Source organism: Giraffa tippelskirchi, chromosome 8, assembly GCF_054371585.1.
Source record: "Giraffa tippelskirchi isolate mGirTip1 chromosome 8, T2T-mGirTip1v1.2.pri, whole genome shotgun sequence".
Classification (NCBI taxonomy): domain Eukaryota; kingdom Metazoa; phylum Chordata; class Mammalia; order Artiodactyla; family Giraffidae; genus Giraffa; species Giraffa tippelskirchi.
Window position 1 is genome coordinate 117,683,773 of NC_137282.1, and position 267,166 is coordinate 117,950,938.

Below are 267,166 nucleotides of genomic sequence, written 5' to 3' on the forward strand. Positions count from 1 at the left end.
ACAAATTCCTAATGTGTAGCACAAAGAACTACATTCAATATCCTATGGTAAACTATAATGAAGAAGAATATTAAAAAAGAATGTGTATATATGTATAACTAAATCACTTGGCTGTAGAGCAGAAATTAATACACACTTGTGTCAATCAACTACACTTCAATTACAAAACAACTTCCCAACCATAATTTGACATGGACAGTAATACCCCATTGTGAAGATCAGGAGCTCAGAAAGGTCAAAGCTACACCAGGAAGAGGGCGGCAGAAGTCCAGATTCCACTGGTGGCCCTCGCGGCGTGCTCCTCACTTTCTCTGGCTGGAGCACGCTCCTCTAGGGTGGTGGAGCCGCCAGATGGAAGGAGTCTGGGTCTCAGAGGGACCTCAGGGAGCAGAGCTCTTCTACCCTCTAGACCATCTACCAGCTCATAATTTTATACCAGACAGAAGCAATCTTCTTGTGTAAGCCCCTCAACAAGATAAAAGTTTACTTTATTCTCTGCCAACCCACTGTCTCAACATCCTAATCAAACAGTTTCTAAACAGAGGAATAAATTTAGAATAATTGAAAACACTAGGATCCAGATTTAATCTGTAAATGAAAGAGAACTGATGAATTTGGAAAACTCAGCAGTGGCCACGGGCCTGGAAAAGGTCAGTTTTCAATCCAATTCTAAAGAAGGGCAGTGTCAAAGAATGTTTAAACTATTGTACAATTGTGCTCATTTCACATGCTAGGAAGGTTAGGCTCAAAATCCTTCAAGCTAGTCTCTAGCAGTCTGTGAACTGAGAACTTCCAGATGTACAGGCTGGGTCTTGAAGAGGCAGAGGAACCAGAGATCGAATTGCCAACATTCGCTGGATCATGGAGAAACCAAGGGAATTTCAGAAAAACTTCTACTTTTGCTTCTCTGGTAGCTCAGGTGGTAAAGACTCTGCCTGCAATGCAAGAGACCTGGGTTCAATCCCTGGGTCAGGAAGACTCCCTGGAGAAGGGACTGGCAACCCACTCCCGTATTCTTGCCTGGAAAACCCCACAGGCAGAGGAGCCTGGCAAGCTACAGGCCATGGGGTCGCAAAGAGTCGCACATGCCCGAGTGACTAACACTTCTACTACTTCTTTGCTTCATCGACTACGCTAACGCCTTTGATTATGTGGAACATGAGGATCACAACAACCTGTGGAAAATTCCAAAAAGAGAAGGGAATACCGGACCACCTTACCTGTCTCCTGAGAAGCCTGTATGCGAGTCAAGAAGTAACAGAACAGGACATGGAACAACGGACCGGTTCCAAATTGGAAAAGGAGGACGTCAAGGATGTATGCTGTCACCCTGCTTCTTTAACTTATACATAGAGTCCATCATCCAAAATGCTGGGCTGGACGAAGTACAAGCTGGAATCAACACTGCTGGGAGACACATCAACCACCTCAGATATGCAGAGGATACCACTCTACTCTAATGGCAGAAAGTGAAGAGGAACTGAAGAGCCTCCTGATAAGGGTGAGAGAGCAGAGTGAAAACGCTGGCTTGAAACTCAACATTCAAAAGCTATGGTGTCCAGTCTCTTCATGCCACATAGAAGGGGAAAAAGTGGAAGCAGCGACAGATTTTCTTTTCTCAGGCTCCCAAATCACTGCGGAGGATGACTACAGCCATAAAATTGAAAGATGCTTGCTCCTTTGAAGGAAAGCTATGACAAACCTAGACAGCATATTAAGAAGTGGAAACATCATCTTGCCAATAAAAGTCTGTACAGTCAAAGCTATGGTTTTTCCAGTAGTCACATACTGATGTGAGAACTGGACCATAAAGCAGGCTGAGCACCAAAGAACTGATGCTTTCAAATTGCAATGTTTTCAAGAGAAGATTCTTTCGAGTCCCTTGGATAGCAAGGAGATCAAACCAATCAATCCTAAAGGAAATCAAGGTGATGAGATGGTTAATCAAGGTGATGAGATGGTTAGAAAGAATCACCGACTCAATGGACATGAATTTGAGCAAACTTTGAGAGATGCTGAAGGACAAGGTTTCCCTACAGACTGCATGCTGAGTCCACGGGGTTGCAAAGAGTCTTAGTGATGGAACAGCAACAGCATAACCTACACCACTGAGGATGGCACTATAAGAAATCATAATTTAGCAGGAACTGTGCATGATGAGAGGGGGTGTACGGGAGGGATGATGCCATTTCCAGACACCACAGTGCTTATCTGAGGTGGGAGAAGTTGTGTGCTGCCCTAGGGTGGGGCCAGTACCTTTTTGTGTCATCACCGCCAGACTCAGAACTGTTGGGGTGCTGACAAAATATGTGATGCTGCTGCATCCTCACAATGCGACCCAGGCAACGTGCAGGACACTGAAACGAAAGCACAGTGCTGTATAAACAACCTTGTGAGAAACTTCCCTGTTGGTCTACTGGTTAAGACTCTGTGGTCCCAATGCAGGGGGCACGGGTTTGATCCCTGGGTGGGGAACTAACATCCCGCATGTGGTGAAGCATGACAAAAATAAATAAAGACTGATCTTAAAAAATTAAAAGAAAACAATCTTGTGAGCTCATGCATGCTGGGGTACCAAAACCATGTGCTGTGGTGGCATTGCCAGAGACCAGCTACATGGGGTTAGCTGGCCAAAGGATAGCTGTTGTTCAGTTGCTCAATTGTTTCCGATTCTTTGTGACCCCATGAACTGCAGCAGGCCAGACTTCCCTGTACTTCACCATCTCCCGGAGTTTGCTCAAACTCTTGTCCATTGAGTTGGTGATGCCATCCCACCATCTCATCCTCTGTTGCCCTCTTCTCCTGCCCTCAATCTTTTCCAGTATCAGTGTGTTTTCCAATGAGTCGGCTCTTTCCATATTAGTGTCTGATGTATGGGAGCTTCAGCTTCAGCATCGGTCCTTCCAGCGAATATTCAGAGAAGGTCGGGAGGAGGGAAGCCCAGCTGTAAGGATCAGATTGTCCTCCTTCAGAGCCAAACAGCTACCTAAGTTTCCTTTCATCCTCTTTTCCTCCTCAGAAACTGAGACCACCCCTGGGGAGAAGGAGTGAAAAGCACAGGGCCAATCCCTAATTGACCAGGTTAAGGTTCAGAAACCACTATGCTTAAAAGCATAAGCTACAGCCAAGTTTGGGTTTTCCTGCTTAGAGCAAAAATGGAGGCTTGTGTGTAGGGGTAAGCTGAATCACAGGAAAAAAAATTAACATCCGGCTCTTAAATTTTTCTGTACTAATAACCCATATCAAATTTTTCTTGTCATTTGTTTTATGCTTGAAAAGGTCTTTCCCATCCTGGTAGTTCTATTCCAGTTTAATGACTACACTGAAGCACTTTAATCAAGGCAGAATTTATTCTGTTGTATGGGGTGAGTCTGGGCTCACATTTTATTTATTCCTCTTAAATTAGTTGACCACTTTCTCTCTTATACAATTGTGTTTTTTTTTTAATTTTCCAACAACATTATTGAGATACAATTCACATAGCCTAAAAGTCACTGTTCAATGTATACAGTTTACAGTAAGTCCCCTACATATGAACCTTCAAGTTGAGAACTTTCAAAGATGCAAATGTGCCCCTGTATGTCAGCTATTGTAACTGTACTACTGTACTTTTTCAAGGTCTTGTAATGTAAGATAAAGAATGTTTTATTTTGGGTTTGCTTTTTATGTGTTATTTCTGTGAAAAGTATCATAAACCTACTACAGTGCAGTACTCTATAGCCAATTGTGTTTGTTGGGTACCTAGGCTAACTTTGTTGGGCTTACAAACAGGCCTAGAAACAAGTTCCCTTTCATGTATATGATTTTTAAATATTTTCTCCCATTCTGTGGGCTGTTCACTTTCTTGATCATATCCCTTGTAGCAACAAAGCTTTAAATTTTCATGTAGTCCCATTTATCTATTTTTGTTGTTGTTGTAGCTTGTTTTTCGTATCATATCTGAGAAACCATCTCCTAATCCAAAGCATGAAGATGTATGGCTACAGAGTTTCCTCCAAGGGCTTTATTGCTCTAGCTCTTAAATTTAGGTCTCTGGTAAATTTTGAGTTAATGCTTTGTATACCTTATATGTGAGGAGTCCAAGTTCATTCTTTTGCATTTGCATATTCAGCTGTCCTTCACCAGTGAGGAAGAAATTGTTCTTCCCTCATTGAATTGGTATTGTCACTCTTGTAGAAAATCAGCTGACATAGATATATGGGTTTGTCTCTAGACTTTCAGTTCAATTTCATCAGTCTATGTGTCTATTTTATGTTAGCAACCTATTGTTGTTCAGTCATTAAGTCACATCTGACTCTTTGCGATCCCATGGACAGTGTGGACTACACCCTGCTGGACTCCTCTGCCCGTGAGATTTCCCAGGCAAGAATACTGGAGTGAGTAGATCCAGGGATCAAACCCGCGTCTCCTGCATCAGCACGTGGGTTCTTGACTGCTGAGCCACCAAGGAAGCCCATGTTAGTACTGCACTGTCTTGATTATTATTGTCTTGTAGTAAGTTTTGAAACTGACATGTCTGAGCCCTCTAACTTTGTTCCTTCTCTTGATTGCTTTGGCTATCCTGGGTCCTTTATATTTCCATATGAATTTAGGATCAGCTTGCCAATTTCTGCGAAGAAGCTGGGGTTTTGATGGGGACTGTGTTGAATCTGTAGATCAATTTACTGTCACGTGAATAATATTAAGTTTTTTGATCCATAAATATACAATGCCTTTTCATTTATTTAGGTCTTCTTTACCAGTCCTTGGGCTTCCCTGGTGGCTCAGACGGTAAAGAATCTACCTGCAATGCAGAAGACCTGGGTTCGATCCTCAGGTCGGAAGATTCCCTGGAGAAGAGAATGGCTACCCACTGCAGTATTCATGGCTGGAGGATGCCATGGGTACAGGAGCCTAGCGGGCTACAGTCTATGGGGTCACAAACAGACAAGACGGAGCAATGAACACATTCTTTAATATCCTTAAAAAAAAACTTTCTGTAGTTTTATAGTGTTCATTTTTTAAAAACTCTTCTTCCCTCTATGACTAACTGCTTTTGGACTTTAAACTCATTTTAAATGGGTTCTGTTTCTGTCCTTTTATTATACTGCACGACTTAAGTGTGTTCTGCACTGATGCTGCACTGTTTTACTTACAACAGTTTTGCAGGACACTCCGACATCATATTAGGAAAGCCTTTCTATCCTCCTATCGATTTGTTTTTCTAAAAATCTCTTGTCCTCACTCACTCTCCCATATGAATGTCAAAATCATATGAGGTTCCAAGAAAAGAATTCCATGGCAATTTGAATTGGAAGTACGTGTTCTGGTTCATTTAAGGGAATGGGCTCCTTTATAGCACTCAGAGTACCTTTACTTATCCAAATTTTCTGCTATGTGTTTCAGCAATATGTTGTATTTTTCTTCATTGGTTCGGCGAGGATTAATTTTATGTGTCACTTCTCATCTGTACCAGACGAAGTGACATTTTAATGAGGTTTTGGACTTGGAATTGATGTTTGAATGGTTTAAGAATTCTAAGGATGTTGATGTAAAAGAACAAAATTAGAACATTTCCTAACACCATATGCAAAGATAAACTCAAAATGGATTAAAGACCTAAATGTAAGGTCAGAGACTATAAAACTCTTAGAGGAAAGCATAGGCAGAATGCTCGATGACATAAATCAAAGCAACAACCTCTATGGCCCACCTCCTAGAGTAATGGAAATAAAAACAAAAGTAAACAAGTGGGATCTGATTAAACGTAAAAGCTTTTGCACAGCAAAGGAAACTATAAGCAAGGTGAAAAGACAACCCTCAGAATGGGAAAAAATAATAGCAGATGAAACAACTGACAAAGGATTAATTTCCAAAATATACAAGCAGCTCATACAACTCAATACCAGAAAAACAAACAACCCAATCAAAAAGTGGGGGAAAAGACCCACACAAGACATTTCTCTAGAGAAGACATACAGATGGCTAACAAACACATGAAAAGATGCTCAGTATTGATTATTATTAGAGAAATGCAAATCAAAACTACAATGAGATTATCACCTCACACTGGTCAGAATGGCCATTATCAAAAAGTATGCAAACAACAAACGCTGAAGAGGGTGTGGAGAAAAGGGAACCCTCTTGCACTGTTGGTGGGAATGTAAATTGATACAGCCAGTATGGAAGATGGTATGGAAATTCCTTAAAAAACTAGGAAGCAAACCACCATATGACCCAGCAATCTCACTTCTAGGCATATACCCTGAGGAAACCAAAACTGAAAAAGACACATGTACCCCAATGTTAACTGCAGTGCTATTTACAACAGCTAGAACACGGAAGCAACCTAGATGTCCATCAACAGTAGAATGGATAAAGAAGCTGTGGTACATATACACAATGGAATATTACTCAGCCATAAAAGGAACACACTTGCATCCATCCTAATGAGGTGGATGAATCTAGAGCCTATTATACAGAGTGAAGTGAGCCAGAAAGAGAAAGATAAATATCGTGTTCTTAAGCACATATATGGAATCTAGAAAAATGGTATCGAAGAATTTATTTTCAGTGCAGCAATGGAGAAACAAACATAGAGAACAGACTTATGGACATGGGGAAAGGGGAGGAGAGGGTGAGATGTATAGGGAGAGGAACATGGAAACTTACAGTACCATCTGTAAAATAGTCAGTCAATAGGAATTTACTGTATGGCTCGGGGAACTCAGACAGGGGCTCTGTATCAAACTAGAGGGGTGGGATGGAGAGGGAGATGGGACAGAGGTTTAAGATGGAGGGGACATATGTATACCTATGGCTGATTCATGTTGAGGTTTGACAGAAAATAACAAAATTCTGGAAAGCGATCATCCTTCAATTAAAAAAATAAATTAATTAAAAAAAAAGAATTCTGGGGATGTCGAGATGGGGTGAGTGTATTGTGCACAAGAGAAGGACATAAATTTGGGGGAAAATGCAGAATGTTACGGACCAAACTGTATCCCTCAAAACTTACACAGTGGAGTCCTAACCACCAATGTGACCGTATTTAGAGATAGGGTCCTAAGGAGGTTAGAGGTTAAATGAGGCCAAAGGGTGGGGCCTTAGTCTGATAGGAAGCGGCCTTGTGAGAAGCAGAAGCGACACTCAGAACTCGCTCTCTTTTCTGTGTGTACTGAGAGCAGAGGTTATGTGAGGACGGAGACAGAGGAGCCTGCCAGGCTACAGTCCTGTCCATGGGGTTGCAAAAGAGTCGGACGTGACTTAACGACTCAACAAGAACAATAGTGTCAGAAGGTGGTTGTATACAAGCCAGTAACTGAAACCAACCCTAAGAACACCTTGATTTTGGACTTCTAGTCTTCTAGAACTGTGAAAAAATAAATGTCTGCTGTTCGAGGCACCCAGTGTGTGCTTTTCTTTCATGGTACCTTGCAGACTATTGGGGCTTCCCAGGTGGCACCAGTGGTAAAGAACCGGCTTGTCAATGCAGGAGACCTAAGAGACGCAAGAGAAGTGGGTCCCATCCCTGGGTTGGGAGGATCCCCTGGCAGAGGGCATGGCAACCCACTCCAGTATTCCTGCCTGGAGAATCCCATGGACAGAGGACCCTGGCAGGCTACAGTCCATGGGATTGCAGAGAGTCAGGCATGACTGAGTAACTAATACTACAGACTACTAATAATACACGGTTCTACACATTTCTTACAATTTTTTTACTAGGTATTTTTTTTTTTTTTTTTACTATAATGTTATTCAAGGCTGTATTTGGAAAAGGGGTTCTGAAACTTTTGTGGACCTATTAATAATGATCCTCAGTTCCTTTTCTTGAAGTCTGTTCTCATTGCTATCGCCTCACATCAGACTATCTTTCCGCTTCTGTTACTGAGCTGCTGCATTCAAAGGGACCTGACCCTGGTTTACCTTCATATTGGAGGACAAAGACACTGCAATTTCCAAGTGCTATCCTTGAAGTCAGGCACATACACTCATTTTTAGAGACCAATCAGAATTTTTATCCCAAAGTAAAAAAAAAAGTATTAGAAACAGATGATGATTTTTGTGTGTGTATGTTTATTACACAGTAGTCTCAAATCAAATTGAAAACAAAAAGTGGAGCTACAAACCAAAGTTACAATAGTACTAGCTTTTCATTTTTTTAAACTTCTGATTTTATACTGGAGTATAGCTGATTAACAATGTTGTGATAATTTCAGGTGGACAGCAAAGGGACTCAACCATACATATACATGTATCCATTCTTCCCCAAACTCCCCTCCCATCCAGGCTGACACAGAATATTGAGCAGAGTTCCCTGTGCTACATAGTAGGACCTTGCTGGTTATCTGTTTTAATTATAGCAGTGTAGCACTAGCTTTTCTAGTCACCCATCTATCTATTTTTACCAGAGATCTTTATCTCTTCATAAGGCTTTGAGTTACTGTCAAAAATCCTGCACTCCAACCTGAAGAACTCTGTGCTGAGGCAGAACTCTCGCAACTCTTATAAACTGGGCATGTCTTAATTTCTCCTTTGTTTTCGAAGGACAGTTTTGCTACCCATAGGATTCTTGGTTGACAGCTTCTTTCCTTTCAGTGCTTCTAATACACTGACCCATGTCATCTGGCCTCTGAGGCTCCCGATGAGAAATCTATTCATGATCCTCTCAGAAAATCTCTCAGCTTTGCAGACATTAATTATATACCTTATGAGTGTCTTATGCAACAGGACAGTTTCTGATAGTATAGTCAAGTTCATTTAAATGGTCACTTTATTTTGAGACCAGAGTTTAAGGAAAAGGAATTGAATATTTCAAGTGTAGATGTTATGAGGTCCTTAACATCATTACTGATTTTCAAACTAGACATGGAAAGGCTGCTGAAGAATTCTACAGCTTTTAATTTCTGAGAAAGTGAATACCAGTCTCTAATAGCATATATAAAGAAAAATCTCTTTAGGACCCTTTTTCCTAAGTGTAAAGGGGCTTTGAACCTGAAAAGGGAGAAAACCATTAGGATTTATCCTCAGCCATGATTTGTCCGTTTCCTGCTCTGTCCTCACAGGGCACAATTGTGATGAACTCACTAAAAACCTTATATAAGAGCCCAGCTGGTCCCAGGTTTTTGGTCCTTAGAGCCCAGGAAGCTGACACTGGTGACCTGACGGCTGGACCCACAATTAGCGCGTTGTTTTTCTATGTTTTTGCCATTCTGTTGATTTTATTTTTCCTTTTTTTTTTTAGTTAGTGCTGCTAGTATTAGTATCATTAGTATCATTGGTACAGTTAGCATATTTGGTATAGTTAATAGTTTATTAGCAAAGTTAGTATAGGTATTATACTATAGGTATAGGTATTATAACTATTAGCATAGTTAGCCCTGATAGTATATAGCTGGCATAGTTAGCATAGTTAGTACAGTTGGCATAGTTTCGTTGCTAGTATAGTTGTCATAGTTGGCGTTTGTTAGTTTAGTTGGCATAGATAGCGTTAGTTTCTTTAGTTGCCATAGTGTTTGTTAGTATAGTTTGCATAGAGTAGTTAGCTGGTAGAATAGTTAGCTGGTAGAGTAGTTAGCTGGTAGAGTAGTTAGGGTTTACCACCATGCAGGACCTAATGGCCATTTATTCAACTAAAGGAACTCGAATAGGGAATTATGAAATTGTCCACACTATTGCAGTAGGTCGCTTTGCGACAGTTAAGTTGGCCCGGCATGTTGTGGCCGAGACCGAGGTGGTCCTTAAGGTAATAAACAACAGGACAAGGAATATGTCCGGCTTCCAAGCATTGGTGTGAGAGGAGAAGTTTGGAGCCTCTAGACAATGAGCATGTTGTTAGACTCCTCGATGTCATTGGTACCGAAGAGTCTCCCATCATGGTTATGGAATACATGAGTGGGGGAGACACGCAAACCTACCTGGATCAGCAGGGCCGCATGACGGAGAAGGAAGCCCGACGCCTCTTCCGGCAGCTCCTTTCGCGCCTGAACCACTGCCATGATCGGGGCATCCTGCACCGGGACCTGAAACCGAGTAACTTGCTCCTTGATGCTCATCAGAATGTTAAGATTGCAGACTTCGGTCTGAGCACCAAATACTACCAGATTCCACGGAAGTTATTTATAGACTGTGGCACCCCTTCCTTCGCAGCCCCTGAGCTCTTCCTGGGGCTGCAACACATAGGCCTGACCGTGGATGTGTGGAGCCTTGGCGTCGTCCTGTACGTCATGGTGACTGGGTCCGAATCCTTCCGAGGACGAGATTATTGGCAGATGAAGCGGAGTGTGCTCAGAGGGGACTATCACGTGCCCGAGTACCTTTCACATGAAGTGAGAATATTAATAGCAAGCATGCTGACCCTCGACCCGAGGATCATAGCTACTATACCCCATCTTTGGCAGCATCCATGGGTGACGATGGATGAGGAGGAGCCACTCTGTGACGAGGACTGGGAGGTGACCGGGCAGAAGCTTCTGGGCTCTAGGTGCGCTGAAAGCCACAGATCAGAAAGCATGGGCTTGGACAGACCCAGGGTGAGGCCCCGCACCATCCGTGTGAAGCCCGCCCCTGTCATAATGGACTTCACCATGGATAAACCTCAGCCTCCAAGCCCTGAGCCCACCATCATACCACACTGGCTATTCGTGATGGAGCCCACCCACGAGTGGGGTGAGATCCCTGACCCTACCGCTCCCCCACCTCCCCCATCTTCCTGCTGTGACCACGGGGCTATGCCCTCCACCCATGGGCCCCCCCAACACCCGCCCCACGCCTGACACCTGGGGCATTACCGATATCTTGGGCACGGGTGGCGCCCGGGACACCCGCGGCGAGAGCGGCACCCACGGTACCCGTGAGGGAACCCACGACCCGCTGAGTGTGGCCGACACCCCCGGAAGCTCCTCCCAAGCTGGGCAGTCTCACTCCCCAGCCACTCCCTCTGGCCTCAGCAAGAAAAAGAGGGGCGTGGCTGGGAGAATCTGGAGGTTTATAAGAAAATATTGCTGCTGTGGACTGCCCAGCGATACCTGCACAAGCCAAGGAGGCCCAGAACAACCCATGGATGACTGACCACGGACAGTCGACCAAGACAAAAGCAGCCCTGCCGAGCCCCCGGGACCCAGTCAGTCCAGCACCTCCACGGCCTTCAGGAGCCCTGGGCAGCTCGGAGGATGGTCTGGGGCAGCCTGACCCCGCTGCCCCTCCTCCGCCACTGGGTGAAACCACAGCCTGGACTCTACCCCAGGGCGTGTCCCCCTTCCCCCACACTGCCCCCTTCCATGGTGCTGGTGGAGGGGATCAGTTCAGTTCAGTTCAGTCGCTCAGTCGTGTCCGACTCTTTGCGACCCCATGAATTGCAGCACGCCAGGCCTCTCTGTCCATCACCAACTCCCAGAGTCTACCCAAACCCATGTCCATCGAGTTGGTGATGCCATCCAACCATCTCATCCTCTGTCGTCCCCTTCTCCTCCCACCCCCAATCTTACCCAGCATTAGGGTAGTTTTTGCCAACTCCCTGTGTCTTCATAGTTTTAATAAACTTCATTTCCCCAGAAAGATGTATCTCCCTGGGTTTTGCATCCTCTCCAGTTAGAGAAGTGTGTAGTCATGTAGGACTTGAAGTTAATGAGCTAACAATTAGCACAGTGATTCTCCAGAGCAGCAACTGCTGAACTGCAGGGCAGAAATGCAGAAAGAGTCTATCATTCTCCCACAGACAACACTGAACATTTTCAGAAGGGCTGAGGGGAACTTCTGATCTCTGCAGCCTGTGTTAATTATGACCGGGAGGTCTAGGATAGGATAGTAAGGCCCCTGAACCAGCTGGAGTGGGGTGTGGTCCACTCCCTGTGCAGATGAGTTTTCTGAAAGTCCTGCAGAAGGTGGTGCTCTCCTCTCCCCTCTGGGGAGGGGCCCTGACGGGTGGGCTTTTGTTACAATATGGCTTCTTTTATGTTTTGGCCTCATGGCATGTGGGATCTTAGTTCCCTGACCAGGGATGGAACCCACATCCCTTACATTGGAAGGCAAAGTCCTAACACCGGACTGCCAGCAGAAGCCCCTTTTTGGATGTGTGGGTCTGACCACAGGGACTGGATGATTTTAAAACACTAGATTTGTCAGCATTACTTGGTTCCCTTCTTCAACGAGCCCTTGACCACAGGGGTGACTGGAACAGGGTCTTCTCCTCAGAGGTCTGTCTCTGGGGATGCACACGCTCGGTGGCAATGCCTGAGCCGTCCCATTGGCTCTTGTGTGCTTACATGTCACTTGCCGACTGCAGAATCCTTCACCACAAGACACAGAGCACTCTGACCACGTGCCTGTGAGCCACTTAAGAACAAAAACTACAGGAGCTTAGGAGGACAGTCCCTATGGGGACTGTCTTCCAAAGAGAAAGCCCATCCGAGCAGTATGACTGTTTCAGGGCCGACACATGCCTCTGGGAGTGGGCAGCAGCACAATAACTCCCGGCCATACGCTCAGATTTCCGTTCACTCAGAAGCGACAGAATCACCACGTAGAGACAATAGCATCGGGGTGGGATAAAGTCGTCCTCAGGGATGTAAGAGCCATCGGCTGTGTGGCCTCAGAGAGCAAAGCTAGGGCAAAATTAGGTGGAAATTTTGGAAAGGTGAATTTCAACTCATGGAGACCAAAGGGAAGAAAAAAGGAGGCAGCACCTGTGTGCTCCTTGTTGTTGTCGTTGTTTGGTCGTTCAGACTTGTCTGATTCTTGCAACCCCATGGGCTCCAGTGCACCAAGCTCCTCTGTCCATAGGATTTTCCAAGCAAGAACACTGCAGTGGGTTGCTATCTCCTCCCCCAGCCAGAGGATCTCCCCAATCCAGGGATCGAACCTGTCTCCTGCAGCTCCTGCATTGGCAGGCAGATTCTTTACCACTAGCGCCATCTGGGAAGATGGACTGGAAGACTGGGATTGACATATATACACTACTATGTATAAAACAGGTAACTAACGAAAGTCTACTGTATCACACAGGGAACTCTACTCAGCGTTCTGTGGTGACCTAAACGGGAAGGAAATCCAAAAAGAGGGGATGTATGTATACATGTGACTGATTCACTTTGCTGTACAGTAGAAACACATCGTAAAGCAGCTATCCTCCAATAAAAAACAAATAAAGATGTTTCTGCTTATAGAGTGGACAAGGCACTCTAGAAAGGAGACAAAACTCAGGAGGCTCCTGATGTGGCCCTTATGAGGAATGACAAAGACATTGGGAACAGTGGGAAACTGACAGGAATGGATGGAAGTGAGAGGAAAAGGGGGTGGGTAGCTTAGGATGTGGTCATTGTGATCTGGAACACTAACTAGGGGCAGATCAGATTTGGTAGAGATTATGAGTTTGATTTTGGATGCTTTCAAAACTATTGATTTGTGTCATCTATGATATCAAAAGATTATTAATGGCTTCACCCTTGGGGATGCAGATGATGCCACTCTAATGGCAGAAAGTGAAGAGGAACTAAAGAGCCTCTTGATGAGGGTGAAGGAGCAGAGTGAAAGAGCCAGCTTAAGATTACATAGTAAAAAAAAACTAAGATCATGGCATCCGGCTGCATGGCTGCATGGCAAATAGAAGGGGAAAAGGTGGGAGTAGTGACAGATTTCCTCTTCTTGGGCTCCAAAATCACTGTGGATGGTGACTGTAGCCATGAAATCAGAAGACGATTGCTTCTTGCCAGGAAAGCGATGAGAAACCTAGACAGTGTGTTGAAAAGCAGTGACATTATTACTGTGCCAACAAAGGTCCGTACAGTCAAGACTATGGTCTTCCCAGTGGGCATGTACAGTTGTGAAAGCGGGACCACAAAGAAGGCAGAACAGTAAAGAAGTGATGCCTTTGAACTGTGGTGCTTGAGAAGACTCCTGAAAGTCCTTTGGACAGCAAGGATATCAAACCAGTCAATCTTAAGGGAAATCAACCTGAATATTCACTGGAGGGACTAATGCTGAAGCTCCAGCATTTTGGTCACCTGATGAGAACAGATGACTCACTGGAAAAGCCCCTTATGCTGGGAAAGATGTAGGGCAGAAGGAGAAGAGGGCATTAGAGGATGAGGTGGCTAGACGGCATCACCAATGCAATGAACATGAACTTGGGCAAACTCCGAGAGATGGTAAGGGGCAGGGAGGCCTGGCGTGCTGCAGTCTATGGGATCACAAAGAGTCAGACACGACAGGCGACCGAATAACACCACCACCTGTGGGGATAGAGTCTAAGTAATGGTGCTTTTCACGAGTGCCTCTTGTGATGCTGGCCTACTGCCATATCTGAGGTGAACCCATGAAGTCAGCTTCCCTGTGCTCTTAAGGTACATTGTGAGTGCAGGGAGCAGGTGAGAGTGGCAATGAAGACCAGAAGCTCTGAAATCAGGCTAACCCGATTTGAATTCTGGCCCTCGTACCTGTGTGGCCTAGGGGAGTTTTTCCAACTGGATAATAGAGAATGAACAACACTGGAGACATCCCTGGAGGTCCAGTGGTTAAGACTCTGAGCTTCCGGTGCAGGGGACTTGGGTTCAATCCCTGGTTGGTTACGTGGTGTAGCATAACCAAAAAAAAACAAACAAACAATGAAATAAAATAAATTTTTTAAAAAAGAAAATGAACAATATTGACTTGATAGGTGACTGTGAAGTGATCCACAGAAACTACTTAGCTGAGCACCTAGTATAGTCCACATGAAACAAATCTTAGTGGTTGAGTTATTCAGTCCAAATTACTATGCATTTTAAAACAAGTCAAACCCTGGTAGCAAGGAGAGAAGAGTGACTGCACACACCTCGGGGGGGCAGTCCCCGATGTTACAGGGCTGGGACACAGCCTGTGGCTTCCGGAGCTGGTCACAGAAGGCCTCGCTCACTTCCTGCCCATTGGCCATCAGGCACTGGCGCCTCTGAACTTGGGCTCCCAAGTGGCCGCACATGGCAGAACAATGAGTCCAGTTGACAAGCTCCCAGAAAGTCTCTGCAGAAAGAAAAGGAATGTCACAGATGGCCGCCGGAGGAAAAGGGATGATGGGCTGGAGAAGACCCGGCCAGAGACAACCATGAGCTGCTCTCTGGTCAGCTGTCCATTGGGCTCTCTGAGCAGCTCACAGAGAATCTGCCATCAGACGGGGTAAAAGGGTCCTTTAAATCTCATTTTTCCTTGACTAGCTCGTTGTCATAACTGGGCGGGGGAGTTGGGTTGGTGGTGGTGGTTATTACAGCCAGGATGGAGCCCTTGGTCCTGCAGCTGGACTGGAACCCAGTGTGTCCGATGCCAAATCTAACTCTTTCAAAATACTACCTCACATTTCACAAAGGCCCCTTGACAGGTCAAGGCAAGACATACAGCCTGGGAAAGGGGTTGTCTCAGGCCAGCTAGATCTGCCAGAAAAGTCCCAGAGAAGGAGGAGAAACTCTGGGCAGTGGGCCGGCTTCTTAAAACTCTCCAAGCAGAGCCAAGAGGACAAGAGAGGAGGGTCTCTCCAGGGGATGCCCTAATGGATTCTCTTTCTCACAAGTGGATCAGACTGAGAGAGATGAAAGATGATTTAGCGGGGAGCAGGGATTAAGCAGACAGGTTCAAGATACATTTCAATCCCATTCTTACTTCTCCAGTAATTCTTAATCGAAACTTCAGATGAGTCCTGAAGCTGAATAAATAATTTGCCATAGAGCCCTCTGGAAAGGTGAAAATGTGAGTTTCCTTTAAAAAAGCTGAAGCTGACCACCTCCAATAATCATGGCTTGTTTTCCGTTTAGTCCTTGTTCCAAGCAGCCTTTCCTTTCCCTTTTGACACCGGATAAAAAGATGAAGTAGGACATGACAATGACAGATTTGTGTATGATCACAGAAAGGACCAGATTTTCTTGTAATAATCACAAGTAAGTAATAGCTACCAGCTGTGTCCACAGGCTGCTCCACTGAGTACACCTATGCCTTTAACTTAACTGTTTGCCAGTGCTTCCTTTTGATGTTGGAATTTTGTCCTAAGTTGCATATCATTTGCAAAGCAGAACAGTACACATTTTTAGCTGCCCTACAGTTTATTTAAAATATTTTTTAGAAATAGCTAAGTTTATTGAGAAGTTTCCAGGTGATAGGTACTGAGTTAAACACTTTAACATCAATTTTCCATTTAATTCTCATAGCCATCTTGTGATTTAGATTATTTTTACCTGCAGAGGTAGAAATGGAAAGAAGCTATGTGACTTTTCCAAGGTCCTGCAGCTGGACTGGAACCCAGTGTGTCTGATGCCATATCTAACTCTAGGTCATATTTCATAAAGGCAAGACAGTTCAAGGCAAGACATACATGCATTTCTTTAACAAAATACACCTCTTTTTATTGAGGTATAATTCATATATGATAAAATGCTCATATGTCAAACATGTGGTTCTATGAGTTTTCACAATTGTATGTACTTATTTAACCATGATCCAGAGCAAGGTATATACATTTCATCACTCACAAAGCTTCCCCTCGTCTATGAAGCAACTTAAAGGCTAACAGAGTTTTGCAAAGAGAACACACTGGTCATAGCAAACACCCTCTTTCAACAACACAAGAGAAGACTCTACACGTGGACATCATCAGATGCTTAATACTGAAATCAGAGTGGTTACATTCTTTGCAGCCAAAGATGGAGAAGCTCTATACAGTCAGAAAAAACAAGACTGGGAGCTGACTGCGGCTCAGATCATGAACTCATTATTGCCAAATTCAGACCTAAATTGAAGTAGGCGGGGAAAACCACTACATTCTGAATGGAAGACCATACCTGAATGGATCAAATCCCTTACCATTATACAGTGGAAGTGACGAATAGATCAAGGGATTAGATCTGATAGACAGAGTGCCTGAAGAACTATGGACTGAGGTTTGTGACACTGTACAAGAGGCAGTAAGCAAGACCATCCCCAAGCAAAAGAAATGCAAAAACGCAAAATGGTTGTCTGAGGAGGCCTTACAAATAGCTGAGAAAAGAAGAGAAGCTAAAGGCAAAGGAGAAAAGGAGAGATATACCCATCTGAGTGCAGAGTTCCAAAGAATAGCAAGGAGAGATAAGAAAGCCTTCCTCAGTGACCAATGCAAAGAAATAGAGGAAAATAATAGAATGGGAAAGACTAGAGATCTCTTCAAGAAAATGAGAGATACCCAGGGAACATTTCATGCAAAGATGGGCACAATAAAGGACAGAAATGGTATGGACCTAACAGAAGCAGAAGATATTAAGAAGAGGTGGCAAGAATACACTGAAGAACTACACAAAAAAGATCATGATGACCCAGATTACCACGATGATGTGATCACTCACCTAGAGCCAGACATTCTGGAATGTGAAGTCAAGTGGGCCTTAGGAAGCATCACTATGAACAAAGCTAGTGGAAGTGATGGAATTCCAGTTGAGTTATTTCAAATCCTAAAAGATGATGCTGTGAAAGTGCTGCATTCAAAATGCCAACAAATTTGGAAAACTCAACAGTGGCCACAGGACTGGAAAAGTCACTTTTCATTCCGATCCCAAAGAAAGGCAATGCCAAAGATTGTTCCAACTACTGCACAATTGTACTCATCTCACTCGCTAGCAAAGTAAGGCTCAAAATTCTCCAAGCCATGCTTCAACAGTATGTGAACTGTGAACTTCCAGATGCTCAAGCTGGATTTGGAAAAGGCCGAGTAAGCAGAGATCAAATTGCCAACATCCACTGGATCATCGAAAAAGCAAGAGAGTTCCAGAAAACCATCTACTTCTGCTTATTGACTACACCAAAGTCTTTGGCTGTGTGGATCACAATAAACTGTGGAAAATTCAAGAGATGGGAATACCAGACCACCTGACCTGCCTCCTGAGAAATCTGTATGCAGGTAAAGAAGCAACAGTTAGAACCGGACATGGAACAACAGACTGGTTCCAAATCGGGAAAGGAGTACATCAAGGCTGTATATTGTCACCCTGCTTATTTAACTCATATGCAGAGCACATCATGAGAAATGCTGGGCTGGATGAAGCACAAGCTGGAATCAAGATTGTTGGGAGAAATACCAATAAGCTCAGATATGCAGATGACAGCACCCTTATGGCAGAAAACAAAGAACAACTAAAGAGCCTCCTGATGAAAGTGAAAGAGGAGAGTGAAAAAGTTGGCTTAAGACTCAACATTCAGAAAACTAAGATCATGGCATCCGGTCCCATCACTTCATGGAAAATAGATGGTGAAACAATGGAAACAGTGAGAGACTTTATTTTGGGGGGCTTCAAAATCACTGCAGATGGTGACTGTAGCCATGAAATTAAAAGATGCTTTCTCCTTGGAAGAAAAGCTATGACCAACCTAGACAGCATATGAAAAAGCAGAGATATGACTTTGCCAACAAAGGTCCGTCTAGTCAAAGCTATGGTTTTTCCAGTAGTCAAATATGGATGTGAGAGTTGGACCATAAAGAAAGCTGAGCACTGAATTGATGCTTTTGAACTGTGGTGTTGGAGAAGACTCTTGAGAGTCCCTTGGACTGCAAGGAGATCCAACCAGTCCATCCTAAAGGAAATCAGTCCTGAATATTGATGGGAACAATTGATGCTGAAGCTGAAACTTTGGCCACCAGATGTGAAGAGCTGATTCACTGGAAAAGACCCTGATGCTGGGAAAGATTGAAGGCAGCAGGAGAAGCGGAGGACAGAGGATGAGATGGTTGGATGGCATCACTGACTCGATGGACATGAGTTTGACTAAACTCTGGGACTTAGTGATGGACAGGGAAGCCTGGTGTGTTGCGGTCCATGGGGTCACAGAGAGTCGGACACAACTGAGCGACTGAACTGAACTGCACTGCCCCTTCTCCCAGGCAACTACTTCTTTATTTCTGTCTACATAGATCAGTAGTATCTGTTCTTGGACTTCATAGAATATGTGCTCTTTTCTGTCTGGGCTTCTTTTAGTTAACATAATGTTTTTGAGATTCACCCATATTGTTGTGTACATCAGTAACTCATTCTTTTTTATTGGCGAATACTATTTCATTGTATGAATATACCATGGCTTGTTTATCCATTCTCTTATTGATGGTCACTAGGAAGTAAAGACGGCAAAGAACCTGCTTGTATGTTTTTCTCTTTTTGTGAACATGTTTTCATTTTTCTTGGGTGAATACCTGTGAATGGGACTGTTGGCTCAAGGGTAGGTATGTGCTTAACTTTATTAGAAAGTGCCACATAGTTTTCCAATGTGGTTGTCCCATTTTATCCATCTATCTGCAGTGCATCGGGAATTTCTCTTGATGCCCAAAAGTTTACGTCATCAGTTGGTTTTCACTGTTCTAGTAGGTGCGATACTGCATCTCATTGTGCTTTCAATTTTCATTTTCCTGATTCCATCTGTCAGTCTTTTTTTGTGAACTTCAAGTCTTTTGCCATTGTCTTTCCTGGGGAGAGGAAAGTTCATTGTTAAACTGTAATAGTTTCTCATATACTCTGGATATAAGTTCTTTATCAGACACAGGTACTGCCAATCTTTCTCCCAGTCTAAAGCTTATGTGTTCATATTCTTTTTTTTTTAATTAGTTTATTTATCTATTTTTAAACTTTACAATATTGTATTTATTTCGCCATACATTGACATGAGCCCACCATGGGTGTATATGTTTTCCCCTTCCAGAACCCCCCTCCCACTTCCCTCCCCATCCCATCCCTCCGGGTCATCCCGGTGCACCAGCCCTGAGCACCCTGTATCATGCATCGAAACTGGACTGGTGATTCGTTTCACATATGATAATTTACAAGCTTCAGTGCCATTCTCCCATATCGTCCCGTCCTCACCCTCTCCCATAGAGTCCATAATACAGTTCTATATATCTGTGTCTCTTTTGTTGTCTTGCATACAGGGTTATTTTTACCGATTTACTAAATTCCACATATATGTGTTAGTATACTGTATTGGTGTTTTTCTTTCTGGCTTACTTCACTCTGTATAATAGGCTTCAGTTTCATCCACCTCATTAGAACTGACTCAAATGTATTCTTTTTAATGGCTGAGTAATATTTCATTGTGTACATGTACCACTGCTTCCTTATCCATTCGTCTGCTGATGGACATCTAGGTTGCTTCCATGTCCTGGCTATTATAAACAGTCCCTGAGCTGCTCCGACTGGGGAACGGCACAAACCGTGGGCCCCACCGAGTCTGCACCCTTGTAGAGTACCCGGGAACCTGAACCTGAGCAGCACAGAACTGGGAAGTGCATGCATCTCAGGGACCGCTCCCCAGCAGAGTAACCTGAAGCCTGAGCAGGGTAGACTGGGAAAGCACACATGCCTTGAGCAGGGGCAAACCCAGAGCAGCCGAGACACTGCAAGTTCTCCACACACACGCCAGTGATATTGGTTTGTAGTGTTCTCCCTCCCCACAGCACGACTGAACAAGTGAACCTAAAGAGACCACCTCCGCCCCCTTGTGTCAGGGCGGAAATTAGACACTGAAGAGACCTGCAAACAGAAGCCAAATAAACAGAGGGAACCGCTTTGGAAGTGACATGTGCAACAGATTAAAATCCCTGTAGTTAACACCGACCACATTGGAAGGGGCCTATAGATTTTGAAAAGTATAAGCAGGAACAAGGAACTATCTCAAACTGAACTGACCCCACACTGCCCACAACAGCTCTAGAGAAAGTCCTGGATATATTTTTACTATTATCATTTTTTTTTAATGTTTTTCTTTTTTTTTAAGTCCTCTATTACTCCTTTAATTTTCATTTTTATAACCCACTATTACCTTGCAAAAAAAAAAAAGACTCTATTTTTAAAGCAAACTTCATATATATTTCTTATACTTTTTGTGATTTTGTTTTTTTTTAATATTGTATTTTTTAAGAGTCTAACCTGTACTCTAGATTTTGAATCTTTGTTTTATAGTATTTGATATCCATTTTCTACATTTAAGAACCCAATCTTTAGTACCCATTTTTACTCAGGAGTGTGATTACTGGCTTGGTTACTCTCTCCCTGGTTTGACTCTCTTTCTTCTCCCCCAGGGCACCTCTATCTTCCCCCTCCTCCTTCTCTTCTCAACCCAATTCTGTGAATCTCTGTGGGTGTTCTGGGCAGCAGAGAACACTTAGGGAACAGAGTACTGCCCAGATCTCTCTCTCTCCTCTTGATTCCCCCCTTTCTCCTCCTGCTCACCTCTATATCCTTCCTCCCTCTTCTCTATGTAACTCCGTGAACCTCTCTGAGGGTTCCAGACTGTGGAGAGCACATAGGGAATTGTTTACTGGCTAGATTGCTCTCTCCACGTTTGAGTCCCCTTCTTCTCCTCCTGGTCACCTCTATCTCCCTCCTCCCTCTTCTCCTCTCCATGTAACTCGGTGAAGCTCTCTGGGTATCCCTCACTGTGGAGAATATTTGCACCATTAACCTACAAGTTTTATTATCAGTTCTGTATGGATGGAGAAGTCTTGAGGCTACTGCAAGAATAAGTCTGAAAACCAGAGGCAGGAGGCTTAAGCCCAAAACCTGAGAACACCAGAAAACTCCTGACTCAAAGGAACATTAATTAATAAGAGATCATCCAAAGGCCTCCATACCTACACTGAAACCAAGCTCCACCCAAAAGCCAATAAGTTCCAGAGCAAGACATACCACGCAAATTCTCCAGCAACGCAGGAACATAGCCCTGAGTATCAATATACAGGCTGCCCTAAATCACACCAAACCCACAGACATCTCAAAACTCACTACTGGACACTCCATTGCACTCCAGAAAGAAGAAATCCAGCTCCTCCCACCAGAACACCAACGCAAGCTTCCCTAACCAGGAAACCTTGACAAGCCACCTGTCCAACCCCACCCACAGGGAGGAACCTCCACAATGAAGACGAACCTCAAACTACCAGAATTTAGAAAGGCCACCCCAAACACAGCCATCTAAACAAGATGAAAAGGCAGAGAAATACTCAGCAAGTACAGGAAAATGATAAATGCCCACCAAACCAAACAAAAGAGGAAGAGATAGGGAATCTACCTGAAAAAGAATTTAGAATAATGATAATAAAAATGGTCCAAAATCTTGAAAACAAAATGAAGTTACAGATAAATAGCCTGGAGACAAGGATTGGGAAGATGCAAGAAAGGTTCAACAAGGACTTAGAAGAAATAAAAAAGAGTCAATATATAATGAATAATGCAATAAATGAGATCAAAAACACTCTGGAGGGAACCAACAGTAGAATAACGGAGGCAGAAGATAGGATAAGTGAGGTAGAAGATAGAATGGTGGAAATATATGAAGCAGAGAGGAAAAAAGAATCAAAAGAAATGAGGGAAACCTCAGGGACCTCTGGGACAGTATGAAACACCCCAACATTCGAATCATAGGAGTCCCAGAAGAAGAAGACAAAAGGAAAGGCCATGAAAAAATACTTGAGGAGATAATAGTTGAAAATTCCCCTAAAATGGAGAAGGAAATAGTCACAGAAGTCCAAGAAACCCAGAGAGTCGCAAACAGGATAAACCCAAGGTGAAACACTCCAAGACACATATTAATCAAATTAACAAAGATCAAACACAAAGAACAAATATTAAAAGCAGCAAGGGAAAAACAACAAATAACACACAAGGGGATTCCCATAAGGATAACAGCTGATCTTTCAATAGAAACTCTTGCCAGAAGAGTTTGGCCAGAAGGGAATGGCAGGACACCCTTAAAGTAATGAAAGAGGACAACCTACAACCCAGATAACTGTACCCAGAAAGGATCTCATTCAGATATGAAGGAGAATTCAAAAGCTTTACAGACAAGCAAAAACTGAGAGAATTCAGCACCACCAAACCAGCTCTTCAACAAATGCTAAAGGATCTTCTCTAGACAGGAAACACAGAAAGGGTGTATAAACACGAACCCAAAACAACAAATTAAATGGCAACGGGACCATACTTATCAATAATTACCTTAAATGTAAATAGGTTGAATACCCCAACCAAAAGACAAAGACTGGCTGGATACAAAAACAAGACCCCTATATATGCTGTCTACAAGAGACCCACGTCAAAACAAGGGACACATACATACTGAAAGTGAAGGGCTGGAAAAAAATATTTCTAGCAAATGGAGACCAAAAGAAAGCAGGAGTCACAATACTCATTTCAGATAAAATAGACTTTAAAATAAAGGCTGTGAAAAGAGACAAAGAAGGACACTACATAATGATCAAAGGATCAATTCAAGAGGAAGATATAACAATTATAAATATATATGCACCCAACAAGGGGCACCACAATATGTAGGGCAAATGCTAACAAGTATGAAAGGGCAAATAAACAGTAACACAATAACAGTGGGAGACTTTAATACTCCACTCACACCTATGGATAGATCAACTAAACCGAAAATTAACAAGGAAACAAACTTTAAATGATACAATAGACCAGCTAGGCCTAATTGATATCTATAGGACATTTCACCCCAAAACAATCAATTTCACCTTTTTCTCAAGTGCACACGGAACCTTCTCCAGGATAGATCACATCCTGGGCCATAAATCTAGCCTTGGTAAATTCAAAAAAAATGAAATCATTCCAATCATCTTCTCTGACCACAATGCAGTAAGATTAGATCTCAATTACAGGAAAAAAAAAACTATTAAAAATTCCAACATATGGAGGCTAAACAACACGCTTCTAAATAACCAACAAATCACAGAAGAAATCAAAATATGCGTAGAAACGAATGAAAATGAAAACACAACAACCCAAAACCTATGGGACACTGTAAAAGCAGTGCTAAGGGGAAGGTTCATAGCAATACAGGCTTACCTCAAGAAACAAGAAACAAGTCAAATAAACAACCCAACTCTACAGCTAAAGCAACTAGAGAAGGAAGAAATGAAGAACCCCAGGGTTAGTAGAAGGAAAGAAATTTTAAAAATTAGGGCAGAAATAAATGCAAAAGAAACAAAAGAGACCATAGCAAAAATCAACAAGGCTAAAAGCTGGTTTTTTAAGAAGAGAAATAAAATTGACAAACCGTTAGCCAGACTCATCAAGAAACAAAGGGAGAAGAATCAAATCAACAAAATTAGAAATGAAAATGGAGAGATCACAACAGACTACACAGAAATACAAAGGATAATAAGAGACTACTACCAACAGCTATATGCCAATAAAATGGACAACTTGGAAGAAATGGACAAATTCTTAGAAAAGTATAACTTTCCAAAACTGAACCAGGAAGAAATAGAAGATCTTAACAGACCCATCACAAGCACGGAAATAGAAACTGTAATCAGAAATCTTCCAGCAAACAAAAGCCCAGGACCAGATGGCTTCACAGCTGAATTCTACCAAAAATTAAGAGAAGAGCTAACACCTATCTTACTCAAACTCTTCCAGAAAATTGCAGAAGGTAAACTTCCAAACTCATTCTATGAGGCCACCATCACCCTAATTGCAAAACCAGACAAAGATGCCACAAAAAAAGAAAACTGCAGGCCAATATCACTGACGAACATAGATGCAAAAATCCTTAACAAAATTCTAGCAAACAGAATCCAACAACATATTAAAAAGATCATACATCCTGACCAAGTGGGCTGTATCCCAGGAATGCAAGGATTCTTTAATATCCACAAATCAATCAATGTAATCCACCACATTAACAAATTGAAAGATAAAAATCATATGATTATCTGAATAGATGCAGAAAAAGCCTTGGACAAAATTCAACATCCATTTATGATAAAAACCCTCCAAAAAGCAGGAATAGAAGGAACATACCTCAACATAATAAAAGCCATATATGACAAACCCACAGAAAACATTATCCTCAATGGTAAAAAATTGAAAGCATTTCCCCTAATGTCAGGAACAAGGTAAGGGTGCCCACTCTCACCACTACTATTCAACATAGTTTTGGATTTTGGCCACAGCAATCAGAGCAGAAAAAGAAATAAAAGGAATCCAGATAGGAAAAGAAGAAGTAAAACTCTCACTGTTTGCAGATGACATGATCCTCTACATAGAAAACCCTAAAGACTCCACCAGAAAATAACTAGAGCTAATCCATGAATATAGTAAAGTTGCAGGATATAAAATTAACACACAGAAATCCCTTGCATTCCTATACACTAACAACGAGAAAACAGAAAGAGAAATTAAGGAAACAATTCCATTCACCATTGCAAAGAAAAGAATAAAATACTTAGGAATATATCTACCTAAAGCAACAAAAGACCTATCTATAGAAAACTATAAAACACTGATGAACGAAATCAAAGATGACACAAATAGATGAAGAAATATACCATGTTCATGGATTGGAAGAATCAATATAGTGAAAATGAGTATACTACCCAAAGCAATTTATAGATTCAGTTCAATCCCTATCAAGCTACCAACAGTATTTTTCACAGAACTAGAACAAATAATTTCACAATTTGTATGGAAATGTAAATGGAGAAGGCAATGGCACCCCACTCCAGTACTCTTGCCTGGAAAATCCCACGGACAGGGGAGCCTGGTAGGCTACAGTCCATGGGGTCGCGAAGAGTCGGACACGACTCAGAGACTTCACTTTCACTTTTCCCTTTCATGCACTGGAGAAGGAAATGGCAACCCACTCCAGTATTCTTGCCTAGATAATCCCAGGGACAGCGGAGCCTGATGGGCTGCCGTCTATGGGGTCGCACAGAGTTGGACACGACTGAAGCGACTTAGCAGCATGGAAATATAAAAAACCTCGAATAGCCAGAGCAATCTTGAGAAAGAAGAATGGAACTGGAGGAATCAACCTGCCTGACTTCAGGCTCTACTACAAAGCCACAGTCATCAAGACAGTATGGAACTGGCACAAAGACAGAAATATAGATCAATGGAACAAAATAGAAAGCCCAGAGATAAATCCACGCACCTATGGACACCTTATCTTCGACAAAGGAGGCAAGAATATACAATGGAGAAAAGACAATCTCTTTAACAAATGGTGCTGGGAAAACTGGTCAACCACTTGTAAAAGAATGAAACTAGAACACTTTCTCACACCATACACAAAAATAAAGTCAAAATGGATTAAAGATCTAAACATAAGACCAGAAACTATAAAACTTCTAGAGGAAAACCCAGGCAAAACACTCTTCGACATAAATCAAAGCAGGATCCTCTATGACCCACCTCCCAGAGTATTGGAAATAAAAGCAAAAATAAACAAATGGGACTTAATTAAACTTAAAAGCTTTTGCACAACAAAGGAAACTATAAGCAAGGGTAAAAGACAGCCTTCAGAATGGGAGAAAATAATAGCAAACGAAGCAACAGACAAACCATTAATCTCAAAAATAAACAAGCAATTCCTGCAGCTCAATTCCAGAAAAATAAACGACCCAATCAAAAAATGGGCCAAAGAATTAAACAGACATTTCTCCAAAGAAGACATACAGATGGCTAACAAACACATGAAAAGATGCTCAACACCACTCATTATTAGACAAATGCAAATCAAAACCACAATGAGGTACCATTTCAAGTCAGTCAGAATGGCTGCTATCCAAAAGCCTACAAGCAATAAATGCTGGAGAGGGTGTGGAGAAAAGGGAACCCTCTTACACTGTTGGTGGGAATGCAAACTAGTACAGCCACTATGGAGAATGGTGTGGAGATTCCTTAAAAAACTGGAAATAAAACTGCCATATGACCCAGCAATCCCACTGCTGGGCATACACACCAAGGAAACCAGAATTGAAAGAGACACGTGTACCCCAATGTTCATCGCAGCACTGTTTATAATAGCCAGGACATGGAAGCAACCTAGATGTCCATCAGCAGATGAATGGATAAGGAAGCTGTGGTACATATACACAACGGAATATTACTCAGCCATTAAAAAGAATACATTTGAATCAGTTCTATTGAGATGGATGAAACTGGAGCCCATTATACAGAGTGAAGTAAGCCAGAAAGAAAAACCCCAATACAGTATACTAATGCATATATATGGAATTTGAAAAATGGTAATGATAACCCTATATGCGAGACAGAAAAAGAGACACAGATACATAGAACAGTCTTATGGACTCTGTGGGAGAAGGTGAGGGTGGGACGATCTGAGAGAATAGCATTGAAACATGTATATTATCATATGTGAAACAGAACTCCAGTCCAGGTTCGATGCATGAGACAAGTGCTCAGGGCTGGTGCACTGGGATGACCCAGAGGGATGGGATGGGGAAGGAGGTGGGAGGGGGGTTCAGGATGGGGAACACATGTAAATCCATGGCTGATTCATGTCAATGTATGGCAAAAACCACTATGATACTGTAAAGTAATTAGCCTCCAACTAAAATAAATAAATTAATAAAAATAAACAAATAAACTGATACAGTTACTATGGAGAATAGTATGGAGATTTCTTTAAAAACTAGGAATAAAACTACCATGCATGCATGCTAAGTTGCTTCAGTCGTGTCCAACTCTTTGCGACCCTATGGACTGTAGCCTTCCAGGCTCCTCTGTCCATGGGATTCTCCAGGCAGGAATACTGACCCAGGGGTTGAACCCCAGTCTCTTGTGTCTCCTGAATTGGCAGGTAAGTTCTTTACCACTAGCACCACTTGGGATGCCTGAAAACTACCATATGACCCAACAGTTCCACTCCTGAGCACATACCTGAGAAAACCGCAATTCAGAAAGACATATGTACCCCAGTGTTCACTGCAGCACCATTTACAAGAGCCAGGACACGGAAGCAAGCCAGAAGTCCATTGACAGATGAATAGATAAGGAAGCTGTGGTACATATATACAATGGTATATTCCTCAGCCATAAATAGGAAAATCGTTCCTATGAGTTAGTCGAACAGAGTTAGACAAATCTAGAGCCTATTGTACAGAGTGAAGTAAGTCAGAAAGAGAAAAACAAATATTGCATATTAATGTATATATATGGAATCTAGAAAAATGGTACTGATGAAACTGTTTGCCGGGCAGGAATAGAGACAGACATAGAGAACAGACTTGTGGACCCAGCGGGGGAAGAAGAGGGTGGAACAAATTAAGAGAGTAGCACGGACATATATCTGGAGAAGGAAACGGCAACCCAGCCCAGTATTCTTGCCCGGAGAATCCCACGGACAGGGGAGCCTGGCAGGCCATGGTCCATAGGGTCATAGAGAGTCAGACACGACTGAAGTGACTAAGCGTGTACTGACATATATACACTACCATATATAAAACAGATAGCTAGCGGAAGCAGCTGTATAGCACAGGGAACTCCAGTCGGTGCTCTGCAGTGAGCTAGAGGGGAAGGATGGGGGGTGTGTAAAGGGGGTTGGGAGGCAGGTTCAAGAGGGAGGGGACATTATGTATACTTATGGCTGATTCACACTGTTGTATGGCAGAAACCAACACAACATTGTAAAGCAATTAGCCTCCAAATAAAAATAAAGTAAAAAAAAAAACCCAACCACCTGCCAATTTGTTCCCTATTCGACAGTGTAAGCCTAACAGGTCAGAGTTAAATACAGAGGGACCACATAAAACAGATGCCAGAATACAGACTCCCTGAGTGAGTCTGGGAAGATTCTACTTTCTACCATACACAGGACTCCAGAGAATGAAAGACAACAACATCCAGGCCTTTTAGACTGGATTTGAACTTTCCTATTGAACAACTGTGGCTCACACCACTTGCTAACTACAAAATCTATCCCAAATGAGGCTACTGATATTTAGAGAAATTTAAATGTCTTTTTTTTTTAACTTGACAGAAATCATATACTTGATCTTTTTAAAAAATGTCAATTTCAGCATTGAAAGAGTAGAAAGTAAGTAATTCATGATAATGTCAAGTCTCAGCTACAAACACGGCCTCCAGCAAAGTGCATACATTCCCACACAGTCTTATAACCTGCCCTTGAGATGTCTGTCCTCTGAGGGTTTTCCTCTGAAACAGGGAACACCATCCCCCCGACGGCCCATCTGACAGGACCTTTGGAAGGAGCCTCACGTTGACAACAGTCAGTTCTCTCTCCTCAGACACACTCCTTGGCCCCTACATCTTTTATTCTTGTCCTCTTCAAAGTTTTAGCCTTTCCCCAATATCATTTCATCTCTCTCCACTGTCACTCAGGAAACAGCATTTCTCAGTGTCTTGAGATGGCACTCTGCCAATTGTTTCTCCGTATTCTCGCCACCAAACACCACCTGACCTGTGAACAGTCTCTGAGGTCTGTCTCCTGCTTTATTCTCTATAGCTCTTCTCTGTGTTCTAACCTAATGTCCACAGCCTTTGGAAAGGCCCCACGTGTTGACCATGTGGGCAACTCATGGTTCTGAGTCCTGTGTCTTTCACCACCTCCTCCTGGGCATCTCTACTCGGGAGCGTCCCTGCTCCTCCAACTCCACAGGATCAAATTCCCACCCATTCATTCAACAAAACTAAGGACTCTGTGGCAGGTCCCATATTTAAGAACTTATGCTGCAAAGTCCTCTGCAGCTTGGAACAACAGAAGCTCTGTTTCAGCTGGGTCCATGGCTGGCCGCTGACACAGCATTTTTCACAGCCTACTTCACACTGAGGTGTGGCCATCAGACCAAGTTACAGGTGATGGAGTGCAGGGAGTGATAAAGCTCAGTGAAGCACAGCCGAAGAAAGGAATCTTGTCTCCACTTCCTCGTCCCATCTCTGGGGCTCAAAGGCAGAGTTAAGGAACTGAGCCACCCCGGCCATAAACGTTCTGGGACAATAGCATTGAAACATGTATATTATCATATGTGAAACAGAACACCATTCCATGTTCGATGCATGAGACAAGGGCTCAGGGCCGGGGCAATGGGATGACCCAGAGGGATGGGATGGGGAGGGAGCTGGGAGGGGGGTTCAGGATGGGGAACACATGTAAACCCATGGCTGATTCATGTCAATGTATGGCAAAAACTACTACACAATTGTAAAGTAATTAGCTCCCAACTAAAATAAATAAATTTATTATAAAAAAAAAAAAAAACAACCCTGGGGACATTGAGACAACAAGAGCTGGAAAATGAATGACAATCTGGTGGAATGGAGCCACCTACCTCCCAGACACTCACTTGCCTAGACACTTCTCTGAAAGAGTAAAACTAACTTGCCATCCTTTGTAAGTCACGGGAGAGGCAGCCAGACCAATACTGTAACTCCTACACCCACTAAGCAAAGGCGTCCTGCAAGCATGGGGGGATTGGGTATAAAAAACCCTAGGGATATTGAGACAACAAGAGCTGGAAAATGAATGACAATCTGGTGGAATGGAGCCACCTACCTCCCAGACACTCATGTGCCTAGACACTTCTCTGAAAGAGTAAAATTAACTTGCCACCCTTTGTAAGTCACAGGAGAGGCAGCCAGACCAATACTGTAAGTCCTATATCCACTAAGCAAAGGCATCCTGCAGGCATGGGGGGACTGGGTGCCCTCATGACCAAGAAGGTAGAAAGAGTAAGCAACCCCTTGCAGCCGGAGACCACCACCATCCCTGGTGGAGACCTGGACTCAGTTCTGGATCTGATCACACACTGAGGCGCCTGGATTTTCTCAGTTTCCCTTCCTCCAGGGTAGGTTCTTATCTCTTCCAAACAGTACAAGAGGCTTCTGCCCCCAGGACCCCACTCCTACTCCTGGACTCAGGCCCTGTTGCCGGGAGCCAGCCCGTGAGATCCCACCCGCCCACGAGATCCCACCCGTGACAGAGTCATGAGGAAGAGGACTGATTTGAGCACGGCTTCTCAGCCCTCAGGGATTCTCGGAAGGCTGCCTCAGCCCTCACCTTGAAGATAATATCTGTCCTTCTGATGTTTGCTATAATAAACCTCTTCTTATTTTCTGTGACTTAGGCCAAAGGCTTTTCCTGATTCTCTTCTAAAATAGATCATTCTGAAACCTCAATCGACAAGGCCCCTGAACGATAGCACCCTAATAAAATTATCTAGGATATAGAGTATGCTAATCTAAATTCCTCTTGCTAGCATATTGGTTTGTTTAATAAATATACCTGTGCCTTTGGAGCTAATGTGCATGGCTGCTCCTTAACAACAAAACAGCATTGAGAGCTTCCACACAAAAAGCCCCAATGGGCACAGAGCCCTTTGTAGGAAAGAAAGGCTTATTAGGAAATATAAAAGATATTGCTTTATGAAACTGTTACTTAGTCTATATTTACTCACTATGTTTTTGCTCTTAACGTATTTAGCCTATACAATGAAAGCATAATAGTTAGAGATTTATATAAATAGAAGTTTAGCTTTAATACAAATAATAAGACGATTGTTAATTCAGCTGGTGATTTTGCTAAGCACTGACCTTGGCGCTTTCAGCTGCTGTGCCATGACTTTATGGGATCACATTCTTCTCTGTTAGGCTCAAGACATAAGATAGAGTACAGAAAACAGGTTTTACCTTGAAACTCTTGAGTTTATAAATTCTTTCTTTGTCATAATCTGCTGTGCCTGTATTTTCTAAAAAAAATATAACTCTGGTACTTTCTATGCCTGACACAAAAGTGCTCTGGCTGGTCAACTCTTATCAATAAAGGAGTCACTGGATGTTAGCAGGCCTTCAGGCCAGAAGATGATGTAAATGACTTTAAACCTTTTGTAACTAAGAAACACGAACAGTGTCCTGGCTCCAATAAGGGTCAAAAACTGCTGACCCATTAGTCTGGCTTGGCATGACTCTACACTTTACATTTGTTTCTATGTGCTACTAAAAATATAAAAGCTGCCTTGAAAGCAATAAAGTCGGAAGACACTTGGAAACACCGAGACTCGCTGTGTCTTCTCATTCGCATCGCCGACGCCGTCCTTCCTGAGGGAACCCCTGGACCAGCTGGAGCAGCACTCCGGCACCCTGTAAATGCTCCTTTGTTGTTCCTCCTTCACAAACACTGAATGGCTCCTTGCTTTTCTTTTCTGTTTCCCACTGTCAATAGCACTGACTCTGCTCTCTAGACAGGAGTGTCCCAGCATCACCCCCCACCTCCCACACAAGTCTCAAGACTGACTTAAGGCCCTTTTCCTATTGTCATCAGACCATACAGTCTCCTCCCATCATATACAAACTTGGAAGTAATGGTCAGGGTAACTCTCACTGAAACACAAGCACAGCTGGACAGAGACTCTCATGTCATGTACCCCAGCCCCCGGCACAGGATGGGTATGTGCAAGCTTCAGCAAATTTCTACCGAATATGAATCTTGCTATGACCAACCTAGACAGCATAATAAAAAGCAGAGACATTACTTTGCCAACAAAGGTCCGTCTAGTCAAAGCTATGGTTTTTCCAGTAGTCAAATATGGATGTGAGAGTTGGACCATAAAGAAAGCTGAGCACCAAAGAATTGATGCTTTTGAACTGTGGTGTTGGAGAAGCCTCTTGAGAGTCCCTTGGACTGCAAGGAGATCAAACCAGTCCATCCTAAAGGAAATTAGTCCTGAATATTCATTGGAACGATTGATGCTGAAGCTGAAACTTTGGCCACCAGATGTGAAGAACTGACTCACTGGAAAAGACCCTGATGCTGGGAAAGATTGAAGGCAGCAGGAGAAGCGGAGGACAGAGGATGAGATGGTTGGATGGCATCACCGACTCAATGGACAAGAGTTTGAGCAAGCTCCGGAAGTTGGTGATGGACAGGGAAGCCTGGCGTGCTGCAGTCCATGGGGTCACAAAGAGTAGGACACGACTGAGCAACTGAAGTGAACTAAACCACCATGCTCTCTCGGAAGCCCCCCAACCTCAACAAACAACTCCCACCCTTGGTAGACACCAGAGTCACCTTAGTAGCTTCCTAAACAAAGGTTCTTACTTTGCACTCTGAAAATCATTTTTTCTCTAGGATGGAGCCTGGAATGTACATTTAACAAAAAAACGCCACAGCTAATGCCAATGCTCATATAGGAATCACTGAAAAGTAAGTACAGTTGCCTCTGAACAACATAGGTTGGAATATGGGTGTTTTTTCAATAGTAAATCCAACAGCACCGCAGGACCCAGTGGGTTGAATCCAGGGGCACAGATGGCTGACTCTAAGTTACACCTGGATTTTCAACTGCTTAGAAGTTGGCACCTGCAACCTCTGCTTTAAGGGTCAACTGTATTCAAATAACAATTGAGCTATGATCTTACAACTAAACTTGAGTCAAACACTGAAAAGAATTTACACAACTTGCCTCAGAGTCATGTCAAGACACAGTTGAGAGCTGATAGGAACTCCACCTATTATTTAAGTAGCCAAAACAACACATAATTATGTCATCAGTCAATCATGGAGTCTGCCATTAATGCAGTGAAGTATGCATTTTACCTATGTCATGTGAAAAGTGACATAAGAAAGCGGATGCCTCAAAGGCTCCACGTTAAATATCCAATACACAGACAGCCTGTAGTTCCTCACAATCTGGAACACACTAGAGACAGAAACTACCTAACTAGCTCGTGGTCTAAACGCAGAGTCAGGACCACGGCTTTGTTTCCTAATTCCAGGTCATGGAGAGTGAAGGGCTTTCCTCTCAGTTGCTGGCACGGCCCTGCTGAAAACTGAATACTGGCTCAGATGGATGCATGGTCAGAGTCAACGAGGCAGACCCTCCCCTGAGGAGGGGAGAAGATGGAATAGAGGGAAATTCCAGAGCAGAGTCACAGAACACAAACACTGCTGTTCTCACCCCATGTCAGGACACAAGAGGGATGCCAAGAGCTGGAGAAGGCAAGATGCAAAAAGCTACCCTGAACCCACAAATGAGCAAGTGACGAGAGGACACGGGCAGACATGAAACAGTGAAGCTGAACTAAGCCAGAGGTGTAGGCTAGAGGGAGATGTGGGGAGGGGACAACCCTCACATTCAGGGTTTCCAGCGCATTGGCCTGCATATCGGTAGGAGGTCTGTACTTCAGCCCATGTCTCCGACTAAATTAGCAGCCATGTAACCGCACAACTTCTTCAGCCAATGGATCTCAATTGTCCTACCTGTAAAGTATATAGTCTCTATGCACTATTCCCATTCTTTGAGACAATCAAATATGGAATGTGAAATATTTTTAAAGTATAAGACATTTTGCAAATGCACGGCGCTAGTGTTCACTTACTAATTTAAAAACAAGCAATTATATTATCCCCGGGGATAAGTGGGGACGTCGCTGCGCCCGGGTCCCCGCACCTCCGCGGGGCGGCCACTCTGAGGGCTTCGTCCCCCCCGCAGCCCTAGCTCACTTCCGAGTCCGGCCGCCGCCACGCCGGCCATTCCTTACCGCAAGTACAAATCTGACACAGACACCAGGTCCTCATGCCCCCGGCTCCTCGGCTCCTCCAAACTCGCAGCTTCCGCCGGTCCACCGCGCCCTCCGTAGTCAAGGCAACCGCGGGAGCCCAGGAGACGCACGCGGCGCCGGCTTCCGGCGGCGACAGAGACGCGTGCGGGTCAAAGGTCGTGCGTCGCTAGCCCCGCCCCGGCGCGCGGGCGTTCGGGAGACACCTAGCTGTGGGCGCCTGCGACGTGCGTGGTGTGGTCGGCGCCGGGGTCTGAGCGGGACTGGTTGGGCGGCGGGAGCCGGTGAGTGCGGGCCCGCAGGGCGCTGGGCGTCCTCCTCTGGCAGCTCCAGGCGGCGGGGGGACCGGGGGCGCCGCGGCGGCGGGGCGGGGCCGGGGGCGAACCCGGGCTGGGAGCGGCTGGCGCCCGACTGCTTTTCAATGTGGAGCCGGAGTCCTCAGAGAAGAAGGGAGTGATGAAGAGGGGAAGATGGAGATGAGGGTTTATTGTTTATTTTCCCCAATGTGGGAAGGAATGAAAGACGTTCATTGCACCTGCTCAGCAAATAAGCACGTGACCCAAAACTTTATTCGGGCTCCGTAGCAGTCCTAGAGCTGAATGTTCCCCCTCCAGTGAAAGCAAGCGGGAGTGATAGGAGGAGGGACTTGGAAAAAGATCGAGGGGCGGAAGGAGAGATGTCAGCATCTTCTCTCCTGCTTACTACCCTTGCGATACGTCATCACTGACCTGGAGAAATTCACCCCAGTACAGAGAACAGGGCAGAGTTCCTGGTGTCACTGGGCACCCAGCCCTAAGGAGCTCTGTGATTCATCGCAAGTAAAATCCACAGTCGTAGTACAGTAGTTACTGAAGTGCTCAAATTGGACTTAGGTCTGGGTGGGTATCTGCCTTTAATAAGCGGTTCGTTGGGTTTTTACTTGAAGGAACTTGAGAAATCTTGTCCGTTCCCAGTATTAAAAACCTGTTTTTATTGTCCAGATCTTTAGTCATTTGTAATACATCTTTAGTTTTTAGTCACAGGAAATAAGTGACCATGGTGCTCAATAGTTTGGATGAGAGGATTCAACTCCAGAAAAACATTGCTGACATTCAGGATATCTGTGTTTTGGCTCACGTGGACCGTGGTAAGAGCCGTTTCTAAATAGCTTGTTTTCAGTAATTAAGGGGGTGTGTCTCCACACGTGTCATTGGAGTGATGCTAAGTTGCAAGTCTTATTTCTTTGAAAAGTTTGATGTGGTAGAACACGGCCAGCTAGGGATTGGTGTTCTTCTAGATCGTATACTGTGTTGGTTTTTAAATGAGAAGTTGAGTTTTTGTTAAACTATCAAGTGTTTCTGAAATGGCTTTCTAATATAACACGTCTGTAGTCTTAACATAATATTCTGAGAACCTGTGTTCCAGCTTCGGGGTTCTTTGCCCTCTATGTCAGACGGTAGAAGTTCATGAACAGGGCACCCCCTCAGCTATAGAGGTGATTTGGGGGTTGAGGCAACATGAAGTGGGACAGGCACAGAGTAGATGATGAGGGTTGAGAGAGCTGGAGAGTCAGGAATCTGGGAGTGCGTTAAGAGAAGGCTTTATAGCATAACTAATATTAGAGATGAGCCCTGGAGGGTGATTCAGGATGGCAGATGGGGACACTAACTTCAAGTGGGAATAGTGTCAGGAGGGGAGAAAGAAATGTATGTGACCAGAGGCTGGGACACAAGAGGGCAAGGTGGGCTGATCCATGGTGCTTAGCTCCCGACAGACACTGCTTTCATGCTGCAGCATCGCCTCCTGCTAAGCCTGCCCTTGGTTTCAAACTGCTTTTTGTTCACCCAGTCACAGCAAAGTGATAGGAGGTGGGAGTGTGAAATAAAACCTATATACCATCCTGAAAGGGAGGAGGAGATAAAAGCGAAGAGATAGGCTATGCTGTATCTTAAAGACCCCTTCCTGCCAGCGAGGCGCTAGGATAAGGGTTGTTGTTTAGTCGCTCAGTCGTATCTGACTCTGCAACCCCTGGACTGTAGCCCGCCAGGCTCCTCTGTTCTTGGAATTCTCCAGGCAGTAATACTGAAGTGGATTGCCATTTCCTTCTCCAGAGGATCTTCCCCACCCACCAGGGATTGAACTCACGTCTCCTGCATTGGCAGGCAGAGTCTTCACCACTGAACCACCAGGGAAGCCCCGTGTAAAGTATGCCTCAATAAAAAAAAAAGATATTGGACAGCTTTTAAAGTGAGGTTGATCCACAGGGTTGGAGATACAGATTCTAGCACTGTGGAGTGCGAGAATCTTTGCCTTTCCAGACAGTGCACTGTTCAAAAGTCTAGTTAAAACGCTCATTGTGTCTTCTTTCACGTACTGTAGGTAAATAGGAAACACTTGGTAAAGCAGTTCTTATGGTTAAATGTTAATCTACCTACCTCCCCCTTTAAGAAAAGTCTATTTAAATTAATATTGTTACTTTAACAGGAAAAACTACTCTGGCCGACTGTCTTATATCTAGCAATGGAATCATCTCCAGCCATCTGGCAGGCAAGGTATGTTATTATATTTGATATATACTTGCATTTCAGTAAGTATTAGCAAATCTACAATGCGATGAAGCATTTGTTGTGTTCGTAAAGACCCCAAAAGTATAGAGCATAGTTCATGCATCTAAGAGACTGGCAGTCCATTTAGCAAGATAAAATAGATTGTTGAGAAGAAATTATTTCTGTATTGCTTTTATATTAGTTTATATTAATATTTTATAAGTGCAAGAATGAGTTTTTGCAGCAAGTCAGATGATAACCTGGCACGATTGTGGAAGATTTCACAGGTGGACTAGATGCTTCACAGCAGGAAATAATGTGGATAAAATGGACAAAGGCTAATTTGTGGGTTGCACTTGATTTGAGTGGAACATTTGCCTAGCAATTACTGAGAAAGGAAAATGTGCTGGTACAAAAAAATGTATCAGATTATGATGATCTTGAAGGCTGACCTGAGTACCAAAAGAAGGCTTCTGAAGTATGAGGGTCGTGAGGAAAATCGTGGTTTAGGAAATGAAATGAAAGAAACCTTTGTTTCTAGCTGGATATTGAAAGGACTTGGAATGATTTATTTGTAGTAGAAAAATAAAGATATTCCTTCCTTCAGTGAATTTAAGATATAGTCAGCAGGGTTTATCTAGTGATTGGTAATACAGAGAAGAGGAGATGGAGAAGCAAAATTGAATTTGAAAAGTAGACCTGAGATACCAAAGGAAGCATGGGGCCTTTGAGGCAGGTTGGGTCCCCAGGAAATTGGCCCAAGATACTGTCTAGAGGAGGCTTAAAAAACTGGGTGGAATAAAGTAATAAAGTGCTTTTATTTTTCCTACTTGAGAAGTTAAAACAAGTACAATAACTCTGTTGTAAGTAGATGAAATAATAAAGCATAAATTAATGAAGTAGAAAAGATCAAAGAAGCCAAATTTGTTCTTCAAAAGATGCATACAACTAAGAAATATGATACAGTAATGATGGACACGTCATTATACATTTAAAGACTGAATCCTCATGTAAACTATAGACCTTAATTGATAGTAACGTATTGATATTGGTTCATTGATTGTAACATGTACCACACTGCACACAATGTAAGATGTAAATAACAGGGAGGGAACTGTATGTAGAAGCACTTAAGAACCTCTTTACTTTCCATTTATTCTAGAAACTTAAAATTGCTCTGAAAAGAAAGTCTATTAATTTAAAAAGAATTACTAGCAATGTAGAGATTGTATGATTATCTTGCATTACAACTGATAAATGTCCAAAAACCGATCAAGGAAAAAGGAAAGGAGAAAGAAATACATGATACTAGGCAAGAAAAATGCTGTAGTTTATTTTACGGATTCCATGTTCATAATTCTTACACAGTCCTTCATGAAAAGGATGTCTAAGATAAAACATTTCATTAAGAATATTAACTGAATCTGATGTGAATTTGATTTAAAATAATCCCCTTTCCTGGTACATGTCCTAATTTTGTGGATTTCAAATAAGCTTTTTCTCCTAGTTTTATTGAGATATAATTGACATGCAGCACTCTATAAGTTTCAATTGCACAGCATAATAATTTGATTCACATACATCAAGAAATGATTACCACAGTAAGTTTAGCAAGCACCCATCATTTCTTAGAGATAACATTTAAAGAAAAGAAAAAAAGTAAAACCAGACTTGGAATGGCTGAGATGGTGCAGTAAGAAGACCTGACCTCCCATGAGGACCTCAAAATGAAAATTGTTTATAGATCAGCTGTCAATGAGGACAACCTGAGGACCAGCAGAAAAGATCATCTACAACTGAAGACATAAGAAAGGAGCCGCAGGAGGGGCAGGAAGGGCCAATATGAGGCTTAGTCAAGACGAGCACCAGTGGGCAGGTGAACCACAGCAGAAGAAGAGCCACAATGGTGGAGATTCTCTCCCAGGAGACAGGGGTCTGAGCCGCACATCAGGCTTCCCCTCCCACAGGCCTACACTGGGGCAGCTGAGCCCCCAGCATGTTTGGCTCTGCACACCAGTGGGCCTTGCTTCAGAGAGAGCCCAAGGGCTGTGGGAAGCAGAGACTTTGCCCTTAAAGGGCAGAATCAGTAGTTTGAAAGGAACCGGGGGCTGACCCTCTTACTAGTTGTGGAAAGTCTTCCAGAGAGACTGGAGGCAGCTGGGACTTAGCCTAGGGACAAGGACAATGGCACAGCCTTTTGGGAGCTCTTTCTCCACGTGGACACTGGAGCTGGTAGATGCCATTTTGAAATCTTCCCTCTAGCTTATTAGTGCCATGACTTGGCCCCTCAACCAGCAGTCAGCACCGCTCCTGGGATGCCCTAGGCCAAGCAGCTAACTGGGCAGAGACACACAGCCACCCACCAGCACACTGGCTGCCCTGGGCTCCCTAATCCCCTTGTTGCCCCAGGACCAGGCCCTGCCCAGCAGAGGGGCATGAGGCAGCCCACCCACCAGTGGATCCTGCAGCCAGCTATCAGGACCCAGACATTTCCATCAGTGGGCTGACTCCAGATCTGTCTTTGTGCCAGTTCCATACTGTCTTGATGACTGTGGCTTTGTAGTAGAGCCTGAAGTCAGGCAGGTTGATTCCTCCAGTTCCACTCTTCTTTCTCAAGATTGCTTTGGCTATTCGAGGTTTGTTTTTGTTTTGTTTTTAAATAAATTTATTTATTTTAGTTGGGGGCTAATTACTTTACAATATTGTAGTGGTTTTTGCCATACATTGACATGAATCAGCCATGGGTTTACACGTGTTCCCCATCCTGAACCCCCCTCCCACCTCCCTCCCCATCCCATACCAATTGTGAAATTATTTGTTCTAGTTCTGTGAAAAATACTGTTGGTAGCTTGATAGGGATTGAATTGAATCTATAGATTGCTTTGGGTCAGTATACTCATTTTCATTATATTGATTCTTCCAATCCATGAACACGGTATATTTCTCCATCTATTTGTGTCCTCTTTGATTTCTTTCATCAGTGTTTTATAGTTTTCTATATATAGGTCTTTTGTTTCTTTAGGTAGATGTATTCCTAAGTATTTTATTCTTTTCTTTGTAATGGTGAATGGAATTGTTTCCTTAATTTCTCTTTCTGTTTTCTCATTGTTAGTGTATAGGAATGCAAGGGATTTCTGTGTGTTAAGTTTATATCCTGCAACTTTACTATATTCATGGGTTAGCTCTAGTTATTTTCTGGTGGAGTCTTTAGCGTGTGAGATGAGTGCAGTTGTGCAATAGTTTGAGCATTCTTTTTCATTGCTTTTCTTTGGGATTGGAATGAAAACTGACCTTTTCCAGTCCTGTGGCCACTGCTGAGTTTTCCAGATTTGCTGGCATATTGAGTGCAGCACTTTCACCGCATCATCTTTTTGGATTTGAAACAGCTCAGCTAGAATTCCATCACCTCCATCAGCTCTACCCCACAGAGTGCTGTTAATAGTTTCGCTCAGTCCTGGGTGCACTGAAATACAAAGGCACCCTTTGCATACAGTTCCTAGATTAGACCTCATTTCATGGATGTCTCCGCTATCTCCAGGAGATAGTGAAGGACAAGGAAGCCTGTTGCGCTGCTTCCATGGGATTGCAAAGTGTGGGACACACCTTAGCAACTGAACAACAGCAACAACAACATGGACTTTTAATAAATGGAAGGTTGAAAACAACTACATTCTGACGTGATGAGTAAAACATGAAGGCATCCATGGGATGCTGGATTCTTTTGTGGCTATTGTGCTGATTCTGAAATCTGGCAACTCACTGCACCAATGAGATAGAATTTCTTTTTTTCTACTTTTCAGAAGCTGTATTTTCATGATTGGACCTTTCTTGAAAAAGTGCACTTTTCTTCTTCCCGGTGGATTTCTAACTAAGCATCCTTATTTTCCTGAATGATCTATTTCTATGGATGACTCTTGTCACTCTGTTACTGAGTCACAGGATTTTGCATGTGAGCCCCTGGGATATTCTTATTTTGCTTCTGCAATCTGTGTATGTGGCCACCGTGTAGCAGTGGAGAGTCTCGAGCCTGTAGTTGATGCTGTGTGCTTTGTTAGTTGGACCCTAAGGCGCTCTCCTTTCAGTAAGAATTTACTGAGTATCTGTAAGTAGATGTTTGTGAATATCTGCTTTCACTATATGTGTTTGAGAATAATCTAGTAAAATAAACATAAGTGGCTTTGAGAAAGGTATCTGTTTCCGTGGTTAACTATTTTAATAAAGATTGCTGGTGGCTTTTCCCCTCTTTAAAAAGTATGTCCCTCTTCAAGGGAAAAAAAGTTTTCCTTATAGTCTGGAGTGTTCCTTTTTATGTTAGTTGTCTATCTCTTTCTTCTATTTGGATATTTTTTATTTCACCATGTTTCACTGTACAGCTTGGTGGCGCTAAGTACATTCATGTTGGTTTTCAGCTGGGCAGGCCTCTGTCTCTGGTTTCCTCCAACCACAGCTCTGGATACTGGGTATGTTTTCTACCTACAGGGTCTCTCTTTTCTTTCTGGGGAGTTATGGCAGTACATCTAACTTACCCAGGGATGAGAGGATTTGAAACTATCTGTTTTCCTCTCTCTCAAAGAGAAGATTTTAGCCTTGCAGTGTGGTGCAGATGGTGGCTAAATGCCCATGCCCACAGGTGTTTCAAAACACAGCAGAACAGTTTTCAGAGTCAGTGCATGCATTCACTTCCTGAACCTACAGGAACAAAGCACAGTAAACTGGGTGGCTGAAACAGTAGGTGTTTATTGATCTCACAGTTTTGGAGGCTAGAAGTCCAAAATGAAGATGTGGGCAGGACGGGTTCCTTGGAAGGGATATGAAAGAGAATGTGTTCGTGCCTCTCTCCTCGCTTCTTGAATCCGTAGCTTTTCTACCTTTTCTTCACACCACTTTCCCTCTGTACGTGTCCACATCTGTGCCCAAATATCTCACTTTATATAAGTGAGACAGGCTGGGACCTGGAACCTTTTGCTGCAGTGATTGCATCCGGACACACCTCTCGTGACAAAATACAAATAAATTATATGGGGCTAAAAATAAATGTGTGCATGCACAGTTGGGGCCGATTCTGGACAAAAGATCCAAAGAGACCAAAAAGCCCAACTGCCACTTTTGAAGAGCCTGGAGCAAAACTGGGTGTCGGGAACAAGGGCAGAGTACTGAGCATGCCCCCTGCACACGTCACTACCTAAGGGGTGGGCAAACCATCTAAGTCACCCCTCCAGTCTGACCCCCTGGACACACCCCTACCCTCACCCCATTTAAGGACTGCTTCTCACCCCCTCAGGGAGCAGGGGAATCTGTTGTTTGTTCTCTCTCCCAGCGCTGCAGAAGGAGCTGCAATAAACTCTCGCCTGAATTTATTATCTGGCCTCTGATCAATTTCTATTGATCAAGGAGGCCAAGAACCCTGGTCGGTAACATAAGGACACCAGTCACACTGGGTTGGGCCCATCCTAATGACCTCATCTTAGCTTGACTAGACCTGCAAAAACCCTATTTCCAAATAAGATCATTTCTGAGGTTCTGTGAGTTTGAACTTCAACATAACTTTTTGTAGGGGATAGAGTTCAGTGTCTAACAGAAAATAAAATTTACCTATCTCATCATTCCTCTCAGTCAGAATTCCATCTCATTTTAAGCATGTGCTGTGAATCACAAAGGTAGAAACATTCGCAATTTATTTTCTCGAAAAGTGTCCAATTCATCTAATTTTTCAAATTTAACTTTTGAAATGTAATCATAGCATTCCTTTATCACTAAAATAAAACAAAAACAGCAGCAACAAAAAACTCACCTGTACCTATGTCTCTTTCATTCCTAAACGTGTTCTCTGGTTCCTTGTCTAATTTTTGTTTGTTCAAACCATCCAAAGGCTTGTCCCTGAGGTATCTAAGAACTAGATTTTAGTCTTGTTAACTCTCAGAGTTTATAAAGAATTCTATTCATGTAAATTTTAGTTTTTGTTTCTTTTCTCTTTACATGGGTTTTATCTTATATTGTATTTTTAATTTCTAGAGTTAAATTCTTAATTCATTTTCAACTTTTGTTCTCCATTAAGTGTATTTATGGCTACCAGTCCCCATACAGAAGTTCTTAATTTTGTTGTGCTATAGAGTGTTAATTTTAAACTTTATGTGTAAGCTCTTTGTATCCTGGCTAGAAAATCTTTGCTTTATTCTGGATCATAAAATTATTCTTATATATGTTTGTCTAGAAACATTACTATTTTACCTTTCACACTGAGGGCTATAATCCAACTAGAATTGATACTTGTATATGAAGTAGAATCAGTATCTTCCCCCCATGACTATCCAGTTGAGCCAAAACCATTAGGTGGAAAAGACAATCCTTTCCCCATCTATCTTAAATTCCAAATTGTGTATGTGTGGCTCTATTTTTACACTCTCCTCTGACCTATTTGTCTATATGCAGCAATACCATTGTGACTTAATTACTGTAACATTAGAACAAGTCAATATCTTGCAGTGTAATTTCTTCAGCTTTGTTCTTGAAGATTATCTTTAATATTCTTGCCTCCTTCCCTTTCCATGTCAACTTTGAAATATGCTCCTAAATTTTTATTCTGCTGATTTTGATTTGAATTGCTTTGAATCTGTAGGTCAATTTGGAGAAAATTCACCTTCCAATATCGTCTTCCAGTCCATAAATATGGTATATTCATACCTTTATTTAGTTCTTTTGAAATCCTTCTCAATAATGGTTATAATTTTCAGTGTGTATGTTTTGCATATCTTTTATTAATTTCCAAATATTTGGTTATTATTTTGATGCTATTGTAAATGTTTAAAAATTTTTTCTATTTGTTTTCTGCTGGAGAATGAAAATCTAAGTGGTTTCTATATACTGACATTATATTCTCACTGCATTCACATGTTAATACTAACAGTTGGTGAATTCTTTTGGATTATGTACATACACAGTTATGACACCCACAAATAATGAGTTTGGTTTCTTCTTTCCCAGTTGTTGTATCCTTTAAAGAAATTTTCTTGCGTTGCTGTTGTTGCTCACTCACTGAGTCGTGTCCTGCTCTTTGAGACCCCGTGACTGCAGGCAGCACGCCCGGCTCCCCCGTCCTTCCCTGCTTCGTGGAGTTTGCTGAGATTCATGTCCACTGAGTCGGTGATGCTGTCCAACCATCTCATCCTCTGCCACCCTCTTTTCCTCCTGCCCTCAGTCTTTCCCAGCACCAGGGTCTTTTCCAATGAGTTGGCTCTTTGCATCAGGTGGCAAGTATTGGAGCTTTCTTGCATTACTTGGGACATTTAGTACAATGTTCAATAGAAGTAGTGATTATGTTTTTTTCTTTCTTTCCTTTTAATATAGTGGACTACATTGATTTGGGGATGTTAAACTGATCTTACCTCCCTTTAGTAAACTTTATTGGTCATTATTTTTTATTAGAATTTATTGTCAGTATTTACTTACAAGTATTTGTTACTTTATTATTAACAAAAAGGGTTACCCTTTTATATACTACTAGTTATGATTTTAAATTATTTTTATTTATGATTTTTTTTGGTATTTATGGCCAGGACAGGTGACTTTTTTTCCTTGTAATGTCTTTGTCAGATCTTGGTGTTAATTTTATGCTAGCTTTGTAAAATACATTGAGAAATACTTCCTCTATTCTGTAACAGTTTGTGCGAGATTGCTGTTATCTAATTAGTCAGATGTTTGATTTCTTTATGTGTCAGTTTTGTTTCAAGGAACCTGTCTATTTCAACTAGCTTTTTGAAAGTTATTGACATAGTTTTTTTTTATAGTATTGTCTTATTTCTTCCATTATGTAGAGAATCTGTGGTGAGTCTCATTCCTAACATTATTTGTCCCTACTCTTTTTTTTTCCTTTAATCATTCATGTTGGAGGGCTATCAATTTTATTAAACTTTCCAGAGAAACACTGTTTGGCTTTATAAGCCACTAATATGTAATTTCATCCTCATATCATTGATGTCTGCCCTTGTCGTTATTATTACCATCTCTGTACTGTCTCTGATTTAATATGCTTTTCTTTTTCTAACTTTTTGAAATGGATGGTTAGATCAGTGATTTTTCATCCAATTTTTCCATAACGTACAATTTTAACTCTATGAATTTCTCTCAAAGCATGCCTTAAATTTCATTCCACAAAGCTTAATATGAAATCTTTTCCTTCATCATTCAGTTAAATTGTATTATAATTTTCATAGTGATATATTATTTGACTTACAATATATTTACAAGTGTAGTGTCCAAGTATGTCAGAATTTTCAAGAAATCACATCATTTTATACCTTAATTCTACTGTAGTCAGAGAACATTATACCATTTCAATGTTTTGAAATTTGTGAAAGCAATTGGTGGCAAATTTTGGAAGAGTATGGTATGAAGTCTTCTGTTGTTGGACGCAGTGTTCAACATGTATCAAATAGGTCATGTTTATTAATGGTTTTATTCAAAATTATAGCCTGACTGAATTTTATCTCCTTATTCTGTTACCACAGAAGACCTGATAAAACTACCACTATGACTGTGGAGGTGTCTATATTTTTTCTACTCTTGTCAACTCATGAATTACATATTTTGAAGCTTGGTGGTTCGGTTCACTAACGTTTAGAATCATTAGCTCTTGTAGTGACTTCACCTCTTTGTCATTGTGAAACTCTTTCTTGAAGACATCACTCCACTGGCTTCTGGCTTCCATTTATTCTGTTGAGACGTCAGCTGTCAGACTTATTTTTGTCCCTTAGAAGGTAATGTGTCTTATTTGTCTGTTTTCAACCATTTTCTCTTGGTTTTTCATCAATTTGACTATGATGTAATTAGTAACTTTCTTTTGCTTGAGCTTCATGGTGCTTCGTGAATCTAAAAATCTCTTAACTTCTTAGACTCCTTAGAAGTCTTTTCTGCCTCTGTAACCTCATCCCATCCCTGTAACTCTCCCTTCTTCTACACACATCTCCTGTCTGGAATTTTTCATCTGATAATTTTACAACTTTTTTACTGCTTTATAAATAAGTACATGAAACTTTTCTTTTTCAGTCAATTCTTATTTATATTTACTAATAAGCTTTCCTGATCATTTCATCATTACTGCTTCCTGCATCTCATTACTTTCTCGTGCATTTAGATTAGTTCCTTTTCAGTAGACCCTTAAGTAGTTTATTTTTCTAGTCTTTGAGTGGTCAAGTTTCTATCATCTTGTCTCTGAGAAACGCTTTATTTCCATAATTACTGATTGTTAATTTGATGTTAGATTGTTTATAAGCTGACAGCTGATCACTGGTTGGTGGTGAATAATTCGGTTGCAGTTCAGTTCAGTTCAGTTCAGTCGCTTAGTCGTGTCCGACTGTTTGCGACCCCCTGAACTGCAGCACGCCAGGCCTCTCTGTCCATCACCAACTCCCGGAGCCTACCCAAACCCATGTCCATCGAGTCAGTGATGCCATCCAACCATCTCATCCTCTGTCGTCCCCTTCTCCTCCTACCCCCAATCCTACCCAGCATTAGGGTCTTTTCCAATGAGTCAACTCTTCGCATGAGGTGGCCAAAGTATTGGAGTTTCAGCTTCAACATCAGTCCTTCCAATGAACACCCAGGATTGATCTCCTTTAGGATGGATTGATTGGATCTCCTTGCAGTCCAAGGGACCCTCAAGAGTCTTCTCCAACACCACAGTTCAAAAGCATCAATTCTTCGGTGCTCAGCTTTCTTCACCGTCCAACTCTCACATCCATACATGACCACCGGAAAAACCATAGACTTGACTAGACGGACTTTTGCTGGCAAAGTAATGTCTCTGCTTTTAAATATGTTATCTAGGTTGGCCATAACCTTCCTTCCAAGGAGTAAGTGTCTTTTAATTTCATGGCTGCAATCACCATCAGCAGTGATCTTGGAGCCCAAAAAAATAAAGTCTGACACTGTTTCCACTGTTTCCCCATCTATTTCCCAGGAAGTGATGGGACCAGATGCCATGATCTTAGTTTTCTGAACGTTGAGCTTTAAGCCAACTTTTTCACTCTCCTCTTTCACTTTCATCAAGAGGCTCTTTAGTTCTTCTTCACTTTCTTCCATAAGGGAGGTGTCATCTGCATATCTGAGGTTATTGATATTTCTCCCGGCAATCTTGATTCCAGCTTGTGTTTCTTCCAGCCCAGCTTTTCTCATGATGTACTCTGCATATAAGTTTAAATAAGCAGGGTGACAATATACAGCCTTGACGTACTCCTTTTCCTATTTGGAACCAGTCTGTTGTTCCCTGTCCAGTTCTAACTGTTGCTTCCTGACCTGCATACGGGTCTCAAGAGACAGGTCAAATGGTCTGGTATTCCCATCTCTTTCATAATTTTCCACAGTTTATTGTGATCCACACAGTCAAAGGCTTTGGCATAGTCAATAAAGCAGAAATAGATGTTTTTCTGGAACTCTCTTGCTTGTTTGATGATCCAGTGGATATTGGCAATTTGATCTCTGGTTCCTCTGCCTTTTCTAAAACCAGCTTGAACATCTGGAAGTTCACAGTTCATGTATTGCTGAAGCCTGGCTTGGAGAATTTTGAGCATTACTTTACTAGCATGTGAGATAAGTGCAATTGTGCTGTAGTTTGAGCATTCTTTGGCATTGCCTTTCTTTGGGATTGGAATGAAAACTGACCTTTTCCAGTCCTGTGGCCACTGCTGAGTTTTCCAAATTTGCTGGCATATCGAGTGCAGCACTTTCACAGCATCGGTTGCAGAATTCTAGATTAAAAACTGTTGTCCCTCATCATCTTAGGTGTTCGTTTACTTGTATCCATTATTGCCTGTGAGAAATCTGGTGCCATTCTGATTCTCACTCCTTTATAGGGAATCATCTTGTTTCTGATAACTTTTTGAATTTCTCTTTGTCCTTGTTGTTGCCTTCTTTTATGATGTCTGCTCAGAACTTTATGAATATTTTCAGACTGAGTACTTCTGTCTTTCCCACATTGCACCGCTCATGGGATCTTGGTTCCCTGACCTGGGATCAAACCTGCTGCACCCCTCACAGTGGAAGCTGCACCCCTCGCAGTGGAAGCACAGAGTCTTAACCACTAGATCACCACGGAAGTCCCTCTGTTCTTTCTCTTTAACTCCATGTAATACTGGCATTTCTGGTTCTGTTCCCCACAAGCTTAATCTTTGTTTTCCCTCTATTTTTCTCTTTGTGTTGCATTCCAGGACTTTTCCTCAATTCACTCATTTGTTCAGTCAGTAGAGAAGAAAAGAAAGAAGAAGGGAGAGGACTTGCTGAAATAAAATAACCTGAAAGTAAACGTATCTCTGTCTGTAGCTGCCTTCTCATGCCCAGCGGTGCACCTTCTCTCTGTTCACTAGATGCAGCAAGGCTCATATGCAAACACTGGGGGTTTGTGTACATTTTGAGTTTCTGTAATTGTGCTTTCAGAAGGATCTGCTAAAAGGTGCTTAGGGATGTTGTTATTAAAAATGTAAGATTCCCAATTATATGCCATGTTGTATGCAAACCCAGATTACATCTCAGTTCCTGTTCTCATAGAAATTAAAATCTTATGTATCAGGAAGAAAAAATGTTAAACAAACTAAAAACGCTGAAAAAATTGGCACAGATGAACTTATCTGCAAAGAAGGAATACATGGACGTAGAGAACAAACTTATAGATACCAAGCAGGGAAGAGGAGGTGGGATGAATTGGAAGACTGGGATTGACATATGTACACTACTATGTATAAAACAGGTAACTAATAGGAACTTACTGTATAGCACAGGGAACTCTACTCAGTGCTCTGTGATGACCCAAATGGGAAAGAAATCCAAAACAGGGAATATATGGACACAAATGGCTGATTCACTTTACTGTACAGTGGAAACTAACAGCATTGTGAAGCAACTATATGCCAGTTTTTTTTTTTTTTTAAGTCTGCCTACATTTTTGTGAACTCATTCACAAGCATGGAATTACCTGGAAAAATGACTCCAGGAAGAATGGTTGAAGATCTTCTGAAATCCCATTTATGACAAATTTAATTGAAATGCTATCACATCTTAACATTCTGGGAATCTTCATGTACGAGAGTGTGTTGTGATAGACACGTTTATCTACCTAGGTGACTTGTATTCACCTCATGTTGAAAGATGTGGAAGACGCTGTTTCATTGCATGCAGATATGTTATCACAGTTCTCTCTGTCCAGACCAGGTACACTGTGACCAAAGACAGCATGGTCCAGTTCTACCAGCCGATCAGCCATCAGTGGAGATAAACCGACTTCTTTCCCAGCACTGTGACATGTGGAGGAGGTGAGGCACAGGCTTTGTTCCTAAATATTCAGAGCTCAGAGTTAAAAATGACATGTTTGTGTTTTTGAAGCTGACTTTAAAGTTAGTGTGCTAATTAGAGATGTGTAACCACGCAGCATCTTACTCCACGGCCTGGGACACAGTGGGGTTAATGAACATGCATCTGCCTTATTCTTGGAAACAGTGAAAACTGGATTTAGAGAATACCCTTTCCTTTGAGCAAAGAACTGGAAACACGTTTGCATGTCTCTCATGGACCCCAAAATAAGAGCAAAGAGATAGGGAGGCTTTCAAATTCTATGTCTTTTAAAATTCTAATCCTAAAGAATTGTTTATGATTCTAATTATCCATGAGAAAAACAACAAATATCTCTTTAGTTTTAATTTATTTTCTAGCTTTCACACACAGTTAAATATATGTTTTCATTTGGACACCGAAGTTAAAAGAGACGCTTTCCATTCTGGGAGGGACATGTACAGTGGGACTCAGCTTAGCTCAGTTGACTCAGTTCTTGGGAGGAGAATAGGTTTTCTCATATCTGGATGCCCAAGGAAAGCCACAATCAGCCCTGTTGGTTGGGATTCCAACTTTCCTGGGAATCGCCTGGCTGTGAGTCCGTCACCAAAGATGATGTTGTCTGTGAGGACAGAAGGAACATGTTAGGCTCCTTTTGGAGGTTCCCCCCACATCCTGCCATTTTCTGTACACTGGCAGAATTTCAGTACATTTGCTCTTAATGTAGAAAAGCAGTCTGTCTTATTTCTTTCTCTTTTAGTTATCTGTGTACTGTGACAAAATTAAGAAGGAAGATTAATTGTCTCTCTCCCCAAATTATAAACACCTGTATGCTCTTTGTCTCCTTCTAGAAGTATGTTTCCATTTAGAACAAAGAAATTTTTCTTCGAGTTGAGAAGCTATAATTTCATTCTGTTATTATTTTGGGGAAAACACACATATAAAGCCCACAAGGAAAGCGTTACCAAAATCTAATTATATTAGTCATCGAATCTACATGATTTATGTAAATGGCATTTCAGAGTGTGGGATAATGAGGAAGACTGGTGTGCTGGTCTCCAAGTCCTTGGGTGGACTTCCCCGCTCTTGTCTGCAGTCATCTGTGTGGGACACGTGAGGTTAGTTCAGGGAAAGGACCCAGACTGGCATTGCCATCTGATGTTGCAGACTTTCTGGCAAATACTGGCCCAAGTCATATTTTATTGACTCCATTTGGATTTTTGTTCCTGTGGTTTTTCACCTTGATTTTTATAATGCATTGCCAGTCTGTCCTTCTATACTCAGCTTACATTTAAGCCACAACTTGTAGGAAGCTGTCTAGTGTTTTATAAAATCAGAATGCTCTCAGCCATTGGGCGTTTAAATGTATTTTTGGAACTTTATACCAGTTGACTAAGGCTGAGAACTTAATTTTGGACTTTTTTTTTTTCCTTCTGAAGAGCTCATTCTGGTTTTGAAAAATTACCTTTTTTAAATACTTAACATGACACTTATATAGTGACAGGAATCTTGGAATCATATCTTTCAGGAAATAGAGGCATCATCTTGTGTGTTGTTTTTTGAATTTACAGCCCTTATCCATATGGAATGTTCACTTTCCTCAGAGACTTCACAAACTGATTGGATAGAATCAGGAATAAGTCTTCATTCCTTCCTCTTTGAAGGCTTATGAGGCAGGGAGAGATATAGATGGGAGGGTTTTGTTCCTCTGTATAGAAAATGCTATTTCCCCAGTTAGAAAGTTCGTTGTTGTCAGAGGTAACCTAGGTACCCCAGGGCAGGAAATGAGTAAAGTGTACTGCTGCCAAGTCGCTTTAGTCGTGTCCTACTCTGTACGACCCCATAGATGGCAGCCCACCAGACACCCTCATCCCTGGGATTCTCCAGGCAAGAATACTGGAGTGGGTTGCCATTTCCTTCTCCAAAGCATGAAAGTGAAAAGTGAAGGTAAAGCCGCTCAGTTGTGTCTGACTCTTAGTGACCCCAGGGACCACAGCCTACCAGGCTCCTCCATCCATGGGATTTTCCAGGTGAGAGTACTGGAGTGGGGTGCCATTGCCTTCTCCAAAGTGTCCTAGCAATGGAATATTATACAGAAGAGTGAAACAACAGCTCAGTACAAGGGTACTTCTCAGAAATGTAACGTTGAGTGAGGAAAAGTAGAAAACAGAAGACTATTTAAGACGCAGTATCATTTATTTAGTCAAAGCAGACATACATGAAACAACATTACAAAAGACGAATGTATATTTAACACATTAACAATAAATAGATGTCTCTGGGGGATTGTAATGGAAGAAGGGGAAATATAAGGAGACAAGAGCCTTGCCCAGTGCCATGACAACAGTAAAGAGGTATGACACTGAATAACTAACTTTCTGCACATGAGCTCCAAAAATTTTCAAAGGAGTCTATTATAACTTTCTAATCATAAGTACTAAAAACAGGGACTTCCCCGGTGGTCCAGTGGTTAGGACTTCGCCTCCAATGCAGGAGTTGCAGGTTTGATCCCTGGTTGGGGAACTAAGATCCCACATGCCTTGTGGCCAAAAAGAAAAAGAAAAAAACCAAAACATAAAACAGAAACAGTACTGTAGCAAATTCAATAAAGACTTTAAAAATAAAATGGTCCATATCAAAACAAAAATTTTTAAAAAAGTAAATGCTAAGTATAACACAAATCAGTTATAATGCAAGTTATAATGCAAGTAGTCATTCTCAATCTTGGTCACACATTTCAGTCATCTTAGGAGAACCTGAGAGTCTTTTTTAAAAAGTCTTTCTTTTTTTTCTGCTCAGTTCAGTTCAGTTCAATCACTCAGTCGTGTCTGACTGTTTGTTTGCAACTCCGTGGACTGCAGCATGCCAGGCTTTCCTGTCCATCACCAACTCCTGGGGTTTACTCAGACTCATGTCCATTGAGTCAGTGATGCCATCCAACCGTCTCATCCTCTGTCATCCCCTTCTCCTCCCACCTTCAATCTTTCGCAGCATCAGGGTCTTTTCAAATGAGTCAGTTCTTTGCATCAGGTGGCCAAAATATTGGAGTTTCAGCTTCAGCATCAGTCCTTCCAATGAGTATTCAGGGCTTATTTCCTTTAGGATTGACTGGTTGGATCTCCTTTCCGTCTCCTTTCTGACTCTCAAGAGCCTTCTCCAACACCTCAGTTCAAAAGCATCAATTCAAAAATAAAAATAAAAATAAACAAACAAAAAAAAACAAAAGCATCAATTCTTCGGTGCTCAGCTTTCTTTATAGTCCAACTCTCACATCCATACATGACTACTGGAAAAACTGATAGCTTTGACTAGACAGACCTTTGTTGGCAAAGTAATGTCTTTGCTTTTTCATATGCTGTCTAGGTTGGTCATAACTTTTCTGCTGCTGCTGTACCATATCACCCAGCCTTTGTTTAATGATTTACATTTTTAATAAAGCTTTGACACTGATGATCTTGTTCATGACCCACAGTAACTGTAAACCTAAAAGAGTTTGGGAAACTGGAAGCAGCACTCAGTCCAGTTGCCAGCTCTCCATAAGTGCTTTTGCTAAAGTGCCTTACACCCTCTTCCGATTAAGCAGTGGGCATCTGCTGCTTCTACCTTCTAGGTAGCCTGGGAATAAAGGATCGGCTGTATTTCTTAAGTTGCAATTGTGACCATGGGAACAGATAGGACCCACTCCTCCCACTTTGACCTGTGGGAATGCTGATTTCTTGACTGTAATGCTTCTGATTTCATTGGACCAGGAAGGGGACTGGGGAGCTGGTCTGTGTTAAAGGCTCCAACATGGTTCTGTTTGTTATACAACCAGGGTTGAGAACCACTGAGTTGAGTTTCTTAAAGAAGAAAGAAAAAAATGTGTGGCAAGTGATGACATTGCCAAGGAAATCCCAAATGGATGCAATACTCAGACACTCCTGTTCTGCCGCTTTAGGGTATCAGCTCAATTCTGCTGAATGTGTGGATATCCGCTTGAAGAGGGTGGTTCCTGACCATTATTGCCATTACTACCCTGAAAATGTGAAACCAAAACCCAAACTGAAGGAATGCAGCATGGATCCGTGCCCATCAAGGTTTGAATCACTGCCCTTTGGTACATGTATACAATGGAATATTACTCTGCTATTAAAAGTAATGCAGTTGAGTCTGTTCTAATGAGGTATATGAACCTGGAGCCTGTTGTACAGACTGAAGTAAGCCAGAAGGAGAAAGACAGATATCATATATTAACACATATATATGAAATCTAGAAAGATGATACTGATGAACCTATTTGCAGGGCAACAGTGGAGACACAGACATAGAGAAGAGACTTGTAGATGCAGTGAGGAAAGGAGAGGGTGGGATGAGTTGAGAGAGTGGCATGGAAACATACATTACCATACGTAAAACAGACAGCTGGTGGGGATTTGCTGTATGACACAGGGAGCCTGTATGACACAGGCTGATTCATGTTGATGGAGGGCAGAAACCATTCCAATTTTGTAAAGCAGTTATTCTCCAGTTAAAAATTTAAAAAAGAAATCAACAGCAGCTGTGACTGATCCATCCTCATCAAGCAAAACAGTTCTGTCACATGACCTTGAACTCACCCTGGCGGCAGGTACCTGCGAACCCATTTATAACTGTGGTCAGTGGGCATGAGGCTCCCTGCTCACTCATCTGGTTCACGCTTGTGGGCTCTGTGTCCATGTGCTGTGACATTTCACTTTTTGTCACGAACCTCTCTGAGCAAGTCTTGTGTATACAACATGAAACGGCTCTTCATTCAAGTGCGTCTGGTCCACCTACCAGCTGTGAATATCGATAATTCACCGTTTTAGCTTTTTAAACTGGGTTACTGATGACCACATTTCGACTTTTGAAGTGTTCACCTTAAACTCAGTATAAATAATGCCTAGTGCAGGAAGTGCAGAGTTTGACTGCCAGAGCAGAAAAGCTGTGCAGAAAGCATCCTGCTGCATAATTTAGTACCTGGTGACGTGGATTGCCTGGGGAAGTTTCCTGGCTTTGCTTCAGGATCCTAAAATAACAGCACACTATCAAGTCCCAGAACCCCCAGCTCTCTGCCAGCTGGCTGAGGCAGTGTACAAGTGGAAAGGGGAGCGTTCTCAGTGGATTTCATTTCCTGTCACCAAGCTGTGCGTTTCCTGTAATCCCAGGTGTACACAGCCACAAATAGACGCCTTTTCAAAAGACAGATTCTGTTAAACAAAGTGGTTTTCTAAAGATCCTGCTAATAAGACAGTGTGTTAATATCATGAATATGTTTTATCACAATAATTTAAGAGGATAAAAGGGAATAAATAGATTATCCAAATTAAGAGATGATGACCATATACTACTTTAATGAGTACTGCTAGCTTCATTTTCTTCATTTTCATATAGAATTGGGTAAGCTGTGTATCAGAGATGTTCCTAAAAATTAAGGAGTTGGTAGCAGAAGTGTGCAAGTGGGAAGGGAATCTGGGGGGAAATGGTTCAGAATAGTTGGCATATTAAGTGTCAGTATAATTTGAAAGAGCTCTGTCTTTTGTCATATGACATCTGTACTAGTCAAATGAGTCAATGTGTTGAGTAGTAATTATATTCTCACGAATTCATTTCTAGCGATGGATTTAAAGAGATTATGCCCGATGACCACTTCCAGCCTCTCCCTCGGTGAGTTACGTGTTTCCTTTTCCTTTCTGTAATATGCTCTAAGCAGTTTGCAAGGAGCTTTAGTATCCGTGAAAGGTGAAAGTGAAGTCGCTCAGTCGTATCCAACTCTTTGCGATCCCATGGACTGTAGCCTACCAGGCTCCTCAGTCCATGGGATTTTCCAGCCAAGAATACTGCAGTGCGTTGCTATCTCCTTCTCCAGGGGATCTTCCCAACCCAGGGATGGAACCTGGGTCTCCCACACTGCAAGCAGACTCTTTACTGTCTGAGCCACCAGGGAAGCCCATAGTATCTGTAGCAGTAGTCTTAAATGTATAAGACTAGACCCTTTACAGAGAACAATTCACAGGGGGTCAGAGGAAAGCGGATTCAGAGTCTGGGTGGCCAGTCTCTCTCTTCATCACCTTCGTCAAGGGCACAGTTCGCTGCATTGAGAGCTCTTTCTTGGATTGAACAACCTGAGTTATTTGCAGTATTTTTTTCCTTTTGAGCCAAAATGTAACCTCCTTCCAATTTCTGCTTTCTGAAACAGAAAAAAACACATCTATGCTTCATCCCACGTGACAAGTTTTCAAACTTTGCAGAAAACTGAATCCCCAGAGCACTGTCTTTCCCAGGTTCATCATTCTTAGCCTTTTCAGCGGTTTTTGTGTATTGTTTTTAGATCCCTTACCAGCCCCGTTGCTCCCCTCAGAACAGGCTCTTATCCGTCAATATCCCTTTTCACTGTGGTGCAACCCAGCAGTGAGCCCCATGGGCACATGGATCCCTTTGCTCTGAGAAGGCACCTCGCTTCCAGTGACTAAGGGGGCCGAGACAACTGGCACATCACACTTATGACATGTGCAGAACATCTGGATGTGAACCCAGAAGACATTGTGAACACTGTGAGGTGAGTGACCCCAGAGTAACTGACTGAAGAGAGGAGTGTTTGGCTCATGATGGAAGCGTGGAGGTTTAGAGGAAAAAGTGGAGTCAAAGTCGATCTTGGGAACTGCCCCAGGGATCCAGGGACTGAGACTCCAAGCTCCCAATGCAGAGGGCCCAGGTTTGATTCCTGATGGGGGAACTAGATCCCACATACCACAACTGAGAGTTTGCATGCTGACACTAAAAAGATCCTACATGCCACAAGTAAGCTTGAAGACGAAGACTGAAGATGCCCCATGCTGCAACAAAGAGCCAGTGCAGCCAAATCAATAAATAATTTTTTAAAAATGGATCATGAAAGAGTAGGAGTCGTCAACGGGGGAAGAAATGGATCCAAGGAAGGCTCACTGTTAGAAAGAGCAAGGGAGCAAAGCCTTAAAGGAGAGGTGCAGCAGGCAGTATTCAGACTTCACAAAAACAAAGGAACAGCTCCGGGGACTGAGGATAGCTGTTTTGTTTGACAAAGTCTTCCTCAGTTAATTTTAGAGCAGTAGCATTCAAAGTGTAGAGAAGTAAAACGCTGCAGATCTTTAAGGAATGAATTCTGAATTACAAGGAAATGGGACGATGGGTATTTGACTACTCAAGAAGGAAGACTGGTAGTCGAGTTGATGAGAAGGAAGGGTTATAGGTATGTATTTGATTTGTGGTGGTGGTTTTCGTTTGAAGTTAGGGCAACCTTAAACATATTAAAAAGTTGATAAGGATTTTAGACAGTACCATCTCTAGACTTCTCAGTTGTACAAGGAGGGTGTTAGGCTAAATGCTACTGGAAGCTTCTCCCAGCTCTGATCTCCTATGGTTCTGTAAGGGGTGGAATCTAGAGAAGAAAAGGAACTTGAATGCCTGCAGGGAGTCTGTAGCTGTCACACAAGGATGGTCAGGGAGTTCTCAGTCTTGAATGATACATCCTGCCAGGGTCTCTTCTCAGAACACAGTTAGATGTTATCTAGTATTTGTTCTCTACATCTGTGTCTGTACTTCTGCTTTGTAAATAAGATGACCTATACCATTTTCTAGCTTCCACATGTATGTGTTAATAGATGATATTTATTTTTCTCTTTCTGACTCCACTCTTTATGACATTCTCTAGGTCCACATTCCCCATGCCTCTACAGATGATTCTACATTGTTCCTTTTTATGGCTGAGTAATATTCCATGGGGCTTCCCTGGTGGCTCAGATGGTAAAGAATCCACCTACAATGCAGGAGACCTGGGTTCAGTCACTGGGTTGGAAAGATCCCCTGGAAAAAGCAGTGGCAACCCACTCCAATATTCTTGCCTGGAGAATCCTCATGGACAGAGGAGCCTACTGGGCTATAGTCTCTGGGTTCACCAAGAGTCGGACATGACTGAGCGACTAAACACAGCACAGCAATATTGCGTGTGTGGCTCATTCATTTTGCTATACAGTGGACACTGACACAGCGTTGTAGAGCAACTATACTCCAGTAACAGTCAATTAACAAACACAACTAGATCGCCATTACTGACCCTTCTGCGTGTTCTCTCCTGGTTAAAGGCCCTGCTGTCAGTTCCCCGGACTGGAAGCTCGCAGTCATTCTTGGCTCTTGCTCACATTTCCCCTGTCTGTCATTAACTGGAGTTGTGAAGTCACATCTACTAAAATCCCCATTGCAGCTCTCCTTCTCTCCATCCCTACTACCACCTTTGTTCAGGTCTCGAAGTCACTTACCAGGACACCTACAACAGCTTTCTAATTTGCTCCCCACTTGATGATCTCAGCTGGTAAAGAATCTGCCTGCAATGTGGGAGACCTGGGTTCGATCCCTGGATTTGGAAAATCCCCTGGAGAAGGGAACGGCTACCCACTCCAGTATTCTTGCCTGGAAAATTCCTTGCCTGTACAGTCCATGGGGTCGCAAAGAGTCAGACATGACTGAACGACTTTCACTTTCACTTTTGATCTCCTCAGATCCACCCAATCTGGCTGAGGCAGAAGTCTAATCTTTTCTTACAATGTTAATCATATCCCAATGTTTCCCCATTTCCCAAAGACTTATGCTCGTTCACCAGCCAACAAGTCATAATGGGGTAGGTATCACCCTTCCTGACCACCAGCCTCATCTCTGACCACACCCCCCACCCCCACTTAGACTGGAATGGGGCACTCCAGCACCCGCTGCTGTTGGCTGTTCCTTACCTATAACGAACTGCCACTTGCCTCCTTCACTTTAACCACGTTCTCCTTTCTGTTGGGAATGGCACCCTCCTGGATTTTGAAAAAGCTTTTTTTGGTTGTTATAGAAAATATCAAGCCTGTATTAAAGACGAGGAAACAGTATGACAACCCCACCCGTGAGTCTGTCTCTCAACTGCAACAGTTACCAGCTCAGGGCCACTCTTGTTTCATCTGCACCACTGCCTTCACCCGCAGTGGGGTATTTTTGAAGCACACCCAGACAGCGTGTCATTTCATTCATAAATACATAAGTGTGTATCTTTAAAAGAGAAAGATCTGTTTTTGATCATCAGAATACTACTGCAAAAAGTGTGTTTTGGCCACGCCACATGGCACGTGGGATCTTGGTTCTCTGACCGGGGAAGGAACCTGGGCCCTCTGTATTAGAAGCTCGGAATCTTAACCACCGGACCACCAGGGAAGTCCCTGCAATACCACTTTTTAAAGTGTGGTCCTCAGATTGCTTCTTTTAGAAGCACCTGTGATGCTATTTAAAATGCAGATTTCTGAACCTCACCAAGTCAGGCATTCATGGAGCATATTTTTTTCTTTTGGCTCTGCTAGTTCTTTTTAAAATTGTGGTAAAATAGACATAACGTAAAATGGAGCATCTTAACCCTTTTTAAGTGTTCAGTTCACTGGCATTAAGTACACTGACACTATTGTGCAACTCTCACCACCATCCATCTCCAGGAATTTTCATCATCCCCACCACAAATTCTGTACCCAGGAAGCACTGACTCCCCATCCCCTGTCCCTTTCCCCGCAGCCTGTGGTCATCTCTGTTCTACTTCGAGCTCTATGGATTTGTCAGCAGCATGTTGTAGCAAACACCCTGGGTGACTGGCGAGGGGGCCGGGGCATCCAAATTTGGGAACTATCGGATCAGATCGTCTTGAGGATCCCTCTTGGTGGTGGTGGTTTTAGTTGCTCCGTCATATCTGACTATTTGTGGCCCTGTGGGCCGTTACCTGCCAGGCTCCTCTGTCCGTGGGATTTCCCAGGCAAGAATACTGAGTGGGTAGCCATTCCCTTCTCCAGGGGATCTTCCCAACCCAGGGACTGAACTCACGTCTCCTGCATTGGCAGGCAGGTTCTTTACCGACTGAGCCACCAGGAAAGCCAGGGTCTTTCTTAAGTCTTATCTAACTGGAGAAGGGCCATATCGTGTAAGCTGCAGCAGAGTCCGGCCCCGTGTTCACCCTCAAGCCTGCGTGTGCTGTCAGCCCCACTTGACTTTGGTGGGGGCTCTTCTGTTCACATTCACTGAGCAAAGCTGACTGCCCTCTCCTCCTGTAGGACACCTTCTTCCTCCCCAGCACCTGTTCCTGGGCCTGAACGGCTGCCTCTCCCCACCATCTCTCTGCCTCTCTCTGTGGTCTCTCTGCAAATTTCCTTTAAAATTCACTCTGCCTGGCAGTTTCTGCCCTGTTCCCGCTGTCTAGTGTGAAGTTTATGGTTTCCTCCCACTACTCCGACTCTAGTCATTCCCTTGATTTCCAAACAAAACCACAACATATCTCAGCTTCCAGTTCATCCTTTTATTCCCCCTGTCTTTGTGGTTTGGGGTTGTTTGCCTGTTGACAGTGAGCGAGAAGATGAATATAGCTGTATTTTGGATCCCTGAAGAATGCCTGCCAGAGCCACCTGGAGAAGATAAATATTTTTGCCTCTGTGGTTTACCGTGGCTGGAGCTCTGACTTTACATAGAGAACGGATGTTCAAAAGGCTTTTCTTTTTAATTCGGAAAATAAAAATTACAGCTTATAAAGCAAAGCCAGGGGAACTGCAGTTTTAACCATGTTAGCTTTCAGCTGTGGAATGTGTTGACAGTTGATGGTTCCTCATTGCTTTAAAAGTTCTTCCCCAGAGCCTTCCTAGTTTCTGCGGGATTCACAGAGCTTCCTTAGTCACACTGCCCTCCCTCCCATTTAGTATGTAGGAGAACCAAGGAAATGAGACAGATTCAGAACACTTTGTGTATTTTCCACTGCCATTTTAGCCTCTCCATTTGCATTTGCTCAACTTGAATCAGGTTATATTTTAGACATTGTTTTTCTCACAATAGTAGTAACAACTAATATTGAGGACTTTGTGCCAGACTGTGTCTTCAGTGTTCTACGTGGATTAATTCTGATCCAATTCTCAATGACCCCCTGAGGAGGCATTATGATTAGCTTCATTGTAGGGATGAAGAAACAAACGTTTAGATTAAGGAATTATCTCCAACATTTCAGGTCTACTAAGTGGCGGATGGTGATGCTCTGGCCTGTGATTCGAGGAAGAGCTCCGATTTTGTGTTGGTGCTGCTGCTGCTAAGTCGCTTCAGTCGTGTCCGACTCTGTGCGACCCCATAGACGGCAGCCCACTAGGCTCCGCAGGAGACCTGAATTCAAGGCTCTCCCATCCTTGGGTTGGTCTCATAGGGCAGACAGAGACGTTAGCGATTAGATTGCTGTGTTGTGAGGCTGAAAGCTCAGGGATGGCTTCCTGGGAGAGCTGGTGCCCTAAGATGTACATGGGTATGAGAACAGCATGTCAGGCATTGAGGTTGCGTGTAGGCCAGCTGTTCCATGGGGGCCCCCACACCTGGACACTGAAGTACTGAGTGAGGAGAGGGGACTGGAGGCTAAGGAGATGGTAATGGCAGCCGGGAAAGTGGCAAGTCTCGGAGGCCTTCCATGGCTCGTAAAGGACTTGGACTTCATCTGGAGGCAGTGAGAGTCATTTAGGGATTTTTAACAAGTGATGTAATCACGATTATGTTTTTAGAAAGATCTTTCTGGCCTTCTGCAATTTGTATCTAGTTATTCACTATAATAAGTAAAACTGTAGCAAATCTCAAATTGAACCTCTCTACATCTCTAATTGTCTCCTTAGGACACATTTCCTGGGGTGGAATTTGGAGGCCAGAAGATGGACACATTGAAGGCATTTATTTCCTACCATCAAATTTCCTCTTTAAAATTCAAACAAAAGATACTGTAGTGTTCAGGCAGTGCTGAATCTTATTTCTGTTTTTCTCTCATGGTAATTTTAAAAATTCTCATTAAATTGGCGTGTATCTTTGTGCATTTTTTTTCTGGGAGGTTATATAGATGGCATAAATCTTGCAGACCCTCTGCATTTAAGAGTCTCTTTCTTATACCCTCAAATGAGCAGACATATGAACTCTTGTTTGATAACTATCTTCTTTGTGCCTAAACTGTCCTTTATACTTGTGTTGTGACCCTTTTTTTTTTTTTAACTTAGACATAAGATTTTTCTCCATATACTTAAAATTAGAGGATTTTTTAAGAATCAGTCCAGGTGTTATTTTCTTTTCAAATTTTGGTAAACAGAATTTTGGGGACATGGATTGAAATCTTTCTTGGGTGCATGAAAGTTTTCTTCTGTTGTATTTGTGCCCCTTTTCTCTTGTTTTTCTTATTTATTCTAAAGGTTCATCAACTCTCTGTATTGAATCTCTTCTCTGTTTTTAACATGTGATACTTCCCTCACCATTTTGTTTTTTTTCCTCTGTGTTTCGGATGCACATCTGCCCTTCAAACAACCATTTGCTGTCCTTACCATGAATGTATTTCCTACAATTCATTTGGATTTTCTTCTGTCATAGAGCAAACTTCGCATGATTTTTGTATTTTTTCAGTCTTTTCTCAACCAAGCCAAAGATGTTTTTCCAGCCGTGTTTTGAGTGTTCTGTTCATTTTTTCCTGCCTTGGTCTTTGTTGCTGTGTGCTCTCTTTCTCAAGTTGCTGCGAGCAGGGGCTTTCTAGTTAGAGTGTGCAGGCTTCTCATTGTGGTGGCTTCTCTAGTTGCAGAGCATGGGCTCTAGGGTGCAGGCTTCAGGAGTTGTGGCACACGGGCTTAGTTATATCTATAGCATGTGAGATCTTCCTAAACCAGAAATCGAACCCTAGTCCCCTACATTGGCACATGGATTCTTAACCCCTGGACCACCAGGGAAGTTCATGCTTTGACTTTCTTAATCTCTTCATTTATCTTTTGTTTTATAGAACATTTCCTTGAATTGTACTGTCATTAAATTTTAAGGAGATGCTGTAGCATTTCCTTCTGTTTCTGATAATACTTTTTGCCAAAATATGCTTTCCTTTCACAGATATATGTTATGTTCTTCCTCTTTAATAGCAAAAAATTATTTTAACAAATGGATATTGGTGTTTGTTTATTCATTTTTGAAATCAGAAAAATAAATGCCCCAAAATAGTATTGTCAGATTTTCCTGGGATCCTTTCGTTGTCATCTTGGATGATCTTAAATTGCATCTCTCACCTATGATACCTCTGAGACAGAGTAAAATAATGCCAGTAGCTACTATGTTATCTTTGATTAATTATCCTCAGTTTCCTCATCTGTACAATGGGAATAATAATAATGCTTCCTGATGGGGTTGTTGCTATGAGTAAATGATAAAATATATGCGAAGTACATGGAACAGTGTCTCACACAAATAACAGTGTAATGAATGTTAGTTGTCATTTTTGTTGTAATTATTGAATTTTTCACTCTGACATCTCATTTGATCCCAACCTAACCCCATTAGGTTGGTACTATTACTGTTGCTATATGACGGGAAATTATTGCCTTTGTATTTGAATAACAGTTTGACTGGACATAATATTCTTGGGACCCCAACTCTCTCTCTCAAAACTTTTGTTCATCTTTTTCTGGTTTTGAATGTTGCTGAGTCTGAAGTCCACCTGACTTTTTATTCTTATAAGGGACTTGATTTTTGTATCTAGATGCTTATGCAATTCTTTTTTTCATCCTCAAAGTCTTAATTTTTAAGTATATTCATTTACATAAACTTAGTGCTTTAAGCACAAATGTATTATCTCATAGTTCAGTGGGTCAGAAACCTAATAGATTTTAGCTGATTTCTATGGGTCCCACTAGGCTAAAATCATGGCGTCTGTCAGCCTGATCTCTTCTCTGGAGGCCCAGGGTGGAATCCACTTCCAGGCTCATTCAGGCAGTTGGCAGAGTGCAGTTCCATGCAGCTGCAGAGCTAAAATCTCCATTTCCTTGCTGGCTCTTGGCCGGGAGCTGTTCCCACTTCTGGAGGCCTCCTGCATTCCTTGGCTCCTGGCCCCTTCCATCCTGGAGCCACAGTGGGTTGAGTACGTCTCATGCTCTCACTCTCTCTTGCCTCTTGTTATGCTGCATCTCTCTAACTCCAGCCAGAGAATTCTTTCTGTTTTTAAAGACTTGTGTGATTCGGCCCACTGGGATAATTGCCCTATCTTGAGGTCCATAACCTTAATCACATCTGCAGAATCCCTTTTGCCATGTAACAGCATATCCATGTATTCTAGGGATTAGGGTGTGGGTATCTTTAGGGAGGGCATTCTGCTGAAAGCTCTAGGTTTTTACATTAATCATTTTGTATCACTTTTTCCTGGAAGACAGTGTAACCTTTCTAGGCTGTATTTTAGGCACATTTTTCACGTATTTTATTTATGAACTTGTTTTTTCTGTTTCATGTGTTGAAACCTCTACTTGAAGAATCCAACTATCTTCAGTATTGGATTCTCTCTCATTTTATCTCTAAAAACTGCATTAAAAATCAATTTTAGAGAGATATAATTTACATACAAAATGTATGTCTGTCTAAAGTGATGAGTTTTAACAGGTGGACACAAAACACAGAACCCCAGCTGCATTCTTGATACAGAACATCTCCATCACCCAGAAGTTTCCTTTGCAGCCCAGCCCTCCATTCACCCCTCTAATTGCTTTAAAACTTTTCTTTCTCTCTCTCAACACTGCATTCACCTCCAAGTCTTGCTTCTCTGTTATTAATTGGACCTTTAGCCATGTTTCTTCTATTTTTTTCTCTTGGTTCTGAATTGTTAGTTTCTAATGATGTTATGTTTCACAGTTTGTTTCCTCAGCTCGGTAGTTTTCCATTTTATTCTGTGGTTTTATCATCTCGTGCCTAGGGTCTCTTATAAGTGAATTGTCCTTTTTTTTATGTTTTGGGTTTTTGGCCTTAAGGCATGTGGGATTACCTAACCAGGGACTGATCCTACACCCTTTCATTGGAAGACGAAGTCTTTTAATCACTGGACCATCAGAGAAGTGAAGTGAAGTGAAGTCGCTCAGTCGTGTCCAACTCTTCGCGACCCCATGGACTGTAGCCTACTAGGCTCCTCCGTCCGCGGGATTTTCGCGGCAAGAATGCTGGAGTGGGTTGCCATTTCCTTAGTCCCTTAAATTGCTCTTTTTAAAAAAAATCTTTTCTGTTCTGGAGTTGGACACAACTGAGCAACTGAGCATGCATGCATGCATTGTGCAAAGACACAGGGAACATGCTCTGTTCCTCTGGTTGTTTTGCCCAGACATCACTCTTCAAATGCTTGTGTGCGGCCGTGTGCCTTTCTTTTCCTTAAAGAAAAAATTGCTGTGTGTGTGTGAGTGGAGGGGGTAACAAAGACAAAACAAGATTCAGAACTGCATGAATATGATAATGTCCTTTGTTTAAATAAAAAATAATGTGTAGAAGAAAATCATGTGGGATGATGCATACATTTTTGAGTTGCCATGTCTCCCCATCTCGCCTCCCCCAAATCACTCATGGATAATTTGGGCAGCTCTGATATTTGTTTTTTAAGAGGACACTTAAAAGGGTCTTTGAAAACCAACTTGATAGAATTCCCTGGTGGTCCAGTGGGTAGAACGCCAGACTTGCACTGTTGAAGGCTGGGGTCTGATCCCTGGTTGGGGAACTAAGATCCCACAAGCTAAGAAAAAAAATGATAACCAACTTGAAACATCGAGGACACCTGAAAAACATCAAGTGTAACCATCATTTGCCCTGTTGGGAATTAAGATGGGCCTTCTCACTTATTCTACCTTCTCTCAGGATTCTGAATCTATGAGACATAAGAGTCCAATCTGAATGAAAAAAAGTCTACTTCCCATTAAAACACAATCCCCAATTTTAGTTTTTATTGTGAAGGAGAAAAGAGAAAAAATTAATGACCATAGAAGTATAGTATGCGTATGGTTAGAAAGTTCAAGCCTTTAAAAGGTGCAAAACGAAAATGAACAAAGACAAATATCAGATATTAACAGATACATATGGAATCTATAAAATGGTATAGATGATCCTATTTGCAAAAGAGAAATAGAGACACAGATGTAGAGAACAAATGTATGGACACCAAAGCAGAAAGAACAGGGTGGGGTGAATTGGGAGATTGGGATTGATGTATATACACTATTGATACTATATGTAAAATAGATAACTCGTGAGAGCCTGCTGTATCGCACAGGGAACTCGACTCGGTGCTCTGCGGTGACCTAACTGGGAAGGAAATCCCCCCCCAAAAATGAGGGCATACATGTATGTGTGTAGCTGGTTCACTGTGCTGTACAGTAGAAACTAACACAACATTGTAAAGCAACTATCCTCCAATAAAAATTAATTTAAAAAAACAGCAACAAAATATAGTAAAAGCCTCCTTCTATAAACTCCAGTTCCTGGCTCTTGCAATTACTTCCTGAAAAGAGAAATTATATATAAATCAGCATAGATAACATAGAGGCTATAAATATATATCGTCAGAACCAGACATGAAAACAACAGACTGGTTCCAAATTGGGAAAGGAGAACGTCAAGCCTGTATACTGTCACCTTGCTTATTTAACTTATATGCAGAGTACATCATGGGAAATGCAGGGCTGGATGAATCATGAGCTGGAATCAAGAGTGCAGGAAGAAATAATAACAACCTCAGATATGCAAATGATACCACTCTAATGGCAGAAAGCAAAGAGGAATTATAGAGCCTCTTGATGAAACTGAGAGAGGAGAGTAAAAAAGCTGGCTTAAAATTCAACATTCAAAAAACTAACATCATGGCATCCAATCCCATTACTTCATGGCAAATAGATGGGGAAAAAGTGGGAAAAGTGACAGAGTTTATTTTCTTGAGCTCCAAAATCACCGTGGATGGTAACTGCAGCCATGAAATTAAAAGACACTTGCTCCTTGAAAGAAAGCTATAACAGACATTGTGTTAAAAAGCAGAGATCACTTTGCCAACAAAGGTCTGTATAGTCAAAACTTACAAGTTTTTCAAGTAGTCATGTACAGATGTGAGAGTTGGACCATAAAGAAGGCTGAGCATTGAAGAATTGATGCTTCTGAACTGGGTACTGGAGAGGACTCTTGAGAGTCCCTTGGACTGCAAGGAGATCAAACCAGTTAATCCTAAAGGAAATCAACCCTGAATATTCATTGGAAGAACTGATGCTGAAGCTCCAATACTTTGGTCACCTGATGCGAAGAGCCAACTCATTGGAAAAGATCTTGATGCTGGGAAAGATTGAGGGAAAGAGGAGAAGGGGGTGACAGAGGATGAGATGGGTGGATGACATCACTGACTCCATGGAAATGAGTTTGAGCAAATTCAGGGAGTTAGTGAAGGACAGGGAAGCCTGGTGTACTGCAGTTCATGGGGTTGCAAAGAGCGGGACATGACTTAGCGACTGAACAACATCAATATGTAATATATACACTATATAGGCATGTCCGTGCCCTTTTGTGTAGTTAGACAAAAGATCATAGTGTATGATACTTATTTCATAAGACCATATACTTATTTCATTTAACAGCCTCCAAAAGGAGAATATTCCTTATCAGTTCACATAGATTCACCTTCTTCTTTTCAATGGCCTCATCCTATTATTAAATACATTTATATGGATGTGTCTTCTTAAATTTAATCAGTCTCCTTTCCAGTTTTCCCATGGGAAAGCAGCAAGCACACAAAAGAGGAAAGATGCAAATACTGCTCCAGTACTACTACATCCTAAGTGCTGAGTCATGGGAAATGAGGATTAGAAAATCGTTTCCCACTAACAATTTCCAACAAAACAAAATGAAAAAGGGAGGTGTTATTTATATTTCTTTATTGCTCATGGAGAGCAAAAGTGTTTCGATTCTGCTGTGCTCTTGTGTACAACTGTGATGAAGCCTCACGTAGAGAGAGATGCTTAGGTGATTCTGAGAGAGCTGTACAACCAGCTCATTCTGAGATTTTAAACATTAAGCCTTGGAATTGTATTTGAAGCAAACAGCTCAGCAGCATTTTTTCTGAAGTGATTTAGTACAACATTTTCCCATAAATAGAGGTCTGTATTCACTTAAATTTAGGAAATCATGCACGTCGTATCCACCCCCCTTGAGTATGTGTGGCATGTGTTCATATATCATAGTTTTGGGAAAAATTTTGCGGTAAATAAACCTATTGAACATTATTGAAAACAATGTTTTCCAGATTACTCAATCACTGCTCTCTTTCCAGCCTATCACTTATTAATATCTCATGATGCAAGTGTAGCTTCAGATTGTCTTAAAATTATATGTCCCGATGGAGTCTGTGTCTTAAATTCAGTGCAGGAATCAGTGAACATTTTCTATAAAGAGCCAAATAATAAATATCTTAGGTTTTGCCAGTCAAACAGTCTGTATTGCCAATCCTCAGACCTGGCACGTAACACAAAAGCAGCCATAAACAAGGCTGAACGAGTGACCGTGACTGTATTCCAATAAATCTTTAGTTATGGACACACGTTGGATTTTACGTCGTTTTTACATGACACAAAATATTATCCTTCTTTTTTCTCCCCACCCATTTAGAACTATGATAATCATTCTTAGCAGGTAGGCTGTGCAGAAATAGGTGGGCGGGATTTGACCTGTAGGCCAGAGGAGGACACCCTGTGATTTAGTGGATAAAGAATCAGGATAAGAAATCCATGCTTTATTCAGTCAGATTGGGCAATAGCTGTGATAGTTTCAAGAAAATTCAGAAATTTTGTGTGTTGTTATATATTAAAATGTTGTATGTTGTTTAGTTGCTCAGTTGTGTCCAACTCTTTGGGACCCCATGAACTGTAGCCTGCCAAGGCTCCTCTGTTCATGGAATTCTCTAGGCAAGAATACTGGAGTGGGTTGCCATTTCCTCCTCCAGGGGCTCTTCCTGGACCAGGAATTGAACCTGTGTCTCCCGCAATGGCAGGCAGATTCTTTACCACTGAGCCAGCAGGGAAGCTAAATAAAAAATAATATTAAAGCTTCATCTACCCTGCAGAAGGAGAAGGAAATGGCAACCCACTCCAGAATTCTTGCCTGGAGAATCCAATCCCATGGACAGAGGAGCCTGGTGGTCTACAGTCCATGGAGTCGCAAGAGTTGGACACAACGTAGTGACTAAACCACCACCGCCGCTCTGCAGAAAGCATTTGTTATCCTACAGTTTTGCTCCTAAATAGCAAGACATTTTAATAAAACACTGCCTGTTAAGACAGGGTAAGCTCCAAAAAGATTTCTTGAATAAATACTGGTGAACATCTCCATGTTATAAAAGAACTCAGAGTAGAAATTATCTCTACATGATTTATTATGACCAAATCTTACAGAAAACCTTTTAATGATGATATGCAAAGGTCAGAGCACAGAATTTGAATTAAATAAAATAGGTGCACAAGTTCACTGTGTCTCTGGTGAAAGCTGCTTTCTGTTGCTGATGAGGTTGGAACGTTTGTCCACGACACATGTTCAGGCACCAACAAAAGGACAGCCTCTGAAACATATTGACTCCCCTCTGAGTGAAGTCACTTTTTCCTTCATAGAACGCTTGGCACTCCCCCTTTGTGATCTCTTTGGACTAATGGCCCGTGTCCTCCCCTGCTCCGACCCCTGAGGCTCCCCGGTTGCCTGCAGGTTCTTTCCGGAGCCCGGGTCCACCTGCAGCGCCGCGTGTGAGCCAGGCGTTCAGGTGCGAGAGGTGAAGTGCCGCGCGCTCCTGACCTTCACGCAAACTGAGACCGAGCTGCCGGAGGAAGAGAGTGAGGGCCCCTGGCTGCCCACAGAGCGGCCCTGCCTCCTGCAGCCCTGTGACGAGAGCCCCGCTGCCCAAGAGCTGGCCGCCTCCCTGCAGGAGCAGGACAGTGAGACGACCTACCGACTGGGAATACGCTGGCTTCACCCCCTGCACCGCCACCTGTTTGGGAGGTATTTGATCTTTTACTTAAGGGACAGCTGTGTCTGGCGTTGCTGATGGTTTGAGAAATAGCAGTACTAAATCGGTAAAGCCTCATCTACAAACTGCAGAAGTCCAAAGGAGGAGAAGTCATCTGAATAGTTGAAAACTGTGCCTTTTCTTTCTTTCAGTTTTCATCATCATTATTTTAGAAAGATAAAGAACAGTGGGACTAGATCCTGTGTTCCTAAGCATTTGCCTAACTGAGATGGTTATAGAGGTCACCGATTGATAGAGAATAAATAGGAAAATGCAAGAAATGATTAGTTGAGGTAGTATTGTGCATAAGTCAGAATTATAGAATGAAGTAGCCTGGGACTACCTTATCTGATTCTCTTGGTCAGAAGTTATCCTCAGAAAATAGTTTAGGTTCATACCTGCACATTGAACCAGAAAGCAGTATGGAGCAAACTGATCACCATGATTTATGTGTGTGTACATGTGTGTACACACAGCCAGGGACCCTGATAGGACTAGGAAGTGATCATATTGTCAGGTGGCCCCCTTGGGGTGGAAATTAGCCCCAGGGTGCTTCAAGCATTCCAGGATCCAAAAGGGAGTGAATGAGCAGAAAGAAGTCCAGATAGTCATTCTCTCTCTGCTGAAAGTAAAAGGACAGAAATAATCAGTGGGAAACCAAGATCCTCTACTGACATGCAGGGGACTCCTCTCTCAGGAATCCAGGCCCCTGACATCCTCTCACCGACTCCTGACTGTGCCTTCCAGCCAGCTGTCGTGGCTGAAGTTGGGGGCTAGAAATGCTCTAACCAGACTTCCCTGGTGGTCCAGTCATTAAAACCATGCACTTCCACTGCAGAGGGCCTGGGTTCCAGGTCAGGGAACTATGATCCTACATGCCCTGTGGCATGGTCAAAGGAAAAGGAAAAACAAGAAAGAAATGCTCCGACTTCAGTGCCAGCCAGTGGTGGGAAAGCTAAGGAAGCTGCTGCCTTAGGAGGCAGCTGGCTCAACAGCCTGCTCCACTCCTCCTGGCAGCCCTGCGCCCTTTACTAGGCACTCCCCATCAGGTCCTGAGAGCTCGTGTACCAGTCATTGTGCCCTGGCCTCCTCCCTAGGCAGGTGGAGTGCATTCTCCGTTCTTGCCATCCAGTCGCTGTGACTTGAGGTATCTGTCTTGCTCTTTCCTGTGTAGTTCAACCTGTAAATCCACCTATCCTGGACACCAGCCCATCAGTAAACCCAGGTGAAATGGCGTGTGCTTTACCTCTATGTAAAAAAAAGCAAAATGGCTGTCTGAGGAGGCCTTACAAATTGCTGTGAAAAGAAGAGAAGCGAAAAGCAAAAGAGAAAAGGAAAGATATACCCATCTGAATGCAGAGTTCCAAAGAATAGCAAAGAGAGATAAGAAAGCTTTCCTCAGCGATCAGTGCAAAGAAATAGAGGAAAACAACAGATGGGAAAGACTAGAGATCTCTTCAAGAAAATTAGAGATACCAAGGGAACATTTCATGCAAAGATGGGCTCGATAAAGGACAGAAATGGTATGGACCTAACAGAAGCAGAAGATATTAAGAAGAGGTGGCAAGAATACACAGAAGAACTGTACAAAAAAGATCTTCACGACCCAGATAATCACGATGGTGTGATCACTCACCTAGAGCCAGACATCCTGGAATGTGAAATCAAGTGGGCCTTAGAAAGCATCACTACGAACAAAGCTAGTGGAGGTGATGGAATTCCAGTTGAGCTATTTCAAATCCTGAAAGATGATGCTGTGAAAGTGCTGCACTCAATATGCCAGCAAATCTGGAAAACTCAGCAGTGGCCACAGGACTGGAAAAGGTCAGTTTTCATTCCAATCCCAAAGAAAGGCAAGGCCAAAGAATGCTTGGCCTACCGCACAATTGCACTCATCTCACACGCTAGTAAAGTAATGTTCAAAATTCTCCAAGCCAGGCTTCTGCAATACATGAACCGTGAACTCCCAGGTGTTTAAGCTGGTTTTAGCAAAGGCAGAGGAACCAGAGATCAAATTGCCAACATCCATTGGATCATCGAAAAAGCAAGGCAGTTCCAGAAAAACATCTATTTCTGCTTTATTGACTATGCCAAAGCCTTTGACTGTGTGGATCACAATAAACTGTGGAAAATTAGCTGGTAGAGTAGTTTGTGTTTACCTCCATGTAGGACGTAATGGCCATTTATGCAAACAAAGGAACTCAAGTAGAGAAGTATGAAATTATTGCCACTATGGGGGAAGGTCACTTTGGTAAAGTTATGTTGGCCCAGTGTGTTGGAGATGGGACCGAGGTGGCCCTTAAGGTAATGAAGAGCTCTCAAGCCATGAAGATTTTCATAAAGAAATTCGATGTATGAGGCTGCTAGACAATGAGCATGTTGTTCGACTCCTGGATGTCACTGACAAGGGAGATCCATGGTTATGGAATACGTGAACGGGGCAGACATGCACAGCTATCTGCGTGAGAAGGGCCGCGTGGCCGAGAAGGAAGCCCAATGCCTCTTCCGGCAGCTCCTTTCCGCCCTGAACCACTGCCACGAGCGGCGCATCGTGCACCAGGACCTGAAAACGTGCGACTTGCTCCTTATGCTCACCAGAATGTGAAGATTGCAGATTTTGGTTTGAGCACCAAATTCTGCCCTGGAGAGAAGCTACGTACATTCTGCGGCACCCCTGCCTTCACAGCCCCTGAGGTCTTGCAGATGTCGATGTACTTAGGCCCGCCTCTGGATGTGTGAAGCCTTGGCGTCGTCCTGTACGTCATGGTGACTGGGTCCAAACCCTTCCCAGGATGAGATTACTGGGAGACGAGCCAGAGTGTGCTCAGAGGGGACTATCTCGTGCCCGAGTACCTTTCACATGAAGTGAGAACATTAATAGCAAGCATGCTGACCCTCGACCCGAGGATCATAGCTACTATACCCCATCTTTGGCAGCATCCATGGGTGACGATGGATGAGGAGGAGCCACTTTGTGACGAGGACTCGGACGTGACTGGGCAGAAGCTTCTGGGCTCTACGTGCGCCGAAAGCCACAGGTCAGAAAGCGTGGGCTTGGACAGACCCGGGGTGGGGCCCCGCACCATCCGTGTGAAGCCCGCCCCTGTCATAATGGACTTCACCATGGATAAACCTCAGCCTCCAAGCCCTGAGCCCACCATCATACCACACTGGCTATTCGTGATGGAGCCCACCCACGAGTCAGGTGAGATCCCTGACCCTACTGTTCTCCCACCTCCCCCATCTTCCTGCTGTGACCACGGGGCCATGCCCTCCACCCATGGGCCCCCCAACACCCGCCCCACGCCTGACACCTGGGGCATTACCGATATCTTGGGCACGGGTGGCACCCGCGGTACCCGTGAGGGAACCCACGACTCCCTGAGTGTGGCCGACACCCCCCGAAGCTCCTCCCAAGCTGGGCAGTCCCACTCCCCAGCCACACCCTCTGGCCTCAGCAAGAAAAAGAGGGGCGTGGCTGGGAGAATCTGAAGGTTTATAAGAAAATATTGCTGCTGTGGACTGCCTAGCAATACTCGCACAAGCAAAGGAGGCCCAGAACAACCCATGCATGACTGACCACGGACAGTCAACCAAGACAAAAGCAGCCCTGCCGAGCCCCCGGGGACCCAGTCAGTCCAGCACCTCCACGGCCTTCAGGAGCCCAGGGCAGCTAGGAGGATGGTCTGGGGCAGCCTGAGGGACCAGAAGAGGCATCACCCTGACCCCGCTGCCGCTCCTCCGCCACGGGGTGAAACCACAGCCTGGACTCTCCCCCGGGGCATGTCCCCCTCCCCCCACAATGCCCCCTTCCATGGTGCTGGTGGAGGGGATGGTTTTCGCCAACTCCCTGTGTCTTCATAGTTTTAATAAACTTCATTTCTCCAGAAAGATGTATCTCCCTGTGTTTTGCATCCTCTCCAGTTAGAGAAGTGTGTAGTCATGTAGGACTTGCAGTTAATGAGCTAACAATTAGCATAATGATTCTCAAGAGCAACAACTCCTGAACTGCAGGGCAGAAAGGCAGAAAGAGTCTATTACTCTCCCACAGACAACACTGAACATTTTCAGAAGGGCTGAGGGGAACTTCTGATCTCTGCAGCCTGTGTTAATCATGACCAGGAGGTCTAGGATAGGATAGTAAGGCCCCTGAACCAGCTGGAGTGGGGTGTGGTCCGCTCCCTGTGGAGATGAGTTTCCTGAAAGTCCTGCAGGAGCCCGTGCTCTCCTCTCCCCTCTGGAGAGGGGCCCTGATGGGTGGGCTTTTGTTACAATATGTCTTCTTTGATGTTTTGGCCTCATGGCATGTGGGATCTTAGTTCCCTGACCAGGGATGGAACCCACATCCCTTACATTGGAAGGCAAAGTCCTAACACTGGACTGCCAGCAGAAGTCCCTTTTTCGATGTATAGCTCTCACCACAGGGACTGGATGATTATAAAACACTAGATTTGTCAACATTACCTGCTTCCCATGTTCAACGAGCCCTTGACCACAGGGATGACTGGAACAGGGTCTTCTCCCCGGAGGCCTGTCTCTGGAGATGCACACGCTCGGAGGCAATGCCTACACCGATCCATTCGTTGTTGTCGGGAAATGGGGCAAGAAGCGCGAAGGTCTCGATGATCTCCCACCCTGGGCCTCTCCAGGCCGGCCCCCTCTCGGCGCCCCACCCCCACCGCCACCCCACCCCCACCCCGCACCCCGCACCCCCCGTCGCGTTCGCTGCTCAGGGCCACGTGGCCCCGGAGGTGTCTGGCTTCGGGGCCGCCGCTGCCCGCGGCCCGCGGCGCTCTGAGCCTCCTGCGGGCCTCGGCGCGGCCCAGCCGGGGCCCTGAGCGCCCGTCCTGCCGGGCACCTGCCAGGGCGCGGTCGACCGGAGCCCGTCAGCCCCGCCCCTTCGCCCTACCCGAGGCCCCCCCTTGCCCACTCTGTGGGGCTGCCTTTCCTGCCTCCAAGGACGATAGCGTCCCCAGCCGCCTGCGATCTGAGGGTCACCCCCAGCTGGGAAGCGCTGGCTGGGAGGTCACTTGGCAGCGGCAGTGGCCCCCGGGCCCCCGCGCCCAGGGCGGTCTCCCACACTCCCAGGGAACGTCGAGGCACCCTCCACGCGGCCGTTGCGTCACATTTGCTCTGCAGGAAGGAGAGAGCTCCCGAGCCAAGGCCTGTCTGCACCGTGCTCGGCTCCTGCGGGCAGAACACCCTGGGCGCCCACCTGGAGCTCGGGCCCAGGGGCCCACACTGGCGTGTTTCGCCCGGGGAGCCCTAAAGGCGGGGCGGCCCAGCAACTGCTTGCAAAGGCCTCCCGTGGCTGTTTGCTTCCTTCTGCCAGAGCTAGCTCTGCTCCCCGCTGCGGCCTTTGGCACGCCAGGGGCGAGCCCGCCACCCCTCGCCGGGAGCCCGTGGGAGGGGCCAGGTGCCCTCGGCCAGGTGACCCCAGCGTGGCACCCGGCCCCCTCAGACGCACTCCCGCAGCCTCCTTCCCCACGGGCAGGACCGCGCTGACCTAGGAGTGTGTTTGCAAGGCTCCCAGACCGCAGGCGGACACAGGGCCCCGACTCCGGAATTGAGGCCCTGGGAGCAGGCCCGGAGGTCCGGCGTCTGAGGCGCTACACACTGGCTGCGCGCTAGAGGCCTGAAAACCCGCTCTCTGGGGCTGCCTATCCTGCCTCCAAGGACGATAGCGTCCCCAGCCGCCTGCGGCCTGAGGGTCACCCCCAAGCTGGGAAGCGCTGGCTGGGAGGTCATTTGGCAGTGGCAATGGCCCCTGGGGCCCCGCGCCCAGGGCGGGCTCCCACACTCCCAGGGAGCTTCGAGGCCAGCTGTACACGGCTTTTCCCTCACGCTTGCTCTGCAGGAGAGACCTCCCGAGCCTGGGCCTGTCTGCAGCGTGCTGGGCTCCTGCGGGCAAAACACCCTGGGCGCCCACCTGGGGCCCGGGCCTAGGGGCCCACACGGGCGTGTCTCGCCCGGGGAGCCCTAAAGGCGGGGCGGCCCAGCAACTGCTTGCAAAGGCTACCCGTGGCCGTTTGCTTCCTTCTGCCAGAGCTAGCTTGACTCCCGGCTCCAGCGTTGGGCACGGCCAGGGGTGAGGCGTCAGCCCCGCCCCTTCGGCCTACCCAGGCCCCCCCCCTTGCCCCCTTGCCCCCTCGCCCTCCCCCCCCCCCCCCCCCCGCCAAGCACAGGACCTTCCTGAGAGAGCAGACGAGCGACCGGCAGGCACACGGACAGACACACAGACCCTCGCACGCACCCACGCCCAGTGGGTTAGCCGGCCGGCGCAAGCTCCTCAGCCGGAGCCAGAGCCAGAGCACCTGTCAGAGGCCGGGGCCAGAGGAAGGGACGGGAGGCCGGCGGTCAGCAGAGACAGAGACAGAGAGAGAGGGACAGAAAGAGACAGAGACAGAAAGACAGCGAGACGGAGATGCAGACAGACGGCCAGGCGCGCGCGCACACCCAAACACGCACCGGCACACGCAGGGAGGGAGAGACAGAGAGAGGGAGACCCAGAGCGACTGGCAGAGAGACGGAAAACGGGAGGCACGCAGGGCAGAGAGGATGGCATGCGGTCCGAGACAGACACACCGGCACAGACCGTGACACCCGTCAGAGAGAGGCCGTGCCCGGAAGCAGCAGCTTCGCCAAGGGAGGGGGCGTCAGCCCCGGGCCGGGCGGGCCCCGGCTGCACGCAGTGCCCTGGGGCTGGCAGTCACCCGTGGGGAACCCAAGACTTCCTCGCAGCCGAGGTCTCAAGGGTCCCCTTCGGCTTGGCTACCTAAGGCGAGACCCGGACCCGCCCCCAGGCCAGAGGGTGGGTGTGTGAGTGAGTGTGTCGGTGGGCGAGGGTGGGGTCGGGTCGACTGGGGGTCGGGTGGATACCCGGAATGGAAGGCGGGAGGATGTGGAGGCCGGGGGTTGGGAAGCCTGTGTGGTCCTCTTGCTGTCTCTCTCTCCCTCTTTCTTCGTGGGCCTTACCTGTGGGTTTCCGGCTCTTGACCTGTCTCGGCGGCGGGGGTCTGTGTGTGTGTGTGTGTGTGTGTGTGTGTGTGTGTGTGCGCGCGTGCGTGCGTGTGTGCGTGTGTGTGTGTGTGTGAGCGCCTGCGAGGATGGGGCTGGACGTGGGGCTGGGGGTGGGGCTGGGGGTGGGGCTGGGGCTGGGCCTCCCTCCCCCCTGCCTGAGGCGTGCCAAGGCCCAGGGAGCCCCAGGCGGAGACCCCCGACCGTCGTGTGGTTTCCTGGAAGCCGAATGCGGAGGGGCTCGCAGGCCGCGCGGAGGCAAGCCAGGTCGGCAGCGGGAGTCGGGGCCCTGACCGTCCAGCCCGGGAGGGGCTGGGGCTGGGGCTGGGGCTGCGGGGGCCCAAGAGTTGGGACGGGGGCGGCGGGGGCCCAAGAGTTGGGACGCCGTGGGGGCCGGGGGCTAAAGGAGAGGGGAGGCAAAAAGCCTACAGCACCCGGTATTCCCAGGCGGTCTCCCATCCAAGTACTAACCAGGCCCGACCCTGCTTAGCTTCCGAGATCAGACGAGATCGGGCGCGTTCAGGGTGGTATGGCCGTAGACGGAGGCGGTTGCCGCCAGGCGCCCTAAGAGCCCTGCGCCGCGCCTCCCATTGGCTCTGACCCCCGGGTCAGGCCAGCCGGCCGCGGCTCTCCACGGGAGCGCGCGCTGCACTTGAGCCGCACGCCCCGCGACCGGACTCCGGCCGGCCAGGGCCGGCAGCCCGGCGGCCGGCCGATGCCGCCCCACCCCCGCACACCTCCACCCCTGGCCAGCAACCGCCTGGCCCGGCGCGGGGGCCCAGAGGGCTTCCGGGACCGCGAGCGGCCGGGCGTGCGTGCCGGGGGTGGGGTGGGGTGGGGTGGGGTGGGGTGAGGTGGGGTGGGGTCGGGGGGGGTGGAGGGCGACGGGCGCGGAGGTCTCGGCGCCCTCCCACCCTGGGCCTCTCCAGGCCGGCCCCCTCTCGGCGCCCCACCCCCACCGCCACCCCACACCCCGCACCCCGCACCCCCCGTCGCGTTCGCTGCTCAGGGCCACGTGGCCCCGGAGGTGTCTGGCTTCGGGGCCCGCCGCTGCCCGCGGCCCGCGGCGCTCTGAGCCTCCTGCGGGCCTCGGCGCGGCCCAGCCTGGGCCCTGAGCGCCCGTCCTGCCGGGCACCTGCCAGGGCGCGGTCGACCGGAGCCCGTCAGCCCCGCCCCTTCGCCCTACCCGAGGCCCCCCCTTGCCCACTCTGTGGGGCTGCCTTTCCTGCCTCCAAGGACGATAGCGTCCCCAGCCGCCTGCGATCTGAGGGTCACCCCCAGCTGGGAAGCGCTGGCTGGGAGGTCACTTGGCAGCGGCAGTGGCCCCCGGGCCCCCGCGCCCAGGGCGGTCTCCCACACTCCCAGGGAACGTCGAGGCACCCTCCACGCGGCCGTTGCGTCACATTTGCTCTGCAGGAAGGAGAGAGCTCCCGAGCCAAGGCCTGTCTGCACCGTGCTCGGCTCCTGCGGGCAGAACACCCTGGGCGCCCACCTGGAGCTCGGGCCCAGGGGCCCACACTGGCGTGTTTCGCCCGGGGAGCCCTAAAGGCGGGGCGGCCCAGCAACTGCTTGCAAAGGCCTCCCGTGGCTGTTTGCTTCCTTCTGCCAGAGCTAGCTCTGCTCCCCGCTGCGGCCTTTGGCACGCCAGGGGCGAGCCCGCCACCCCTCGCCGGGAGCCCGTGGGAGGGGCCAGGTGCCCTCGGCCAGGTGACCCCAGCGTGGCACCCGGCCCCCTCAGACGCACTCCCGCAGCCTCCTTCCCCACGGGCAGGACCGCGCTGACCTAGGAGTGTGTTTGCAAGGCTCCCAGACCGCAGGCGGACACAGGGCCCCGACTCCGGAATTGAGGCCCTGGGAGCAGGCCCGGAGGTCCGGCGTCTGAGGCGCTACACACTGGCTGCGCGCTAGAGGCCTGAAAACCCGCTCTCTGGGGCTGCCTATCCTGCCTCCAAGGACGATAGCGTCCCCAGCCGCCTGCGGCCTGAGGGTCACCCCCAAGCTGGGAAGCGCTGGCTGGGAGGTCACTTGGCAGTGGCAATGGCCCCTGGGGCCCCGCGCCCAGGGCGGGCTCCCACACTCCCAGGGAGCTTCGAGGCCAGCTGTACACGGCTTTTCCCTCACGCTTGCTCTGCAGGAGAGACCTCCCGAGCCTGGGCCTGTCTGCAGCGTGCTGGGCTCCTGCGGGCAAAACACCCTGGGCGCCCACCTGGGGCCCGGGCCTAGGGGCCCACACGGGCGTGTCTCGCCCGGGGAGCCCTAAAGGCGGGGCGGCCCAGCAACTGCTTGCAAAGGCTACCCGTGGCCGTTTGCTTCCTTCTGCCAGAGCTAGCTTGACTCCCGGCTCCAGCGTTGGGCACGGCCAGGGGTGAGGCGTCAGCCCCGCCCCTTCGGCCTACCCAGGCCCCCCCCCTTGCCCCCTTGCCCCCTCGCCCTCCCCCCCCCCCCACCCCCGCCAAGCACAGGACCTTCCTGAGAGAGCAGACGAGCGACCGGCAGGCACACGGACAGACACACAGACCCTCGCACGCACCCACGCCCAGTGGGTTAGCCGGCCGGCGCAAGCTCCTCAGCCGGAGCCAGAGCCAGAGCACCTGTCAGAGGCCGGGGCCAGAGGAAGGGACGGGAGGCCGGCGGTCAGCAGAGACAGAGACAGAGAGAGAGGGACAGAAAGAGACAGAGACAGAAAGACAGCGAGACGGAGATGCAGACAGACGGCCAGGCGCGCGCGCACACCCAAACACGCACCGGCACACGCAGGGAGGGAGAGACAGAGAGAGGGAGACCCAGAGCGACTGGCAGAGAGACGGAAAACGGGAGGCACGCAGGGCAGAGAGGATGGCATGCGGTCCGAGACAGACACACCGGCACAGACCGTGACACCCGTCAGAGAGAGGCCGTGCCCGGAAGCAGCAGCTTCGCCAAGGGAGGGGGCGTCAGCCCCGGGCCGGGCGGGCCCCGGCTGCACGCAGTGCCCTGGGGCTGGCAGTCACCCGTGGGGAACCCAAGACTTCCTCGCAGCCGAGGTCTCAAGGGTCCCCTTCGGCTTGGCTACCTAAGGCGAGACCCGGACCCGCCCCCAGGCCAGAGGGTGGGTGTGTGAGTGAGTGTGTCGGTGGGCGAGGGTGGGGTCGGGTCGACTGGGGGTCGGGTGGATACCCGGAATGGAAGGCGGGAGGATGTGGAGGCCGGGGGTTGGGAAGCCTGTGTGGTCCTCTTGCTGTCTCTCTCTCCCTCTTTCTTCGTGGGCCTTACCTGTGGGTTTCCGGCTCTTGACCTGTCTCGGCGGCGGGGGTCTGTGTGTGTGTGTGTGTGTGTGTGTGTGTGTGTGTGTGCGCGCGTGCGTGCGTGTGTGCGTGTGTGTGTGTGTGTGAGCGCCTGCGAGGATGGGGCTGGACGTGGGGCTGGGGGTGGGGCTGGGGGTGGGGCTGGGGCTGGGCCTCCCTCCCCCCTGCCTGAGGCGTGCCAAGGCCCAGGGAGCCCCAGGCGGAGACCCCCGACCGTCGTGTGGTTTCCTGGAAGCCGAATGCGGAGGGGCTCGCAGGCCGCGCGGAGGCAAGCCAGGTCGGCAGCGGGAGTCGGGGCCCTGACCGTCCAGCCCGGGAGGGGCTGGGGCTGGGGCTGGGGCTGCGGGGGCCCAAGAGTTGGGACGGGGGCGGCGGGGGCCCAAGAGTTGGGACGCCGTGGGGGCCGGGGGCTAAAGGAGAGGGGAGGCAAAAAGCCTACAGCACCCGGTATTCCCAGGCGGTCTCCCATCCAAGTACTAACCAGGCCCGACCCTGCTTAGCTTCCGAGATCAGACGAGATCGGGCGCGTTCAGGGTGGTATGGCCGTAGACGGAGGCGGTTGCCGCCAGGCGCCCTAAGAGCCCTGCGCCGCGCCTCCCATTGGCTCTGACCCCCGGGTCAGGCCAGCCGGCCGCGGCTCTCCACGGGAGCGCGCGCTGCACTTGAGCCGCACGCCCCGCGACCGGACTCCGGCCGGCCAGGGCCGGCAGCCCGGCGGCCGGCCGATGCCGCCCCACCCCCGCACACCTCCACCCCTGGCCAGCAACCGCCTGGCCCGGCGCGGGGGCCCAGAGGGCTTCCGGGACCGCGAGCGGCCGGGCGTGCGTGCCGGGGGTGGGGTGGGGTGGGGTGGGGTGGGGTGAGGTGGGGTGGGGTCGGGGGGGGTGGAGGGCGACGGGCGCGGAGGTCTCGGCGCCCTCCCACCCTGGGCCTCTCCAGGCCGGCCCCCTCTCGGCGCCCCACCCCCACCGCCACCCCACACCCCGCACCCCGCACCCCCCGTCGCGTTCGCTGCTCAGGGCCACGTGGCCCCGGAGGTGTCTGGCTTCGGGGCCCGCCGCTGCCCGCGGCCCGCGGCGCTCTGAGCCTCCTGCGGGCCTCGGCGCGGCCCAGCCTGGGCCCTGAGCGCCCGTCCTGCCGGGCACCTGCCAGGGCGCGGTCGACCGGAGCCCGTCAGCCCCGCCCCTTCGCCCTACCCGAGGCCCCCCCTTGCCCACTCTGTGGGGCTGCCTTTCCTGCCTCCAAGGACGATAGCGTCCCCAGCCGCCTGCGATCTGAGGGTCACCCCCAGCTGGGAAGCGCTGGCTGGGAGGTCACTTGGCAGCGGCAGTGGCCCCCGGGCCCCCGCGCCCAGGGCGGTCTCCCACACTCCCAGGGAACGTCGAGGCACCCTCCACGCGGCCGTTGCGTCACATTTGCTCTGCAGGAAGGAGAGAGCTCCCGAGCCAAGGCCTGTCTGCACCGTGCTCGGCTCCTGCGGGCAGAACACCCTGGGCGCCCACCTGGAGCTCGGGCCCAGGGGCCCACACTGGCGTGTTTCGCCCGGGGAGCCCTAAAGGCGGGGCGGCCCAGCAACTGCTTGCAAAGGCCTCCCGTGGCTGTTTGCTTCCTTCTGCCAGAGCTAGCTCTGCTCCCCGCTGCGGCCTTTGGCACGCCAGGGGCGAGCCCGCCACCCCTCGCCGGGAGCCCGTGGGAGGGGCCAGGTGCCCTCGGCCAGGTGACCCCAGCGTGGCACCCGGCCCCCTCAGACGCACTCCCGCAGCCTCCTTCCCCACGGGCAGGACCGCGCTGACCTAGGAGTGTGTTTGCAAGGCTCCCAGACCGCAGGCGGACACAGGGCCCCGACTCCGGAATTGAGGCCCTGGGAGCAGGCCCGGAGGTCCGGCGTCTGAGGCGCTACACACTGGCTGCGCGCTAGAGGCCTGAAAACCCGCTCTCTGGGGCTGCCTATCCTGCCTCCAAGGACGATAGCGTCCCCAGCCGCCTGCGGCCTGAGGGTCACCCCCAAGCTGGGAAGCGCTGGCTGGGAGGTCACTTGGCAGTGGCAATGGCCCCTGGGGCCCCGCGCCCAGGGCGGGCTCCCACACTCCCAGGGAGCTTCGAGGCCAGCTGTACACGGCTTTTCCCTCACGCTTGCTCTGCAGGAGAGACCTCCCGAGCCTGGGCCTGTCTGCAGCGTGCTGGGCTCCTGCGGGCAAAACACCCTGGGCGCCCACCTGGGGCCCGGGCCTAGGGGCCCACACGGGCGTGTCTCGCCCGGGGAGCCCTAAAGGCGGGGCGGCCCAGCAACTGCTTGCAAAGGCTACCCGTGGCCGTTTGCTTCCTTCTGCCAGAGCTAGCTTGACTCCCGGCTCCAGCGTTGGGCACGGCCAGGGGTGAGGCGTCAGCCCCGCCCCTTCGGCCTACCCAGGCCCCCCCCCTTGCCCCCTTGCCCCCTCGCCCTCCCCCCCCCACCCCCGCCAAGCACAGGACCTTCCTGAGAGAGCAGACGAGCGACCGGCAGGCACACGGACAGACACACAGACCCTCGCACGCACCCACGCCCAGTGGGTTAGCCGGCCGGCGCAAGCTCCTCAGCCGGAGCCAGAGCCAGAGCACCTGTCAGAGGCCGGGGCCAGAGGAAGGGACGGGAGGCCGGCGGTCAGCAGAGACAGAGACAGAGAGAGAGGGACAGAAAGAGACAGAGACAGAAAGACAGCGAGACGGAGATGCAGACAGACGGCCAGGCGCGCGCGCACACCCAAACACGCACCGGCACACGCAGGGAGGGAGAGACAGAGAGAGGGAGACCCAGAGCGACTGGCAGAGAGACGGAAAACGGGAGGCACGCAGGGCAGAGAGGATGGCATGCGGTCCGAGACAGACACACCGGCACAGACCGTGACACCCGTCAGAGAGAGGCCGTGCCCGGAAGCAGCAGCTTCGCCAAGGGAGGGGGCGTCAGCCCCGGGCCGGGCGGGCCCCGGCTGCACGCAGTGCCCTGGGGCTGGCAGTCACCCGTGGGGAACCCAAGACTTCCTCGCAGCCGAGGTCTCAAGGGTCCCCTTCGGCTTGGCTACCTAAGGCGAGACCCGGACCCGCCCCCAGGCCAGAGGGTGGGTGTGTGAGTGAGTGTGTCGGTGGGCGAGGGTGGGGTCGGGTCGACTGGGGGTCGGGTGGATACCCGGAATGGAAGGCGGGAGGATGTGGAGGCCGGGGGTTGGGAAGCCTGTGTGGTCCTCTTGCTGTCTCTCTCTCCCTCTTTCTTCGTGGGCCTTACCTGTGGGTTTCCGGCTCTTGACCTGTCTCGGCGGCGGGGGTCTGTGTGTGTGTGTGTGTGTGTGTGTGTGTGTGTGTGTGCGCGCGTGCGTGCGTGTGTGCGTGTGTGTGTGTGTGTGTGTGAGCGCCTGCGAGGATGGGGCTGGAGGTGGGGCTGGGGGTGGGGCTGGGGGTGGGGCTGGGGCTGGGCCTCCCTCCCCCCTGCCTGAGGCGTGCCAAGGCCCAGGGAGCCCCAGGCGGAGACCCCCGACCGTCGTGTGGTTTCCTGGAAGCCGAATGCGGAGGGGCTCGCAGGCCGCGCGGAGGCAAGCCAGGTCGGCAGCGGGAGTCGGGGCCCTGACCGTCCAGCCCGGGAGGGGCTGGGGCTGGGGCTGGGGCTGCGGGGGCCCAAGAGTTGGGACGGGGGCGGCGGGGACCCAAGAGTTGGGACGCCGTGGGGGCCGGGGGCTAAAGGAGAGGGGAGGCAAAAAGCCTACAGCACCCGGTATTCCCAGGCGGTCTCCCATCCAAGTACTAACCAGGCCCGACCCTGCTTAGCTTCCGAGATCAGACGAGATCGGGCGCGTTCAGGGTGGTATGGCCGTAGACGGAGGCGGCTGCCGCCAGGCGCCCTAAGAGCCCTGCGCCGCGCCTCCCATTGGCTCTGACCCCCGGGTCAGGCCAGCCGGCCGCGGCTCTCCACGGGAGCGCGCGCTGCACTTGAGCCGCACGCCCCGCGACCGGACTCCGGCCGGCCAGGGCCGGCAGCCCGGCGGCCGGCCGATGCCGCCCCACCCCCGCACACCGCCACCCCTGGCCAGCAACCGCCTGGCCCGGCGCGGGGGCCAAGAGGGCTTCCGGGACCGCGAGCGGCCGGGCGTGCGTGCCGGGGGTGGGGTGGGGTGGGGTCGGGGGGGGGGTGGAGGGCGACGGGCGCGGAGGTCTCGGCGCCCTCCCACCCTGGGCCTCTCCAGGCCGGCCCCCTCTCGGCGCCCCACCCCCACCGCCACCCCACCCCCACCCCCACCCCCACCCCCACCCCGCACCCCGCACCCCGCACCCGCCGTCGCGTTCGCTGCTCAGGGCCACGTGGCCCCGGAGGTGTCTGGCTTCGGGGCCCGCCGCTGCCCGCGGCCCGCGGCGCTCTGAGCCTCCTGCGGGCCTCGGCGCGGCCCAGCCGGGGCCCTGAGCGCCCGTCCTGCCGGGCACCTGCCAGGGCGCGGTCGACCGGAGCCCGTCAGCCCCGCCCCTTCGCCCTACCCGAGGCCCCCCCTTGCCCACTCTGTGGGGCTGCCTTTCCTGCCTCCAAGGACGATAGCGTCCCCAGCCGCCTGCGATCTGAGGGTCACCCCCAGCTGGGAAGCGCTGGCTGGGAGGTCACTTGGCAGCGGCAGTGGCCCCCGGGCCCCCGCGCCCAGGGCGGTCTCCCACACTCCCAGGGAACGTCGAGGCACCCTCCACGCGGCCGTTGCGTCACATTTGCTCTGCAGGAAGGAGAGAGCTCCCGAGCCAAGGCCTGTCTGCACCGTGCTCGGCTCCTGCGGGCAGAACACCCTGGGCGCCCACCTGGAGCTCGGGCCCAGGGGCCCACACTGGCGTGTTTCGCCCGGGGAGCCCTAAAGGCGGGGCGGCCCAGCAACTGCTTGCAAAGGCCTCCCGTGGCTGTTTGCTTCCTTCTGCCAGAGCTAGCTCTGCTCCCCGCTGCGGCCTTTGGCACGCCAGGGGCGAGCCCGCCACCCCTCGCCGGGAGCCCGTGGGAGGGGCCAGGTGCCCTCGGCCAGGTGACCCCAGCGTGGCACCCGGCCCCCTCAGACGCACTCCCGCAGCCTCCTTCCCCACGGGCAGGACCGCGCTGACCTAGGAGTGTGTTTGCAAGGCTCCCAGACCGCAGGCGGACACAGGGCCCCGACTCCGGAATTGAGGCCCTGGGAGCAGGCCCGGAGGTCCGGCGTCTGAGGCGCTACACACTGGCTGCGCGCTAGAGGCCTGAAAACCCGCTCTCTGGGGCTGCCTATCCTGCCTCCAAGGACGATAGCGTCCCCAGCCGCCTGCGGCCTGAGGGTCACCCCCAAGCTGGGAAGCGCTGGCTGGGAGGTCATTTGGCAGTGGCAATGGCCCCTGGGGCCCCGCGCCCAGGGCGGGCTCCCACACTCCCAGGGAGCTTCGAGGCCAGCTGTACACGGCTTTTCCCTCACGCTTGCTCTGCAGGAGAGACCTCCCGAGCCTGGGCCTGTCTGCAGCGTGCTGGGCTCCTGCGGGCAAAACACCCTGGGCGCCCACCTGGGGCCCGGGCCTAGGGGCCCACACGGGCGTGTCTCGCCCGGGGAGCCCTAAAGGCGGGGCGGCCCAGCAACTGCTTGCAAAGGCTACCCGTGGCCGTTTGCTTCCTTCTGCCAGAGCTAGCTTGACTCCCGGCTCCAGCGTTGGGCACGGCCAGGGGTGAGGCGTCAGCCCCGCCCCTTCGGCCTACCCAGGCCCCCCCCCTTGCCCCCTTGCCCCCTCGCCCTCCCCCCCCACCCCCACCCCCGCCAAGCACAGGACCTTCCTGAGAGAGCAGACGAGCGACCGGCAGGCACACGGACAGACACACAGACCCTCGCACGCACCCACGCCCAGTGGGTTAGCCGGCCGGCGCAAGCTCCTCAGCCGGAGCCAGAGCCAGAGCACCTGTCAGAGGCCGGGGCCAGAGGAAGGGACGGGAGGCCGGCGGTCAGCAGAGACAGAGACAGAGAGAGAGGGACAGAAAGAGACAGAGACAGAAAGACAGCGAGACGGAGATGCAGACAGACGGCCAGGCGCGCGCGCACACCCAAACACGCACCGGCACACGCAGGGAGGGAGAGACAGAGAGAGGGAGACCCAGAGCGACTGGCAGAGAGACGGAAAACGGGAGGCACGCAGGGCAGAGAGGTTGGCATGCGGTCCGAGACAGACACACCGGCACAGACCGTGACACCCGTCAGAGAGAGGCCGTGCCCGGAAGCAGCAGCTTCGCCAAGGGAGGGGGCGTCAGCCCCGGGCCGGGCGGGCCCCGGCTGCACGCAGTGCCCTGGGGCTGGCAGTCACCCGTGGGGAACCCAAGACTTCCTCGCAGCCGAGGTCTCAAGGGTTCCCTTCGGCTTGGCTACCTAAGGCGAGACCCGGACCCGCCCCCAGGCCAGAGGGTGGGTGTGTGAGTGAGTGTGTCGGTGGGCGAGGGTGGGGTCGGGTCGACTGGGGGTCGGGTGGATACCCGGAATGGAAGGCGGGAGGATGTGGAGGCCGGGGGTTGGGAAGCCTGTGTGGTCCTCTTGCTGTCTCTCTCTCCCTCTTTCTTCGTGGGCCTTACCTGTGGGTTTCCGGCTCTTGACCTGTCTCGGCGGCGGGGGTCTGTGTGTGTGTGTGTGTGTGTGTGTGTGTGTGTGCGCGCGTGCGTGCGTGTGTGCGTGTGTGTGTGTGTGTGTGAGCGCCTGCGAGGATGGGGCTGGAGGTGGGGCTGGGGGTGGGGCTGGGGGTGGGGCTGGGGCTGGGCCTCCCTCCCCCCTGCCTGAGGCGTGCCAAGGCCCAGGGAGCCCCAGGCGGAGACCCCCGACCGTCGTGTGGTTTCCTGGAAGCCGAATGCGGAGGGGCTCGCAGGCCGCGCGGAGGCAAGCCAGGTCGGCAGCGGGAGTCGGGGCCCTGACCGTCCAGCCCGGGAGGGGCTGGGGCTGGGGCTGGGGCTGCGGGGGCCCAAGAGTTGGGACGGGGGCGGCGGGGACCCAAGAGTTGGGACGCCGTGGGGGCCGGGGGCTAAAGGAGAGGGGAGGCAAAAAGCCTACAGCACCCGGTATTCCCAGGCGGTCTCCCATCCAAGTACTAACCAGGCCCGACCCTGCTTAGCTTCCGAGATCAGACGAGATCGGGCGCGTTCAGGGTGGTATGGCCGTAGACGGAGGCGGCTGCCGCCAGGCGCCCTAAGAGCCCTGCGCCGCGCCTCCCATTGGCTCTGACCCCCGGGTCAGGCCAGCCGGCCGCGGCTCTCCACGGGAGCGCGCGCTGCACTTGAGCCGCACGCCCCGCGACCGGACTCCGGCCGGCCAGGGCCGGCAGCCCGGCGGCCGGCCGATGCCGCCCCACCCCCGCACACCGCCACCCCTGGCCAGCAACCGCCTGGCCCGGCGCGGGGGCCAAGAGGGCTTCCGGGACCGCGAGCGGCCGGGCGTGCGTGCCGGGGGTGGGGTGGGGTGGGGTCGGGGGGGGGTGGAGGGCGACGGGCGCGGAGGTCTCGGCGCCCTCCCACCCTGGGCCTCTCCAGGCCGGCCCCCTCTCGGCGCCCCACCCCCACCGCCACCCCACCCCCACCCCCACCCCGCACCCCGCACCCCGCACCCGCCGTCGCGTTCGCTGCTCAGGGCCACGTGGCCCCGGAGGTGTCTGGCTTCGGGGCCCGCCGCTGCCCGCGGCCCGCGGCGCTCTGAGCCTCCTGCGGGCCTCGGCGCGGCCCAGCCGGGGCCCTGAGCGCCCGTCCTGCCGGGCACCTGCCAGGGCGCGGTCGACCGGAGCCCGTCAGCCCCGCCCCTTCGCCCTACCCGAGGCCCCCCCTTGCCCACTCTGTGGGGCTGCCTTTCCTGCCTCCAAGGACGATAGCGTCCCCAGCCGCCTGCGATCTGAGGGTCACCCCCAGCTGGGAAGCGCTGGCTGGGAGGTCACTTGGCAGCGGCAGTGGCCCCCGGGCCCCCGCGCCCAGGGCGGTCTCCCACACTCCCAGGGAACGTCGAGGCACCCTCCACGCGGCCGTTGCGTCACATTTGCTCTGCAGGAAGGAGAGAGCTCCCGAGCCAAGGCCTGTCTGCACCGTGCTCGGCTCCTGCGGGCAGAACACCCTGGGCGCCCACCTGGAGCTCGGGCCCAGGGGCCCACACTGGCGTGTTTCGCCCGGGGAGCCCTAAAGTCGGGGCGGCCCAGCAACTGCTTGCAAAGGCCTCCCGTGGCTGTTTGCTTCCTTCTGCCAGAGCTAGCTCTGCTCCCCGCTGCGGCCTTTGGCACGCCAGGGGCGAGCCCGCCACCCCTCGCCGGGAGCCCGTGGGAGGGGCCAGGTGCCCTCGGCCAGGTGACCCCAGCGTGGCACCCGGCCCCCTCAGACGCACTCCCGCAGCCTCCTTCCCCACGGGCAGGACCGCGCTGACCTAGGAGTGTGTTTGCAAGGCTCCCAGACCGCAGGCGGACACAGGGCCCCGACTCCGGAATTGAGGCCCTGGGAGCAGGCCCGGAGGTCCGGCGTCTGAGGCGCTACACACTGGCTGCGCGCTAGAGGCCTGAAAACCCGCTCTCTGGGGCTGCCTATCCTGCCTCCAAGGACGATAGCGTCCCCAGCCGCCTGCGGCCTGAGGGTCACCCCCAAGCTGGGAAGCGCTGGCTGGGAGGTCACTTGGCAGTGGCAATGGCCCCTGGGGCCCCGCGCCCAGGGCGGGCTCCCACACTCCCAGGGAGCTTCGAGGCCAGCTGTACACGGCTTTTCCCTCACGCTTGCTCTGCAGGAGAGACCTCCCGAGCCTGGGCCTGTCTGCAGCGTGCTGGGCTCCTGCGGGCAAAACACCCTGGGCGCCCACCTGGGGCCCGGGCCTAGGGGCCCACACGGGCGTGTCTCGCCCGGGGAGCCCTAAAGGCGGGGCGGCCCAGCAACTGCTTGCAAAGGCTACCCGTGGCCGTTTGCTTCCTTCTGCCAGAGCTAGCTTGACTCCCGGCTCCAGCGTTGGGCACGGCCAGGGGTGAGGCGTCAGCCCCGCCCCTTCGGCCTACCCAGGCCCCCCCCCTTGCCCCCTTGCCCCCTCGCCCTCCCCCCCCCCCACCCCCGCCAAGCACAGGACCTTCCTGAGAGAGCAGACGAGCGACCGGCAGGCACACGGACAGACACACAGACCCTCGCACGCACCCACGCCCAGTGGGTTAGCCGGCCGGCGCAAGCTCCTCAGCCGGAGCCAGAGCCAGAGCACCTGTCAGAGGCCGGGGCCAGAGGAAGGGACGGGAGGCCGGCGGTCAGCAGAGACAGAGACAGAGAGAGAGGGACAGAAAGAGACAGAGACAGAAAGACAGCGAGACGGAGATGCAGACAGACGGCCAGGCGCGCGCGCACACCCAAACACGCACCGGCACACGCAGGGAGGGAGAGACAGAGAGAGGGAGACCCAGAGCGACTGGCAGAGAGACGGAAAACGGGAGGCACGCAGGGCAGAGAGGATGGCATGCGGTCCGAGACAGACACACCGGCACAGACCGTGACACCCGTCAGAGAGAGGCCGTGCCCGGAAGCAGCAGCTTCGCCAAGGGAGGGGGCGTCAGCCCCGGGCCGGGCGGGCCCCGGCTGCACGCAGTGCCCTGGGGCTGGCAGTCACCCGTGGGGAACCCAAGACTTCCTCGCAGCCGAGGTCTCAAGGGTCCCCTTCGGCTTGGCTACCTAAGGCGAGACCCGGACCCGCCCCCAGGCCAGAGGGTGGGTGTGTGAGTGAGTGTGTCGGTGGGCGAGGGTGGGGTCGGGTCGACTGGGGGTCGGGTGGATACCCGGAATGGAAGGCGGGAGGATGTGGAGGCCGGGGGTTGGGAAGCCTGTGTGGTCCTCTTGCTGTCTCTCTCTCCCTCTTTCTTCGTGGGCCTTACCTGTGGGTTTCCGGCTCTTGACCTGTCTCGGCGGCGGGGGTCTGTGTGTGTGTGTGTGTGTGTGTGTGTGTGTGTGTGTGCGCGCGTGCGTGCGTGTGTGCGTGTGTGTGTGTGTGTGTGAGCGCCTGCGAGGATGGGGCTGGAGGTGGGGCTGGGGGTGGGGCTGGGGGTGGGGCTGGGGCTGGGCCTCCCTCCCCCCTGCCTGAGGCGTGCCAAGGCCCAGGGAGCCCCAGGCGGAGACCCCCGACCGTCGTGTGGTTTCCTGGAAGCCGAATGCGGAGGGGCTCGCAGGCCGCGCGGAGGCAAGCCAGGTCGGCAGCGGGAGTCGGGGCCCTGACCGTCCAGCCCGGGAGGGGCTGGGGCTGGGGCTGGGGCTGCGGGGGCCCAAGAGTTGGGACGGGGGCGGCGGGGACCCAAGAGTTGGGACGCCGTGGGGGCCGGGGGCTAAAGGAGAGGGGAGGCAAAAAGCCTACAGCACCCGGTATTCCCAGGCGGTCTCCCATCCAAGTACTAACCAGGCCCGACCCTGCTTAGCTTCCGAGATCAGACGAGATCGGGCGCGTTCAGGGTGGTATGGCCGTAGACGGAGGCGGCTGCCGCCAGGCGCCCTAAGAGCCCTGCGCCGCGCCTCCCATTGGCTCTGACCCCCGGGTCAGGCCAGCCGGCCGCGGCTCTCCACGGGAGCGCGCGCTGCACTTGAGCCGCACGCCCCGCGACCGGACTCCGGCCGGCCAGGGCCGGCAGCCCGGCGGCCGGCCGATGCCGCCCCACCCCCGCACACCGCCACCCCTGGCCAGCAACCGCCTGGCCCGGCGCGGGGGCCAAGAGGGCTTCCGGGACCGCGAGCGGCCGGGCGTGCGTGCCGGGGGTGGGGTGGGGTGGGGTCGGGGGGGGGGTGGAGGGCGACGGGCGCGGAGGTCTCGGCGCCCTCCCACCCTGGGCCTCTCCAGGCCGGCCCCCTCTCGGCGCCCCACCCCCACCGCCACCCCACCCCCACCCCCACCCCCACCCCCACCCCGCACCCCGCACCCCGCACCCGCCGTCGCGTTCGCTGCTCAGGGCCACGTGGCCCCGGAGGTGTCTGGCTTCGGGGCCCGCCGCTGCCCGCGGCCCGCGGCGCTCTGAGCCTCCTGCGGGCCTCGGCGCGGCCCAGCCGGGGCCCTGAGCGCCCGTCCTGCCGGGCACCTGCCAGGGCGCGGTCGACCGGAGCCCGTCAGCCCCGCCCCTTCGCCCTACCCGAGGCCCCCCCTTGCCCACTCTGTGGGGCTGCCTTTCCTGCCTCCAAGGACGATAGCGTCCCCAGCCGCCTGCGATCTGAGGGTCACCCCCAGCTGGGAAGCGCTGGCTGGGAGGTCACTTGGCAGCGGCAGTGGCCCCCGGGCCCCCGCGCCCAGGGCGGTCTCCCACACTCCCAGGGAACGTCGAGGCACCCTCCACGCGGCCGTTGCGTCACATTTGCTCTGCAGGAAGGAGAGAGCTCCCGAGCCAAGGCCTGTCTGCACCGTGCTCGGCTCCTGCGGGCAGAACACCCTGGGCGCCCACCTGGAGCTCGGGCCCAGGGGCCCACACTGGCGTGTTTCGCCCGGGGAGCCCTAAAGGCGGGGCGGCCCAGCAACTGCTTGCAAAGGCCTCCCGTGGCTGTTTGCTTCCTTCTGCCAGAGCTAGCTCTGCTCCCCGCTGCGGCCTTTGGCACGCCAGGGGCGAGCCCGCCACCCCTCGCCGGGAGCCCGTGGGAGGGGCCAGGTGCCCTCGGCCAGGTGACCCCAGCGTGGCACCCGGCCCCCTCAGACGCACTCCCGCAGCCTCCTTCCCCACGGGCAGGACCGCGCTGACCTAGGAGTGTGTTTGCAAGGCTCCCAGACCGCAGGCGGACACAGGGCCCCGACTCCGGAATTGAGGCCCTGGGAGCAGGCCCGGAGGTCCGGCGTCTGAGGCGCTACACACTGGCTGCGCGCTAGAGGCCTGAAAACCCGCTCTCTGGGGCTGCCTATCCTGCCTCCAAGGACGATAGCGTCCCCAGCCGCCTGCGGCCTGAGGGTCACCCCCAAGCTGGGAAGCGCTGGCTGGGAGGTCATTTGGCAGTGGCAATGGCCCCTGGGGCCCCGCGCCCAGGGCGGGCTCCCACACTCCCAGGGAGCTTCGAGGCCAGCTGTACACGGCTTTTCCCTCACGCTTGCTCTGCAGGAGAGACCTCCCGAGCCTGGGCCTGTCTGCAGCGTGCTGGGCTCCTGCGGGCAAAACACCCTGGGCGCCCACCTGGGGCCCGGGCCTAGGGGCCCACACGGGCGTGTCTCGCCCGGGGAGCCCTAAAGGCGGGGCGGCCCAGCAACTGCTTGCAAAGGCTACCCGTGGCCGTTTGCTTCCTTCTGCCAGAGCTAGCTTGACTCCCGGCTCCAGCGTTGGGCACGGCCAGGGGTGAGGCGTCAGCCCCGCCCCTTCGGCCTACCCAGGCCCCCCCCCTTGCCCCCTTGCCCCCTCGCCCTCCCCCCCCACCCCCACCCCCGCCAAGCACAGGACCTTCCTGAGAGAGCAGACGAGCGACCGGCAGGCACACGGACAGACACACAGACCCTCGCACGCACCCACGCCCAGTGGGTTAGCCGGCCGGCGCAAGCTCCTCAGCCGGAGCCAGAGCCAGAGCACCTGTCAGAGGCCGGGGCCAGAGGAAGGGACGGGAGGCCGGCGGTCAGCAGAGACAGAGACAGAGAGAGAGGGACAGAAAGAGACAGAGACAGAAAGACAGCGAGACGGAGATGCAGACAGACGGCCAGGCGCGCGCGCACACCCAAACACGCACCGGCACACGCAGGGAGGGAGAGACAGAGAGAGGGAGACCCAGAGCGACTGGCAGAGAGACGGAAAACGGGAGGCACGCAGGGCAGAGAGGTTGGCATGCGGTCCGAGACAGACACACCGGCACAGACCGTGACACCCGTCAGAGAGAGGCCGTGCCCGGAAGCAGCAGCTTCGCCAAGGGAGGGGGCGTCAGCCCCGGGCCGGGCGGGCCCCGGCTGCACGCAGTGCCCTGGGGCTGGCAGTCACCCGTGGGGAACCCAAGACTTCCTCGCAGCCGAGGTCTCAAGGGTTCCCTTCGGCTTGGCTACCTAAGGCGAGACCCGGACCCGCCCCCAGGCCAGAGGGTGGGTGTGTGAGTGAGTGTGTCGGTGGGCGAGGGTGGGGTCGGGTCGACTGGGGGTCGGGTGGATACCCGGAATGGAAGGCGGGAGGATGTGGAGGCCGGGGGTTGGGAAGCCTGTGTGGTCCTCTTGCTGTCTCTCTCTCCCTCTTTCTTCGTGGGCCTTACCTGTGGGTTTCCGGCTCTTGACCTGTCTCGGCGGCGGGGGTCTGTGTGTGTGTGTGTGTGTGTGTGTGTGTGTGTGCGCGCGTGCGTGCGTGTGTGCGTGTGTGTGTGTGTGTGTGAGCGCCTGCGAGGATGGGGCTGGAGGTGGGGCTGGGGGTGGGGCTGGGGGTGGGGCTGGGGCTGGGCCTCCCTCCCCCCTGCCTGAGGCGTGCCAAGGCCCAGGGAGCCCCAGGCGGAGACCCCCGACCGTCGTGTGGTTTCCTGGAAGCCGAATGCGGAGGGGCTCGCAGGCCGCGCGGAGGCAAGCCAGGTCGGCAGCGGGAGTCGGGGCCCTGACCGTCCAGCCCGGGAGGGGCTGGGGCTGGGGCTGGGGCTGCGGGGGCCCAAGAGTTGGGACGGGGGCGGCGGGGACCCAAGAGTTGGGACGCCGTGGGGGCCGGGGGCTAAAGGAGAGGGGAGGCAAAAAGCCTACAGCACCCGGTATTCCCAGGCGGTCTCCCATCCAAGTACTAACCAGGCCCGACCCTGCTTAGCTTCCGAGATCAGACGAGATCGGGCGCGTTCAGGGTGGTATGGCCGTAGACGGAGGCGGCTGCCGCCAGGCGCCCTAAGAGCCCTGCGCCGCGCCTCCCATTGGCTCTGACCCCCGGGTCAGGCCAGCCGGCCGCGGCTCTCCACGGGAGCGCGCGCTGCACTTGAGCCGCACGCCCCGCGACCGGACTCCGGCCGGCCAGGGCCGGCAGCCCGGCGGCCGGCCGATGCCGCCCCACCCCCGCACACCGCCACCCCTGGCCAGCAACCGCCTGGCCCGGCGCGGGGGCCAAGAGGGCTTCCGGGACCGCGAGCGGCCGGGCGTGCGTGCCGGGGGTGGGGTGGGGTGGGGTCGGGGGGGGGTGGAGGGCGACGGGCGCGGAGGTCTCGGCGCCCTCCCACCCTGGGCCTCTCCAGGCCGGCCCCCTCTCGGCGCCCCACCCCCACCGCCACCCCACCCCCACCCCCACCCCGCACCCCGCACCCCGCACCCGCCGTCGCGTTCGCTGCTCAGGGCCACGTGGCCCCGGAGGTGTCTGGCTTCGGGGCCCGCCGCTGCCCGCGGCCCGCGGCGCTCTGAGCCTCCTGCGGGCCTCGGCGCGGCCCAGCCGGGGCCCTGAGCGCCCGTCCTGCCGGGCACCTGCCAGGGCGCGGTCGACCGGAGCCCGTCAGCCCCGCCCCTTCGCCCTACCCGAGGCCCCCCCTTGCCCACTCTGTGGGGCTGCCTTTCCTGCCTCCAAGGACGATAGCGTCCCCAGCCGCCTGCGATCTGAGGGTCACCCCCAGCTGGGAAGCGCTGGCTGGGAGGTCACTTGGCAGCGGCAGTGGCCCCCGGGCCCCCGCGCCCAGGGCGGTCTCCCACACTCCCAGGGAACGTCGAGGCACCCTCCACGCGGCCGTTGCGTCACATTTGCTCTGCAGGAAGGAGAGAGCTCCCGAGCCAAGGCCTGTCTGCACCGTGCTCGGCTCCTGCGGGCAGAACACCCTGGGCGCCCACCTGGAGCTCGGGCCCAGGGGCCCACACTGGCGTGTTTCGCCCGGGGAGCCCTAAAGTCGGGGCGGCCCAGCAACTGCTTGCAAAGGCCTCCCGTGGCTGTTTGCTTCCTTCTGCCAGAGCTAGCTCTGCTCCCCGCTGCGGCCTTTGGCACGCCAGGGGCGAGCCCGCCACCCCTCGCCGGGAGCCCGTGGGAGGGGCCAGGTGCCCTCGGCCAGGTGACCCCAGCGTGGCACCCGGCCCCCTCAGACGCACTCCCGCAGCCTCCTTCCCCACGGGCAGGACCGCGCTGACCTAGGAGTGTGTTTGCAAGGCTCCCAGACCGCAGGCGGACACAGGGCCCCGACTCCGGAATTGAGGCCCTGGGAGCAGGCCCGGAGGTCCGGCGTCTGAGGCGCTACACACTGGCTGCGCGCTAGAGGCCTGAAAACCCGCTCTCTGGGGCTGCCTATCCTGCCTCCAAGGACGATAGCGTCCCCAGCCGCCTGCGGCCTGAGGGTCACCCCCAAGCTGGGAAGCGCTGGCTGGGAGGTCACTTGGCAGTGGCAATGGCCCCTGGGGCCCCGCGCCCAGGGCGGGCTCCCACACTCCCAGGGAGCTTCGAGGCCAGCTGTACACGGCTTTTCCCTCACGCTTGCTCTGCAGGAGAGACCTCCCGAGCCTGGGCCTGTCTGCAGCGTGCTGGGCTCCTGCGGGCAAAACACCCTGGGCGCCCACCTGGGGCCCGGGCCTAGGGGCCCACACGGGCGTGTCTCGCCCGGGGAGCCCTAAAGGCGGGGCGGCCCAGCAACTGCTTGCAAAGGCTACCCGTGGCCGTTTGCTTCCTTCTGCCAGAGCTAGCTTGACTCCCGGCTCCAGCGTTGGGCACGGCCAGGGGTGAGGCGTCAGCCCCGCCCCTTCGGCCTACCCAGGCCCCCCCCCTTGCCCCCTTGCCCCCTCGCCCTCCCCCCCCCCACCCCCGCCAAGCACAGGACCTTCCTGAGAGAGCAGACGAGCGACCGGCAGGCACACGGACAGACACACAGACCCTCGCACGCACCCACGCCCAGTGGGTTAGCCGGCCGGCGCAAGCTCCTCAGCCGGAGCCAGAGCCAGAGCACCTGTCAGAGGCCGGGGCCAGAGGAAGGGACGGGAGGCCGGCGGTCAGCAGAGACAGAGACAGAGAGAGAGGGACAGAAAGAGACAGAGACAGAAAGACAGCGAGACGGAGATGCAGACAGACGGCCAGGCGCGCGCGCACACCCAAACACGCACCGGCACACGCAGGGAGGGAGAGACAGAGAGAGGGAGACCCAGAGCGACTGGCAGAGAGACGGAAAACGGGAGGCACGCAGGGCAGAGAGGATGGCATGCGGTCCGAGACAGACACACCGGCACAGACCGTGACACCCGTCAGAGAGAGGCCGTGCCCGGAAGCAGCAGCTTCGCCAAGGGAGGGGGCGTCAGCCCCGGGCCGGGCGGGCCCCGGCTGCACGCAGTGCCCTGGGGCTGGCAGTCACCCGTGGGGAACCCAAGACTTCCTCGCAGCCGAGGTCTCAAGGGTCCCCTTCGGCTTGGCTACCTAAGGCGAGACCCGGACCCGCCCCCAGGCCAGAGGGTGGGTGTGTGAGTGAGTGTGTCGGTGGGCGAGGGTGGGGTCGGGTCGACTGGGGGTCGGGTGGATACCCGGAATGGAAGGCGGGAGGATGTGGAGGCCGGGGGTTGGGAAGCCTGTGTGGTCCTCTTGCTGTCTCTCTCTCCCTCTTTCTTCGTGGGCCTTACCTGTGGGTTTCCGGCTCTTGACCTGTCTCGGCGGCGGGGGTCTGTGTGTGTGTGTGTGTGTGTGTGTGTGTGTGTGTGTGTGCGCGCGTGCGTGCGTGTGTGCGTGTGTGTGTGTGTGTGTGAGCGCCTGCGAGGATGGGGCTGGAGGTGGGGCTGGGGGTGGGGCTGGGGGTGGGGCTGGGGCTGGGCCTCCCTCCCCCCTGCCTGAGGCGTGCCAAGGCCCAGGGAGCCCCAGGCGGAGACCCCCGACCGTCGTGTGGTTTCCTGGAAGCCGAATGCGGAGGGGCTCGCAGGCCGCGCGGAGGCAAGCCAGGTCGGCAGCGGGAGTCGGGGCCCTGACCGTCCAGCCCGGGAGGGGCTGGGGCTGGGGCTGGGGCTGCGGGGGCCCAAGAGTTGGGACGGGGGCGGCGGGGACCCAAGAGTTGGGACGCCGTGGGGGCCGGGGGCTAAAGGAGAGGGGAGGCAAAAAGCCTACAGCACCCGGTATTCCCAGGCGGTCTCCCATCCAAGTACTAACCAGGCCCGACCCTGCTTAGCTTCCGAGATCAGACGAGATCGGGCGCGTTCAGGGTGGTATGGCCGTAGACGGAGGCGGCTGCCGCCAGGCGCCCTAAGAGCCCTGCGCCGCGCCTCCCATTGGCTCTGACCCCCGGGTCAGGCCAGCCGGCCGCGGCTCTCCACGGGAGCGCGCGCTGCACTTGAGCCGCACGCCCCGCGACCGGACTCCGGCCGGCCAGGGCCGGCAGCCCGGCGGCCGGCCGATGCCGCCCCACCCCCGCACACCGCCACCCCTGGCCAGCAACCGCCTGGCCCGGCGCGGGGGCCAAGAGGGCTTCCGGGACCGCGAGCGGCCGGGCGTGCGTGCCGGGGGTGGGGTGGGGTGGGGTCGGGGGGGGGGTGGAGGGCGACGGGCGCGGAGGTCTCGGCGCCCTCCCACCCTGGGCCTCTCCAGGCCGGCCCCCTCTCGGCGCCCCACCCCCACCGCCACCCCACCCCCACCCCCACCCCCACCCCCACCCCGCACCCCGCACCCCGCACCCGCCGTCGCGTTCGCTGCTCAGGGCCACGTGGCCCCGGAGGTGTCTGGCTTCGGGGCCCGCCGCTGCCCGCGGCCCGCGGCGCTCTGAGCCTCCTGCGGGCCTCGGCGCGGCCCAGCCGGGGCCCTGAGCGCCCGTCCTGCCGGGCACCTGCCAGGGCGCGGTCGACCGGAGCCCGTCAGCCCCGCCCCTTCGCCCTACCCGAGGCCCCCCCTTGCCCACTCTGTGGGGCTGCCTTTCCTGCCTCCAAGGACGATAGCGTCCCCAGCCGCCTGCGATCTGAGGGTCACCCCCAGCTGGGAAGCGCTGGCTGGGAGGTCACTTGGCAGCGGCAGTGGCCCCCGGGCCCCCGCGCCCAGGGCGGTCTCCCACACTCCCAGGGAACGTCGAGGCACCCTCCACGCGGCCGTTGCGTCACATTTGCTCTGCAGGAAGGAGAGAGCTCCCGAGCCAAGGCCTGTCTGCACCGTGCTCGGCTCCTGCGGGCAGAACACCCTGGGCGCCCACCTGGAGCTCGGGCCCAGGGGCCCACACTGGCGTGTTTCGCCCGGGGAGCCCTAAAGGCGGGGCGGCCCAGCAACTGCTTGCAAAGGCCTCCCGTGGCTGTTTGCTTCCTTCTGCCAGAGCTAGCTCTGCTCCCCGCTGCGGCCTTTGGCACGCCAGGGGCGAGCCCGCCACCCCTCGCCGGGAGCCCGTGGGAGGGGCCAGGTGCCCTCGGCCAGGTGACCCCAGCGTGGCACCCGGCCCCCTCAGACGCACTCCCGCAGCCTCCTTCCCCACGGGCAGGACCGCGCTGACCTAGGAGTGTGTTTGCAAGGCTCCCAGACCGCAGGCGGACACAGGGCCCCGACTCCGGAATTGAGGCCCTGGGAGCAGGCCCGGAGGTCCGGCGTCTGAGGCGCTACACACTGGCTGCGCGCTAGAGGCCTGAAAACCCGCTCTCTGGGGCTGCCTATCCTGCCTCCAAGGACGATAGCGTCCCCAGCCGCCTGCGGCCTGAGGGTCACCCCCAAGCTGGGAAGCGCTGGCTGGGAGGTCATTTGGCAGTGGCAATGGCCCCTGGGGCCCCGCGCCCAGGGCGGGCTCCCACACTCCCAGGGAGCTTCGAGGCCAGCTGTACACGGCTTTTCCCTCACGCTTGCTCTGCAGGAGAGACCTCCCGAGCCTGGGCCTGTCTGCAGCGTGCTGGGCTCCTGCGGGCAAAACACCCTGGGCGCCCACCTGGGGCCCGGGCCTAGGGGCCCACACGGGCGTGTCTCGCCCGGGGAGCCCTAAAGGCGGGGCGGCCCAGCAACTGCTTGCAAAGGCTACCCGTGGCCGTTTGCTTCCTTCTGCCAGAGCTAGCTTGACTCCCGGCTCCAGCGTTGGGCACGGCCAGGGGTGAGGCGTCAGCCCCGCCCCTTCGGCCTACCCAGGCCCCCCCCCTTGCCCCCTTGCCCCCTCGCCCTCCCCCCCCACCCCCACCCCCGCCAAGCACAGGACCTTCCTGAGAGAGCAGACGAGCGACCGGCAGGCACACGGACAGACACACAGACCCTCGCACGCACCCACGCCCAGTGGGTTAGCCGGCCGGCGCAAGCTCCTCAGCCGGAGCCAGAGCCAGAGCACCTGTCAGAGGCCGGGGCCAGAGGAAGGGACGGGAGGCCGGCGGTCAGCAGAGACAGAGACAGAGAGAGAGGGACAGAAAGAGACAGAGACAGAAAGACAGCGAGACGGAGATGCAGACAGACGGCCAGGCGCGCGCGCACACCCAAACACGCACCGGCACACGCAGGGAGGGAGAGACAGAGAGAGGGAGACCCAGAGCGACTGGCAGAGAGACGGAAAACGGGAGGCACGCAGGGCAGAGAGGTTGGCATGCGGTCCGAGACAGACACACCGGCACAGACCGTGACACCCGTCAGAGAGAGGCCGTGCCCGGAAGCAGCAGCTTCGCCAAGGGAGGGGGCGTCAGCCCCGGGCCGGGCGGGCCCCGGCTGCACGCAGTGCCCTGGGGCTGGCAGTCACCCGTGGGGAACCCAAGACTTCCTCGCAGCCGAGGTCTCAAGGGTTCCCTTCGGCTTGGCTACCTAAGGCGAGACCCGGACCCGCCCCCAGGCCAGAGGGTGGGTGTGTGAGTGAGTGTGTCGGTGGGCGAGGGTGGGGTCGGGTCGACTGGGGGTCGGGTGGATACCCGGAATGGAAGGCGGGAGGATGTGGAGGCCGGGGGTTGGGAAGCCTGTGTGGTCCTCTTGCTGTCTCTCTCTCCCTCTTTCTTCGTGGGCCTTACCTGTGGGTTTCCGGCTCTTGACCTGTCTCGGCGGCGGGGGTCTGTGTGTGTGTGTGTGTGTGTGTGTGTGTGTGTGCGCGCGTGCGTGCGTGTGTGCGTGTGTGTGTGTGTGTGTGAGCGCCTGCGAGGATGGGGCTGGAGGTGGGGCTGGGGGTGGGGCTGGGGGTGGGGCTGGGGCTGGGCCTCCCTCCCCCCTGCCTGAGGCGTGCCAAGGCCCAGGGAGCCCCAGGCGGAGACCCCCGACCGTCGTGTGGTTTCCTGGAAGCCGAATGCGGAGGGGCTCGCAGGCCGCGCGGAGGCAAGCCAGGTCGGCAGCGGGAGTCGGGGCCCTGACCGTCCAGCCCGGGAGGGGCTGGGGCTGGGGCTGGGGCTGCGGGGGCCCAAGAGTTGGGACGGGGGCGGCGGGGACCCAAGAGTTGGGACGCCGTGGGGGCCGGGGGCTAAAGGAGAGGGGAGGCAAAAAGCCTACAGCACCCGGTATTCCCAGGCGGTCTCCCATCCAAGTACTAACCAGGCCCGACCCTGCTTAGCTTCCGAGATCAGACGAGATCGGGCGCGTTCAGGGTGGTATGGCCGTAGACGGAGGCGGCTGCCGCCAGGCGCCCTAAGAGCCCTGCGCCGCGCCTCCCATTGGCTCTGACCCCCGGGTCAGGCCAGCCGGCCGCGGCTCTCCACGGGAGCGCGCGCTGCACTTGAGCCGCACGCCCCGCGACCGGACTCCGGCCGGCCAGGGCCGGCAGCCCGGCGGCCGGCCGATGCCGCCCCACCCCCGCACACCGCCACCCCTGGCCAGCAACCGCCTGGCCCGGCGCGGGGGCCAAGAGGGCTTCCGGGACCGCGAGCGGCCGGGCGTGCGTGCCGGGGGTGGGGTGGGGTGGGGTCGGGGGGGGGTGGAGGGCGACGGGCGCGGAGGTCTCGGCGCCCTCCCACCCTGGGCCTCTCCAGGCCGGCCCCCTCTCGGCGCCCCACCCCCACCGCCACCCCACCCCCACCCCCACCCCGCACCCCGCACCCCGCACCCGCCGTCGCGTTCGCTGCTCAGGGCCACGTGGCCCCGGAGGTGTCTGGCTTCGGGGCCCGCCGCTGCCCGCGGCCCGCGGCGCTCTGAGCCTCCTGCGGGCCTCGGCGCGGCCCAGCCGGGGCCCTGAGCGCCCGTCCTGCCGGGCACCTGCCAGGGCGCGGTCGACCGGAGCCCGTCAGCCCCGCCCCTTCGCCCTACCCGAGGCCCCCCCTTGCCCACTCTGTGGGGCTGCCTTTCCTGCCTCCAAGGACGATAGCGTCCCCAGCCGCCTGCGATCTGAGGGTCACCCCCAGCTGGGAAGCGCTGGCTGGGAGGTCACTTGGCAGCGGCAGTGGCCCCCGGGCCCCCGCGCCCAGGGCGGTCTCCCACACTCCCAGGGAACGTCGAGGCACCCTCCACGCGGCCGTTGCGTCACATTTGCTCTGCAGGAAGGAGAGAGCTCCCGAGCCAAGGCCTGTCTGCACCGTGCTCGGCTCCTGCGGGCAGAACACCCTGGGCGCCCACCTGGAGCTCGGGCCCAGGGGCCCACACTGGCGTGTTTCGCCCGGGGAGCCCTAAAGTCGGGGCGGCCCAGCAACTGCTTGCAAAGGCCTCCCGTGGCTGTTTGCTTCCTTCTGCCAGAGCTAGCTCTGCTCCCCGCTGCGGCCTTTGGCACGCCAGGGGCGAGCCCGCCACCCCTCGCCGGGAGCCCGTGGGAGGGGCCAGGTGCCCTCGGCCAGGTGACCCCAGCGTGGCACCCGGCCCCCTCAGACGCACTCCCGCAGCCTCCTTCCCCACGGGCAGGACCGCGCTGACCTAGGAGTGTGTTTGCAAGGCTCCCAGACCGCAGGCGGACACAGGGCCCCGACTCCGGAATTGAGGCCCTGGGAGCAGGCCCGGAGGTCCGGCGTCTGAGGCGCTACACACTGGCTGCGCGCTAGAGGCCTGAAAACCCGCTCTCTGGGGCTGCCTATCCTGCCTCCAAGGACGATAGCGTCCCCAGCCGCCTGCGGCCTGAGGGTCACCCCCAAGCTGGGAAGCGCTGGCTGGGAGGTCACTTGGCAGTGGCAATGGCCCCTGGGGCCCCGCGCCCAGGGCGGGCTCCCACACTCCCAGGGAGCTTCGAGGCCAGCTGTACACGGCTTTTCCCTCACGCTTGCTCTGCAGGAGAGACCTCCCGAGCCTGGGCCTGTCTGCAGCGTGCTGGGCTCCTGCGGGCAAAACACCCTGGGCGCCCACCTGGGGCCCGGGCCTAGGGGCCCACACGGGCGTGTCTCGCCCGGGGAGCCCTAAAGGCGGGGCGGCCCAGCAACTGCTTGCAAAGGCTACCCGTGGCCGTTTGCTTCCTTCTGCCAGAGCTAGCTTGACTCCCGGCTCCAGCGTTGGGCACGGCCAGGGGTGAGGCGTCAGCCCCGCCCCTTCGGCCTACCCAGGCCCCCCCCCTTGCCCCCTTGCCCCCTCGCCCTCCCCCCCCCCACCCCCGCCAAGCACAGGACCTTCCTGAGAGAGCAGACGAGCGACCGGCAGGCACACGGACAGACACACAGACCCTCGCACGCACCCACGCCCAGTGGGTTAGCCGGCCGGCGCAAGCTCCTCAGCCGGAGCCAGAGCCAGAGCACCTGTCAGAGGCCGGGGCCAGAGGAAGGGACGGGAGGCCGGCGGTCAGCAGAGACAGAGACAGAGAGAGAGGGACAGAAAGAGACAGAGACAGAAAGACAGCGAGACGGAGATGCAGACAGACGGCCAGGCGCGCGCGCACACCCAAACACGCACCGGCACACGCAGGGAGGGAGAGACAGAGAGAGGGAGACCCAGAGCGACTGGCAGAGAGACGGAAAACGGGAGGCACGCAGGGCAGAGAGGATGGCATGCGGTCCGAGACAGACACACCGGCACAGACCGTGACACCCGTCAGAGAGAGGCCGTGCCCGGAAGCAGCAGCTTCGCCAAGGGAGGGGGCGTCAGCCCCGGGCCGGGCGGGCCCCGGCTGCACGCAGTGCCCTGGGGCTGGCAGTCACCCGTGGGGAACCCAAGACTTCCTCGCAGCCGAGGTCTCAAGGGTCCCCTTCGGCTTGGCTACCTAAGGCGAGACCCGGACCCGCCCCCAGGCCAGAGGGTGGGTGTGTGAGTGAGTGTGTCGGTGGGCGAGGGTGGGGTCGGGTCGACTGGGGGTCGGGTGGATACCCGGAATGGAAGGCGGGAGGATGTGGAGGCCGGGGGTTGGGAAGCCTGTGTGGTCCTCTTGCTGTCTCTCTCTCCCTCTTTCTTCGTGGGCCTTACCTGTGGGTTTCCGGCTCTTGACCTGTCTCGGCGGCGGGGGTCTGTGTGTGTGTGTGTGTGTGTGTGTGTGTGTGTGTGTGTGCGCGCGTGCGTGCGTGTGTGCGTGTGTGTGTGTGTGTGTGAGCGCCTGCGAGGATGGGGCTGGAGGTGGGGCTGGGGGTGGGGCTGGGGGTGGGGCTGGGGCTGGGCCTCCCTCCCCCCTGCCTGAGGCGTGCCAAGGCCCAGGGAGCCCCAGGCGGAGACCCCCGACCGTCGTGTGGTTTCCTGGAAGCCGAATGCGGAGGGGCTCGCAGGCCGCGCGGAGGCAAGCCAGGTCGGCAGCGGGAGTCGGGGCCCTGACCGTCCAGCCCGGGAGGGGCTGGGGCTGGGGCTGGGGCTGCGGGGGCCCAAGAGTTGGGACGGGGGCGGCGGGGACCCAAGAGTTGGGACGCCGTGGGGGCCGGGGGCTAAAGGAGAGGGGAGGCAAAAAGCCTACAGCACCCGGTATTCCCAGGCGGTCTCCCATCCAAGTACTAACCAGGCCCGACCCTGCTTAGCTTCCGAGATCAGACGAGATCGGGCGCGTTCAGGGTGGTATGGCCGTAGACGGAGGCGGCTGCCGCCAGGCGCCCTAAGAGCCCTGCGCCGCGCCTCCCATTGGCTCTGACCCCCGGGTCAGGCCAGCCGGCCGCGGCTCTCCACGGGAGCGCGCGCTGCACTTGAGCCGCACGCCCCGCGACCGGACTCCGGCCGGCCAGGGCCGGCAGCCCGGCGGCCGGCCGATGCCGCCCCACCCCCGCACACCGCCACCCCTGGCCAGCAACCGCCTGGCCCGGCGCGGGGGCCAAGAGGGCTTCCGGGACCGCGAGCGGCCGGGCGTGCGTGCCGGGGGTGGGGTGGGGTGGGGTCGGGGGGGGGTGGAGGGCGACGGGCGCGGAGGTCTCGGCGCCCTCCCACCCTGGGCCTCTCCAGGCCGGCCCCCTCTCGGCGCCCCACCCCCACCGCCACCCCACCCCCACCCCCACCCCGCACCCCGCACCCCGCACCCGCCGTCGCGTTCGCTGCTCAGGGCCACGTGGCCCCGGAGGTGTCTGGCTTCGGGGCCCGCCGCTGCCCGCGGCCCGCGGCGCTCTGAGCCTCCTGCGGGCCTCGGCGCGGCCCAGCCGGGGCCCTGAGCGCCCGTCCTGCCGGGCACCTGCCAGGGCGCGGTCGACCGGAGCCCGTCAGCCCCGCCCCTTCGCCCTACCCGAGGCCCCCCCTTGCCCACTCTGTGGGGCTGCCTTTCCTGCCTCCAAGGACGATAGCGTCCCCAGCCGCCTGCGATCTGAGGGTCACCCCCAGCTGGGAAGCGCTGGCTGGGAGGTCACTTGGCAGCGGCAGTGGCCCCCGGGCCCCCGCGCCCAGGGCGGTCTCCCACACTCCCAGGGAACGTCGAGGCACCCTCCACGCGGCCGTTGCGTCACATTTGCTCTGCAGGAAGGAGAGAGCTCCCGAGCCAAGGCCTGTCTGCACCGTGCTCGGCTCCTGCGGGCAGAACACCCTGGGCGCCCACCTGGAGCTCGGGCCCAGGGGCCCACACTGGCGTGTTTCGCCCGGGGAGCCCTAAAGGCGGGGCGGCCCAGCAACTGCTTGCAAAGGCCTCCCGTGGCTGTTTGCTTCCTTCTGCCAGAGCTAGCTCTGCTCCCCGCTGCGGCCTTTGGCACGCCAGGGGCGAGCCCGCCACCCCTCGCCGGGAGCCCGTGGGAGGGGCCAGGTGCCCTCGGCCAGGTGACCCCAGCGTGGCACCCGGCCCCCTCAGACGCACTCCCGCAGCCTCCTTCCCCACGGGCAGGACCGCGCTGACCTAGGAGTGTGTTTGCAAGGCTCCCAGACCGCAGGCGGACACAGGGCCCCGACTCCGGAATTGAGGCCCTGGGAGCAGGCCCGGAGGTCCGGCGTCTGAGGCGCTACACACTGGCTGCGCGCTAGAGGCCTGAAAACCCGCTCTCTGGGGCTGCCTATCCTGCCTCCAAGGACGATAGCGTCCCCAGCCGCCTGCGGCCTGAGGGTCACCCCCAAGCTGGGAAGCGCTGGCTGGGAGGTCACTTGGCAGTGGCAATGGCCCCTGGGGCCCCGCGCCCAGGGCGGGCTCCCACACTCCCAGGGAGCTTCGAGGCCAGCTGTACACGGCTTTTCCCTCACGCTTGCTCTGCAGGAGAGACCTCCCGAGCCTGGGCCTGTCTGCAGCGTGCTGGGCTCCTGCGGGCAAAACACCCTGGGCGCCCACCTGGGGCCCGGGCCTAGGGGCCCACACGGGCGTGTCTCGCCCGGGGAGCCCTAAAGGCGGGGCGGCCCAGCAACTGCTTGCAAAGGCTACCCGTGGCCGTTTGCTTCCTTCTGCCAGAGCTAGCTTGACTCCCGGCTCCAGCGTTGGGCACGGCCAGGGGTGAGGCGTCAGCCCCGCCCCTTCGGCCTACCCAGGCCCCCCCCCTTGCCCCCTTGCCCCCTCGCCCTCCCCCCCCCCACCCCCGCCAAGCACAGGACCTTCCTGAGAGAGCAGACGAGCGACCGGCAGGCACACGGACAGACACACAGACCCTCGCACGCACCCACGCCCAGTGGGTTAGCCGGCCGGCGCAAGCTCCTCAGCCGGAGCCAGAGCCAGAGCACCTGTCAGAGGCCGGGGCCAGAGGAAGGGACGGGAGGCCGGCGGTCAGCAGAGACAGAGACAGAGAGAGAGGGACAGAAAGAGACAGAGACAGAAAGACAGCGAGACGGAGATGCAGACAGACGGCCAGGCGCGCGCGCACACCCAAACACGCACCGGCACACGCAGGGAGGGAGAGACAGAGAGAGGGAGACCCAGAGCGACTGGCAGAGAGACGGAAAACGGGAGGCACGCAGGGCAGAGAGGTTGGCATGCGGTCCGAGACAGACACACCGGCACAGACCGTGACACCCGTCAGAGAGAGGCCGTGCCCGGAAGCAGCAGCTTCGCCAAGGGAGGGGGCGTCAGCCCCGGGCCGGGCGGGCCCCGGCTGCACGCAGTGCCCTGGGGCTGGCAGTCACCCGTGGGGAACCCAAGACTTCCTCGCAGCCGAGGTCTCAAGGGTTCCCTTCGGCTTGGCTACCTAAGGCGAGACCCGGACCCGCCCCCAGGCCAGAGGGTGGGTGTGTGAGTGAGTGTGTCGGTGGGCGAGGGTGGGGTCGGGTCGACTGGGGGTCGGGTGGATACCCGGAATGGAAGGCGGGAGGATGTGGAGGCCGGGGGTTGGGAAGCCTGTGTGGTCCTCTTGCTGTCTCTCTCTCCCTCTTTCTTCGTGGGCCTTACCTGTGGGTTTCCGGCTCTTGACCTGTCTCGGCGGCGGGGGTCTGTGTGTGTGTGTGTGTGTGTGTGTGTGTGTGTGCGCGCGTGCGTGCGTGTGTGCGTGTGTGTGTGTGTGTGTGAGCGCCTGCGAGGATGGGGCTGGAGGTGGGGCTGGGGGTGGGGCTGGGGGTGGGGCTGGGGCTGGGCCTCCCTCCCCCCTGCCTGAGGCGTGCCAAGGCCCAGGGAGCCCCAGGCGGAGACCCCCGACCGTCGTGTGGTTTCCTGGAAGCCGAATGCGGAGGGGCTCGCAGGCCGCGCGGAGGCAAGCCAGGTCGGCAGCGGGAGTCGGGGCCCTGACCGTCCAGCCCGGGAGGGGCTGGGGCTGGGGCTGGGGCTGCGGGGGCCCAAGAGTTGGGACGGGGGCGGCGGGGACCCAAGAGTTGGGACGCCGTGGGGGCCGGGGGCTAAAGGAGAGGGGAGGCAAAAAGCCTACAGCACCCGGTATTCCCAGGCGGTCTCCCATCCAAGTACTAACCAGGCCCGACCCTGCTTAGCTTCCGAGATCAGACGAGATCGGGCGCGTTCAGGGTGGTATGGCCGTAGACGGAGGCGGCTGCCGCCAGGCGCCCTAAGAGCCCTGCGCCGCGCCTCCCATTGGCTCTGACCCCCGGGTCAGGCCAGCCGGCCGCGGCTCTCCACGGGAGCGCGCGCTGCACTTGAGCCGCACGCCCCGCGACCGGACTCCGGCCGGCCAGGGCCGGCAGCCCGGCGGCCGGCCGATGCCGCCCCACCCCCGCACACCGCCACCCCTGGCCAGCAACCGCCTGGCCCGGCGCGGGGGCCAAGAGGGCTTCCGGGACCGCGAGCGGCCGGGCGTGCGTGCCGGGGGTGGGGTGGGGTGGGGTCGGGGGGGGGTGGAGGGCGACGGGCGCGGAGGTCTCGGCGCCCTCCCACCCTGGGCCTCTCCAGGCCGGCCCCCTCTCGGCGCCCCACCCCCACCGCCACCCCACCCCCACCCCCACCCCGCACCCCGCACCCCGCACCCGCCGTCGCGTTCGCTGCTCAGGGCCACGTGGCCCCGGAGGTGTCTGGCTTCGGGGCCCGCCGCTGCCCGCGGCCCGCGGCGCTCTGAGCCTCCTGCGGGCCTCGGCGCGGCCCAGCCGGGGCCCTGAGCGCCCGTCCTGCCGGGCACCTGCCAGGGCGCGGTCGACCGGAGCCCGTCAGCCCCGCCCCTTCGCCCTACCCGAGGCCCCCCCTTGCCCACTCTGTGGGGCTGCCTTTCCTGCCTCCAAGGACGATAGCGTCCCCAGCCGCCTGCGATCTGAGGGTCACCCCCAGCTGGGAAGCGCTGGCTGGGAGGTCACTTGGCAGCGGCAGTGGCCCCCGGGCCCCCGCGCCCAGGGCGGTCTCCCACACTCCCAGGGAACGTCGAGGCACCCTCCACGCGGCCGTTGCGTCACATTTGCTCTGCAGGAAGGAGAGAGCTCCCGAGCCAAGGCCTGTCTGCACCGTGCTCGGCTCCTGCGGGCAGAACACCCTGGGCGCCCACCTGGAGCTCGGGCCCAGGGGCCCACACTGGCGTGTTTCGCCCGGGGAGCCCTAAAGTCGGGGCGGCCCAGCAACTGCTTGCAAAGGCCTCCCGTGGCTGTTTGCTTCCTTCTGCCAGAGCTAGCTCTGCTCCCCGCTGCGGCCTTTGGCACGCCAGGGGCGAGCCCGCCACCCCTCGCCGGGAGCCCGTGGGAGGGGCCAGGTGCCCTCGGCCAGGTGACCCCAGCGTGGCACCCGGCCCCCTCAGACGCACTCCCGCAGCCTCCTTCCCCACGGGCAGGACCGCGCTGACCTAGGAGTGTGTTTGCAAGGCTCCCAGACCGCAGGCGGACACAGGGCCCCGACTCCGGAATTGAGGCCCTGGGAGCAGGCCCGGAGGTCCGGCGTCTGAGGCGCTACACACTGGCTGCGCGCTAGAGGCCTGAAAACCCGCTCTCTGGGGCTGCCTATCCTGCCTCCAAGGACGATAGCGTCCCCAGCCGCCTGCGGCCTGAGGGTCACCCCCAAGCTGGGAAGCGCTGGCTGGGAGGTCACTTGGCAGTGGCAATGGCCCCTGGGGCCCCGCGCCCAGGGCGGGCTCCCACACTCCCAGGGAGCTTCGAGGCCAGCTGTACACGGCTTTTCCCTCACGCTTGCTCTGCAGGAGAGACCTCCCGAGCCTGGGCCTGTCTGCAGCGTGCTGGGCTCCTGCGGGCAAAACACCCTGGGCGCCCACCTGGGGCCCGGGCCTAGGGGCCCACACGGGCGTGTCTCGCCCGGGGAGCCCTAAAGGCGGGGCGGCCCAGCAACTGCTTGCAAAGGCTACCCGTGGCCGTTTGCTTCCTTCTGCCAGAGCTAGCTTGACTCCCGGCTCCAGCGTTGGGCACGGCCAGGGGTGAGGCGTCAGCCCCGCCCCTTCGGCCTACCCAGGCCCCCCCCCTTGCCCCCTTGCCCCCTCGCCCTCCCCCCCCCCCACCCCCGCCAAGCACAGGACCTTCCTGAGAGAGCAGACGAGCGACCGGCAGGCACACGGACAGACACACAGACCCTCGCACGCACCCACGCCCAGTGGGTTAGCCGGCCGGCGCAAGCTCCTCAGCCGGAGCCAGAGCCAGAGCACCTGTCAGAGGCCGGGGCCAGAGGAAGGGACGGGAGGCCGGCGGTCAGCAGAGACAGAGACAGAGAGAGAGGGACAGAAAGAGACAGAGACAGAAAGACAGCGAGACGGAGATGCAGACAGACGGCCAGGCGCGCGCGCACACCCAAACACGCACCGGCACACGCAGGGAGGGAGAGACAGAGAGAGGGAGACCCAGAGCGACTGGCAGAGAGACGGAAAACGGGAGGCACGCAGGGCAGAGAGGATGGCATGCGGTCCGAGACAGACACACCGGCACAGACCGTGACACCCGTCAGAGAGAGGCCGTGCCCGGAAGCAGCAGCTTCGCCAAGGGAGGGGGCGTCAGCCCCGGGCCGGGCGGGCCCCGGCTGCACGCAGTGCCCTGGGGCTGGCAGTCACCCGTGGGGAACCCAAGACTTCCTCGCAGCCGAGGTCTCAAGGGTCCCCTTCGGCTTGGCTACCTAAGGCGAGACCCGGACCCGCCCCCAGGCCAGAGGGTGGGTGTGTGAGTGAGTGTGTCGGTGGGCGAGGGTGGGGTCGGGTCGACTGGGGGTCGGGTGGATACCCGGAATGGAAGGCGGGAGGATGTGGAGGCCGGGGGTTGGGAAGCCTGTGTGGTCCTCTTGCTGTCTCTCTCTCCCTCTTTCTTCGTGGGCCTTACCTGTGGGTTTCCGGCTCTTGACCTGTCTCGGCGGCGGGGGTCTGTGTGTGTGTGTGTGTGTGTGTGTGTGTGTGTGTGTGCGCGCGTGCGTGCGTGTGTGCGTGTGTGTGTGTGTGTGTGAGCGCCTGCGAGGATGGGGCTGGAGGTGGGGCTGGGGGTGGGGCTGGGGGTGGGGCTGGGGCTGGGCCTCCCTCCCCCCTGCCTGAGGCGTGCCAAGGCCCAGGGAGCCCCAGGCGGAGACCCCCGACCGTCGTGTGGTTTCCTGGAAGCCGAATGCGGAGGGGCTCGCAGGCCGCGCGGAGGCAAGCCAGGTCGGCAGCGGGAGTCGGGGCCCTGACCGTCCAGCCCGGGAGGGGCTGGGGCTGGGGCTGGGGCTGCGGGGGCCCAAGAGTTGGGACGGGGGCGGCGGGGACCCAAGAGTTGGGACGCCGTGGGGGCCGGGGGCTAAAGGAGAGGGGAGGCAAAAAGCCTACAGCACCCGGTATTCCCAGGCGGTCTCCCATCCAAGTACTAACCAGGCCCGACCCTGCTTAGCTTCCGAGATCAGACGAGATCGGGCGCGTTCAGGGTGGTATGGCCGTAGACGGAGGCGGCTGCCGCCAGGCGCCCTAAGAGCCCTGCGCCGCGCCTCCCATTGGCTCTGACCCCCGGGTCAGGCCAGCCGGCCGCGGCTCTCCACGGGAGCGCGCGCTGCACTTGAGCCGCACGCCCCGCGACCGGACTCCGGCCGGCCAGGGCCGGCAGCCCGGCGGCCGGCCGATGCCGCCCCACCCCCGCACACCGCCACCCCTGGCCAGCAACCGCCTGGCCCGGCGCGGGGGCCAAGAGGGCTTCCGGGACCGCGAGCGGCCGGGCGTGCGTGCCGGGGGTGGGGTGGGGTGGGGTCGGGGGGGGGTGGAGGGCGACGGGCGCGGAGGTCTCGGCGCCCTCCCACCCTGGGCCTCTCCAGGCCGGCCCCCTCTCGGCGCCCCACCCCCACCGCCACCCCACCCCCACCCCCACCCCGCACCCCGCACCCCGCACCCGCCGTCGCGTTCGCTGCTCAGGGCCACGTGGCCCCGGAGGTGTCTGGCTTCGGGGCCCGCCGCTGCCCGCGGCCCGCGGCGCTCTGAGCCTCCTGCGGGCCTCGGCGCGGCCCAGCCGGGGCCCTGAGCGCCCGTCCTGCCGGGCACCTGCCAGGGCGCGGTCGACCGGAGCCCGTCAGCCCCGCCCCTTCGCCCTACCCGAGGCCCCCCCTTGCCCACTCTGTGGGGCTGCCTTTCCTGCCTCCAAGGACGATAGCGTCCCCAGCCGCCTGCGATCTGAGGGTCACCCCCAGCTGGGAAGCGCTGGCTGGGAGGTCACTTGGCAGCGGCAGTGGCCCCCGGGCCCCCGCGCCCAGGGCGGTCTCCCACACTCCCAGGGAACGTCGAGGCACCCTCCACGCGGCCGTTGCGTCACATTTGCTCTGCAGGAAGGAGAGAGCTCCCGAGCCAAGGCCTGTCTGCACCGTGCTCGGCTCCTGCGGGCAGAACACCCTGGGCGCCCACCTGGAGCTCGGGCCCAGGGGCCCACACTGGCGTGTTTCGCCCGGGGAGCCCTAAAGGCGGGGCGGCCCAGCAACTGCTTGCAAAGGCCTCCCGTGGCTGTTTGCTTCCTTCTGCCAGAGCTAGCTCTGCTCCCCGCTGCGGCCTTTGGCACGCCAGGGGCGAGCCCGCCACCCCTCGCCGGGAGCCCGTGGGAGGGGCCAGGTGCCCTCGGCCAGGTGACCCCAGCGTGGCACCCGGCCCCCTCAGACGCACTCCCGCAGCCTCCTTCCCCACGGGCAGGACCGCGCTGACCTAGGAGTGTGTTTGCAAGGCTCCCAGACCGCAGGCGGACACAGGGCCCCGACTCCGGAATTGAGGCCCTGGGAGCAGGCCCGGAGGTCCGGCGTCTGAGGCGCTACACACTGGCTGCGCGCTAGAGGCCTGAAAACCCGCTCTCTGGGGCTGCCTATCCTGCCTCCAAGGACGATAGCGTCCCCAGCCGCCTGCGGCCTGAGGGTCACCCCCAAGCTGGGAAGCGCTGGCTGGGAGGTCACTTGGCAGTGGCAATGGCCCCTGGGGCCCCGCGCCCAGGGCGGGCTCCCACACTCCCAGGGAGCTTCGAGGCCAGCTGTACACGGCTTTTCCCTCACGCTTGCTCTGCAGGAGAGACCTCCCGAGCCTGGGCCTGTCTGCAGCGTGCTGGGCTCCTGCGGGCAAAACACCCTGGGCGCCCACCTGGGGCCCGGGCCTAGGGGCCCACACGGGCGTGTCTCGCCCGGGGAGCCCTAAAGGCGGGGCGGCCCAGCAACTGCTTGCAAAGGCTACCCGTGGCCGTTTGCTTCCTTCTGCCAGAGCTAGCTTGACTCCCGGCTCCAGCGTTGGGCACGGCCAGGGGTGAGGCGTCAGCCCCGCCCCTTCGGCCTACCCAGGCCCCCCCCCTTGCCCCCTTGCCCCCTCGCCCTCCCCCCCCCCCACCCCCGCCAAGCACAGGACCTTCCTGAGAGAGCAGACGAGCGACCGGCAGGCACACGGACAGACACACAGACCCTCGCACGCACCCACGCCCAGTGGGTTAGCCGGCCGGCGCAAGCTCCTCAGCCGGAGCCAGAGCCAGAGCACCTGTCAGAGGCCGGGGCCAGAGGAAGGGACGGGAGGCCGGCGGTCAGCAGAGACAGAGACAGAGAGAGAGGGACAGAAAGAGACAGAGACAGAAAGACAGCGAGACGGAGATGCAGACAGACGGCCAGGCGCGCGCGCACACCCAAACACGCACCGGCACACGCAGGGAGGGAGAGACAGAGAGAGGGAGACCCAGAGCGACTGGCAGAGAGACGGAAAACGGGAGGCACGCAGGGCAGAGAGGATGGCATGCGGTCCGAGACAGACACACCGGCACAGACCGTGACACCCGTCAGAGAGAGGCCGTGCCCGGAAGCAGCAGCTTCGCCAAGGGAGGGGGCGTCAGCCCCGGGCCGGGCGGGCCCCGGCTGCACGCAGTGCCCTGGGGCTGGCAGTCACCCGTGGGGAACCCAAGACTTCCTCGCAGCCGAGGTCTCAAGGGTCCCCTTCGGCTTGGCTACCTAAGGCGAGACCCGGACCCGCCCCCAGGCCAGAGGGTGGGTGTGTGAGTGAGTGTGTCGGTGGGCGAGGGTGGGGTCGGGTCGACTGGGGGTCGGGTGGATACCCGGAATGGAAGGCGGGAGGATGTGGAGGCCGGGGGTTGGGAAGCCTGTGTGGTCCTCTTGCTGTCTCTCTCTCCCTCTTTCTTCGTGGGCCTTACCTGTGGGTTTCCGGCTCTTGACCTGTCTCGGCGGCGGGGGTCTGTGTGTGTGTGTGTGTGTGTGTGTGTGTGTGTGTGTGCGCGCGTGCGTGCGTGTGTGCGTGTGTGTGTGTGTGTGAGCGCCTGCGAGGATGGGGCTGGACGTGGGGCTGGGGGTGGGGCTGGGGGTGGGGCTGGGGCTGGGCCTCCCTCCCCCCTGCCTGAGGCGTGCCAAGGCCCAGGGAGCCCCAGGCGGAGACCCCCGACCGTCGTGTGGTTTCCTGGAAGCCGAATGCGGAGGGGCTCGCAGGCCGCGCGGAGGCAAGCCAGGTCGGCAGCGGGAGTCGGGGCCCTGACCGTCCAGCCCGGGAGGGGCTGGGGCTGGGGCTGGGGCTGCGGGGGCCCAAGAGTTGGGACGGGGGCGGCGGGGACCCAAGAGTTGGGACGCCGTGGGGGCCGGGGGCTAAAGGAGAGGGGAGGCAAAAAGCCTACAGCACCCGGTATTCCCAGGCGGTCTCCCATCCAAGTACTAACCAGGCCCGACCCTGCTTAGCTTCCGAGATCAGACGAGATCGGGCGCGTTCAGGGTGGTATGGCCGTAGACGGAGGCGGCTGCCGCCAGGCGCCCTAAGAGCCCTGCGCCGCGCCTCCCATTGGCTCTGACCCCCGGGTCAGGCCAGCCGGCCGCGGCTCTCCACGGGAGCGCGCGCTGCACTTGAGCCGCACGCCCCGCGACCGGACTCCGGCCGGCCAGGGCCGGCAGCCCGGCGGCCGGCCGATGCCGCCCCACCCCCGCACACCGCCACCCCTGGCCAGCAACCGCCTGGCCCGGCGCGGGGGCCAAGAGGGCTTCCGGGACCGCGAGCGGCCGGGCGTGCGTGCCGGGGGTGGGGTGGGGTGGGGTCGGGGGGGGGTGGAGGGCGACGGGCGCGGAGGTCTCGGCGCCCTCCCACCCTGGGCCTCTCCAGGCCGGCCCCCTCTCGGCGCCCCACCCCCACCGCCACCCCACCCCCACCCCCACCCCGCACCCCGCACCCCGCACCCGCCGTCGCGTTCGCTGCTCAGGGCCACGTGGCCCCGGAGGTGTCTGGCTTCGGGGCCCGCCGCTGCCCGCGGCCCGCGGCGCTCTGAGCCTCCTGCGGGCCTCGGCGCGGCCCAGCCGGGGCCCTGAGCGCCCGTCCTGCCGGGCACCTGCCAGGGCGCGGTCGACCGGAGCCCGTCAGCCCCGCCCCTTCGCCCTACCCGAGGCCCCCCCTTGCCCACTCTGTGGGGCTGCCTTTCCTGCCTCCAAGGACGATAGCGTCCCCAGCCGCCTGCGATCTGAGGGTCACCCCCAGCTGGGAAGCGCTGGCTGGGAGGTCACTTGGCAGCGGCAGTGGCCCCCGGGCCCCCGCGCCCAGGGCGGTCTCCCACACTCCCAGGGAACGTCGAGGCACCCTCCACGCGGCCGTTGCGTCACATTTGCTCTGCAGGAAGGAGAGAGCTCCCGAGCCAAGGCCTGTCTGCACCGTGCTCGGCTCCTGCGGGCAGAACACCCTGGGCGCCCACCTGGAGCTCGGGCCCAGGGGCCCACACTGGCGTGTTTCGCCCGGGGAGCCCTAAAGGCGGGGCGGCCCAGCAACTGCTTGCAAAGGCCTCCCGTGGCTGTTTGCTTCCTTCTGCCAGAGCTAGCTCTGCTCCCCGCTGCGGCCTTTGGCACGCCAGGGGCGAGCCCGCCACCCCTCGCCGGGAGCCCGTGGGAGGGGCCAGGTGCCCTCGGCCAGGTGACCCCAGCGTGGCACCCGGCCCCCTCAGACGCACTCCCGCAGCCTCCTTCCCCACGGGCAGGACCGCGCTGACCTAGGAGTGTGTTTGCAAGGCTCCCAGACCGCAGGCGGACACAGGGCCCCGACTCCGGAATTGAGGCCCTGGGAGCAGGCCCGGAGGTCCGGCGTCTGAGGCGCTACACACTGGCTGCGCGCTAGAGGCCTGAAAACCCGCTCTCTGGGGCTGCCTATCCTGCCTCCAAGGACGATAGCGTCCCCAGCCGCCTGCGGCCTGAGGGTCACCCCCAAGCTGGGAAGCGCTGGCTGGGAGGTCATTTGGCAGTGGCAATGGCCCCTGGGGCCCCGCGCCCAGGGCGGGCTCCCACACTCCCAGGGAGCTTCGAGGCCAGCTGTACACGGCTTTTCCCTCACGCTTGCTCTGCAGGAGAGACCTCCCGAGCCTGGGCCTGTCTGCAGCGTGCTGGGCTCCTGCGGGCAAAACACCCTGGGCGCCCACCTGGGGCCCGGGCCTAGGGGCCCACACGGGCGTGTCTCGCCCGGGGAGCCCTAAAGGCGGGGCGGCCCAGCAACTGCTTGCAAAGGCTACCCGTGGCCGTTTGCTTCCTTCTGCCAGAGCTAGCTTGACTCCCGGCTCCAGCGTTGGGCACGGCCAGGGGTGAGGCGTCAGCCCCGCCCCTTCGGCCTACCCAGGCCCCCCCCCTTGCCCCCTTGCCCCCTCGCCCTCCCCCCCCACCCCCACCCCCGCCAAGCACAGGACCTTCCTGAGAGAGCAGACGAGCGACCGGCAGGCACACGGACAGACACACAGACCCTCGCACGCACCCACGCCCAGTGGGTTAGCCGGCCGGCGCAAGCTCCTCAGCCGGAGCCAGAGCCAGAGCACCTGTCAGAGGCCGGGGCCAGAGGAAGGGACGGGAGGCCGGCGGTCAGCAGAGACAGAGACAGAGAGAGAGGGACAGAAAGAGACAGAGACAGAAAGACAGCGAGACGGAGATGCAGACAGACGGCCAGGCGCGCGCGCACACCCAAACACGCACCGGCACACGCAGGGAGGGAGAGACAGAGAGAGGGAGACCCAGAGCGACTGGCAGAGAGACGGAAAACGGGAGGCACGCAGGGCAGAGAGGTTGGCATGCGGTCCGAGACAGACACACCGGCACAGACCGTGACACCCGTCAGAGAGAGGCCGTGCCCGGAAGCAGCAGCTTCGCCAAGGGAGGGGGCGTCAGCCCCGGGCCGGGCGGGCCCCGGCTGCACGCAGTGCCCTGGGGCTGGCAGTCACCCGTGGGGAACCCAAGACTTCCTCGCAGCCGAGGTCTCAAGGGTCCCCTTCGGCTTGGCTACCTAAGGCGAGACCCGGACCCGCCCCCAGGCCAGAGGGTGGGTGTGTGAGTGAGTGTGTCGGTGGGCGAGGGTGGGGTCGGGTCGACTGGGGGTCGGGTGGATACCCGGAATGGAAGGCGGGAGGATGTGGAGGCCGGGGGTTGGGAAGCCTGTGTGGTCCTCTTGCTGTCTCTCTCTCCCTCTTTCTTCGTGGGCCTTACCTGTGGGTTTCCGGCTCTTGACCTGTCTCGGCGGCGGGGGTCTGTGTGTGTGTGTGTGTGTGTGTGTGTGTGTGCGCGCGCGTGCGTGCGTGTGTGCGTGTGTGTGTGTGTGTGTGAGCGCCTGCGAGGATGGGGCTGGAGGTGGGGCTGGGGGTGGGGCTGGGGGTGGGGCTGGGGCTGGGCCTCCCTCCCCCCTGCCTGAGGCGTGCCAAGGCCCAGGGAGCCCCAGGCGGAGACCCCCGACCGTCGTGTGGTTTCCTGGAAGCCGAATGCGGAGGGGCTCGCAGGCCGCGCGGAGGCAAGCCAGGTCGGCAGCGGGAGTCGGGGCCCTGACCGTCCAGCCCGGGAGGGGCTGGGGCTGGGGCTGGGGCTGCGGGGGCCCAAGAGTTGGGACGGGGGCGGCGGGGACCCAAGAGTTGGGACGCCGTGGGGGCCGGGGGCTAAAGGAGAGGGGAGGCAAAAAGCCTACAGCACCCGGTATTCCCAGGCGGTCTCCCATCCAAGTACTAACCAGGCCCGACCCTGCTTAGCTTCCGAGATCAGACGAGATCGGGCGCGTTCAGGGTGGTATGGCCGTAGACGGAGGCGGCTGCCGCCAGGCGCCCTAAGAGCCCTGCGCCGCGCCTCCCATTGGCTCTGACCCCCGGGTCAGGCCAGCCGGCCGCGGCTCTCCACGGGAGCGCGCGCTGCACTTGAGCCGCACGCCCCGCGACCGGACTCCGGCCGGCCAGGGCCGGCAGCCCGGCGGCCGGCCGATGCCGCCCCACCCCCGCACACCGCCACCCCTGGCCAGCAACCGCCTGGCCCGGCGCGGGGGCCAAGAGGGCTTCCGGGACCGCGAGCGGCCGGGCGTGCGTGCCGGGGGTGGGGTGGGGTGGGGTCGGGGGGGGGTGGAGGGCGACGGGCGCGGAGGTCTCGGCGCCCTCCCACCCTGGGCCTCTCCAGGCCGGCCCCCTCTCGGCGCCCCACCCCCACCGCCACCCCACCCCCACCCCCACCCCGCACCCCGCACCCCGCACCCGCCGTCGCGTTCGCTGCTCAGGGCCACGTGGCCCCGGAGGTGTCTGGCTTCGGGGCCCGCCGCTGCCCGCGGCCCGCGGCGCTCTGAGCCTCCTGCGGGCCTCGGCGCGGCCCAGCCGGGGCCCTGAGCGCCCGTCCTGCCGGGCACCTGCCAGGGCGCGGTCGACCGGAGCCCGTCAGCCCCGCCCCTTCGCCCTACCCGAGGCCCCCCCTTGCCCACTCTGTGGGGCTGCCTTTCCTGCCTCCAAGGACGATAGCGTCCCCAGCCGCCTGCGATCTGAGGGTCACCCCCAGCTGGGAAGCGCTGGCTGGGAGGTCACTTGGCAGCGGCAGTGGCCCCCGGGCCCCCGCGCCCAGGGCGGTCTCCCACACTCCCAGGGAACGTCGAGGCACCCTCCACGCGGCCGTTGCGTCACATTTGCTCTGCAGGAAGGAGAGAGCTCCCGAGCCAAGGCCTGTCTGCACCGTGCTCGGCTCCTGCGGGCAGAACACCCTGGGCGCCCACCTGGAGCTCGGGCCCAGGGGCCCACACTGGCGTGTTTCGCCCGGGGAGCCCTAAAGGCGGGGCGGCCCAGCAACTGCTTGCAAAGGCCTCCCGTGGCTGTTTGCTTCCTTCTGCCAGAGCTAGCTCTGCTCCCCGCTGCGGCCTTTGGCACGCCAGGGGCGAGCCCGCCACCCCTCGCCGGGAGCCCGTGGGAGGGGCCAGGTGCCCTCGGCCAGGTGACCCCAGCGTGGCACCCGGCCCCCTCAGACGCACTCCCGCAGCCTCCTTCCCCACGGGCAGGACCGCGCTGACCTAGGAGTGTGTTTGCAAGGCTCCCAGACCGCAGGCGGACACAGGGCCCCGACTCCGGAATTGAGGCCCTGGGAGCAGGCCCGGAGGTCCGGCGTCTGAGGCGCTACACACTGGCTGCGCGCTAGAGGCCTGAAAACCCGCTCTCTGGGGCTGCCTATCCTGCCTCCAAGGACGATAGCGTCCCCAGCCGCCTGCGGCCTGAGGGTCACCCCCAAGCTGGGAAGCGCTGGCTGGGAGGTCATTTGGCAGTGGCAATGGCCCCTGGGGCCCCGCGCCCAGGGCGGGCTCCCACACTCCCAGGGAGCTTCGAGGCCAGCTGTACACGGCTTTTCCCTCACGCTTGCTCTGCAGGAGAGACCTCCCGAGCCTGGGCCTGTCTGCAGCGTGCTGGGCTCCTGCGGGCAAAACACCCTGGGCGCCCACCTGGGGCCCGGGCCTAGGGGCCCACACGGGCGTGTCTCGCCCGGGGAGCCCTAAAGGCGGGGCGGCCCAGCAACTGCTTGCAAAGGCTACCCGTGGCCGTTTGCTTCCTTCTGCCAGAGCTAGCTTGACTCCCGGCTCCAGCGTTGGGCACGGCCAGGGGTGAGGCGTCAGCCCCGCCCCTTCGGCCTACCCAGGCCCCCCCCCTTGCCCCCTTGCCCCCTCGCCCTCCCCCCCCACCCCCACCCCCGCCAAGCACAGGACCTTCCTGAGAGAGCAGACGAGCGACCGGCAGGCACACGGACAGACACACAGACCCTCGCACGCACCCACGCCCAGTGGGTTAGCCGGCCGGCGCAAGCTCCTCAGCCGGAGCCAGAGCCAGAGCACCTGTCAGAGGCCGGGGCCAGAGGAAGGGACGGGAGGCCGGCGGTCAGCAGAGACAGAGACAGAGAGAGAGGGACAGAAAGAGACAGAGACAGAAAGACAGCGAGACGGAGATGCAGACAGACGGCCAGGCGCGCGCGCACACCCAAACACGCACCGGCACACGCAGGGAGGGAGAGACAGAGAGAGGGAGACCCAGAGCGACTGGCAGAGAGACGGAAAACGGGAGGCACGCAGGGCAGAGAGGTTGGCATGCGGTCCGAGACAGACACACCGGCACAGACCGTGACACCCGTCAGAGAGAGGCCGTGCCCGGAAGCAGCAGCTTCGCCAAGGGAGGGGGCGTCAGCCCCGGGCCGGGCGGGCCCCGGCTGCACGCAGTGCCCTGGGGCTGGCAGTCACCCGTGGGGAACCCAAGACTTCCTCGCAGCCGAGGTCTCAAGGGTTCCCTTCGGCTTGGCTACCTAAGGCGAGACCCGGACCCGCCCCCAGGCCAGAGGGTGGGTGTGTGAGTGAGTGTGTCGGTGGGCGAGGGTGGGGTCGGGTCGACTGGGGGTCGGGTGGATACCCGGAATGGAAGGCGGGAGGATGTGGAGGCCGGGGGTTGGGAAGCCTGTGTGGTCCTCTTGCTGTCTCTCTCTCCCTCTTTCTTCGTGGGCCTTACCTGTGGGTTTCCGGCTCTTGACCTGTCTCGGCGGCGGGGGTCTGTGTGTGTGTGTGTGTGTGTGTGTGTGTGTGTGCGCGCGTGCGTGCGTGTGTGCGTGTGTGTGTGTGTGTGTGAGCGCCTGCGAGGATGGGGCTGGAGGTGGGGCTGGGGGTGGGGCTGGGGGTGGGGCTGGGGCTGGGCCTCCCTCCCCCCTGCCTGAGGCGTGCCAAGGCCCAGGGAGCCCCAGGCGGAGACCCCCGACCGTCGTGTGGTTTCCTGGAAGCCGAATGCGGAGGGGCTCGCAGGCCGCGCGGAGGCAAGCCAGGTCGGCAGCGGGAGTCGGGGCCCTGACCGTCCAGCCCGGGAGGGGCTGGGGCTGGGGCTGGGGCTGCGGGGGCCCAAGAGTTGGGACGGGGGCGGCGGGGACCCAAGAGTTGGGACGCCGTGGGGGCCGGGGGCTAAAGGAGAGGGGAGGCAAAAAGCCTACAGCACCCGGTATTCCCAGGCGGTCTCCCATCCAAGTACTAACCAGGCCCGACCCTGCTTAGCTTCCGAGATCAGACGAGATCGGGCGCGTTCAGGGTGGTATGGCCGTAGACGGAGGCGGCTGCCGCCAGGCGCCCTAAGAGCCCTGCGCCGCGCCTCCCATTGGCTCTGACCCCCGGGTCAGGCCAGCCGGCCGCGGCTCTCCACGGGAGCGCGCGCTGCACTTGAGCCGCACGCCCCGCGACCGGACTCCGGCCGGCCAGGGCCGGCAGCCCGGCGGCCGGCCGATGCCGCCCCACCCCCGCACACCGCCACCCCTGGCCAGCAACCGCCTGGCCCGGCGCGGGGGCCAAGAGGGCTTCCGGGACCGCGAGCGGCCGGGCGTGCGTGCCGGGGGTGGGGTGGGGTGGGGTCGGGGGGGGGTGGAGGGCGACGGGCGCGGAGGTCTCGGCGCCCTCCCACCCTGGGCCTCTCCAGGCCGGCCCCCTCTCGGCGCCCCACCCCCACCGCCACCCCACCCCCACCCCCACCCCGCACCCCGCACCCCGCACCCGCCGTCGCGTTCGCTGCTCAGGGCCACGTGGCCCCGGAGGTGTCTGGCTTCGGGGCCCGCCGCTGCCCGCGGCCCGCGGCGCTCTGAGCCTCCTGCGGGCCTCGGCGCGGCCCAGCCGGGGCCCTGAGCGCCCGTCCTGCCGGGCACCTGCCAGGGCGCGGTCGACCGGAGCCCGTCAGCCCCGCCCCTTCGCCCTACCCGAGGCCCCCCCTTGCCCACTCTGTGGGGCTGCCTTTCCTGCCTCCAAGGACGATAGCGTCCCCAGCCGCCTGCGATCTGAGGGTCACCCCCAGCTGGGAAGCGCTGGCTGGGAGGTCACTTGGCAGCGGCAGTGGCCCCCGGGCCCCCGCGCCCAGGGCGGTCTCCCACACTCCCAGGGAACGTCGAGGCACCCTCCACGCGGCCGTTGCGTCACATTTGCTCTGCAGGAAGGAGAGAGCTCCCGAGCCAAGGCCTGTCTGCACCGTGCTCGGCTCCTGCGGGCAGAACACCCTGGGCGCCCACCTGGAGCTCGGGCCCAGGGGCCCACACTGGCGTGTTTCGCCCGGGGAGCCCTAAAGGCGGGGCGGCCCAGCAACTGCTTGCAAAGGCCTCCCGTGGCTGTTTGCTTCCTTCTGCCAGAGCTAGCTCTGCTCCCCGCTGCGGCCTTTGGCACGCCAGGGGCGAGCCCGCCACCCCTCGCCGGGAGCCCGTGGGAGGGGCCAGGTGCCCTCGGCCAGGTGACCCCAGCGTGGCACCCGGCCCCCTCAGACGCACTCCCGCAGCCTCCTTCCCCACGGGCAGGACCGCGCTGACCTAGGAGTGTGTTTGCAAGGCTCCCAGACCGCAGGCGGACACAGGGCCCCGACTCCGGAATTGAGGCCCTGGGAGCAGGCCCGGAGGTCCGGCGTCTGAGGCGCTACACACTGGCTGCGCGCTAGAGGCCTGAAAACCCGCTCTCTGGGGCTGCCTATCCTGCCTCCAAGGACGATAGCGTCCCCAGCCGCCTGCGGCCTGAGGGTCACCCCCAAGCTGGGAAGCGCTGGCTGGGAGGTCACTTGGCAGTGGCAATGGCCCCTGGGGCCCCGCGCCCAGGGCGGGCTCCCACACTCCCAGGGAGCTTCGAGGCCAGCTGTACACGGCTTTTCCCTCACGCTTGCTCTGCAGGAGAGACCTCCCGAGCCTGGGCCTGTCTGCAGCGTGCTGGGCTCCTGCGGGCAAAACACCCTGGGCGCCCACCTGGGGCCCGGGCCTAGGGGCCCACACGGGCGTGTCTCGCCCGGGGAGCCCTAAAGGCGGGGCGGCCCAGCAACTGCTTGCAAAGGCTACCCGTGGCCGTTTGCTTCCTTCTGCCAGAGCTAGCTTGACTCCCGGCTCCAGCGTTGGGCACGGCCAGGGGTGAGGCGTCAGCCCCGCCCCTTCGGCCTACCCAGGCCCCCCCCCTTGCCCCCTTGCCCCCTCGCCCTCCCCCCCCCCACCCCCGCCAAGCACAGGACCTTCCTGAGAGAGCAGACGAGCGACCGGCAGGCACACGGACAGACACACAGACCCTCGCACGCACCCACGCCCAGTGGGTTAGCCGGCCGGCGCAAGCTCCTCAGCCGGAGCCAGAGCCAGAGCACCTGTCAGAGGCCGGGGCCAGAGGAAGGGACGGGAGGCCGGCGGTCAGCAGAGACAGAGACAGAGAGAGAGGGACAGAAAGAGACAGAGACAGAAAGACAGCGAGACGGAGATGCAGACAGACGGCCAGGCGCGCGCGCACACCCAAACACGCACCGGCACACGCAGGGAGGGAGAGACAGAGAGAGGGAGACCCAGAGCGACTGGCAGAGAGACGGAAAACGGGAGGCACGCAGGGCAGAGAGGATGGCATGCGGTCCGAGACAGACACACCGGCACAGACCGTGACACCCGTCAGAGAGAGGCCGTGCCCGGAAGCAGCAGCTTCGCCAAGGGAGGGGGCGTCAGCCCCGGGCCGGGCGGGCCCCGGCTGCACGCAGTGCCCTGGGGCTGGCAGTCACCCGTGGGGAACCCAAGACTTCCTCGCAGCCGAGGTCTCAAGGGTCCCCTTCGGCTTGGCTACCTAAGGCGAGACCCGGACCCGCCCCCAGGCCAGAGGGTGGGTGTGTGAGTGAGTGTGTCGGTGGGCGAGGGTGGGGTCGGGTCGACTGGGGGTCGGGTGGATACCCGGAATGGAAGGCGGGAGGATGTGGAGGCCGGGGGTTGGGAAGCCTGTGTGGTCCTCTTGCTGTCTCTCTCTCCCTCTTTCTTCGTGGGCCTTACCTGTGGGTTTCCGGCTCTTGACCTGTCTCGGCGGCGGGGGTCTGTGTGTGTGTGTGTGTGTGTGTGTGTGTGTGTGTGTGCGCGCGTGCGTGCGTGTGTGCGTGTGTGTGTGTGTGTGTGAGCGCCTGCGAGGATGGGGCTGGAGGTGGGGCTGGGGGTGGGGCTGGGGGTGGGGCTGGGGCTGGGCCTCCCTCCCCCCTGCCTGAGGCGTGCCAAGGCCCAGGGAGCCCCAGGCGGAGACCCCCGACCGTCGTGTGGTTTCCTGGAAGCCGAATGCGGAGGGGCTCGCAGGCCGCGCGGAGGCAAGCCAGGTCGGCAGCGGGAGTCGGGGCCCTGACCGTCCAGCCCGGGAGGGGCTGGGGCTGGGGCTGGGGCTGCGGGGGCCCAAGAGTTGGGACGGGGGCGGCGGGGACCCAAGAGTTGGGACGCCGTGGGGGCCGGGGGCTAAAGGAGAGGGGAGGCAAAAAGCCTACAGCACCCGGTATTCCCAGGCGGTCTCCCATCCAAGTACTAACCAGGCCCGACCCTGCTTAGCTTCCGAGATCAGACGAGATCGGGCGCGTTCAGGGTGGTATGGCCGTAGACGGAGGCGGCTGCCGCCAGGCGCCCTAAGAGCCCTGCGCCGCGCCTCCCATTGGCTCTGACCCCCGGGTCAGGCCAGCCGGCCGCGGCTCTCCACGGGAGCGCGCGCTGCACTTGAGCCGCACGCCCCGCGACCGGACTCCGGCCGGCCAGGGCCGGCAGCCCGGCGGCCGGCCGATGCCGCCCCACCCCCGCACACCGCCACCCCTGGCCAGCAACCGCCTGGCCCGGCGCGGGGGCCAAGAGGGCTTCCGGGACCGCGAGCGGCCGGGCGTGCGTGCCGGGGGTGGGGTGGGGTGGGGTCGGGGGGGGGTGGAGGGCGACGGGCGCGGAGGTCTCGGCGCCCTCCCACCCTGGGCCTCTCCAGGCCGGCCCCCTCTCGGCGCCCCACCCCCACCGCCACCCCACCCCCACCCCCACCCCGCACCCCGCACCCCGCACCCGCCGTCGCGTTCGCTGCTCAGGGCCACGTGGCCCCGGAGGTGTCTGGCTTCGGGGCCCGCCGCTGCCCGCGGCCCGCGGCGCTCTGAGCCTCCTGCGGGCCTCGGCGCGGCCCAGCCGGGGCCCTGAGCGCCCGTCCTGCCGGGCACCTGCCAGGGCGCGGTCGACCGGAGCCCGTCAGCCCCGCCCCTTCGCCCTACCCGAGGCCCCCCCTTGCCCACTCTGTGGGGCTGCCTTTCCTGCCTCCAAGGACGATAGCGTCCCCAGCCGCCTGCGATCTGAGGGTCACCCCCAGCTGGGAAGCGCTGGCTGGGAGGTCACTTGGCAGCGGCAGTGGCCCCCGGGCCCCCGCGCCCAGGGCGGTCTCCCACACTCCCAGGGAACGTCGAGGCACCCTCCACGCGGCCGTTGCGTCACATTTGCTCTGCAGGAAGGAGAGAGCTCCCGAGCCAAGGCCTGTCTGCACCGTGCTCGGCTCCTGCGGGCAGAACACCCTGGGCGCCCACCTGGAGCTCGGGCCCAGGGGCCCACACTGGCGTGTTTCGCCCGGGGAGCCCTAAAGGCGGGGCGGCCCAGCAACTGCTTGCAAAGGCCTCCCGTGGCTGTTTGCTTCCTTCTGCCAGAGCTAGCTCTGCTCCCCGCTGCGGCCTTTGGCACGCCAGGGGCGAGCCCGCCACCCCTCGCCGGGAGCCCGTGGGAGGGGCCAGGTGCCCTCGGCCAGGTGACCCCAGCGTGGCACCCGGCCCCCTCAGACGCACTCCCGCAGCCTCCTTCCCCACGGGCAGGACCGCGCTGACCTAGGAGTGTGTTTGCAAGGCTCCCAGACCGCAGGCGGACACAGGGCCCCGACTCCGGAATTGAGGCCCTGGGAGCAGGCCCGGAGGTCCGGCGTCTGAGGCGCTACACACTGGCTGCGCGCTAGAGGCCTGAAAACCCGCTCTCTGGGGCTGCCTATCCTGCCTCCAAGGACGATAGCGTCCCCAGCCGCCTGCGGCCTGAGGGTCACCCCCAAGCTGGGAAGCGCTGGCTGGGAGGTCATTTGGCAGTGGCAATGGCCCCTGGGGCCCCGCGCCCAGGGCGGGCTCCCACACTCCCAGGGAGCTTCGAGGCCAGCTGTACACGGCTTTTCCCTCACGCTTGCTCTGCAGGAGAGACCTCCCGAGCCTGGGCCTGTCTGCAGCGTGCTGGGCTCCTGCGGGCAAAACACCCTGGGCGCCCACCTGGGGCCCGGGCCTAGGGGCCCACACGGGCGTGTCTCGCCCGGGGAGCCCTAAAGGCGGGGCGGCCCAGCAACTGCTTGCAAAGGCTACCCGTGGCCGTTTGCTTCCTTCTGCCAGAGCTAGCTTGACTCCCGGCTCCAGCGTTGGGCACGGCCAGGGGTGAGGCGTCAGCCCCGCCCCTTCGGCCTACCCAGGCCCCCCCCCTTGCCCCCTTGCCCCCTCGCCCTCCCCCCCCACCCCCACCCCCGCCAAGCACAGGACCTTCCTGAGAGAGCAGACGAGCGACCGGCAGGCACACGGACAGACACACAGACCCTCGCACGCACCCACGCCCAGTGGGTTAGCCGGCCGGCGCAAGCTCCTCAGCCGGAGCCAGAGCCAGAGCACCTGTCAGAGGCCGGGGCCAGAGGAAGGGACGGGAGGCCGGCGGTCAGCAGAGACAGAGACAGAGAGAGAGGGACAGAAAGAGACAGAGACAGAAAGACAGCGAGACGGAGATGCAGACAGACGGCCAGGCGCGCGCGCACACCCAAACACGCACCGGCACACGCAGGGAGGGAGAGACAGAGAGAGGGAGACCCAGAGCGACTGGCAGAGAGACGGAAAACGGGAGGCACGCAGGGCAGAGAGGTTGGCATGCGGTCCGAGACAGACACACCGGCACAGACCGTGACACCCGTCAGAGAGAGGCCGTGCCCGGAAGCAGCAGCTTCGCCAAGGGAGGGGGCGTCAGCCCCGGGCCGGGCGGGCCCCGGCTGCACGCAGTGCCCTGGGGCTGGCAGTCACCCGTGGGGAACCCAAGACTTCCTCGCAGCCGAGGTCTCAAGGGTCCCCTTCGGCTTGGCTACCTAAGGCGAGACCCGGACCCGCCCCCAGGCCAGAGGGTGGGTGTGTGAGTGAGTGTGTCGGTGGGCGAGGGTGGGGTCGGGTCGACTGGGGGTCGGGTGGATACCCGGAATGGAAGGCGGGAGGTTGTGGAGGCCGGGGGTTGGGAAGCCTGTGTGGTCCTCTTGCTGTCTCTCTCTCCCTCTTTCTTCGTGGGCCTTACCTGTGGGTTTCCGGCTCTTGACCTGTCTCGGCGGCGGGGGTCTGTGTGTGTGTGTGTGTGTGTGTGTGTGTGTGTGCGCGCGTGCGTGCGTGTGTGCGTGTGTGTGTGTGTGTGTGAGCGCCTGCGAGGATGGGGCTGGAGGTGGGGCTGGGGGTGGGGCTGGGGGTGGGGCTGGGGCTGGGCCTCCCTCCCCCCTGCCTGAGGCGTGCCAAGGCCCAGGGAGCCCCAGGCGGAGACCCCCGACCGTCGTGTGGTTTCCTGGAAGCCGAATGCGGAGGGGCTCGCAGGCCGCGCGGAGGCAAGCCAGGTCGGCAGCGGGAGTCGGGGCCCTGACCGTCCAGCCCGGGAGGGGCTGGGGCTGGGGCTGGGGCTGCGGGGGCCCAAGAGTTGGGACGGGGGCGGCGGGGACCCAAGAGTTGGGACGCCGTGGGGGCCGGGGGCTAAAGGAGAGGGGAGGCAAAAAGCCTACAGCACCCGGTATTCCCAGGCGGTCTCCCATCCAAGTACTAACCAGGCCCGACCCTGCTTAGCTTCCGAGATCAGACGAGATCGGGCGCGTTCAGGGTGGTATGGCCGTAGACGGAGGCGGCTGCCGCCAGGCGCCCTAAGAGCCCTGCGCCGCGCCTCCCATTGGCTCTGACCCCCGGGTCAGGCCAGCCGGCCGCGGCTCTCCACGGGAGCGCGCGCTGCACTTGAGCCGCACGCCCCGCGACCGGACTCCGGCCGGCCAGGGCCGGCAGCCCGGCGGCCGGCCGATGCCGCCCCACCCCCGCACACCGCCACCCCTGGCCAGCAACCGCCTGGCCCGGCGCGGGGGCCAAGAGGGCTTCCGGGACCGCGAGCGGCCGGGCGTGCGTGCCGGGGGTGGGGTGGGGTGGGGTCGGGGGGGGGTGGAGGGCGACGGGCGCGGAGGTCTCGGCGCCCTCCCACCCTGGGCCTCTCCAGGCCGGCCCCCTCTCGGCGCCCCACCCCCACCGCCACCCCACCCCCACCCCCACCCCGCACCCCGCACCCCGCACCCGCCGTCGCGTTCGCTGCTCAGGGCCACGTGGCCCCGGAGGTGTCTGGCTTCGGGGCCCGCCGCTGCCCGCGGCCCGCGGCGCTCTGAGCCTCCTGCGGGCCTCGGCGCGGCCCAGCCGGGGCCCTGAGCGCCCGTCCTGCCGGGCACCTGCCAGGGCGCGGTCGACCGGAGCCCGTCAGCCCCGCCCCTTCGCCCTACCCGAGGCCCCCCCTTGCCCACTCTGTGGGGCTGCCTTTCCTGCCTCCAAGGACGATAGCGTCCCCAGCCGCCTGCGATCTGAGGGTCACCCCCAGCTGGGAAGCGCTGGCTGGGAGGTCACTTGGCAGCGGCAGTGGCCCCCGGGCCCCCGCGCCCATGGCGGTCTCCCACACTCCCAGGGAACGTCGAGGCACCCTCCACGCGGCCGTTGCGTCACATTTGCTCTGCAGGAAGGAGAGAGCTCCCGAGCCAAGGCCTGTCTGCACCGTGCTCGGCTCCTGCGGGCAGAACACCCTGGGCGCCCACCTGGAGCTCGGGCCCAGGGGCCCACACTGGCGTGTTTCGCCCGGGGAGCCCTAAAGGCGGGGCGGCCCAGCAACTGCTTGCAAAGGCCTCCCGTGGCTGTTTGCTTCCTTCTGCCAGAGCTAGCTCTGCTCCCCGCTGCGGCCTTTGGCACGCCAGGGGCGAGCCCGCCACCCCTCGCCGGGAGCCCGTGGGAGGGGCCAGGTGCCCTCGGCCAGGTGACCCCAGCGTGGCACCCGGCCCCCTCAGACGCACTCCCGCAGCCTCCTTCCCCACGGGCAGGACCGCGCTGACCTAGGAGTGTGTTTGCAAGGCTCCCAGACCGCAGGCGGACACAGGGCCCCGACTCCGGAATTGAGGCCCTGGGAGCAGGCCCGGAGGTCCGGCGTCTGAGGCGCTACACACTGGCTGCGCGCTAGAGGCCTGAAAACCCGCTCTCTGGGGCTGCCTATCCTGCCTCCAAGGACGATAGCGTCCCCAGCCGCCTGCGGCCTGAGGGTCACCCCCAAGCTGGGAAGCGCTGGCTGGGAGGTCATTTGGCAGTGGCAATGGCCCCTGGGGCCCCGCGCCCAGGGCGGGCTCCCACACTCCCAGGGAGCTTCGAGGCCAGCTGTACACGGCTTTTCCCTCACGCTTGCTCTGCAGGAGAGACCTCCCGAGCCTGGGCCTGTCTGCAGCGTGCTGGGCTCCTGCGGGCAAAACACCCTGGGCGCCCACCTGGGGCCCGGGCCTAGGGGCCCACACGGGCGTGTCTCGCCCGGGGAGCCCTAAAGGCGGGGCGGCCCAGCAACTGCTTGCAAAGGCTACCCGTGGCCGTTTGCTTCCTTCTGCCAGAGCTAGCTTGACTCCCGGCTCCAGCGTTGGGCACGGCCAGGGGTGAGGCGTCAGCCCCGCCCCTTCGGCCTACCCAGGCCCCCCCCCTTGCCCCCTTGCCCCCTCGCCCTCCCCCCCCACCCCCACCCCCGCCAAGCACAGGACCTTCCTGAGAGAGCAGACGAGCGACCGGCAGGCACACGGACAGACACACAGACCCTCGCACGCACCCACGCCCAGTGGGTTAGCCGGCCGGCGCAAGCTCCTCAGCCGGAGCCAGAGCCAGAGCACCTGTCAGAGGCCGGGGCCAGAGGAAGGGACGGGAGGCCGGCGGTCAGCAGAGACAGAGACAGAGAGAGAGGGACAGAAAGAGACAGAGACAGAAAGACAGCGAGACGGAGATGCAGACAGACGGCCAGGCGCGCGCGCACACCCAAACACGCACCGGCACACGCAGGGAGGGAGAGACAGAGAGAGGGAGACCCAGAGCGACTGGCAGAGAGACGGAAAACGGGAGGCACGCAGGGCAGAGAGGTTGGCATGCGGTCCGAGACAGACACACCGGCACAGACCGTGACACCCGTCAGAGAGAGGCCGTGCCCGGAAGCAGCAGCTTCGCCAAGGGAGGGGGCGTCAGCCCCGGGCCGGGCGGGCCCCGGCTGCACGCAGTGCCCTGGGGCTGGCAGTCACCCGTGGGGAACCCAAGACTTCCTCGCAGCCGAGGTCTCAAGGGTCCCCTTCGGCTTGGCTACCTAAGGCGAGACCCGGACCCGCCCCCAGGCCAGAGGGTGGGTGTGTGAGTGAGTGTGTCGGTGGGCGAGGGTGGGGTCGGGTCGACTGGGGGTCGGGTGGATACCCGGAATGGAAGGCGGGAGGATGTGGAGGCCGGGGGTTGGGAAGCCTGTGTGGTCCTCTTGCTGTCTCTCTCTCCCTCTTTCTTCGTGGGCCTTACCTGTGGGTTTCCGGCTCTTGACCTGTCTCGGCGGCGGGGGTCTGTGTGTGTGTGTGTGTGTGTGTGTGTGTGTGTGCGCGCGTGCGTGCGTGTGTGCGTGTGTGTGTGTGTGTGAGCGCCTGCGAGGATGGGGCTGGAGGTGGGGCTGGGGGTGGGGCTGGGGGTGGGGCTGGGGCTGGGCCTCCCTCCCCCCTGCCTGAGGCGTGCCAAGGCCCAGGGAGCCCCAGGCGGAGACCCCCGACCGTCGTGTGGTTTCCTGGAAGCCGAATGCGGAGGGGCTCGCAGGCCGCGCGGAGGCAAGCCAGGTCGGCAGCGGGAGTCGGGGCCCTGACCGTCCAGCCCGGGAGGGGCTGGGGCTGGGGCTGGGGCTGCGGGGGCCCAAGAGTTGGGACGGGGGCGGCGGGGACCCAAGAGTTGGGACGCCGTGGGGGCCGGGGGCTAAAGGAGAGGGGAGGCAAAAAGCCTACAGCACCCGGTATTCCCAGGCGGTCTCCCATCCAAGTACTAACCAGGCCCGACCCTGCTTAGCTTCCGAGATCAGACGAGATCGGGCGCGTTCAGGGTGGTATGGCCGTAGACGGAGGCGGCTGCCGCCAGGCGCCCTAAGAGCCCTGCGCCGCGCCTCCCATTGGCTCTGACCCCCGGGTCAGGCCAGCCGGCCGCGGCTCTCCACGGGAGCGCGCGCTGCACTTGAGCCGCACGCCCCGCGACCGGACTCCGGCCGGCCAGGGCCGGCAGCCCGGCGGCCGGCCGATGCCGCCCCACCCCCGCACACCGCCACCCCTGGCCAACAACCGCCTGGCCCGGCGCGGGGGCCAAGAGGGCTTCCGGGACCGCGAGCGGCCGGGCGTGCGTGCCGGGGGTGGGGTGGGGTGGGGTGGGGTCGGGGGGGGGTGGAGGGCGACGGGCGCGGAGGTCTCGGCGCCCTCCCACCCTGGGCCTCTCCAGGCCGGCCCCCTCTCGGCGCCCCACCCCCACCGCCACCCCACCCCCACCCCCACCCCGCACCCCGCACCCCGCACCCGCCGTCGCGTTCGCTGCTCAGGGCCACGTGGCCCCGGAGGTGTCTGGCTTCGGGGCCCGCCGCTGCCCGCGGCCCGCGGCGCTCTGAGCCTCCTGCGGGCCTCGGCGCGGCCCAGCCGGGGCCCTGAGCGCCCGTCCTGCCGGGCACCTGCCAGGGCGCGGTCGACCGGAGCCCGTCAGCCCCGCCCCTTCGCCCTACCCGAGGCCCCCCCTTGCCCACTCTGTGGGGCTGCCTTTCCTGCCTCCAAGGACGATAGCGTCCCCAGCCGCCTGCGATCTGAGGGTCACCCCCAGCTGGGAAGCGCTGGCTGGGAGGTCACTTGGCAGCGGCAGTGGCCCCCGGGCCCCCGCGCCCATGGCGGTCTCCCACACTCCCAGGGAACGTCGAGGCACCCTCCACGCGGCCGTTGCGTCACATTTGCTCTGCAGGAAGGAGAGAGCTCCCGAGCCAAGGCCTGTCTGCACCGTGCTCGGCTCCTGCGGGCAGAACACCCTGGGCGCCCACCTGGAGCTCGGGCCCAGGGGCCCACACTGGCGTGTTTCGCCCGGGGAGCCCTAAAGGCGGGGCGGCCCAGCAACTGCTTGCAAAGGCCTCCCGTGGCTGTTTGCTTCCTTCTGCCAGAGCTAGCTCTGCTCCCCGCTGCGGCCTTTGGCACGCCAGGGGCGAGCCCGCCACCCCTCGCCGGGAGCCCGTGGGAGGGGCCAGGTGCCCTCGGCCAGGTGACCCCAGCGTGGCACCCGGCCCCCTCAGACGCACTCCCGCAGCCTCCTTCCCCACGGGCAGGACCGCGCTGACCTAGGAGTGTGTTTGCAAGGCTCCCAGACCGCAGGCGGACACAGGGCCCCGACTCCGGAATTGAGGCCCTGGGAGCAGGCCCGGAGGTCCGGCGTCTGAGGCGCTACACACTGGCTGCGCGCTAGAGGCCTGAAAACCCGCTCTCTGGGGCTGCCTATCCTGCCTCCAAGGACGATAGCGTCCCCAGCCGCCTGCGGCCTGAGGGTCACCCCCAAGCTGGGAAGCGCTGGCTGGGAGGTCATTTGGCAGTGGCAATGGCCCCTGGGGCCCCGCGCCCAGGGCGGGCTCCCACACTCCCAGGGAGCTTCGAGGCCAGCTGTACACGGCTTTTCCCTCACGCTTGCTCTGCAGGAGAGACCTCCCGAGCCTGGGCCTGTCTGCAGCGTGCTGGGCTCCTGCGGGCAAAACACCCTGGGCGCCCACCTGGGGCCCGGGCCTAGGGGCCCACACGGGCGTGTCTCGCCCGGGGAGCCCTAAAGGCGGGGCGGCCCAGCAACTGCTTGCAAAGGCTACCCGTGGCCGTTTGCTTCCTTCTGCCAGAGCTAGCTTGACTCCCGGCTCCAGCGTTGGGCACGGCCAGGGGTGAGGCGTCAGCCCCGCCCCTTCGGCCTACCCAGGCCCCCCCCCTTGCCCCCTTGCCCCCTCGCCCCCCCCCCCCCCCCGCCAAGCACAGGACCTTCCTGAGAGAGCAGACGAGCGACCGGCAGGCACACGGACAGACACACAGACCCTCGCACGCACCCACGCCCAGTGGGTTAGCCGGCCGGCGCAAGCTCCTCAGCCGGAGCCAGAGCCAGAGCACCTGTCAGAGGCCGGGGCCAGAGGAAGGGACGGGAGGCCGGCGGTCAGCAGAGACAGAGACAGAGAGAGAGGGACAGAAAGAGACAGAGACAGAAAGACAGCGAGACGGAGATGCAGACAGACGGCCAGGCGCGCGCGCACACCCAAACACGCACCGGCACACGCAGGGAGGGAGAGACAGAGAGAGGGAGACCCAGAGCGACTGGCAGAGAGACGGAAAACGGGAGGCACGCAGGGCAGAGAGGATGGCATGCGGTCCGAGACAGACACACCGGCACAGACCGTGACACCCGTCAGAGAGAGGCCGTGCCCGGAAGCAGCAGCTTCGCCAAGGGAGGGGGCGTCAGCCCCGGGCCGGGCGGGCCCCGGCTGCACGCAGTGCCCTGGGGCTGGCAGTCACCCGTGGGGAACCCAAGACTTCCTCGCAGCCGAGGTCTCAAGGGTCCCCTTCGGCTTGGCTACCTAAGGCGAGACCCGGACCCGCCCCCAGGCCAGAGGGTGGGTGTGTGAGTGAGTGTGTCGGTGGGCGAGGGTGGGGTCGGGTCGACTGGGGGTCGGGTGGATACCCGGAATGGAAGGCGGGAGGATGTGGAGGCCGGGGGTTGGGAAGCCTGTGTGGTCCTCTTGCTGTCTCTCTCTCCCTCTTTCTTCGTGGGCCTTACCTGTGGGTTTCCGGCTCTTGACCTGTCTCGGCGGCGGGGGTCTGTGTGTGTGTGTGTGTGTGTGTGTGTGTGTGTGCGCGCGTGCGTGCGTGTGTGCGTGTGTGTGAGCGCCTGCGAGGATGGGGCTGGAGGTGGGGCTGGGGGTGGGGCTGGGGGTGGGGCTGGGGCTGGGCCTCCCTCCCCCCTGCCTGAGGCGTGCCAAGGCCCAGGGAGCCCCAGGCGGAGACCCCCGACCGTCGTGTGGTTTCCTGGAAGCCGAATGCGGAGGGGCTCGCAGGCCGCGCGGAGGCAAGCCAGGTCGGCAGCGGGAGTCGGGGCCCTGAACGTCCAGCCCGGGAGGGGCTGGGGCTGGGGCTGGGGCTGGGGCTGGGGCTGCGGGGGCCCAAGAGTTGGGACGGGGGCGGCGGGGACCCAAGAGTTGGGACGCCGTGGGGGCCGGGGGCTAAAGGAGAGGGGAGGCAAAAAGCCTACAGCACCCGGTATTCCCAGGCGGTCTCCCATCCAAGTACTAACCAGGCCCGACCCTGCTTAGCTTCCGAGATCAGACGAGATCGGGCGCGTTCAGGGTGGTATGGCCGTAGACGGAGGCGGCTGCCGCCAGGCGCCCTAAGAGCCCTGCGCCGCGCCTCCCATTGGCTCTGACCCCCGGGTCAGGCCAGCCGGCCGCGGCTCTCCACGGGAGCGCGCGCTGCACTTGAGCCGCACGCCCCGCGACCGGACTCCGGCCGGCCAGGGCCGGCAGCCCGGCGGCCGGCCGATGCCGCCCCACCCCCGCACACCGCCACCCCTGGCCAGCAACCGCCTGGCCCGGCGCGGGGGCCAAGAGGGCTTCCGGGACCGCGAGCGGCCGGGCGTGCGTGCCGGGGGTGGGGTGGGGTGGGGTCGGGGGGGGGTGGAGGGCGACGGGCGCGGAGGTCTCGGCGCCCTCCCACCCTGGGCCTCTCCAGGCCGGCCCCCTCTCGGCGCCCCACCCCCACCGCCACCCCACCCCCACCCCCACCCCCACCCCCACCCCGCACCCCGCACCCCGCACCCGCCGTCGCGTTCGCTGCTCAGGGCCACGTGGCCCCGGAGGTGTCTGGCTTCGGGGCCCGCCGCTGCCCGCGGCCCGCGGCGCTCTGAGCCTCCTGCGGGCCTCGGCGCGGCCCAGCCGGGGCCCTGAGCGCCCGTCCTGCCGGGCACCTGCCAGGGCGCGGTCGACCGGAGCCCGTCAGCCCCGCCCCTTCGCCCTACCCGAGGCCCCCCCTTGCCCACTCTGTGGGGCTGCCTTTCCTGCCTCCAAGGACGATAGCGTCCCCAGCCGCCTGCGATCTGAGGGTCACCCCCAGCTGGGAAGCGCTGGCTGGGAGGTCACTTGGCAGCGGCAGTGGCCCCCGGGCCCCCGCGCCCAGGGCGGTCTCCCACACTCCCAGGGAACGTCGAGGCACCCTCCACGCGGCCGTTGCGTCACATTTGCTCTGCAGGAAGGAGAGAGCTCCCGAGCCAAGGCCTGTCTGCACCGTGCTCGGCTCCTGCGGGCAGAACACCCTGGGCGCCCACCTGGAGCTCGGGCCCAGGGGCCCACACTGGCGTGTTTCGCCCGGGGAGCCCTAAAGGCGGGGCGGCCCAGCAACTGCTTGCAAAGGCCTCCCGTGGCTGTTTGCTTCCTTCTGCCAGAGCTAGCTCTGCTCCCCGCTGCGGCCTTTGGCACGCCAGGGGCGAGCCCGCCACCCCTCGCCGGGAGCCCGTGGGAGGGGCCAGGTGCCCTCGGCCAGGTGACCCCAGCGTGGCACCCGGCCCCCTCAGACGCACTCCCGCAGCCTCCTTCCCCACGGGCAGGACCGCGCTGACCTAGGAGTGTGTTTGCAAGGCTCCCAGACCGCAGGCGGACACAGGGCCCCGACTCCGGAATTGAGGCCCTGGGAGCAGGCCCGGAGGTCCGGCGTCTGAGGCGCTACACACTGGCTGCGCGCTAGAGGCCTGAAAACCCGCTCTCTGGGGCTGCCTATCCTGCCTCCAAGGACGATAGCGTCCCCAGCCGCCTGCGGCCTGAGGGTCACCCCCAAGCTGGGAAGCGCTGGCTGGGAGGTCATTTGGCAGTGGCAATGGCCCCTGGGGCCCCGCGCCCAGGGCGGGCTCCCACACTCCCAGGGAGCTTCGAGGCCAGCTGTACACGGCTTTTCCCTCACGCTTGCTCTGCAGGAGAGACCTCCCGAGCCTGGGCCTGTCTGCAGCGTGCTGGGCTCCTGCGGGCAAAACACCCTGGGCGCCCACCTGGGGCCCGGGCCTAGGGGCCCACACGGGCGTGTCTCGCCCGGGGAGCCCTAAAGGCGGGGCGGCCCAGCAACTGCTTGCAAAGGCTACCCGTGGCCGTTTGCTTCCTTCTGCCAGAGCTAGCTTGACTCCCGGCTCCAGCGTTGGGCACGGCCAGGGGTGAGGCGTCAGCCCCGCCCCTTCGGCCTACCCAGGCCCCCCCCCTTGCCCCCTTGCCCCCTCGCCCTCCCCCCCCACCCCCACCCCCGCCAAGCACAGGACCTTCCTGAGAGAGCAGACGAGCGACCGGCAGGCACACGGACAGACACACAGACCCTCGCACGCACCCACGCCCAGTGGGTTAGCCGGCCGGCGCAAGCTCCTCAGCCGGAGCCAGAGCCAGAGCACCTGTCAGAGGCCGGGGCCAGAGGAAGGGACGGGAGGCCGGCGGTCAGCAGAGACAGAGACAGAGAGAGAGGGACAGAAAGAGACAGAGACAGAAAGACAGCGAGACGGAGATGCAGACAGACGGCCAGGCGCGCGCGCACACCCAAACACGCACCGGCACACGCAGGGAGGGAGAGACAGAGAGAGGGAGACCCAGAGCGACTGGCAGAGAGACGGAAAACGGGAGGCACGCAGGGCAGAGAGGTTGGCATGCGGTCCGAGACAGACACACCGGCACAGACCGTGACACCCGTCAGAGAGAGGCCGTGCCCGGAAGCAGCAGCTTCGCCAAGGGAGGGGGCGTCAGCCCCGGGCCGGGCGGGCCCCGGCTGCACGCAGTGCCCTGGGGCTGGCAGTCACCCGTGGGGAACCCAAGACTTCCTCGCAGCCGAGGTCTCAAGGGTCCCCTTCGGCTTGGCTACCTAAGGCGAGACCCGGACCCGCCCCCAGGCCAGAGGGTGGGTGTGTGAGTGAGTGTGTCGGTGGGCGAGGGTGGGGTCGGGTCGACTGGGGGTCGGGTGGATACCCGGAATGGAAGGCGGGAGGATGTGGAGGCCGGGGGTTGGGAAGCCTGTGTGGTCCTCTTGCTGTCTCTCTCTCCCTCTTTCTTCGTGGGCCTTACCTGTGGGTTTCCGGCTCTTGACCTGTCTCGGCGGCGGGGGTCTGTGTGTGTGTGTGTGTGTGTGTGTGTGTGTGTGCGCGCGTGCGTGCGTGTGTGCGTGTGTGTGTGTGTGTGTGAGCGCCTGCGAGGATGGGGCTGGAGGTGGGGCTGGGGGTGGGGCTGGGGGTGGGGCTGGGGCTGGGCCTCCCTCCCCCCTGCCTGAGGCGTGCCAAGGCCCAGGGAGCCCCAGGCGGAGACCCCCGACCGTCGTGTGGTTTCCTGGAAGCCGAATGCGGAGGGGCTCGCAGGCCGCGCGGAGGCAAGCCAGGTCGGCAGCGGGAGTCGGGGCCCTGACCGTCCAGCCCGGGAGGGGCTGGGGCTGGGGCTGGGGCTGCGGGGGCCCAAGAGTTGGGACGGGGGCGGCGGGGACCCAAGAGTTGGGACGCCGTGGGGGCCGGGGGCTAAAGGAGAGGGGAGGCAAAAAGCCTACAGCACCCGGTATTCCCAGGCGGTCTCCCATCCAAGTACTAACCAGGCCCGACCCTGCTTAGCTTCCGAGATCAGACGAGATCGGGCGCGTTCAGGGTGGTATGGCCGTAGACGGAGGCGGCTGCCGCCAGGCGCCCTAAGAGCCCTGCGCCGCGCCTCCCATTGGCTCTGACCCCCGGGTCAGGCCAGCCGGCCGCGGCTCTCCACGGGAGCGCGCGCTGCACTTGAGCCGCACGCCCCGCGACCGGACTCCGGCCGGCCAGGGCCGGCAGCCCGGCGGCCGGCCGATGCCGCCCCACCCCCGCACACCGCCACCCCTGGCCAGCAACCGCCTGGCCCGGCGCGGGGGCCAAGAGGGCTTCCGGGACCGCGAGCGGCCGGGCGTGCGTGCCGGGGGTGGGGTGGGGTGGGGTGGGGTCGGGGGGGGGTGGAGGGCGACGGGCGCGGAGGTCTCGGCGCCCTCCCACCCTGGGCCTCTCCAGGCCGGCCCCCTCTCGGCGCCCCACCCCCACCGCCACCCCACCCCCACCCCCACCCCGCACCCCGCACCCCGCACCCGCCGTCGCGTTCGCTGCTCAGGGCCACGTGGCCCCGGAGGTGTCTGGCTTCGGGGCCCGCTGCTGCCCGCGGCCCGCGGCGCTCTGAGCCTCCTGCGGGCCTCGGCGCGGCCCAGCCGGGGCCCTGAGCGCCCGTCCTGCCGGGCACCTGCCAGGGCGCGGTCGACCGGAGCCCGTCAGCCCCGCCCCTTCGCCCTACCCGAGGCCCCCCCTTGCCCACTCTGTGGGGCTGCCTTTCCTGCCTCCAAGGACGATAGCGTCCCCAGCCGCCTGCGATCTGAGGGTCACCCCCAGCTGGGAAGCGCTGGCTGGGAGGTCACTTGGCAGCGGCAGTGGCCCCCGGGCCCCCGCGCCCAGGGCGGTCTCCCACACTCCCAGGGAACGTCGAGGCACCCTCCACGCGGCCGTTGCGTCACATTTGCTCTGCAGGAAGGAGAGAGCTCCCGAGCCAAGGCCTGTCTGCACCGTGCTCGGCTCCTGCGGGCAGAACACCCTGGGCGCCCACCTGGAGCTCGGGCCCAGGGGCCCACACTGGCGTGTTTCGCCCGGGGAGCCCTAAAGGCGGGGCGGCCCAGCAACTGCTTGCAAAGGCCTCCCGTGGCTGTTTGCTTCCTTCTGCCAGAGCTAGCTCTGCTCCCCGCTGCGGCCTTTGGCACGCCAGGGGCGAGCCCGCCACCCCTCGCCGGGAGCCCGTGGGAGGGGCCAGGTGCCCTCGGCCAGGTGACCCCAGCGTGGCACCCGGCCCCCTCAGACGCACTCCCGCAGCCTCCTTCCCCACGGGCAGGACCGCGCTGACCTAGGAGTGTGTTTGCAAGGCTCCCAGACCGCAGGCGGACACAGGGCCCCGACTCCGGAATTGAGGCCCTGGGAGCAGGCCCGGAGGTCCGGCGTCTGAGGCGCTACACACTGGCTGCGCGCTAGAGGCCTGAAAACCCGCTCTCTGGGGCTGCCTATCCTGCCTCCAAGGACGATAGCGTCCCCAGCCGCCTGCGGCCTGAGGGTCACCCCCAAGCTGGGAAGCGCTGGCTGGGAGGTCATTTGGCAGTGGCAATGGCCCCTGGGGCCCCGCGCCCAGGGCGGGCTCCCACACTCCCAGGGAGCTTCGAGGCCAGCTGTACACGGCTTTTCCCTCACGCTTGCTCTGCAGGAGAGACCTCCCGAGCCTGGGCCTGTCTGCAGCGTGCTGGGCTCCTGCGGGCAAAACACCCTGGGCGCCCACCTGGGGCCCGGGCCTAGGGGCCCACACGGGCGTGTCTCGCCCGGGGAGCCCTAAAGGCGGGGTGGCCCAGCAACTGCTTGCAAAGGCTACCCGTGGCCGTTTGCTTCCTTCTGCCAGAGCTAGCTTGACTCCCGGCTCCAGCGTTGGGCACGGCCAGGGGTGAGGCGTCAGCCCCGCCCCTTCGGCCTACCCAGGCCCCCCCCCTTGCCCCCTTGCCCCCTCGCCCTCCCCCCCCACCCCCACCCCCGCCAAGCACAGGACCTTCCTGAGAGAGCAGACGAGCGACCGGCAGGCACACGGACAGACACACAGACCCTCGCACGCACCCACGCCCAGTGGGTTAGCCGGCCGGCGCAAGCTCCTCAGCCGGAGCCAGAGCCAGAGCACCTGTCAGAGGCCGGGGCCAGAGGAAGGGACGGGAGGCCGGCGGTCAGCAGAGACAGAGACAGAGAGAGAGGGACAGAAAGAGACAGAGACAGAAAGACAGCGAGACGGAGATGCAGACAGACGGCCAGGCGCGCGCGCACACCCAAACACGCACCGGCACACGCAGGGAGGGAGAGACAGAGAGAGGGAGACCCAGAGCGACTGGCAGAGAGACGGAAAACGGGAGGCACGCAGGGCAGAGAGGTTGGCATGCGGTCCGAGACAGACACACCGGCACAGACCGTGACACCCGTCAGAGAGAGGCCGTGCCCGGAAGCAGCAGCTTCGCCAAGGGAGGGGGCGTCAGCCCCGGGCCGGGCGGGCCCCGGCTGCACGCAGTGCCCTGGGGCTGGCAGTCACCCGTGGGGAACCCAAGACTTCCTCGCAGCCGAGGTCTCAAGGGTCCCCTTCGGCTTGGCTACCTAAGGCGAGACCCGGACCCGCCCCCAGGCCAGAGGGTGGGTGTGTGAGTGAGTGTGTCGGTGGGCGAGGGTGGGGTCGGGTCGACTGGGGGTCGGGTGGATACCCGGAATGGAAGGCGGGAGGATGTGGAGGCCGGGGGTTGGGAAGCCTGTGTGGTCCTCTTGCTGTCTCTCTCTCCCTCTTTCTTCGTGGGCCTTACCTGTGGGTTTCCGGCTCTTGACCTGTCTCGGCGGCGGGGGTCTGTGTGTGTGTGTGTGTGTGTGTGTGTGTGTGTGTGCGCGCGTGCGTGCGTGTGTGCGTGTGTGTGTGTGTGTGTGAGCGCCTGCGAGGATGGGGCTGGAGGTGGGGCTGGGGGTGGGGCTGGGGGTGGGGCTGGGGCTGGGCCTCCCTCCCCCCTGCCTGAGGCGTGCCAAGGCCCAGGGAGCCCCAGGCGGAGACCCCCGACCGTCGTGTGGTTTCCTGGAAGCCGAATGCGGAGGGGCTCGCAGGCCGCGCGGAGGCAAGCCAGGTCGGCAGCGGGAGTCGGGGCCCTGACCGTCCAGCCCGGGAGGGGCTGGGGCTGGGGCTGGGGCTGCGGGGGCCCAAGAGTTGGGACGGGGGCGGCGGGGACCCAAGAGTTGGGACGCCGTGGGGGCCGGGGGCTAAAGGAGAGGGGAGGCAAAAAGCCTACAGCACCCGGTATTCCCAGGCGGTCTCCCATCCAAGTACTAACCAGGCCCGACCCTGCTTAGCTTCCGAGATCAGACGAGATCGGGCGCGTTCAGGGTGGTATGGCCGTAGACGGAGGCGGCTGCCGCCAGGCGCCCTAAGAGCCCTGCGCCGCGCCTCCCATTGGCTCTGACCCCCGGGTCAGGCCAGCCGGCCGCGGCTCTCCACGGGAGCGCGCGCTGCACTTGAGCCGCACGCCCCGCGACCGGACTCCGGCCGGCCAGGGCCGGCAGCCCGGCGGCCGGCCGATGCCGCCCCACCCCCGCACACCGCCACCCCTGGCCAGCAACCGCCTGGCCCGGCGCGGGGGCCAAGAGGGCTTCCGGGACCGCGAGCGGCCGGGCGTGCGTGCCGGGGGTGGGGTGGGGTGGGGTGGGGTCGGGGGGGGGTGGAGGGCGACGGGCGCGGAGGTCTCGGCGCCCTCCCACCCTGGGCCTCTCCAGGCCGGCCCCCTCTCGGCGCCCCACCCCCACCGCCACCCCACCCCCACCCCCACCCCGCACCCCGCACCCCGCACCCGCCGTCGCGTTCGCTGCTCAGGGCCACGTGGCCCCGGAGGTGTCTGGCTTCGGGGCCCGCCGCTGCCCGCGGCCCGCGGCGCTCTGAGCCTCCTGCGGGCCTCGGCGCGGCCCAGCCGGGGCCCTGAGCGCCCGTCCTGCCGGGCACCTGCCAGGGCGCGGTCGACCGGAGCCCGTCAGCCCCGCCCCTTCGCCCTACCCGAGGCCCCCCCTTGCCCACTCTGTGGGGCTGCCTTTCCTGCCTCCAAGGACGATAGCGTCCCCAGCCGCCTGCGATCTGAGGGTCACCCCCAGCTGGGAAGCGCTGGCTGGGAGGTCACTTGGCAGCGGCAGTGGCCCCCGGGCCCCCGCGCCCATGGCGGTCTCCCACACTCCCAGGGAACGTCGAGGCACCCTCCACGCGGCCGTTGCGTCACATTTGCTCTGCAGGAAGGAGAGAGCTCCCGAGCCAAGGCCTGTCTGCACCGTGCTCGGCTCCTGCGGGCAGAACACCCTGGGCGCCCACCTGGAGCTCGGGCCCAGGGGCCCACACTGGCGTGTTTCGCCCGGGGAGCCCTAAAGGCGGGGCGGCCCAGCAACTGCTTGCAAAGGCCTCCCGTGGCTGTTTGCTTCCTTCTGCCAGAGCTAGCTCTGCTCCCCGCTGCGGCCTTTGGCACGCCAGGGGCGAGCCCGCCACCCCTCGCCGGGAGCCCGTGGGAGGGGCCAGGTGCCCTCGGCCAGGTGACCCCAGCGTGGCACCCGGCCCCCTCAGACGCACTCCCGCAGCCTCCTTCCCCACGGGCAGGACCGCGCTGACCTAGGAGTGTGTTTGCAAGGCTCCCAGACCGCAGGCGGACACAGGGCCCCGACTCCGGAATTGAGGCCCTGGGAGCAGGCCCGGAGGTCCGGCGTCTGAGGCGCTACACACTGGCTGCGCGCTAGAGGCCTGAAAACCCGCTCTCTGGGGCTGCCTATCCTGCCTCCAAGGACGATAGCGTCCCCAGCCGCCTGCGGCCTGAGGGTCACCCCCAAGCTGGGAAGCGCTGGCTGGGAGGTCATTTGGCAGTGGCAATGGCCCCTGGGGCCCCGCGCCCAGGGCGGGCTCCCACACTCCCAGGGAGCTTCGAGGCCAGCTGTACACGGCTTTTCCCTCACGCTTGCTCTGCAGGAGAGACCTCCCGAGCCTGGGCCTGTCTGCAGCGTGCTGGGCTCCTGCGGGCAAAACACCCTGGGCGCCCACCTGGGGCCCGGGCCTAGGGGCCCACACGGGCGTGTCTCGCCCGGGGAGCCCTAAAGGCGGGGCGGCCCAGCAACTGCTTGCAAAGGCTACCCGTGGCCGTTTGCTTCCTTCTGCCAGAGCTAGCTTGACTCCCGGCTCCAGCGTTGGGCACGGCCAGGGGTGAGGCGTCAGCCCCGCCCCTTCGGCCTACCCAGGCCCCCCCCCTTGCCCCCTTGCCCCCTCGCCCTCCCCCCCCACCCCCACCCCCGCCAAGCACAGGACCTTCCTGAGAGAGCAGACGAGCGACCGGCAGGCACACGGACAGACACACAGACCCTCGCACGCACCCACGCCCAGTGGGTTAGCCGGCCGGCGCAAGCTCCTCAGCCGGAGCCAGAGCCAGAGCACCTGTCAGAGGCCGGGGCCAGAGGAAGGGACGGGAGGCCGGCGGTCAGCAGAGACAGAGACAGAGAGAGAGGGACAGAAAGAGACAGAGACAGAAAGACAGCGAGACGGAGATGCAGACAGACGGCCAGGCGCGCGCGCACACCCAAACACGCACCGGCACACGCAGGGAGGGAGAGACAGAGAGAGGGAGACCCAGAGCGACTGGCAGAGAGACGGAAAACGGGAGGCACGCAGGGCAGAGAGGTTGGCATGCGGTCCGAGACAGACACACCGGCACAGACCGTGACACCCGTCAGAGAGAGGCCGTGCCCGGAAGCAGCAGCTTCGCCAAGGGAGGGGGCGTCAGCCCCGGGCCGGGCGGGCCCCGGCTGCACGCAGTGCCCTGGGGCTGGCAGTCACCCGTGGGGAACCCAAGACTTCCTCGCAGCCGAGGTCTCAAGGGTCCCCTTCGGCTTGGCTACCTAAGGCGAGACCCGGACCCGCCCCCAGGCCAGAGGGTGGGTGTGTGAGTGAGTGTGTCGGTGGGCGAGGGTGGGGTCGGGTCGACTGGGGGTCGGGTGGATACCCGGAATGGAAGGCGGGAGGATGTGGAGGCCGGGGGTTGGGAAGCCTGTGTGGTCCTCTTGCTGTCTCTCTCTCCCTCTTTCTTCGTGGGCCTTACCTGTGGGTTTCCGGCTCTTGACCTGTCTCGGCGGCGGGGGTCTGTGTGTGTGTGTGTGTGTGTGTGTGTGTGTGTGCGCGCGTGCGTGCGTGTGTGCGTGTGTGTGTGTGTGTGTGAGCGCCTGCGAGGATGGGGCTGGAGGTGGGGCTGGGGGTGGGGCTGGGGGTGGGGCTGGGGCTGGGCCTCCCTCCCCCCTGCCTGAGGCGTGCCAAGGCCCAGGGAGCCCCAGGCGGAGACCCCCGACCGTCGTGTGGTTTCCTGGAAGCCGAATGCGGAGGGGCTCGCAGGCCGCGCGGAGGCAAGCCAGGTCGGCAGCGGGAGTCGGGGCCCTGACCGTCCAGCCCGGGAGGGGCTGGGGCTGGGGCTGGGGCTGCGGGGGCCCAAGAGTTGGGACGGGGGCGGCGGGGACCCAAGAGTTGGGACGCCGTGGGGGCCGGGGGCTAAAGGAGAGGGGAGGCAAAAAGCCTACAGCACCCGGTATTCCCAGGCGGTCTCCCATCCAAGTACTAACCAGGCCCGACCCTGCTTAGCTTCCGAGATCAGACGAGATCGGGCGCGTTCAGGGTGGTATGGCCGTAGACGGAGGCGGCTGCCGCCAGGCGCCCTAAGAGCCCTGCGCCGCGCCTCCCATTGGCTCTGACCCCCGGGTCAGGCCAGCCGGCCGCGGCTCTCCACGGGAGCGCGCGCTGCACTTGAGCCGCACGCCCCGCGACCGGACTCCGGCCGGCCAGGGCCGGCAGCCCGGCGGCCGGCCGATGCCGCCCCACCCCCGCACACCGCCACCCCTGGCCAGCAACCGCCTGGCCCGGCGCGGGGGCCAAGAGGGCTTCCGGGACCGCGAGCGGCCGGGCGTGCGTGCCGGGGGTGGGGTGGGGTGGGGTGGGGTCGGGGGGGGGTGGAGGGCGACGGGCGCGGAGGTCTCGGCGCCCTCCCACCCTGGGCCTCTCCAGGCCGGCCCCCTCTCGGCGCCCCACCCCCACCGCCACCCCACCCCCACCCCCACCCCGCACCCCGCACCCCGCACCCGCCGTCGCGTTCGCTGCTCAGGGCCACGTGGCCCCGGAGGTGTCTGGCTTCGGGGCCCGCCGCTGCCCGCGGCCCGCGGCGCTCTGAGCCTCCTGCGGGCCTCGGCGCGGCCCAGCCGGGGCCCTGAGCGCCCGTCCTGCCGGGCACCTGCCAGGGCGCGGTCGACCGGAGCCCGTCAGCCCCGCCCCTTCGCCCTACCCGAGGCCCCCCCTTGCCCACTCTGTGGGGCTGCCTTTCCTGCCTCCAAGGACGATAGCGTCCCCAGCCGCCTGCGATCTGAGGGTCACCCCCAGCTGGGAAGCGCTGGCTGGGAGGTCACTTGGCAGCGGCAGTGGCCCCCGGGCCCCCGCGCCCAGGGCGGTCTCCCACACTCCCAGGGAACGTCGAGGCACCCTCCACGCGGCCGTTGCGTCACATTTGCTCTGCAGGAAGGAGAGAGCTCCCGAGCCAAGGCCTGTCTGCACCGTGCTCGGCTCCTGCGGGCAGAACACCCTGGGCGCCCACCTGGAGCTCGGGCCCAGGGGCCCACACTGGCGTGTTTCGCCCGGGGAGCCCTAAAGGCGGGGCGGCCCAGCAACTGCTTGCAAAGGCCTCCCGTGGCTGTTTGCTTCCTTCTGCCAGAGCTAGCTCTGCTCCCCGCTGCGGCCTTTGGCACGCCAGGGGCGAGCCCGCCACCCCTCGCCGGGAGCCCGTGGGAGGGGCCAGGTGCCCTCGGCCAGGTGACCCCAGCGTGGCACCCGGCCCCCTCAGACGCACTCCCGCAGCCTCCTTCCCCACGGGCAGGACCGCGCTGACCTAGGAGTGTGTTTGCAAGGCTCCCAGACCGCAGGCGGACACAGGGCCCCGACTCCGGAATTGAGGCCCTGGGAGCAGGCCCGGAGGTCCGGCGTCTGAGGCGCTACACACTGGCTGCGCGCTAGAGGCCTGAAAACCCGCTCTCTGGGGCTGCCTATCCTGCCTCCAAGGACGATAGCGTCCCCAGCCGCCTGCGGCCTGAGGGTCACCCCCAAGCTGGGAAGCGCTGGCTGGGAGGTCATTTGGCAGTGGCAATGGCCCCTGGGGCCCCGCGCCCAGGGCGGGCTCCCACACTCCCAGGGAGCTTCGAGGCCAGCTGTACACGGCTTTTCCCTCACGCTTGCTCTGCAGGAGAGACCTCCCGAGCCTGGGCCTGTCTGCAGCGTGCTGGGCTCCTGCGGGCAAAACACCCTGGGCGCCCACCTGGGGCCCGGGCCTAGGGGCCCACACGGGCGTGTCTCGCCCGGGGAGCCCTAAAGGCGGGGCGGCCCAGCAACTGCTTGCAAAGGCTACCCGTGGCCGTTTGCTTCCTTCTGCCAGAGCTAGCTTGACTCCCGGCTCCAGCGTTGGGCACGGCCAGGGGTGAGGCGTCAGCCCCGCCCCTTCGGCCTACCCAGGCCCCCCCCCTTGCCCCCTTGCCCCCTCGCCCTCCCCCCCCCCACCCCCGCCAAGCACAGGACCTTCCTGAGAGAGCAGACGAGCGACCGGCAGGCACACGGACAGACACACAGACCCTCGCACGCACCCACGCCCAGTGGGTTAGCCGGCCGGCGCAAGCTCCTCAGCCGGAGCCAGAGCCAGAGCACCTGTCAGAGGCCGGGGCCAGAGGAAGGGACGGGAGGCCGGCGGTCAGCAGAGACAGAGACAGAGAGAGAGGGACAGAAAGAGACAGAGACAGAAAGACAGCGAGACGGAGATGCAGACAGACGGCCAGGCGCGCGCGCACACCCAAACACGCACCGGCACACGCAGGGAGGGAGAGACAGAGAGAGGGAGACCCAGAGCGACTGGCAGAGAGACGGAAAACGGGAGGCACGCAGGGCAGAGAGGTTGGCATGCGGTCCGAGACAGACACACCGGCACAGACCGTGACACCCGTCAGAGAGAGGCCGTGCCCGGAAGCAGCAGCTTCGCCAAGGGAGGGGGCGTCAGCCCCGGGCCGGGCGGGCCCCGGCTGCACGCAGTGCCCTGGGGCTGGCAGTCACCCGTGGGGAACCCAAGACTTCCTCGCAGCCGAGGTCTCAAGGGTCCCCTTCGGCTTGGCTACCTAAGGCGAGACCCGGACCCGCCCCCAGGCCAGAGGGTGGGTGTGTGAGTGAGTGTGTCGGTGGGCGAGGGTGGGGTCGGGTCGACTGGGGGTCGGGTGGATACCCGGAATGGAAGGCGGGAGGATGTGGAGGCCGGGGGTTGGGAAGCCTGTGTGGTCCTCTTGCTGTCTCTCTCTCCCTCTTTCTTCGTGGGCCTTACCTGTGGGTTTCCGGCTCTTGACCTGTCTCGGCGGCGGGGGTCTGTGTGTGTGTGTGTGTGTGTGTGTGTGTGTGTGTGCGCGCGTGCGTGCGTGTGTGCGTGTGTGTGTGTGTGTGTGAGCGCCTGCGAGGATGGGGCTGGAGGTGGGGCTGGGGGTGGGGCTGGGGGTGGGGCTGGGGCTGGGCCTCCCTCCCCCCTGCCTGAGGCGTGCCAAGGCCCAGGGAGCCCCAGGCGGAGACCCCCGACCGTCGTGTGGTTTCCTGGAAGCCGAATGCGGAGGGGCTCGCAGGCCGCGCGGAGGCAAGCCAGGTCGGCAGCGGGAGTCGGGGCCCTGACCGTCCAGCCCGGGAGGGGCTGGGGCTGGGGCTGGGGCTGCGGGGGCCCAAGAGTTGGGACGGGGGCGGCGGGGACCCAAGAGTTGGGACGCCGTGGGGGCCGGGGGCTAAAGGAGAGGGGAGGCAAAAAGCCTACAGCACCCGGTATTCCCAGGCGGTCTCCCATCCAAGTACTAACCAGGCCCGACCCTGCTTAGCTTCCGAGATCAGACGAGATCGGGCGCGTTCAGGGTGGTATGGCCGTAGACGGAGGCGGCTGCCGCCAGGCGCCCTAAGAGCCCTGCGCCGCGCCTCCCATTGGCTCTGACCCCCGGGTCAGGCCAGCCGGCCGCGGCTCTCCACGGGAGCGCGCGCTGCACTTGAGCCGCACGCCCCGCGACCGGACTCCGGCCGGCCAGGGCCGGCAGCCCGGCGGCCGGCCGATGCCGCCCCACCCCCGCACACCGCCACCCCTGGCCAGCAACCGCCTGGCCCGGCGCGGGGGCCAAGAGGGCTTCCGGGACCGCGAGCGGCCGGGCGTGCGTGCCGGGGGTGGGGTGGGGTGGGGTGGGGTCGGGGGGGGGTGGAGGGCGACGGGCGCGGAGGTCTCGGCGCCCTCCCACCCTGGGCCTCTCCAGGCCGGCCCCCTCTCGGCGCCCCACCCCCACCGCCACCCCACCCCCACCCCCACCCCGCACCCCGCACCCCGCACCCGCCGTCGCGTTCGCTGCTCAGGGCCACGTGGCCCCGGAGGTGTCTGGCTTCGGGGCCCGCCGCTGCCCGCGGCCCGCGGCGCTCTGAGCCTCCTGCGGGCCTCGGCGCGGCCCAGCCGGGGCCCTGAGCGCCCGTCCTGCCGGGCACCTGCCAGGGCGCGGTCGACCGGAGCCCGTCAGCCCCGCCCCTTCGCCCTACCCGAGGCCCCCCCTTGCCCACTCTGTGGGGCTGCCTTTCCTGCCTCCAAGGACGATAGCGTCCCCAGCCGCCTGCGATCTGAGGGTCACCCCCAGCTGGGAAGCGCTGGCTGGGAGGTCACTTGGCAGCGGCAGTGGCCCCCGGGCCCCCGCGCCCATGGCGGTCTCCCACACTCCCAGGGAACGTCGAGGCACCCTCCACGCGGCCGTTGCGTCACATTTGCTCTGCAGGAAGGAGAGAGCTCCCGAGCCAAGGCCTGTCTGCACCGTGCTCGGCTCCTGCGGGCAGAACACCCTGGGCGCCCACCTGGAGCTCGGGCCCAGGGGCCCACACTGGCGTGTTTCGCCCGGGGAGCCCTAAAGGCGGGGCGGCCCAGCAACTGCTTGCAAAGGCCTCCCGTGGCTGTTTGCTTCCTTCTGCCAGAGCTAGCTCTGCTCCCCGCTGCGGCCTTTGGCACGCCAGGGGCGAGCCCGCCACCCCTCGCCGGGAGCCCGTGGGAGGGGCCAGGTGCCCTCGGCCAGGTGACCCCAGCGTGGCACCCGGCCCCCTCAGACGCACTCCCGCAGCCTCCTTCCCCACGGGCAGGACCGCGCTGACCTAGGAGTGTGTTTGCAAGGCTCCCAGACCGCAGGCGGACACAGGGCCCCGACTCCGGAATTGAGGCCCTGGGAGCAGGCCCGGAGGTCCGGCGTCTGAGGCGCTACACACTGGCTGCGCGCTAGAGGCCTGAAAACCCGCTCTCTGGGGCTGCCTATCCTGCCTCCAAGGACGATAGCGTCCCCAGCCGCCTGCGGCCTGAGGGTCACCCCCAAGCTGGGAAGCGCTGGCTGGGAGGTCATTTGGCAGTGGCAATGGCCCCTGGGGCCCCGCGCCCAGGGCGGGCTCCCACACTCCCAGGGAGCTTCGAGGCCAGCTGTACACGGCTTTTCCCTCACGCTTGCTCTGCAGGAGAGACCTCCCGAGCCTGGGCCTGTCTGCAGCGTGCTGGGCTCCTGCGGGCAAAACACCCTGGGCGCCCACCTGGGGCCCGGGCCTAGGGGCCCACACGGGCGTGTCTCGCCCGGGGAGCCCTAAAGGCGGGGCGGCCCAGCAACTGCTTGCAAAGGCTACCCGTGGCCGTTTGCTTCCTTCTGCCAGAGCTAGCTTGACTCCCGGCTCCAGCGTTGGGCACGGCCAGGGGTGAGGCGTCAGCCCCGCCCCTTCGGCCTACCCAGGCCCCCCCCCTTGCCCCCTTGCCCCCTCGCCCTCCCCCCCCACCCCCACCCCCGCCAAGCACAGGACCTTCCTGAGAGAGCAGACGAGCGACCGGCAGGCACACGGACAGACACACAGACCCTCGCACGCACCCACGCCCAGTGGGTTAGCCGGCCGGCGCAAGCTCCTCAGCCGGAGCCAGAGCCAGAGCACCTGTCAGAGGCCGGGGCCAGAGGAAGGGACGGGAGGCCGGCGGTCAGCAGAGACAGAGACAGAGAGAGAGGGACAGAAAGAGACAGAGACAGAAAGACAGCGAGACGGAGATGCAGACAGACGGCCAGGCGCGCGCGCACACCCAAACACGCACCGGCACACGCAGGGAGGGAGAGACAGAGAGAGGGAGACCCAGAGCGACTGGCAGAGAGACGGAAAACGGGAGGCACGCAGGGCAGAGAGGTTGGCATGCGGTCCGAGACAGACACACCGGCACAGACCGTGACACCCGTCAGAGAGAGGCCGTGCCCGGAAGCAGCAGCTTCGCCAAGGGAGGGGGCGTCAGCCCCGGGCCGGGCGGGCCCCGGCTGCACGCAGTGCCCTGGGGCTGGCAGTCACCCGTGGGGAACCCAAGACTTCCTCGCAGCCGAGGTCTCAAGGGTCCCCTTCGGCTTGGCTACCTAAGGCGAGACCCGGACCCGCCCCCAGGCCAGAGGGTGGGTGTGTGAGTGAGTGTGTCGGTGGGCGAGGGTGGGGTCGGGTCGACTGGGGGTCGGGTGGATACCCGGAATGGAAGGCGGGAGGATGTGGAGGCCGGGGGTTGGGAAGCCTGTGTGGTCCTCTTGCTGTCTCTCTCTCCCTCTTTCTTCGTGGGCCTTACCTGTGGGTTTCCGGCTCTTGACCTGTCTCGGCGGCGGGGGTCTGTGTGTGTGTGTGTGTGTGTGTGTGTGTGTGTGTGCGCGCGTGCGTGCGTGTGTGCGTGTGTGTGTGTGTGTGTGAGCGCCTGCGAGGATGGGGCTGGAGGTGGGGCTGGGGGTGGGGCTGGGGGTGGGGCTGGGGCTGGGCCTCCCTCCCCCCTGCCTGAGGCGTGCCAAGGCCCAGGGAGCCCCAGGCGGAGACCCCCGACCGTCGTGTGGTTTCCTGGAAGCCGAATGCGGAGGGGCTCGCAGGCCGCGCGGAGGCAAGCCAGGTCGGCAGCGGGAGTCGGGGCCCTGACCGTCCAGCCCGGGAGGGGCTGGGGCTGGGGCTGGGGCTGCGGGGGCCCAAGAGTTGGGACGGGGGCGGCGGGGACCCAAGAGTTGGGACGCCGTGGGGGCCGGGGGCTAAAGGAGAGGGGAGGCAAAAAGCCTACAGCACCCGGTATTCCCAGGCGGTCTCCCATCCAAGTACTAACCAGGCCCGACCCTGCTTAGCTTCCGAGATCAGACGAGATCGGGCGCGTTCAGGGTGGTATGGCCGTAGACGGAGGCGGCTGCCGCCAGGCGCCCTAAGAGCCCTGCGCCGCGCCTCCCATTGGCTCTGACCCCCGGGTCAGGCCAGCCGGCCGCGGCTCTCCACGGGAGCGCGCGCTGCACTTGAGCCGCACGCCCCGCGACCGGACTCCGGCCGGCCAGGGCCGGCAGCCCGGCGGCCGGCCGATGCCGCCCCACCCCCGCACACCGCCACCCCTGGCCAGCAACCGCCTGGCCCGGCGCGGGGGCCAAGAGGGCTTCCGGGACCGCGAGCGGCCGGGCGTGCGTGCCGGGGGTGGGGTGGGGTGGGGTGGGGTGGGGTGGGGTCGGGGGGGGGTGGAGGGCGACGGGCGCGGAGGTCTCGGCGCCCTCCCACCCTGGGCCTCTCCAGGCCGGCCCCCTCTCGGCGCCCCACCCCCACCGCCACCCCACCCCCACCCCCACCCCGCACCCCGCACCCCGCACCCGCCGTCGCGTTCGCTGCTCAGGGCCACGTGGCCCCGGAGGTGTCTGGCTTCGGGGCCCGCCGCTGCCCGCGGCCCGCGGCGCTCTGAGCCTCCTGCGGGCCTCGGCGCGGCCCAGCCGGGGCCCTGAGCGCCCGTCCTGCCGGGCACCTGCCAGGGCGCGGTCGACCGGAGCCCGTCAGCCCCGCCCCTTCGCCCTACCCGAGGCCCCCCCTTGCCCACTCTGTGGGGCTGCCTTTCCTGCCTCCAAGGACGATAGCGTCCCCAGCCGCCTGCGATCTGAGGGTCACCCCCAGCTGGGAAGCGCTGGCTGGGAGGTCACTTGGCAGCGGCAGTGGCCCCCGGGCCCCCGCGCCCATGGCGGTCTCCCACACTCCCAGGGAACGTCGAGGCACCCTCCACGCGGCCGTTGCGTCACATTTGCTCTGCAGGAAGGAGAGAGCTCCCGAGCCAAGGCCTGTCTGCACCGTGCTCGGCTCCTGCGGGCAGAACACCCTGGGCGCCCACCTGGAGCTCGGGCCCAGGGGCCCACACTGGCGTGTTTCGCCCGGGGAGCCCTAAAGGCGGGGCGGCCCAGCAACTGCTTGCAAAGGCCTCCCGTGGCTGTTTGCTTCCTTCTGCCAGAGCTAGCTCTGCTCCCCGCTGCGGCCTTTGGCACGCCAGGGGCGAGCCCGCCACCCCTCGCCGGGAGCCCGTGGGAGGGGCCAGGTGCCCTCGGCCAGGTGACCCCAGCGTGGCACCCGGCCCCCTCAGACGCACTCCCGCAGCCTCCTTCCCCACGGGCAGGACCGCGCTGACCTAGGAGTGTGTTTGCAAGGCTCCCAGACCGCAGGCGGACACAGGGCCCCGACTCCGGAATTGAGGCCCTGGGAGCAGGCCCGGAGGTCCGGCGTCTGAGGCGCTACACACTGGCTGCGCGCTAGAGGCCTGAAAACCCGCTCTCTGGGGCTGCCTATCCTGCCTCCAAGGACGATAGCGTCCCCAGCCGCCTGCGGCCTGAGGGTCACCCCCAAGCTGGGAAGCGCTGGCTGGGAGGTCATTTGGCAGTGGCAATGGCCCCTGGGGCCCCGCGCCCAGGGCGGGCTCCCACACTCCCAGGGAGCTTCGAGGCCAGCTGTACACGGCTTTTCCCTCACGCTTGCTCTGCAGGAGAGACCTCCCGAGCCTGGGCCTGTCTGCAGCGTGCTGGGCTCCTGCGGGCAAAACACCCTGGGCGCCCACCTGGGGCCCGGGCCTAGGGGCCCACACGGGCGTGTCTCGCCCGGGGAGCCCTAAAGGCGGGGCGGCCCAGCAACTGCTTGCAAAGGCTACCCGTGGCCGTTTGCTTCCTTCTGCCAGAGCTAGCTTGACTCCCGGCTCCAGCGTTGGGCACGGCCAGGGGTGAGGCGTCAGCCCCGCCCCTTCGGCCTACCCAGGCCCCCCCCCTTGCCCCCTTGCCCCCTCGCCCTCCCCCCCCACCCCCACCCCCGCCAAGCACAGGACCTTCCTGAGAGAGCAGACGAGCGACCGGCAGGCACACGGACAGACACACAGACCCTCGCACGCACCCACGCCCAGTGGGTTAGCCGGCCGGCGCAAGCTCCTCAGCCGGAGCCAGAGCCAGAGCACCTGTCAGAGGCCGGGGCCAGAGGAAGGGACGGGAGGCCGGCGGTCAGCAGAGACAGAGACAGAGAGAGAGGGACAGAAAGAGACAGAGACAGAAAGACAGCGAGACGGAGATGCAGACAGACGGCCAGGCGCGCGCGCACACCCAAACACGCACCGGCACACGCAGGGAGGGAGAGACAGAGAGAGGGAGACCCAGAGCGACTGGCAGAGAGACGGAAAACGGGAGGCACGCAGGGCAGAGAGGTTGGCATGCGGTCCGAGACAGACACACCGGCACAGACCGTGACACCCGTCAGAGAGAGGCCGTGCCCGGAAGCAGCAGCTTCGCCAAGGGAGGGGGCGTCAGCCCCGGGCCGGGCGGGCCCCGGCTGCACGCAGTGCCCTGGGGCTGGCAGTCACCCGTGGGGAACCCAAGACTTCCTCGCAGCCGAGGTCTCAAGGGTCCCCTTCGGCTTGGCTACCTAAGGCGAGACCCGGACCCGCCCCCAGGCCAGAGGGTGGGTGTGTGAGTGAGTGTGTCGGTGGGCGAGGGTGGGGTCGGGTCGACTGGGGGTCGGGTGGATACCCGGAATGGAAGGCGGGAGGATGTGGAGGCCGGGGGTTGGGAAGCCTGTGTGGTCCTCTTGCTGTCTCTCTCTCCCTCTTTCTTCGTGGGCCTTACCTGTGGGTTTCCGGCTCTTGACCTGTCTCGGCGGCGGGGGTCTGTGTGTGTGTGTGTGTGTGTGTGTGTGTGTGTGTGTGCGCGCGTGCGTGCGTGTGTGCGTGTGTGTGTGTGTGTGTGAGCGCCTGCGAGGATGGGGCTGGAGGTGGGGCTGGGGGTGGGGCTGGGGGTGGGGCTGGGGCTGGGCCTCCCTCCCCCCTGCCTGAGGCGTGCCAAGGCCCAGGGAGCCCCAGGCGGAGACCCCCGACCGTCGTGTGGTTTCCTGGAAGCCGAATGCGGAGGGGCTCGCAGGCCGCGCGGAGGCAAGCCAGGTCGGCAGCGGGAGTCGGGGCCCTGACCGTCCAGCCCGGGAGGGGCTGGGGCTGGGGCTGGGGCTGCGGGGGCCCAAGAGTTGGGACGGGGGCGGCGGGGACCCAAGAGTTGGGACGCCGTGGGGGCCGGGGGCTAAAGGAGAGGGGAGGCAAAAAGCCTACAGCACCCGGTATTCCCAGGCGGTCTCCCATCCAAGTACTAACCAGGCCCGACCCTGCTTAGCTTCCGAGATCAGACGAGATCGGGCGCGTTCAGGGTGGTATGGCCGTAGACGGAGGCGGCTGCCGCCAGGCGCCCTAAGAGCCCTGCGCCGCGCCTCCCATTGGCTCTGACCCCCGGGTCAGGCCAGCCGGCCGCGGCTCTCCACGGGAGCGCGCGCTGCACTTGAGCCGCACGCCCCGCGACCGGACTCCGGCCGGCCAGGGCCGGCAGCCCGGCGGCCGGCCGATGCCGCCCCACCCCCGCACACCGCCACCCCTGGCCAGCAACCGCCTGGCCCGGCGCGGGGGCCAAGAGGGCTTCCGGGACCGCGAGCGGCCGGGCGTGCGTGCCGGGGGTGGGGTGGGGTGGGGTGGGGTCGGGGGGGGGTGGAGGGCGACGGGCGCGGAGGTCTCGGCGCCCTCCCACCCTGGGCCTCTCCAGGCCGGCCCCCTCTCGGCGCCCCACCCCCACCGCCACCCCACCCCCACCCCCACCCCGCACCCCGCACCCCGCACCCGCCGTCGCGTTCGCTGCTCAGGGCCACGTGGCCCCGGAGGTGTCTGGCTTCGGGGCCCGCCGCTGCCCGCGGCCCGCGGCGCTCTGAGCCTCCTGCGGGCCTCGGCGCGGCCCAGCCGGGGCCCTGAGCGCCCGTCCTGCCGGGCACCTGCCAGGGCGCGGTCGACCGGAGCCCGTCAGCCCCGCCCCTTCGCCCTACCCGAGGCCCCCCCTTGCCCACTCTGTGGGGCTGCCTTTCCTGCCTCCAAGGACGATAGCGTCCCCAGCCGCCTGCGATCTGAGGGTCACCCCCAGCTGGGAAGCGCTGGCTGGGAGGTCACTTGGCAGCGGCAGTGGCCCCCGGGCCCCCGCGCCCATGGCGGTCTCCCACACTCCCAGGGAACGTCGAGGCACCCTCCACGCGGCCGTTGCGTCACATTTGCTCTGCAGGAAGGAGAGAGCTCCCGAGCCAAGGCCTGTCTGCACCGTGCTCGGCTCCTGCGGGCAGAACACCCTGGGCGCCCACCTGGAGCTCGGGCCCAGGGGCCCACACTGGCGTGTTTCGCCCGGGGAGCCCTAAAGGCGGGGCGGCCCAGCAACTGCTTGCAAAGGCCTCCCGTGGCTGTTTGCTTCCTTCTGCCAGAGCTAGCTCTGCTCCCCGCTGCGGCCTTTGGCACGCCAGGGGCGAGCCCGCCACCCCTCGCCGGGAGCCCGTGGGAGGGGCCAGGTGCCCTCGGCCAGGTGACCCCAGCGTGGCACCCGGCCCCCTCAGACGCACTCCCGCAGCCTCCTTCCCCACGGGCAGGACCGCGCTGACCTAGGAGTGTGTTTGCAAGGCTCCCAGACCGCAGGCGGACACAGGGCCCCGACTCCGGAATTGAGGCCCTGGGAGCAGGCCCGGAGGTCCGGCGTCTGAGGCGCTACACACTGGCTGCGCGCTAGAGGCCTGAAAACCCGCTCTCTGGGGCTGCCTATCCTGCCTCCAAGGACGATAGCGTCCCCAGCCGCCTGCGGCCTGAGGGTCACCCCCAAGCTGGGAAGCGCTGGCTGGGAGGTCATTTGGCAGTGGCAATGGCCCCTGGGGCCCCGCGCCCAGGGCGGGCTCCCACACTCCCAGGGAGCTTCGAGGCCAGCTGTACACGGCTTTTCCCTCACGCTTGCTCTGCAGGAGAGACCTCCCGAGCCTGGGCCTGTCTGCAGCGTGCTGGGCTCCTGCGGGCAAAACACCCTGGGCGCCCACCTGGGGCCCGGGCCTAGGGGCCCACACGGGCGTGTCTCGCCCGGGGAGCCCTAAAGGCGGGGCGGCCCAGCAACTGCTTGCAAAGGCTACCCGTGGCCGTTTGCTTCCTTCTGCCAGAGCTAGCTTGACTCCCGGCTCCAGCGTTGGGCACGGCCAGGGGTGAGGCGTCAGCCCCGCCCCTTCGGCCTACCCAGGCCCCCCCCCTTGCCCCCTTGCCCCCTCGCCCTCCCCCCCCACCCCCACCCCCGCCAAGCACAGGACCTTCCTGAGAGAGCAGACGAGCGACCGGCAGGCACACGGACAGACACACAGACCCTCGCACGCACCCACGCCCAGTGGGTTAGCCGGCCGGCGCAAGCTCCTCAGCCGGAGCCAGAGCCAGAGCACCTGTCAGAGGCCGGGGCCAGAGGAAGGGACGGGAGGCCGGCGGTCAGCAGAGACAGAGACAGAGAGAGAGGGACAGAAAGAGACAGAGACAGAAAGACAGCGAGACGGAGATGCAGACAGACGGCCAGGCGCGCGCGCACACCCAAACACGCACCGGCACACGCAGGGAGGGAGAGACAGAGAGAGGGAGACCCAGAGCGACTGGCAGAGAGACGGAAAACGGGAGGCACGCAGGGCAGAGAGGTTGGCATGCGGTCCGAGACAGACACACCGGCACAGACCGTGACACCCGTCAGAGAGAGGCCGTGCCCGGAAGCAGCAGCTTCGCCAAGGGAGGGGGCGTCAGCCCCAGGCCGGGCGGGCCCCGGCTGCACGCAGTGCCCTGGGGCTGGCAGTCACCCGTGGGGAACCCAAGACTTCCTCGCAGCCGAGGTCTCAAGGGTCCCCTTCGGCTTGGCTACCTAAGGCGAGACCCGGACCCGCCCCCAGGCCAGAGGGTGGGTGTGTGAGTGAGTGTGTCGGTGGGCGAGGGTGGGGTCGGGTCGACTGGGGGTCGGGTGGATACCCGGAATGGAAGGCGGGAGGATGTGGAGGCCGGGGGTTGGGAAGCCTGTGTGGTCCTCTTGCTGTCTCTCTCTCCCTCTTTCTTCGTGGGCCTTACCTGTGGGTTTCCGGCTCTTGACCTGTCTCGGCGGCGGGGGTCTGTGTGTGTGTGTGTGTGTGTGTGTGTGTGTGTGCGCGCGTGCGTGCGTGTGTGCGTGTGTGTGTGTGTGTGTGAGCGCCTGCGAGGATGGGGCTGGAGGTGGGGCTGGGGGTGGGGCTGGGGGTGGGGCTGGGGCTGGGCCTCCCTCCCCCCTGCCTGAGGCGTGCCAAGGCCCAGGGAGCCCCAGGCGGAGACCCCCGACCGTCGTGTGGTTTCCTGGAAGCCGAATGCGGAGGGGCTCGCAGGCCGCGCGGAGGCAAGCCAGGTCGGCAGCGGGAGTCGGGGCCCTGACCGTCCAGCCCGGGAGGGGCTGGGGCTGGGGCTGGGGCTGCGGGGGCCCAAGAGTTGGGACGGGGGCGGCGGGGACCCAAGAGTTGGGACGCCGTGGGGGCCGGGGGCTAAAGGAGAGGGGAGGCAAAAAGCCTACAGCACCCGGTATTCCCAGGCGGTCTCCCATCCAAGTACTAACCAGGCCCGACCCTGCTTAGCTTCCGAGATCAGACGAGATCGGGCGCGTTCAGGGTGGTATGGCCGTAGACGGAGGCGGCTGCCGCCAGGCGCCCTAAGAGCCCTGCGCCGCGCCTCCCATTGGCTCTGACCCCCGGGTCAGGCCAGCCGGCCGCGGCTCTCCACGGGAGCGCGCGCTGCACTTGAGCCGCACGCCCCGCGACCGGACTCCGGCCGGCCAGGGCCGGCAGCCCGGCGGCCGGCCGATGCCGCCCCACCCCCGCACACCGCCACCCCTGGCCAGCAACCGCCTGGCCCGGCGCGGGGGCCAAGAGGGCTTCCGGGACCGCGAGCGGCCGGGCGTGCGTGCCGGGGGTGGGGTGGGGTGGGGTGGGGTCGGGGGGGGGTGGAGGGCGACGGGCGCGGAGGTCTCGGCGCCCTCCCACCCTGGGCCTCTCCAGGCCGGCCCCCTCTCGGCGCCCCACCCCCACCGCCACCCCACCCCCACCCCCACCCCGCACCCCGCACCCCGCACCCGCCGTCGCGTTCGCTGCTCAGGGCCACGTGGCCCCGGAGGTGTCTGGCTTCGGGGCCCGCCGCTGCCCGCGGCCCGCGGCGCTCTGAGCCTCCTGCGGGCCTCGGCGCGGCCCAGCCGGGGCCCTGAGCGCCCGTCCTGCCGGGCACCTGCCAGGGCGCGGTCGACCGGAGCCCGTCAGCCCCGCCCCTTCGCCCTACCCGAGGCCCCCCCTTGCCCACTCTGTGGGGCTGCCTTTCCTGCCTCCAAGGACGATAGCGTCCCCAGCCGCCTGCGATCTGAGGGTCACCCCCAGCTGGGAAGCGCTGGCTGGGAGGTCACTTGGCAGCGGCAGTGGCCCCCGGGCCCCCGCGCCCATGGCGGTCTCCCACACTCCCAGGGAACGTCGAGGCACCCTCCACGCGGCCGTTGCGTCACATTTGCTCTGCAGGAAGGAGAGAGCTCCCGAGCCAAGGCCTGTCTGCACCGTGCTCGGCTCCTGCGGGCAGAACACCCTGGGCGCCCACCTGGAGCTCGGGCCCAGGGGCCCACACTGGCGTGTTTCGCCCGGGGAGCCCTAAAGGCGGGGCGGCCCAGCAACTGCTTGCAAAGGCCTCCCGTGGCTGTTTGCTTCCTTCTGCCAGAGCTAGCTCTGCTCCCCGCTGCGGCCTTTGGCACGCCAGGGGCGAGCCCGCCACCCCTCGCCGGGAGCCCGTGGGAGGGGCCAGGTGCCCTCGGCCAGGTGACCCCAGCGTGGCACCCGGCCCCCTCAGACGCACTCCCGCAGCCTCCTTCCCCACGGGCAGGACCGCGCTGACCTAGGAGTGTGTTTGCAAGGCTCCCAGACCGCAGGCGGACACAGGGCCCCGACTCCGGAATTGAGGCCCTGGGAGCAGGCCCGGAGGTCCGGCGTCTGAGGCGCTACACACTGGCTGCGCGCTAGAGGCCTGAAAACCCGCTCTCTGGGGCTGCCTATCCTGCCTCCAAGGACGATAGCGTCCCCAGCCGCCTGCGGCCTGAGGGTCACCCCCAAGCTGGGAAGCGCTGGCTGGGAGGTCATTTGGCAGTGGCAATGGCCCCTGGGGCCCCGCGCCCAGGGCGGGCTCCCACACTCCCAGGGAGCTTCGAGGCCAGCTGTACACGGCTTTTCCCTCACGCTTGCTCTGCAGGAGAGACCTCCCGAGCCTGGGCCTGTCTGCAGCGTGCTGGGCTCCTGCGGGCAAAACACCCTGGGCGCCCACCTGGGGCCCGGGCCTAGGGGCCCACACGGGCGTGTCTCGCCCGGGGAGCCCTAAAGGCGGGGCGGCCCAGCAACTGCTTGCAAAGGCTACCCGTGGCCGTTTGCTTCCTTCTGCCAGAGCTAGCTTGACTCCCGGCTCCAGCGTTGGGCACGGCCAGGGGTGAGGCGTCAGCCCCGCCCCTTCGGCCTACCCAGGCCCCCCCCCTTGCCCCCTTGCCCCCTCGCCCTCCCCCCCCACCCCCACCCCCGCCAAGCACAGGACCTTCCTGAGAGAGCAGACGAGCGACCGGCAGGCACACGGACAGACACACAGACCCTCGCACGCACCCACGCCCAGTGGGTTAGCCGGCCGGCGCAAGCTCCTCAGCCGGAGCCAGAGCCAGAGCACCTGTCAGAGGCCGGGGCCAGAGGAAGGGACGGGAGGCCGGCGGTCAGCAGAGACAGAGACAGAGAGAGAGGGACAGAAAGAGACAGAGACAGAAAGACAGCGAGACGGAGATGCAGACAGACGGCCAGGCGCGCGCGCACACCCAAACACGCACCGGCACACGCAGGGAGGGAGAGACAGAGAGAGGGAGACCCAGAGCGACTGGCAGAGAGACGGAAAACGGGAGGCACGCAGGGCAGAGAGGTTGGCATGCGGTCCGAGACAGACACACCGGCACAGACCGTGACACCCGTCAGAGAGAGGCCGTGCCCGGAAGCAGCAGCTTCGCCAAGGGAGGGGGCGTCAGCCCCGGGCCGGGCGGGCCCCGGCTGCACGCAGTGCCCTGGGGCTGGCAGTCACCCGTGGGGAACCCAAGACTTCCTCGCAGCCGAGGTCTCAAGGGTCCCCTTCGGCTTGGCTACCTAAGGCGAGACCCGGACCCGCCCCCAGGCCAGAGGGTGGGTGTGTGAGTGAGTGTGTCGGTGGGCGAGGGTGGGGTCGGGTCGACTGGGGGTCGGGTGGATACCCGGAATGGAAGGCGGGAGGATGTGGAGGCCGGGGGTTGGGAAGCCTGTGTGGTCCTCTTGCTGTCTCTCTCTCCCTCTTTCTTCGTGGGCCTTACCTGTGGGTTTCCGGCTCTTGACCTGTCTCGGCGGCGGGGGTCTGTGTGTGTGTGTGTGTGTGTGTGTGTGTGTGTGCGCGCGTGCGTGCGTGTGTGCGTGTGTGTGTGTGTGTGTGAGCGCCTGCGAGGATGGGGCTGGAGGTGGGGCTGGGGGTGGGGCTGGGGGTGGGGCTGGGGCTGGGCCTCCCTCCCCCCTGCCTGAGGCGTGCCAAGGCCCAGGGAGCCCCAGGCGGAGACCCCCGACCGTCGTGTGGTTTCCTGGAAGCCGAATGCGGAGGGGCTCGCAGGCCGCGCGGAGGCAAGCCAGGTCGGCAGCGGGAGTCGGGGCCCTGACCGTCCAGCCCGGGAGGGGCTGGGGCTGGGGCTGGGGCTGCGGGGGCCCAAGAGTTGGGACGGGGGCGGCGGGGACCCAAGAGTTGGGACGCCGTGGGGGCCGGGGGCTAAAGGAGAGGGGAGGCAAAAAGCCTACAGCACCCGGTATTCCCAGGCGGTCTCCCATCCAAGTACTAACCAGGCCCGACCCTGCTTAGCTTCCGAGATCAGACGAGATCGGGCGCGTTCAGGGTGGTATGGCCGTAGACGGAGGCGGCTGCCGCCAGGCGCCCTAAGAGCCCTGCGCCGCGCCTCCCATTGGCTCTGACCCCCGGGTCAGGCCAGCCGGCCGCGGCTCTCCACGGGAGCGCGCGCTGCACTTGAGCCGCACGCCCCGCGACCGGACTCCGGCCGGCCAGGGCCGGCAGCCCGGCGGCCGGCCGATGCCGCCCCACCCCCGCACACCGCCACCCCTGGCCAGCAACCGCCTGGCCCGGCGCGGGGGCCAAGAGGGCTTCCGGGACCGCGAGCGGCCGGGCGTGCGTGCCGGGGGTGGGGTGGGGTGGGGTCGGGGGGGGGTGGAGGGCGACGGGCGCGGAGGTCTCGGCGCCCTCCCACCCTGGGCCTCTCCAGGCCGGCCCCCTCTCGGCGCCCCACCCCCACCGCCACCCCACCCCCACCCCCACCCCGCACCCCGCACCCCGCACCCGCCGTCGCGTTCGCTGCTCAGGGCCACGTGGCCCCGGAGGTGTCTGGCTTCGGGGCCCGCCGCTGCCCGCGGCCCGCGGCGCTCTGAGCCTCCTGCGGGCCTCGGCGCGGCCCAGCCGGGGCCCTGAGCGCCCGTCCTGCCGGGCACCTGCCAGGGCGCGGTCGACCGGAGCCCGTCAGCCCCGCCCCTTCGCCCTACCCGAGGCCCCCCCTTGCCCACTCTGTGGGGCTGCCTTTCCTGCCTCCAAGGACGATAGCGTCCCCAGCCGCCTGCGATCTGAGGGTCACCCCCAGCTGGGAAGCGCTGGCTGGGAGGTCACTTGGCAGCGGCAGTGGCCCCCGGGCCCCCGCGCCCAGGGCGGTCTCCCACACTCCCAGGGAACGTCGAGGCACCCTCCACGCGGCCGTTGCGTCACATTTGCTCTGCAGGAAGGAGAGAGCTCCCGAGCCAAGGCCTGTCTGCACCGTGCTCGGCTCCTGCGGGCAGAACACCCTGGGCGCCCACCTGGAGCTCGGGCCCAGGGGCCCACACTGGCGTGTTTCGCCCGGGGAGCCCTAAAGGCGGGGCGGCCCAGCAACTGCTTGCAAAGGCCTCCCGTGGCTGTTTGCTTCCTTCTGCCAGAGCTAGCTCTGCTCCCCGCTGCGGCCTTTGGCACGCCAGGGGCGAGCCCGCCACCCCTCGCCGGGAGCCCGTGGGAGGGGCCAGGTGCCCTCGGCCAGGTGACCCCAGCGTGGCACCCGGCCCCCTCAGACGCACTCCCGCAGCCTCCTTCCCCACGGGCAGGACCGCGCTGACCTAGGAGTGTGTTTGCAAGGCTCCCAGACCGCAGGCGGACACAGGGCCCCGACTCCGGAATTGAGGCCCTGGGAGCAGGCCCGGAGGTCCGGCGTCTGAGGCGCTACACACTGGCTGCGCGCTAGAGGCCTGAAAACCCGCTCTCTGGGGCTGCCTATCCTGCCTCCAAGGACGATAGCGTCCCCAGCCGCCTGCGGCCTGAGGGTCACCCCCAAGCTGGGAAGCGCTGGCTGGGAGGTCACTTGGCAGTGGCAATGGCCCCTGGGGCCCCGCGCCCAGGGCGGGCTCCCACACTCCCAGGGAGCTTCGAGGCCAGCTGTACACGGCTTTTCCCTCACGCTTGCTCTGCAGGAGAGACCTCCCGAGCCTGGGCCTGTCTGCAGCGTGCTGGGCTCCTGCGGGCAAAACACCCTGGGCGCCCACCTGGGGCCCGGGCCTAGGGGCCCACACGGGCGTGTCTCGCCCGGGGAGCCCTAAAGGCGGGGCGGCCCAGCAACTGCTTGCAAAGGCTACCCGTGGCCGTTTGCTTCCTTCTGCCAGAGCTAGCTTGACTCCCGGCTCCAGCGTTGGGCACGGCCAGGGGTGAGGCGTCAGCCCCGCCCCTCGGCCTACCCAGGCCCCCCCCCTTGCCCCCTTGCCCCCTCGCCCTCCCCCCCCACCCCCACCCCCGCCAAGCACAGGACCTTCCTGAGAGAGCAGACGAGCGACCGGCAGGCACACGGACAGACACACAGACCCTCGCACGCACCCACGCCCAGTGGGTTAGCCGGCCGGCGCAAGCTCCTCAGCCGGAGCCAGAGCCAGAGCACCTGTCAGAGGCCGGGGCCAGAGGAAGGGACGGGAGGCCGGCGGTCAGCAGAGACAGAGACAGAGAGAGAGGGACAGAAAGAGACAGAGACAGAAAGACAGCGAGACGGAGATGCAGACAGACGGCCAGGCGCGCGCGCACACCCAAACACGCACCGGCACACGCAGGGAGGGAGAGACAGAGAGAGGGAGACCCAGAGCGACTGGCAGAGAGACGGAAAACGGGAGGCACGCAGGGCAGAGAGGATGGCATGCGGTCCGAGACAGACACACCGGCACAGACCGTGACACCCGTCAGAGAGAGGCCGTGCCCGGAAGAAGCAGCTTCGCCAAGGGAGGGGGCGTCAGCCCCGGGCCGGGCGGGCCCCGGCTGCACGCAGTGCCCTGGGGCTGGCAGTCACCCGTGGGGAACCCAAGACTTCCTCGCAGCCGAGGTCTCAAGGGTCCCCTTCGGCTTGGCTACCTAAGGCGAGACCCGGACCCGCCCCCAGGCCAGAGGGTGGGTGTGTGAGTGAGTGTGTCGGTGGGCGAGGGTGGGGTCGGGTCGACTGGGGGTCGGGTGGATACCCGGAATGGAAGGCGGGAGGATGTGGAGGCCGGGGGTTGGGAAGCCTGTGTGGTCCTCTTGCTGTCTCTCTCTGCCTCTTTCTTCGTGGGCCTTACCTGTGGGTTTCCGGCTCTTGACCTGTCTCGGCGGCGGGGGTCTGTGTGTGTGTGTGTGTGTGTGTGTGTGTGTGTGTGCGCGCGTGCGTGCGTGTGTGCGTGTGTGTGAGCGCCTGCGAGGATGGGGCTGGAGGTGGGGCTGGGGGTGGGGCTGGGGGTGGGGCTGGGGCTGGGCCTCCCTCCCCCCTGCCTGAGGCGTGCCAAGGCCCAGGGAGCCCCAGGCGGAGACCCCCGACCGTCGTGTGGTTTCCTGGAAGCCGAATGCGGAGGGGCTCGCAGGCCGCGCGGAGGCAAGCCAGGTCGGCAGCGGGAGTCGGGGCCCTGACCGTCCAGCCCGGGAGGGGCTGGGGCTGGGGCTGGGGCTGCGGGGGCCCAAGAGTTGGGACGGGGGCGGCGGGGGCCCAAGAGTTGGGACGCCGTGGGGGCCGGGGGCTAAAGGAGAGGGGAGGCAAAAAGCCTACAGCACCCGGTATTCCCAGGCGGTCTCCCATCCAAGTACTAACCAGGCCCGACCCTGCTTAGCTTCCGAGATCAGACGAGATCGGGCGCGTTCAGGGTGGTATGGCCGTAGACGGAGGCGGTTGCCGCCAGGCGCCCTAAGAGCCCTGCGCCGCGCCTCCCATTGGCTCTGACCCCCGGGTCAGGCCAGCCGGCCGCGGCTCTCCACGGGAGCGCGCGCTGCACTTGAGCCGCACGCCCCGCGACCGGACTCCGGCCGGCCAGGGCCGGCAGCCCGGCGGCCGGCCGATGCCGCCCCACCCCCGCACACCTCCACCCCTGGCCAGCAACCGCCTGGCCCGGCGCGGGGGCCCAGAGGGCTTCCGGGACCGCGAGCGGCCGGGCGTGCGTGCCGGGGGTGGGGTGGGGTGGGGTCGGGGGGGGGTGGAGGGCGACGGGCGCGGAGGTCTCGGCGCCCTCCCACCCTGGGCCTCTCCAGGCCGGCCCCCTCTCGGCGCCCCACCCCCACCGCCACCCCACCCCCACCCCCACCCCCACCCCCACCCCGCACCCCGCACCCCGCACCCGCCGTCGCGTTCGCTGCTCAGGGCCACGTGGCCCCGGAGGTGTCTGGCTTCGGGGCCCGCCGCTGCCCGCGGCCCGCGGCGCTCTGAGCCTCCTGCGGGCCTCGGCGCGGCCCAGCCGGGGCCCTGAGCGCCCGTCCTGCCGGGCACCTGCCAGGGCGCGGTCGACCGGAGACCGTCAGCCCCGCCCCTTCGCCCTACCCGAGGCCCCCCCTTGCCCACTCTGTGGGGCTGCCTTTCCTGCCTCCAAGGACGATAGCGTCCCCAGCCGCCTGCGATCTGAGGGTCACCCCCAGCTGGGAAGCGCTGGCTGGGAGGTCACTTGGCAGCGGCAGTGGCCCCCGGGCCCCCGCGCCCAGGGCGGTCTCCCACACTCCCAGGGAACGTCGAGGCACCCTCCACGCGGCCGTTGCGTCACATTTGCTCTGCAGGAAGGAGAGAGCTCCCGAGCCAAGGCCTGTCTGCACCGTGCTCGGCTCCTGCGGGCAGAACACCCTGGGCGCCCACCTGGAGCTCGGGCCCAGGGGCCCACACTGGCGTGTTTCGCCCGGGGAGCCCTAAAGGCGGGGCGGCCCAGCAACTGCTTGCAAAGGCCTCCCGTGGCTGTTTGCTTCCTTCTGCCAGAGCTAGCTCTGCTCCCCGCTGCGGCCTTTGGCACGCCAGGGGCGAGCCCGCCACCCCTCGCCGGGAGCCCGTGGGAGGGGCCAGGTGCCCTCGGCCAGGTGACCCCAGCGTGGCACCCGGCCCCCTCAGACGCACTCCCGCAGCCTCCTTCCCCACGGGCAGGACCGCGCTGACCTAGGAGTGTGTTTGCAAGGCTCCCAGACCGCAGGCGGACACAGGGCCCCGACTCCGGAATTGAGGCCCTGGGAGCAGGCCCGGAGGTCCGGCGTCTGAGGCGCTACACACTGGCTGCGCGCTAGAGGCCTGAAAACCCGCTCTCTGGGGCTGCCTATCCTGCCTCCAAGGACGATAGCGTCCCCAGCCGCCTGCGGCCTGAGGGTCACCCCCAAGCTGGGAAGCGCTGGCTGGGAGGTCATTTGGCAGTGGCAATGGCCCCTGGGGCCCCGCGCCCAGGGCGGGCTCCCACACTCCCAGGGAGCTTCGAGGCCAGCTGTACACGGCTTTTCCCTCACGCTTGCTCTGCAGGAGAGACCTCCCGAGCCTGGGCCTGTCTGCAGCGTGCTGGGCTCCTGCGGGCAAAACACCCTGGGCGCCCACCTGGGGCCCGGGCCTAGGGGCCCACACGGGCGTGTCTCGCCCGGGGAGCCCTAAAGGCGGGGCGGCCCAGCAACTGCTTGCAAAGGCTACCCGTGGCCGTTTGCTTCCTTCTGCCAGAGCTAGCTTGACTCCCGGCTCCAGCGTTGGGCACGGCCAGGGGTGAGGCGTCAGCCCCGCCCCTTCGGCCTACCCAGGCCCCCCCCCTTGCCCCCTTGCCCCCTCGCCCTCCCCCCCCCCCCCCCCCCCGCCAAGCACAGGACCTTCCTGAGAGAGCAGACGAGCGACCGGCAGGCACACGGACAGACACACAGACCCTCGCACGCACCCACGCCCAGTGGGTTAGCCGGCCGGCGCAAGCTCCTCAGCCGGAGCCAGAGCCAGAGCACCTGTCAGAGGCCGGGGCCAGAGGAAGGGACGGGAGGCCGGCGGTCAGCAGAGACAGAGACAGAGAGAGAGGGACAGAAAGAGACAGAGACAGAAAGACAGCGAGACGGAGATGCAGACAGACGGCCAGGCGCGCGCGCACACCCAAACACGCACCGGCACACGCAGGGAGGGAGAGACAGAGAGAGGGAGACCCAGAGCGACTGGCAGAGAGACGGAAAACGGGAGGCACGCAGGGCAGAGAGGATGGCATGCGGTCCGAGACAGACACACCGGCACAGACCGTGACACCCGTCAGAGAGAGGCCGTGCCCGGAAGCAGCAGCTTCGCCAAGGGAGGGGGCGTCAGCCCCGGGCCGGGCGGGCCCCGGCTGCACGCAGTGCCCTGGGGCTGGCAGTCACCCGTGGGGAACCCAAGACTTCCTCGCAGCCGAGGTCTCAAGGGTCCCCTTCGGCTTGGCTACCTAAGGCGAGACCCGGACCCGCCCCCAGGCCAGAGGGTGGGTGTGTGAGTGAGTGTGTCGGTGGGCGAGGGTGGGGTCGGGTCGACTGGGGGTCGGGTGGATACCCGGAATGGAAGGCGGGAGGATGTGGAGGCCGGGGGTTGGGAAGCCTGTGTGGTCCTCTTGCTGTCTCTCTCTCCCTCTTTCTTCGTGGGCCTTACCTGTGGGTTTCCGGCTCTTGACCTGTCTCGGCGGCGGGGGTCTGTGTGTGTGTGTGTGTGTGTGTGTGTGTGTGTGTGTGCGCGCGTGCGTGCGTGTGTGCGTGTGTGTGTGTGTGTGTGAGCGCCTGCGAGGATGGGGCTGGAGGTGGGGCTGGGGGTGGGGCTGGGGGTGGGGCTGGGGCTGGGCCTCCCTCCCCCCTGCCTGAGGCGTGCCAAGGCCCAGGGAGCCCCAGGCGGAGACCCCCGACCGTCGTGTGGTTTCCTGGAAGCCGAATGCGGAGGGGCTCGCAGGCCGCGCGGAGGCAAGCCAGGTCGGCAGCGGGAGTCGGGGCCCTGACCGTCCAGCCCGGGAGGGGCTGGGGCTGGGGCTGGGGCTGCGGGGGCCCAAGAGTTGGGACGGGGGCGGCGGGGACCCAAGAGTTGGGACGCCGTGGGGGCCGGGGGCTAAAGGAGAGGGGAGGCAAAAAGCCTACAGCACCCGGTATTCCCAGGCGGTCTCCCATCCAAGTACTAACCAGGCCCGACCCTGCTTAGCTTCCGAGATCAGACGAGATCGGGCGCGTTCAGGGTGGTATGGCCGTAGACGGAGGCGGCTGCCGCCAGGCGCCCTAAGAGCCCTGCGCCGCGCCTCCCATTGGCTCTGACCCCCGGGTCAGGCCAGCCGGCCGCGGCTCTCCACGGGAGCGCGCGCTGCACTTGAGCCGCACGCCCCGCGACCGGACTCCGGCCGGCCAGGGCCGGCAGCCCGGCGGCCGGCCGATGCCGCCCCACCCCCGCACACCGCCACCCCTGGCCAGCAACCGCCTGGCCCGGCGCGGGGGCCAAGAGGGCTTCCGGGACCGCGAGCGGCCGGGCGTGCGTGCCGGGGGTGGGGTGGGGTGGGGTCGGGGGGGGGTGGAGGGCGACGGGCGCGGAGGTCTCGGCGCCCTCCCACCCTGGGCCTCTCCAGGCCGGCCCCCTCTCGGCGCCCCACCCCCACCGCCACCCCACCCCCACCCCCACCCCCACCCCCACCCCGCACCCCGCACCCCGCACCCGCCGTCGCGTTCGCTGCTCAGGGCCACGTGGCCCCGGAGGTGTCTGGCTTCGGGGCCCGCCGCTGCCCGCGGCCCGCGGCGCTCTGAGCCTCCTGCGGGCCTCGGCGCGGCCCAGCCTGGGCCCTGAGCGCCCGTCCTGCCGGGCACCTGCCAGGGCGCGGTCGACCGGAGCCCGTCAGCCCCGCCCCTTCGCCCTACCCGAGGCCCCCCCTTGCCCACTCTGTGGGGCTGCCTTTCCTGCCTCCAAGGACGATAGCGTCCCCAGCCGCCTGCGATCTGAGGGTCACCCCCAGCTGGGAAGCGCTGGCTGGGAGGTCACTTGGCAGCGGCAGTGGCCCCCGGGCCCCCGCGCCCAGGGCGGTCTCCCACACTCCCAGGGAACGTCGAGGCACCCTCCACGCGGCCGTTGCGTCACATTTGCTCTGCAGGAAGGAGAGAGCTCCCGAGCCAAGGCCTGTCTGCACCGTGCTCGGCTCCTGCGGGCAGAACACCCTGGGCGCCCACCTGGAGCTCGGGCCCAGGGGCCCACACTGGCGTGTTTCGCCCGGGGAGCCCTAAAGGCGGGGCGGCCCAGCAACTGCTTGCAAAGGCCTCCCGTGGCTGTTTGCTTCCTTCTGCCAGAGCTAGCTCTGCTCCCCGCTGCGGCCTTTGGCACGCCAGGGGCGAGCCCGCCACCCCTCGCCGGGAGCCCGTGGGAGGGGCCAGGTGCCCTCGGCCAGGTGACCCCAGCGTGGCACCCGGCCCCCTCAGACGCACTCCCGCAGCCTCCTTCCCCACGGGCAGGACCGCGCTGACCTAGGAGTGTGTTTGCAAGGCTCCCAGACCGCAGGCGGACACAGGGCCCCGACTCCGGAATTGAGGCCCTGGGAGCAGGCCCGGAGGTCCGGCGTCTGAGGCGCTACACACTGGCTGCGCGCTAGAGGCCTGAAAACCCGCTCTCTGGGGCTGCCTATCCTGCCTCCAAGGACGATAGCGTCCCCAGCCGCCTGCGGCCTGAGGGTCACCCCCAAGCTGGGAAGCGCTGGCTGGGAGGTCATTTGGCAGTGGCAATGGCCCCTGGGGCCCCGCGCCCAGGGCGGGCTCCCACACTCCCAGGGAGCTTCGAGGCCAGCTGTACACGGCTTTTCCCTCACGCTTGCTCTGCAGGAGAGACCTCCCGAGCCTGGGCCTGTCTGCAGCGTGCTGGGCTCCTGCGGGCAAAACACCCTGGGCGCCCACCTGGGGCCCGGGCCTAGGGGCCCACACGGGCGTGTCTCGCCCGGGGAGCCCTAAAGGCGGGGCGGCCCAGCAACTGCTTGCAAAGGCTACCCGTGGCCGTTTGCTTCCTTCTGCCAGAGCTAGCTTGACTCCCGGCTCCAGCGTTGGGCACGGCCAGGGGTGAGGCGTCAGCCCCGCCCCTTCGGCCTACCCAGGCCCCCCCCCTTGCCCCCTTGCCCCCTCGCCCTCCCCCCCCACCCCCACCCCCCCGCCAAGCACAGGACCTTCCTGAGAGAGCAGACGAGCGACCGGCAGGCACACGGACAGACACACAGACCCTCGCACGCACCCACGCCCAGTGGGTTAGCCGGCCGGCGCAAGCTCCTCAGCCGGAGCCAGAGCCAGAGCACCTGTCAGAGGCCGGGGCCAGAGGAAGGGACGGGAGGCCGGCGGTCAGCAGAGACAGAGACAGAGAGAGAGGGACAGAAAGAGACAGAGACAGAAAGACAGCGAGACGGAGATGCAGACAGACGGCCAGGCGCGCGCGCACACCCAAACACGCACCGGCACACGCAGGGAGGGAGAGACAGAGAGAGGGAGACCCAGAGCGACTGGCAGAGAGACGGAAAACGGGAGGCACGCAGGGCAGAGAGGATGGCATGCGGTCCGAGACAGACACACCGGCACAGACCGTGACACCCGTCAGAGAGAGGCCGTGCCCGGAAGCAGCAGCTTCGCCAAGGGAGGGGGCGTCAGCCCCGGGCCGGGCGGGCCCCGGCTGCACGCAGTGCCCTGGGGCTGGCAGTCACCCGTGGGGAACCCAAGACTTCCTCGCAGCCGAGGTCTCAAGGGTCCCCTTCGGCTTGGCTACCTAAGGCGAGACCCGGACCCGCCCCCAGGCCAGAGGGTGGGTGTGTGAGTGAGTGTGTCGGTGGGCGAGGGTGGGGTCGGGTCGACTGGGGGTCGGGTGGATACCCGGAATGGAAGGCGGGAGGATGTGGAGGCCGGGGGTTGGGAAGCCTGTGTGGTCCTCTTGCTGTCTCTCTCTCCCTCTTTCTTCGTGGGCCTTACCTGTGGGTTTCCGGCTCTTGACCTGTCTCGGCGGCGGGGGTCTGTGTGTGTCTGTGTGTGTGTGTGCGTGTGTGTGTGTGTGTGTGTGTGTGTGCGCGTGCGTGCGTGTGTGCGTGTGTGTGTGAGCGCCTGCGAGGATGGGGCTGGGGGTGGGGCTGGGGGTGGGGCTGGGGCTGGGGCTGGGGCTGGGCCTCCCTCCCCCCTGCCTGAGGCGTGCCAAGGCCCAGGGAGCCCCAGGCGGAGACCCCCGACCGTCGTGTGGTTTCCTGGAAGCCGAATGCGGAGGGGCTCGCAGGCCGCGCGGAGGCAAGCCAGGTCGGCAGCGGGAGTCGGGGCCCTGACCGTCCAGCCCGGGAGGGGCTGGGGCTGGGGCTGGGGCTGGGGCTGCGGGGGCCCAAGAGTTGGGACGGGGGCGGCGGGGACCCAAGAGTTGGGACGCCGTGGGGGCCGGGGGCTAAAGGAGAGGGGAGGCAAAAAGCCTACAGCACCCGGTATTCCCAGGCGGTCTCCCATCCAAGTACTAACCAGGCCCGACCCTGCTTAGCTTCCGAGATCAGACGAGATCGGGCGCGTTCAGGGTGGTATGGCCGTAGACGGAGGCGGCTGCCGCCAGGCGCCCTAAGAGCCCTGCGCCGCGCCTCCCATTGGCTCTGACCCCCGGGTCAGGCCAGCCGGCCGCGGCTCTCCACGGGAGCGCGCGCTGCACTTGAGCCGCACGCCCCGCGACCGGACTCCGGCCGGCCAGGGCCGGCAGCCCGGCGGCCGGCCGATGCCGCCCCGCCCCCGCACACCGCCACCCCTGGCCAGCAACCGCCTGGCCCGGCGCGGGGGCCAAGAGGGCTTCCGGGACCGCGAGCGGCCGGGCGTGCGTGCCGGGGGTGGGGTGGGGTGGGGTCGGGGGGGGTGGAGGGCGACGGGCGCGGAGGTCTCGGCGCCCTCCCACCCTGGGCCTCTCCAGGCCGGCCCCCTCTCGGCGCCCCACCCGCACCGCCACCCCACCCCCACCCCCACCCCCACCCCGCACCCCGCACCCCGCACCCGCCGTCGCGTTCGCTGCTCAGGGCCACGTGGCCCCGGAGGTGTCTGGCTTCGGGGCCCGCCGCTGCCCGCGGCCCGCGGCGCTCTGAGCCTCCTGCGGGCCTCGGCGCGGCCCAGCCGGGGCCCTGAGCGCCCGTCCTGCCGGGCACCTGCCAGGGCGCGGTCGACCGGAGCCCGTCAGCCCCGCCCCTTCGCCCTACCCGAGGCCCCCCCTTGCCCACTCTGTGGGGCTGCCTTTCCTGCCTCCAAGGACGATAGCGTCCCCAGCCGCCTGCGATCTGAGGGTCACCCCCAGCTGGGAAGCGCTGGCTGGGAGGTCACTTGGCAGCGGCAGTGGCCCCCGGGCCCCCGCGCCCAGGGCGGTCTCCCACACTCCCAGGGAACGTCGAGGCACCCTCCACGCGGCCGTTGCGTCACATTTGCTCTGCAGGAAGGAGAGAGCTCCCGAGCCAAGGCCTGTCTGCACCGTGCTCGGCTCCTGCGGGCAGAACACCCTGGGCGCCCACCTGGAGCTCGGGCCCAGGGGCCCACACTGGCGTGTTTCGCCCGGGGAGCCCTAAAGGCGGGGCGGCCCAGCAACTGCTTGCAAAGGCCTCCCGTGGCTGTTTGCTTCCTTCTGCCAGAGCTAGCTCTGCTCCCCGCTGCGGCCTTTGGCACGCCAGGGGCGAGCCCGCCACCCCTCGCCGGGAGCCCGTGGGAGGGGCCAGGTGCCCTCGGCCAGGTGACCCCAGCGTGGCACCCGGCCCCCTCAGACGCACTCCCGCAGCCTCCTTCCCCACGGGCAGGACCGCGCTGACCTAGGAGTGTGTTTGCAAGGCTCCCAGACCGCAGGCGGACACAGGGCCCCGACTCCGGAATTGAGGCCCTGGGAGCAGGCCCGGAGGTCCGGCGTCTGAGGCGCTACACACTGGCTGCGCGCTAGAGGCCTGAAAACCCGCTCTCTGGGGCTGCCTATCCTGCCTCCAAGGACGATAGCGTCCCCAGCCGCCTGCGGCCTGAGGGTCACCCCCAAGCTGGGAAGCGCTGGCTGGGAGGTCACTTGGCAGTGGCAATGGCCCCTGGGGCCCCGCGCCCAGGGCGGGCTCCCACACTCCCAGGGAGCTTCGAGGCCAGCTGTACACGGCTTTTCCCTCACGCTTGCTCTGCAGGAGAGACCTCCCGAGCCTGGGCCTGTCTGCAGCGTGCTGGGCTCCTGCGGGCAAAACACCCTGGGCGCCCACCTGGGGCCCGGGCCTAGGGGCCCACACGGGCGTGTCTCGCCCGGGGAGCCCTAAAGGCGGGGCGGCCCAGCAACTGCTTGCAAAGGCTACCCGTGGCCGTTTGCTTCCTTCTGCCAGAGCTAGCTTGACTCCCGGCTCCAGCGTTGGGCACGGCCAGGGGTGAGGCGTCAGCCCCGCCCCTTCGGCCTACCCAGGCCCCCCCCCTTGCCCCCTTGCCCCCTCGCCCTCCCCCCCCCACCCCCGCCAAGCACAGGACCTTCCTGAGAGAGCAGACGAGCGACCGGCAGGCACACGGACAGACACACAGACCCTCGCACGCACCCACGCCCAGTGGGTTAGCCGGCCGGCGCAAGCTCCTCAGCCGGAGCCAGAGCCAGAGCACCTGTCAGAGGCCGGGGCCAGAGGAAGGGACGGGAGGCCGGCGGTCAGCAGAGACAGAGACAGAGAGAGAGGGACAGAAAGAGACAGAGACAGAAAGACAGCGAGACGGAGATGCAGACAGACGGCCAGGCGCGCGCGCACACCCAAACACGCACCGGCACACGCAGGGAGGGAGAGACAGAGAGAGGGAGACCCAGAGCGACTGGCAGAGAGACGGAAAACGGGAGGCACGCAGGGCAGAGAGGTTGGCATGCGGTCCGAGACAGACACACCGGCACAGACCGTGACACCCGTCAGAGAGAGGCCGTGCCCGGAAGCAGCAGCTTCGCCAAGGGAGGGGGCGTCAGCCCCGGGCCGGGCGGGCCCCGGCTGCACGCAGTGCCCTGGGGCTGGCAGTCACCCGTGGGGAACCCAAGACTTCCTCGCAGCCGAGGTCTCAAGGGTCCCCTTCGGCTTGGCTACCTAAGGCGAGACCCGGACCCGCCCCCAGGCCAGAGGGTGGGTGTGTGAGTGAGTGTGTCGGTGGGCGAGGGTGGGGTCGGGTCGACTGGGGGTCGGGTGGATACCCGGAATGGAAGGCGGGAGGATGTGGAGGCCGGGGGTTGGGAAGCCTGTGTGGTCCTCTTGCTGTCTCTCTCTCCCTCTTTCTTCGTGGGCCTTACCTGTGGGTTTCCGGCTCTTGACCTGTCTCGGCGGCGGGGGTCTGTGTGTGTGTGTGTGTGTGTGTGTGTGTGTGTGTGCGCGCGTGCGTGCGTGTGTGCGTGTGTGTGTGTGTGTGTGAGCGCCTGCGAGGATGGGGCTGGAGGTGGGGCTGGGGGTGGGGCTGGGGGTGGGGCTGGGGCTGGGCCTCCCTCCCCCCTGCCTGAGGCGTGCCAAGGCCCAGGGAGCCCCAGGCGGAGACCCCCGACCGTCGTGTGGTTTCCTGGAAGCCGAATGCGGAGGGGCTCGCAGGCCGCGCGGAGGCAAGCCAGGTCGGCAGCGGGAGTCGGGGCCCTGACCGTCCAGCCCGGGAGGGGCTGGGGCTGGGGCTGGGGCTGCGGGGGCCCAAGAGTTGGGACGGGGGCGGCGGGGACCCAAGAGTTGGGACGCCGTGGGGGCCGGGGGCTAAAGGAGAGGGGAGGCAAAAAGCCTACAGCACCCGGTATTCCCAGGCGGTCTCCCATCCAAGTACTAACCAGGCCCGACCCTGCTTAGCTTCCGAGATCAGACGAGATCGGGCGCGTTCAGGGTGGTATGGCCGTAGACGGAGGCGGCTGCCGCCAGGCGCCCTAAGAGCCCTGCGCCGCGCCTCCCATTGGCTCTGACCCCCGGGTCAGGCCAGCCGGCCGCGGCTCTCCACGGGAGCGCGCGCTGCACTTGAGCCGCACGCCCCGCGACCGGACTCCGGCCGGCCAGGGCCGGCAGCCCGGCGGCCGGCCGATGCCGCCCCACCCCCGCACACCGCCACCCCTGGCCAGCAACCGCCTGGCCCGGCGCGGGGGCCAAGAGGGCTTCCGGGACCGCGAGCGGCCGGGCGTGCGTGCCGGGGGTGGGGTGGGGTGGGGTGGGGTCGGGGGGGGGTGGAGGGCGACGGGCGCGGAGGTCTCGGCGCCCTCCCACCCTGGGCCTCTCCAGGCCGGCCCCCTCTCGGCGCCCCACCCCCACCGCCACCCCACCCCCACCCCCACCCCGCACCCCGCACCCCGCACCCGCCGTCGCGTTCGCTGCTCAGGGCCACGTGGCCCCGGAGGTGTCTGGCTTCGGGGCCCGCCGCTGCCCGCGGCCCGCGGCGCTCTGAGCCTCCTGCGGGCCTCGGCGCGGCCCAGCCGGGGCCCTGAGCGCCCGTCCTGCCGGGCACCTGCCAGGGCGCGGTCGACCGGAGCCCGTCAGCCCCGCCCCTTCGCCCTACCCGAGGCCCCCCCTTGCCCACTCTGTGGGGCTGCCTTTCCTGCCTCCAAGGACGATAGCGTCCCCAGCCGCCTGCGATCTGAGGGTCACCCCCAGCTGGGAAGCGCTGGCTGGGAGGTCACTTGGCAGCGGCAGTGGCCCCCGGGCCCCCGCGCCCATGGCGGTCTCCCACACTCCCAGGGAACGTCGAGGCACCCTCCACGCGGCCGTTGCGTCACATTTGCTCTGCAGGAAGGAGAGAGCTCCCGAGCCAAGGCCTGTCTGCACCGTGCTCGGCTCCTGCGGGCAGAACACCCTGGGCGCCCACCTGGAGCTCGGGCCCAGGGGCCCACACTGGCGTGTTTCGCCCGGGGAGCCCTAAAGGCGGGGCGGCCCAGCAACTGCTTGCAAAGGCCTCCCGTGGCTGTTTGCTTCCTTCTGCCAGAGCTAGCTCTGCTCCCCGCTGCGGCCTTTGGCACGCCAGGGGCGAGCCCGCCACCCCTCGCCGGGAGCCCGTGGGAGGGGCCAGGTGCCCTCGGCCAGGTGACCCCAGCGTGGCACCCGGCCCCCTCAGACGCACTCCCGCAGCCTCCTTCCCCACGGGCAGGACCGCGCTGACCTAGGAGTGTGTTTGCAAGGCTCCCAGACCGCAGGCGGACACAGGGCCCCGACTCCGGAATTGAGGCCCTGGGAGCAGGCCCGGAGGTCCGGCGTCTGAGGCGCTACACACTGGCTGCGCGCTAGAGGCCTGAAAACCCGCTCTCTGGGGCTGCCTATCCTGCCTCCAAGGACGATAGCGTCCCCAGCCGCCTGCGGCCTGAGGGTCACCCCCAAGCTGGGAAGCGCTGGCTGGGAGGTCATTTGGCAGTGGCAATGGCCCCTGGGGCCCCGCGCCCAGGGCGGGCTCCCACACTCCCAGGGAGCTTCGAGGCCAGCTGTACACGGCTTTTCCCTCACGCTTGCTCTGCAGGAGAGACCTCCCGAGCCTGGGCCTGTCTGCAGCGTGCTGGGCTCCTGCGGGCAAAACACCCTGGGCGCCCACCTGGGGCCCGGGCCTAGGGGCCCACACGGGCGTGTCTCGCCCGGGGAGCCCTAAAGGCGGGGCGGCCCAGCAACTGCTTGCAAAGGCTACCCGTGGCCGTTTGCTTCCTTCTGCCAGAGCTAGCTTGACTCCCGGCTCCAGCGTTGGGCACGGCCAGGGGTGAGGCGTCAGCCCCGCCCCTTCGGCCTACCCAGGCCCCCCCCCTTGCCCCCTTGCCCCCTCGCCCTCCCCCCCCACCCCCACCCCCGCCAAGCACAGGACCTTCCTGAGAGAGCAGACGAGCGACCGGCAGGCACACGGACAGACACACAGACCCTCGCACGCACCCACGCCCAGTGGGTTAGCCGGCCGGCGCAAGCTCCTCAGCCGGAGCCAGAGCCAGAGCACCTGTCAGAGGCCGGGGCCAGAGGAAGGGACGGGAGGCCGGCGGTCAGCAGAGACAGAGACAGAGAGAGAGGGACAGAAAGAGACAGAGACAGAAAGACAGCGAGACGGAGATGCAGACAGACGGCCAGGCGCGCGCGCACACCCAAACACGCACCGGCACACGCAGGGAGGGAGAGACAGAGAGAGGGAGACCCAGAGCGACTGGCAGAGAGACGGAAAACGGGAGGCACGCAGGGCAGAGAGGTTGGCATGCGGTCCGAGACAGACACACCGGCACAGACCGTGACACCCGTCAGAGAGAGGCCGTGCCCGGAAGCAGCAGCTTCGCCAAGGGAGGGGGCGTCAGCCCCGGGCCGGGCGGGCCCCGGCTGCACGCAGTGCCCTGGGGCTGGCAGTCACCCGTGGGGAACCCAAGACTTCCTCGCAGCCGAGGTCTCAAGGGTCCCCTTCGGCTTGGCTACCTAAGGCGAGACCCGGACCCGCCCCCAGGCCAGAGGGTGGGTGTGTGAGTGAGTGTGTCGGTGGGCGAGGGTGGGGTCGGGTCGACTGGGGGTCGGGTGGATACCCGGAATGGAAGGCGGGAGGATGTGGAGGCCGGGGGTTGGGAAGCCTGTGTGGTCCTCTTGCTGTCTCTCTCTCCCTCTTTCTTCGTGGGCCTTACCTGTGGGTTTCCGGCTCTTGACCTGTCTCGGCGGCGGGGGTCTGTGTGTGTGTGTGTGTGTGTGTGTGTGTGTGTGTGCGCGCGTGCGTGCGTGTGTGCGTGTGTGTGTGTGTGTGTGAGCGCCTGCGAGGATGGGGCTGGAGGTGGGGCTGGGGGTGGGGCTGGGGGTGGGGCTGGGGCTGGGCCTCCCTCCCCCCTGCCTGAGGCGTGCCAAGGCCCAGGGAGCCCCAGGCGGAGACCCCCGACCGTCGTGTGGTTTCCTGGAAGCCGAATGCGGAGGGGCTCGCAGGCCGCGCGGAGGCAAGCCAGGTCGGCAGCGGGAGTCGGGGCCCTGACCGTCCAGCCCGGGAGGGGCTGGGGCTGGGGCTGGGGCTGCGGGGGCCCAAGAGTTGGGACGGGGGCGGCGGGGACCCAAGAGTTGGGACGCCGTGGGGGCCGGGGGCTAAAGGAGAGGGGAGGCAAAAAGCCTACAGCACCCGGTATTCCCAGGCGGTCTCCCATCCAAGTACTAACCAGGCCCGACCCTGCTTAGCTTCCGAGATCAGACGAGATCGGGCGCGTTCAGGGTGGTATGGCCGTAGACGGAGGCGGCTGCCGCCAGGCGCCCTAAGAGCCCTGCGCCGCGCCTCCCATTGGCTCTGACCCCCGGGTCAGGCCAGCCGGCCGCGGCTCTCCACGGGAGCGCGCGCTGCACTTGAGCCGCACGCCCCGCGACCGGACTCCGGCCGGCCAGGGCCGGCAGCCCGGCGGCCGGCCGATGCCGCCCCACCCCCGCACACCGCCACCCCTGGCCAGCAACCGCCTGGCCCGGCGCGGGGGCCAAGAGGGCTTCCGGGACCGCGAGCGGCCGGGCGTGCGTGCCGGGGGTGGGGTGGGGTGGGGTGGGGTCGGGGGGGGGTGGAGGGCGACGGGCGCGGAGGTCTCGGCGCCCTCCCACCCTGGGCCTCTCCAGGCCGGCCCCCTCTCGGCGCCCCACCCCCACCGCCACCCCACCCCCACCCCCACCCCGCACCCCGCACCCCGCACCCGCCGTCGCGTTCGCTGCTCAGGGCCACGTGGCCCCGGAGGTGTCTGGCTTCGGGGCCCGCCGCTGCCCGCGGCCCGCGGCGCTCTGAGCCTCCTGCGGGCCTCGGCGCGGCCCAGCCGGGGCCCTGAGCGCCCGTCCTGCCGGGCACCTGCCAGGGCGCGGTCGACCGGAGCCCGTCAGCCCCGCCCCTTCGCCCTACCCGAGGCCCCCCCTTGCCCACTCTGTGGGGCTGCCTTTCCTGCCTCCAAGGACGATAGCGTCCCCAGCCGCCTGCGATCTGAGGGTCACCCCCAGCTGGGAAGCGCTGGCTGGGAGGTCACTTGGCAGCGGCAGTGGCCCCCGGGCCCCCGCGCCCAGGGCGGTCTCCCACACTCCCAGGGAACGTCGAGGCACCCTCCACGCGGCCGTTGCGTCACATTTGCTCTGCAGGAAGGAGAGAGCTCCCGAGCCAAGGCCTGTCTGCACCGTGCTCGGCTCCTGCGGGCAGAACACCCTGGGCGCCCACCTGGAGCTCGGGCCCAGGGGCCCACACTGGCGTGTTTCGCCCGGGGAGCCCTAAAGGCGGGGCGGCCCAGCAACTGCTTGCAAAGGCCTCCCGTGGCTGTTTGCTTCCTTCTGCCAGAGCTAGCTCTGCTCCCCGCTGCGGCCTTTGGCACGCCAGGGGCGAGCCCGCCACCCCTCGCCGGGAGCCCGTGGGAGGGGCCAGGTGCCCTCGGCCAGGTGACCCCAGCGTGGCACCCGGCCCCCTCAGACGCACTCCCGCAGCCTCCTTCCCCACGGGCAGGACCGCGCTGACCTAGGAGTGTGTTTGCAAGGCTCCCAGACCGCAGGCGGACACAGGGCCCCGACTCCGGAATTGAGGCCCTGGGAGCAGGCCCGGAGGTCCGGCGTCTGAGGCGCTACACACTGGCTGCGCGCTAGAGGCCTGAAAACCCGCTCTCTGGGGCTGCCTATCCTGCCTCCAAGGACGATAGCGTCCCCAGCCGCCTGCGGCCTGAGGGTCACCCCCAAGCTGGGAAGCGCTGGCTGGGAGGTCATTTGGCAGTGGCAATGGCCCCTGGGGCCCCGCGCCCAGGGCGGGCTCCCACACTCCCAGGGAGCTTCGAGGCCAGCTGTACACGGCTTTTCCCTCACGCTTGCTCTGCAGGAGAGACCTCCCGAGCCTGGGCCTGTCTGCAGCGTGCTGGGCTCCTGCGGGCAAAACACCCTGGGCGCCCACCTGGGGCCCGGGCCTAGGGGCCCACACGGGCGTGTCTCGCCCGGGGAGCCCTAAAGGCGGGGCGGCCCAGCAACTGCTTGCAAAGGCTACCCGTGGCCGTTTGCTTCCTTCTGCCAGAGCTAGCTTGACTCCCGGCTCCAGCGTTGGGCACGGCCAGGGGTGAGGCGTCAGCCCCGCCCCTTCGGCCTACCCAGGCCCCCCCCCTTGCCCCCTTGCCCCCTCGCCCTCCCCCCCCACCCCCACCCCCGCCAAGCACAGGACCTTCCTGAGAGAGCAGACGAGCGACCGGCAGGCACACGGACAGACACACAGACCCTCGCACGCACCCACGCCCAGTGGGTTAGCCGGCCGGCGCAAGCTCCTCAGCCGGAGCCAGAGCCAGAGCACCTGTCAGAGGCCGGGGCCAGAGGAAGGGACGGGAGGCCGGCGGTCAGCAGAGACAGAGACAGAGAGAGAGGGACAGAAAGAGACAGAGACAGAAAGACAGCGAGACGGAGATGCAGACAGACGGCCAGGCGCGCGCGCACACCCAAACACGCACCGGCACACGCAGGGAGGGAGAGACAGAGAGAGGGAGACCCAGAGCGACTGGCAGAGAGACGGAAAACGGGAGGCACGCAGGGCAGAGAGGTTGGCATGCGGTCCGAGACAGACACACCGGCACAGACCGTGACACCCGTCAGAGAGAGGCCGTGCCCGGAAGCAGCAGCTTCGCCAAGGGAGGGGGCGTCAGCCCCGGGCCGGGCGGGCCCCGGCTGCACGCAGTGCCCTGGGGCTGGCAGTCACCCGTGGGGAACCCAAGACTTCCTCGCAGCCGAGGTCTCAAGGGTCCCCTTCGGCTTGGCTACCTAAGGCGAGACCCGGACCCGCCCCCAGGCCAGAGGGTGGGTGTGTGAGTGAGTGTGTCGGTGGGCGAGGGTGGGGTCGGGTCGACTGGGGGTCGGGTGGATACCCGGAATGGAAGGCGGGAGGATGTGGAGGCCGGGGGTTGGGAAGCCTGTGTGGTCCTCTTGCTGTCTCTCTCTCCCTCTTTCTTCGTGGGCCTTACCTGTGGGTTTCCGGCTCTTGACCTGTCTCGGCGGCGGGGGTCTGTGTGTGTGTGTGTGTGTGTGTGTGTGTGTGTGTGCGCGCGTGCGTGCGTGTGTGCGTGTGTGTGTGTGTGTGTGAGCGCCTGCGAGGATGGGGCTGGAGGTGGGGCTGGGGGTGGGGCTGGGGGTGGGGCTGGGGCTGGGCCTCCCTCCCCCCTGCCTGAGGCGTGCCAAGGCCCAGGGAGCCCCAGGCGGAGACCCCCGACCGTCGTGTGGTTTCCTGGAAGCCGAATGCGGAGGGGCTCGCAGGCCGCGCGGAGGCAAGCCAGGTCGGCAGCGGGAGTCGGGGCCCTGACCGTCCAGCCCGGGAGGGGCTGGGGCTGGGGCTGGGGCTGCGGGGGCCCAAGAGTTGGGACGGGGGCGGCGGGGACCCAAGAGTTGGGACGCCGTGGGGGCCGGGGGCTAAAGGAGAGGGGAGGCAAAAAGCCTACAGCACCCGGTATTCCCAGGCGGTCTCCCATCCAAGTACTAACCAGGCCCGACCCTGCTTAGCTTCCGAGATCAGACGAGATCGGGCGCGTTCAGGGTGGTATGGCCGTAGACGGAGGCGGCTGCCGCCAGGCGCCCTAAGAGCCCTGCGCCGCGCCTCCCATTGGCTCTGACCCCCGGGTCAGGCCAGCCGGCCGCGGCTCTCCACGGGAGCGCGCGCTGCACTTGAGCCGCACGCCCCGCGACCGGACTCCGGCCGGCCAGGGCCGGCAGCCCGGCGGCCGGCCGATGCCGCCCCACCCCCGCACACCGCCACCCCTGGCCAGCAACCGCCTGGCCCGGCGCGGGGGCCAAGAGGGCTTCCGGGACCGCGAGCGGCCGGGCGTGCGTGCCGGGGGTGGGGTGGGGTGGGGTGGGGTCGGGGGGGGGTGGAGGGCGACGGGCGCGGAGGTCTCGGCGCCCTCCCACCCTGGGCCTCTCCAGGCCGGCCCCCTCTCGGCGCCCCACCCCCACCGCCACCCCACCCCCACCCCCACCCCGCACCCCGCACCCCGCACCCGCCGTCGCGTTCGCTGCTCAGGGCCACGTGGCCCCGGAGGTGTCTGGCTTCGGGGCCCGCCGCTGCCCGCGGCCCGCGGCGCTCTGAGCCTCCTGCGGGCCTCGGCGCGGCCCAGCCGGGGCCCTGAGCGCCCGTCCTGCCGGGCACCTGCCAGGGCGCGGTCGACCGGAGCCCGTCAGCCCCGCCCCTTCGCCCTACCCGAGGCCCCCCCTTGCCCACTCTGTGGGGCTGCCTTTCCTGCCTCCAAGGACGATAGCGTCCCCAGCCGCCTGCGATCTGAGGGTCACCCCCAGCTGGGAAGCGCTGGCTGGGAGGTCACTTGGCAGCGGCAGTGGCCCCCGGGCCCCCGCGCCCATGGCGGTCTCCCACACTCCCAGGGAACGTCGAGGCACCCTCCACGCGGCCGTTGCGTCACATTTGCTCTGCAGGAAGGAGAGAGCTCCCGAGCCAAGGCCTGTCTGCACCGTGCTCGGCTCCTGCGGGCAGAACACCCTGGGCGCCCACCTGGAGCTCGGGCCCAGGGGCCCACACTGGCGTGTTTCGCCCGGGGAGCCCTAAAGGCGGGGCGGCCCAGCAACTGCTTGCAAAGGCCTCCCGTGGCTGTTTGCTTCCTTCTGCCAGAGCTAGCTCTGCTCCCCGCTGCGGCCTTTGGCACGCCAGGGGCGAGCCCGCCACCCCTCGCCGGGAGCCCGTGGGAGGGGCCAGGTGCCCTCGGCCAGGTGACCCCAGCGTGGCACCCGGCCCCCTCAGACGCACTCCCGCAGCCTCCTTCCCCACGGGCAGGACCGCGCTGACCTAGGAGTGTGTTTGCAAGGCTCCCAGACCGCAGGCGGACACAGGGCCCCGACTCCGGAATTGAGGCCCTGGGAGCAGGCCCGGAGGTCCGGCGTCTGAGGCGCTACACACTGGCTGCGCGCTAGAGGCCTGAAAACCCGCTCTCTGGGGCTGCCTATCCTGCCTCCAAGGACGATAGCGTCCCCAGCCGCCTGCGGCCTGAGGGTCACCCCCAAGCTGGGAAGCGCTGGCTGGGAGGTCATTTGGCAGTGGCAATGGCCCCTGGGGCCCCGCGCCCAGGGCGGGCTCCCACACTCCCAGGGAGCTTCGAGGCCAGCTGTACACGGCTTTTCCCTCACGCTTGCTCTGCAGGAGAGACCTCCCGAGCCTGGGCCTGTCTGCAGCGTGCTGGGCTCCTGCGGGCAAAACACCCTGGGCGCCCACCTGGGGCCCGGGCCTAGGGGCCCACACGGGCGTGTCTCGCCCGGGGAGCCCTAAAGGCGGGGCGGCCCAGCAACTGCTTGCAAAGGCTACCCGTGGCCGTTTGCTTCCTTCTGCCAGAGCTAGCTTGACTCCCGGCTCCAGCGTTGGGCACGGCCAGGGGTGAGGCGTCAGCCCCGCCCCTTCGGCCTACCCAGGCCCCCCCCCTTGCCCCCTTGCCCCCTCGCCCTCCCCCCCCACCCCCACCCCCGCCAAGCACAGGACCTTCCTGAGAGAGCAGACGAGCGACCGGCAGGCACACGGACAGACACACAGACCCTCGCACGCACCCACGCCCAGTGGGTTAGCCGGCCGGCGCAAGCTCCTCAGCCGGAGCCAGAGCCAGAGCACCTGTCAGAGGCCGGGGCCAGAGGAAGGGACGGGAGGCCGGCGGTCAGCAGAGACAGAGACAGAGAGAGAGGGACAGAAAGAGACAGAGACAGAAAGACAGCGAGACGGAGATGCAGACAGACGGCCAGGCGCGCGCGCACACCCAAACACGCACCGGCACACGCAGGGAGGGAGAGACAGAGAGAGGGAGACCCAGAGCGACTGGCAGAGAGACGGAAAACGGGAGGCACGCAGGGCAGAGAGGTTGGCATGCGGTCCGAGACAGACACACCGGCACAGACCGTGACACCCGTCAGAGAGAGGCCGTGCCCGGAAGCAGCAGCTTCGCCAAGGGAGGGGGCGTCAGCCCCGGGCCGGGCGGGCCCCGGCTGCACGCAGTGCCCTGGGGCTGGCAGTCACCCGTGGGGAACCCAAGACTTCCTCGCAGCCGAGGTCTCAAGGGTCCCCTTCGGCTTGGCTACCTAAGGCGAGACCCGGACCCGCCCCCAGGCCAGAGGGTGGGTGTGTGAGTGAGTGTGTCGGTGGGCGAGGGTGGGGTCGGGTCGACTGGGGGTCGGGTGGATACCCGGAATGGAAGGCGGGAGGATGTGGAGGCCGGGGGTTGGGAAGCCTGTGTGGTCCTCTTGCTGTCTCTCTCTCCCTCTTTCTTCGTGGGCCTTACCTGTGGGTTTCCGGCTCTTGACCTGTCTCGGCGGCGGGGGTCTGTGTGTGTGTGTGTGTGTGTGTGTGTGTGTGTGCGCGCGTGCGTGCGTGTGTGCGTGTGTGTGTGTGTGTGTGAGCGCCTGCGAGGATGGGGCTGGAGGTGGGGCTGGGGGTGGGGCTGGGGGTGGGGCTGGGGGTGGGGCTGGGGCTGGGCCTCCCTCCCCCCTGCCTGAGGCGTGCCAAGGCCCAGGGAGCCCCAGGCGGAGACCCCCGACCGTCGTGTGGTTTCCTGGAAGCCGAATGCGGAGGGGCTCGCAGGCCGCGCGGAGGCAAGCCAGGTCGGCAGCGGGAGTCGGGGCCCTGACCGTCCAGCCCGGGAGGGGCTGGGGCTGGGGCTGGGGCTGCGGGGGCCCAAGAGTTGGGACGGGGGCGGCGGGGACCCAAGAGTTGGGACGCCGTGGGGGCCGGGGGCTAAAGGAGAGGGGAGGCAAAAAGCCTACAGCACCCGGTATTCCCAGGCGGTCTCCCATCCAAGTACTAACCAGGCCCGACCCTGCTTAGCTTCCGAGATCAGACGAGATCGGGCGCGTTCAGGGTGGTATGGCCGTAGACGGAGGCGGCTGCCGCCAGGCGCCCTAAGAGCCCTGCGCCGCGCCTCCCATTGGCTCTGACCCCCGGGTCAGGCCAGCCGGCCGCGGCTCTCCACGGGAGCGCGCGCTGCACTTGAGCCGCACGCCCCGCGACCGGACTCCGGCCGGCCAGGGCCGGCAGCCCGGCGGCCGGCCGATGCCGCCCCACCCCCGCACACCGCCACCCCTGGCCAGCAACCGCCTGGCCCGGCGCGGGGGCCAAGAGGGCTTCCGGGACCGCGAGCGGCCGGGCGTGCGTGCCGGGGGTGGGGTGGGGTGGGGTGGGGTCGGGGGGGGGTGGAGGGCGACGGGCGCGGAGGTCTCGGCGCCCTCCCACCCTGGGCCTCTCCAGGCCGGCCCCCTCTCGGCGCCCCACCCCCACCGCCACCCCACCCCCACCCCCACCCCGCACCCCGCACCCCGCACCCGCCGTCGCGTTCGCTGCTCAGGGCCACGTGGCCCCGGAGGTGTCTGGCTTCGGGGCCCGCCGCTGCCCGCGGCCCGCGGCGCTCTGAGCCTCCTGCGGGCCTCGGCGCGGCCCAGCCGGGGCCCTGAGCGCCCGTCCTGCCGGGCACCTGCCAGGGCGCGGTCGACCGGAGCCCGTCAGCCCCGCCCCTTCGCCCTACCCGAGGCCCCCCCTTGCCCACTCTGTGGGGCTGCCTTTCCTGCCTCCAAGGACGATAGCGTCCCCAGCCGCCTGCGATCTGAGGGTCACCCCCAGCTGGGAAGCGCTGGCTGGGAGGTCACTTGGCAGCGGCAGTGGCCCCCGGGCCCCCGCGCCCATGGCGGTCTCCCACACTCCCAGGGAACGTCGAGGCACCCTCCACGCGGCCGTTGCGTCACATTTGCTCTGCAGGAAGGAGAGAGCTCCCGAGCCAAGGCCTGTCTGCACCGTGCTCGGCTCCTGCGGGCAGAACACCCTGGGCGCCCACCTGGAGCTCGGGCCCAGGGGCCCACACTGGCGTGTTTCGCCCGGGGAGCCCTAAAGGCGGGGCGGCCCAGCAACTGCTTGCAAAGGCCTCCCGTGGCTGTTTGCTTCCTTCTGCCAGAGCTAGCTCTGCTCCCCGCTGCGGCCTTTGGCACGCCAGGGGCGAGCCCGCCACCCCTCGCCGGGAGCCCGTGGGAGGGGCCAGGTGCCCTCGGCCAGGTGACCCCAGCGTGGCACCCGGCCCCCTCAGACGCACTCCCGCAGCCTCCTTCCCCACGGGCAGGACCGCGCTGACCTAGGAGTGTGTTTGCAAGGCTCCCAGACCGCAGGCGGACACAGGGCCCCGACTCCGGAATTGAGGCCCTGGGAGCAGGCCCGGAGGTCCGGCGTCTGAGGCGCTACACACTGGCTGCGCGCTAGAGGCCTGAAAACCCGCTCTCTGGGGCTGCCTATCCTGCCTCCAAGGACGATAGCGTCCCCAGCCGCCTGCGGCCTGAGGGTCACCCCCAAGCTGGGAAGCGCTGGCTGGGAGGTCATTTGGCAGTGGCAATGGCCCCTGGGGCCCCGCGCCCAGGGCGGGCTCCCACACTCCCAGGGAGCTTCGAGGCCAGCTGTACACGGCTTTTCCCTCACGCTTGCTCTGCAGGAGAGACCTCCCGAGCCTGGGCCTGTCTGCAGCGTGCTGGGCTCCTGCGGGCAAAACACCCTGGGCGCCCACCTGGGGCCCGGGCCTAGGGGCCCACACGGGCGTGTCTCGCCCGGGGAGCCCTAAAGGCGGGGCGGCCCAGCAACTGCTTGCAAAGGCTACCCGTGGCCGTTTGCTTCCTTCTGCCAGAGCTAGCTTGACTCCCGGCTCCAGCGTTGGGCACGGCCAGGGGTGAGGCGTCAGCCCCGCCCCTTCGGCCTACCCAGGCCCCCCCCCTTGCCCCCTTGCCCCCTCGCCCTCCCCCCCCACCCCCACCCCCGCCAAGCACAGGACCTTCCTGAGAGAGCAGACGAGCGACCGGCAGGCACACGGACAGACACACAGACCCTCGCACGCACCCACGCCCAGTGGGTTAGCCGGCCGGCGCAAGCTCCTCAGCCGGAGCCAGAGCCAGAGCACCTGTCAGAGGCCGGGGCCAGAGGAAGGGACGGGAGGCCGGCGGTCAGCAGAGACAGAGACAGAGAGAGAGGGACAGAAAGAGACAGAGACAGAAAGACAGCGAGACGGAGATGCAGACAGACGGCCAGGCGCGCGCGCACACCCAAACACGCACCGGCACACGCAGGGAGGGAGAGACAGAGAGAGGGAGACCCAGAGCGACTGGCAGAGAGACGGAAAACGGGAGGCACGCAGGGCAGAGAGGTTGGCATGCGGTCCGAGACAGACACACCGGCACAGACCGTGACACCCGTCAGAGAGAGGCCGTGCCCGGAAGCAGCAGCTTCGCCAAGGGAGGGGGCGTCAGCCCCGGGCCGGGCGGGCCCCGGCTGCACGCAGTGCCCTGGGGCTGGCAGTCACCCGTGGGGAACCCAAGACTTCCTCGCAGCCGAGGTCTCAAGGGTCCCCTTCGGCTTGGCTACCTAAGGCGAGACCCGGACCCGCCCCCAGGCCAGAGGGTGGGTGTGTGAGTGAGTGTGTCGGTGGGCGAGGGTGGGGTCGGGTCGACTGGGGGTCGGGTGGATACCCGGAATGGAAGGCGGGAGGATGTGGAGGCCGGGGGTTGGGAAGCCTGTGTGGTCCTCTTGCTGTCTCTCTCTCCCTCTTTCTTCGTGGGCCTTACCTGTGGGTTTCCGGCTCTTGACCTGTCTCGGCGGCGGGGGTCTGTGTGTGTGTGTGTGTGTGTGTGTGTGTGTGTGCGCGCGTGCGTGCGTGTGTGCGTGTGTGTGTGTGTGTGTGAGCGCCTGCGAGGATGGGGCTGGAGGTGGGGCTGGGGGTGGGGCTGGGGGTGGGGCTGGGGCTGGGCCTCCCTCCCCCCTGCCTGAGGCGTGCCAAGGCCCAGGGAGCCCCAGGCGGAGACCCCCGACCGTCGTGTGGTTTCCTGGAAGCCGAATGCGGAGGGGCTCGCAGGCCGCGCGGAGGCAAGCCAGGTCGGCAGCGGGAGTCGGGGCCCTGACCGTCCAGCCCAGGAGGGGCTGGGGCTGGGGCTGGGGCTGCGGGGGCCCAAGAGTTGGGACGGGGGCGGCGGGGACCCAAGAGTTGGGACGCCGTGGGGGCCGGGGGCTAAAGGAGAGGGGAGGCAAAAAGCCTACAGCACCCGGTATTCCCAGGCGGTCTCCCATCCAAGTACTAACCAGGCCCGACCCTGCTTAGCTTCCGAGATCAGACGAGATCGGGCGCGTTCAGGGTGGTATGGCCGTAGACGGAGGCGGCTGCCGCCAGGCGCCCTAAGAGCCCTGCGCCGCGCCTCCCATTGGCTCTGACCCCCGGGTCAGGCCAGCCGGCCGCGGCTCTCCACGGGAGCGCGCGCTGCACTTGAGCCGCACGCCCCGCGACCGGACTCCGGCCGGCCAGGGCCGGCAGCCCGGCGGCCGGCCGATGCCGCCCCACCCCCGCACACCGCCACCCCTGGCCAGCAACCGCCTGGCCCGGCGCGGGGGCCAAGAGGGCTTCCGGGACCGCGAGCGGCCGGGCGTGCGTGCCGGGGGTGGGGTGGGGTGGGGTCGGGGGGGGGTGGAGGGCGACGGGCGCGGAGGTCTCGGCGCCCTCCCACCCTGGGCCTCTCCAGGCCGGCCCCCTCTCGGCGCCCCACCCCCACCGCCACCCCACCCCCACCCCCACCCCCACCCCCACCCCGCACCCCGCACCCCGCACCCGCCGTCGCGTTCGCTGCTCAGGGCCACGTGGCCCCGGAGGTGTCTGGCTTCGGGGCCCGCCGCTGCCCGCGGCCCGCGGCGCTCTGAGCCTCCTGCGGGCCTCGGCGCGGCCCAGCCGGGGCCCTGAGCGCCCGTCCTGCCGGGCACCTGCCAGGGCGCGGTCGACCGGAGCCCGTCAGCCCCGCCCCTTCGCCCTACCCGAGGCCCCCCCTTGCCCACTCTGTGGGGCTGCCTTTCCTGCCTCCAAGGACGATAGCGTCCCCAGCCGCCTGCGATCTGAGGGTCACCCCCAGCTGGGAAGCGCTGGCTGGGAGGTCACTTGGCAGCGGCAGTGGCCCCCGGGCCCCCGCGCCCAGGGCGGTCTCCCACACTCCCAGGGAACGTCGAGGCACCCTCCACGCGGCCGTTGCGTCACATTTGCTCTGCAGGAAGGAGAGAGCTCCCGAGCCAAGGCCTGTCTGCACCGTGCTCGGCTCCTGCGGGCAGAACACCCTGGGCGCCCACCTGGAGCTCGGGCCCAGGGGCCCACACTGGCGTGTTTCGCCCGGGGAGCCCTAAAGGCGGGGCGGCCCAGCAACTGCTTGCAAAGGCCTCCCGTGGCTGTTTGCTTCCTTCTGCCAGAGCTAGCTCTGCTCCCCGCTGCGGCCTTTGGCACGCCAGGGGCGAGCCCGCCACCCCTCGCCGGGAGCCCGTGGGAGGGGCCAGGTGCCCTCGGCCAGGTGACCCCAGCGTGGCACCCGGCCCCCTCAGACGCACTCCCGCAGCCTCCTTCCCCACGGGCAGGACCGCGCTGACCTAGGAGTGTGTTTGCAAGGCTCCCAGACCGCAGGCGGACACAGGGCCCCGACTCCGGAATTGAGGCCCTGGGAGCAGGCCCGGAGGTCCGGCGTCTGAGGCGCTACACACTGGCTGCGCGCTAGAGGCCTGAAAACCCGCTCTCTGGGGCTGCCTATCCTGCCTCCAAGGACGATAGCGTCCCCAGCCGCCTGCGGCCTGAGGGTCACCCCCAAGCTGGGAAGCGCTGGCTGGGAGGTCACTTGGCAGTGGCAATGGCCCCTGGGGCCCCGCGCCCAGGGCGGGCTCCCACACTCCCAGGGAGCTTCGAGGCCAGCTGTACACGGCTTTTCCCTCACGCTTGCTCTGCAGGAGAGACCTCCCGAGCCTGGGCCTGTCTGCAGCGTGCTGGGCTCCTGCGGGCAAAACACCCTGGGCGCCCACCTGGGGCCCGGGCCTAGGGGCCCACACGGGCGTGTCTCGCCCGGGGAGCCCTAAAGGCGGGGCGGCCCAGCAACTGCTTGCAAAGGCTACCCGTGGCCGTTTGCTTCCTTCTGCCAGAGCTAGCTTGACTCCCGGCTCCAGCGTTGGGCACGGCCAGGGGTGAGGCGTCAGCCCCGCCCCTTCGGCCTACCCAGGCCCCCCCCCTTGCCCCCTTGCCCCCTCGCCCTCCCCCCCCCCACCCCCGCCAAGCACAGGACCTTCCTGAGAGAGCAGACGAGCGACCGGCAGGCACACGGACAGACACACAGACCCTCGCACGCACCCACGCCCAGTGGGTTAGCCGGCCGGCGCAAGCTCCTCAGCCGGAGCCAGAGCCAGAGCACCTGTCAGAGGCCGGGGCCAGAGGAAGGGACGGGAGGCCGGCGGTCAGCAGAGACAGAGACAGAGAGAGAGGGACAGAAAGAGACAGAGACAGAAAGACAGCGAGACGGAGATGCAGACAGACGGCCAGGCGCGCGCGCACACCCAAACACGCACCGGCACACGCAGGGAGGGAGAGACAGAGAGAGGGAGACCCAGAGCGACTGGCAGAGAGACGGAAAACGGGAGGCACGCAGGGCAGAGAGGTTGGCATGCGGTCCGAGACAGACACACCGGCACAGACCGTGACACCCGTCAGAGAGAGGCCGTGCCCGGAAGCAGCAGCTTCGCCAAGGGAGGGGGCGTCAGCCCCGGGCCGGGCGGGCCCCGGCTGCACGCAGTGCCCTGGGGCTGGCAGTCACCCGTGGGGAACCCAAGACTTCCTCGCAGCCGAGGTCTCAAGGGTCCCCTTCGGCTTGGCTACCTAAGGCGAGACCCGGACCCGCCCCCAGGCCAGAGGGTGGGTGTGTGAGTGAGTGTGTCGGTGGGCGAGGGTGGGGTCGGGTCGACTGGGGGTCGGGTGGATACCCGGAATGGAAGGCGGGAGGATGTGGAGGCCGGGGGTTGGGAAGCCTGTGTGGTCCTCTTGCTGTCTCTCTCTCCCTCTTTCTTCGTGGGCCTTACCTGTGGGTTTCCGGCTCTTGACCTGTCTCGGCGGCGGGGGTCTGTGTGTGTGTGTGTGTGTGTGTGTGTGTGTGTGTGCGCGCGTGCGTGCGTGTGTGCGTGTGTGTGTGTGTGTGTGAGCGCCTGCGAGGATGGGGCTGGAGGTGGGGCTGGGGGTGGGGCTGGGGGTGGGGCTGGGGCTGGGCCTCCCTCCCCCCTGCCTGAGGCGTGCCAAGGCCCAGGGAGCCCCAGGCGGAGACCCCCGACCGTCGTGTGGTTTCCTGGAAGCCGAATGCGGAGGGGCTCGCAGGCCGCGCGGAGGCAAGCCAGGTCGGCAGCGGGAGTCGGGGCCCTGACCGTCCAGCCCGGGAGGGGCTGGGGCTGGGGCTGGGGCTGCGGGGGCCCAAGAGTTGGGACGGGGGCGGCGGGGACCCAAGAGTTGGGACGCCGTGGGGGCCGGGGGCTAAAGGAGAGGGGAGGCAAAAAGCCTACAGCACCCGGTATTCCCAGGCGGTCTCCCATCCAAGTACTAACCAGGCCCGACCCTGCTTAGCTTCCGAGATCAGACGAGATCGGGCGCGTTCAGGGTGGTATGGCCGTAGACGGAGGCGGCTGCCGCCAGGCGCCCTAAGAGCCCTGCGCCGCGCCTCCCATTGGCTCTGACCCCCGGGTCAGGCCAGCCGGCCGCGGCTCTCCACGGGAGCGCGCGCTGCACTTGAGCCGCACGCCCCGCGACCGGACTCCGGCCGGCCAGGGCCGGCAGCCCGGCGGCCGGCCGATGCCGCCCCACCCCCGCACACCGCCACCCCTGGCCAGCAACCGCCTGGCCCGGCGCGGGGGCCAAGAGGGCTTCCGGGACCGCGAGCGGCCGGGCGTGCGTGCCGGGGGTGGGGTGGGGTGGGGTGGGGTCGGGGGGGGGTGGAGGGCGACGGGCGCGGAGGTCTCGGCGCCCTCCCACCCTGGGCCTCTCCAGGCCGGCCCCCTCTCGGCGCCCCACCCCCACCGCCACCCCACCCCCACCCCCACCCCGCACCCCGCACCCCGCACCCGCCGTCGCGTTCGCTGCTCAGGGCCACGTGGCCCCGGAGGTGTCTGGCTTCGGGGCCCGCCGCTGCCCGCGGCCCGCGGCGCTCTGAGCCTCCTGCGGGCCTCGGCGCGGCCCAGCCGGGGCCCTGAGCGCCCGTCCTGCCGGGCACCTGCCAGGGCGCGGTCGACCGGAGCCCGTCAGCCCCGCCCCTTCGCCCTACCCGAGGCCCCCCCTTGCCCACTCTGTGGGGCTGCCTTTCCTGCCTCCAAGGACGATAGCGTCCCCAGCCGCCTGCGATCTGAGGGTCACCCCCAGCTGGGAAGCGCTGGCTGGGAGGTCACTTGGCAGCGGCAGTGGCCCCCGGGCCCCCGCGCCCATGGCGGTCTCCCACACTCCCAGGGAACGTCGAGGCACCCTCCACGCGGCCGTTGCGTCACATTTGCTCTGCAGGAAGGAGAGAGCTCCCGAGCCAAGGCCTGTCTGCACCGTGCTCGGCTCCTGCGGGCAGAACACCCTGGGCGCCCACCTGGAGCTCGGGCCCAGGGGCCCACACTGGCGTGTTTCGCCCGGGGAGCCCTAAAGGCGGGGCGGCCCAGCAACTGCTTGCAAAGGCCTCCCGTGGCTGTTTGCTTCCTTCTGCCAGAGCTAGCTCTGCTCCCCGCTGCGGCCTTTGGCACGCCAGGGGCGAGCCCGCCACCCCTCGCCGGGAGCCCGTGGGAGGGGCCAGGTGCCCTCGGCCAGGTGACCCCAGCGTGGCACCCGGCCCCCTCAGACGCACTCCCGCAGCCTCCTTCCCCACGGGCAGGACCGCGCTGACCTAGGAGTGTGTTTGCAAGGCTCCCAGACCGCAGGCGGACACAGGGCCCCGACTCCGGAATTGAGGCCCTGGGAGCAGGCCCGGAGGTCCGGCGTCTGAGGCGCTACACACTGGCTGCGCGCTAGAGGCCTGAAAACCCGCTCTCTGGGGCTGCCTATCCTGCCTCCAAGGACGATAGCGTCCCCAGCCGCCTGCGGCCTGAGGGTCACCCCCAAGCTGGGAAGCGCTGGCTGGGAGGTCATTTGGCAGTGGCAATGGCCCCTGGGGCCCCGCGCCCAGGGCGGGCTCCCACACTCCCAGGGAGCTTCGAGGCCAGCTGTACACGGCTTTTCCCTCACGCTTGCTCTGCAGGAGAGACCTCCCGAGCCTGGGCCTGTCTGCAGCGTGCTGGGCTCCTGCGGGCAAAACACCCTGGGCGCCCACCTGGGGCCCGGGCCTAGGGGCCCACACGGGCGTGTCTCGCCCGGGGAGCCCTAAAGGCGGGGCGGCCCAGCAACTGCTTGCAAAGGCTACCCGTGGCCGTTTGCTTCCTTCTGCCAGAGCTAGCTTGACTCCCGGCTCCAGCGTTGGGCACGGCCAGGGGTGAGGCGTCAGCCCCGCCCCTTCGGCCTACCCAGGCCCCCCCCCTTGCCCCCTTGCCCCCTCGCCCTCCCCCCCCACCCCCACCCCCGCCAAGCACAGGACCTTCCTGAGAGAGCAGACGAGCGACCGGCAGGCACACGGACAGACACACAGACCCTCGCACGCACCCACGCCCAGTGGGTTAGCCGGCCGGCGCAAGCTCCTCAGCCGGAGCCAGAGCCAGAGCACCTGTCAGAGGCCGGGGCCAGAGGAAGGGACGGGAGGCCGGCGGTCAGCAGAGACAGAGACAGAGAGAGAGGGACAGAAAGAGACAGAGACAGAAAGACAGCGAGACGGAGATGCAGACAGACGGCCAGGCGCGCGCGCACACCCAAACACGCACCGGCACACGCAGGGAGGGAGAGACAGAGAGAGGGAGACCCAGAGCGACTGGCAGAGAGACGGAAAACGGGAGGCACGCAGGGCAGAGAGGTTGGCATGCGGTCCGAGACAGACACACCGGCACAGACCGTGACACCCGTCAGAGAGAGGCCGTGCCCGGAAGCAGCAGCTTCGCCAAGGGAGGGGGCGTCAGCCCCGGGCCGGGCGGGCCCCGGCTGCACGCAGTGCCCTGGGGCTGGCAGTCACCCGTGGGGAACCCAAGACTTCCTCGCAGCCGAGGTCTCAAGGGTCCCCTTCGGCTTGGCTACCTAAGGCGAGACCCGGACCCGCCCCCAGGCCAGAGGGTGGGTGTGTGAGTGAGTGTGTCGGTGGGCGAGGGTGGGGTCGGGTCGACTGGGGGTCGGGTGGATACCCGGAATGGAAGGCGGGAGGATGTGGAGGCCGGGGGTTGGGAAGCCTGTGTGGTCCTCTTGCTGTCTCTCTCTCCCTCTTTCTTCGTGGGCCTTACCTGTGGGTTTCCGGCTCTTGACCTGTCTCGGCGGCGGGGGTCTGTGTGTGTGTGTGTGTGTGTGTGTGTGTGTGTGTGCGCGCGTGCGTGCGTGTGTGCGTGTGTGTGTGTGTGTGTGAGCGCCTGCGAGGATGGGGCTGGAGGTGGGGCTGGGGGTGGGGCTGGGGGTGGGGCTGGGGCTGGGCCTCCCTCCCCCCTGCCTGAGGCGTGCCAAGGCCCAGGGAGCCCCAGGCGGAGACCCCCGACCGTCGTGTGGTTTCCTGGAAGCCGAATGCGGAGGGGCTCGCAGGCCGCGCGGAGGCAAGCCAGGTCGGCAGCGGGAGTCGGGGCCCTGACCGTCCAGCCCGGGAGGGGCTGGGGCTGGGGCTGGGGCTGCGGGGGCCCAAGAGTTGGGACGGGGGCGGCGGGGACCCAAGAGTTGGGACGCCGTGGGGGCCGGGGGCTAAAGGAGAGGGGAGGCAAAAAGCCTACAGCACCCGGTATTCCCAGGCGGTCTCCCATCCAAGTACTAACCAGGCCCGACCCTGCTTAGCTTCCGAGATCAGACGAGATCGGGCGCGTTCAGGGTGGTATGGCCGTAGACGGAGGCGGCTGCCGCCAGGCGCCCTAAGAGCCCTGCGCCGCGCCTCCCATTGGCTCTGACCCCCGGGTCAGGCCAGCCGGCCGCGGCTCTCCACGGGAGCGCGCGCTGCACTTGAGCCGCACGCCCCGCGACCGGACTCCGGCCGGCCAGGGCCGGCAGCCCGGCGGCCGGCCGATGCCGCCCCACCCCCGCACACCGCCACCCCTGGCCAGCAACCGCCTGGCCCGGCGCGGGGGCCAAGAGGGCTTCCGGGACCGCGAGCGGCCGGGCGTGCGTGCCGGGGGTGGGGTGGGGTGGGGTGGGGTCGGGGGGGGGTGGAGGGCGACGGGCGCGGAGGTCTCGGCGCCCTCCCACCCTGGGCCTCTCCAGGCCGGCCCCCTCTCGGCGCCCCACCCCCACCGCCACCCCACCCCCACCCCCACCCCGCACCCCGCACCCCGCACCCGCCGTCGCGTTCGCTGCTCAGGGCCACGTGGCCCCGGAGGTGTCTGGCTTCGGGGCCCGCCGCTGCCCGCGGCCCGCGGCGCTCTGAGCCTCCTGCGGGCCTCGGCGCGGCCCAGCCGGGGCCCTGAGCGCCCGTCCTGCCGGGCACCTGCCAGGGCGCGGTCGACCGGAGCCCGTCAGCCCCGCCCCTTCGCCCTACCCGAGGCCCCCCCTTGCCCACTCTGTGGGGCTGCCTTTCCTGCCTCCAAGGACGATAGCGTCCCCAGCCGCCTGCGATCTGAGGGTCACCCCCAGCTGGGAAGCGCTGGCTGGGAGGTCACTTGGCAGCGGCAGTGGCCCCCGGGCCCCCGCGCCCAGGGCGGTCTCCCACACTCCCAGGGAACGTCGAGGCACCCTCCACGCGGCCGTTGCGTCACATTTGCTCTGCAGGAAGGAGAGAGCTCCCGAGCCAAGGCCTGTCTGCACCGTGCTCGGCTCCTGCGGGCAGAACACCCTGGGCGCCCACCTGGAGCTCGGGCCCAGGGGCCCACACTGGCGTGTTTCGCCCGGGGAGCCCTAAAGGCGGGGCGGCCCAGCAACTGCTTGCAAAGGCCTCCCGTGGCTGTTTGCTTCCTTCTGCCAGAGCTAGCTCTGCTCCCCGCTGCGGCCTTTGGCACGCCAGGGGCGAGCCCGCCACCCCTCGCCGGGAGCCCGTGGGAGGGGCCAGGTGCCCTCGGCCAGGTGACCCCAGCGTGGCACCCGGCCCCCTCAGACGCACTCCCGCAGCCTCCTTCCCCACGGGCAGGACCGCGCTGACCTAGGAGTGTGTTTGCAAGGCTCCCAGACCGCAGGCGGACACAGGGCCCCGACTCCGGAATTGAGGCCCTGGGAGCAGGCCCGGAGGTCCGGCGTCTGAGGCGCTACACACTGGCTGCGCGCTAGAGGCCTGAAAACCCGCTCTCTGGGGCTGCCTATCCTGCCTCCAAGGACGATAGCGTCCCCAGCCGCCTGCGGCCTGAGGGTCACCCCCAAGCTGGGAAGCGCTGGCTGGGAGGTCATTTGGCAGTGGCAATGGCCCCTGGGGCCCCGCGCCCAGGGCGGGCTCCCACACTCCCAGGGAGCTTCGAGGCCAGCTGTACACGGCTTTTCCCTCACGCTTGCTCTGCAGGAGAGACCTCCCGAGCCTGGGCCTGTCTGCAGCGTGCTGGGCTCCTGCGGGCAAAACACCCTGGGCGCCCACCTGGGGCCCGGGCCTAGGGGCCCACACGGGCGTGTCTCGCCCGGGGAGCCCTAAAGGCGGGGCGGCCCAGCAACTGCTTGCAAAGGCTACCCGTGGCCGTTTGCTTCCTTCTGCCAGAGCTAGCTTGACTCCCGGCTCCAGCGTTGGGCACGGCCAGGGGTGAGGCGTCAGCCCCGCCCCTTCGGCCTACCCAGGCCCCCCCCCTTGCCCCCTTGCCCCCTCGCCCTCCCCCCCCACCCCCACCCCCGCCAAGCACAGGACCTTCCTGAGAGAGCAGACGAGCGACCGGCAGGCACACGGACAGACACACAGACCCTCGCACGCACCCACGCCCAGTGGGTTAGCCGGCCGGCGCAAGCTCCTCAGCCGGAGCCAGAGCCAGAGCACCTGTCAGAGGCCGGGGCCAGAGGAAGGGACGGGAGGCCGGCGGTCAGCAGAGACAGAGACAGAGAGAGAGGGACAGAAAGAGACAGAGACAGAAAGACAGCGAGACGGAGATGCAGACAGACGGCCAGGCGCGCGCGCACACCCAAACACGCACCGGCACACGCAGGGAGGGAGAGACAGAGAGAGGGAGACCCAGAGCGACTGGCAGAGAGACGGAAAACGGGAGGCACGCAGGGCAGAGAGGTTGGCATGCGGTCCGAGACAGACACACCGGCACAGACCGTGACACCCGTCAGAGAGAGGCCGTGCCCGGAAGCAGCAGCTTCGCCAAGGGAGGGGGCGTCAGCCCCGGGCCGGGCGGGCCCCGGCTGCACGCAGTGCCCTGGGGCTGGCAGTCACCCGTGGGGAACCCAAGACTTCCTCGCAGCCGAGGTCTCAAGGGTCCCCTTCGGCTTGGCTACCTAAGGCGAGACCCGGACCCGCCCCCAGGCCAGAGGGTGGGTGTGTGAGTGAGTGTGTCGGTGGGCGAGGGTGGGGTCGGGTCGACTGGGGGTCGGGTGGATACCCGGAATGGAAGGCGGGAGGATGTGGAGGCCGGGGGTTGGGAAGCCTGTGTGGTCCTCTTGCTGTCTCTCTCTCCCTCTTTCTTCGTGGGCCTTACCTGTGGGTTTCCGGCTCTTGACCTGTCTCGGCGGCGGGGGTCTGTGTGTGTGTGTGTGTGTGTGTGTGTGTGTGTGTGCGCGCGTGCGTGCGTGTGTGCGTGTGTGTGTGTGTGTGTGAGCGCCTGCGAGGATGGGGCTGGAGGTGGGGCTGGGGGTGGGGCTGGGGGTGGGGCTGGGGCTGGGCCTCCCTCCCCCCTGCCTGAGGCGTGCCAAGGCCCAGGGAGCCCCAGGCGGAGACCCCCGACCGTCGTGTGGTTTCCTGGAAGCCGAATGCGGAGGGGCTCGCAGGCCGCGCGGAGGCAAGCCAGGTCGGCAGCGGGAGTCGGGGCCCTGACCGTCCAGCCCGGGAGGGGCTGGGGCTGGGGCTGGGGCTGCGGGGGCCCAAGAGTTGGGACGGGGGCGGCGGGGACCCAAGAGTTGGGACGCCGTGGGGGCCGGGGGCTAAAGGAGAGGGGAGGCAAAAAGCCTACAGCACCCGGTATTCCCAGGCGGTCTCCCATCCAAGTACTAACCAGGCCCGACCCTGCTTAGCTTCCGAGATCAGACGAGATCGGGCGCGTTCAGGGTGGTATGGCCGTAGACGGAGGCGGCTGCCGCCAGGCGCCCTAAGAGCCCTGCGCCGCGCCTCCCATTGGCTCTGACCCCCGGGTCAGGCCAGCCGGCCGCGGCTCTCCACGGGAGCGCGCGCTGCACTTGAGCCGCACGCCCCGCGACCGGACTCCGGCCGGCCAGGGCCGGCAGCCCGGCGGCCGGCCGATGCCGCCCCACCCCCGCACACCGCCACCCCTGGCCAGCAACCGCCTGGCCCGGCGCGGGGGCCAAGAGGGCTTCCGGGACCGCGAGCGGCCGGGCGTGCGTGCCGGGGGTGGGGTGGGGTGGGGTGGGGTCGGGGGGGGGTGGAGGGCGACGGGCGCGGAGGTCTCGGCGCCCTCCCACCCTGGGCCTCTCCAGGCCGGCCCCCTCTCGGCGCCCCACCCCCACCGCCACCCCACCCCCACCCCCACCCCGCACCCCGCACCCCGCACCCGCCGTCGCGTTCGCTGCTCAGGGCCACGTGGCCCCGGAGGTGTCTGGCTTCGGGGCCCGCCGCTGCCCGCGGCCCGCGGCGCTCTGAGCCTCCTGCGGGCCTCGGCGCGGCCCAGCCGGGGCCCTGAGCGCCCGTCCTGCCGGGCACCTGCCAGGGCGCGGTCGACCGGAGCCCGTCAGCCCCGCCCCTTCGCCCTACCCGAGGCCCCCCCTTGCCCACTCTGTGGGGCTGCCTTTCCTGCCTCCAAGGACGATAGCGTCCCCAGCCGCCTGCGATCTGAGGGTCACCCCCAGCTGGGAAGCGCTGGCTGGGAGGTCACTTGGCAGCGGCAGTGGCCCCCGGGCCCCCGCGCCCATGGCGGTCTCCCACACTCCCAGGGAACGTCGAGGCACCCTCCACGCGGCCGTTGCGTCACATTTGCTCTGCAGGAAGGAGAGAGCTCCCGAGCCAAGGCCTGTCTGCACCGTGCTCGGCTCCTGCGGGCAGAACACCCTGGGCGCCCACCTGGAGCTCGGGCCCAGGGGCCCACACTGGCGTGTTTCGCCCGGGGAGCCCTAAAGGCGGGGCGGCCCAGCAACTGCTTGCAAAGGCCTCCCGTGGCTGTTTGCTTCCTTCTGCCAGAGCTAGCTCTGCTCCCCGCTGCGGCCTTTGGCACGCCAGGGGCGAGCCCGCCACCCCTCGCCGGGAGCCCGTGGGAGGGGCCAGGTGCCCTCGGCCAGGTGACCCCAGCGTGGCACCCGGCCCCCTCAGACGCACTCCCGCAGCCTCCTTCCCCACGGGCAGGACCGCGCTGACCTAGGAGTGTGTTTGCAAGGCTCCCAGACCGCAGGCGGACACAGGGCCCCGACTCCGGAATTGAGGCCCTGGGAGCAGGCCCGGAGGTCCGGCGTCTGAGGCGCTACACACTGGCTGCGCGCTAGAGGCCTGAAAACCCGCTCTCTGGGGCTGCCTATCCTGCCTCCAAGGACGATAGCGTCCCCAGCCGCCTGCGGCCTGAGGGTCACCCCCAAGCTGGGAAGCGCTGGCTGGGAGGTCATTTGGCAGTGGCAATGGCCCCTGGGGCCCCGCGCCCAGGGCGGGCTCCCACACTCCCAGGGAGCTTCGAGGCCAGCTGTACACGGCTTTTCCCTCACGCTTGCTCTGCAGGAGAGACCTCCCGAGCCTGGGCCTGTCTGCAGCGTGCTGGGCTCCTGCGGGCAAAACACCCTGGGCGCCCACCTGGGGCCCGGGCCTAGGGGCCCACACGGGCGTGTCTCGCCCGGGGAGCCCTAAAGGCGGGGCGGCCCAGCAACTGCTTGCAAAGGCTACCCGTGGCCGTTTGCTTCCTTCTGCCAGAGCTAGCTTGACTCCCGGCTCCAGCGTTGGGCACGGCCAGGGGTGAGGCGTCAGCCCCGCCCCTTCGGCCTACCCAGGCCCCCCCCCTTGCCCCCTTGCCCCCTCGCCCTCCCCCCCCACCCCCACCCCCGCCAAGCACAGGACCTTCCTGAGAGAGCAGACGAGCGACCGGCAGGCACACGGACAGACACACAGACCCTCGCACGCACCCACGCCCAGTGGGTTAGCCGGCCGGCGCAAGCTCCTCAGCCGGAGCCAGAGCCAGAGCACCTGTCAGAGGCCGGGGCCAGAGGAAGGGACGGGAGGCCGGCGGTCAGCAGAGACAGAGACAGAGAGAGAGGGACAGAAAGAGACAGAGACAGAAAGACAGCGAGACGGAGATGCAGACAGACGGCCAGGCGCGCGCGCACACCCAAACACGCACCGGCACACGCAGGGAGGGAGAGACAGAGAGAGGGAGACCCAGAGCGACTGGCAGAGAGACGGAAAACGGGAGGCACGCAGGGCAGAGAGGTTGGCATGCGGTCCGAGACAGACACACCGGCACAGACCGTGACACCCGTCAGAGAGAGGCCGTGCCCGGAAGCAGCAGCTTCGCCAAGGGAGGGGGCGTCAGCCCCGGGCCGGGCGGGCCCCGGCTGCACGCAGTGCCCTGGGGCTGGCAGTCACCCGTGGGGAACCCAAGACTTCCTCGCAGCCGAGGTCTCAAGGGTCCCCTTCGGCTTGGCTACCTAAGGCGAGACCCGGACCCGCCCCCAGGCCAGAGGGTGGGTGTGTGAGTGAGTGTGTCGGTGGGCGAGGGTGGGGTCGGGTCGACTGGGGGTCGGGTGGATACCCGGAATGGAAGGCGGGAGGATGTGGAGGCCGGGGGTTGGGAAGCCTGTGTGGTCCTCTTGCTGTCTCTCTCTCCCTCTTTCTTCGTGGGCCTTACCTGTGGGTTTCCGGCTCTTGACCTGTCTCGGCGGCGGGGGTCTGTGTGTGTGTGTGTGTGTGTGTGTGTGTGTGTGCGCGCGTGCGTGCGTGTGTGCGTGTGTGTGTGTGTGTGTGAGCGCCTGCGAGGATGGGGCTGGAGGTGGGGCTGGGGGTGGGGCTGGGGGTGGGGCTGGGGGTGGGGCTGGGGCTGGGCCTCCCTCCCCCCTGCCTGAGGCGTGCCAAGGCCCAGGGAGCCCCAGGCGGAGACCCCCGACCGTCGTGTGGTTTCCTGGAAGCCGAATGCGGAGGGGCTCGCAGGCCGCGCGGAGGCAAGCCAGGTCGGCAGCGGGAGTCGGGGCCCTGACCGTCCAGCCCGGGAGGGGCTGGGGCTGGGGCTGGGGCTGCGGGGGCCCAAGAGTTGGGACGGGGGCGGCGGGGACCCAAGAGTTGGGACGCCGTGGGGGCCGGGGGCTAAAGGAGAGGGGAGGCAAAAAGCCTACAGCACCCGGTATTCCCAGGCGGTCTCCCATCCAAGTACTAACCAGGCCCGACCCTGCTTAGCTTCCGAGATCAGACGAGATCGGGCGCGTTCAGGGTGGTATGGCCGTAGACGGAGGCGGCTGCCGCCAGGCGCCCTAAGAGCCCTGCGCCGCGCCTCCCATTGGCTCTGACCCCCGGGTCAGGCCAGCCGGCCGCGGCTCTCCACGGGAGCGCGCGCTGCACTTGAGCCGCACGCCCCGCGACCGGACTCCGGCCGGCCAGGGCCGGCAGCCCGGCGGCCGGCCGATGCCGCCCCACCCCCGCACACCGCCACCCCTGGCCAGCAACCGCCTGGCCCGGCGCGGGGGCCAAGAGGGCTTCCGGGACCGCGAGCGGCCGGGCGTGCGTGCCGGGGGTGGGGTGGGGTGGGGTGGGGTCGGGGGGGGGTGGAGGGCGACGGGCGCGGAGGTCTCGGCGCCCTCCCACCCTGGGCCTCTCCAGGCCGGCCCCCTCTCGGCGCCCCACCCCCACCGCCACCCCACCCCCACCCCCACCCCGCACCCCGCACCCCGCACCCGCCGTCGCGTTCGCTGCTCAGGGCCACGTGGCCCCGGAGGTGTCTGGCTTCGGGGCCCGCCGCTGCCCGCGGCCCGCGGCGCTCTGAGCCTCCTGCGGGCCTCGGCGCGGCCCAGCCGGGGCCCTGAGCGCCCGTCCTGCCGGGCACCTGCCAGGGCGCGGTCGACCGGAGCCCGTCAGCCCCGCCCCTTCGCCCTACCCGAGGCCCCCCCTTGCCCACTCTGTGGGGCTGCCTTTCCTGCCTCCAAGGACGATAGCGTCCCCAGCCGCCTGCGATCTGAGGGTCACCCCCAGCTGGGAAGCGCTGGCTGGGAGGTCACTTGGCAGCGGCAGTGGCCCCCGGGCCCCCGCGCCCATGGCGGTCTCCCACACTCCCAGGGAACGTCGAGGCACCCTCCACGCGGCCGTTGCGTCACATTTGCTCTGCAGGAAGGAGAGAGCTCCCGAGCCAAGGCCTGTCTGCACCGTGCTCGGCTCCTGCGGGCAGAACACCCTGGGCGCCCACCTGGAGCTCGGGCCCAGGGGCCCACACTGGCGTGTTTCGCCCGGGGAGCCCTAAAGGCGGGGCGGCCCAGCAACTGCTTGCAAAGGCCTCCCGTGGCTGTTTGCTTCCTTCTGCCAGAGCTAGCTCTGCTCCCCGCTGCGGCCTTTGGCACGCCAGGGGCGAGCCCGCCACCCCTCGCCGGGAGCCCGTGGGAGGGGCCAGGTGCCCTCGGCCAGGTGACCCCAGCGTGGCACCCGGCCCCCTCAGACGCACTCCCGCAGCCTCCTTCCCCACGGGCAGGACCGCGCTGACCTAGGAGTGTGTTTGCAAGGCTCCCAGACCGCAGGCGGACACAGGGCCCCGACTCCGGAATTGAGGCCCTGGGAGCAGGCCCGGAGGTCCGGCGTCTGAGGCGCTACACACTGGCTGCGCGCTAGAGGCCTGAAAACCCGCTCTCTGGGGCTGCCTATCCTGCCTCCAAGGACGATAGCGTCCCCAGCCGCCTGCGGCCTGAGGGTCACCCCCAAGCTGGGAAGCGCTGGCTGGGAGGTCATTTGGCAGTGGCAATGGCCCCTGGGGCCCCGCGCCCAGGGCGGGCTCCCACACTCCCAGGGAGCTTCGAGGCCAGCTGTACACGGCTTTTCCCTCACGCTTGCTCTGCAGGAGAGACCTCCCGAGCCTGGGCCTGTCTGCAGCGTGCTGGGCTCCTGCGGGCAAAACACCCTGGGCGCCCACCTGGGGCCCGGGCCTAGGGGCCCACACGGGCGTGTCTCGCCCGGGGAGCCCTAAAGGCGGGGCGGCCCAGCAACTGCTTGCAAAGGCTACCCGTGGCCGTTTGCTTCCTTCTGCCAGAGCTAGCTTGACTCCCGGCTCCAGCGTTGGGCACGGCCAGGGGTGAGGCGTCAGCCCCGCCCCTTCGGCCTACCCAGGCCCCCCCCCTTGCCCCCTTGCCCCCTCGCCCTCCCCCCCCACCCCCACCCCCGCCAAGCACAGGACCTTCCTGAGAGAGCAGACGAGCGACCGGCAGGCACACGGACAGACACACAGACCCTCGCACGCACCCACGCCCAGTGGGTTAGCCGGCCGGCGCAAGCTCCTCAGCCGGAGCCAGAGCCAGAGCACCTGTCAGAGGCCGGGGCCAGAGGAAGGGACGGGAGGCCGGCGGTCAGCAGAGACAGAGACAGAGAGAGAGGGACAGAAAGAGACAGAGACAGAAAGACAGCGAGACGGAGATGCAGACAGACGGCCAGGCGCGCGCGCACACCCAAACACGCACCGGCACACGCAGGGAGGGAGAGACAGAGAGAGGGAGACCCAGAGCGACTGGCAGAGAGACGGAAAACGGGAGGCACGCAGGGCAGAGAGGTTGGCATGCGGTCCGAGACAGACACACCGGCACAGACCGTGACACCCGTCAGAGAGAGGCCGTGCCCGGAAGCAGCAGCTTCGCCAAGGGAGGGGGCGTCAGCCCCAGGCCGGGCGGGCCCCGGCTGCACGCAGTGCCCTGGGGCTGGCAGTCACCCGTGGGGAACCCAAGACTTCCTCGCAGCCGAGGTCTCAAGGGTCCCCTTCGGCTTGGCTACCTAAGGCGAGACCCGGACCCGCCCCCAGGCCAGAGGGTGGGTGTGTGAGTGAGTGTGTCGGTGGGCGAGGGTGGGGTCGGGTCGACTGGGGGTCGGGTGGATACCCGGAATGGAAGGCGGGAGGATGTGGAGGCCGGGGGTTGGGAAGCCTGTGTGGTCCTCTTGCTGTCTCTCTCTCCCTCTTTCTTCGTGGGCCTTACCTGTGGGTTTCCGGCTCTTGACCTGTCTCGGCGGCGGGGGTCTGTGTGTGTGTGTGTGTGTGTGTGTGTGTGTGTGCGCGCGTGCGTGCGTGTGTGCGTGTGTGTGTGTGTGTGTGAGCGCCTGCGAGGATGGGGCTGGAGGTGGGGCTGGGGGTGGGGCTGGGGGTGGGGCTGGGGCTGGGCCTCCCTCCCCCCTGCCTGAGGCGTGCCAAGGCCCAGGGAGCCCCAGGCGGAGACCCCCGACCGTCGTGTGGTTTCCTGGAAGCCGAATGCGGAGGGGCTCGCAGGCCGCGCGGAGGCAAGCCAGGTCGGCAGCGGGAGTCGGGGCCCTGACCGTCCAGCCCGGGAGGGGCTGGGGCTGGGGCTGGGGCTGCGGGGGCCCAAGAGTTGGGACGGGGGCGGCGGGGACCCAAGAGTTGGGACGCCGTGGGGGCCGGGGGCTAAAGGAGAGGGGAGGCAAAAAGCCTACAGCACCCGGTATTCCCAGGCGGTCTCCCATCCAAGTACTAACCAGGCCCGACCCTGCTTAGCTTCCGAGATCAGACGAGATCGGGCGCGTTCAGGGTGGTATGGCCGTAGACGGAGGCGGCTGCCGCCAGGCGCCCTAAGAGCCCTGCGCCGCGCCTCCCATTGGCTCTGACCCCCGGGTCAGGCCAGCCGGCCGCGGCTCTCCACGGGAGCGCGCGCTGCACTTGAGCCGCACGCCCCGCGACCGGACTCCGGCCGGCCAGGGCCGGCAGCCCGGCGGCCGGCCGATGCCGCCCCACCCCCGCACACCGCCACCCCTGGCCAGCAACCGCCTGGCCCGGCGCGGGGGCCAAGAGGGCTTCCGGGACCGCGAGCGGCCGGGCGTGCGTGCCGGGGGTGGGGTGGGGTGGGGTGGGGTCGGGGGGGGGTGGAGGGCGACGGGCGCGGAGGTCTCGGCGCCCTCCCACCCTGGGCCTCTCCAGGCCGGCCCCCTCTCGGCGCCCCACCCCCACCGCCACCCCACCCCCACCCCCACCCCGCACCCCGCACCCCGCACCCGCCGTCGCGTTCGCTGCTCAGGGCCACGTGGCCCCGGAGGTGTCTGGCTTCGGGGCCCGCCGCTGCCCGCGGCCCGCGGCGCTCTGAGCCTCCTGCGGGCCTCGGCGCGGCCCAGCCGGGGCCCTGAGCGCCCGTCCTGCCGGGCACCTGCCAGGGCGCGGTCGACCGGAGCCCGTCAGCCCCGCCCCTTCGCCCTACCCGAGGCCCCCCCTTGCCCACTCTGTGGGGCTGCCTTTCCTGCCTCCAAGGACGATAGCGTCCCCAGCCGCCTGCGATCTGAGGGTCACCCCCAGCTGGGAAGCGCTGGCTGGGAGGTCACTTGGCAGCGGCAGTGGCCCCCGGGCCCCCGCGCCCATGGCGGTCTCCCACACTCCCAGGGAACGTCGAGGCACCCTCCACGCGGCCGTTGCGTCACATTTGCTCTGCAGGAAGGAGAGAGCTCCCGAGCCAAGGCCTGTCTGCACCGTGCTCGGCTCCTGCGGGCAGAACACCCTGGGCGCCCACCTGGAGCTCGGGCCCAGGGGCCCACACTGGCGTGTTTCGCCCGGGGAGCCCTAAAGGCGGGGCGGCCCAGCAACTGCTTGCAAAGGCCTCCCGTGGCTGTTTGCTTCCTTCTGCCAGAGCTAGCTCTGCTCCCCGCTGCGGCCTTTGGCACGCCAGGGGCGAGCCCGCCACCCCTCGCCGGGAGCCCGTGGGAGGGGCCAGGTGCCCTCGGCCAGGTGACCCCAGCGTGGCACCCGGCCCCCTCAGACGCACTCCCGCAGCCTCCTTCCCCACGGGCAGGACCGCGCTGACCTAGGAGTGTGTTTGCAAGGCTCCCAGACCGCAGGCGGACACAGGGCCCCGACTCCGGAATTGAGGCCCTGGGAGCAGGCCCGGAGGTCCGGCGTCTGAGGCGCTACACACTGGCTGCGCGCTAGAGGCCTGAAAACCCGCTCTCTGGGGCTGCCTATCCTGCCTCCAAGGACGATAGCGTCCCCAGCCGCCTGCGGCCTGAGGGTCACCCCCAAGCTGGGAAGCGCTGGCTGGGAGGTCATTTGGCAGTGGCAATGGCCCCTGGGGCCCCGCGCCCAGGGCGGGCTCCCACACTCCCAGGGAGCTTCGAGGCCAGCTGTACACGGCTTTTCCCTCACGCTTGCTCTGCAGGAGAGACCTCCCGAGCCTGGGCCTGTCTGCAGCGTGCTGGGCTCCTGCGGGCAAAACACCCTGGGCGCCCACCTGGGGCCCGGGCCTAGGGGCCCACACGGGCGTGTCTCGCCCGGGGAGCCCTAAAGGCGGGGCGGCCCAGCAACTGCTTGCAAAGGCTACCCGTGGCCGTTTGCTTCCTTCTGCCAGAGCTAGCTTGACTCCCGGCTCCAGCGTTGGGCACGGCCAGGGGTGAGGCGTCAGCCCCGCCCCTTCGGCCTACCCAGGCCCCCCCCCTTGCCCCCTTGCCCCCTCGCCCTCCCCCCCCACCCCCACCCCCGCCAAGCACAGGACCTTCCTGAGAGAGCAGACGAGCGACCGGCAGGCACACGGACAGACACACAGACCCTCGCACGCACCCACGCCCAGTGGGTTAGCCGGCCGGCGCAAGCTCCTCAGCCGGAGCCAGAGCCAGAGCACCTGTCAGAGGCCGGGGCCAGAGGAAGGGACGGGAGGCCGGCGGTCAGCAGAGACAGAGACAGAGAGAGAGGGACAGAAAGAGACAGAGACAGAAAGACAGCGAGACGGAGATGCAGACAGACGGCCAGGCGCGCGCGCACACCCAAACACGCACCGGCACACGCAGGGAGGGAGAGACAGAGAGAGGGAGACCCAGAGCGACTGGCAGAGAGACGGAAAACGGGAGGCACGCAGGGCAGAGAGGTTGGCATGCGGTCCGAGACAGACACACCGGCACAGACCGTGACACCCGTCAGAGAGAGGCCGTGCCCGGAAGCAGCAGCTTCGCCAAGGGAGGGGGCGTCAGCCCCGGGCCGGGCGGGCCCCGGCTGCACGCAGTGCCCTGGGGCTGGCAGTCACCCGTGGGGAACCCAAGACTTCCTCGCAGCCGAGGTCTCAAGGGTCCCCTTCGGCTTGGCTACCTAAGGCGAGACCCGGACCCGCCCCCAGGCCAGAGGGTGGGTGTGTGAGTGAGTGTGTCGGTGGGCGAGGGTGGGGTCGGGTCGACTGGGGGTCGGGTGGATACCCGGAATGGAAGGCGGGAGGATGTGGAGGCCGGGGGTTGGGAAGCCTGTGTGGTCCTCTTGCTGTCTCTCTCTCCCTCTTTCTTCGTGGGCCTTACCTGTGGGTTTCCGGCTCTTGACCTGTCTCGGCGGCGGGGGTCTGTGTGTGTGTGTGTGTGTGTGTGTGTGTGTGTGCGCGCGTGCGTGCGTGTGTGCGTGTGTGTGTGTGTGTGTGAGCGCCTGCGAGGATGGGGCTGGAGGTGGGGCTGGGGGTGGGGCTGGGGGTGGGGCTGGGGCTGGGCCTCCCTCCCCCCTGCCTGAGGCGTGCCAAGGCCCAGGGAGCCCCAGGCGGAGACCCCCGACCGTCGTGTGGTTTCCTGGAAGCCGAATGCGGAGGGGCTCGCAGGCCGCGCGGAGGCAAGCCAGGTCGGCAGCGGGAGTCGGGGCCCTGACCGTCCAGCCCGGGAGGGGCTGGGGCTGGGGCTGGGGCTGCGGGGGCCCAAGAGTTGGGACGGGGGCGGCGGGGACCCAAGAGTTGGGACGCCGTGGGGGCCGGGGGCTAAAGGAGAGGGGAGGCAAAAAGCCTACAGCACCCGGTATTCCCAGGCGGTCTCCCATCCAAGTACTAACCAGGCCCGACCCTGCTTAGCTTCCGAGATCAGACGAGATCGGGCGCGTTCAGGGTGGTATGGCCGTAGACGGAGGCGGCTGCCGCCAGGCGCCCTAAGAGCCCTGCGCCGCGCCTCCCATTGGCTCTGACCCCCGGGTCAGGCCAGCCGGCCGCGGCTCTCCACGGGAGCGCGCGCTGCACTTGAGCCGCACGCCCCGCGACCGGACTCCGGCCGGCCAGGGCCGGCAGCCCGGCGGCCGGCCGATGCCGCCCCACCCCCGCACACCGCCACCCCTGGCCAGCAACCGCCTGGCCCGGCGCGGGGGCCAAGAGGGCTTCCGGGACCGCGAGCGGCCGGGCGTGCGTGCCGGGGGTGGGGTGGGGTGGGGTCGGGGGGGGGTGGAGGGCGACGGGCGCGGAGGTCTCGGCGCCCTCCCACCCTGGGCCTCTCCAGGCCGGCCCCCTCTCGGCGCCCCACCCCCACCGCCACCCCACCCCCACCCCCACCCCGCACCCCGCACCCCGCACCCGCCGTCGCGTTCGCTGCTCAGGGCCACGTGGCCCCGGAGGTGTCTGGCTTCGGGGCCCGCCGCTGCCCGCGGCCCGCGGCGCTCTGAGCCTCCTGCGGGCCTCGGCGCGGCCCAGCCGGGGCCCTGAGCGCCCGTCCTGCCGGGCACCTGCCAGGGCGCGGTCGACCGGAGCCCGTCAGCCCCGCCCCTTCGCCCTACCCGAGGCCCCCCCTTGCCCACTCTGTGGGGCTGCCTTTCCTGCCTCCAAGGACGATAGCGTCCCCAGCCGCCTGCGATCTGAGGGTCACCCCCAGCTGGGAAGCGCTGGCTGGGAGGTCACTTGGCAGCGGCAGTGGCCCCCGGGCCCCCGCGCCCAGGGCGGTCTCCCACACTCCCAGGGAACGTCGAGGCACCCTCCACGCGGCCGTTGCGTCACATTTGCTCTGCAGGAAGGAGAGAGCTCCCGAGCCAAGGCCTGTCTGCACCGTGCTCGGCTCCTGCGGGCAGAACACCCTGGGCGCCCACCTGGAGCTTGGGCCCAGGGGCCCACACTGGCGTGTTTCGCCCGGGGAGCCCTAAAGGCGGGGCGGCCCAGCAACTGCTTGCAAAGGCCTCCCGTGGCTGTTTGCTTCCTTCTGCCAGAGCTAGCTCTGCTCCCCGCTGCGGCCTTTGGCACGCCAGGGGCGAGCCCGCCACCCCTCGCCGGGAGCCCGTGGGAGGGGCCAGGTGCCCTCGGCCAGGTGACCCCAGCGTGGCACCCGGCCCCCTCAGACGCACTCCCGCAGCCTCCTTCCCCACGGGCAGGACCGCGCTGACCTAGGAGTGTGTTTGCAAGGCTCCCAGACCGCAGGCGGACACAGGGCCCCGACTCCGGAATTGAGGCCCTGGGAGCAGGCCCGGAGGTCCGGCGTCTGAGGCGCTACACACTGGCTGCGCGCTAGAGGCCTGAAAACCCGCTCTCTGGGGCTGCCTATCCTGCCTCCAAGGACGATAGCGTCCCCAGCCGCCTGCGGCCTGAGGGTCACCCCCAAGCTGGGAAGCGCTGGCTGGGAGGTCACTTGGCAGTGGCAATGGCCCCTGGGGCCCCGCGCCCAGGGCGGGCTCCCACACTCCCAGGGAGCTTCGAGGCCAGCTGTACACGGCTTTTCCCTCACGCTTGCTCTGCAGGAGAGACCTCCCGAGCCTGGGCCTGTCTGCAGCGTGCTGGGCTCCTGCGGGCAAAACACCCTGGGCGCCCACCTGGGGCCCGGGCCTAGGGGCCCACACGGGCGTGTCTCGCCCGGGGAGCCCTAAAGGCGGGGCGGCCCAGCAACTGCTTGCAAAGGCTACCCGTGGCCGTTTGCTTCCTTCTGCCAGAGCTAGCTTGACTCCCGGCTCCAGCGTTGGGCACGGCCAGGGGTGAGGCGTCAGCCCCGCCCCTTCGGCCTACCCAGGCCCCCCCCCTTGCCCCCTTGCCCCCTCGCCCTCCCCCCCCACCCCCACCCCCGCCAAGCACAGGACCTTCCTGAGAGAGCAGACGAGCGACCGGCAGGCACACGGACAGACACACAGACCCTCGCACGCACCCACGCCCAGTGGGTTAGCCGGCCGGCGCAAGCTCCTCAGCCGGAGCCAGAGCCAGAGCACCTGTCAGAGGCCGGGGCCAGAGGAAGGGACGGGAGGCCGGCGGTCAGCAGAGACAGAGACAGAGAGAGAGGGACAGAAAGAGACAGAGACAGAAAGACAGCGAGACGGAGATGCAGACAGACGGCCAGGCGCGCGCGCACACCCAAACACGCACCGGCACACGCAGGGAGGGAGAGACAGAGAGAGGGAGACCCAGAGCGACTGGCAGAGAGACGGAAAACGGGAGGCACGCAGGGCAGAGAGGATGGCATGCGGTCCGAGACAGACACACCGGCACAGACCGTGACACCCGTCAGAGAGAGGCCGTGCCCGGAAGAAGCAGCTTCGCCAAGGGAGGGGGCGTCAGCCCCGGGCCGGGCGGGCCCCGGCTGCACGCAGTGCCCTGGGGCTGGCAGTCACCCGTGGGGAACCCAAGACTTCCTCGCAGCCGAGGTCTCAAGGGTCCCCTTCGGCTTGGCTACCTAAGGCGAGACCCGGACCCGCCCCCAGGCCAGAGGGTGGGTGTGTGAGTGAGTGTGTCGGTGGGCGAGGGTGGGGTCGGGTCGACTGGGGGTCGGGTGGATACCCGGAATGGAAGGCGGGAGGATGTGGAGGCCGGGGGTTGGGAAGCCTGTGTGGTCCTCTTGCTGTCTCTCTCTGCCTCTTTCTTCGTGGGCCTTACCTGTGGGTTTCCGGCTCTTGACCTGTCTCGGCGGCGGGGGTCTGTGTGTGTGTGTGTGTGTGTGTGTGTGTGTGTGTGCGCGCGTGCGTGCGTGTGTGCGTGTGTGTGAGCGCCTGCGAGGATGGGGCTGGAGGTGGGGCTGGGGGTGGGGCTGGGGGTGGGGCTGGGGCTGGGCCTCCCTCCCCCCTGCCTGAGGCGTGCCAAGGCCCAGGGAGCCCCAGGCGGAGACCCCCGACCGTCGTGTGGTTTCCTGGAAGCCGAATGCGGAGGGGCTCGCAGGCCGCGCGGAGGCAAGCCAGGTCGGCAGCGGGAGTCGGGGCCCTGACCGTCCAGCCCGGGAGGGGCTGGGGCTGGGGCTGGGGCTGCGGGGGCCCAAGAGTTGGGACGGGGGCGGCGGGGGCCCAAGAGTTGGGACGCCGTGGGGGCCGGGGGCTAAAGGAGAGGGGAGGCAAAAAGCCTACAGCACCCGGTATTCCCAGGCGGTCTCCCATCCAAGTACTAACCAGGCCCGACCCTGCTTAGCTTCCGAGATCAGACGAGATCGGGCGCGTTCAGGGTGGTATGGCCGTAGACGGAGGCGGTTGCCGCCAGGCGCCCTAAGAGCCCTGCGCCGCGCCTCCCATTGGCTCTGACCCCCGGGTCAGGCCAGCCGGCCGCGGCTCTCCACGGGAGCGCGCGCTGCACTTGAGCCGCACGCCCCGCGACCGGACTCCGGCCGGCCAGGGCCGGCAGCCCGGCGGCCGGCCGATGCCGCCCCACCCCCGCACACCTCCACCCCTGGCCAGCAACCGCCTGGCCCGGCGCGGGGGCCCAGAGGGCTTCCGGGACCGCGAGCGGCCGGGCGTGCGTGCCGGGGGTGGGGTGGGGTGGGGTCGGGGGGGGGTGGAGGGCGACGGGCGCGGAGGTCTCGGCGCCCTCCCACCCTGGGCCTCTCCAGGCCGGCCCCCTCTCGGCGCCCCACCCCCACCGCCACCCCACCCCCACCCCCACCCCCACCCCCACCCCGCACCCCGCACCCCGCACCCGCCGTCGCGTTCGCTGCTCAGGGCCACGTGGCCCCGGAGGTGTCTGGCTTCGGGGCCCGCCGCTGCCCGCGGCCCGCGGCGCTCTGAGCCTCCTGCGGGCCTCGGCGCGGCCCAGCCGGGGCCCTGAGCGCCCGTCCTGCCGGGCACCTGCCAGGGCGCGGTCGACCGGAGACCGTCAGCCCCGCCCCTTCGCCCTACCCGAGGCCCCCCCTTGCCCACTCTGTGGGGCTGCCTTTCCTGCCTCCAAGGACGATAGCGTCCCCAGCCGCCTGCGATCTGAGGGTCACCCCCAGCTGGGAAGCGCTGGCTGGGAGGTCACTTGGCAGCGGCAGTGGCCCCCGGGCCCCCGCGCCCAGGGCGGTCTCCCACACTCCCAGGGAACGTCGAGGCACCCTCCACGCGGCCGTTGCGTCACATTTGCTCTGCAGGAAGGAGAGAGCTCCCGAGCCAAGGCCTGTCTGCACCGTGCTCGGCTCCTGCGGGCAGAACACCCTGGGCGCCCACCTGGAGCTCGGGCCCAGGGGCCCACACTGGCGTGTTTCGCCCGGGGAGCCCTAAAGGCGGGGCGGCCCAGCAACTGCTTGCAAAGGCCTCCCGTGGCTGTTTGCTTCCTTCTGCCAGAGCTAGCTCTGCTCCCCGCTGCGGCCTTTGGCACGCCAGGGGCGAGCCCGCCACCCCTCGCCGGGAGCCCGTGGGAGGGGCCAGGTGCCCTCGGCCAGGTGACCCCAGCGTGGCACCCGGCCCCCTCAGACGCACTCCCGCAGCCTCCTTCCCCACGGGCAGGACCGCGCTGACCTAGGAGTGTGTTTGCAAGGCTCCCAGACCGCAGGCGGACACAGGGCCCCGACTCCGGAATTGAGGCCCTGGGAGCAGGCCCGGAGGTCCGGCGTCTGAGGCGCTACACACTGGCTGCGCGCTAGAGGCCTGAAAACCCGCTCTCTGGGGCTGCCTATCCTGCCTCCAAGGACGATAGCGTCCCCAGCCGCCTGCGGCCTGAGGGTCACCCCCAAGCTGGGAAGCGCTGGCTGGGAGGTCATTTGGCAGTGGCAATGGCCCCTGGGGCCCCGCGCCCAGGGCGGGCTCCCACACTCCCAGGGAGCTTCGAGGCCAGCTGTACACGGCTTTTCCCTCACGCTTGCTCTGCAGGAGAGACCTCCCGAGCCTGGGCCTGTCTGCAGCGTGCTGGGCTCCTGCGGGCAAAACACCCTGGGCGCCCACCTGGGGCCCGGGCCTAGGGGCCCACACGGGCGTGTCTCGCCCGGGGAGCCCTAAAGGCGGGGCGGCCCAGCAACTGCTTGCAAAGGCTACCCGTGGCCGTTTGCTTCCTTCTGCCAGAGCTAGCTTGACTCCCGGCTCCAGCGTTGGGCACGGCCAGGGGTGAGGCGTCAGCCCCGCCCCTTCGGCCTACCCAGGCCCCCCCCCTTGCCCCCTTGCCCCCTCGCCCTCCCCCCCCCCCCCCCCCCCCGCCAAGCACAGGACCTTCCTGAGAGAGCAGACGAGCGACCGGCAGGCACACGGACAGACACACAGACCCTCGCACGCACCCACGCCCAGTGGGTTAGCCGGCCGGCGCAAGCTCCTCAGCCGGAGCCAGAGCCAGAGCACCTGTCAGAGGCCGGGGCCAGAGGAAGGGACGGGAGGCCGGCGGTCAGCAGAGACAGAGACAGAGAGAGAGGGACAGAAAGAGACAGAGACAGAAAGACAGCGAGACGGAGATGCAGACAGACGGCCAGGCGCGCGCGCACACCCAAACACGCACCGGCACACGCAGGGAGGGAGAGACAGAGAGAGGGAGACCCAGAGCGACTGGCAGAGAGACGGAAAACGGGAGGCACGCAGGGCAGAGAGGATGGCATGCGGTCCGAGACAGACACACCGGCACAGACCGTGACACCCGTCAGAGAGAGGCCGTGCCCGGAAGCAGCAGCTTCGCCAAGGGAGGGGGCGTCAGCCCCGGGCCGGGCGGGCCCCGGCTGCACGCAGTGCCCTGGGGCTGGCAGTCACCCGTGGGGAACCCAAGACTTCCTCGCAGCCGAGGTCTCAAGGGTCCCCTTCGGCTTGGCTACCTAAGGCGAGACCCGGACCCGCCCCCAGGCCAGAGGGTGGGTGTGTGAGTGAGTGTGTCGGTGGGCGAGGGTGGGGTCGGGTCGACTGGGGGTCGGGTGGATACCCGGAATGGAAGGCGGGAGGATGTGGAGGCCGGGGGTTGGGAAGCCTGTGTGGTCCTCTTGCTGTCTCTCTCTCCCTCTTTCTTCGTGGGCCTTACCTGTGGGTTTCCGGCTCTTGACCTGTCTCGGCGGCGGGGGTCTGTGTGTGTGTGTGTGTGTGTGTGTGTGTGTGTGTGTGCGCGCGTGCGTGCGTGTGTGCGTGTGTGTGTGTGTGTGTGAGCGCCTGCGAGGATGGGGCTGGAGGTGGGGCTGGGGGTGGGGCTGGGGGTGGGGCTGGGGCTGGGCCTCCCTCCCCCCTGCCTGAGGCGTGCCAAGGCCCAGGGAGCCCCAGGCGGAGACCCCCGACCGTCGTGTGGTTTCCTGGAAGCCGAATGCGGAGGGGCTCGCAGGCCGCGCGGAGGCAAGCCAGGTCGGCAGCGGGAGTCGGGGCCCTGACCGTCCAGCCCGGGAGGGGCTGGGGCTGGGGCTGGGGCTGCGGGGGCCCAAGAGTTGGGACGGGGGCGGCGGGGACCCAAGAGTTGGGACGCCGTGGGGGCCGGGGGCTAAAGGAGAGGGGAGGCAAAAAGCCTACAGCACCCGGTATTCCCAGGCGGTCTCCCATCCAAGTACTAACCAGGCCCGACCCTGCTTAGCTTCCGAGATCAGACGAGATCGGGCGCGTTCAGGGTGGTATGGCCGTAGACGGAGGCGGCTGCCGCCAGGCGCCCTAAGAGCCCTGCGCCGCGCCTCCCATTGGCTCTGACCCCCGGGTCAGGCCAGCCGGCCGCGGCTCTCCACGGGAGCGCGCGCTGCACTTGAGCCGCACGCCCCGCGACCGGACTCCGGCCGGCCAGGGCCGGCAGCCCGGCGGCCGGCCGATGCCGCCCCACCCCCGCACACCGCCACCCCTGGCCAGCAACCGCCTGGCCCGGCGCGGGGGCCAAGAGGGCTTCCGGGACCGCGAGCGGCCGGGCGTGCGTGCCGGGGGTGGGGTGGGGTGGGGTCGGGGGGGGGTGGAGGGCGACGGGCGCGGAGGTCTCGGCGCCCTCCCACCCTGGGCCTCTCCAGGCCGGCCCCCTCTCGGCGCCCCACCCCCACCGCCACCCCACCCCCACCCCCACCCCCACCCCCACCCCGCACCCCGCACCCCGCACCCGCCGTCGCGTTCGCTGCTCAGGGCCACGTGGCCCCGGAGGTGTCTGGCTTCGGGGCCCGCCGCTGCCCGCGGCCCGCGGCGCTCTGAGCCTCCTGCGGGCCTCGGCGCGGCCCAGCCTGGGCCCTGAGCGCCCGTCCTGCCGGGCACCTGCCAGGGCGCGGTCGACCGGAGCCCGTCAGCCCCGCCCCTTCGCCCTACCCGAGGCCCCCCCTTGCCCACTATGTGGGGCTGCCTTTCCTGCCTCCAAGGACGATAGCGTCCCCAGCCGCCTGCGATCTGAGGGTCACCCCCAGCTGGGAAGCGCTGGCTGGGAGGTCACTTGGCAGCGGCAGTGGCCCCCGGGCCCCCGCGCCCAGGGCGGTCTCCCACACTCCCAGGGAACGTCGAGGCACCCTCCACGCGGCCGTTGCGTCACATTTGCTCTGCAGGAAGGAGAGAGCTCCCGAGCCAAGGCCTGTCTGCACCGTGCTCGGCTCCTGCGGGCAGAACACCCTGGGCGCCCACCTGGAGCTCGGGCCCAGGGGCCCACACTGGCGTGTTTCGCCCGGGGAGCCCTAAAGGCGGGGCGGCCCAGCAACTGCTTGCAAAGGCCTCCCGTGGCTGTTTGCTTCCTTCTGCCAGAGCTAGCTCTGCTCCCCGCTGCGGCCTTTGGCACGCCAGGGGCGAGCCCGCCACCCCTCGCCGGGAGCCCGTGGGAGGGGCCAGGTGCCCTCGGCCAGGTGACCCCAGCGTGGCACCCGGCCCCCTCAGACGCACTCCCGCAGCCTCCTTCCCCACGGGCAGGACCGCGCTGACCTAGGAGTGTGTTTGCAAGGCTCCCAGACCGCAGGCGGACACAGGGCCCCGACTCCGGAATTGAGGCCCTGGGAGCAGGCCCGGAGGTCCGGCGTCTGAGGCGCTACACACTGGCTGCGCGCTAGAGGCCTGAAAACCCGCTCTCTGGGGCTGCCTATCCTGCCTCCAAGGACGATAGCGTCCCCAGCCGCCTGCGGCCTGAGGGTCACCCCCAAGCTGGGAAGCGCTGGCTGGGAGGTCATTTGGCAGTGGCAATGGCCCCTGGGGCCCCGCGCCCAGGGCGGGCTCCCACACTCCCAGGGAGCTTCGAGGCCAGCTGTACACGGCTTTTCCCTCACGCTTGCTCTGCAGGAGAGACCTCCCGAGCCTGGGCCTGTCTGCAGCGTGCTGGGCTCCTGCGGGCAAAACACCCTGGGCGCCCACCTGGGGCCCGGGCCTAGGGGCCCACACGGGCGTGTCTCGCCCGGGGAGCCCTAAAGGCGGGGCGGCCCAGCAACTGCTTGCAAAGGCTACCCGTGGCCGTTTGCTTCCTTCTGCCAGAGCTAGCTTGACTCCCGGCTCCAGCGTTGGGCACGGCCAGGGGTGAGGCGTCAGCCCCGCCCCTTCGGCCTACCCAGGCCCCCCCCCTTGCCCCCTTGCCCCCTCGCCCTCCCCCCCCACCCCCACCCCCCCGCCAAGCACAGGACCTTCCTGAGAGAGCAGACGAGCGACCGGCAGGCACACGGACAGACACACAGACCCTCGCACGCACCCACGCCCAGTGGGTTAGCCGGCCGGCGCAAGCTCCTCAGCCGGAGCCAGAGCCAGAGCACCTGTCAGAGGCCGGGGCCAGAGGAAGGGACGGGAGGCCGGCGGTCAGCAGAGACAGAGACAGAGAGAGAGGGACAGAAAGAGACAGAGACAGAAAGACAGCGAGACGGAGATGCAGACAGACGGCCAGGCGCGCGCGCACACCCAAACACGCACCGGCACACGCAGGGAGGGAGAGACAGAGAGAGGGAGACCCAGAGCGACTGGCAGAGAGACGGAAAACGGGAGGCACGCAGGGCAGAGAGGATGGCATGCGGTCCGAGACAGACACACCGGCACAGACCGTGACACCCGTCAGAGAGAGGCCGTGCCCGGAAGCAGCAGCTTCGCCAAGGGAGGGGGCGTCAGCCCCGGGCCGGGCGGGCCCCGGCTGCACGCAGTGCCCTGGGGCTGGCAGTCACCCGTGGGGAACCCAAGACTTCCTCGCAGCCGAGGTCTCAAGGGTCCCCTTCGGCTTGGCTACCTAAGGCGAGACCCGGACCCGCCCCCAGGCCAGAGGGTGGGTGTGTGAGTGAGTGTGTCGGTGGGCGAGGGTGGGGTCGGGTCGACTGGGGGTCGGGTGGATACCCGGAATGGAAGGCGGGAGGATGTGGAGGCCGGGGGTTGGGAAGCCTGTGTGGTCCTCTTGCTGTCTCTCTCTCCCTCTTTCTTCGTGGGCCTTACCTGTGGGTTTCCGGCTCTTGACCTGTCTCGGCGGCGGGGGTCTGTGTGTGTCTGTGTGTGTGTGTGCGTGTGTGTGTGTGTGTGTGTGTGTGTGCGCGTGCGTGCGTGTGTGCGTGTGTGTGTGAGCGCCTGCGAGGATGGGGCTGGGGGTGGGGCTGGGGGTGGGGCTGGGGCTGGGGCTGGGGCTGGGCCTCCCTCCCCCCTGCCTGAGGCGTGCCAAGGCCCAGGGAGCCCCAGGCGGAGACCCCCGACCGTCGTGTGGTTTCCTGGAAGCCGAATGCGGAGGGGCTCGCAGGCCGCGCGGAGGCAAGCCAGGTCGGCAGCGGGAGTCGGGGCCCTGACCGTCCAGCCCGGGAGGGGCTGGGGCTGGGGCTGGGGCTGGGGCTGCGGGGGCCCAAGAGTTGGGACGGGGGCGGCGGGGACCCAAGAGTTGGGACGCCGTGGGGGCCGGGGGCTAAAGGAGAGGGGAGGCAAAAAGCCTACAGCACCCGGTATTCCCAGGCGGTCTCCCATCCAAGTACTAACCAGGCCCGACCCTGCTTAGCTTCCGAGATCAGACGAGATCGGGCGCGTTCAGGGTGGTATGGCCGTAGACGGAGGCGGCTGCCGCCAGGCGCCCTAAGAGCCCTGCGCCGCGCCTCCCATTGGCTCTGACCCCCGGGTCAGGCCAGCCGGCCGCGGCTCTCCACGGGAGCGCGCGCTGCACTTGAGCCGCACGCCCCGCGACCGGACTCCGGCCGGCCAGGGCCGGCAGCCCGGCGGCCGGCCGATGCCGCCCCGCCCCCGCACACCGCCACCCCTGGCCAGCAACCGCCTGGCCCGGCGCGGGGGCCAAGAGGGCTTCCGGGACCGCGAGCGGCCGGGCGTGCGTGCCGGGGGTGGGGTGGGGTGGGGTCGGGGGGGGTGGAGGGCGACGGGCGCGGAGGTCTCGGCGCCCTCCCACCCTGGGCCTCTCCAGGCCGGCCCCCTCTCGGCGCCCCACCCGCACCGCCACCCCACCCCCACCCCCACCCCCACCCCGCACCCCGCACCCCGCACCCGCCGTCGCGTTCGCTGCTCAGGGCCACGTGGCCCCGGAGGTGTCTGGCTTCGGGGCCCGCCGCTGCCCGCGGCCCGCGGCGCTCTGAGCCTCCTGCGGGCCTCGGCGCGGCCCAGCCGGGGCCCTGAGCGCCCGTCCTGCCGGGCACCTGCCAGGGCGCGGTCGACCGGAGCCCGTCAGCCCCGCCCCTTCGCCCTACCCGAGGCCCCCCCTTGCCCACTCTGTGGGGCTGCCTTTCCTGCCTCCAAGGACGATAGCGTCCCCAGCCGCCTGCGATCTGAGGGTCACCCCCAGCTGGGAAGCGCTGGCTGGGAGGTCACTTGGCAGCGGCAGTGGCCCCCGGGCCCCCGCGCCCAGGGCGGTCTCCCACACTCCCAGGGAACGTCGAGGCACCCTCCACGCGGCCGTTGCGTCACATTTGCTCTGCAGGAAGGAGAGAGCTCCCGAGCCAAGGCCTGTCTGCACCGTGCTCGGCTCCTGCGGGCAGAACACCCTGGGCGCCCACCTGGAGCTCGGGCCCAGGGGCCCACACTGGCGTGTTTCGCCCGGGGAGCCCTAAAGGCGGGGCGGCCCAGCAACTGCTTGCAAAGGCCTCCCGTGGCTGTTTGCTTCCTTCTGCCAGAGCTAGCTCTGCTCCCCGCTGCGGCCTTTGGCACGCCAGGGGCGAGCCCGCCACCCCTCGCCGGGAGCCCGTGGGAGGGGCCAGGTGCCCTCGGCCAGGTGACCCCAGCGTGGCACCCGGCCCCCTCAGACGCACTCCCGCAGCCTCCTTCCCCACGGGCAGGACCGCGCTGACCTAGGAGTGTGTTTGCAAGGCTCCCAGACCGCAGGCGGACACAGGGCCCCGACTCCGGAATTGAGGCCCTGGGAGCAGGCCCGGAGGTCCGGCGTCTGAGGCGCTACACACTGGCTGCGCGCTAGAGGCCTGAAAACCCGCTCTCTGGGGCTGCCTATCCTGCCTCCAAGGACGATAGCGTCCCCAGCCGCCTGCGGCCTGAGGGTCACCCCCAAGCTGGGAAGCGCTGGCTGGGAGGTCATTTGGCAGTGGCAATGGCCCCTGGGGCCCCGCGCCCAGGGCGGGCTCCCACACTCCCAGGGAGCTTCGAGGCCAGCTGTACACGGCTTTTCCCTCACGCTTGCTCTGCAGGAGAGACCTCCCGAGCCTGGGCCTGTCTGCAGCGTGCTGGGCTCCTGCGGGCAAAACACCCTGGGCGCCCACCTGGGGCCCGGGCCTAGGGGCCCACACGGGCGTGTCTCGCCCGGGGAGCCCTAAAGGCGGGGCGGCCCAGCAACTGCTTGCAAAGGCTACCCGTGGCCGTTTGCTTCCTTCTGCCAGAGCTAGCTTGACTCCCGGCTCCAGCGTTGGGCACGGCCAGGGGTGAGGCGTCAGCCCCGCCCCTTCGGCCTACCCAGGCCCCCCCCCTTGCCCCCTTGCCCCCTCGCCCTCCCCCCCCACCCCCACCCCCGCCAAGCACAGGACCTTCCTGAGAGAGCAGACGAGCGACCGGCAGGCACACGGACAGACACACAGACCCTCGCACGCACCCACGCCCAGTGGGTTAGCCGGCCGGCGCAAGCTCCTCAGCCGGAGCCAGAGCCAGAGCACCTGTCAGAGGCCGGGGCCAGAGGAAGGGACGGGAGGCCGGCGGTCAGCAGAGACAGAGACAGAGAGAGAGGGACAGAAAGAGACAGAGACAGAAAGACAGCGAGACGGAGATGCAGACAGACGGCCAGGCGCGCGCGCACACCCAAACACGCACCGGCACACGCAGGGAGGGAGAGACAGAGAGAGGGAGACCCAGAGCGACTGGCAGAGAGACGGAAAACGGGAGGCACGCAGGGCAGAGAGGTTGGCATGCGGTCCGAGACAGACACACCGGCACAGACCGTGACACCCGTCAGAGAGAGGCCGTGCCCGGAAGCAGCAGCTTCGCCAAGGGAGGGGGCGTCAGCCCCGGGCCGGGCGGGCCCCGGCTGCACGCAGTGCCCTGGGGCTGGCAGTCACCCGTGGGGAACCCAAGACTTCCTCGCAGCCGAGGTCTCAAGGGTCCCCTTCGGCTTGGCTACCTAAGGCGAGACCCGGACCCGCCCCCAGGCCAGAGGGTGGGTGTGTGAGTGAGTGTGTCGGTGGGCGAGGGTGGGGTCGGGTCGACTGGGGGTCGGGTGGATACCCGGAATGGAAGGCGGGAGGATGTGGAGGCCGGGGGTTGGGAAGCCTGTGTGGTCCTCTTGCTGTCTCTCTCTCCCTCTTTCTTCGTGGGCCTTACCTGTGGGTTTCCGGCTCTTGACCTGTCTCGGCGGCGGGGGTCTGTGTGTGTGTGTGTGTGTGTGTGTGTGTGTGTGCGCGCGTGCGTGCGTGTGTGCGTGTGTGTGTGTGTGTGTGAGCGCCTGCGAGGATGGGGCTGGAGGTGGGGCTGGGGGTGGGGCTGGGGGTGGGGCTGGGGCTGGGCCTCCCTCCCCCCTGCCTGAGGCGTGCCAAGGCCCAGGGAGCCCCAGGCGGAGACCCCCGACCGTCGTGTGGTTTCCTGGAAGCCGAATGCGGAGGGGCTCGCAGGCCGCGCGGAGGCAAGCCAGGTCGGCAGCGGGAGTCGGGGCCCTGACCGTCCAGCCCAGGAGGGGCTGGGGCTGGGGCTGGGGCTGCGGGGGCCCAAGAGTTGGGACGGGGGCGGCGGGGACCCAAGAGTTGGGACGCCGTGGGGGCCGGGGGCTAAAGGAGAGGGGAGGCAAAAAGCCTACAGCACCCGGTATTCCCAGGCGGTCTCCCATCCAAGTACTAACCAGGCCCGACCCTGCTTAGCTTCCGAGATCAGACGAGATCGGGCGCGTTCAGGGTGGTATGGCCGTAGACGGAGGCGGCTGCCGCCAGGCGCCCTAAGAGCCCTGCGCCGCGCCTCCCATTGGCTCTGACCCCCGGGTCAGGCCAGCCGGCCGCGGCTCTCCACGGGAGCGCGCGCTGCACTTGAGCCGCACGCCCCGCGACCGGACTCCGGCCGGCCAGGGCCGGCAGCCCGGCGGCCGGCCGATGCCGCCCCACCCCCGCACACCGCCACCCCTGGCCAGCAACCGCCTGGCCCGGCGCGGGGGCCAAGAGGGCTTCCGGGACCGCGAGCGGCCGGGCGTGCGTGCCGGGGGTGGGGTGGGGTGGGGTCGGGGGGGGGTGGAGGGCGACGGGCGCGGAGGTCTCGGCGCCCTCCCACCCTGGGCCTCTCCAGGCCGGCCCCCTCTCGGCGCCCCACCCCCACCGCCACCCCACCCCCACCCCCACCCCCACCCCCACCCCGCACCCCGCACCCCGCACCCGCCGTCGCGTTCGCTGCTCAGGGCCACGTGGCCCCGGAGGTGTCTGGCTTCGGGGCCCGCCGCTGCCCGCGGCCCGCGGCGCTCTGAGCCTCCTGCGGGCCTCGGCGCGGCCCAGCCGGGGCCCTGAGCGCCCGTCCTGCCGGGCACCTGCCAGGGCGCGGTCGACCGGAGCCCGTCAGCCCCGCCCCTTCGCCCTACCCGAGGCCCCCCCTTGCCCACTCTGTGGGGCTGCCTTTCCTGCCTCCAAGGACGATAGCGTCCCCAGCCGCCTGCGATCTGAGGGTCACCCCCAGCTGGGAAGCGCTGGCTGGGAGGTCACTTGGCAGCGGCAGTGGCCCCCGGGCCCCCGCGCCCAGGGCGGTCTCCCACACTCCCAGGGAACGTCGAGGCACCCTCCACGCGGCCGTTGCGTCACATTTGCTCTGCAGGAAGGAGAGAGCTCCCGAGCCAAGGCCTGTCTGCACCGTGCTCGGCTCCTGCGGGCAGAACACCCTGGGCGCCCACCTGGAGCTCGGGCCCAGGGGCCCACACTGGCGTGTTTCGCCCGGGGAGCCCTAAAGGCGGGGCGGCCCAGCAACTGCTTGCAAAGGCCTCCCGTGGCTGTTTGCTTCCTTCTGCCAGAGCTAGCTCTGCTCCCCGCTGCGGCCTTTGGCACGCCAGGGGCGAGCCCGCCACCCCTCGCCGGGAGCCCGTGGGAGGGGCCAGGTGCCCTCGGCCAGGTGACCCCAGCGTGGCACCCGGCCCCCTCAGACGCACTCCCGCAGCCTCCTTCCCCACGGGCAGGACCGCGCTGACCTAGGAGTGTGTTTGCAAGGCTCCCAGACCGCAGGCGGACACAGGGCCCCGACTCCGGAATTGAGGCCCTGGGAGCAGGCCCGGAGGTCCGGCGTCTGAGGCGCTACACACTGGCTGCGCGCTAGAGGCCTGAAAACCCGCTCTCTGGGGCTGCCTATCCTGCCTCCAAGGACGATAGCGTCCCCAGCCGCCTGCGGCCTGAGGGTCACCCCCAAGCTGGGAAGCGCTGGCTGGGAGGTCACTTGGCAGTGGCAATGGCCCCTGGGGCCCCGCGCCCAGGGCGGGCTCCCACACTCCCAGGGAGCTTCGAGGCCAGCTGTACACGGCTTTTCCCTCACGCTTGCTCTGCAGGAGAGACCTCCCGAGCCTGGGCCTGTCTGCAGCGTGCTGGGCTCCTGCGGGCAAAACACCCTGGGCGCCCACCTGGGGCCCGGGCCTAGGGGCCCACACGGGCGTGTCTCGCCCGGGGAGCCCTAAAGGCGGGGCGGCCCAGCAACTGCTTGCAAAGGCTACCCGTGGCCGTTTGCTTCCTTCTGCCAGAGCTAGCTTGACTCCCGGCTCCAGCGTTGGGCACGGCCAGGGGTGAGGCGTCAGCCCCGCCCCTTCGGCCTACCCAGGCCCCCCCCCTTGCCCCCTTGCCCCCTCGCCCTCCCCCCCCCCACCCCCGCCAAGCACAGGACCTTCCTGAGAGAGCAGACGAGCGACCGGCAGGCACACGGACAGACACACAGACCCTCGCACGCACCCACGCCCAGTGGGTTAGCCGGCCGGCGCAAGCTCCTCAGCCGGAGCCAGAGCCAGAGCACCTGTCAGAGGCCGGGGCCAGAGGAAGGGACGGGAGGCCGGCGGTCAGCAGAGACAGAGACAGAGAGAGAGGGACAGAAAGAGACAGAGACAGAAAGACAGCGAGACGGAGATGCAGACAGACGGCCAGGCGCGCGCGCACACCCAAACACGCACCGGCACACGCAGGGAGGGAGAGACAGAGAGAGGGAGACCCAGAGCGACTGGCAGAGAGACGGAAAACGGGAGGCACGCAGGGCAGAGAGGATGGCATGCGGTCCGAGACAGACACACCGGCACAGACCGTGACACCCGTCAGAGAGAGGCCGTGCCCGGAAGCAGCAGCTTCGCCAAGGGAGGGGGCGTCAGCCCCGGGCCGGGCGGGCCCCGGCTGCACGCAGTGCCCTGGGGCTGGCAGTCACCCGTGGGGAACCCAAGACTTCCTCGCAGCCGAGGTCTCAAGGGTCCCCTTCGGCTTGGCTACCTAAGGCGAGACCCGGACCCGCCCCCAGGCCAGAGGGTGGGTGTGTGAGTGAGTGTGTCGGTGGGCGAGGGTGGGGTCGGGTCGACTGGGGGTCGGGTGGATACCCGGAATGGAAGGCGGGAGGATGTGGAGGCCGGGGGTTGGGAAGCCTGTGTGGTCCTCTTGCTGTCTCTCTCTCCCTCTTTCTTCGTGGGCCTTACCTGTGGGTTTCCGGCTCTTGACCTGTCTCGGCGGCGGGGGTCTGTGTGTGTGTGTGTGTGTGTGTGTGTGTGTGTGCGCGCGTGCGTGCGTGTGTGCGTGTGTGTGTGTGTGTGTGAGCGCCTGCGAGGATGGGGCTGGAGGTGGGGCTGGGGGTGGGGCTGGGGGTGGGGCTGGGGCTGGGCCTCCCTCCCCCCTGCCTGAGGCGTGCCAAGGCCCAGGGAGCCCCAGGCGGAGACCCCCGACCGTCGTGTGGTTTCCTGGAAGCCGAATGCGGAGGGGCTCGCAGGCCGCGCGGAGGCAAGCCAGGTCGGCAGCGGGAGTCGGGGCCCTGACCGTCCAGCCCGGGAGGGGCTGGGGCTGGGGCTGGGGCTGCGGGGGCCCAAGAGTTGGGACGGGGGCGGCGGGGACCCAAGAGTTGGGACGCCGTGGGGGCCGGGGGCTAAAGGAGAGGGGAGGCAAAAAGCCTACAGCACCCGGTATTCCCAGGCGGTCTCCCATCCAAGTACTAACCAGGCCCGACCCTGCTTAGCTTCCGAGATCAGACGAGATCGGGCGCGTTCAGGGTGGTATGGCCGTAGACGGAGGCGGCTGCCGCCAGGCGCCCTAAGAGCCCTGCGCCGCGCCTCCCATTGGCTCTGACCCCCGGGTCAGGCCAGCCGGCCGCGGCTCTCCACGGGAGCGCGCGCTGCACTTGAGCCGCACGCCCCGCGACCGGACTCCGGCCGGCCAGGGCCGGCAGCCCGGCGGCCGGCCGATGCCGCCCCACCCCCGCACACCGCCACCCCTGGCCAGCAACCGCCTGGCCCGGCGCGGGGGCCAAGAGGGCTTCCGGGACCGCGAGCGGCCGGGCGTGCGTGCCGGGGGTGGGGTGGGGTGGGGTCGGGGGGGGGTGGAGGGCGACGGGCGCGGAGGTCTCGGCGCCCTCCCACCCTGGGCCTCTCCAGGCCGGCCCCCTCTCGGCGCCCCACCCCCACCGCCACCCCACCCCCACCCCCACCCCGCACCCCGCACCCCGCACCCGCCGTCGCGTTCGCTGCTCAGGGCCACGTGGCCCCGGAGGTGTCTGGCTTCGGGGCCCGCCGCTGCCCGCGGCCCGCGGCGCTCTGAGCCTCCTGCGGGCCTCGGCGCGGCCCAGCCGGGGCCCTGAGCGCCCGTCCTGCCGGGCACCTGCCAGGGCGCGGTCGACCGGAGCCCGTCAGCCCCGCCCCTTCGCCCTACCCGAGGCCCCCCCTTGCCCACTCTGTGGGGCTGCCTTTCCTGCCTCCAAGGACGATAGCGTCCCCAGCCGCCTGCGATCTGAGGGTCACCCCCAGCTGGGAAGCGCTGGCTGGGAGGTCACTTGGCAGCGGCAGTGGCCCCCGGGCCCCCGCGCCCAGGGCGGTCTCCCACACTCCCAGGGAACGTCGAGGCACCCTCCACGCGGCCGTTGCGTCACATTTGCTCTGCAGGAAGGAGAGAGCTCCCGAGCCAAGGCCTGTCTGCACCGTGCTCGGCTCCTGCGGGCAGAACACCCTGGGCGCCCACCTGGAGCTCGGGCCCAGGGGCCCACACTGGCGTGTTTCGCCCGGGGAGCCCTAAAGGCGGGGCGGCCCAGCAACTGCTTGCAAAGGCCTCCCGTGGCTGTTTGCTTCCTTCTGCCAGAGCTAGCTCTGCTCCCCGCTGCGGCCTTTGGCACGCCAGGGGCGAGCCCGCCACCCCTCGCCGGGAGCCCGTGGGAGGGGCCAGGTGCCCTCGGCCAGGTGACCCCAGCGTGGCACCCGGCCCCCTCAGACGCACTCCCGCAGCCTCCTTCCCCACGGGCAGGACCGCGCTGACCTAGGAGTGTGTTTGCAAGGCTCCCAGACCGCAGGCGGACACAGGGCCCCGACTCCGGAATTGAGGCCCTGGGAGCAGGCCCGGAGGTCCGGCGTCTGAGGCGCTACACACTGGCTGCGCGCTAGAGGCCTGAAAACCCGCTCTCTGGGGCTGCCTATCCTGCCTCCAAGGACGATAGCGTCCCCAGCCGCCTGCGGCCTGAGGGTCACCCCCAAGCTGGGAAGCGCTGGCTGGGAGGTCATTTGGCAGTGGCAATGGCCCCTGGGGCCCCGCGCCCAGGGCGGGCTCCCACACTCCCAGGGAGCTTCGAGGCCAGCTGTACACGGCTTTTCCCTCACGCTTGCTCTGCAGGAGAGACCTCCCGAGCCTGGGCCTGTCTGCAGCGTGCTGGGCTCCTGCGGGCAAAACACCCTGGGCGCCCACCTGGGGCCCGGGCCTAGGGGCCCACACGGGCGTGTCTCGCCCGGGGAGCCCTAAAGGCGGGGCGGCCCAGCAACTGCTTGCAAAGGCTACCCGTGGCCGTTTGCTTCCTTCTGCCAGAGCTAGCTTGACTCCCGGCTCCAGCGTTGGGCACGGCCAGGGGTGAGGCGTCAGCCCCGCCCCTTCGGCCTACCCAGGCCCCCCCCCTTGCCCCCTTGCCCCCTCGCCCTCCCCCCCCACCCCCACCCCCGCCAAGCACAGGACCTTCCTGAGAGAGCAGACGAGCGACCGGCAGGCACACGGACAGACACACAGACCCTCGCACGCACCCACGCCCAGTGGGTTAGCCGGCCGGCGCAAGCTCCTCAGCCGGAGCCAGAGCCAGAGCACCTGTCAGAGGCCGGGGCCAGAGGAAGGGACGGGAGGCCGGCGGTCAGCAGAGACAGAGACAGAGAGAGAGGGACAGAAAGAGACAGAGACAGAAAGACAGCGAGACGGAGATGCAGACAGACGGCCAGGCGCGCGCGCACACCCAAACACGCACCGGCACACGCAGGGAGGGAGAGACAGAGAGAGGGAGACCCAGAGCGACTGGCAGAGAGACGGAAAACGGGAGGCACGCAGGGCAGAGAGGTTGGCATGCGGTCCGAGACAGACACACCGGCACAGACCGTGACACCCGTCAGAGAGAGGCCGTGCCCGGAAGCAGCAGCTTCGCCAAGGGAGGGGGCGTCAGCCCCGGGCCGGGCGGGCCCCGGCTGCACGCAGTGCCCTGGGGCTGGCAGTCACCCGTGGGGAACCCAAGACTTCCTCGCAGCCGAGGTCTCAAGGGTCCCCTTCGGCTTGGCTACCTAAGGCGAGACCCGGACCCGCCCCCAGGCCAGAGGGTGGGTGTGTGAGTGAGTGTGTCGGTGGGCGAGGGTGGGGTCGGGTCGACTGGGGGTCGGGTGGATACCCGGAATGGAAGGCGGGAGGATGTGGAGGCCGGGGGTTGGGAAGCCTGTGTGGTCCTCTTGCTGTCTCTCTCTCCCTCTTTCTTCGTGGGCCTTACCTGTGGGTTTCCGGCTCTTGACCTGTCTCGGCGGCGGGGGTCTGTGTGTGTGTGTGTGTGTGTGTGTGTGTGTGTGTGCGCGCGTGCGTGCGTGTGTGCGTGTGTGTGTGTGTGTGTGAGCGCCTGCGAGGATGGGGCTGGAGGTGGGGCTGGGGGTGGGGCTGGGGGTGGGGCTGGGGCTGGGCCTCCCTCCCCCCTGCCTGAGGCGTGCCAAGGCCCAGGGAGCCCCAGGCGGAGACCCCCGACCGTCGTGTGGTTTCCTGGAAGCCGAATGCGGAGGGGCTCGCAGGCCGCGCGGAGGCAAGCCAGGTCGGCAGCGGGAGTCGGGGCCCTGACCGTCCAGCCCGGGAGGGGCTGGGGCTGGGGCTGGGGCTGCGGGGGCCCAAGAGTTGGGACGGGGGCGGCGGGGACCCAAGAGTTGGGACGCCGTGGGGGCCGGGGGCTAAAGGAGAGGGGAGGCAAAAAGCCTACAGCACCCGGTATTCCCAGGCGGTCTCCCATCCAAGTACTAACCAGGCCCGACCCTGCTTAGCTTCCGAGATCAGACGAGATCGGGCGCGTTCAGGGTGGTATGGCCGTAGACGGAGGCGGCTGCCGCCAGGCGCCCTAAGAGCCCTGCGCCGCGCCTCCCATTGGCTCTGACCCCCGGGTCAGGCCAGCCGGCCGCGGCTCTCCACGGGAGCGCGCGCTGCACTTGAGCCGCACGCCCCGCGACCGGACTCCGGCCGGCCAGGGCCGGCAGCCCGGCGGCCGGCCGATGCCGCCCCACCCCCGCACACCGCCACCCCTGGCCAGCAACCGCCTGGCCCGGCGCGGGGGCCAAGAGGGCTTCCGGGACCGCGAGCGGCCGGGCGTGCGTGCCGGGGGTGGGGTGGGGTGGGGTCGGGGGGGGGTGGAGGGCGACGGGCGCGGAGGTCTCGGCGCCCTCCCACCCTGGGCCTCTCCAGGCCGGCCCCCTCTCGGCGCCCCACCCCCACCGCCACCCCACCCCCACCCCCACCCCGCACCCCGCACCCCGCACCCGCCGTCGCGTTCGCTGCTCAGGGCCACGTGGCCCCGGAGGTGTCTGGCTTCGGGGCCCGCCGCTGCCCGCGGCCCGCGGCGCTCTGAGCCTCCTGCGGGCCTCGGCGCGGCCCAGCCGGGGCCCTGAGCGCCCGTCCTGCCGGGCACCTGCCAGGGCGCGGTCGACCGGAGCCCGTCAGCCCCGCCCCTTCGCCCTACCCGAGGCCCCCCCTTGCCCACTCTGTGGGGCTGCCTTTCCTGCCTCCAAGGACGATAGCGTCCCCAGCCGCCTGCGATCTGAGGGTCACCCCCAGCTGGGAAGCGCTGGCTGGGAGGTCACTTGGCAGCGGCAGTGGCCCCCGGGCCCCCGCGCCCAGGGCGGTCTCCCACACTCCCAGGGAACGTCGAGGCACCCTCCACGCGGCCGTTGCGTCACATTTGCTCTGCAGGAAGGAGAGAGCTCCCGAGCCAAGGCCTGTCTGCACCGTGCTCGGCTCCTGCGGGCAGAACACCCTGGGCGCCCACCTGGAGCTCGGGCCCAGGGGCCCACACTGGCGTGTTTCGCCCGGGGAGCCCTAAAGTCGGGGCGGCCCAGCAACTGCTTGCAAAGGCCTCCCGTGGCTGTTTGCTTCCTTCTGCCAGAGCTAGCTCTGCTCCCCGCTGCGGCCTTTGGCACGCCAGGGGCGAGCCCGCCACCCCTCGCCGGGAGCCCGTGGGAGGGGCCAGGTGCCCTCGGCCAGGTGACCCCAGCGTGGCACCCGGCCCCCTCAGACGCACTCCCGCAGCCTCCTTCCCCACGGGCAGGACCGCGCTGACCTAGGAGTGTGTTTGCAAGGCTCCCAGACCGCAGGCGGACACAGGGCCCCGACTCCGGAATTGAGGCCCTGGGAGCAGGCCCGGAGGTCCGGCGTCTGAGGCGCTACACACTGGCTGCGCGCTAGAGGCCTGAAAACCCGCTCTCTGGGGCTGCCTATCCTGCCTCCAAGGACGATAGCGTCCCCAGCCGCCTGCGGCCTGAGGGTCACCCCCAAGCTGGGAAGCGCTGGCTGGGAGGTCACTTGGCAGTGGCAATGGCCCCTGGGGCCCCGCGCCCAGGGCGGGCTCCCACACTCCCAGGGAGCTTCGAGGCCAGCTGTACACGGCTTTTCCCTCACGCTTGCTCTGCAGGAGAGACCTCCCGAGCCTGGGCCTGTCTGCAGCGTGCTGGGCTCCTGCGGGCAAAACACCCTGGGCGCCCACCTGGGGCCCGGGCCTAGGGGCCCACACGGGCGTGTCTCGCCCGGGGAGCCCTAAAGGCGGGGCGGCCCAGCAACTGCTTGCAAAGGCTACCCGTGGCCGTTTGCTTCCTTCTGCCAGAGCTAGCTTGACTCCCGGCTCCAGCGTTGGGCACGGCCAGGGGTGAGGCGTCAGCCCCGCCCCTTCGGCCTACCCAGGCCCCCCCCCTTGCCCCCTTGCCCCCTCGCCCTCCCCCCCCCCACCCCCGCCAAGCACAGGACCTTCCTGAGAGAGCAGACGAGCGACCGGCAGGCACACGGACAGACACACAGACCCTCGCACGCACCCACGCCCAGTGGGTTAGCCGGCCGGCGCAAGCTCCTCAGCCGGAGCCAGAGCCAGAGCACCTGTCAGAGGCCGGGGCCAGAGGAAGGGACGGGAGGCCGGCGGTCAGCAGAGACAGAGACAGAGAGAGAGGGACAGAAAGAGACAGAGACAGAAAGACAGCGAGACGGAGATGCAGACAGACGGCCAGGCGCGCGCGCACACCCAAACACGCACCGGCACACGCAGGGAGGGAGAGACAGAGAGAGGGAGACCCAGAGCGACTGGCAGAGAGACGGAAAACGGGAGGCACGCAGGGCAGAGAGGATGGCATGCGGTCCGAGACAGACACACCGGCACAGACCGTGACACCCGTCAGAGAGAGGCCGTGCCCGGAAGCAGCAGCTTCGCCAAGGGAGGGGGCGTCAGCCCCGGGCCGGGCGGGCCCCGGCTGCACGCAGTGCCCTGGGGCTGGCAGTCACCCGTGGGGAACCCAAGACTTCCTCGCAGCCGAGGTCTCAAGGGTCCCCTTCGGCTTGGCTACCTAAGGCGAGACCCGGACCCGCCCCCAGGCCAGAGGGTGGGTGTGTGAGTGAGTGTGTCGGTGGGCGAGGGTGGGGTCGGGTCGACTGGGGGTCGGGTGGATACCCGGAATGGAAGGCGGGAGGATGTGGAGGCCGGGGGTTGGGAAGCCTGTGTGGTCCTCTTGCTGTCTCTCTCTCCCTCTTTCTTCGTGGGCCTTACCTGTGGGTTTCCGGCTCTTGACCTGTCTCGGCGGCGGGGGTCTGTGTGTGTGTGTGTGTGTGTGTGTGTGTGTGTGTGCGCGCGCGTGCGTGCGTGTGTGCGTGTGTGTGTGTGTGTGTGAGCGCCTGCGAGGATGGGGCTGGAGGTGGGGCTGGGGGTGGGGCTGGGGGTGGGGCTGGGGCTGGGCCTCCCTCCCCCCTGCCTGAGGCGTGCCAAGGCCCAGGGAGCCCCAGGCGGAGACCCCCGACCGTCGTGTGGTTTCCTGGAAGCCGAATGCGGAGGGGCTCGCAGGCCGCGCGGAGGCAAGCCAGGTCGGCAGCGGGAGTCGGGGCCCTGACCGTCCAGCCCGGGAGGGGCTGGGGCTGGGGCTGGGGCTGCGGGGGCCCAAGAGTTGGGACGGGGGCGGCGGGGACCCAAGAGTTGGGACGCCGTGGGGGCCGGGGGCTAAAGGAGAGGGGAGGCAAAAAGCCTACAGCACCCGGTATTCCCAGGCGGTCTCCCATCCAAGTACTAACCAGGCCCGACCCTGCTTAGCTTCCGAGATCAGACGAGATCGGGCGCGTTCAGGGTGGTATGGCCGTAGACGGAGGCGGCTGCCGCCAGGCGCCCTAAGAGCCCTGCGCCGCGCCTCCCATTGGCTCTGACCCCCGGGTCAGGCCAGCCGGCCGCGGCTCTCCACGGGAGCGCGCGCTGCACTTGAGCCGCACGCCCCGCGACCGGACTCCGGCCGGCCAGGGCCGGCAGCCCGGCGGCCGGCCGATGCCGCCCCACCCCCGCACACCGCCACCCCTGGCCAGCAACCGCCTGGCCCGGCGCGGGGGCCAAGAGGGCTTCCGGGACCGCGAGCGGCCGGGCGTGCGTGCCGGGGGTGGGGTGGGGTGGGGTCGGGGGGGGGTGGAGGGCGACGGGCGCGGAGGTCTCGGCGCCCTCCCACCCTGGGCCTCTCCAGGCCGGCCCCCTCTCGGCGCCCCACCCCCACCGCCACCCCACCCCCACCCCCACCCCGCACCCCGCACCCCGCACCCGCCGTCGCGTTCGCTGCTCAGGGCCACGTGGCCCCGGAGGTGTCTGGCTTCGGGGCCCGCCGCTGCCCGCGGCCCGCGGCGCTCTGAGCCTCCTGCGGGCCTCGGCGCGGCCCAGCCGGGGCCCTGAGCGCCCGTCCTGCCGGGCACCTGCCAGGGCGCGGTCGACCGGAGCCCGTCAGCCCCGCCCCTTCGCCCTACCCGAGGCCCCCCCTTGCCCACTCTGTGGGGCTGCCTTTCCTGCCTCCAAGGACGATAGCGTCCCCAGCCGCCTGCGATCTGAGGGTCACCCCCAGCTGGGAAGCGCTGGCTGGGAGGTCACTTGGCAGCGGCAGTGGCCCCCGGGCCCCCGCGCCCAGGGCGGTCTCCCACACTCCCAGGGAACGTCGAGGCACCCTCCACGCGGCCGTTGCGTCACATTTGCTCTGCAGGAAGGAGAGAGCTCCCGAGCCAAGGCCTGTCTGCACCGTGCTCGGCTCCTGCGGGCAGAACACCCTGGGCGCCCACCTGGAGCTCGGGCCCAGGGGCCCACACTGGCGTGTTTCGCCCGGGGAGCCCTAAAGGCGGGGCGGCCCAGCAACTGCTTGCAAAGGCCTCCCGTGGCTGTTTGCTTCCTTCTGCCAGAGCTAGCTCTGCTCCCCGCTGCGGCCTTTGGCACGCCAGGGGCGAGCCCGCCACCCCTCGCCGGGAGCCCGTGGGAGGGGCCAGGTGCCCTCGGCCAGGTGACCCCAGCGTGGCACCCGGCCCCCTCAGACGCACTCCCGCAGCCTCCTTCCCCACGGGCAGGACCGCGCTGACCTAGGAGTGTGTTTGCAAGGCTCCCAGACCGCAGGCGGACACAGGGCCCCGACTCCGGAATTGAGGCCCTGGGAGCAGGCCCGGAGGTCCGGCGTCTGAGGCGCTACACACTGGCTGCGCGCTAGAGGCCTGAAAACCCGCTCTCTGGGGCTGCCTATCCTGCCTCCAAGGACGATAGCGTCCCCAGCCGCCTGCGGCCTGAGGGTCACCCCCAAGCTGGGAAGCGCTGGCTGGGAGGTCATTTGGCAGTGGCAATGGCCCCTGGGGCCCCGCGCCCAGGGCGGGCTCCCACACTCCCAGGGAGCTTCGAGGCCAGCTGTACACGGCTTTTCCCTCACGCTTGCTCTGCAGGAGAGACCTCCCGAGCCTGGGCCTGTCTGCAGCGTGCTGGGCTCCTGCGGGCAAAACACCCTGGGCGCCCACCTGGGGCCCGGGCCTAGGGGCCCACACGGGCGTGTCTCGCCCGGGGAGCCCTAAAGGCGGGGCGGCCCAGCAACTGCTTGCAAAGGCTACCCGTGGCCGTTTGCTTCCTTCTGCCAGAGCTAGCTTGACTCCCGGCTCCAGCGTTGGGCACGGCCAGGGGTGAGGCGTCAGCCCCGCCCCTTCGGCCTACCCAGGCCCCCCCCCTTGCCCCCTTGCCCCCTCGCCCTCCCCCCCCACCACCCCCCCCCGCCAAGCACAGGACCTTCCTGAGAGAGCAGACGAGCGACCGGCAGGCACACGGACAGACACACAGACCCTCGCACGCACCCACGCCCAGTGGGTTAGCCGGCCGGCGCAAGCTCCTCAGCCGGAGCCAGAGCCAGAGCACCTGTCAGAGGCCGGGGCCAGAGGAAGGGACGGGAGGCCGGCGGTCAGCAGAGACAGAGACAGAGAGAGAGGGACAGAAAGAGACAGAGACAGAAAGACAGCGAGACGGAGATGCAGACAGACGGCCAGGCGCGCGCGCACACCCAAACACGCACCGGCACACGCAGGGAGGGAGAGACAGAGAGAGGGAGACCCAGAGCGACTGGCAGAGAGACGGAAAACGGGAGGCACGCAGGGCAGAGAGGATGGCATGCGGTCCGAGACAGACACACCGGCACAGACCGTGACACCCGTCAGAGAGAGGCCGTGCCCGGAAGCAGCAGCTTCGCCAAGGGAGGGGGCGTCAGCCCCGGGCCGGGCGGGCCCCGGCTGCACGCAGTGCCCTGGGGCTGGCAGTCACCCGTGGGGAACCCAAGACTTCCTCGCAGCCGAGGTCTCAAGGGTCCCCTTCGGCTTGGCTACCTAAGGCGAGACCCGGACCCGCCCCCAGGCCAGAGGGTGGGTGTGTGAGTGAGTGTGTCGGTGGGCGAGGGTGGGGTCGGGTCGACTGGGGGTCGGGTGGATACCCGGAATGGAAGGCGGGAGGATGTGGAGGCCGGGGGTTGGGAAGCCTGTGTGGTCCTCTTGCTGTCTCTCTCTGCCTCTTTCTTCGTGGGCCTTACCTGTGGGTTTCCGGCTCTTGACCTGTCTCGGCGGCGGGGGTCTGTGTGTGTGTGTGTGTGTGTGTGTGTGTGTGTGCGCGCGTGCGTGCGTGTGTGCGTGTGTGTGAGCGCCTGCGAGGATGGGGCTGGAGGTGGGGCTGGGGGTGGGGCTGGGGGTGGGGCTGGGGCTGGGCCTCCCTCCCCCCTGCCTGAGGCGTGCCAAGGCCCAGGGAGCCCCAGGCGGAGACCCCCGACCGTCGTGTGGTTTCCTGGAAGCCGAATGCGGAGGGGCTCGCAGGCCGCGCGGAGGCAAGCCAGGTCGGCAGCGGGAGTCGGGGCCCTGACCGTCCAGCCCGGGAGGGGCTGGGGCTGGGGCTGGGGCTGCGGGGGCCCAAGAGTTGGGACGGGGGCGGCGGGGACCCAAGAGTTGGGACGCCGTGGGGGCCGGGGGCTAAAGGAGAGGGGAGGCAAAAAGCCTACAGCACCCGGTATTCCCAGGCGGTCTCCCATCCAAGTACTAACCAGGCCCGACCCTGCTTAGCTTCCGAGATCAGACGAGATCGGGCGCGTTCAGGGTGGTATGGCCGTAGACGGAGGCGGCTGCCGCCAGGCGCCCTAAGAGCCCTGCGCCGCGCCTCCCATTGGCTCTGACCCCCGGGTCAGGCCAGCCGGCCGCGGCTCTCCACGGGAGCGCGCGCTGCACTTGAGCCGCACGCCCCGCGACCGGACTCCGGCCGGCCAGGGCCGGCAGCCCGGCGGCCGGCCGATGCCGCCCCACCCCCGCACACCGCCACCCCTGGCCAGCAACCGCCTGGCCCGGCGCGGGGGCCAAGAGGGCTTCCGGGACCGCGAGCGGCCGGGCGTGCGTGCCGGGGGTGGGGTGGGGTGGGGTCGGGGGGGGGTGGAGGGCGACGGGCGCGGAGGTCTCGGCGCCCTCCCACCCTGGGCCTCTCCAGGCCGGCCCCCTCTCGGCGCCCCACCCCCACCGCCACCCCACCCCCACCCCCACCCCGCACCCCGCACCCCGCACCCGCCGTCGCGTTCGCTGCTCAGGGCCACGTGGCCCCGGAGGTGTCTGGCTTCGGGGCCCGCCGCTGCCCGCGGCCCGCGGCGCTCTGAGCCTCCTGCGGGCCTCGGCGCGGCCCAGCCGGGGCCCTGAGCGCCCGTCCTGCCGGGCACCTGCCAGGGCGCGGTCGACCGGAGCCCGTCAGCCCCGCCCCTTCGCCCTACCCGAGGCCCCCCCTTGCCCACTCTGTGGGGCTGCCTTTCCTGCCTCCAAGGACGATAGCGTCCCCAGCCGCCTGCGATCTGAGGGTCACCCCCAGCTGGGAAGCGCTGGCTGGGAGGTCACTTGGCAGCGGCAGTGGCCCCCGGGCCCCCGCGCCCAGGGCGGTCTCCCACACTCCCAGGGAACGTCGAGGCACCCTCCACGCGGCCGTTGCGTCACATTTGCTCTGCAGGAAGGAGAGAGCTCCCGAGCCAAGGCCTGTCTGCACCGTGCTCGGCTCCTGCGGGCAGAACACCCTGGGCGCCCACCTGGAGCTCGGGCCCAGGGGCCCACACTGGCGTGTTTCGCCCGGGGAGCCCTAAAGGCGGGGCGGCCCAGCAACTGCTTGCAAAGGCCTCCCGTGGCTGTTTGCTTCCTTCTGCCAGAGCTAGCTCTGCTCCCCGCTGCGGCCTTTGGCACGCCAGGGGCGAGCCCGCCACCCCTCGCCGGGAGCCCGTGGGAGGGGCCAGGTGCCCTCGGCCAGGTGACCCCAGCGTGGCACCCGGCCCCCTCAGACGCACTCCCGCAGCCTCCTTCCCCACGGGCAGGACCGCGCTGACCTAGGAGTGTGTTTGCAAGGCTCCCAGACCGCAGGCGGACACAGGGCCCCGACTCCGGAATTGAGGCCCTGGGAGCAGGCCCGGAGGTCCGGCGTCTGAGGCGCTACACACTGGCTGCGCGCTAGAGGCCTGAAAACCCGCTCTCTGGGGCTGCCTATCCTGCCTCCAAGGACGATAGCGTCCCCAGCCGCCTGCGGCCTGAGGGTCACCCCCAAGCTGGGAAGCGCTGGCTGGGAGGTCATTTGGCAGTGGCAATGGCCCCTGGGGCCCCGCGCCCAGGGCGGGCTCCCACACTCCCAGGGAGCTTCGAGGCCAGCTGTACACGGCTTTTCCCTCACGCTTGCTCTGCAGGAGAGACCTCCCGAGCCTGGGCCTGTCTGCAGCGTGCTGGGCTCCTGCGGGCAAAACACCCTGGGCGCCCACCTGGGGCCCGGGCCTAGGGGCCCACACGGGCGTGTCTCGCCCGGGGAGCCCTAAAGGCGGGGCGGCCCAGCAACTGCTTGCAAAGGCTACCCGTGGCCGTTTGCTTCCTTCTGCCAGAGCTAGCTTGACTCCCGGCTCCAGCGTTGGGCACGGCCAGGGGTGAGGCGTCAGCCCCGCCCCTTCGGCCTACCCAGGCCCCCCCCCTTGCCCCCTTGCCCCCTCGCCCTCCCCCCCCACCACCCCCCCCCGCCAAGCACAGGACCTTCCTGAGAGAGCAGACGAGCGACCGGCAGGCACACGGACAGACACACAGACCCTCGCACGCACCCACGCCCAGTGGGTTAGCCGGCCGGCGCAAGCTCCTCAGCCGGAGCCAGAGCCAGAGCACCTGTCAGAGGCCGGGGCCAGAGGAAGGGACGGGAGGCCGGCGGTCAGCAGAGACAGAGACAGAGAGAGAGGGACAGAAAGAGACAGAGACAGAAAGACAGCGAGACGGAGATGCAGACAGACGGCCAGGCGCGCGCGCACACCCAAACACGCACCGGCACACGCAGGGAGGGAGAGACAGAGAGAGGGAGACCCAGAGCGACTGGCAGAGAGACGGAAAACGGGAGGCACGCAGGGCAGAGAGGATGGCATGCGGTCCGAGACAGACACACCGGCACAGACCGTGACACCCGTCAGAGAGAGGCCGTGCCCGGAAGCAGCAGCTTCGCCAAGGGAGGGGGCGTCAGCCCCGGGCCGGGCGGGCCCCGGCTGCACGCAGTGCCCTGGGGCTGGCAGTCACCCGTGGGGAACCCAAGACTTCCTCGCAGCCGAGGTCTCAAGGGTCCCCTTCGGCTTGGCTACCTAAGGCGAGACCCGGACCCGCCCCCAGGCCAGAGGGTGGGTGTGTGAGTGAGTGTGTCGGTGGGCGAGGGTGGGGTCGGGTCGACTGGGGGTCGGGTGGATACCCGGAATGGAAGGCGGGAGGATGTGGAGGCCGGGGGTTGGGAAGCCTGTGTGGTCCTCTTGCTGTCTCTCTCTGCCTCTTTCTTCGTGGGCCTTACCTGTGGGTTTCCGGCTCTTGACCTGTCTCGGCGGCGGGGGTCTGTGTGTGTGTGTGTGTGTGTGTGTGTGTGTGTGTGTGCGCGCGTGCGTGCGTGTGTGCGTGTGTGTGAGCGCCTGCGAGGATGGGGCTGGAGGTGGGGCTGGGGGTGGGGCTGGGGGTGGGGCTGGGGCTGGGCCTCCCTCCCCCCTGCCTGAGGCGTGCCAAGGCCCAGGGAGCCCCAGGCGGAGACCCCCGACCGTCGTGTGGTTTCCTGGAAGCCGAATGCGGAGGGGCTCGCAGGCCGCGCGGAGGCAAGCCAGGTCGGCAGCGGGAGTCGGGGCCCTGACCGTCCAGCCCGGGAGGGGCTGGGGCTGGGGCTGGGGCTGCGGGGGCCCAAGAGTTGGGACGGGGGCGGCGGGGACCCAAGAGTTGGGACGCCGTGGGGGCCGGGGGCTAAAGGAGAGGGGAGGCAAAAAGCCTACAGCACCCGGTATTCCCAGGCGGTCTCCCATCCAAGTACTAACCAGGCCCGACCCTGCTTAGCTTCCGAGATCAGACGAGATCGGGCGCGTTCAGGGTGGTATGGCCGTAGACGGAGGCGGCTGCCGCCAGGCGCCCTAAGAGCCCTGCGCCGCGCCTCCCATTGGCTCTGACCCCCGGGTCAGGCCAGCCGGCCGCGGCTCTCCACGGGAGCGCGCGCTGCACTTGAGCCGCACGCCCCGCGACCGGACTCCGGCCGGCCAGGGCCGGCAGCCCGGCGGCCGGCCGATGCCGCCCCACCCCCGCACACCGCCACCCCTGGCCAGCAACCGCCTGGCCCGGCGCGGGGGCCAAGAGGGCTTCCGGGACCGCGAGCGGCCGGGCGTGCGTGCCGGGGGTGGGGTGGGGTGGGGTCGGGGGGGGGTGGAGGGCGACGGGCGCGGAGGTCTCGGCGCCCTCCCACCCTGGGCCTCTCCAGGCCGGCCCCCTCTCGGCGCCCCACCCCCACCGCCACCCCACCCCCACCCCCACCCCCACCCCCACCCCGCACCCCGCACCCCGCACCCGCCGTCGCGTTCGCTGCTCAGGGCCACGTGGCCCCGGAGGTGTCTGGCTTCGGGGCCCGCCGCTGCCCGCGGCCCGCGGCGCTCTGAGCCTCCTGCGGGCCTCGGCGCGGCCCAGCCGGGGCCCTGAGCGCCCGTCCTGCCGGGCACCTGCCAGGGCGCGGTCGACCGGAGCCCGTCAGCCCCGCCCCTTCGCCCTACCCGAGGCCCCCCCTTGCCCACTCTGTGGGGCTGCCTTTCCTGCCTCCAAGGACGATAGCGTCCCCAGCCGCCTGCGATCTGAGGGTCACCCCCAGCTGGGAAGCGCTGGCTGGGAGGTCACTTGGCAGCGGCAGTGGCCCCCGGGCCCCCGCGCCCAGGGCGGTCTCCCACACTCCCAGGGAACGTCGAGGCACCCTCCACGCGGCCGTTGCGTCACATTTGCTCTGCAGGAAGGAGAGAGCTCCCGAGCCAAGGCCTGTCTGCACCGTGCTCGGCTCCTGCGGGCAGAACACCCTGGGCGCCCACCTGGAGCTCGGGCCCAGGGGCCCACACTGGCGTGTTTCGCCCGGGGAGCCCTAAAGGCGGGGCGGCCCAGCAACTGCTTGCAAAGGCCTCCCGTGGCTGTTTGCTTCCTTCTGCCAGAGCTAGCTCTGCTCCCCGCTGCGGCCTTTGGCACGCCAGGGGCGAGCCCGCCACCCCTCGCCGGGAGCCCGTGGGAGGGGCCAGGTGCCCTCGGCCAGGTGACCCCAGCGTGGCACCCGGCCCCCTCAGACGCACTCCCGCAGCCTCCTTCCCCACGGGCAGGACCGCGCTGACCTAGGAGTGTGTTTGCAAGGCTCCCAGACCGCAGGCGGACACAGGGCCCCGACTCCGGAATTGAGGCCCTGGGAGCAGGCCCGGAGGTCCGGCGTCTGAGGCGCTACACACTGGCTGCGCGCTAGAGGCCTGAAAACCCGCTCTCTGGGGCTGCCTATCCTGCCTCCAAGGACGATAGCGTCCCCAGCCGCCTGCGGCCTGAGGGTCACCCCCAAGCTGGGAAGCGCTGGCTGGGAGGTCATTTGGCAGTGGCAATGGCCCCTGGGGCCCCGCGCCCAGGGCGGGCTCCCACACTCCCAGGGAGCTTCGAGGCCAGCTGTACACGGCTTTTCCCTCACGCTTGCTCTGCAGGAGAGACCTCCCGAGCCTGGGCCTGTCTGCAGCGTGCTGGGCTCCTGCGGGCAAAACACCCTGGGCGCCCACCTGGGGCCCGGGCCTAGGGGCCCACACGGGCGTGTCTCGCCCGGGGAGCCCTAAAGGCGGGGCGGCCCAGCAACTGCTTGCAAAGGCTACCCGTGGCCGTTTGCTTCCTTCTGCCAGAGCTAGCTTGACTCCCGGCTCCAGCGTTGGGCACGGCCAGGGGTGAGGCGTCAGCCCCGCCCCTTCGGCCTACCCAGGCCCCCCCCCTTGCCCCCTTGCCCCCTCGCCCTCCCCCCCACCCCCACCCCCGCCAAGCACAGGACCTTCCTGAGAGAGCAGACGAGCGACCGGCAGGCACACGGACAGACACACAGACCCTCGCACGCACCCACGCCCAGTGGGTTAGCCGGCCGGCGCAAGCTCCTCAGCCGGAGCCAGAGCCAGAGCACCTGTCAGAGGCCGGGGCCAGAGGAAGGGACGGGAGGCCGGCGGTCAGCAGAGACAGAGACAGAGAGAGAGGGACAGAAAGAGACAGAGACAGAAAGACAGCGAGACGGAGATGCAGACAGACGGCCAGGCGCGCGCGCACACCCAAACACGCACCGGCACACGCAGGGAGGGAGAGACAGAGAGAGGGAGACCCAGAGCGACTGGCAGAGAGACGGAAAACGGGAGGCACGCAGGGCAGAGAGGTTGGCATGCGGTCCGAGACAGACACACCGGCACAGACCGTGACACCCGTCAGAGAGAGGCCGTGCCCGGAAGCAGCAGCTTCGCCAAGGGAGGGGGCGTCAGCCCCGGGCCGGGCGGGCCCCGGCTGCACGCAGTGCCCTGGGGCTGGCAGTCACCCGTGGGGAACCCAAGACTTCCTCGCAGCCGAGGTCTCAAGGGTCCCCTTCGGCTTGGCTACCTAAGGCGAGACCCGGACCCGCCCCCAGGCCAGAGGGTGGGTGTGTGAGTGAGTGTGTCGGTGGGCGAGGGTGGGGTCGGGTCGACTGGGGGTCGGGTGGATACCCGGAATGGAAGGCGGGAGGATGTGGAGGCCGGGGGTTGGGAAGCCTGTGTGGTCCTCTTGCTGTCTCTCTCTCCCTCTTTCTTCGTGGGCCTTACCTGTGGGTTTCCGGCTCTTGACCTGTCTCGGCGGCGGGGGTCTGTGTGTGTGTGTGTGTGTGTGTGTGTGTGTGTGCGCGCGTGCGTGCGTGTGTGCGTGTGTGTGTGTGTGTGTGAGCGCCTGCGAGGATGGGGCTGGAGGTGGGGCTGGGGGTGGGGCTGGGGGTGGGGCTGGGGCTGGGCCTCCCTCCCCCCTGCCTGAGGCGTGCCAAGGCCCAGGGAGCCCCAGGCGGAGACCCCCGACCGTCGTGTGGTTTCCTGGAAGCCGAATGCGGAGGGGCTCGCAGGCCGCGCGGAGGCAAGCCAGGTCGGCAGCGGGAGTCGGGGCCCTGACCGTCCAGCCCGGGAGGGGCTGGGGCTGGGGCTGGGGCTGCGGGGGCCCAAGAGTTGGGACGGGGGCGGCGGGGACCCAAGAGTTGGGACGCCGTGGGGGCCGGGGGCTAAAGGAGAGGGGAGGCAAAAAGCCTACAGCACCCGGTATTCCCAGGCGGTCTCCCATCCAAGTACTAACCAGGCCCGACCCTGCTTAGCTTCCGAGATCAGACGAGATCGGGCGCGTTCAGGGTGGTATGGCCGTAGACGGAGGCGGCTGCCGCCAGGCGCCCTAAGAGCCCTGCGCCGCGCCTCCCATTGGCTCTGACCCCCGGGTCAGGCCAGCCGGCCGCGGCTCTCCACGGGAGCGCGCGCTGCACTTGAGCCGCACGCCCCGCGACCGGACTCCGGCCGGCCAGGGCCGGCAGCCCGGCGGCCGGCCGATGCCGCCCCACCCCCGCACACCGCCACCCCTGGCCAGCAACCGCCTGGCCCGGCGCGGGGGCCAAGAGGGCTTCCGGGACCGCGAGCGGCCGGGCGTGCGTGCCGGGGGTGGGGTGGGGTGGGGTCGGGGGGGGGTGGAGGGCGACGGGCGCGGAGGTCTCGGCGCCCTCCCACCCTGGGCCTCTCCAGGCCGGCCCCCTCTCGGCGCCCCACCCCCACCGCCACCCCACCCCCACCCCCACCCCGCACCCCGCACCCCGCACCCGCCGTCGCGTTCGCTGCTCAGGGCCACGTGGCCCCGGAGGTGTCTGGCTTCGGGGCCCGCCGCTGCCCGCGGCCCGCGGCGCTCTGAGCCTCCTGCGGGCCTCGGCGCGGCCCAGCCGGGGCCCTGAGCGCCCGTCCTGCCGGGCACCTGCCAGGGCGCGGTCGACCGGAGCCCGTCAGCCCCGCCCCTTCGCCCTACCCGAGGCCCCCCCTTGCCCACTCTGTGGGGCTGCCTTTCCTGCCTCCAAGGACGATAGCGTCCCCAGCCGCCTGCGATCTGAGGGTCACCCCCAGCTGGGAAGCGCTGGCTGGGAGGTCACTTGGCAGCGGCAGTGGCCCCCGGGCCCCCGCGCCCAGGGCGGTCTCCCACACTCCCAGGGAACGTCGAGGCACCCTCCACGCGGCCGTTGCGTCACATTTGCTCTGCAGGAAGGAGAGAGCTCCCGAGCCAAGGCCTGTCTGCACCGTGCTCGGCTCCTGCGGGCAGAACACCCTGGGCGCCCACCTGGAGCTCGGGCCCAGGGGCCCACACTGGCGTGTTTCGCCCGGGGAGCCCTAAAGGCGGGGCGGCCCAGCAACTGCTTGCAAAGGCCTCCCGTGGCTGTTTGCTTCCTTCTGCCAGAGCTAGCTCTGCTCCCCGCTGCGGCCTTTGGCACGCCAGGGGCGAGCCCGCCACCCCTCGCCGGGAGCCCGTGGGAGGGGCCAGGTGCCCTCGGCCAGGTGACCCCAGCGTGGCACCCGGCCCCCTCAGACGCACTCCCGCAGCCTCCTTCCCCACGGGCAGGACCGCGCTGACCTAGGAGTGTGTTTGCAAGGCTCCCAGACCGCAGGCGGACACAGGGCCCCGACTCCGGAATTGAGGCCCTGGGAGCAGGCCCGGAGGTCCGGCGTCTGAGGCGCTACACACTGGCTGCGCGCTAGAGGCCTGAAAACCCGCTCTCTGGGGCTGCCTATCCTGCCTCCAAGGACGATAGCGTCCCCAGCCGCCTGCGGCCTGAGGGTCACCCCCAAGCTGGGAAGCGCTGGCTGGGAGGTCATTTGGCAGTGGCAATGGCCCCTGGGGCCCCGCGCCCAGGGCGGGCTCCCACACTCCCAGGGAGCTTCGAGGCCAGCTGTACACGGCTTTTCCCTCACGCTTGCTCTGCAGGAGAGACCTCCCGAGCCTGGGCCTGTCTGCAGCGTGCTGGGCTCCTGCGGGCAAAACACCCTGGGCGCCCACCTGGGGCCCGGGCCTAGGGGCCCACACGGGCGTGTCTCGCCCGGGGAGCCCTAAAGGCGGGGCGGCCCAGCAACTGCTTGCAAAGGCTACCCGTGGCCGTTTGCTTCCTTCTGCCAGAGCTAGCTTGACTCCCGGCTCCAGCGTTGGGCACGGCCAGGGGTGAGGCGTCAGCCCCGCCCCTTCGGCCTACCCAGGCCCCCCCCCTTGCCCCCTTGCCCCCTCGCCCTCCCCCCCCACCCCCACCCCCGCCAAGCACAGGACCTTCCTGAGAGAGCAGACGAGCGACCGGCAGGCACACGGACAGACACACAGACCCTCGCACGCACCCACGCCCAGTGGGTTAGCCGGCCGGCGCAAGCTCCTCAGCCGGAGCCAGAGCCAGAGCACCTGTCAGAGGCCGGGGCCAGAGGAAGGGACGGGAGGCCGGCGGTCAGCAGAGACAGAGACAGAGAGAGAGGGACAGAAAGAGACAGAGACAGAAAGACAGCGAGACGGAGATGCAGACAGACGGCCAGGCGCGCGCGCACACCCAAACACGCACCGGCACACGCAGGGAGGGAGAGACAGAGAGAGGGAGACCCAGAGCGACTGGCAGAGAGACGGAAAACGGGAGGCACGCAGGGCAGAGAGGTTGGCATGCGGTCCGAGACAGACACACCGGCACAGACCGTGACACCCGTCAGAGAGAGGCCGTGCCCGGAAGCAGCAGCTTCGCCAAGGGAGGGGGCGTCAGCCCCGGGCCGGGCGGGCCCCGGCTGCACGCAGTGCCCTGGGGCTGGCAGTCACCCGTGGGGAACCCAAGACTTCCTCGCAGCCGAGGTCTCAAGGGTCCCCTTCGGCTTGGCTACCTAAGGCGAGACCCGGACCCGCCCCCAGGCCAGAGGGTGGGTGTGTGAGTGAGTGTGTCGGTGGGCGAGGGTGGGGTCGGGTCGACTGGGGGTCGGGTGGATACCCGGAATGGAAGGCGGGAGGATGTGGAGGCCGGGGGTTGGGAAGCCTGTGTGGTCCTCTTGCTGTCTCTCTCTCCCTCTTTCTTCGTGGGCCTTACCTGTGGGTTTCCGGCTCTTGACCTGTCTCGGCGGCGGGGGTCTGTGTGTGTGTGTGTGTGTGTGTGTGTGTGTGTGCGCGCGTGCGTGCGTGTGTGCGTGTGTGTGTGTGTGTGTGAGCGCCTGCGAGGATGGGGCTGGAGGTGGGGCTGGGGGTGGGGCTGGGGGTGGGGCTGGGGCTGGGCCTCCCTCCCCCCTGCCTGAGGCGTGCCAAGGCCCAGGGAGCCCCAGGCGGAGACCCCCGACCGTCGTGTGGTTTCCTGGAAGCCGAATGCGGAGGGGCTCGCAGGCCGCGCGGAGGCAAGCCAGGTCGGCAGCGGGAGTCGGGGCCCTGACCGTCCAGCCCGGGAGGGGCTGGGGCTGGGGCTGGGGCTGCGGGGGCCCAAGAGTTGGGACGGGGGCGGCGGGGACCCAAGAGTTGGGACGCCGTGGGGGCCGGGGGCTAAAGGAGAGGGGAGGCAAAAAGCCTACAGCACCCGGTATTCCCAGGCGGTCTCCCATCCAAGTACTAACCAGGCCCGACCCTGCTTAGCTTCCGAGATCAGACGAGATCGGGCGCGTTCAGGGTGGTATGGCCGTAGACGGAGGCGGCTGCCGCCAGGCGCCCTAAGAGCCCTGCGCCGCGCCTCCCATTGGCTCTGACCCCCGGGTCAGGCCAGCCGGCCGCGGCTCTCCACGGGAGCGCGCGCTGCACTTGAGCCGCACGCCCCGCGACCGGACTCCGGCCGGCCAGGGCCGGCAGCCCGGCGGCCGGCCGATGCCGCCCCACCCCCGCACACCGCCACCCCTGGCCAGCAACCGCCTGGCCCGGCGCGGGGGCCAAGAGGGCTTCCGGGACCGCGAGCGGCCGGGCGTGCGTGCCGGGGGTGGGGTGGGGTGGGGTCGGGGGGGGGTGGAGGGCGACGGGCGCGGAGGTCTCGGCGCCCTCCCACCCTGGGCCTCTCCAGGCCGGCCCCCTCTCGGCGCCCCACCCCCACCGCCACCCCACCCCCACCCCCACCCCGCACCCCGCACCCCGCACCCGCCGTCGCGTTCGCTGCTCAGGGCCACGTGGCCCCGGAGGTGTCTGGCTTCGGGGCCCGCCGCTGCCCGCGGCCCGCGGCGCTCTGAGCCTCCTGCGGGCCTCGGCGCGGCCCAGCCGGGGCCCTGAGCGCCCGTCCTGCCGGGCACCTGCCAGGGCGCGGTCGACCGGAGCCCGTCAGCCCCGCCCCTTCGCCCTACCCGAGGCCCCCCCTTGCCCACTCTGTGGGGCTGCCTTTCCTGCCTCCAAGGACGATAGCGTCCCCAGCCGCCTGCGATCTGAGGGTCACCCCCAGCTGGGAAGCGCTGGCTGGGAGGTCACTTGGCAGCGGCAGTGGCCCCCGGGCCCCCGCGCCCAGGGCGGTCTCCCACACTCCCAGGGAACGTCGAGGCACCCTCCACGCGGCCGTTGCGTCACATTTGCTCTGCAGGAAGGAGAGAGCTCCCGAGCCAAGGCCTGTCTGCACCGTGCTCGGCTCCTGCGGGCAGAACACCCTGGGCGCCCACCTGGAGCTTGGGCCCAGGGGCCCACACTGGCGTGTTTCGCCCGGGGAGCCCTAAAGGCGGGGCGGCCCAGCAACTGCTTGCAAAGGCCTCCCGTGGCTGTTTGCTTCCTTCTGCCAGAGCTAGCTCTGCTCCCCGCTGCGGCCTTTGGCACGCCAGGGGCGAGCCCGCCACCCCTCGCCGGGAGCCCGTGGGAGGGGCCAGGTGCCCTCGGCCAGGTGACCCCAGCGTGGCACCCGGCCCCCTCAGACGCACTCCCGCAGCCTCCTTCCCCACGGGCAGGACCGCGCTGACCTAGGAGTGTGTTTGCAAGGCTCCCAGACCGCAGGCGGACACAGGGCCCCGACTCCGGAATTGAGGCCCTGGGAGCAGGCCCGGAGGTCCGGCGTCTGAGGCGCTACACACTGGCTGCGCGCTAGAGGCCTGAAAACCCGCTCTCTGGGGCTGCCTATCCTGCCTCCAAGGACGATAGCGTCCCCAGCCGCCTGCGGCCTGAGGGTCACCCCCAAGCTGGGAAGCGCTGGCTGGGAGGTCACTTGGCAGTGGCAATGGCCCCTGGGGCCCCGCGCCCAGGGCGGGCTCCCACACTCCCAGGGAGCTTCGAGGCCAGCTGTACACGGCTTTTCCCTCACGCTTGCTCTGCAGGAGAGACCTCCCGAGCCTGGGCCTGTCTGCAGCGTGCTGGGCTCCTGCGGGCAAAACACCCTGGGCGCCCACCTGGGGCCCGGGCCTAGGGGCCCACACGGGCGTGTCTCGCCCGGGGAGCCCTAAAGGCGGGGCGGCCCAGCAACTGCTTGCAAAGGCTACCCGTGGCCGTTTGCTTCCTTCTGCCAGAGCTAGCTTGACTCCCGGCTCCAGCGTTGGGCACGGCCAGGGGTGAGGCGTCAGCCCCGCCCCTTCGGCCTACCCAGGCCCCCCCCCTTGCCCCCTTGCCCCCTCGCCCTCCCCCCCCACCCCCACCCCCGCCAAGCACAGGACCTTCCTGAGAGAGCAGACGAGCGACCGGCAGGCACACGGACAGACACACAGACCCTCGCACGCACCCACGCCCAGTGGGTTAGCCGGCCGGCGCAAGCTCCTCAGCCGGAGCCAGAGCCAGAGCACCTGTCAGAGGCCGGGGCCAGAGGAAGGGACGGGAGGCCGGCGGTCAGCAGAGACAGAGACAGAGAGAGAGGGACAGAAAGAGACAGAGACAGAAAGACAGCGAGACGGAGATGCAGACAGACGGCCAGGCGCGCGCGCACACCCAAACACGCACCGGCACACGCAGGGAGGGAGAGACAGAGAGAGGGAGACCCAGAGCGACTGGCAGAGAGACGGAAAACGGGAGGCACGCAGGGCAGAGAGGATGGCATGCGGTCCGAGACAGACACACCGGCACAGACCGTGACACCCGTCAGAGAGAGGCCGTGCCCGGAAGAAGCAGCTTCGCCAAGGGAGGGGGCGTCAGCCCCGGGCCGGGCGGGCCCCGGCTGCACGCAGTGCCCTGGGGCTGGCAGTCACCCGTGGGGAACCCAAGACTTCCTCGCAGCCGAGGTCTCAAGGGTCCCCTTCGGCTTGGCTACCTAAGGCGAGACCCGGACCCGCCCCCAGGCCAGAGGGTGGGTGTGTGAGTGAGTGTGTCGGTGGGCGAGGGTGGGGTCGGGTCGACTGGGGGTCGGGTGGATACCCGGAATGGAAGGCGGGAGGATGTGGAGGCCGGGGGTTGGGAAGCCTGTGTGGTCCTCTTGCTGTCTCTCTCTGCCTCTTTCTTCGTGGGCCTTACCTGTGGGTTTCCGGCTCTTGACCTGTCTCGGCGGCGGGGGTCTGTGTGTGTGTGTGTGTGTGTGTGTGTGTGTGTGTGCGCGCGTGCGTGCGTGTGTGCGTGTGTGTGAGCGCCTGCGAGGATGGGGCTGGAGGTGGGGCTGGGGGTGGGGCTGGGGGTGGGGCTGGGGCTGGGCCTCCCTCCCCCCTGCCTGAGGCGTGCCAAGGCCCAGGGAGCCCCAGGCGGAGACCCCCGACCGTCGTGTGGTTTCCTGGAAGCCGAATGCGGAGGGGCTCGCAGGCCGCGCGGAGGCAAGCCAGGTCGGCAGCGGGAGTCGGGGCCCTGACCGTCCAGCCCGGGAGGGGCTGGGGCTGGGGCTGGGGCTGCGGGGGCCCAAGAGTTGGGACGGGGGCGGCGGGGGCCCAAGAGTTGGGACGCCGTGGGGGCCGGGGGCTAAAGGAGAGGGGAGGCAAAAAGCCTACAGCACCCGGTATTCCCAGGCGGTCTCCCATCCAAGTACTAACCAGGCCCGACCCTGCTTAGCTTCCGAGATCAGACGAGATCGGGCGCGTTCAGGGTGGTATGGCCGTAGACGGAGGCGGTTGCCGCCAGGCGCCCTAAGAGCCCTGCGCCGCGCCTCCCATTGGCTCTGACCCCCGGGTCAGGCCAGCCGGCCGCGGCTCTCCACGGGAGCGCGCGCTGCACTTGAGCCGCACGCCCCGCGACCGGACTCCGGCCGGCCAGGGCCGGCAGCCCGGCGGCCGGCCGATGCCGCCCCACCCCCGCACACCTCCACCCCTGGCCAGCAACCGCCTGGCCCGGCGCGGGGGCCCAGAGGGCTTCCGGGACCGCGAGCGGCCGGGCGTGCGTGCCGGGGGTGGGGTGGGGTGGGGTCGGGGGGGGGTGGAGGGCGACGGGCGCGGAGGTCTCGGCGCCCTCCCACCCTGGGCCTCTCCAGGCCGGCCCCCTCTCGGCGCCCCACCCCCACCGCCACCCCACCCCCACCCCCACCCCCACCCCCACCCCGCACCCCGCACCCCGCACCCGCCGTCGCGTTCGCTGCTCAGGGCCACGTGGCCCCGGAGGTGTCTGGCTTCGGGGCCCGCCGCTGCCCGCGGCCCGCGGCGCTCTGAGCCTCCTGCGGGCCTCGGCGCGGCCCAGCCGGGGCCCTGAGCGCCCGTCCTGCCGGGCACCTGCCAGGGCGCGGTCGACCGGAGCCCGTCAGCCCCGCCCCTTCGCCCTACCCGAGGCCCCCCCTTGCCCACTCTGTGGGGCTGCCTTTCCTGCCTCCAAGGACGATAGCGTCCCCAGCCGCCTGCGATCTGAGGGTCACCCCCAGCTGGGAAGCGCTGGCTGGGAGGTCACTTGGCAGCGGCAGTGGCCCCCGGGCCCCCGCGCCCAGGGCGGTCTCCCACACTCCCAGGGAACGTCGAGGCACCCTCCACGCGGCCGTTGCGTCACATTTGCTCTGCAGGAAGGAGAGAGCTCCCGAGCCAAGGCCTGTCTGCACCGTGCTCGGCTCCTGCGGGCAGAACACCCTGGGCGCCCACCTGGAGCTCGGGCCCAGGGGCCCACACTGGCGTGTTTCGCCCGGGGAGCCCTAAAGGCGGGGCGGCCCAGCAACTGCTTGCAAAGGCCTCCCGTGGCTGTTTGCTTCCTTCTGCCAGAGCTAGCTCTGCTCCCCGCTGCGGCCTTTGGCACGCCAGGGGCGAGCCCGCCACCCCTCGCCGGGAGCCCGTGGGAGGGGCCAGGTGCCCTCGGCCAGGTGACCCCAGCGTGGCACCCGGCCCCCTCAGACGCACTCCCGCAGCCTCCTTCCCCACGGGCAGGACCGCGCTGACCTAGGAGTGTGTTTGCAAGGCTCCCAGACCGCAGGCGGACACAGGGCCCCGACTCCGGAATTGAGGCCCTGGGAGCAGGCCCGGAGGTCCGGCGTCTGAGGCGCTACACACTGGCTGCGCGCTAGAGGCCTGAAAACCCGCTCTCTGGGGCTGCCTATCCTGCCTCCAAGGACGATAGCGTCCCCAGCCGCCTGCGGCCTGAGGGTCACCCCCAAGCTGGGAAGCGCTGGCTGGGAGGTCATTTGGCAGTGGCAATGGCCCCTGGGGCCCCGCGCCCAGGGCGGGCTCCCACACTCCCAGGGAGCTTCGAGGCCAGCTGTACACGGCTTTTCCCTCACGCTTGCTCTGCAGGAGAGACCTCCCGAGCCTGGGCCTGTCTGCAGCGTGCTGGGCTCCTGCGGGCAAAACACCCTGGGCGCCCACCTGGGGCCCGGGCCTAGGGGCCCACACGGGCGTGTCTCGCCCGGGGAGCCCTAAAGGCGGGGCGGCCCAGCAACTGCTTGCAAAGGCTACCCGTGGCCGTTTGCTTCCTTCTGCCAGAGCTAGCTTGACTCCCGGCTCCAGCGTTGGGCACGGCCAGGGGTGAGGCGTCAGCCCCGCCCCTTCGGCCTACCCAGGCCCCCCCCCTTGCCCCCTTGCCCCCTCGCCCTCCCCCCCCCCCCCCCCCCCGCCAAGCACAGGACCTTCCTGAGAGAGCAGACGAGCGACCGGCAGGCACACGGACAGACACACAGACCCTCGCACGCACCCACGCCCAGTGGGTTAGCCGGCCGGCGCAAGCTCCTCAGCCGGAGCCAGAGCCAGAGCACCTGTCAGAGGCCGGGGCCAGAGGAAGGGACGGGAGGCCGGCGGTCAGCAGAGACAGAGACAGAGAGAGAGGGACAGAAAGAGACAGAGACAGAAAGACAGCGAGACGGAGATGCAGACAGACGGCCAGGCGCGCGCGCACACCCAAACACGCACCGGCACACGCAGGGAGGGAGAGACAGAGAGAGGGAGACCCAGAGCGACTGGCAGAGAGACGGAAAACGGGAGGCACGCAGGGCAGAGAGGATGGCATGCGGTCCGAGACAGACACACCGGCACAGACCGTGACACCCGTCAGAGAGAGGCCGTGCCCGGAAGCAGCAGCTTCGCCAAGGGAGGGGGCGTCAGCCCCGGGCCGGGCGGGCCCCGGCTGCACGCAGTGCCCTGGGGCTGGCAGTCACCCGTGGGGAACCCAAGACTTCCTCGCAGCCGAGGTCTCAAGGGTCCCCTTCGGCTTGGCTACCTAAGGCGAGACCCGGACCCGCCCCCAGGCCAGAGGGTGGGTGTGTGAGTGAGTGTGTCGGTGGGCGAGGGTGGGGTCGGGTCGACTGGGGGTCGGGTGGATACCCGGAATGGAAGGCGGGAGGATGTGGAGGCCGGGGGTTGGGAAGCCTGTGTGGTCCTCTTGCTGTCTCTCTCTCCCTCTTTCTTCGTGGGCCTTACCTGTGGGTTTCCGGCTCTTGACCTGTCTCGGCGGCGGGGGTCTGTGTGTGTGTGTGTGTGTGTGTGTGTGTGTGTGTGTGCGCGCGTGCGTGCGTGTGTGCGTGTGTGTGTGTGTGTGTGAGCGCCTGCGAGGATGGGGCTGGAGGTGGGGCTGGGGGTGGGGCTGGGGGTGGGGCTGGGGCTGGGCCTCCCTCCCCCCTGCCTGAGGCGTGCCAAGGCCCAGGGAGCCCCAGGCGGAGACCCCCGACCGTCGTGTGGTTTCCTGGAAGCCGAATGCGGAGGGGCTCGCAGGCCGCGCGGAGGCAAGCCAGGTCGGCAGCGGGAGTCGGGGCCCTGACCGTCCAGCCCGGGAGGGGCTGGGGCTGGGGCTGGGGCTGCGGGGGCCCAAGAGTTGGGACGGGGGCGGCGGGGACCCAAGAGTTGGGACGCCGTGGGGGCCGGGGGCTAAAGGAGAGGGGAGGCAAAAAGCCTACAGCACCCGGTATTCCCAGGCGGTCTCCCATCCAAGTACTAACCAGGCCCGACCCTGCTTAGCTTCCGAGATCAGACGAGATCGGGCGCGTTCAGGGTGGTATGGCCGTAGACGGAGGCGGCTGCCGCCAGGCGCCCTAAGAGCCCTGCGCCGCGCCTCCCATTGGCTCTGACCCCCGGGTCAGGCCAGCCGGCCGCGGCTCTCCACGGGAGCGCGCGCTGCACTTGAGCCGCACGCCCCGCGACCGGACTCCGGCCGGCCAGGGCCGGCAGCCCGGCGGCCGGCCGATGCCGCCCCACCCCCGCACACCGCCACCCCTGGCCAGCAACCGCCTGGCCCGGCGCGGGGGCCAAGAGGGCTTCCGGGACCGCGAGCGGCCGGGCGTGCGTGCCGGGGGTGGGGTGGGGTGGGGTCGGGGGGGGGTGGAGGGCGACGGGCGCGGAGGTCTCGGCGCCCTCCCACCCTGGGCCTCTCCAGGCCGGCCCCCTCTCGGCGCCCCACCCCCACCGCCACCCCACCCCCACCCCCACCCCCACCCCCACCCCGCACCCCGCACCCCGCACCCGCCGTCGCGTTCGCTGCTCAGGGCCACGTGGCCCCGGAGGTGTCTGGCTTCGGGGCCCGCCGCTGCCCGCGGCCCGCGGCGCTCTGAGCCTCCTGCGGGCCTCGGCGCGGCCCAGCCTGGGCCCTGAGCGCCCGTCCTGCCGGGCACCTGCCAGGGCGCGGTCGACCGGAGCCCGTCAGCCCCGCCCCTTCGCCCTACCCGAGGCCCCCCCTTGCCCACTATGTGGGGCTGCCTTTCCTGCCTCCAAGGACGATAGCGTCCCCAGCCGCCTGCGATCTGAGGGTCACCCCCAGCTGGGAAGCGCTGGCTGGGAGGTCACTTGGCAGCGGCAGTGGCCCCCGGGCCCCCGCGCCCAGGGCGGTCTCCCACACTCCCAGGGAACGTCGAGGCACCCTCCACGCGGCCGTTGCGTCACATTTGCTCTGCAGGAAGGAGAGAGCTCCCGAGCCAAGGCCTGTCTGCACCGTGCTCGGCTCCTGCGGGCAGAACACCCTGGGCGCCCACCTGGAGCTCGGGCCCAGGGGCCCACACTGGCGTGTTTCGCCCGGGGAGCCCTAAAGGCGGGGCGGCCCAGCAACTGCTTGCAAAGGCCTCCCGTGGCTGTTTGCTTCCTTCTGCCAGAGCTAGCTCTGCTCCCCGCTGCGGCCTTTGGCACGCCAGGGGCGAGCCCGCCACCCCTCGCCGGGAGCCCGTGGGAGGGGCCAGGTGCCCTCGGCCAGGTGACCCCAGCGTGGCACCCGGCCCCCTCAGACGCACTCCCGCAGCCTCCTTCCCCACGGGCAGGACCGCGCTGACCTAGGAGTGTGTTTGCAAGGCTCCCAGACCGCAGGCGGACACAGGGCCCCGACTCCGGAATTGAGGCCCTGGGAGCAGGCCCGGAGGTCCGGCGTCTGAGGCGCTACACACTGGCTGCGCGCTAGAGGCCTGAAAACCCGCTCTCTGGGGCTGCCTATCCTGCCTCCAAGGACGATAGCGTCCCCAGCCGCCTGCGGCCTGAGGGTCACCCCCAAGCTGGGAAGCGCTGGCTGGGAGGTCATTTGGCAGTGGCAATGGCCCCTGGGGCCCCGCGCCCAGGGCGGGCTCCCACACTCCCAGGGAGCTTCGAGGCCAGCTGTACACGGCTTTTCCCTCACGCTTGCTCTGCAGGAGAGACCTCCCGAGCCTGGGCCTGTCTGCAGCGTGCTGGGCTCCTGCGGGCAAAACACCCTGGGCGCCCACCTGGGGCCCGGGCCTAGGGGCCCACACGGGCGTGTCTCGCCCGGGGAGCCCTAAAGGCGGGGCGGCCCAGCAACTGCTTGCAAAGGCTACCCGTGGCCGTTTGCTTCCTTCTGCCAGAGCTAGCTTGACTCCCGGCTCCAGCGTTGGGCACGGCCAGGGGTGAGGCGTCAGCCCCGCCCCTTCGGCCTACCCAGGCCCCCCCCCTTGCCCCCTTGCCCCCTCGCCCTCCCCCCCACCCCCACCCCCCCGCCAAGCACAGGACCTTCCTGAGAGAGCAGACGAGCGACCGGCAGGCACACGGACAGACACACAGACCCTCGCACGCACCCACGCCCAGTGGGTTAGCCGGCCGGCGCAAGCTCCTCAGCCGGAGCCAGAGCCAGAGCACCTGTCAGAGGCCGGGGCCAGAGGAAGGGACGGGAGGCCGGCGGTCAGCAGAGACAGAGACAGAGAGAGAGGGACAGAAAGAGACAGAGACAGAAAGACAGCGAGACGGAGATGCAGACAGACGGCCAGGCGCGCGCGCACACCCAAACACGCACCGGCACACGCAGGGAGGGAGAGACAGAGAGAGGGAGACCCAGAGCGACTGGCAGAGAGACGGAAAACGGGAGGCACGCAGGGCAGAGAGGATGGCATGCGGTCCGAGACAGACACACCGGCACAGACCGTGACACCCGTCAGAGAGAGGCCGTGCCCGGAAGCAGCAGCTTCGCCAAGGGAGGGGGCGTCAGCCCCGGGCCGGGCGGGCCCCGGCTGCACGCAGTGCCCTGGGGCTGGCAGTCACCCGTGGGGAACCCAAGACTTCCTCGCAGCCGAGGTCTCAAGGGTCCCCTTCGGCTTGGCTACCTAAGGCGAGACCCGGACCCGCCCCCAGGCCAGAGGGTGGGTGTGTGAGTGAGTGTGTCGGTGGGCGAGGGTGGGGTCGGGTCGACTGGGGGTCGGGTGGATACCCGGAATGGAAGGCGGGAGGATGTGGAGGCCGGGGGTTGGGAAGCCTGTGTGGTCCTCTTGCTGTCTCTCTCTCCCTCTTTCTTCGTGGGCCTTACCTGTGGGTTTCCGGCTCTTGACCTGTCTCGGCGGCGGGGGTCTGTGTGTGTCTGTGTGTGTGTGTGCGTGTGTGTGTGTGTGTGTGTGTGTGTGCGCGTGCGTGCGTGTGTGCGTGTGTGTGTGAGCGCCTGCGAGGATGGGGCTGGGGGTGGGGCTGGGGGTGGGGCTGGGGCTGGGGCTGGGGCTGGGCCTCCCTCCCCCCTGCCTGAGGCGTGCCAAGGCCCAGGGAGCCCCAGGCGGAGACCCCCGACCGTCGTGTGGTTTCCTGGAAGCCGAATGCGGAGGGGCTCGCAGGCCGCGCGGAGGCAAGCCAGGTCGGCAGCGGGAGTCGGGGCCCTGACCGTCCAGCCCGGGAGGGGCTGGGGCTGGGGCTGGGGCTGGGGCTGCGGGGGCCCAAGAGTTGGGACGGGGGCGGCGGGGACCCAAGAGTTGGGACGCCGTGGGGGCCGGGGGCTAAAGGAGAGGGGAGGCAAAAAGCCTACAGCACCCGGTATTCCCAGGCGGTCTCCCATCCAAGTACTAACCAGGCCCGACCCTGCTTAGCTTCCGAGATCAGACGAGATCGGGCGCGTTCAGGGTGGTATGGCCGTAGACGGAGGCGGCTGCCGCCAGGCGCCCTAAGAGCCCTGCGCCGCGCCTCCCATTGGCTCTGACCCCCGGGTCAGGCCAGCCGGCCGCGGCTCTCCACGGGAGCGCGCGCTGCACTTGAGCCGCACGCCCCGCGACCGGACTCCGGCCGGCCAGGGCCGGCAGCCCGGCGGCCGGCCGATGCCGCCCCGCCCCCGCACACCGCCACCCCTGGCCAGCAACCGCCTGGCCCGGCGCGGGGGCCAAGAGGGCTTCCGGGACCGCGAGCGGCCGGGCGTGCGTGCCGGGGGTGGGGTGGGGTGGGGTCGGGGGGGGTGGAGGGCGACGGGCGCGGAGGTCTCGGCGCCCTCCCACCCTGGGCCTCTCCAGGCCGGCCCCCTCTCGGCGCCCCACCCGCACCGCCACCCCACCCCCACCCCCACCCCCACCCCGCACCCCGCACCCCGCACCCGCCGTCGCGTTCGCTGCTCAGGGCCACGTGGCCCCGGAGGTGTCTGGCTTCGGGGCCCGCCGCTGCCCGCGGCCCGCGGCGCTCTGAGCCTCCTGCGGGCCTCGGCGCGGCCCAGCCGGGGCCCTGAGCGCCCGTCCTGCCGGGCACCTGCCAGGGCGCGGTCGACCGGAGCCCGTCAGCCCCGCCCCTTCGCCCTACCCGAGGCCCCCCCTTGCCCACTCTGTGGGGCTGCCTTTCCTGCCTCCAAGGACGATAGCGTCCCCAGCCGCCTGCGATCTGAGGGTCACCCCCAGCTGGGAAGCGCTGGCTGGGAGGTCACTTGGCAGCGGCAGTGGCCCCCGGGCCCCCGCGCCCAGGGCGGTCTCCCACACTCCCAGGGAACGTCGAGGCACCCTCCACGCGGCCGTTGCGTCACATTTGCTCTGCAGGAAGGAGAGAGCTCCCGAGCCAAGGCCTGTCTGCACCGTGCTCGGCTCCTGCGGGCAGAACACCCTGGGCGCCCACCTGGAGCTCGGGCCCAGGGGCCCACACTGGCGTGTTTCGCCCGGGGAGCCCTAAAGGCGGGGCGGCCCAGCAACTGCTTGCAAAGGCCTCCCGTGGCTGTTTGCTTCCTTCTGCCAGAGCTAGCTCTGCTCCCCGCTGCGGCCTTTGGCACGCCAGGGGCGAGCCCGCCACCCCTCGCCGGGAGCCCGTGGGAGGGGCCAGGTGCCCTCGGCCAGGTGACCCCAGCGTGGCACCCGGCCCCCTCAGACGCACTCCCGCAGCCTCCTTCCCCACGGGCAGGACCGCGCTGACCTAGGAGTGTGTTTGCAAGGCTCCCAGACCGCAGGCGGACACAGGGCCCCGACTCCGGAATTGAGGCCCTGGGAGCAGGCCCGGAGGTCCGGCGTCTGAGGCGCTACACACTGGCTGCGCGCTAGAGGCCTGAAAACCCGCTCTCTGGGGCTGCCTATCCTGCCTCCAAGGACGATAGCGTCCCCAGCCGCCTGCGGCCTGAGGGTCACCCCCAAGCTGGGAAGCGCTGGCTGGGAGGTCATTTGGCAGTGGCAATGGCCCCTGGGGCCCCGCGCCCAGGGCGGGCTCCCACACTCCCAGGGAGCTTCGAGGCCAGCTGTACACGGCTTTTCCCTCACGCTTGCTCTGCAGGAGAGACCTCCCGAGCCTGGGCCTGTCTGCAGCGTGCTGGGCTCCTGCGGGCAAAACACCCTGGGCGCCCACCTGGGGCCCGGGCCTAGGGGCCCACACGGGCGTGTCTCGCCCGGGGAGCCCTAAAGGCGGGGCGGCCCAGCAACTGCTTGCAAAGGCTACCCGTGGCCGTTTGCTTCCTTCTGCCAGAGCTAGCTTGACTCCCGGCTCCAGCGTTGGGCACGGCCAGGGGTGAGGCGTCAGCCCCGCCCCTTCGGCCTACCCAGGCCCCCCCCCTTGCCCCCTTGCCCCCTCGCCCTCCCCCCCCACCCCCACCCCCGCCAAGCACAGGACCTTCCTGAGAGAGCAGACGAGCGACCGGCAGGCACACGGACAGACACACAGACCCTCGCACGCACCCACGCCCAGTGGGTTAGCCGGCCGGCGCAAGCTCCTCAGCCGGAGCCAGAGCCAGAGCACCTGTCAGAGGCCGGGGCCAGAGGAAGGGACGGGAGGCCGGCGGTCAGCAGAGACAGAGACAGAGAGAGAGGGACAGAAAGAGACAGAGACAGAAAGACAGCGAGACGGAGATGCAGACAGACGGCCAGGCGCGCGCGCACACCCAAACACGCACCGGCACACGCAGGGAGGGAGAGACAGAGAGAGGGAGACCCAGAGCGACTGGCAGAGAGACGGAAAACGGGAGGCACGCAGGGCAGAGAGGTTGGCATGCGGTCCGAGACAGACACACCGGCACAGACCGTGACACCCGTCAGAGAGAGGCCGTGCCCGGAAGCAGCAGCTTCGCCAAGGGAGGGGGCGTCAGCCCCGGGCCGGGCGGGCCCCGGCTGCACGCAGTGCCCTGGGGCTGGCAGTCACCCGTGGGGAACCCAAGACTTCCTCGCAGCCGAGGTCTCAAGGGTCCCCTTCGGCTTGGCTACCTAAGGCGAGACCCGGACCCGCCCCCAGGCCAGAGGGTGGGTGTGTGAGTGAGTGTGTCGGTGGGCGAGGGTGGGGTCGGGTCGACTGGGGGTCGGGTGGATACCCGGAATGGAAGGCGGGAGGATGTGGAGGCCGGGGGTTGGGAAGCCTGTGTGGTCCTCTTGCTGTCTCTCTCTCCCTCTTTCTTCGTGGGCCTTACCTGTGGGTTTCCGGCTCTTGACCTGTCTCGGCGGCGGGGGTCTGTGTGTGTGTGTGTGTGTGTGTGTGTGTGTGTGCGCGCGTGCGTGCGTGTGTGCGTGTGTGTGTGTGTGTGTGAGCGCCTGCGAGGATGGGGCTGGAGGTGGGGCTGGGGGTGGGGCTGGGGGTGGGGCTGGGGCTGGGCCTCCCTCCCCCCTGCCTGAGGCGTGCCAAGGCCCAGGGAGCCCCAGGCGGAGACCCCCGACCGTCGTGTGGTTTCCTGGAAGCCGAATGCGGAGGGGCTCGCAGGCCGCGCGGAGGCAAGCCAGGTCGGCAGCGGGAGTCGGGGCCCTGACCGTCCAGCCCAGGAGGGGCTGGGGCTGGGGCTGGGGCTGCGGGGGCCCAAGAGTTGGGACGGGGGCGGCGGGGACCCAAGAGTTGGGACGCCGTGGGGGCCGGGGGCTAAAGGAGAGGGGAGGCAAAAAGCCTACAGCACCCGGTATTCCCAGGCGGTCTCCCATCCAAGTACTAACCAGGCCCGACCCTGCTTAGCTTCCGAGATCAGACGAGATCGGGCGCGTTCAGGGTGGTATGGCCGTAGACGGAGGCGGCTGCCGCCAGGCGCCCTAAGAGCCCTGCGCCGCGCCTCCCATTGGCTCTGACCCCCGGGTCAGGCCAGCCGGCCGCGGCTCTCCACGGGAGCGCGCGCTGCACTTGAGCCGCACGCCCCGCGACCGGACTCCGGCCGGCCAGGGCCGGCAGCCCGGCGGCCGGCCGATGCCGCCCCACCCCCGCACACCGCCACCCCTGGCCAGCAACCGCCTGGCCCGGCGCGGGGGCCAAGAGGGCTTCCGGGACCGCGAGCGGCCGGGCGTGCGTGCCGGGGGTGGGGTGGGGTGGGGTCGGGGGGGGGTGGAGGGCGACGGGCGCGGAGGTCTCGGCGCCCTCCCACCCTGGGCCTCTCCAGGCCGGCCCCCTCTCGGCGCCCCACCCCCACCGCCACCCCACCCCCACCCCCACCCCCACCCCCACCCCGCACCCCGCACCCCGCACCCGCCGTCGCGTTCGCTGCTCAGGGCCACGTGGCCCCGGAGGTGTCTGGCTTCGGGGCCCGCCGCTGCCCGCGGCCCGCGGCGCTCTGAGCCTCCTGCGGGCCTCGGCGCGGCCCAGCCGGGGCCCTGAGCGCCCGTCCTGCCGGGCACCTGCCAGGGCGCGGTCGACCGGAGCCCGTCAGCCCCGCCCCTTCGCCCTACCCGAGGCCCCCCCTTGCCCACTCTGTGGGGCTGCCTTTCCTGCCTCCAAGGACGATAGCGTCCCCAGCCGCCTGCGATCTGAGGGTCACCCCCAGCTGGGAAGCGCTGGCTGGGAGGTCACTTGGCAGCGGCAGTGGCCCCCGGGCCCCCGCGCCCAGGGCGGTCTCCCACACTCCCAGGGAACGTCGAGGCACCCTCCACGCGGCCGTTGCGTCACATTTGCTCTGCAGGAAGGAGAGAGCTCCCGAGCCAAGGCCTGTCTGCACCGTGCTCGGCTCCTGCGGGCAGAACACCCTGGGCGCCCACCTGGAGCTCGGGCCCAGGGGCCCACACTGGCGTGTTTCGCCCGGGGAGCCCTAAAGGCGGGGCGGCCCAGCAACTGCTTGCAAAGGCCTCCCGTGGCTGTTTGCTTCCTTCTGCCAGAGCTAGCTCTGCTCCCCGCTGCGGCCTTTGGCACGCCAGGGGCGAGCCCGCCACCCCTCGCCGGGAGCCCGTGGGAGGGGCCAGGTGCCCTCGGCCAGGTGACCCCAGCGTGGCACCCGGCCCCCTCAGACGCACTCCCGCAGCCTCCTTCCCCACGGGCAGGACCGCGCTGACCTAGGAGTGTGTTTGCAAGGCTCCCAGACCGCAGGCGGACACAGGGCCCCGACTCCGGAATTGAGGCCCTGGGAGCAGGCCCGGAGGTCCGGCGTCTGAGGCGCTACACACTGGCTGCGCGCTAGAGGCCTGAAAACCCGCTCTCTGGGGCTGCCTATCCTGCCTCCAAGGACGATAGCGTCCCCAGCCGCCTGCGGCCTGAGGGTCACCCCCAAGCTGGGAAGCGCTGGCTGGGAGGTCACTTGGCAGTGGCAATGGCCCCTGGGGCCCCGCGCCCAGGGCGGGCTCCCACACTCCCAGGGAGCTTCGAGGCCAGCTGTACACGGCTTTTCCCTCACGCTTGCTCTGCAGGAGAGACCTCCCGAGCCTGGGCCTGTCTGCAGCGTGCTGGGCTCCTGCGGGCAAAACACCCTGGGCGCCCACCTGGGGCCCGGGCCTAGGGGCCCACACGGGCGTGTCTCGCCCGGGGAGCCCTAAAGGCGGGGCGGCCCAGCAACTGCTTGCAAAGGCTACCCGTGGCCGTTTGCTTCCTTCTGCCAGAGCTAGCTTGACTCCCGGCTCCAGCGTTGGGCACGGCCAGGGGTGAGGCGTCAGCCCCGCCCCTTCGGCCTACCCAGGCCCCCCCCCTTGCCCCCTTGCCCCCTCGCCCTCCCCCCCCCACCCCCGCCAAGCACAGGACCTTCCTGAGAGAGCAGACGAGCGACCGGCAGGCACACGGACAGACACACAGACCCTCGCACGCACCCACGCCCAGTGGGTTAGCCGGCCGGCGCAAGCTCCTCAGCCGGAGCCAGAGCCAGAGCACCTGTCAGAGGCCGGGGCCAGAGGAAGGGACGGGAGGCCGGCGGTCAGCAGAGACAGAGACAGAGAGAGAGGGACAGAAAGAGACAGAGACAGAAAGACAGCGAGACGGAGATGCAGACAGACGGCCAGGCGCGCGCGCACACCCAAACACGCACCGGCACACGCAGGGAGGGAGAGACAGAGAGAGGGAGACCCAGAGCGACTGGCAGAGAGACGGAAAACGGGAGGCACGCAGGGCAGAGAGGATGGCATGCGGTCCGAGACAGACACACCGGCACAGACCGTGACACCCGTCAGAGAGAGGCCGTGCCCGGAAGCAGCAGCTTCGCCAAGGGAGGGGGCGTCAGCCCCGGGCCGGGCGGGCCCCGGCTGCACGCAGTGCCCTGGGGCTGGCAGTCACCCGTGGGGAACCCAAGACTTCCTCGCAGCCGAGGTCTCAAGGGTCCCCTTCGGCTTGGCTACCTAAGGCGAGACCCGGACCCGCCCCCAGGCCAGAGGGTGGGTGTGTGAGTGAGTGTGTCGGTGGGCGAGGGTGGGGTCGGGTCGACTGGGGGTCGGGTGGATACCCGGAATGGAAGGCGGGAGGATGTGGAGGCCGGGGGTTGGGAAGCCTGTGTGGTCCTCTTGCTGTCTCTCTCTCCCTCTTTCTTCGTGGGCCTTACCTGTGGGTTTCCGGCTCTTGACCTGTCTCGGCGGCGGGGGTCTGTGTGTGTGTGTGTGTGTGTGTGTGTGTGTGTGCGCGCGTGCGTGCGTGTGTGCGTGTGTGTGTGTGTGTGTGAGCGCCTGCGAGGATGGGGCTGGAGGTGGGGCTGGGGGTGGGGCTGGGGGTGGGGCTGGGGCTGGGCCTCCCTCCCCCCTGCCTGAGGCGTGCCAAGGCCCAGGGAGCCCCAGGCGGAGACCCCCGACCGTCGTGTGGTTTCCTGGAAGCCGAATGCGGAGGGGCTCGCAGGCCGCGCGGAGGCAAGCCAGGTCGGCAGCGGGAGTCGGGGCCCTGACCGTCCAGCCCGGGAGGGGCTGGGGCTGGGGCTGGGGCTGCGGGGGCCCAAGAGTTGGGACGGGGGCGGCGGGGACCCAAGAGTTGGGACGCCGTGGGGGCCGGGGGCTAAAGGAGAGGGGAGGCAAAAAGCCTACAGCACCCGGTATTCCCAGGCGGTCTCCCATCCAAGTACTAACCAGGCCCGACCCTGCTTAGCTTCCGAGATCAGACGAGATCGGGCGCGTTCAGGGTGGTATGGCCGTAGACGGAGGCGGCTGCCGCCAGGCGCCCTAAGAGCCCTGCGCCGCGCCTCCCATTGGCTCTGACCCCCGGGTCAGGCCAGCCGGCCGCGGCTCTCCACGGGAGCGCGCGCTGCACTTGAGCCGCACGCCCCGCGACCGGACTCCGGCCGGCCAGGGCCGGCAGCCCGGCGGCCGGCCGATGCCGCCCCACCCCCGCACACCGCCACCCCTGGCCAGCAACCGCCTGGCCCGGCGCGGGGGCCAAGAGGGCTTCCGGGACCGCGAGCGGCCGGGCGTGCGTGCCGGGGGTGGGGTGGGGTGGGGTCGGGGGGGGGTGGAGGGCGACGGGCGCGGAGGTCTCGGCGCCCTCCCACCCTGGGCCTCTCCAGGCCGGCCCCCTCTCGGCGCCCCACCCCCACCGCCACCCCACCCCCACCCCCACCCCGCACCCCGCACCCCGCACCCGCCGTCGCGTTCGCTGCTCAGGGCCACGTGGCCCCGGAGGTGTCTGGCTTCGGGGCCCGCCGCTGCCCGCGGCCCGCGGCGCTCTGAGCCTCCTGCGGGCCTCGGCGCGGCCCAGCCGGGGCCCTGAGCGCCCGTCCTGCCGGGCACCTGCCAGGGCGCGGTCGACCGGAGCCCGTCAGCCCCGCCCCTTCGCCCTACCCGAGGCCCCCCCTTGCCCACTCTGTGGGGCTGCCTTTCCTGCCTCCAAGGACGATAGCGTCCCCAGCCGCCTGCGATCTGAGGGTCACCCCCAGCTGGGAAGCGCTGGCTGGGAGGTCACTTGGCAGCGGCAGTGGCCCCCGGGCCCCCGCGCCCAGGGCGGTCTCCCACACTCCCAGGGAACGTCGAGGCACCCTCCACGCGGCCGTTGCGTCACATTTGCTCTGCAGGAAGGAGAGAGCTCCCGAGCCAAGGCCTGTCTGCACCGTGCTCGGCTCCTGCGGGCAGAACACCCTGGGCGCCCACCTGGAGCTCGGGCCCAGGGGCCCACACTGGCGTGTTTCGCCCGGGGAGCCCTAAAGGCGGGGCGGCCCAGCAACTGCTTGCAAAGGCCTCCCGTGGCTGTTTGCTTCCTTCTGCCAGAGCTAGCTCTGCTCCCCGCTGCGGCCTTTGGCACGCCAGGGGCGAGCCCGCCACCCCTCGCCGGGAGCCCGTGGGAGGGGCCAGGTGCCCTCGGCCAGGTGACCCCAGCGTGGCACCCGGCCCCCTCAGACGCACTCCCGCAGCCTCCTTCCCCACGGGCAGGACCGCGCTGACCTAGGAGTGTGTTTGCAAGGCTCCCAGACCGCAGGCGGACACAGGGCCCCGACTCCGGAATTGAGGCCCTGGGAGCAGGCCCGGAGGTCCGGCGTCTGAGGCGCTACACACTGGCTGCGCGCTAGAGGCCTGAAAACCCGCTCTCTGGGGCTGCCTATCCTGCCTCCAAGGACGATAGCGTCCCCAGCCGCCTGCGGCCTGAGGGTCACCCCCAAGCTGGGAAGCGCTGGCTGGGAGGTCATTTGGCAGTGGCAATGGCCCCTGGGGCCCCGCGCCCAGGGCGGGCTCCCACACTCCCAGGGAGCTTCGAGGCCAGCTGTACACGGCTTTTCCCTCACGCTTGCTCTGCAGGAGAGACCTCCCGAGCCTGGGCCTGTCTGCAGCGTGCTGGGCTCCTGCGGGCAAAACACCCTGGGCGCCCACCTGGGGCCCGGGCCTAGGGGCCCACACGGGCGTGTCTCGCCCGGGGAGCCCTAAAGGCGGGGCGGCCCAGCAACTGCTTGCAAAGGCTACCCGTGGCCGTTTGCTTCCTTCTGCCAGAGCTAGCTTGACTCCCGGCTCCAGCGTTGGGCACGGCCAGGGGTGAGGCGTCAGCCCCGCCCCTTCGGCCTACCCAGGCCCCCCCCTTGCCCCCTTGCCCCCTCGCCCTCCCCCCCCACCCCCACCCCCGCCAAGCACAGGACCTTCCTGAGAGAGCAGACGAGCGACCGGCAGGCACACGGACAGACACACAGACCCTCGCACGCACCCACGCCCAGTGGGTTAGCCGGCCGGCGCAAGCTCCTCAGCCGGAGCCAGAGCCAGAGCACCTGTCAGAGGCCGGGGCCAGAGGAAGGGACGGGAGGCCGGCGGTCAGCAGAGACAGAGACAGAGAGAGAGGGACAGAAAGAGACAGAGACAGAAAGACAGCGAGACGGAGATGCAGACAGACGGCCAGGCGCGCGCGCACACCCAAACACGCACCGGCACACGCAGGGAGGGAGAGACAGAGAGAGGGAGACCCAGAGCGACTGGCAGAGAGACGGAAAACGGGAGGCACGCAGGGCAGAGAGGTTGGCATGCGGTCCGAGACAGACACACCGGCACAGACCGTGACACCCGTCAGAGAGAGGCCGTGCCCGGAAGCAGCAGCTTCGCCAAGGGAGGGGGCGTCAGCCCCGGGCCGGGCGGGCCCCGGCTGCACGCAGTGCCCTGGGGCTGGCAGTCACCCGTGGGGAACCCAAGACTTCCTCGCAGCCGAGGTCTCAAGGGTCCCCTTCGGCTTGGCTACCTAAGGCGAGACCCGGACCCGCCCCCAGGCCAGAGGGTGGGTGTGTGAGTGAGTGTGTCGGTGGGCGAGGGTGGGGTCGGGTCGACTGGGGGTCGGGTGGATACCCGGAATGGAAGGCGGGAGGATGTGGAGGCCGGGGGTTGGGAAGCCTGTGTGGTCCTCTTGCTGTCTCTCTCTCCCTCTTTCTTCGTGGGCCTTACCTGTGGGTTTCCGGCTCTTGACCTGTCTCGGCGGCGGGGGTCTGTGTGTGTGTGTGTGTGTGTGTGTGTGTGTGTGTGCGCGCGTGCGTGCGTGTGTGCGTGTGTGTGTGTGTGTGTGAGCGCCTGCGAGGATGGGGCTGGAGGTGGGGCTGGGGGTGGGGCTGGGGGTGGGGCTGGGGCTGGGCCTCCCTCCCCCCTGCCTGAGGCGTGCCAAGGCCCAGGGAGCCCCAGGCGGAGACCCCCGACCGTCGTGTGGTTTCCTGGAAGCCGAATGCGGAGGGGCTCGCAGGCCGCGCGGAGGCAAGCCAGGTCGGCAGCGGGAGTCGGGGCCCTGACCGTCCAGCCCGGGAGGGGCTGGGGCTGGGGCTGGGGCTGCGGGGGCCCAAGAGTTGGGACGGGGGCGGCGGGGACCCAAGAGTTGGGACGCCGTGGGGGCCGGGGGCTAAAGGAGAGGGGAGGCAAAAAGCCTACAGCACCCGGTATTCCCAGGCGGTCTCCCATCCAAGTACTAACCAGGCCCGACCCTGCTTAGCTTCCGAGATCAGACGAGATCGGGCGCGTTCAGGGTGGTATGGCCGTAGACGGAGGCGGCTGCCGCCAGGCGCCCTAAGAGCCCTGCGCCGCGCCTCCCATTGGCTCTGACCCCCGGGTCAGGCCAGCCGGCCGCGGCTCTCCACGGGAGCGCGCGCTGCACTTGAGCCGCACGCCCCGCGACCGGACTCCGGCCGGCCAGGGCCGGCAGCCCGGCGGCCGGCCGATGCCGCCCCACCCCCGCACACCGCCACCCCTGGCCAGCAACCGCCTGGCCCGGCGCGGGGGCCAAGAGGGCTTCCGGGACCGCGAGCGGCCGGGCGTGCGTGCCGGGGGTGGGGTGGGGTGGGGTCGGGGGGGGGTGGAGGGCGACGGGCGCGGAGGTCTCGGCGCCCTCCCACCCTGGGCCTCTCCAGGCCGGCCCCCTCTCGGCGCCCCACCCCCACCGCCACCCCACCCCCACCCCCACCCCGCACCCCGCACCCCGCACCCGCCGTCGCGTTCGCTGCTCAGGGCCACGTGGCCCCGGAGGTGTCTGGCTTCGGGGCCCGCCGCTGCCCGCGGCCCGCGGCGCTCTGAGCCTCCTGCGGGCCTCGGCGCGGCCCAGCCGGGGCCCTGAGCGCCCGTCCTGCCGGGCACCTGCCAGGGCGCGGTCGACCGGAGCCCGTCAGCCCCGCCCCTTCGCCCTACCCGAGGCCCCCCCTTGCCCACTCTGTGGGGCTGCCTTTCCTGCCTCCAAGGACGATAGCGTCCCCAGCCGCCTGCGATCTGAGGGTCACCCCCAGCTGGGAAGCGCTGGCTGGGAGGTCACTTGGCAGCGGCAGTGGCCCCCGGGCCCCCGCGCCCAGGGCGGTCTCCCACACTCCCAGGGAACGTCGAGGCACCCTCCACGCGGCCGTTGCGTCACATTTGCTCTGCAGGAAGGAGAGAGCTCCCGAGCCAAGGCCTGTCTGCACCGTGCTCGGCTCCTGCGGGCAGAACACCCTGGGCGCCCACCTGGAGCTCGGGCCCAGGGGCCCACACTGGCGTGTTTCGCCCGGGGAGCCCTAAAGTCGGGGCGGCCCAGCAACTGCTTGCAAAGGCCTCCCGTGGCTGTTTGCTTCCTTCTGCCAGAGCTAGCTCTGCTCCCCGCTGCGGCCTTTGGCACGCCAGGGGCGAGCCCGCCACCCCTCGCCGGGAGCCCGTGGGAGGGGCCAGGTGCCCTCGGCCAGGTGACCCCAGCGTGGCACCCGGCCCCCTCAGACGCACTCCCGCAGCCTCCTTCCCCACGGGCAGGACCGCGCTGACCTAGGAGTGTGTTTGCAAGGCTCCCAGACCGCAGGCGGACACAGGGCCCCGACTCCGGAATTGAGGCCCTGGGAGCAGGCCCGGAGGTCCGGCGTCTGAGGCGCTACACACTGGCTGCGCGCTAGAGGCCTGAAAACCCGCTCTCTGGGGCTGCCTATCCTGCCTCCAAGGACGATAGCGTCCCCAGCCGCCTGCGGCCTGAGGGTCACCCCCAAGCTGGGAAGCGCTGGCTGGGAGGTCACTTGGCAGTGGCAATGGCCCCTGGGGCCCCGCGCCCAGGGCGGGCTCCCACACTCCCAGGGAGCTTCGAGGCCAGCTGTACACGGCTTTTCCCTCACGCTTGCTCTGCAGGAGAGACCTCCCGAGCCTGGGCCTGTCTGCAGCGTGCTGGGCTCCTGCGGGCAAAACACCCTGGGCGCCCACCTGGGGCCCGGGCCTAGGGGCCCACACGGGCGTGTCTCGCCCGGGGAGCCCTAAAGGCGGGGCGGCCCAGCAACTGCTTGCAAAGGCTACCCGTGGCCGTTTGCTTCCTTCTGCCAGAGCTAGCTTGACTCCCGGCTCCAGCGTTGGGCACGGCCAGGGGTGAGGCGTCAGCCCCGCCCCTTCGGCCTACCCAGGCCCCCCCCCTTGCCCCCTTGCCCCCTCGCCCTCCCCCCCCCACCCCCGCCAAGCACAGGACCTTCCTGAGAGAGCAGACGAGCGACCGGCAGGCACACGGACAGACACACAGACCCTCGCACGCACCCACGCCCAGTGGGTTAGCCGGCCGGCGCAAGCTCCTCAGCCGGAGCCAGAGCCAGAGCACCTGTCAGAGGCCGGGGCCAGAGGAAGGGACGGGAGGCCGGCGGTCAGCAGAGACAGAGACAGAGAGAGAGGGACAGAAAGAGACAGAGACAGAAAGACAGCGAGACGGAGATGCAGACAGACGGCCAGGCGCGCGCGCACACCCAAACACGCACCGGCACACGCAGGGAGGGAGAGACAGAGAGAGGGAGACCCAGAGCGACTGGCAGAGAGACGGAAAACGGGAGGCACGCAGGGCAGAGAGGATGGCATGCGGTCCGAGACAGACACACCGGCACAGACCGTGACACCCGTCAGAGAGAGGCCGTGCCCGGAAGCAGCAGCTTCGCCAAGGGAGGGGGCGTCAGCCCCGGGCCGGGCGGGCCCCGGCTGCACGCAGTGCCCTGGGGCTGGCAGTCACCCGTGGGGAACCCAAGACTTCCTCGCAGCCGAGGTCTCAAGGGTCCCCTTCGGCTTGGCTACCTAAGGCGAGACCCGGACCCGCCCCCAGGCCAGAGGGTGGGTGTGTGAGTGAGTGTGTCGGTGGGCGAGGGTGGGGTCGGGTCGACTGGGGGTCGGGTGGATACCCGGAATGGAAGGCGGGAGGATGTGGAGGCCGGGGGTTGGGAAGCCTGTGTGGTCCTCTTGCTGTCTCTCTCTCCCTCTTTCTTCGTGGGCCTTACCTGTGGGTTTCCGGCTCTTGACCTGTCTCGGCGGCGGGGGTCTGTGTGTGTGTGTGTGTGTGTGTGTGTGTGTGTGTGCGCGCGCGTGCGTGCGTGTGTGCGTGTGTGTGTGTGTGTGTGAGCGCCTGCGAGGATGGGGCTGGAGGTGGGGCTGGGGGTGGGGCTGGGGGTGGGGCTGGGGCTGGGCCTCCCTCCCCCCTGCCTGAGGCGTGCCAAGGCCCAGGGAGCCCCAGGCGGAGACCCCCGACCGTCGTGTGGTTTCCTGGAAGCCGAATGCGGAGGGGCTCGCAGGCCGCGCGGAGGCAAGCCAGGTCGGCAGCGGGAGTCGGGGCCCTGACCGTCCAGCCCGGGAGGGGCTGGGGCTGGGGCTGGGGCTGCGGGGGCCCAAGAGTTGGGACGGGGGCGGCGGGGACCCAAGAGTTGGGACGCCGTGGGGGCCGGGGGCTAAAGGAGAGGGGAGGCAAAAAGCCTACAGCACCCGGTATTCCCAGGCGGTCTCCCATCCAAGTACTAACCAGGCCCGACCCTGCTTAGCTTCCGAGATCAGACGAGATCGGGCGCGTTCAGGGTGGTATGGCCGTAGACGGAGGCGGCTGCCGCCAGGCGCCCTAAGAGCCCTGCGCCGCGCCTCCCATTGGCTCTGACCCCCGGGTCAGGCCAGCCGGCCGCGGCTCTCCACGGGAGCGCGCGCTGCACTTGAGCCGCACGCCCCGCGACCGGACTCCGGCCGGCCAGGGCCGGCAGCCCGGCGGCCGGCCGATGCCGCCCCACCCCCGCACACCGCCACCCCTGGCCAGCAACCGCCTGGCCCGGCGCGGGGGCCAAGAGGGCTTCCGGGACCGCGAGCGGCCGGGCGTGCGTGCCGGGGGTGGGGTGGGGTGGGGTCGGGGGGGGGTGGAGGGCGACGGGCGCGGAGGTCTCGGCGCCCTCCCACCCTGGGCCTCTCCAGGCCGGCCCCCTCTCGGCGCCCCACCCCCACCGCCACCCCACCCCCACCCCCACCCCGCACCCCGCACCCCGCACCCGCCGTCGCGTTCGCTGCTCAGGGCCACGTGGCCCCGGAGGTGTCTGGCTTCGGGGCCCGCCGCTGCCCGCGGCCCGCGGCGCTCTGAGCCTCCTGCGGGCCTCGGCGCGGCCCAGCCGGGGCCCTGAGCGCCCGTCCTGCCGGGCACCTGCCAGGGCGCGGTCGACCGGAGCCCGTCAGCCCCGCCCCTTCGCCCTACCCGAGGCCCCCCCTTGCCCACTCTGTGGGGCTGCCTTTCCTGCCTCCAAGGACGATAGCGTCCCCAGCCGCCTGCGATCTGAGGGTCACCCCCAGCTGGGAAGCGCTGGCTGGGAGGTCACTTGGCAGCGGCAGTGGCCCCCGGGCCCCCGCGCCCAGGGCGGTCTCCCACACTCCCAGGGAACGTCGAGGCACCCTCCACGCGGCCGTTGCGTCACATTTGCTCTGCAGGAAGGAGAGAGCTCCCGAGCCAAGGCCTGTCTGCACCGTGCTCGGCTCCTGCGGGCAGAACACCCTGGGCGCCCACCTGGAGCTCGGGCCCAGGGGCCCACACTGGCGTGTTTCGCCCGGGGAGCCCTAAAGGCGGGGCGGCCCAGCAACTGCTTGCAAAGGCCTCCCGTGGCTGTTTGCTTCCTTCTGCCAGAGCTAGCTCTGCTCCCCGCTGCGGCCTTTGGCACGCCAGGGGCGAGCCCGCCACCCCTCGCCGGGAGCCCGTGGGAGGGGCCAGGTGCCCTCGGCCAGGTGACCCCAGCGTGGCACCCGGCCCCCTCAGACGCACTCCCGCAGCCTCCTTCCCCACGGGCAGGACCGCGCTGACCTAGGAGTGTGTTTGCAAGGCTCCCAGACCGCAGGCGGACACAGGGCCCCGACTCCGGAATTGAGGCCCTGGGAGCAGGCCCGGAGGTCCGGCGTCTGAGGCGCTACACACTGGCTGCGCGCTAGAGGCCTGAAAACCCGCTCTCTGGGGCTGCCTATCCTGCCTCCAAGGACGATAGCGTCCCCAGCCGCCTGCGGCCTGAGGGTCACCCCCAAGCTGGGAAGCGCTGGCTGGGAGGTCATTTGGCAGTGGCAATGGCCCCTGGGGCCCCGCGCCCAGGGCGGGCTCCCACACTCCCAGGGAGCTTCGAGGCCAGCTGTACACGGCTTTTCCCTCACGCTTGCTCTGCAGGAGAGACCTCCCGAGCCTGGGCCTGTCTGCAGCGTGCTGGGCTCCTGCGGGCAAAACACCCTGGGCGCCCACCTGGGGCCCGGGCCTAGGGGCCCACACGGGCGTGTCTCGCCCGGGGAGCCCTAAAGGCGGGGCGGCCCAGCAACTGCTTGCAAAGGCTACCCGTGGCCGTTTGCTTCCTTCTGCCAGAGCTAGCTTGACTCCCGGCTCCAGCGTTGGGCACGGCCAGGGGTGAGGCGTCAGCCCCGCCCCTTCGGCCTACCCAGGCCCCCCCCCTTGCCCCCTTGCCCCCTCGCCCTCCCCCCCCACCACCCCCCCCCGCCAAGCACAGGACCTTCCTGAGAGAGCAGACGAGCGACCGGCAGGCACACGGACAGACACACAGACCCTCGCACGCACCCACGCCCAGTGGGTTAGCCGGCCGGCGCAAGCTCCTCAGCCGGAGCCAGAGCCAGAGCACCTGTCAGAGGCCGGGGCCAGAGGAAGGGACGGGAGGCCGGCGGTCAGCAGAGACAGAGACAGAGAGAGAGGGACAGAAAGAGACAGAGACAGAAAGACAGCGAGACGGAGATGCAGACAGACGGCCAGGCGCGCGCGCACACCCAAACACGCACCGGCACACGCAGGGAGGGAGAGACAGAGAGAGGGAGACCCAGAGCGACTGGCAGAGAGACGGAAAACGGGAGGCACGCAGGGCAGAGAGGATGGCATGCGGTCCGAGACAGACACACCGGCACAGACCGTGACACCCGTCAGAGAGAGGCCGTGCCCGGAAGCAGCAGCTTCGCCAAGGGAGGGGGCGTCAGCCCCGGGCCGGGCGGGCCCCGGCTGCACGCAGTGCCCTGGGGCTGGCAGTCACCCGTGGGGAACCCAAGACTTCCTCGCAGCCGAGGTCTCAAGGGTCCCCTTCGGCTTGGCTACCTAAGGCGAGACCCGGACCCGCCCCCAGGCCAGAGGGTGGGTGTGTGAGTGAGTGTGTCGGTGGGCGAGGGTGGGGTCGGGTCGACTGGGGGTCGGGTGGATACCCGGAATGGAAGGCGGGAGGATGTGGAGGCCGGGGGTTGGGAAGCCTGTGTGGTCCTCTTGCTGTCTCTCTCTGCCTCTTTCTTCGTGGGCCTTACCTGTGGGTTTCCGGCTCTTGACCTGTCTCGGCGGCGGGGGTCTGTGTGTGTGTGTGTGTGTGTGTGTGTGTGTGTGCGCGCGTGCGTGCGTGTGTGCGTGTGTGTGAGCGCCTGCGAGGATGGGGCTGGAGGTGGGGCTGGGGGTGGGGCTGGGGGTGGGGCTGGGGCTGGGCCTCCCTCCCCCCTGCCTGAGGCGTGCCAAGGCCCAGGGAGCCCCAGGCGGAGACCCCCGACCGTC

The 267,166-nt window shown here is 63.9% G+C and overlaps 2 protein-coding genes and 58 non-coding genes across 109 annotated transcripts; 1 reads left to right on the forward strand and 59 right to left on the reverse strand.

The window, feature by feature from the left end:
* Nucleotides 1-2,922: 2,922 nt before the first annotated feature.
* On the reverse strand, nucleotides 2,923-34,363 carry LOC145518045 (ADAMTS-like protein 3). Its single transcript, XM_081521485.1, has 5 exons — nucleotides 34,263-34,363; nucleotides 14,789-14,973; nucleotides 11,466-11,652; nucleotides 9,897-10,467; nucleotides 2,923-2,944 (listed from the first exon to the last, which is right to left on the reverse strand). Exons 1-3 carry the CDS (start codon nucleotides 34,297-34,299, stop codon nucleotides 11,617-11,619), a joined length of 258 nt encoding a protein of 85 aa, XP_081377611.1. The 5' UTR covers nucleotides 34,300-34,363; the 3' UTR covers nucleotides 2,923-2,944; nucleotides 9,897-10,467; nucleotides 11,466-11,616.
* Nucleotides 34,364-34,462: 99 nt separating this feature from the next.
* Nucleotides 34,463-72,863, forward strand: LOC145518044 (ADAMTS-like protein 3). Of its 50 annotated transcripts, XR_014062548.1 has the most exons (11): nucleotides 34,463-34,564; nucleotides 35,290-35,406; nucleotides 36,744-36,811; nucleotides 48,999-49,104; nucleotides 53,058-53,196; nucleotides 54,734-54,784; nucleotides 55,479-55,676; nucleotides 68,675-68,965; nucleotides 71,910-72,010; nucleotides 72,111-72,177; nucleotides 72,503-72,863. XR_014062548.1 is itself a non-coding variant. In XM_081521462.1 (9 exons), exons 7-9 carry the CDS (start codon nucleotides 55,621-55,623, stop codon nucleotides 70,199-70,201), a joined length of 402 nt encoding a protein of 133 aa, XP_081377588.1. In that variant the 5' UTR covers nucleotides 34,463-34,564; nucleotides 35,290-35,406; nucleotides 36,744-36,811; nucleotides 48,999-49,104; nucleotides 53,058-53,196; nucleotides 54,734-54,784; nucleotides 55,449-55,620; the 3' UTR covers nucleotides 70,202-72,863. The 50 variants fall into 50 exon arrangements, 31 of the variants coding, with proteins under 31 accessions (XP_081377588.1, XP_081377586.1, XP_081377607.1 ...); XR_014062545.1 differs by having other exon boundaries at nucleotides 55,449-55,676; nucleotides 71,910-72,177; XR_014062549.1 differs by having other exon boundaries at nucleotides 55,527-55,676; nucleotides 72,111-72,863.
* A 3,548-nt stretch (nucleotides 72,864-76,411) lies between these two features.
* Nucleotides 76,412-76,530, reverse strand: LOC145519116 (5S ribosomal RNA). The gene has a single exon (XR_014063543.1). It is a non-coding gene; the product is annotated as a 5S ribosomal RNA (ribosomal RNA).
* A 3,175-nt stretch (nucleotides 76,531-79,705) lies between these two features.
* LOC145519208 (5S ribosomal RNA) lies at nucleotides 79,706-79,824 on the reverse strand. The gene has a single exon (XR_014063631.1). It is a non-coding gene; the product is annotated as a 5S ribosomal RNA (ribosomal RNA).
* A 3,176-nt stretch (nucleotides 79,825-83,000) lies between these two features.
* On the reverse strand, nucleotides 83,001-83,119 carry LOC145519320 (5S ribosomal RNA). Its single transcript, XR_014063726.1, has one exon. It is a non-coding gene; the product is annotated as a 5S ribosomal RNA (ribosomal RNA).
* Nucleotides 83,120-86,300: 3,181 nt separating this feature from the next.
* Nucleotides 86,301-86,419, reverse strand: LOC145519403 (5S ribosomal RNA). The gene has a single exon (XR_014063806.1). It is a non-coding gene; the product is annotated as a 5S ribosomal RNA (ribosomal RNA).
* A 3,169-nt stretch (nucleotides 86,420-89,588) lies between these two features.
* LOC145519417 (5S ribosomal RNA) lies at nucleotides 89,589-89,707 on the reverse strand. Its single transcript, XR_014063820.1, has one exon. It is a non-coding gene; the product is annotated as a 5S ribosomal RNA (ribosomal RNA).
* Nucleotides 89,708-92,888: 3,181 nt separating this feature from the next.
* On the reverse strand, nucleotides 92,889-93,007 carry LOC145519122 (5S ribosomal RNA). The gene has a single exon (XR_014063550.1). It is a non-coding gene; the product is annotated as a 5S ribosomal RNA (ribosomal RNA).
* A 3,170-nt stretch (nucleotides 93,008-96,177) lies between these two features.
* On the reverse strand, nucleotides 96,178-96,296 carry LOC145519133 (5S ribosomal RNA). The gene has a single exon (XR_014063563.1). It is a non-coding gene; the product is annotated as a 5S ribosomal RNA (ribosomal RNA).
* Nucleotides 96,297-99,477: 3,181 nt separating this feature from the next.
* On the reverse strand, nucleotides 99,478-99,596 carry LOC145519144 (5S ribosomal RNA). Its single transcript, XR_014063575.1, has one exon. It is a non-coding gene; the product is annotated as a 5S ribosomal RNA (ribosomal RNA).
* Nucleotides 99,597-102,766: 3,170 nt separating this feature from the next.
* On the reverse strand, nucleotides 102,767-102,885 carry LOC145519155 (5S ribosomal RNA). The gene has a single exon (XR_014063587.1). It is a non-coding gene; the product is annotated as a 5S ribosomal RNA (ribosomal RNA).
* A 3,164-nt stretch (nucleotides 102,886-106,049) lies between these two features.
* On the reverse strand, nucleotides 106,050-106,168 carry LOC145519167 (5S ribosomal RNA). Its single transcript, XR_014063595.1, has one exon. It is a non-coding gene; the product is annotated as a 5S ribosomal RNA (ribosomal RNA).
* Nucleotides 106,169-109,337: 3,169 nt separating this feature from the next.
* Nucleotides 109,338-109,456, reverse strand: LOC145519169 (5S ribosomal RNA). The gene has a single exon (XR_014063596.1). It is a non-coding gene; the product is annotated as a 5S ribosomal RNA (ribosomal RNA).
* A 3,167-nt stretch (nucleotides 109,457-112,623) lies between these two features.
* On the reverse strand, nucleotides 112,624-112,742 carry LOC145519170 (5S ribosomal RNA). The gene has a single exon (XR_014063597.1). It is a non-coding gene; the product is annotated as a 5S ribosomal RNA (ribosomal RNA).
* A 3,168-nt stretch (nucleotides 112,743-115,910) lies between these two features.
* On the reverse strand, nucleotides 115,911-116,029 carry LOC145519178 (5S ribosomal RNA). The gene has a single exon (XR_014063605.1). It is a non-coding gene; the product is annotated as a 5S ribosomal RNA (ribosomal RNA).
* Nucleotides 116,030-119,197: 3,168 nt separating this feature from the next.
* Nucleotides 119,198-119,316, reverse strand: LOC145519190 (5S ribosomal RNA). Its single transcript, XR_014063616.1, has one exon. It is a non-coding gene; the product is annotated as a 5S ribosomal RNA (ribosomal RNA).
* Nucleotides 119,317-122,484: 3,168 nt separating this feature from the next.
* LOC145519202 (5S ribosomal RNA) lies at nucleotides 122,485-122,603 on the reverse strand. Its single transcript, XR_014063627.1, has one exon. It is a non-coding gene; the product is annotated as a 5S ribosomal RNA (ribosomal RNA).
* A 3,168-nt stretch (nucleotides 122,604-125,771) lies between these two features.
* On the reverse strand, nucleotides 125,772-125,890 carry LOC145519214 (5S ribosomal RNA). Its single transcript, XR_014063633.1, has one exon. It is a non-coding gene; the product is annotated as a 5S ribosomal RNA (ribosomal RNA).
* A 3,166-nt stretch (nucleotides 125,891-129,056) lies between these two features.
* On the reverse strand, nucleotides 129,057-129,175 carry LOC145519226 (5S ribosomal RNA). The gene has a single exon (XR_014063643.1). It is a non-coding gene; the product is annotated as a 5S ribosomal RNA (ribosomal RNA).
* A 3,167-nt stretch (nucleotides 129,176-132,342) lies between these two features.
* On the reverse strand, nucleotides 132,343-132,461 carry LOC145519237 (5S ribosomal RNA). Its single transcript, XR_014063654.1, has one exon. It is a non-coding gene; the product is annotated as a 5S ribosomal RNA (ribosomal RNA).
* Nucleotides 132,462-135,641: 3,180 nt separating this feature from the next.
* On the reverse strand, nucleotides 135,642-135,760 carry LOC145519248 (5S ribosomal RNA). The gene has a single exon (XR_014063665.1). It is a non-coding gene; the product is annotated as a 5S ribosomal RNA (ribosomal RNA).
* Nucleotides 135,761-138,935: 3,175 nt separating this feature from the next.
* Nucleotides 138,936-139,054, reverse strand: LOC145519259 (5S ribosomal RNA). Its single transcript, XR_014063675.1, has one exon. It is a non-coding gene; the product is annotated as a 5S ribosomal RNA (ribosomal RNA).
* Nucleotides 139,055-142,227: 3,173 nt separating this feature from the next.
* Nucleotides 142,228-142,346, reverse strand: LOC145519270 (5S ribosomal RNA). The gene has a single exon (XR_014063685.1). It is a non-coding gene; the product is annotated as a 5S ribosomal RNA (ribosomal RNA).
* A 3,171-nt stretch (nucleotides 142,347-145,517) lies between these two features.
* On the reverse strand, nucleotides 145,518-145,636 carry LOC145519281 (5S ribosomal RNA). The gene has a single exon (XR_014063695.1). It is a non-coding gene; the product is annotated as a 5S ribosomal RNA (ribosomal RNA).
* A 3,175-nt stretch (nucleotides 145,637-148,811) lies between these two features.
* On the reverse strand, nucleotides 148,812-148,930 carry LOC145519292 (5S ribosomal RNA). Its single transcript, XR_014063704.1, has one exon. It is a non-coding gene; the product is annotated as a 5S ribosomal RNA (ribosomal RNA).
* Nucleotides 148,931-152,117: 3,187 nt separating this feature from the next.
* Nucleotides 152,118-152,236, reverse strand: LOC145519303 (5S ribosomal RNA). Its single transcript, XR_014063711.1, has one exon. It is a non-coding gene; the product is annotated as a 5S ribosomal RNA (ribosomal RNA).
* Nucleotides 152,237-155,409: 3,173 nt separating this feature from the next.
* Nucleotides 155,410-155,528, reverse strand: LOC145519314 (5S ribosomal RNA). Its single transcript, XR_014063720.1, has one exon. It is a non-coding gene; the product is annotated as a 5S ribosomal RNA (ribosomal RNA).
* Nucleotides 155,529-158,701: 3,173 nt separating this feature from the next.
* On the reverse strand, nucleotides 158,702-158,820 carry LOC145519326 (5S ribosomal RNA). The gene has a single exon (XR_014063732.1). It is a non-coding gene; the product is annotated as a 5S ribosomal RNA (ribosomal RNA).
* Nucleotides 158,821-161,979: 3,159 nt separating this feature from the next.
* On the reverse strand, nucleotides 161,980-162,098 carry LOC145519336 (5S ribosomal RNA). Its single transcript, XR_014063741.1, has one exon. It is a non-coding gene; the product is annotated as a 5S ribosomal RNA (ribosomal RNA).
* Nucleotides 162,099-165,281: 3,183 nt separating this feature from the next.
* On the reverse strand, nucleotides 165,282-165,400 carry LOC145519347 (5S ribosomal RNA). Its single transcript, XR_014063752.1, has one exon. It is a non-coding gene; the product is annotated as a 5S ribosomal RNA (ribosomal RNA).
* Nucleotides 165,401-168,596: 3,196 nt separating this feature from the next.
* LOC145519358 (5S ribosomal RNA) lies at nucleotides 168,597-168,715 on the reverse strand. Its single transcript, XR_014063763.1, has one exon. It is a non-coding gene; the product is annotated as a 5S ribosomal RNA (ribosomal RNA).
* A 3,170-nt stretch (nucleotides 168,716-171,885) lies between these two features.
* LOC145519369 (5S ribosomal RNA) lies at nucleotides 171,886-172,004 on the reverse strand. Its single transcript, XR_014063774.1, has one exon. It is a non-coding gene; the product is annotated as a 5S ribosomal RNA (ribosomal RNA).
* Nucleotides 172,005-175,179: 3,175 nt separating this feature from the next.
* LOC145519371 (5S ribosomal RNA) lies at nucleotides 175,180-175,298 on the reverse strand. The gene has a single exon (XR_014063775.1). It is a non-coding gene; the product is annotated as a 5S ribosomal RNA (ribosomal RNA).
* Nucleotides 175,299-178,473: 3,175 nt separating this feature from the next.
* LOC145519372 (5S ribosomal RNA) lies at nucleotides 178,474-178,592 on the reverse strand. Its single transcript, XR_014063776.1, has one exon. It is a non-coding gene; the product is annotated as a 5S ribosomal RNA (ribosomal RNA).
* Nucleotides 178,593-181,777: 3,185 nt separating this feature from the next.
* LOC145519374 (5S ribosomal RNA) lies at nucleotides 181,778-181,896 on the reverse strand. Its single transcript, XR_014063778.1, has one exon. It is a non-coding gene; the product is annotated as a 5S ribosomal RNA (ribosomal RNA).
* A 3,173-nt stretch (nucleotides 181,897-185,069) lies between these two features.
* On the reverse strand, nucleotides 185,070-185,188 carry LOC145519385 (5S ribosomal RNA). Its single transcript, XR_014063789.1, has one exon. It is a non-coding gene; the product is annotated as a 5S ribosomal RNA (ribosomal RNA).
* Nucleotides 185,189-188,366: 3,178 nt separating this feature from the next.
* LOC145519397 (5S ribosomal RNA) lies at nucleotides 188,367-188,485 on the reverse strand. The gene has a single exon (XR_014063800.1). It is a non-coding gene; the product is annotated as a 5S ribosomal RNA (ribosomal RNA).
* Nucleotides 188,486-191,660: 3,175 nt separating this feature from the next.
* Nucleotides 191,661-191,779, reverse strand: LOC145519406 (5S ribosomal RNA). Its single transcript, XR_014063809.1, has one exon. It is a non-coding gene; the product is annotated as a 5S ribosomal RNA (ribosomal RNA).
* Nucleotides 191,780-194,954: 3,175 nt separating this feature from the next.
* LOC145519408 (5S ribosomal RNA) lies at nucleotides 194,955-195,073 on the reverse strand. Its single transcript, XR_014063811.1, has one exon. It is a non-coding gene; the product is annotated as a 5S ribosomal RNA (ribosomal RNA).
* Nucleotides 195,074-198,258: 3,185 nt separating this feature from the next.
* Nucleotides 198,259-198,377, reverse strand: LOC145519409 (5S ribosomal RNA). The gene has a single exon (XR_014063812.1). It is a non-coding gene; the product is annotated as a 5S ribosomal RNA (ribosomal RNA).
* A 3,173-nt stretch (nucleotides 198,378-201,550) lies between these two features.
* Nucleotides 201,551-201,669, reverse strand: LOC145519410 (5S ribosomal RNA). Its single transcript, XR_014063813.1, has one exon. It is a non-coding gene; the product is annotated as a 5S ribosomal RNA (ribosomal RNA).
* Nucleotides 201,670-204,842: 3,173 nt separating this feature from the next.
* LOC145519411 (5S ribosomal RNA) lies at nucleotides 204,843-204,961 on the reverse strand. The gene has a single exon (XR_014063814.1). It is a non-coding gene; the product is annotated as a 5S ribosomal RNA (ribosomal RNA).
* A 3,160-nt stretch (nucleotides 204,962-208,121) lies between these two features.
* On the reverse strand, nucleotides 208,122-208,240 carry LOC145519412 (5S ribosomal RNA). The gene has a single exon (XR_014063815.1). It is a non-coding gene; the product is annotated as a 5S ribosomal RNA (ribosomal RNA).
* A 3,184-nt stretch (nucleotides 208,241-211,424) lies between these two features.
* LOC145519413 (5S ribosomal RNA) lies at nucleotides 211,425-211,543 on the reverse strand. Its single transcript, XR_014063816.1, has one exon. It is a non-coding gene; the product is annotated as a 5S ribosomal RNA (ribosomal RNA).
* A 3,196-nt stretch (nucleotides 211,544-214,739) lies between these two features.
* Nucleotides 214,740-214,858, reverse strand: LOC145519414 (5S ribosomal RNA). Its single transcript, XR_014063817.1, has one exon. It is a non-coding gene; the product is annotated as a 5S ribosomal RNA (ribosomal RNA).
* A 3,173-nt stretch (nucleotides 214,859-218,031) lies between these two features.
* On the reverse strand, nucleotides 218,032-218,150 carry LOC145519415 (5S ribosomal RNA). Its single transcript, XR_014063818.1, has one exon. It is a non-coding gene; the product is annotated as a 5S ribosomal RNA (ribosomal RNA).
* A 3,176-nt stretch (nucleotides 218,151-221,326) lies between these two features.
* Nucleotides 221,327-221,445, reverse strand: LOC145519416 (5S ribosomal RNA). Its single transcript, XR_014063819.1, has one exon. It is a non-coding gene; the product is annotated as a 5S ribosomal RNA (ribosomal RNA).
* Nucleotides 221,446-224,615: 3,170 nt separating this feature from the next.
* Nucleotides 224,616-224,734, reverse strand: LOC145519418 (5S ribosomal RNA). Its single transcript, XR_014063821.1, has one exon. It is a non-coding gene; the product is annotated as a 5S ribosomal RNA (ribosomal RNA).
* A 3,168-nt stretch (nucleotides 224,735-227,902) lies between these two features.
* On the reverse strand, nucleotides 227,903-228,021 carry LOC145519419 (5S ribosomal RNA). The gene has a single exon (XR_014063822.1). It is a non-coding gene; the product is annotated as a 5S ribosomal RNA (ribosomal RNA).
* A 3,159-nt stretch (nucleotides 228,022-231,180) lies between these two features.
* Nucleotides 231,181-231,299, reverse strand: LOC145519420 (5S ribosomal RNA). Its single transcript, XR_014063823.1, has one exon. It is a non-coding gene; the product is annotated as a 5S ribosomal RNA (ribosomal RNA).
* Nucleotides 231,300-234,462: 3,163 nt separating this feature from the next.
* On the reverse strand, nucleotides 234,463-234,581 carry LOC145519421 (5S ribosomal RNA). Its single transcript, XR_014063824.1, has one exon. It is a non-coding gene; the product is annotated as a 5S ribosomal RNA (ribosomal RNA).
* A 3,179-nt stretch (nucleotides 234,582-237,760) lies between these two features.
* On the reverse strand, nucleotides 237,761-237,879 carry LOC145519423 (5S ribosomal RNA). The gene has a single exon (XR_014063825.1). It is a non-coding gene; the product is annotated as a 5S ribosomal RNA (ribosomal RNA).
* A 3,168-nt stretch (nucleotides 237,880-241,047) lies between these two features.
* On the reverse strand, nucleotides 241,048-241,166 carry LOC145519117 (5S ribosomal RNA). The gene has a single exon (XR_014063544.1). It is a non-coding gene; the product is annotated as a 5S ribosomal RNA (ribosomal RNA).
* Nucleotides 241,167-244,326: 3,160 nt separating this feature from the next.
* Nucleotides 244,327-244,445, reverse strand: LOC145519118 (5S ribosomal RNA). The gene has a single exon (XR_014063545.1). It is a non-coding gene; the product is annotated as a 5S ribosomal RNA (ribosomal RNA).
* Nucleotides 244,446-247,628: 3,183 nt separating this feature from the next.
* On the reverse strand, nucleotides 247,629-247,747 carry LOC145519119 (5S ribosomal RNA). The gene has a single exon (XR_014063546.1). It is a non-coding gene; the product is annotated as a 5S ribosomal RNA (ribosomal RNA).
* Nucleotides 247,748-250,942: 3,195 nt separating this feature from the next.
* On the reverse strand, nucleotides 250,943-251,061 carry LOC145519120 (5S ribosomal RNA). The gene has a single exon (XR_014063547.1). It is a non-coding gene; the product is annotated as a 5S ribosomal RNA (ribosomal RNA).
* Nucleotides 251,062-254,234: 3,173 nt separating this feature from the next.
* On the reverse strand, nucleotides 254,235-254,353 carry LOC145519121 (5S ribosomal RNA). The gene has a single exon (XR_014063549.1). It is a non-coding gene; the product is annotated as a 5S ribosomal RNA (ribosomal RNA).
* A 3,175-nt stretch (nucleotides 254,354-257,528) lies between these two features.
* Nucleotides 257,529-257,647, reverse strand: LOC145519123 (5S ribosomal RNA). Its single transcript, XR_014063551.1, has one exon. It is a non-coding gene; the product is annotated as a 5S ribosomal RNA (ribosomal RNA).
* Nucleotides 257,648-260,816: 3,169 nt separating this feature from the next.
* On the reverse strand, nucleotides 260,817-260,935 carry LOC145519124 (5S ribosomal RNA). The gene has a single exon (XR_014063552.1). It is a non-coding gene; the product is annotated as a 5S ribosomal RNA (ribosomal RNA).
* A 3,167-nt stretch (nucleotides 260,936-264,102) lies between these two features.
* LOC145519125 (5S ribosomal RNA) lies at nucleotides 264,103-264,221 on the reverse strand. Its single transcript, XR_014063553.1, has one exon. It is a non-coding gene; the product is annotated as a 5S ribosomal RNA (ribosomal RNA).
* Nucleotides 264,222-267,166: the final 2,945 nt, after the last annotated feature.

What these genes read in the sequence shown, in the direction of transcription:
- LOC145518045 (XM_081521485.1), bottom strand. Translation starts at nt 34,299, where the DNA reads ATGAGGACCTGGTGTCTGTGTCAGATTTGTACTTGCG. An exon ending in GTGTCAGATTTGTACTTGCG is followed by an intron (nt 14,974 to 34,262) that starts GTAAGGAATGGC and finishes TTCTTTCTGCAG; the next exon opens with AGACTTTCTGGGAGCTTGTC. An exon ending in TCGGGGACTGCCCCCCCGAG is followed by an intron (nt 11,653 to 14,788) that starts GTGTGTGCAGTC and finishes TCTGCCCTGCAG; the next exon opens with TTCAGCAGTTGCTGCTCTGG.
- LOC145518044 (XM_081521451.1), top strand. Translation starts at nt 71,925, where the DNA reads ATGGATGAGGAGGAGCCACTTTGTGACGAGGACTCGGACGTGACTGGG. An exon ending in GGAGCCCACCCACGAGTCAG is followed by an intron (nt 72,178 to 72,502) that starts GTGAGATCCCTG and finishes TGGACTGCCTAG; the next exon opens with CAATACTCGCACAAGCAAAG.